The sequence below is a fragment of the Gigantopelta aegis genome, chromosome 1, assembly GCF_016097555.1.
Source record: "Gigantopelta aegis isolate Gae_Host chromosome 1, Gae_host_genome, whole genome shotgun sequence".
Lineage (NCBI taxonomy): Eukaryota > Metazoa > Mollusca > Gastropoda > Neomphalida > Peltospiridae > Gigantopelta > Gigantopelta aegis.
Window position 1 is genome coordinate 45,425,909 of NC_054699.1, and position 257,320 is coordinate 45,683,228.

Consider the following 257,320-nt stretch of genomic DNA (forward strand, 5'->3'; position numbering starts at 1 on the left):
AACTTAGAAGAAGTTCAAAACAATACCTACTAGTGAAGATGAGTTGTAGTAATTATTCACAAATATACATGTTTTTTCCAACAAGGATTTGTTTCTTTGAATATATATCTACAGGTATGTACACACATATATACACCAATCCAATATATACTATTAAAGATAACTCCTATTTCACTTGAGCACCACATAACAATAAAACATTTATCACAGGCAGACAGGCAAAACTATCGACTACATAGGAACATCCCAACACTTTTATTTTCTACACTGTACAACGCTAGAAAATGGCAAATACTTTCGCAGCGATGGAAACTAAAAACTGTAGCCGAATATCATCTCGACTTCCATACGATGCATAGCAAGAGGATCACACTGATGGGGAAAAGGACATGTTGAGCATGCTTTACACAAGTGGCATCACATTTCCGTTCCCATTCAACACTGTTACCTTAGCAACCAAATACTGTATGACGATTTATGATAATAATGCCCTTTTTTTTTTGAGTATATATCAGGCCTGGTGCTTATAAAAATAAAATCAAGACTCGAGTATCTAACAAGAGTCTGAGACGCTAATACCATGATAACGCCAAACAAATTCTATGCGCGTGATGTCATTACAGATAGAGACTGAACTCTCTGAAACTTTTATAAGCACATGCCCAGGTTTTAAGACGGTGCTTGCACAGTCAGCTACTTAAAATGAGCAGCCTCCTTCATTTAAACACAAAGAACAACCCGGTACATATAGTCATAATAGGAGTATATTTTAGGCAAACAAAGCGCTTTGCCGTCGACCATTTCCGAGCATTGTACAGTATAGTTTGTAAGTGAACTTGGACTGAACGTTTCAGTGAATACTGACATTTCTACTTGAAACTGTCTGGGTTAGTGTAAGGATCTTCCTGGAATCGGAATCAAGACAGGAAGACTAAATCTAGTTCAGCTCTTCCTAGTCTGGCTGTTGATCAAGCAAGTAGGTGAGATTAAATACATGTGTATGTTAAAAAGTACAAACAAGCCCTCCGCCTCCCCCCTTCAAATAAAAAAAAAAGAAAAAAAGAAAAAAAAGTTGAAATATTCTGGTATCTATGGGATCATTTGCATATTTCGATCACACAAATATGACAGTGCAAAAGAATATTGTGACCTAAATGGCAATAAAGCAACTAAGCTTGTGTTGGATCAGTTCATAAGATGTATTGTCATGTTTTTGAATGTCTTGCCAAATAGGTACAACTATCATACATTAGCACGTTTTGTCATCCTACGAAAACAGATTGTCATTCCCATCCAAACAATAAAAGTTTCTTCAATCCATGATCAAAAAGAAAAGACTGTCTGATCCCCATCCAATTAGAAGAGAATTTTATCAGATTCCTGACCAATCAGACGGAAGTTTGCCTGATCACTGACCTATCTGGAGCTAGTTTATCCGATCCCTGACCAATCAGAAGCGAATATGTCTGATCCCTGACCAATCGGAAGCGAATATGTCTGATCCCTGACCAATCAGAAGCAAATATGTCTGATCCCTGACCAATCAGAAGCGAATATGTCTGATCCCTGACCAATCAGAAGCGAATATATCTGATCCCTGACCAATCAAAGAGTTTGTCTTTCATTTGATTAAAGTGACCAAGCACAGCAACATGCACCAGCGACAACTCGACTGGATCTTCCAAATCCACCACTGGCTGGATTCTTAGACTACTGACTGGACCACAGAATAGTCCTAGCAGAGCAGATGTCTTGAAAACAGATTTTTGTATTTCTCTCTCTTTCTTTCTTTCTCTCTTGTTCTGCCTGGTCATCATTGCAGGTGTCAGCGGACCAAGTGCTGCGTGCTCGGGGAGGGCGAGGGTATAACTATGAATGAAACATGGTGATATTTCTTCATCACCAGTAATGTTAGGAGGTGGAGGGGGGCAGCTGTGAGCGGGGCTGGGCCAGTTTGGCGAGGGTCTCGGGCGTGGCGGCCGCGCGCAGGATCCCGTTCTCATACTCCAACTGAGTGATCCGCTCCATTAGCTCCTTGATCTGCTCCTTCAGGACCTCCACCTCCTCCCGCACCGCGAACATCAGGTGGCTCTTCACGAGGTCCTGAAAAACACAAAACAGTAAAGTTAGCTTGGATGAATAGTTTTACTGTATAATGGATGGATAAATGAATGGATGGCCTAATAAATAGTTATAGTGTGGATTGTTTTTCACTGTACGCATGGATGGATGGACTGACAGTTATATGAACAGATGCCATCACTAAATTGATGTTTCAATGGATAGATCGATGTTTTGATGGACAGATCAGTGGACTGATGGATGGATGGCAAGACAAAATGGCCCAAATGAAAATAATACAATATAACAGTATCTAATTTTTATTACTTACATTAATTTTTTAAAAACAGATTTAAAAATAAATAAATTTTGTTAATGCATTCGTAAGTTAATGTTAATACCTTGTTTTAACTTGAAACTTATTTTATTGTTTTCAAAAAAACCCCGAATGGATTAGGAACAAGTTATACAACATGCTATAGGCGATCTCCATGAATAAAGAACAGGTTAATACATTTTACAAAAAAAACCACATTTTTTCACTGGTCTACTTTTCTTAAGTAATCACTTAATTTGAATATTGTTTATCGTTGTTTATTTTACTGCCTATTACTAAATGTTTATATTTACTCCTTTTGTGTTCTTATTCAAGATTTAGTTCAGTGTTCCAATTGACAGTAAAGGTTAAGAACCTGATCCAAGAGGTATTTAGTCTATCAACCTTGTACACATTGATGGAATATTTGTGAAATGCCGTAGGCGCGAACCGCTCTATTAATGTCATATTAATGTCATAATATTGCTATTTCTATCAATCTAAAAAAAATCACTCAACCCATGAGAACAGCAGATGTTCGACGTTCAATGATCACGGTCGATGATCACGGTATACTGACACACCCTGGCTTACTGGAAAGTTTCCTCAACAAACAACTCAATAAAACTCCCACACTTTATAAAATATGCACAAATCAAGGCTTTTCAGTGGTAGGTGTTCACGGAAGAAGAATAAATTAGACGTAGCCCCAGGAGTTCTAATAAAGGTTGGGCTTCTAAAAGTGGAATGGGTGTGAGTGCGACGTTATACGTACGCCTGTCCGGACTGAATGAAAGGAAAGAAATGTTTTATTTAACGATGCACTCAACACATTTTATTTATGATTATATGGCATAGGATATATGGTTAAGGACCACGCAGATATTGAGGAAACCCGCTGTCGCCACTTCATGGGCTACTCTTTTCGATAAGCAGCAAGGTACCTTTTATATGCACCATCCCACAGACAGGATAGTACATACCATGGCCTTTGTTACTCCAACCGTGGAGTACTGGCTGGAACGAGAAATAGCCCAATGGATCCATCAATGGGGATCGATCCTAGACCGACAGTGTATCAAGCAAACGCTTTACCACTGAGGTATGTCCCGCCCCAGACTGAATAAAGTTTATTTTGTTTAACAACACTACTAGAGCACATTGATTAATTATTCATCGGCCATTGGATGTCAGACAGTTGGTAGTTCTAACGAGTAGTCATCAGAGAAAACCCGCTACATTTTTACCACAGACAGGATAGCACATACCACGGCCTTTGATATACCAATTGTGGTGCAATGGCTGTAACAAGAAATAGCTCAAAAGGCCCACCGACGGGGGTCGATCCTAGACCGACGGCGCTTCAAGCTCTTAACCACTGGGCTACATCCTGCCCAGACTGACTGAATCGCAGTGATGCCTAAACAAGTGTATCTGTTGATGGGCGTCAGTATATAAATATAGGTGATGCCTAAACAAGCGTATCTGTTGATGGGCGTCAGTATATGAATATAGGTGATGCCTAAACAAGCGTATCTGTTGATGGGCGTCAGTATATGAATATAGGTGAAACAAATGACTGACTGAATCGCACTGATGCCTAAACAAGTGTATCTGTTGATGGGCGTCAGTATATGAATATAGGTGAAACAAGTGTATCTGCTGATGGGCGTCAGTATATGAATATAGGTGAAACAAGTGTATCTGTTGATGGGCGTCAGTATATGAATATAGGTGAAACAAGTGTATCTGTTGATGGGCGTCAGTATATGAATATAGGTGAAACAAGTGTATCTGTTGATGGGCGTCAGTATATGAATATAGGTGAAACAAATGACCGATTGACATCAACATAAAACTTCCAACAGCAATAAAACAACACAACGTAAACAACACAACGTAAACAACACCCACCCAATGTGACCGAGTACTATCCACTTAATTAATGGAAGGCAGGTCAAGTTAAACTTTGTCTTGTTTAACGACACCACTAGAGCACATTCATTTATTTATTAATAATCGGCTATTGGATGTCAAACACTTGGTAATTTCGACATAGCCTTAGATAGAAAACCTGCTACATTTTCCCAGGGATATTTTATATGCACCATCCCACAGACAGGATCGATAGTGCATACTACAACCTTTGATATACCAGTCATGGTGCACTGGCTAACAAGAAACAGCCCAATGGGCCACCGACAGAGATCAATACAGGGGCTACATTCTGCCCCCAGAACTTGAAAGATGAGTGTTAACAATGCGCTTTTGACAGACATCTACTCATCATGTAGGTGTTGGCTTACACCGATCAACATAGTTCAGTGGATTGGCATGTCGGATATTGCACAATTGAAATCAAAGAGCCTGTTTCCTGGTATGCTGAGATCATTTGACAATAATAACTACTGACTGACAGACATGTTTACATGGGTGGGTGGGCGACTTCTCTTAGCTGAATAACATTTCCTAGTGCTGTCCACACTTAAAAATGAGTGTTTGCTTTGTGGCTATCAAGTGACAAACGTACATGTAAGAACTAGCACTGACTTTCAGATTTTTAATACACACACAGTGTTTAGACCGAAACTCATAAAATATTAGCAATTTGGCAATTTGCTACAATGTTAATCATCAGCTAGTTTTCTATAATGACACCACTAGTGCACATTGATTTGTTAATCATCGGCTACTGATGTCAAACATTTGATAATTCTGACATACAATGTACATGTAGTCTTAGAAAGAAAACCCGTTTTATATATGCACCATCCCACAAACAGGATAGCACATACCACGGCCTTTGATATACCAGTCGCGGTGCACTGGCTGGAACAAGAAACCTATGTCAATTTACTTCAGCACCATCAACCATCACAGACGACACAGACGACACAGACAACTGGTCTGTAATGGAACCACCGACTTCAATAGACACAGAGTCTGGGTCACCGAGAACAGTGATGATGAATCCAACAACCGTGTTTTTCCCACCACATCAACCGGCGAGATCTGAACAAGTCTTCACCAACAGGAAGGGAGCATGAAAGGATCACCGAAGAGCAGGAGGAAATTACCTCCCAACAACAAAAGCCCAAGTTGCCGATGACATCACCAGCACATTCGTGACCGACCTCAGTTGACCTGGCTGGCTCCAGAGTGTGGAAATTGGCTGGGTTCAACTGCTTGCTGTAGATCTGGCCATGCTAATTGATACCACTTGCTAGGTGACGCCATCTCAACCTAACTGTCAACACCATGGGTAAATATCTACCTTATACCATCTTGTAGAAATGTTTTAACTCGGGGAAAGAAAACCCCCCCAAAATAAAACAAAACAAAAAACCAAAACGCTGTAAACAAGAAACACTATTGTTTACAAATATAATATACTATACTAACTATCCCCTGAAAACAGTAACAACAAAAGCCAAATCTAAATTAAACTAGTTTGCCAACATCTATGGCAAATACATGTATCTACCTTCCATCCCATCTTCAGAAATTTTGAACTCACAGAGAGATACAGAGACACACACACACAGACAGAGACAGACAGACAGACAGACAGACAGACAGACAGACAGACAGACAGACAGACAGACAGACAGACAGACAGACAGACAGACAGACAGAGAGAGAGAGAGAGAGAGAGAGAGAGAGAGAGAGAGAGAGAGACACACACACACACACACACCTTAAAAAACCCCACTGTTCTTTACAAATATAACTTGCTATACTAAAACAAACCCCACAAAACAATAAAACCAAACTCAATATGACAATAACTCCTAATAATAACTCAGCTTTTGTTCAAGTTAATTTCAGCACACAAGGGTTATCAATTCTAAAGACTCAGTCTTCAGGTGACTGCTCTGCCACTGGCTTCTGTTTACCTCACAGTTCAACACACAGGGTTATCAGTTTTATACCAGCAGTAATATCACACACCAACAACATAAGTTAAGTAGGTAACACATCACCGCCTGATAACAAACTTCAAGTATTGTTGGACCTGAAAAGACCTCAACCTTATTATCTCTTGGTGTAGATGTGTTAATGTACACTTGCTGAAAAGCCACCTCTATGCAGGTGATAAATAAGAAAACATAAATGGGCTTTTTTCTGAGTGGGGTGGAGGGGAAAAGATAGTCGGAGGTGAAGAAAAAAGAGAGAGAGAGAGAGAGAGAGAGAGAGAGATAGAGAGAGGGGGAGGGGGAGGGAGGGAGGGAGGAGAGAGAGGGGGAGGGAGGGAGGAAAGAGACAGACAGAGAGAGGGGGGCAGAAAGATAGAGAGAGGGGGGTAGGGAGGAAAGAGGGAGAGAGAGAGAGAGAGAGAGAGAGAGAGAGAGAGAGAGAGGGAGGGTAGAGAGAGGGACAGAGGGAGGGAAGAGGGAGGAGAGAGAGAGAGAGGGAGAAAGAGAGAGGGAGGGAAAGAGACAGATAGAACGAGAGAGAGAGAGAGAGAGAGAGAGAGAGAGAGAGAGAGAGAGAGACAGAGACAGAGGGAGGGGAGAAAGAGAGACACCTTACACTATATAATTTGGGACAAGCTTTTCATTTACTATATTTTTAAGCTTGTATCTACATGACTATTCTTGTTTTGTTAAAAATATATGTCTGTATGACTCCTATTACTTGAATGACAAAAGAAAGATCATAATGCTCTCAAGTTACACACCCAGTGGAATTTTTAGCAGCCTTTGTCATGCGGAAGATGGTTTATCGATTTTTCTGTTTACCTGACTGATGTTTATGTCAGGTTTACGTCAGACATATATTAAAACAAAATATTATGATTTTCTTAACAGACGTTTTCAAAATTCTTATTTTTTTCCAGTGTCAATGTCCTTTTACTGAAGCCACAGATTACAGACTTTGAGCATTTTAAACATCCATGCATTGATTCATTTATTCACTCATCCATTCAATTTAAGAGTCCATACACTGGCACAATGAGGCCAATGACTGGTTTACTAACACTACCGAATTACAGGCAGTGTATGGGTAAAGTATGTATGATGTTTTTACTTAAAGCAGCCAACTGGAAAACCTATATATATATATATATAAACATAACATTATTAGATAGCTTACCCATTGTGACTATACATCAATAGACAACTGAACTACAAAGAAAACCAGGTGAAGTATATTTGATTATATACCTAAATATGCCATCACACACACACACACACACACACACACACACACACACACACACACACACACACACACACACACACACACAGACACACACACACAGACACACACACACACACACACACACACACACACACACACACACACACACACACACACACACACACACACACACACACACACACACACACACACACACACACACACACACACACACACACACACACACACACACACACACACACACACACACACACACACACACACACACACACACACACACACACACACACACACACACACACACACACACACACACACACACACACACACACACACACACACACACACACACACACAGACACAGACACACACACACACACACAGACACACACACACACACACACACACACACACACACACACACAACCAGGTGAAGTATATTTGATTATATACCTAAATATGCCATCACACACACACACACACACACACACACACACACACACACACACACACACACACACACACACACACACACACACACACACACACACACACACACACACACACACACACAGACACACACACACACACACACAGACACACACACACACACACACAGACACACACACACACACACACACACAGACACAGACACACACACACACACACACACACACACACACACACACACACACACACACACACACACACACACACACACACACACACACACACACACACACACACACACACACACACACACACACACACACACACACACACACACACACACACACACACACACACACACACACACACACACACACACACACACACACACACACACACACACACACACACACACACACACACACACACACACACACACACACACACACACACACACACACACACACACACACACACACACACACACACACAGACACACACACACACACACACACACACACACACACACACACACACACACACACACACACACACACAGACACACACACACACACACACACACACACACACACACACACACACACACACACACACACACAACCAGGTGAAGTATATTTGATTATATACCTAAATATGCCATCACACACACACACACACACACACACACACACAGACACACACACACAGACACACACACACACACAAGCAGGTGAAGTATTTGACTATACTTCAATACACAACTATACAAAAAAACCCTCAACCCCCCAAAAACCCCCAACAAAAACAACAACAAAACAACCCCAACAACAACAAAACAACCAAGATAAAGCATTTGACTGTCAGAAAAAACCTCAGGTGAAGTGTTTGACTATACACCTAAATACACTGCTACAAAGAAAATTAGATGAAGTATTTGTCTATACACCTAAATACACTGCTAAACTGAGAATTAGATGAAGTACTTGACTATACACCTAAATACACTGAGAATTAGATGAAGTGTTTGACTATACACCTAAATACACTGCTACAAAGAGAATTAGATGAAGTGTTTGACTATACACCTAAATACACTGCTACACTGAGAATTAGATGAAGTGTTTGACTATACACCTAAATACACTGAGAATTAGATGAAGTATTTGACTATACACCTAAATACACTGAGAATTAGATGAAGTATTTGACTATACACCTAAATACACTGAGAATTAGATGAAGTGTTTGACTATACAGTGGACTCTGTCTAAACGGATTCTGTGTAATCCGGATCTCTGCGTAAACCGGTCCATTTCTACAGCCCCGTCCAGCTACCGATTAATTAATCAATGTGCTCTAGTGGAGTTGTTAAACAAAACAAACTTTTTTTTTTTTTACTATACCTAAATACATCACTACAAAGATACAGAGATGACGTACTTGACTATACATAAATACACCACTACGGAGATACAGAGATGACGTACTTGACTATACATAAATACACCACTATGGAGATGCACAGGTAAGAAAAATTAACATATGAATTATTTAACATTTTGCTTTAAGCCTAAGACAATCCAGGTCCCCATTTCACGAAGCGATCTTAGCCCTAAGATTACCGTAAGCGTGTAGCTACCCTATGCACTTAAGTTGATCTTAGCCCTAAGATTATCGTAAGCGCGTAGCTACCCTATGCACTTAAGTTGATCTTAGCCCTAAGATTACCGTAAGCGCGTAGCTACCCTATGCACTTAAGTTGATCTTAGCCCTAAGATTACCGTAAGCGCGTAGCTACCCTATGCACTTAAGTTGATCTTAGCCCTAAGATTATCGTAAGCGTGTAGCTACCCTATGCACTTAAGTTGATCTTTAGCCCTAAGATTACCGTAAGCGCGTAGCTACCCTATGCACTTAAGTTGATCTTAGCCCTAAGATTACCGTAAGCGCGTAGCTACCCTATGCACTTAAGTTGATCTTAGCCCTAAGATTACCGTAAGCGCGTAGCTACCCTATGCACTTAAGTTGATCTTAGCCCTAAGATTACCGTAAGCGCGTAGCTACCCTATGCACTTAAGTTGATCTTAGCCCTAAGATTACCGTAAGCGCGTAGCTACCCTATGCACTTAAGTTGATCTTAGCCCTAAGATTACCGTAAGCGCGTAGCTACCCTATGCACTTAAGTTGATCTTTAGCCCTAAGATTACCGTAAGCGCGTAGCTACCCTATGCACTTAAGTTGATCTTAGCCCTAAGATTACCTTAAGCGCGTAGCTACCCTATGCACTTAAGTTGATCTTAGCCCTAAGATTACCGTAAGCGCGTACCTACCCTATGCACTTAAGTTGATCTTAGGGCTAAGATCGCTTCATGGAACGGGGCCCTGATGTACAGGTGTGCCCACTACAGTATGCTTGAACCCTAACAGACTACGTGTCTGAAGGTAAATACTGAATTGCGTAATCTACTTACAATAATACTGAAATCGTAATTTACTTACAATAATACTGAAATCGTAATTTACTTACAATAATACTGAAATCGTAATTTACTTACAATAATACTGAAATCGTAATTTACTTACAATAATACTGAATTGCGTAATCTACTTACAATAATACTGAAATCGATTCCCTGGAATGAACTGGTGCTTGTGTACCTTGGATCGGAAGGCACGCGCAAGCTCTGAGCTAGTGAAGCAGACAACCCGGTTAACATAGACACGCTCATGTTTAACTGTGACACGACCGACTGACTGACAGCGACAACAACAACACAACTGGCTAGCAATGAAGAACAGCTACGTAATGGTCTCACTGGCTATAAAACAGCTCTCTATATATACATACACTCTGTCACAACAGGCGGTTTCAGTTCCGGTGACAGACATGTTTATGTAGTAGCTCCACCCATTTTTACAAAGAAAACTCCTCCTACTTGTGTCAGCCAACAGGGACTGGGGAAACGCCCATATACCATATATAGTAACTGACAACTGCTTAGGAAAAAGAAAGGAGAATTCCCATTGTATAATTAGGTACCTGTACACGGAAAACAATACTTCCGCCACACATGTAAGATGAGGTCACCACACAAAGAACGTGTGCAATATAACGGCATACTTAGTTACATAATACCACTGCTTAATTGTAATTCTGTGATGAAATGTAAGATTAGAAGCTGATTTCCACGTAAAATAAAGATCCTGTTGTGGTCAAAAATAGATTGTACATTTTACAGTTTAATTTAAATTTATTTTCCTCCAGCTTGGGCGTATCCAGTTAAGGTTAAGGTAATCACATTTTGAATGGAACTACACCCAACAGCCAGTATCAGTAATTAATCAATCAATGTGCTATAATGGCGTCGTTCATCAAAACAAACGGTATACATTTATTCTCAAAAAAAGGAAAGATTTCTTTTTGTTTAATGACATCTTCAGCACTATTAAACTATGACTAATTGTAAATTAAGTGTTCACATATAATAACTGTGACACTGCATACAGAATAAGAGAAAATAAGAATCATACTTAGATAAAAAGACTAAAGACAAATTTAAAAACCTTATTTGTGAAACAGAAAATTCCAGCAATTTCTTTATATCTAAGGATGGGACGTTACCCAGTGGTAAAGCGCTCACTTGATGCCCGGGTCACCTAGGATCGATCCCCATTGGTTGGCCCATTTCTCATTCTAGCCAGTGCCCCACGACTGGTATATTAAAGGCCGTGGTATGTGCTATCCTGTCTATGGGATGGTGCATATAAAAGATCCCTAGCTACAAATGGAATAATTGAGCAATTTCAATTCTGAGACTGCATGTATATGTCAAAACCCCCCAAAAGTTTAACATTCAACAGCCGATGATTAATAAAACAAATGTGCTCTAGTGGTGTTGTTAAACAAAACAAACAACAACATTGTTTATAGCTCTGAGTTCAACGTGACATGAAGAACTCCTACACAAAGAACTGACAGGTAAAACCGAAAAATCAATAAACCGTTCTTCTACACGACCGACAATGGCTGACAACATTTCACGGTCTACATGTGATTATGCAACACAAGAGCTTCATCCTCTTTCTTTGTTATTTAAATTGGCCGACACTCCCTCCTGTAGTTTTCCAATCATTCAAAATTAGTGTGAAAAATAATTTTCTTTATCAGTATTGCAACACTGAAGGCCATGAAACTTTAATTAGCACTCAACCTGCTGTTTAATCAATGTGCTGCATAGTAGTAATAATGCTCTACTATGGAGGACGAGTTCTCTAGCACTGAATGGGCGAAAAACTAAAATTTTAATACAATGTTATCAAGTTTTATTCAATTTTAATGCATTTGTGGGGCGAGATGTAGCCCAGTGGTAAAGCATTCGCTTGATGCGCGGTCTGTTTGGGATCGGTGGGTTCTAGTACTTGTTCTAGCCTGTGCACCATGACTGGTATATCAAAGGCCGTGGTATGTGTATCCTGTCTGCTACTAATGGAAAAAAAGTAGCAGGTTTCCTTTCTAAGACTATATGTCAAAATTACATGTCTGACATCCAGTAGCCGAAGATTAATAATCAATTTGCTCTAGCACTGTGGTGTCATTAAACAAAACAAACTCAATGCATTTCCAGGATGAAAGTTCATAAAATAGTTCATACACATATACAGGGTTTCTGCCATAGTGTAAAACGGGTATGGTGCCATACCCAAATGTATTTGCAGATTCTTTCATTTTTTAAGTTAACCTTTTGAAAAAATTAATGACTCTTATCACTACTGTACGATTTTCTTAACCCTAACCCTAAACTTAACCCCATCATTCAGCACACACATTGTAAATATTCAATTCCATAGCACCATACCCAAAAATATCTTTCTGGCAAAAACCCTGATCTAGTTTATTTGTTTTTAAGTCAATTCTTTATATGTTTATAAGTCAGTTCTTTATTTGTTTATAAGCCAATTCTTTATATATTTACAGGCCAGTTCTTTATTTGTTTATAAGGCAATTCTTTATATATTTACAGGCCAGTTCTTTATTTGTTTATAAGGCAATTCTTTATATATTTACAGGCCAGTTCTTTATTTGTTTATAAGGCAATTCTTTATATGTTTATAGGTCAGTTCTTTATTTGTTTATAAGGCAATTCTTTATATATTTACAGGCCAGTTCTTTATTTGTTTATAAGGCAATTCTTTATATGTTTATAGGTCAGTTCTTTATTTGTTTATAAGCCAATTCTTTATATATTTACAGGCCAGTTCTTTATTTGTTTATAAGGCAATTCTTTATATATTTACAGGCCAGTTCTTTATTTGTTCATACAGCAATTGTTTATTTATTTATAGGAAAAGTCTTTGATTACACATGTAGGCTAATTCTAAAGTGCTCATCTGTCCATGAAAATAACAACAAACCAAACTAGTATATCAAAGCAAGTGTTCTGAGAGTACTGCTAAAGCAATAGCAATGCATGTCCCTTACGAGGCCCAAAGTTCAAGGGTCATAACTCTGTGTAAAATGGTTAAATCATCATGAAAATAACAACAAACCAAACTAGTATATCAAAGCAAGTGTTCTGAGAGTACTGCTAAAGCAATAGCAATGCATGTCCCTTACGAGGCCCAAAGTTCAAGGGTCATAACTCTGTGTAAAATGGTTAAATCATCATGAAAATAACAACAAACCAAACTAGTATATCAAAGCAAGTGTTCTGAGAGTACTGCTAAAGCAATAGCAATGCATGTCCCTTACGAGGCCCAAAGTTCAAGGGCCATAACTCTGTGTAAAATGGTTAAATCATCATGAAAATAACAACAAACCAAACTAGTATATCAAAGCAAGTGTTCTGAGAGTACTGCTAAAGCAATAGCAATGCATGTCCCTTACGAGGCCCAAAGTTCAAGGGCCATAACTCTGTGTAAAATGGTTAAATCATCATGAAAATAACAACAAACCAAACTAGTATATCAAAGCAAGTGTTCTGAGAGTACTGCTAAAGCAATAGCAATGCATGTCCCTTACGAGGCCCAAAGTTCAAGGGTCATAACTCTGTGAAAAATGGTTAAATCATCATGAAAGTCGAACTTGATCTGTAATGGTACATGATAAAGCTAGACACAAAATTTCAATTCGGTATCTTCCAGCACTGTTGAAAAAAAGTGAGGAAAACTATATGTGGGACAGTTGGATAAATGGCCGAGAGAAAGACAGACAGACAGACAGACAGAACAGAGACAAAACCTATAGTCCCGTCCAGTTGGATATGTAACTATAATAAATAAATATTTTGAATGTGAACCACATTAAATATATAATTCACCCTAATAAATAAAATTCAAACTAGCGGCCATATAATTGTCAATCAATCTTAACTACTGTACTTTACTTTTGTATTTAAATGTCTGATTGTTTCTATAAATTGCTGACAGAAAGGTATTTTGACAAAACCAACTGATGTGCTAATTAAGTACACTGCTAATTACAGGTAGGCACTAATTGATCACAAAAACAAGTTAATTACATGCACATGTGAAAATGCTGTTAACACATTTACTATTACTCCACAGACCAATTTGCACACTAAACACTTTACAACAAAAGGTGCTAAATACTAGATATATGTATTTCAGTTTTGACAAATTCTTTAATATTTAGAATGGCAAGAATATAAACTTCCCTGATAAGCATCAGGCAGCTGGCGGGGAAAACCCTGGTATAGCTGGCTTACTTTGACAAGAATAACAGCTCTTGAACTTTGACCTGTACATGTCTAAGAAGAATCTGGATCAATAACTACAAACAACGGGAATTTCCAGTTCTATTCTGAGTGCCTGCTTCTCCCATTTCCTGGGGAAATCCCAACAATCCCTGCATGTGTTGAATGAATCAGCCTAACGTTCTATTGTTAGCATAATTCTAGTTTTATAACGTAATTTACACTGCTTAGAAAAATAAATTAATTTAATAATCAGTACTGTATATAATAAATAATCAGTTTTAAATTCAATGTCGTTATTTTTCCCCCTTATAATTTGTTCTTTTTATGACATATTTAAACTAATTTTATTTTGCTATATACTTACTCTAGTCCACAATAAAGAAACAGAAATAAATTTTAAAAACAACACAGAAATCCATAAAAGCTTACCATCGCCTGTTCAATCTTGTTGTCGATGGCAACAGTGTTGGAACCACTGAAAAATACAAGGGTATAATTGTCTTAAAATTATGTTACATGCAACACAATTATCTTTATAACGACATTAATTAATTAATCCAACAACCTATATTCATGATGAAATGCACATATAGTGGAAACTCTCTAAACCAGACCCTCTGCATGTAAACCCTTGCTAACGTAAACCCTTAAAGAACTCTTGCCTCTCATAGAAAAATGTAGCTGGTTTCCTAAGACTATATATGTCAAAATTGCCAATAGCCGATGATTAATAAATGAATGTGCTCTAGTGTTGTTGTTAAACAAAACAACCTGTTAATCTGAATAAGTGTAACTGGTCATAATAAATGAACAGTTTGATGGATTGTTCACAACAGCATTCTAAAAGTATATTTTCCAAATGTTAGATTTCTTTTTAAATTTTATTACCCACATGGTTCAAAATAACCGGGTTAATAATAATCATACGAAGCACACATGTAATAAGTGTAATGACGTAATTTTGGGAAGCGACATCATAACATGATGCTGCTTCTCCAGTCCTAGCCTAGATTAGATTGTACTTATGAAATATGACATTATTTCGTCCTCTTCTTCTAGTTGTGGTTGAAACATTTTGAGACGGCCCTTGTTATTCATAAACAATTTACAATAATAATATGGATAATAAAGAAATTATTACACTAGCGTGTGAGTCTTACGGATTTTATGAAAATCCTGACACTCGTTTCGTAAAATCAGTATGACACACAAGCTCCTGTAATAATCTTTATTTATTTCTGGTTTCAGGAGTGGGTGGGTATTTGATGACGATGACGATAATGCCTCCTCAGGTCCCAATACCCATGTGATTATTTACTGGAGAATGAAGTATATATCAAAGGTTTAAATTCTATGTAATAATGTATCAGTGTTTCTGTCAGAAAGACATTTTTGTGTATGGCACTATAGAATTGAATGCAACTAGTCAACAGTATAGGGGGGGGGGGGGGGGGGGGGGGCGCCTCCCCCAGAAAGAAAATGGGTTGTTTAGGGTTCGGGTTAAGAAACCCATACAGTAATGATAAGAGTAATTAATTTTGTCGATAGGTTAACTTAAAACAAAATATATGCAAAAGAATTTGGGTATGGCACCATACCTATTTTACCCTCTGGCAGAAACCCTGTGTATGTCTATATACATACGTCAACAATGGTTACGGTAGAATAAAGTAGTCCAAAGGGTAAAAATAGAATCCAACATTAATATTAGAAATAGAATGGACAATAATAACTGAAGTTACTAACAATAACAACCTGTCACGGTGAATTGATGATGAAGTTAAATATAGCATGACATATATGTTAGCTAACTGACACAAGGAAACACGAGAAAGAAATGTTTTATTTGACAGTACTGCACTCAACACATTCTAATTGTCGTTTTATGACAGACCCATCTTTCAACATGCTGACATAAAGAAACCCATAAGCTATTAAAAATATTTTAAATTCACATCAATACGAACAGTGTACTTGAACTTATCAAAACAGCATACAAACAGTGCTATTGTAAGCAAAACAAAAATAGCACAGACAATCACATACTTTGGGTACAATTTTTACTACAAATCTACTTTAGGATGGAACCTAAATAATTTCCCCACAATCACATCGCAATTTTAAACCAAATAAGAGGTAAAATTTATATATATATATACAGTCAACTCCACTTATTTGCACATCGGTTTATAGCATAATTCGGTTAATCGACTATTTTCACCCAACACGGAACCATTTGCCCTTATAACACTACAAAACATCCGGTTAATTGCACAGACTACAGGCTATATATCGGTTATTTGCACATATAAATAACGATTTTTTTTGTTTTTTTTGGTGCTAAATTAATGTCACAAATGACTGAGAATGTCTATCAAACTTTGGCAAAAAAACTCAAATAAATCACCGATTAATCTGTTTTGTTTGAGCTCACTGTGTGGTAAGCCGACTGTAAGTGTAATCGCTGTTTACAGAGTCGACGTGTGACATGCAAATGAGATGGTGTGCACGTTACTACTGGTGAATCACAATACCCGACTACAAGATTTAAGAATGACATAATTAAGTTGAATAAACCTAAGACCTAATGTTTTGTTTGCAATATATTGCTGTTAATCAGAGGCCATCTCAATAACAAGTAACTCTCCGACTATTATTTTTAGAAGTACCGCCTGTGCGCTTGTACGCATGCGCACTCAATTATTGAGGCCCTATTCGATTGACGTGTTCAGGGCAATCATTGTTCTGTATCAATTATTACGTTATGTTGAGAAGCCTTGTTAATAATTAAAAGATTACAGATCAATCGTCCTAGGCGGTTATGTTTTTAATAAATGTGACCGAGAAAGGGTTGTTGTTCACTTATTCATTAGATGCAGTGTACGCTATATCTGTTAAACGCAAAAGAAACGATTTATCACTTGCTTCCCGGAAAATGTAGCGGAAAAAAAAAAGACTGGTGGGGGAGGTCGTCAAAAAAACAAACATAACAAAGACCGTTATTTATGGATCGTCCCTAAGTTTCTGCTATATTGTTAGACACCAATCAGTCGGACCTCACCATGAAGGTCAGTCAATTGTGTTAGACCGGTCATGCATGCAATGCAGACTGCTGGAACTGATAACGACTCACTAGCCGAGCTTAACTTTAATTGCTTAACTATAGCAAAGTCATTATTTGGGGATCACAAATAATACCAAAGCTTGCCGTATCTTTTGGGATGGAAAGAACACCATACCAGCAAATGCATACAAGTTCACGTAATTCTATTCGGTCAATCAACAGCCCGGTAATTCCGGAAACTGACGTCATTTTGTAAACACGTGCACCGATGAAACGTGAACTTTTTGATGGTTCTGTTGTTTCAAGTTTATCTCATTAACTACATGGCTAATACACTTTGTTTACACTAGTGGATGGTCAGTGGGGTTTTTTTTTAATGCACAAAGTTTGTGTTTTTAGAAAACGACGCCCAGTGACGGACGTTGTTGGTTTTTTAGAAAATGATTTCTGGTCTGGCAGATTAAAACAAAAACGCCATGCTAATTATATATATCGATAGATATATTTTTTTACATTTATATATATCTAACTGCATGTGACATGTGTTAACTGTAATAGTTCCGGTATGAAGTACCGCATTATGCTAGACTGTCTCCCATGCCACTTTGTAGTTGGATGGCTGTTACAAAGTGAAAGTCGGTACTCTATCGGTTAATCGACTAACCCGGTTAATTGCACAAAATCGAGCAGCACCGAGGGTATGCAAATAAGCGGGTTTGACTGTATATATATAGTGTGTATATATACATACATGTGTGTGTGTGTGTGTGTGTATATATATATATATATATATATATATATATATATATATATATGTATGTATGTATGTATATGTATATGTGTATGTGTATGTGTATGTGTATGATAAGATAAGATAAGATAAAATTTATTGCATTTAAACATTCCACATGGGAACAGAGTGCACAAAATAACATTAGAAAGTTGCCATATCAACAAACAATTAATGACTATATTTTTACATACATATATACACATACATGTATGTCACTACTACAGTCTATTCATTATATTGGAAAACCAACTTGCAAATAACACCTATGTTGGCTGGGTCCTGATTTTTCATAATAAAAATAAACTGCTCTTTGGGTGTCATATTTAAAAATGAAGGGTTGTAGTTGGAGATAAAATGAAATAACTTTGACCGCTGATACTTATATTTCTTACATTGTACAATGTGATGAAATTCATCTTCAATGATATTGCATTCATCACAGAGACGCTGGTCAAGAGGAGTATATGGTTTTGTATGCCTGACAGTTTCAATTTTCAAGTTATGGTCACTAAGACGGAGTTTAGAGAAATGTTTTCTATGATCTGGGTTTATGTGTATGTGTCTATGTCTATGTCTATGTCTGTGTCTATGTGTGTCTATGTGTATATATATATATATATATATATATATATATATATATATATATATATATATATATATATATATATGTATGTATGTGTGTGTGTATATATATATATATATATATATATATATATATATATATATATATGTATATGTGTGTGTGTATATTATATATATTTATATATATATAGTGTATATATATATATATATATATATATATATATATATATATATACACATAGATACATAGATACATACATACATACATGATTTTGATTTTCTACACCTTCTACATGTATATACATGTACATGTACATATAAGCAAGCTTACAGAGACTCGTGATGTTGCAACCTTCAGCAAGGTTACGAGATCCGCGCGTCACGTTCGAGCTCACCTCACAGCCCAAGTATTACATGTAGGTGAACAGTCGGTGCAGCGGCAGAAAGCCAGTCAAGCGTGACCGCGCACACACGTTTGTGAAACCCAGCAATGCATGGCGGCGGCACACCACTTGGCATCCTCTATCAAGGGCATAATGCTGTGGAGTTCCAAGAAAAACGTTTGTTTTGTTTCACACCGCCACCGCAACGTTACTCACTGGCAGGGTGGCTCAAGCTCAGCACTGATATAGGTCGCTTTTCAAACAGCTAGGATACATCTGTTTGTAGTTTTAAACAAGAAAGTTAAAGTTCGTTTTGTTTAATGACACCACTAGAGCACACTGATTTAATAATCATCGGCTATTGGTCATTTTGATGCGTAGTCATCAGAGCAAACCCGCTATATTTTTCCTAATTCAGCAAGCACCTCAACCGACTGAGCCAAAGCCCGCCCCCTATCTGATCAGTGATTGTGTCATTATGGTATGTGTGCGTGCGTGTGTATATGTGTATGTGTACATGTGTGCATGTTCATGTGTGTGCACACATGCATACATGTGTCTATGTGTATGGTGCAACAAACTACATTTTTAATCAGTCTGATAGATGAAGCTTTGCTATGGAGGTTGAAAAACATCAAAATATTTTTAAGCAGCAGAGGGGAGATCATCGCCCCCCTCCAAATCCATCCTTTAGCTTACAGCAGAACACTGATTTTTAACCAAATAAATGTATGTACTTGATGCATGCCTAAACAACAGTACCAAGCTGCCAATCCTCTGGAAGAAGATGTTACAAAATGTACTAAAAACCACCATCACCTTCCTGTACCTGAATCTTAACATCCTGTTTACACATGTACAAAAACACAGGACAGCCAGTTACTATGGGAGGAGGGAGAGTTGAGGGGGTAATTGCATAAAATGTGTGCATACAAGTTGTTATTATGAACATGGTAAGGATGGGAATGCTGAAACAAGTAACATCATGTGGTGTTTTCATTTTCCTTGTTAAAGCGTAATGGATAGACTGCTGGGGAAAATAACTTCACCAAATCATTGTCAGTGTTTTTGTGTAATTTACTGTGTAGTTCAGTCACTCAGACACAACATTGACAGTATGAAAACACATTCCAAGATGGCCAATATGTTCCAGATTTTACAAAACCACATTGACAGGCAGACCTCTGATTCATCCAGGGCACCACAACTGGTATATCAAAGGCCATGGTATGTGCTATCTTGTCTGTGGGACGGTGCATATAAAAGATCCCTTGCTACTAATGGAAACATGTAGCAGGTTTCCTCTCTAAGACAATATGTCAAAATTATCAAATGTTTGACATCAGTGTACAATAGCCAATGATTAATAAATAGACGAATGATCTTTTAACCCTTTATAGGTCATGCAAAAACAAATCCAACTAGGCCATTCATTTGGTCTTGTGTAACCTAAAATGACCATGTAAATTGACCACTGATCTAAATTTAATGAATGGAAAAAAAAAAAAAAGAGAAACAAAAGTTACATAAAACTAGACTTGTGCAAGTGACAAATCTAGGATTGAATAGCATCACAAAATATATAACGCTTTGGCTTCATGGAAACACATTTGAAAATAGCCAATGGGTTCTGACTGTTAGAAAATCAATAGATCTAACTGTGCAATGGACAAAGCTAAGAGTAATTAAGTAACATTCTCAGCAGAGATGTGGTGTCCTGGCTCTTTGAAAATCAGATGGACGGCCGACTGACCGACCTATGATCAGCCACTGACGTCAAGGACGTGATGATACGACCATATCCGCACGGTTCAAGCATCGCCATTATTGATCAGCATTAAACTGGACGACGTCAGACTTGTAAAAACACACATAATTGGTTACCATCACAAAGGAATTTGCCAAAGCCTGATCTGTCGAATCAATGTCTAAAATACCTTACAGGCAAAGAAGTAATTAACGTAATGCTATAGAGGCATACTGTAAAACCTGTCACGGAATTAAATTCATGTCTAAGTAGGCAGTCAGTCTCATAGTCGTTTTTAACTTGTTAGATGGATCAAATCTTACTTTAGGATACTAAAATTATGTGACAATTGCTTGGGATAGAGAGAATAGAGAAGAGGATGAGAGAGGGAGAGAGAGAGAGAGAGAGAGAGAGAGAGCGAGAGAGAGAGAGAGAGAGAGAGAGAGAGAGAGAGAGAGAGAGAGACACACAGACAGACATAGACAGAGAGAGAGAGAGAAAAAGAGAAAGAAATATAGTGAGAGAAATATAGTGAATGAGATTGAAAGAGTAAAAAGATAAGAGTGAAAGAGAAAGAGAAAGAGACAGAGAGAGAGAGAGAGAGAGAGAGAGAGAGAGAGAGAGAGAGAGAGAGAGAGAGAGAGAGAGAGAGAGAGAGAGAAATATTTCATTTAACAACGCACTCAACACATTTTATTTACGGTTATATGGCGTCAGACATATGGTTACGGACCACACAGATTTTTTAGAGAAAACCCGCTGTCGCCACTACATGGGCTACTCTTCTGATTAGCAGCAAGGGATCTTTTATTAGCGCTTCCCACAGGCAGGATAGCACAAACCATGGCCTTTGTTGAACCAGTTATGGATCACTGGTCGGTGCAAGTGGTTTACACCTACCCATTGAGCCTTGCGGAGCACTCACTCAGGGTTTGGAGTCGGTATCTGGATTAAAAATCTTATGCCTCGACTGGGATCCGAACCCAGTACCTACCAGCCTGTAGACCGATGGCCTGCCACGACGCCACCAAGGTCGGTCGAGAGAGAGAGAGAAAGAGAGAAAGATAGTGAGAGAAAGATAGTGAGAGAGAGAAAGTGAGAGAGAGCAAGTGAGCAAAAAGACGTAAGAGACAGAGTACAAAAATTTAACAGATTGACAAACAGCAACAGACACTTAGACAGTCAATTATCAGAGATAAGCTCCATTAACTGTTTAGCTTTTACTCAAAATAATTCTCTCATCAAAACATTTTCAAGTGTTAAACAAACTGGCACACAGAATTTTCATATGTCAAGCTCCACAACAAAAAAAGAAAAAAGAAAGAAAAAAAAAGAAAACAAAAAAGAGAAAAAAAAGAAAAGAAAAAAGAAAAACAGAAGAAAAAAAAACCAGGAAGAGGAACTGTTGCAGCTATTAGTTATTGGAGGATAGCGGAACTGGGCGACTGCCACATGAGATAAACCAACCAACAAGTAATTACCTATCTTCTATCACCTAACGCAAGACTTTACAAATTGGCTGGTTTTTTTCATAGATCAGCTGTATTTTGAGGTACAGCACACAAGTATGAACTTAACTATCAACATAAATAAAGCTGAACACATTTTGGCTCCTCGTGAAGTTCAGCTAGGTACATTCAGATACAAGGAGCGGGATATAGGTCAGTGGTTAGAGCTTCTGTGTGAGATACTATGCAAGACCAAGCTTTGTGGGTGATCCCATTCAGTTGTACAAGTACCAAAGGACACTGTATGTACTGCCCCGTCTGTAGGCAAATTCCATGTGGAACATATAGCTTATGATTGATTGCCAACAGTCGTTAAAAATAATGTCCTGGAGCAGTGTTCGAGATTAAAAAATTTGGGCAGTATCCCAGTTGGATACTAACATTTCAAAATCTGGTATCCTACCTGAGAATGAAGTATTATATGGTATCCCGGTGGGATACTGGGTTCTTGAAGTCTGGTATCCAAAATTAAATTCTGGTATCCCCGGGATATCGGGATACCATTAATCTTGAACACTGTGGGGTATTATAAAATCATATATTCCTATGCTTGGATTATCCTAAAATCATATTTTTCTATGCTGAGATTATCCTAAAATCATATTTTCATGTGCTGGGATTATCATAAAATCATATTTTTGTGTGCTAGGATTATTATAATATCATATTTTTCTATGCTGGGATTATCATAAAATCATATTTTCCTGTGCTGGGATTATCATAAAATCATATTTTCCTGTGCTGGGATTATCATAAAATCATATTTTCCTGTGCTGGGATTATCATAAAATCATATTTTCCTGTGCTAGGATGTTAAAAATATTTTATTTCCCCATTCACAATTAACAACACATTAACAAGTGTACAAATCGGAATCGTTCTAATATGTACCCTCTTTAAAACAGGAATCAAAATACTAATCTTGAAAGGAATTTTTTAATCAACTTTTGGGGGGTTTCTTTTAAAACCCTACACTAGTACTAATCTCCCCCCCAAACCCCCCCCCCCCAAAGCCCATATACAATTTACATAGTTCATGTAAATGTTGCCGACTGTTGATGTTCCGTAACTGCCTCTGCATAAATAACACAGGTCGCAAACCAAACCATCCTTTCCTTTAATTTCTAAAGCTGTGAACACCACAACACATGTAAACAAACATGACACATGCAACATTCGACTGACCTCGAGAACCACCAAACCAATAAATGCAATAGAGCTGGCAAACTTTATCTACTCATAAATAAAAGAGATAATTCAGATTGGCACCTCCGTTTGCGACAGATTCAAAAGGGACGGCTCTGTGGGCTTAAAATAGCCGCCCCAGGCTCATCATTGATTGGCGTTCACAGCCAGAACAGAAAATATTCCACTACTAATGAATTTTTTCTCTGGAATTTTCCATTGATTTATTCTTTAGCAACAGTGGGTAATCCATCTACAAGTACATATACGTAATGCGACACGGAACAAAACAGGACATAAAACTATATGAGCTGGGTTATTGACAACACGTCTGTTATGATAAAGTGCTTTAGTATTAAAATATCAGCTTAGTTTCATGTACTTCAATGCAAGGCTGCCTATAATATATGCAACACACACAATAGAGATCTACTCATATTCTATTCTTTATGGGTTTGGGGCCAAATAAAATGTAATTATTTTACTCACATCGGGGGTTTATTTCTCAAATGTGACTTGACACCGATGGCTTTGCTTTTAGGAATTTGAGCGTTGTTTTACCAAAAATTGGGAATTTTCAATTTCATTTCAAAAACATCTCATTAATTAAAGCTACATGTAAGTCAAATTAATACATTTATTTTGTATTATGAAACACTATAGTGGAGGGAAGGGGTGTTTGTTAAGAGTTACAAATCGTTTTCAAAATATATCTTTATATAACAATAAAAAATGATAATTATTTACATTCAGATTTGGAATTTTTTACTCCAAAATTGGGAACATAAAACAACATAGCCTTTTGGAGAATGGCGGAGAATGGTGTCGGTTATCGGAGTCTAGAAACACAGCTGATAAAACCCTGAATATTACACGTATGTGTCACATTTTGTTTTAAAACCAAGCTAGTATTATTACCAACATTGTGAGAAAAACACATAGAAAGTGAAACTGTTTTCTACCCAAAACAATCAGTAAGATTAAACACCAAATTTGTTTGATGTAATTATTTTGAACTTAAAAGACACTATAAATAATCACAAAGTACACAAAATACTGACGTGTAAATATTTGCAATGCTTTCCATAACAGTAATAAATTACTGCAAACGTTAACAAGACTTAGGATTTGATTTGATTTATGGGACGGGACGTAGCCCAGTGGTAAAGCGCTCGCCTGATGCATGGTCGGTGTTGGGTCGATCCCCATCTGTGGGATATTTCTCGTTCCAGCCAGTGCACCCTGACTGGTATAACAAAGAATGTGGTATGTGCTATCCTGTCTGTGGGATGATGCGTATAAAAGATCCCTTGTTATTAATGGAAAAATGTAGCGGGCTTCCTCTCTATGTCAAAATGACGAAATGTTTCACATCCAACAGCCGATGATTAATAAATTAATGTGCTCTAGTGGTGTCATTAAACAAAACAAACCTTAACTTCAACTTTGATTTGATTTGATCAGCAGAATATGGTCTCAGTGATTGCCTGGCATTAACATTGAACAGGCCATTGTAATAAACACATCAACTTAACTATTTGTATTTTTAAAAATGGGTAAAATTGAAAGAACCAGCATTTTGTGTGTACTGTGTAATATGTCGTCTATGAGTTCCAACAAATCTCCTAAGTTCAAAGATGGGCAAGTGACCATGAATGTCAGCCCTGATGTGTAACTGTACAAAATAAGGCTACACACACAATTTCAGCACAATGTCTTAAAGGGACATACCCTAGTTTTTAAGCTCTAAGGCTTTTTTTTTTTTTTTACTATTATAGCCGTTTTTGATAACTGAAATCATACTTTACTTAGATTTTAGGGTTTAGATTATCAATTTCTGTACATTCAAAATGTTTTTGGTCATCCTAGTGTTTTTAATATCACAAAATGCATTTATCATATTTTTAAAATCGCACGTGCGTCTGAGAAGTAAGTGTTATGGAGTTGAGTTTTAGTCTATTTTTAGAGGGTATTTCACCATTTCAAAGTCACAGACTCATGTTTCACTCAATTATAACTTTATCCAAATGTATTACAGGTTTGTAGATTAATTAAAGTTAGTGTTAATTTTCACGGGTTGAAACTAGGGTATGTCCTTTTAAGGCATTGCAAATTTTCTTTTTGTTTGGAAAACTATATGTGAGACAGTTGGACAGACAGAAGGATGGACAGAAAACTATATGTGAGACAGTTGGACAGACAGAAGGATGGACAGAAAACCTATAATCCCCTCTGGTTACACATGTAGGGACTAATAAGCTTCATCCATATTTTGCACCTGCCTAAATGACCCCCTCCTAAAGAGTGTTATAAACCTACGACACCCACCCCCACCCCCAAATAGTCCTATAAACAAACCTATGATCATGCACTGCCTCTTCAAAACTCGACTTTCCTTGCTTCAGTTCTATTATTTTTCCAGCACTATTCACAAAACAAGCAATTATTCTGATGGCAATTGAGAATGAGAAGTGATAAAAATAAAAATAAATCATATACGAGTTCCAATTTTGAGATAAGACACAACCCGAAGCCAGGAGACAGGTGCTGCCAATATCATGGTATAAAACCCATTCCGCCCTGTTATAATTAATTAGTATTCCACACACACACACAACAGACTACTGTGACTGCCAGTTTTCAGCCAGGAACCAATTACTGAAATGTTCGGATTGGAAATAGGCTACATGTAGCTAACTAGAAAGTTTGTTTAATGACACCACTAGGGCACATTGATTTATTAATCACCAGCTATTGAACAGTTGGTAATTGTAACATGCAGACTTTTATATTCATCATCCCACAGGCTGGATAGCATATGCCACAGCTTTGCATACACCAGTCGTGGTGCTGTGGCTGGATAGCATATGCCACAGCTTTGCATACACCAGTCGTGGTGCTGTGGCTGGATAGCATATGCCACAGCTTTGCATACACCAGTCGTGGTGCTGTGGCTGGATAGCATATGCCACAGCTTTGCATACACCAGTCGTGGTGCTGTGGCTGGATAGCATATGCCACAGCTTTGCATACACCAGTCGCGGTGCTGTGGCTGGATAGAATATGCCACAGCTTTGCATACACCAGTCGCGGTGCTCTGGCTGGATAGAATATGCCACAGCTTTGCATACACCAGTCGCGGTGCTGTGGCTGGATAGAATATGCCACAGCTTTGCATACACCAGTCGCGGTGCTGTGGCTGGATAGAATATGCCACAGCTTTGCATACACCAGTCGCGGTGCTGTGGCTGGATAGCATATACCACAGCTTTGCATACACCAGTCGCGGTGCTCTGGCTGGATAGCATATACCACAGCTTTGCATACACCAGTCGCGGTGCTGTGGCTGGATAGCATATACCACAGCTTTGCATACACCAGTCGTGGTGCTGTGGCTGGAAGGAGAAATAGCCCAATGAGTCCACCGGTGAGAATCGATTATAGACCAACCGTGCACCTGGTGAGCACTTTACAACCGGGCTACACACCACACCCACTAGAGCACATTGATTAATTAATCATCGGCTACTGAATGTCAAACATTTGGTAATTCTGACTCAGTCATCAGATGAAACCTGCCACATTTTTCCATTAGCTGCAAGGGACATTTTATATGCATTTTCCCAGACAGGAAAACACATACCACAGCCTTTGACCAGTTGTAGTGCACTGGTTGGAACGAGAAAACCCCCAATCAGTTGAATGGATCCCAGCTTAAGAGAAGAAGTTTGAGCACATTGATTAATTAATCATCGGCTATTGGATGTCAAACATTTGGTAATTCCGACTCGTAGTCAACAGAGGAAACCTGCTACATTTTTCCTAATGCAGCAACGTATCTTTTATATGCACTATCCCACAGACAGGATAGCACATACCAGAGGCTTTGATATACCAATTGTGCAGCTAAAGAGAATGCAACAGATCCATTGGGAAAACCACTGACAGTGCGGATGGACCAGAGTGGTAAGAATCCCACTATATCTAGGTCTGTGACCCGAATTGGCCGAGTTAGGCTGGAACAACTGTTCTCTGCCGGGCTAGAGAGTCTGTTGTTGTCATTTCGCTGGTAATTGCATTTCATACTTGGAAGAGTTTTCATTACCCAGCAGTGTGGAAGGGAAAAATAACAAGGTCACGGTCAGATACTGGCAACAAAGGAAAAAAAAGACTGACAGTGTTGTGCTAAATTTGGTTTCTGTTACAAGTCTAGTTATAATAGATGTATTTCTGTTATTTCCTGCATATTGCCCATTTCAAAACACCTAAAATCATCTGCAGATTATTCATAGTGTATATAGACTATAGTCTGTTTGCATCAAATGGGAACAAATGAATTAGCTTATACCAGATAATTTTGTTTATGTAAGTTGGAAAAAAAACCCCACTTGTTAACAATATTCTCAACAAATTTCATCTGAAGCTGTATTACTATGTTTTACTTTACCGTTTATTGACTTTTTCTTCATGGTTTTCATCATTGCACAAGTGATCGGTACCATTTCTAACCTCAACTATTTACACTAGTCACAAAAAGGTGTTCTATGACTCAGATTTTTTTCGCAAAACACAAACACGGGATATATTTTAGCGGAAACCCAACATTGCTTTGAGTGAAAGAAGAGAAAACACGGTGTTCTATTCATCGTGTTGACTCCGTGCGAGTTAATCGGATGCACATGTCACACAAGGAATACCAGTGCATTGTGTAGACTAGTATTGTTCTTTTATGACAAACTCGGTAATGGATATTCGTGTTTTCGTAGCGCTGTCATCAAAACATATACAATACCAGTATGATGACCAGCACATTCTCCAAACAATAAAAATAATCTTATGTACATACCTTGCTGTGAACAAAAAATTGAGGGCAATGATTAATTTCTCCCATAACTTAAGATCATGGGAGCCATTTAAGATTTCCCCCTAACTTTGATTATAGGGAGACATTTAAGATTCTCCACTAACTTTGATTATAGGAAGACAATTAAAATTCTCCCTTGATTATGGGGAGCAATTTAAGATATTACCATATTGTGCACTGACATTTAATCCTTTTGTAGTACTAATTTAAAAACAAAAACAAAAAATTGCTACAGGGAGCTAAAAATCATTCTTTGAACTAGTCTCATGGAGCGACAGGGAGACGGAGTGACAGCTCCCTTTAAACGGAAAGGTCTGTATGTAAGACACCAAATAGCTAAGTGGTAGGAGAGATCTGATAGCAGGGCTCACACTGCAGTAAATTTTGGTTTAGCCAATTTTGAGATATGTATATGTATGTCGAGTATTTCCTTGAAAATTATTAAAATGTGGTTAATTTAAGAAATATTTTATTAGCCAAAAACTAAATGTTGTAGCCACTTTGATTAAAAATTAGCAATTGGCTAACTTGGTCATACACAGGGTGAGCCCTGTGATAGTTAACAACATTGATCACCCTTTATAAGGCCGTGGTATGTGCTGTTCTGTTTACAGCACATATTAAAGAGCCCTTGCTGCTAATGGGAAAAATATTGCGGGATTCCTCTGACACTATGTTAGAACTATCAAATGTCTGACATCTAATAGCCGATGATTAATTAATGTGCTCTAGTGGTGTCATTAAACAAAACAAACTTCTTCTTCCATAGTTTAAAATGTGCTGAGGTGTCATTAAAATGTCTTTCCTTTCTACATTTCTAGTAAAATAAAATAAATTCTTTTTTTCTTCTTCACATAAACAGAAAAAAGCCGGCAGCTATTTTTAGTGATCTGGGAAAGCGACTGTATGGCAATGAAAACAGCAGCAGTGTGAAATCTGGGTCAAACACTGTCAACATGACCAGGAGGTTGTGAGGAACAACTGCGGAGGACGTTCACCTCACTGGGAGTACAATAAAAACAAAAACTTATCTACTGGGACACACATCCTACAACAGACTAGTGTCCCAAGGTCAACCGAGGTGACAACATTGACTGACGACAGGTGACTCTGCTGGGTGCTTTGTTTGTTCAGTTTCGTCCACAAACACTTTTAGATCAAAAGGTACATCCATTGTGCACAGTCATCACACTGTTTTCTAGAGATTCCAAACACAGCCACTGGTGATAATGATGAAGATAAACATGTACAGGTCTTTTATGTGCACTTACCCACAACAAGGGGGTGGGGCGTACAGAGGGGGCAATGTGCTTTGGTGGACATAGCCCAGTGGTAAAGTGCTCACTTGTTGACGCATGTCGGTCTAGGATCGATTCATGTCGGTGGGCCGATTGGGCTATAGCTCCTTCCAGTCAGTGCACCACAACTGGTTTTATCAAATATGTACTACCCTAGCTGTCTGTGGGATGGCATGATGCATATAAAAGATCCCTTCATACAAATATGTACTACCCTAGCTGTCTGTGGGATGGCATGATGCATATAAAAGATCCCTTCATACAAATATGTACTACCCTAGCTGTCTGTGGGATGGCATGATGCATATAAAAGATCCCTTCATACAAATATGTACTACCCTAGCTGTCTGTGGGATGGCATGATGCATATAAAAGATCCCTTCATACAAGTATGTACTACCCTGGCTGTCTGTGGGATGGCATGATGCATATAAAAGATCCCTTCATACAAATATGTACTACCCTAGCTGTCTGTGGGATGGCATGGTGCATATAAAAGATCCCTTCATACAAATATGTACTACCCTAGCTGTCTGTGGGATGGCATGATGCATATAAAAGATCCCTTCATACAAATATGTACTACCCTAGCTGTCTGTGGGATGGCATGTTGCATATAAAAGATCCCTTCATACAAATATGTACTACCCTAGCTGTCTGTGGGATGGCATGATGCATATAAAAGATCCCTTCATACAAGTATGTACTACCCTAGCTGTCTGTGGGATGGCATGATGCATATAAAAGATCCCTTCATACAAGTATGTACTACCCTAGCTGTCTGTGGGATGGCATGATGCATATAAAAGATCCCTTCATACAAGTATGTACTACCCTAGCTGTCTGTGGGATGGCATGATGCATATAAAAGATCCCTTCATACAAGTATGTACTACCCTAGCTGTCTGTGGGATGGCATGATGCATATAAAAGATCCCTTCATACAAGTATGTACTACCCTAGCTGTCTGTGGGATGGCATGATGCATATAAAAGATCCCTTCATACAAATATGTACTACCCTAGCTGTCTGTGGGATGGCATGGTGCATATAAAAGATCCCTTCATACAAGTATGTACTACCCTAGCTGTCTGTGAGATGGCATGATGCATATAAAAGATCCCTTCATACAAATATGTACTACCCTAGCTGTCTGTGGCATGGCATGATGCATATAAAATTTTGACATGCAGTATTCGAGAGGAAACCCGATACATTTTTCATTGGTAGCAAGGAATCTTTTATATGCATCATCCTACAAATATGATCCTACCACACATCAAGTGAGCGCTTTACCAGTGGGCTATACCCCCCCCCCCCCCCGTCCCTCACAGACCGACCACATGTCAAGTGAGCGCTTTACCAGTGGGCTATATCCCCCCGTCCCTCACAGACCGACCACACATCAAGTGAGCGCTTTACCAGTGGGCTATATCCCTCCGTCCCTCACAGACCGACCACACATCAAGTGAGCGCTTTACCAGTGGGCTATATCCCCCCGTCCCTCACAGACAGAATAATGCATAATTGTTGTTTTTTAATAAAGAGCCACATACGTGCAATTTCCGACTGAAAAGACATCAAATAAGACGTTTTTAAAAGATACATCCACAAAACACTGCAGTCAATAACGTTCTGAGTTTCTGCACCAGCCTTGATAAATATTTTCCTATCATTAAAATAAAAGCGTTTCTGATAGCGATCAATGTACTGGCATATTAATAGTCAATACTGAACACACCACGGTGCTGATGGATAGCTACAGAGTAAATATGAACACGACTCGAAATGCTTGCTGTACAAATATTATCTCCCCATTCTGCCCGCAGTCACTTGCATACAGAATAATTAGGACTCTTCAGAGACAAGGGTACTTCATCCGCTGACCAGTTCACACTGGGCTGTAGAAAACTGGGGAAAACAACTGTAACAGCCCAAGGTTAGGGCCAACTTGGTATTAACAAAAGGATGGGACAACAGACTGAAGCTGAGGAATTGAGGACACGGGTACTTCATCTGCTGACCAGTTCACACTGGGCTGTAGAAAACTGGGGGAAATAACAACTGTAACACTGGACTGTAGAAGACGGGGAAAACAGTGGACTGTAGAAGATGGGGAAAACAGTGGACTGTAGAAGATGGGGAAAACACTGGACTGTAGATGATGGGGAAAACACTGGACTGTAGAAGACGGGGGGAAAACACTGGACTGTAGATGATGGGAAAAACACTGGACTGTAGAAGACGGGGAAAACACTGGACTGTAGATGATGGGGAAAACACTGGACTGTAGATGATGGGAAAAACACTGGACTGTAGAAGACGGGGAAAACACTGGACTGTAGATGATGGGGAAAACACTGGACTGTAGATGATGGGGAAAACACTGGACTGTAGATGACGGGGAAAACACTGGACTGTAGATGACGGGAAAAACACTGAACTGTAGATGACGGGGGAAAACACTGGACTGTAGAAGACGGGGAAAACACTGGACTGTAGATGATGGGAAAAACACTGGACTGTAGAAGACGGGGAAAACACTGGACTGTAGAAGACGGGGAAAACACTGGACTGTAGATGATTGTAGAAGACGGGGACAACATTGGACTGTAGAAGACGGGGACAACATTGGACTGTAGAAGACGGGGACACCATTGGACTGTAGAAGACGGGGAAAACACTGGACTGTAGAAGACGGGGAAAACACTGGACTGTAGAAGACAGGGACAACATTGGACTGTAGAAGACAGGGAAAACATTGGACTGTAGAAGACAGGGAAAACATTGGATTGTAGAAGACAGGACAGGGACAGCATTGGACTGTAGAATACAGGAATAGTATTGGACTGTAGAATACATGAACAGCATTGGACTGTAGAAGACGGGGACAGCATTGGACTGTAGAAGACGGGGACAGCATTGGATTGAAGAAGATGAGGAAAAACATTGGACAGTTTTCTTGTGAATGGGAAAACACCTGCTGTAGCAGAAGGCAGCACCCTGTGTTATCTGCAGACCAGGCCAAGGGTCAATATTTACATCTGTGCATGTCACTATTGACCACAGAAAGCCTTTGGGACAACATATCCAGCCAAAGACCTTCCAAATTGACCTTCATTGCAGGAAATCAGATTTGGAAGTGGGAGGGGAATTGTATTTTTGAAACTTATATTTAAAGTATTTGAAGAAAGAAAAAAAGATCAAGGAGCAGTTTGATTTTAAAATTGTTTAACATCCATAAGGGATTCTTTGAATTGTGATAACACCCAAGTTTATTCAATGTGTACATGTAATTGTCTACATTCTACATTTAGTAAATTATGTTATAATAAGTTGAGGCAAGCTCATAACTTTAACACCCACTTATTATTATACATCACAGGCCATGGTATGTGTTATCCTGTCTATAGGATGGTGCATATAAACATCCCTTGCTATTAATGGAAAAATGTTGCACGGTTCCTCTCTAAGACTATATGTAAAAAAAATATCAAATGTTTTACACCCAATAGCCGATGATTGATAATCAATATGCTCTAGTGGTGTCATTAAACAAAACAAACTTTTACAGTCCAAGAGCAGTCATTGATCTTTTTCAAGTGGTCCAAGTGATAATCCATTACCCACAGTTCAAGGCCAAAGGGTCATGTTATGTGAGTGGACTGTTATAGAAATACACTGTCAACAGGTCAGCTCAGGTGAGCAGTGGTACGTACATCAGTGAAAAGCATGTGCACAGAGTAGTGAAAACATACACTGAAGATGGTACTATGCATCGGTTCATGTAAAATTAAACTGTTATAGACCTGGAAACACATGATGAAAAATAAAACACCAACAGTTTAACCACGGCTCGAAATTAAGAATTTGACACCTTTTAAAATGTTCATCAATGGAAATTTTGAGCCTGCCTAAAGCAATTATAATCCAGTAACGTTTGCAACAAACATAAAAATTACCTCTTCAACCGGCAGCAATAAGCTTTTATACAGCGGCTAAAAACTACCATCTGTAAAGTCCCTGACACACCGCAAAGAAAGAAATGTTTTATTTAACGACACGTGTTATTTACGGTTATATGGTGTTGGACCATATGGTTAAGGACTACACAGATATAGAGAGAGGAAACCCTCTGTCGCCACCTCATGGGCTGCTCTTTTCAATTAGCAGCAAGAGATCTTTCATATGCACCATCCCACAGACAGGATAGTATATACCATGGCCTTTGTTACACCAGTTGTCGAGCACTGGCTGGAACGAGAAATAGCCCAAAGGGGCCACCGACAGAATCGATCTGATACACAGCAATTCATATTGCCCTGCTAAAGCTGTATTTTGTTTAATGACACCACTAGAGCACATAGATTAATCACCGGCTACTGAATATATTAATTTTTCCAATAAGCACAATATTAATTTTTCCAGACAGGACAACACATACCACAGCCTTTGATATGCCAGTGTGATGTATTTGTTTTCAAATCCACAAATTTATGGTATTTCTGTATATGGTATATTTACATGTATGCTTCCAAATCCACAAATGATATTTCTGTGTTGTAAGTTTACATTTTCAAATCCACAAATGATATTTCTGTGTGGTGTTTACATTTTCAAATCGACCAATTCTGTCTGGTATGTTTACATTTTCAAATCCACAAATAATATTTCTGTGTGGTGTGTTTACATTTGTAAATCCACCGATTCTATCTGGTATGTTTACATTTTCAAATCCACAAATGATATTTCTGTGTGGTGTTTACATTTTCAAATCAACATATTTCTATGTTTACATTTTCAAATACACAAATGATATTTCTGTGTGGTGTTTACATTATCAAATCCACCAATTCTGTGTGGTGTGTTTATATTTTCAAATCCACAAATGATATTTCTGTGTGGTGTTTACATTTTCTAATCCACAAATATTTCTCTGTTATATGTTTACATTTTCAAATCCACAAATTATATTTCTGTGTGGTGTGTTTACGTTTTCAAATCCACCAATTCTGTGTGGTACATTTGTTTGAAACCACAAGATATAAGGAACACTTCCAGTACAAATAAAACTATTCAACATGTACATGTAACTGTCAAACATGCAAATAAAAATGCATATAATTTGAAGAAAAAAAACAGACAAGAATTAAATATTACTATAACTGAAATAATAACAATCTTTTATTTAGTTAAAAACACATTTATGAAAACTAATTAATATCTATCTATGAGGCTAAATATATTTTTCACAAAATTACCAATAATGATTGCTGTTGTTATTATTATTATTTAGTTTAATCTCTTACCAGTACCGGGACCTGAGGCCCGAGAAAGCCGATGATAAATAACCGTCATGGAATTTCCGATCGGGTGCTCTAATTTGCGGAAATGGAATTCTAAAATCCGAAGGACTGGCCATAGTTCTACAGTCGGCCACTGCCGTACACATTGAATCGGCTGCTTGGGGTGAATAGCGTACGAAAATACTTCCTACAGGAGAAGATGATTCTGCTGGCTTCCCTATCGACAGAGCGCGGTGCGGCAATACTCGATACTGTGCCAAGGAATCAGAGGCCAAGTTACAGTGGTGGCACTGAACAAAGGAAGTAGAGCCCGACCCGACAGATAGATGGTCCTCTATGCATTCATTCACTGGTAGCAGTAGCAGTCAGTGAAGCCAGTGAGAGCCGAGGCCAGCACTAGGTAGGAGCGAGCGGCTAAACGGAGAGTAATAATCCCAACAGTTGGCTGTGGACAGGTAACGACAACAACATCGCTGTCTGCTGACACGGTTTACTGCACGGTGCTCGTGTATTATCATGAACGCCTCGACAGACAGCAGCGCACTGCACGCAAGGCTTCAGCCAATCAACTGGCCGTATGCACATCAGCCTCATGAATATTGAAGTGAAATGTTCATTCTGATGCACTCATCTAGCATACGGTAACTATAACAGCGTGATAGCCTAATGGCTATCAACAACAATAACAACAACAAAACCAACACCTAATACATTGTACAACTTGTCATATGCACATTAACCTCCTGAATATTGAACTGAAAGTAACATTCTGATGCATCCATTTAACATACGGTAATAATAGTGTGATACAACCCCTGTACTTAAGAAAACGTCCACGGCAAAATAACAAGTAGTGGGAAAAAACTGTAATGTAGTCCACATGCAGCCCCCCCAAAAGTGCTGTGGAGAATGAAAAACTCCACGGCTATCTGCACGGCATTGCCGATTGGCGTGGGCAATTGCAGGGGTTGGTGATAGCCTAATAGCTATGAACAACAATAACAACAACAAAAACAACACCTAATACACAAAGTAAACAAGTAATAAAAGACCAGCTTTTAATATTATCTGCTTTGCTATCTTGGTTTTTCAATGCTCCAGTCACTATAACCAATTTCTATGCTTTTACTTAACAATGAACAAAACAAGATATTAATATTTTCAGCCATGCTGGCCTTATTTTTTTTTATCTACCTGGGTCATGATAACCAATTTCTATGCTTATTTTACCTAACAACGAACAAAACGAGATATTAATATTTTCAGCTTTGCTGGCCTGGGTTTTTTTTGTTGTTTTTTTAATCTACCTGGCTCATTATAACCAATTTCTATGCTTATTTTACCTAACGGTGAACAGAACAAGATATTAATATTTTCAGCTTTGCTAGCCTGTTTTTTTGGTGTTTTTTTTATCTACCTGGGTCATTATTATCCTATTTTTATGCATTTATATAACGGTGACAACTGTAATAAAAAATACCCTGGGAAAAATAAGCATACTTGTAAAGTAACAATTAATCTTCAGCCGGTATTCAGACATGTCGTAAAAATACACAATGCAGACTAGTCACTATGATTACCCTGCCATTGATGAAATCCCGTAGTCACTGCGTGTGTTTGTAAACAGGCTGAAATAGCTATCCATGGACGAGCAGCGCAGGTAGCAACCAGTTGGAACTCAGGTAATTAAATTCACCCACATCAAACCATACACAAACCAGATACAGCGAACACTGTGGATTAGCCAGTGATTGGTAGGACAACATGGTCAATGAAACATCAGATATATTCTGAAGTAACAACTGATAATGTGATTCACAAGGTGAAGTATATTCAAACACATGCAGCTATTGGAATGTAAATTATTCCTTTAAAAAAAAATGTGTGTTAGGTTTCATCCTTGAAAAAAAAAAAGATAAGTAGGTACATGTAGGTAGGTGTTTTTGTTTTTGTTTTTTTTAATCGAATCAAATCAAGAAGCCGTAATCGGCTGAGGTGTTCCGGATCTAGTTTGCTGATTGCAAAAAAATCAAGTATCATGATTTTTTTTTTTTTGCTTCAAAACATTTCAGGGTCACTACATAAAATTAGAATAGGTCGGGAAACCGGAAACATTTTTTTTTTTAAAACCTTATCAGCACACAAACATAAACCATCGAGTTACATGTATGTTGTGGTCTGTCATATTAAAACATTTTGCTCAAAATTATACTTATACTGTATACATGAATCAAATAAAATTGTGAAAAACAGTAACAATTAAAAAAAAAAAAAAAAAAAAAAAAAGTTTAAAGCTTTTTTTTTAAATGACACCTCTAGACCACATTTATATTATTATTTATAATTTAAATTCAGATAATTATTATTAGCAACAACTTTTTTTAATTTACATGGTCAGAGGGTTTAACATACATATTCAGAGCAAGATGTTGTAGCGCATGCCTGTCATGGGTGCAGGTGTCCACTTCATTGCAGTGACCATTTTATCCATCAAACAAAGTCTAGAGGTATGCCCAACCCAGCATCTTATTTCTTACTTGTAATTATTAATATCCGATGCATTTCCTGCTGGTTCTCAAAATAGCTGTTAATAAGAGTAAGGTGTTGTCCTGTCTCTCCACTGACTCACAACACGGATCTAAGCACGAGAACAACACGCATACTACCACATGTGTATTACCACATGTATACTAGCGCACGTATATCACGTGTAAACAGCCCACACTTTCAGCCCACACAGAGGTGTCTTATCAGCATCAAAGCTACCTACCCACAAGTTAACATGTGAAAAGTTAAAGTTTGTTTTGTTTAACAACACCACTAGAGCATATTGATTTATTAATCATCTGCTACTGGATGTCAAACATTTAGTCAATTTGACAGTCTTAGAGAGGAAAACCGCTACCTTTTTTCCATTTGTAGAAAGAGATCTTTTATATACACGACCTTTGATATACCAGTTGTGGTGCACTGGATGGAATGAGAAATAGCCCAATGGTCCCACCGATGGGGATCGATCCCAGACCCGACCATGCATTAAGGTCACGCTTTACCACTGGGTTATGTCCTGCCCCTAATGGTTATGGAGACGAGCTCTAGTTTAGTTTAGAGGGCATCTCTCCATTTCAATGTCACAGACTCTCCGTTCACTCTATTGTAACTTTATACAGATGTCTTACAGGTCCCCAGATTAACCTAACCAGGGCTTGAAACGGCCAGTGGCCAGGTCGCCAAATGTGACAAAAGCTCTGTTTGGGCAACTTAAATATTAATAATGGCGTTAGTCGCCCGAAGAATGTTATTTGGGCGATCTTCTTTCTATAATATATTACCTACTATTAATAATTGTATGGCATATATTTATTCCACATTAAAATTGTGCTAGTGGGTTGCAAAACTGAACGTATTGGCTTACTGTAATTTGCCAACATTCATTTATATTATAAACATTGATGAATATTTTGTGTTTGGGCTGTCTAAAGTAACTTTGGGCCACTGAAAATGAAATTTTAGTGGCCCAGATATTTGTTTTTGGGCCACCATATTTTGCGGCAAGTTTCGATCCCTGCTAACGTAATGTCCATTTTCATGAACTGAACTTTCAATCATGTGATAAAAACTGGGTAAAACTGAGGGGGGGGGGGGGGTCCAATCAAGTGATAAAAACAGGGTAAAACTAGGGGGGTGTCAATCAAGTGATAAAAACAGGGTAAAACTGGGGTTTTTTTTAATCAAGTGATAAAAACAGGGTAAAACTGGGGGTTTTCAATCAAGTGATAAAAACAGGGTAAAACTGGGGGGTTTTCAATCAAGTGATAAAAATTGTAAAACTGAGGTTTTTTCAATCAAGTGATAAAAACAGGGTAAAACGGGTTTTTTCAATCAAGTGATAAAAACAGGGTAAAACTTGGGGGGGGGGGGGGGGGGGGGGGGGGGGGGGGGGGGGGTATTGGTTTTTTATCTAACAAACTTTAATATAAATACATGTATAACAATATTCCTGACATTTCGACTTTAATGAAGATGTAATATCTGTAATGCTTGTTATTTCTGATTCTATAAGTTTGTTTTCTTTGACGACACCACTAGAGCACATTGATTAATTAATCATCGGCTATTGGCTGTCAATCATCTGGTCATTCTGGAACATAGTTTTCTTTAAAAATCTACAACATTTTTGTATTATCAGCAAGGGATCTTTTTTAATAAATTTTTCTACAGACAGGATAGCACATATCACAGCCTTTGATATACTACTTTAGATTGGGGAAAATTCAACGAGTCGACTGAGGAGGTTTGACTGACCGACCCCAGACATTGCTTTTTAAGGTGCGCGGGTGTGATCGCGCTCGTACAGCGCATGTAATTTCAATCTGACGAGTGTGAAAAACAGCGCACGTTACACTCAACAAATGGCACACATAAAATAGATGGGTATATTTACTTCCACTGTTTACAAAAATCAACAGTTTTCATAGCTCATTTAGCTGATATGAAGGTCCTTTTATTAAAACAATAAAAATTAAAAACATGGCAGTGGCTTCCATGCAGTCGTTAATTTTCAACAACCAAGGACTGCGACCCACCCACCTCAGGTGAACGCTCTACCGACTTAACAAAATCCCACCCACTCATACGTTTAATGCAGGTAATAACTGAAGTCTTATAACAAATATGTAATAACTGAGGGTTTATAATAACTATCAGAGGTGTGTTAATCCTGGCACCTACTGTTGTCTGTCAGCACACCATCAACGCGGTTAAACCACAGATGCGACAAGACAAAAGATATCTCTTATTAACACCGATGAAGCAAACTGACCAACATAATTCCATTACAGTAGATGTATTGATCGTGACCTATTTCTCTCATTCCTAAGGACAGTCACGATACACACGTAAGTAACTCAAGTTGATTGACTTCCTGCTGGGTACCAGCAGAGGGCAATGTGATAGTTTTTCTTAATGCGACTCACAACCCACACTACTCAAAGGAAAGGAAGGAAGGAACTAATATTGTACGGTGTCTAACGTAATATAGTAATTTAAACACACTTTCTTCAGCTTCATCAAGAAAAGGGGTGGCATGTAGTTCTGTAGTAGAGCACGGGCAGGATTGATTGCCAGGTGCCAATCTGGGGGGAGGGTGTGTGTGCTGCCGAGGGGTGCACACACTCCCAAAAAAGGGAGAGTATGCACTTCTCGAAAGCACACACCCTTCCCCCGGATTGGTACCTGGCAATCAATCCTGCTGATGTTGGAAAAAAAAAAAAAAATCAATTCAAAGACCTATTGCCATATCCCCCCCCACCCCACATCTTCACAAGCACCCGAGTCCAGGAAATACTTGACTCCCCCCATCCCAACCAATACCCCCCAAACTGTACATCAAAAGCTGTGTATGTATAATCATGCCTATAGGGTAAAGTGCATATATAAAAAGATCCCTTGCTGCATTATCAGTAAGAATAACCTATGTGATGGCAACACGTTTCCTGTTTCTCTTTTCACTAATAATGAATCACATGCTGTAAATTTAGAAGGATTCATTCCTTCTGTGAATCCTAGATTTTGGCTCAGAAGCATAAGATTATGTAACAAGAGTGCCCAAATATCTGTATTATATAATTTTTTGGATTCTGACAGAATTCTACCACCCTCCCTCCCCTACCCCCAATTCAATGCCTAAATAGCCTTATATTAGACACCAAAACATCATAGTTTACAAAGTGCTCTAACTAATATGCTTGGTGTCATCAAACATTTGTTTCCGTTCGCTTTCCTGAGAAAAAAAACCTACAAATAGCCACAAGGGGTCTTTACCACCCAATCAACTCACCGTTAAACCAGTTATCACATGCATGTCAAAACAAACATATTAGCCCACGTGCCACCAGCAAAGAGCTAGATATATTATATAATACAATAACAGTTTAAAAAAAATGCAGTAATAAGATCCATACAATAACGAGAATTGCATAAACAAAATTTGGTGCATAGTCATCAAGATCCACAGGTGCAGCTATAAACCAAGTTTCATTGACCTTCATGTAGAACTCCATGTAAGAAACTGATCCAAGCACAAAACCTTTACATTTCAATTTTAATGCAAAAGTTGACGATGTTGTTGACATTGTAAAAGTAATAGCTATAACTTGCCTTTTCACTTCTTGAAGGAGATACAAAAACACACAGAGCCATACAACTTGCCTTTTCACTTCGTAAAGGAGATACAAAAACACACAGATCCATACAACTTGCCTTTTCACTTCGTAAAGGAGATACAAAAACACACAGATCCATACAACTTGCCTTTTCACTTCGTAAAGGAGATACAAAAACACACAGATCCATACAACTTGCCTTTTCACTTCGTAAAGGAGATACAAAAACACACAGATCCATACAACTTGCCTTTTCACTTCGTAAAGGAGATACAAAACCACACAGATCAATACAACTTGCCTTTTCACTTGGTGAAGGAGATACAAAACCACACAGATCCATACAACTTGCCTTTTCACTTCGTAAAGGAGATACAAAAACACACAGATCCATACAACTTGCCTTTTCACTTCGTAAAGGAGATACAAAAACACACAGATCCATATAACTTGCCTTTTCACTTCGTAAAGGAGATACAAAACCACACAGATCCATACAACTTGCCTTTTCACTTCGTGAAGGAGATACAAAACCACACAGATCCATACAACTTGCCTTTTCACTTCGTGAAAGAGATACAAAACCACACAGATCCATACAACTTGCCTTTTCACTTCGTGAAGGAGATACAAAACCACACAGATCCATACAACTTGCCTTTTCACTTCATAAAGGAGATACAAAAACACACAGATCCATACAACTTGCCTTTTCACTTCGTAAAGGAGATACAAAAACACACAGATCCATACAACTTGCCTTTTCACTTCGTAAAGGAGATACAAAACCACACAGATCAATACAACTTGCCTTTTCACTTGGTGAAGGAGATACAAAACCACACAGATCCATACAACTTGCCTTTTCACTTTGTGAAGGAGATACAAAACCACACAGATCCATACAACTTGCCTTTTCACTTTGTGAAGGAGATACAAAACCACAGATCCATACAACTTGCCTTTTCACTTCGTGAAGGAGATACAAAACCACACAGATCCATACAATTTGCCTTTTCACTTCGTGAAGGAGATACAAAACCACACAGATTCATACAATTTGCCTTTTCACTTCGTGAAGGAGATACAAAACCACACAGATCCATACAACTTGCCTTTTCACTTCGTGAAGGAGATACAAAAACACACAGATCCATACAACTTGCCTTTTCACTTCGTGAAGGAGATACAAAACCACACAGATCCATATAACTTGCCTTTTCACTTCGTAAAGGAGATACAAAAACACACAGATCCATACAACTTGCCTTTTCACTTTGTGAAGGAGATACAAAAACACACAGATCCATACAATAACAAAAGGTTCAAGGACAGACAGATGGATCAGGGTTTCTGCCAGATTGTAAAACGGGTATGGTGCCATACCCAAATCGTTTTGCATATTTTATTTTTTTAAGTTAACCTTTTGACCAAATTAATTACTCTTTACTGTATTAAATACTGTATGATTTTCTTAACCCTAACCCTAAACTTAAACCCATTTCCTTTCTGAGGGAGGCTCCCCCCCCCCCCCCCCCCATACCCCCTGTTGACTGTGGTTGCATTTTATAGCACCATACCCAAAACTTTCTTTCTGGTAGAAACACTGTGGATGGACATCTCAATAATACTGCACGTTCCGCACTGGTGATCAAATAAACAGAAATAATGGTAAAATATTTATAGGATATTAAACAAGCTTCTATTTCATATCATTTTTATGTCCTGAGTGAAATAATGTTCAATTGTCACGAGCTTTAGCGGATGACACTGAAAATTATTAAATAATAGTAAAATATTTATAGGATTTTAAAACAAGCTTCCATTTCGTTATCATGTTTATGTCTCGAGTGAAATAATTTTCAAATGTCATGACCTTTATAACGGGTGATAATGAAAATTATTTCACGAGGGAAATAAACTTGATACGAAATGGTAGCGAGTTTAATATTCTATTAACCATTAATTGATTTCAATTTATATCACTAAACTTGTTTTTAAATTAATGTTCTAGACGGACAGAACACTTTGACATGAACCAAGATATGTTTAACCATATGGGTAATAATGATAGGTTGACAGAAGAAATCTGACTTGGCACCCAAAACATAAGCATTCTAACCACTAGACTATATTCTGCTTTAATGGTATAAAACATTTATAACCACTAGACTACATTCTGCTTTAATGGTATAAAACGTTTATAACCACTAGACTACATTCTGCTTTAATGGTATAAAACGTTTATAACCACTAGACTACATTCTGCTTTAATGGTATAAAACGTTTATAACCACTAGACTACATTCTGCTTTAATGGTATAAAACGTTTATAACCAATAGACTACATTCTGCTTTAATGGTATAAAACGTTTATAACCAATAGACTACATTCTGCTTTAATGGTATAAAACGTTTATAACCACTAGACTACATTCTGCTTTAATGGTATAAAACGTTTATAACCACTAGACTACATTCTGCTTTAATGGTATAAAACGTTTATAACCACTAGACTACATTCTGCTTTAATGGTATAAAACGTTTATTTAACAACACCACTAGAGCAAGGACTAGCTGTGGGTCAGTAGAAAATCTGGCCAAATTATCTTTTAAACTTCCAAATTTATAGATGCCAAGTTATTCTGTAATAAAATATCAATTAATACTGGAAATTTGTTTGTCAAATTATATTTTAAACTTCCAAACATTTATAGATGCCCAGTTATTCTGTAACAAAATATCAATTAATACTGGAAATTTGTTTGTCAAATTAAAATAACATTTGCAACTGTTTTTAAAATTCACAAATCGCTAGTTCGGCTAGCCCTGACAGCACACTGATTTATTAATCATCGGCTATTGGATGTCAAACATTTATAAAGGTGTTTTAGGTAAAACATATTTTAACTAAAACATGTTCTAACCTAAAACACATTTTAAATCAATATCATAAAAACTGTTTTAAGAAAAAACACTGTTTCACGTAAAACATTGTTTTAGAGTACTGTTTTAAAGTGTCCACATATACGCAATATCAGGAATGCGCTGGTCTTACGAAATATATGTCGGATGTGGGGAAGGGGAATGTACCTCGGGATATATGGGTAGATTGCCACACATACTTTTTTTTTTACTCGTGGACCATGTCGGTTACAACGCGAACTGTATTTTTGCTCCGACAAAATCGTATTCGAAAAGACTCATCAGACAAACGGTCAAATGGATTGTCACGATCTCTGAAAACACACTCTCGTCTCATTGCACGGTTGTAGTTGATATCCTGAACACATTGAAGATGTTGTAGTTGTCGGAGTACGTCCATGTTTCATGTCCCAAAATGTTGAAGCGAGTCCAAACACGTGATTGAGTTAGACGTACCTCTTCACTGTTTTAACTAAAACGTGTTTTAGGATACTTTAAAACATGTTTTAACATTAAAATACTTTTATAAATATGGATGTAAAAACATGTTTTAGTAGCAGTGCTTTAAAGTTAAAACATATTTGTAAATATTTATTTTTCTTAAAACTTTGTTTTATTTTTTTGAAACATGTTTTTACGTTAAAACACCTTTATAAATATGGGCCATAGTGTCAAGAGAAGAAACCTGCTACATGTTTTCTATTAGTAGCAAGGGATCTTTTACATGCACTATCCCATAGACAGAATAGCACATACCACAGCCAAGTGGTGCACTGGTTGTAACGAGAAATAGCTCAATAGACCCACCGACGGAAATCGATCCCAGACCGAGCATGCGTCAAGCGAGTGCTTTACCACTGGGCTACATCCCATCCCAAATGCCATACACAACAATTACCGTTATATTTGCTCATTGATGCGGTTCATCAGTGCACTGGCATCAATCTGCTATATAACCAATACAATGAAATGACAGAAATATCAGTTTTTATTATCACGCTGGATATTACCACTGTACAAATACGCAAAATGACATATATGACAATTTGAACCGGCTTTATTTTATCTATTGTTGATCAGTCTCAACAAAGCAGCGATCCGAGAATTAATGGAAAACTTCAAAATGGCAAGACGTTTGCAAATAACCAGTGGCAGAAATAATTAACTGGTATGGAATCGAGTTCTTTTATCTGTGATGAATACACAATTTCTCTTCCACCAATGAAGCCAGCATTCGATGACCCACTGATTAGGGCTTCAGGGTATAAATCTTTTCCATACTGGGTTCATATCAAACTGGGGCACGATGCGATCTTGGTAGTACTGTAGCCTACTTACCTCAGGATGAGATGGATTATTCCCCCCCCCCCTGCTCCCCCCCCCCCCACATTCTTGCTTCTTTTAAAAAGCTACCTATATGTTAAAACTTAATATCTAAGTAAAAAATATTTTAAAAATCAATAAAATAATGACATGTACCTCACCAACATTACATATGTTTAAGTATGTACCAGTGTGAATGCATCCAAAGATAATTTTCAAAACCTCTTTCAAAAGCATTTTGAGAGTACTGCTAAAGCAATACATATCCCCTATCTGACCTGACCTAAACAAATTTTCACATTGCCCAAGTTCAAGGGCCATAACTCTGGTCAAAAATTGGTAAATCGCCATGCAAGTCACACCTGATCTGTAACAGTACATGATAAAGCTATACACAAAATTTCAGGTTAATATCTCAAGGCCTTCTGTAAAACAAAACATCCGGAAAACTATATGAGGGACAGATAGATGGACAGACAGACAGACAGACAGACAGACAGACGGATGGCGATGAAACTTATAGCCCCCTCCGGTTGGACCAGTAGGGGACTGAAAATAAGGATTCCGCAGAATTGAATGTCTCACCTACCATAAACCTTTTCAGTGCACGGTGATGAACATCTATAGGTGTAACCATAAACCTTTTCAGTGCACGGTGATGAACATCTATAGGTGCAACTATAAACCTTTTCAGTGCACGGTGATGAACATCCATAGGTGCAACTATAAACCAAGTTTCAGTGCACGGTGATGAACATCTATAGGTGTAACTATAAACCAAGTTTCAGTGCACATTGATGAACATCCATAGGTGTAACTATAAACCAAGTTTCAGTGCACGGTGATGAACATCCATAGGTGTAACTATAAACCAAGTTTCAGTGCACGGTGATGAACATCCATAGGTGTAACTATAAACCAAGTTTCAGTGCACGGTGATGAACATCCATAGGTGTAACTATAAACCAAGTTTCAGTGCAGTGATGAACATCCATAGGTGCAACTATAAACCAAGTTTCAGTGCACGGTGATGAACATCCATAGGTGTAACTATAAACCAAGTTTCAGTGCACGGTGATGAACATCTATAGGTGCAACTATAAACCAAGTTTCAATGACCTAGTACGTCAAACTTTAATGTAAAGTAACACTGCCATTGGAAAAGTAATACCTATGTATGACTCTTTTTTTGTTTTGTAAAGGCCAGACTACTTTACAGAACAGATTAATGGATTTCAGGTAAAGAAAATTACACAAATGAGCCCTCAGTCTGTGAAGAGTTGTGGAAATACCAAGAAAGGAAGTTGAGGTGGACTCAGTCCATTGAAGCTTTTAGTACATATCATGAAAAGCTATGGACTCTGTCTTTGGATGTCCTGCTCTCTGATAAATTTATCTAAATCACTTTGACATCAATCCTATAAACTACAGTGAAACCTCTCAAAACCGGACCCTCTGTAAACCAGAATTCCCTCAAAACCGGACATTTTTCATGGTCCCTTTTTAAATATCTGTACAGAAGAGAACCTCTCTAAACCGGATACCTCTTAAAACCAGACTTTTTACTTGGTCGTGAGAGTGTCCGGTTTAGAGGAGTTCCACTGGACACGGTTCATATGCATGATGACAGGGTATTATTTCTAATATTTCACACCCATGGCTTGGACTTTGGGAATTTTAGCATTGTTTTAACCCACCACCCTTCCAAAAAAGAGGGAATTTTAGCATTGTTTTAACCCACCACCCTTCCAAAAAAGAGGGAATTTTAGCATTGTTTTAACCCACCACCCTTCCAAAAACGAGGGAATTTTTAAATTAGAAAATCTTATTAATCTACAAATGTAAGTGGAGTAATACTATACTTATACTACGTGTTTGTCAAGTGTTATGTATCGTTTTTAAAACATATCTTTATATAATAATAAAAAAGGAATTATCTACATTCAGATTGGGAATTTATCAGTCCCAAATTGGGAATAAAAAAAGACATAAGACTTTGGGAAATGCATGGTACCCGTCATCAGTCTAGAAACATTGGTGATAAAACCCTGGATGACCAGATACATTTAAACTCAGATAGCCCGATAAAGACAAAGCTTATAATAAAAAGTAGTCATCGTTCTGATCTCTGTCTGTGGTGTGTATTTTATTTTCACATCCCTAGCTATGCAAGTCAGACCCATTCCACTGTATAGACTATGACGTCACTGTGTTTAACATGGTGGGAGTATTATGTCATTGGTAATATACGACATCATATTAATGCAAATTGGTTAGTTTTAGATTGATATTTTGTTATTAATACCTTCATTATAAAAGCTATCTTGTTAATGTGTAGTGTTAAATTATATTTAACACATGAAACGGATGCGGAAAATATGATAGTGTAGTTTATTTATGATAAAATTATCAAATAAAGAAGCTACTTTTTCAGTCTTCTTTCTTTGTTCGTGTAAAATAATGGTTTATTTATCGATGATGGGAAACAAAGACTCATCATATGCAGCCATGAGGGATAGAAAAAGTACACCCGAGGTGGTGGAAATTTCAACCCGGGACAGATGTGCTGAATTTTCCAAAGCATGTTTATGTCTTACACGTGTGTAACTACATACATTTACAATGCTTAAACACCTGTTTATGTCTTACACGCGTGTGACTACATACATTTACACTGCTTAAACACCAGTTTATGTCTCACACGCGTGTGACTACATACATTTACAATGCTTAAACACTTGAGTTTAACAAAAACAGGCTTTGTAAATTCAGCCCAATATGTTTCTCCGAACAATGTCCATTATTAACTGTCCTTTATTTTAAGAATACACAACTGTTTGAGGATATCTTTTGTTACTAACAAACCATTAACCTACATAATGTACAAGGTCACACACAAACCATTAGGTTACAGCTATGTTTCAAGCAATTTGACCTCTAAAGAATATGTGAGACTGCAACATTTGTTTTTATGGAGACTCAGCCTTATGTAACATTTTGCTTCAGAACCATATCGCAAGCAAAGGTCACTAGTGAGGTGATTTTTAACTTTTCAAATAGACTTGAATGTTGGTCCAATTTACAGTGAGTGAAAAATGAAATGCTATTATGTGCAGTGTGCATATATATTATTTAATTTACTCATAGTTGACAAAGAGAAATATTATTTACCCCCCCCCACCCCCCAAAAAAAACCCCTCCTAACTTGATAATGGAATTGAATCAGTAAATTCACATAGACCCAGCGCTCGTCTGATGCTCGGTCAGTCTAGGATCAATCCCCTTCGGTGAACCCATTGGGCGATTTCCTGTTGAAGCCAGTGCACTACGACTGGTATATCGACGGACGTCTTTCAACATTCAGTAATGTCACGAAGTGTGGTTGATATACTACAAAAAGCTTCTTAATACATAATCAAAGGTTATCCCATTTCTTCTTCATAATTTGTTTATGGATTGCAAGATAAAAGTAAAAATAGGTTAATAACAGGTTACTGGTTTCATCTTGTTCAGGCCACAACTGGTCAAAGGCCGTGGTATGTGCTGTCCTGTTTGTAGGATGGTGCATATAAAAGATCCCTTGCTACTAATGAAAAAAATGTAGAGGGTTTTTCTCTCTAAGACTATATGTCAAAATTATAAAATGTTTAACATCCAATAGCCAATGGTTAATAAATCATTGTGCTCTAGTGGCGTCGTTAAACAAAACAAATTTAAACCTTCAAGTAGACCCAGAACCACAGATTTTCTATTGTTTAATTTTGAATCCACTAGATTCTTTGCAACGGTGACTTTCTTATATATAGATTATCGATAAATGGAGAAAATATGTTTTCCTGTAAACTGCTAGTGTGACGTTACATCCTTATTGGAAAGAAAGAAAGAATGTTTTATTTAATGACGCACTCAACACATTTTATTTACGGTTATATGGTGTCAGACATATGATTAAGGACTACACAGATTTTAAGAGGAAACCCGCTGTCGCCACTACATGGGCTATTCTTTTCGATTAGCAGCAAGGGATCTTTTATTTGCGCTTCCCACAGGCAGGATAGAACAAACCATGGCCTTTGTTGAACCAGTTATGGATCACTGGTCGGTGCAAGTGGTTTGCACCTACCCATTGAGCCTTGCGGAGCACTCACTCAGGGTTTGGAGTCAGTATCTGGATTAAAAATCCCATGCCTTGACTGGGATCCGAACCCATTACCTACCAGCCTTTAGACTGATGGCCTAACCACGACGCCGGTACATCCTTATTGGATTCACAGATTCATACTTGCTTTCACTAGTTTGATATATTATTACACACCTAAGTAGAATAGTAGAGAGTTTTTATTTCTTTGTTAAAGAAAGTGAAACATTTTCATAATCATTTCATTACTCTGTTGTAACAATATATAGCTGCACAAATTACTATCACAAAGTATAATTAAGTATAATTAAGTATAATTAATTAAGTATAATTAAGTATAATTAAGTATAATTAAGTATAATTAAGAGTATAATTAAGTATAATTAAGTAATAATTAAGAGTATAATTAAGTATAATTAAGTAATAATTAAGAGTATAATTAAGTATAATTAAGTATAATTAAGTAATAATTAAGAGTATAATTAAGTATAATTAAGTATAATTAAGTAATAATTAAGAGTATAATTAAGTATAATTAAGTATAATTAACACAAATGGAATTATAATGATTAGAAGGATAACTTTTTCCTTCCCATTCTCAACTAGTCGAGAAGAACAAAACTAATGAAAAAACCCATTCTCAACTAGTCGAGAAGAACAAAACTAATGAAAAAACCCATTCTCAACTAGTCGAGAAGAACAAAACTAATGAAAAAAACCATTCTCAACTAGTCGAGAAGAACAAAACTAATGAAAAAACCCATTCTCAAAACCCATTCTCAACTAGTCAAGAACAAAACTAATGAAAAAACCCATTCTCAAAACCCATTCTCAATTAGTCGAGAAGAACAAAACTAATGAAAAAACCCATTCTCAAAACCCATTCTCAACTAGTCGAGAAGAACAAAACTAATGAAAAAACCCATTCTCAAAACCCATTCTCAATTAGTCGAGAAGAACAAAACTAATGAAAAAACCCATTCTCAAAACCCATTCTCAACTAGTCGAGAAGAACAAAACTAATGAAAAAACCCATTCTCAACTAGTCGAGAAGAACAAAACTAATGAAAAAACCCATTCTCAAAACCCATTCTCAACTAGTCAAGAACAAAACTAATGAAAAAACCCATTCTCAAAACCCATTCTCAATTAGTCGAGAAGAACAAAACTAATGAAAAAACCCATTCTCAAAACCCATTCTCAACTAGTCGAGAAGAACAAAACTAATGAAAAAACCCATTCTCAAAACCCATTCTCAACTAGTCGAGAAGAACAAAACTAATGAAAAAACCCATTCTCAAAACCCATTCTCAACTAGTCGAGAAGAACAAAACTAATGAAAAAAACTATTCTCAAAACCCATTCTCAACTAGTCGAGAAGAACAAAACTAATGAAAAAACCCATTCTCAAAACCCATTCTCAACTAGTCGAGAAGAACAAAACTAATGAAAAAACCCATTCTCAAAACCCATTCTCAACTAGTCGAGAAGAACAAAACTAATGAAAAAACCCATTCTCAAAACCCATTCTCAACTAGTCGAGAAGAACAAAACTAATGAAAAAACCCATTCTCAAAACCCATTCTCAACTAGTCGAGAAGAACAAAACTAATGAAAAAACCCATTCTCAAAACCCATTCTCAACTAGTCGAGAAGAACAAACCTAATGAAAAAACCCATTCTCAAAACCCATTCTCAACTAGTCGAGAAGAACAAAACTAATGAAAAAACCCATTCTCAAAACCCATTCTCAACTAGTCGAGAAGAACAAAACTAATGAAAAAACCCATTCTCAAAACCCATTCTCAACTAGTCGAGAAGAACAAAACTAATGAAAAAACCCATTCTCAAAACCCATTCTCAACTAGTCGAGAAGAACAAAACTAATGAAAAAACCCATTCTCAAAACCCATTCTCAACTAGTCAAGAACAAAACTCACGTTAAAATACATTCTCAAGTACAAAACTTACGTAAAAACCCATTCTTAACTATCGTAGTCTTTGTAAACACAGCTGTCAACATTTACGTGAGTTATCTTTCTTGATTCTGTTAATGCTGGAACATGGTAGAATAATAATCAAAAGCATTCAGTGTATTTTGTTTTACTGGTGTTCGTATTTAAGTTATTACAATATCAAAAAAAAAAAAAGAAGAGGATTATATTTTTGTTAACATTATTGATGATGTTACTATTTCTTGATATTAGTAAAATATTTCTTTTAAAACATGTTGGACATAATTATTTAATGAAAATTGAAAAAACATTTAAGGTTATATTTGCCCATAATAACCGATGAAAAGTTAGAGCACACTGATTTATTAATTATCACCTATTGAATGTCAAACATTTGGTAATTTTGATGTATAATATTAGAAAAGAAACCCACTACATTTTTCCATTAGTAGCAAGGGGTCTTTTATATGCACCATCCCAAAGACAGGATAGTACATACCACGTCCTTTAATATACCAGTCGTGATGCACTGGATGGAATCAATCCTTTATAGTAATTGTATTACTGTAACTTCCACGTTTTTTTTTTTATTGAACCCTTGTAGAAGGGCGGGGAGATAGCAAACAAGAACATTTTGTATACTTATAAATATGTTGACAGTAAGCAACAATAATCGGTATTATTCAAATATCTGTACCGGCCTCAGTGGCGTTGTGGCAGGCCATCGGTCTACAGGCTGGTAGGTATTGGGTTCGGATCCCAGTCGAGGCATGGGGATTTTAATCCAGATACCGACTCCAAACCCTGAGTGAGTGCTCCGCAAGGCTCAATGGGTAGGTGTAAACCACTTACACCAACCAGTGATCCATAACTGGTTCAACAAAGGCCATGGTTTGTGCTATCCTGCCTGTGGGAAGCGCAAATAAAAGATCCCTTGCTGCCTGTCATAAAAGAGTAGCCTATGTGGCAACAGCGGGTTTCCTCTCAAAATCTGTGTGGTCCTTAACCATATGTCTGATGCCATATAACCGTAAATAAAATGTGTTGAGTGTGTCGTTAAATAAAACTTTCTTTCAAATATCTGTATTTTGTTCAATATAAATATTTAACCGATTATGAAAAAAAACAACAACAAATGTTTGAAGAAAGCAAGGTACATTTTTTATATGCACTTTCCTACAGACAGAACAGCATATACCACGTCCTTTGATATACCAGTCGTGGTGCACTGGCTGGAACAAGAAATAGCCCAATGAGTCCACCAGCGGGGATCGATCCCAGACCAACCATGCATCAAGCAAGCGCATTACCACTGGGCTACGATCTGCCCCCTTTAACCAATGAAAATGATGGTTGAAATAGATTACTTGGTGAAAGTGTCAATAAACAATGACATCAACGATCGTGATGTAGCGTTTTTAAATAGTAGTTATGTACTTGCATATATTTTTATTAGGGTATAAAGGACTCAGTAGGATGTCCCCTAAAAATATTACACACAACAAAATAGTGTTACGCGAGTTATTTTCCGACAATTTGAAGCTGAAAAATGTAGGTTGAAAATGACAATTTTCATGTTGGACACTTGGTCCAGTGATGACATTTTCCGATTGTAAACCTGGATACATAGGAGTTAATGACAATAGTTTTTTGCCTTCATCTTGTGAATGTGAAACTCCATAATGACATGATTTGCTAAAGGTATTTCTCATTCATTCTGAACAAGATAAGAAATTTCTTTAGTTTAACAACACCACTAGAGTACATTGATTAATTAATCAATCATCAGCTATTGGATGTCAAACATTTGGTAATTCTGATACGTAGTCATCAGGGGAAACCCGCTACATTTTTCTAATGCAGCAAGGGATCTTTTATATGCACTTTCCTACAGACAGGAAAACACATACCATCTTTGACCAGTTGTGGTGCACTAGTTGGAACTAGAAAAAACCTAATCAGTTGAATGGATCCACTGAGGTGGTTCGATCCTGCGACACAAGCACCTCAAGCGAGCGCTCAACCGACTGAGCTAAAGCCCATCCCCACAGACAGGAATACAAACATCATGTCCTTCCATTTGGAACTGGTTGGGATAGAATAAAAATCTGATACGTCAACTATCAGTGTTTGATCCTATGACCCACTGCACCCCAGGAAAGTACTTTACCACAGGGCTTTATCCAGATACAAGAACATTTTTACAACATAATATTTTAAAGTTGTCAAGTACAAAAACTCATAAAAGTCTGAGCTCACACTACATTAATGTCTATGATTATGTTTTTCAGCCACACAACTGAAAGCTGATTTGAATGAATGTCCAACATATGACAGTATCAGAGAAAACATCTGGCCACAACCCAGAACAATCAAAGAAAAACTTTGGGGCAAAAGAGATGACCAGGGCTTGTGCTTATAAACCTTAAAGTCTAGACTTTAATCAAGTCCAGACTTAATGCTATTTGAATGGCGTTGCCATGACGTTAAAGTCTGGACTTTATTAAAGTCTAGACTTTAAGGTTTATAAACACGGGGCCTGCTGCTGACTGTGGAGTTCATGGAGGCGGTAAAACTCACGATTTGAATTCAAGGAGCATAAAGAAAGTGAACGCAGAAGAAGAAGAATGCAGTGCACCACACCGTCACAGACTCCAGCATGGTAAATATAGAGGGGAATGATAATTTGCTCCCTAACATAAGATTATGTGGAGACATTTAAGATATTATCATACTGATACCATATATAAATTCACATTTATATATGAGCTAAAAATGACTCCCTGGGGAGCGATGGGGAGCACGGGTGATAAACAGGGAGGTGTGATTAATTAGATGTGATTAATTCCCTGTGCAGTTATTACTTACAGCAGCTTAATACTGTCTGGTTTAGGAAACGTCTTCAATGATACCATATAAATTGACATGCTAGAGGAGCTAAAATGACTCCTTGATGAAGTCCCAGGGGAGTTAAGGGGAGCAAGAGTGATAAATGGGGAGGTGTGATTCAGTTCCTGTGTAGTTATATATCACTTACAGCAGCGTCATATTGTCTGGTTTAGGAAACGTTTTCAGTGATACCACATGAATTGACATGTTAGACAAGTTAAAATGACTCCTTGATCAAGTCCCAGGGGAGTTAAGGGGAGCAAGAGTGATAAATGGGGAGGTGTGATTCAGTTCCTGTGTAGTTATATATCACTTACAGCAGCGTCATATTGTCTGGTTTAGGAAACGTTTTCAGTGATACCACATGAATTGACATGTTAGACAAGTTAAAATGACTCTTTGATCAAGTCCCAGGGGAGTTAAGGGGAGCAATACTGATAAATGGGGGGGGGGGGGGGGGGGGGGGGGGGGGGGGGGGGGGGGGGGGGGGGGGGGGGGGGGGGGGGGGGGGGGGGAATGATTCATTTCCTGTGTAATGTATATCACTTACAGCAGCGTCATACTGTATGGTTTAGGAAACGTTTTCAGTGATACCACATGAATTGACATGTTAGACAAGTTAAAATGACTCCTTGATCAAGTCCCAGGGGAGTTAAGGGGAGCAAGAGTGATAAATGGGGGGGGGGGGGTGATTCATTTCCTGTGTAATGTATATCACTTACAGCAGCATTATACTGTCTGGTTTAGGAAACGTCATCAGTGTAAGAAAATTAACCTAAATACAGAGATGTCTTTGCAAATTTTCCCTTTGAAGTGCAAATAGATGTCTTTAGGCAATATTTAAATTACAGTACCTACTGATCTACTAGTAAGTCATTTATTTTTATTTCAAAGAGGTGACGGCACATAGCCCAGTGGTAAAACCATCAGTCTAGGATTGATCCCCATCGGTGGGCCCATTGGGCTATTTGTCATTCCAGCCAGTGCACCACGACTGGTATATCAAAAGGTGTGGTATGTGCTATCCTGTCTGTGGGATGGTGCGAATAAAAGATCCCTTGCTGCTAATTGAAAACTGCAGTGGGTTTCCTCTCTAAGACTATATGTCAGAATTACCAAATGTTCAACATCCAATAGCCAATGATTAATAAATCAGTGCTCTAGTGGTGTCGTTAAACAAAAACAATATTTAAAAAGTTATATTGCACTAATAACAATACCAACCAAACTTAAAACGGATAGCTTAATTAAACAGTACCAACCATACCAAGATAAAACTGTTTGCTGTAGATAAAAACTACACCTTTTCTACATTGTTCACATATAGATAAGAGAGATACAACTCAACCCAGTTGTAAGCCAGTGGGGAAAACAGGTCAAGTCTGTGAAACTGTGTCACCCGAGATACACACACACACAGGCCCTGCCCACTGGGTGATAATAGGGGTCAGTGTTTAGTGGATATTTCAGTACCGATCACCCGCATGGCCTGTCACACCCGATACACACAAACACACAGGCCCTGCCCACCGGGTGATAATAGGGGTCAGTGTTTAGTGGATATTTCAGTACCGATCACCAGCATGGTCTGTCTCACCCGATACACACCCAATTTCATTAGTAGCAAGGGATCTTTTATGTGTACCATTCCACAGACAGGAAAGCACATACCACAGCCTTTGATATACCAGTCGTGGTACACTGGCTGGAGCTAGAAATAGCCTAATGGACCCACCGATGAGGATCGATCCCAGACCGACCACTGAGCTATGTCCCGCCCCTCTTTACTTGTAGAATGCAGGAAAATACATTGCTTTGTGCCTCAATCTCAGACACACACCACCCCCCCCCCCCCCCCCCCCCCCACCCCAATGTGTACTTGCTTCCACCGTTCCTGTTTTAGAATGTGGGTGGTGGTGGGGGGGGGGGGGGATGTTAGAAAAAAAATAAAACTCTTTGTAATGTGGAAATTATGTTGACAATAGTGAACAATAATCTGCATAATTATTCAAATACCTGTATTTGACAATAGTGAACAATAATCTGCATAATTATTCAAATACCTGTATTTAGGTCAATATAAATACTTTTCTAGAGATTAAATAAACAAAATTATAATCTTGGATACATGCACATGCATAATGGGCATGTTTTCAGTTTGGCGTCAGACTTAATGTGTGCTTAAAGAGTGGGTTATCACAAAATAATAGAGACTTTGACATAATAAATTCTCTACATGAAGCTACACCATGTGCAGAATAGACAGCTAACGTTTAATAAATACTCCGTTTTAAATACTTTGACATGTTGTATGTATGCACAACACATATATGTAAATATATACTGCAAGTACAGTTTACACTTCAGTGGCTGTGTATATGTCACATTTACATGATCATTACAGTATTGCAAACAAACTGTTGATCACATGAAACACACACACACACGCATGTATGTGCACACGCACACACAAAACACACACAAGAAGCACACACAAACAACACACACAGACACCACACATAGAAACACACACAGACAACACAAAACACACATACAAAACACACACCCAAACACACACACACACACAAACACACCACAAAACACACACAGACACACACAGACACACACATAAACAAACACAAACACACACACACACACACAAACACACACACACACACACACACACACACACACACACACACACACACACACACACACAAACACAAACACACAAACACAAACACCAGGCCCTTGATAATTGAAAATTTGCGTAGTAAACCACTTATGGGTTATACAAAAAACAAATTCAGCTAATCCATGTATTTATTACATAACCCGTCAGGACCATGTAAATAATACATGTCATAAATTCAATGTGCAAACAAAAAAAGGGATACGCAATATTATACTTACATGAACGACATGCGAACGATACTATCACAACTATCGCTTGTACAATTTTCAGAAGCACACACACACAGACACAGACAAACACACACACACAGACACAGACAAACACACACACACAGACACAGACAAACACACACACACAGACACAGACACACACACACAGACAAACACACACACACAGACACAGACACACAGACACAGACAAACACACACACACACACAGACAAACACACACACACAGACACAGACAAACACACACACACAGACACAGACAAGCACACACACACAGACACAGACAAACACACACACACAGACACAGACAAACACACACACACAGACACAGACAAACACACACACACAGACACAGACAAGCACACACACACAGACACAGACAAACACACACACACAGACAAACACACACACACACAGACACAGACAAACACACACACACAGACACAGACAAACACACACACACAGACACAGACAAACACACACACACGTGTTTATGACTTGGTAATTAACATTAATAAGAGCCCAGTTTAAGACATTAGTGTAGTCTCTGCAGGGTAAAAATTCATGTCAAAATTCTTCAAAAGCCAAATCAAGATTACCTGATTTTTTAAAATGATACTTTGAATGAGCTAAAATGAATACATTTATAAATAGTATTAACCTGAATGAAATGTAGTATTTATTTACTACACAAGCACAAGTATGACATTTTTAACAATTCCAAATTGTAAAGATTCAGTATATCCCCATTTTTCATTTGATATATAAATACATAATTAGTAATGCACTTTCACCAATTATAATCCGTCCAACAGACAGGGAACGCCTTTTTTCAGGCTATAGAATTTACTACAAGTTATTTATTTCTGAGCCAATTGTGTTCTAAATTGCACACAAAAATAGTTGGGGTTTTTGTTATTTCCAAAACACTTTTACTTTTCTTCTTATGTGAAACCTAACTCAAATTATTTACAAAAAAAACATTTTTGTAGGAGAATAGGATGGACTATAGAATCATATCCCTAGCTAATACTAATACATGCAATAACCAAATGTTTATCCCAAAATTGTTAATAATTTAAAATGTATGTACATTATTATGGTGAACACAGCCGAACACCATTTTATGTTTTGAAAATATTCACGACATGACTGACATAAACAAAGCAATAAATTCAGCATTTGACGTCAGTCGAGTGTGACACGATGACATCATTAGTCGTCAGTGAGTCATCACACACATGGATATATACAGTTAATATACTTACGGATTGTCTCTTGTTTCTTTTACGTTCATCATGGTATGAACAACAAAAAATCATCCGAAAACTGTGTCCGAAACCATTCTCAGATACATTCAACGATTTTTCTTTTTATCATATCCAGATTAACGTAAAAGAAAGTAAAGTAAAGTTTGTATTATTTAACGACGCCACTAGAGCACATTGATTTTTTATCTTATCATCGGCTATTGGACGTCAAACATGGTCATTCTGACACTGTTTTTTTAGAGGAAACCCGCTGTCGCCACATAGGCTACTCTTTTACGACAGGCAGCAAGGGATCTTTTATTTGCGCTTCCCACAGGCAGGATAGCATAAACCATGGCCTTTGTTGAACCAGTTATGGATCACTGGTCGGTGCAAGTGGTTTACACCTACCCATTAAGCCTTGCGGAGCACTCACTCAGGGTTTGGAGTCGGTATCTGGATTAAAAATCCCATGCCTCGACTGGAATCCGAACCCAGTACCTACCAGCCTGTAGACCGATGGCCTAACCATGACGCCACCGAGGCCGGTAACGTAAAAGAAATAACAGACAATACTTACAATTAAATTTAAAACATACTAATAATAACATTAAAAGTTCATATTTTATTTTGAATTCTTTTTGTGTTCTTAAACAATAATGCTTAGTAAGACAAACTACCAATATAAAGTGACATCATCAGATATGAATTTCCCCAACATTATTTTTATGTTCATTGAAAAATCAACAAACTTGCGATGCTATGGCTGGGCCAATGGGATGACGTTATATTGTAATGAATATAAAGGAAATTTAATTATTTTTAACAAAGCCTGAATGAAACTCTAATTTTTAAAACTTCTCTGTGGTTTTGTTATTTACGATAACCCTAAAACAGTGAGTTTTAATATGATACTATTTTTTTCTGGGGTTTTTTTCCTTGTTTTAAATTGTTCCAGAAATTGATTTAGGTAAAATGAGCTACTCTCGATATATTAAAATTCAAAAACTTTACATACGCATAGCTCCCAGCGGACCATTCAAAAAGTGCTCAAATTCCTTCATTGAAACTGTGCAACATTTCTTTTTTGCCTTATTCATACGGGACTTTTCAAAATTCCAAAGCACCAAAACTATCCCCTGCCCGCTACCAACCCTGGTCGGGCTGCTGGTGATCACTTGCACCTGCCAGTACAGGCGGTCCCCTCTCCTATTCACCCCAACCCCTTTCCTGTGCCCATGACAGGCGTGCACTACAACAGCTTGCTCTGAATGTGCATGTAAAACCCTATGACCTGACCTGACCTGACCTGGGTAATATCATGGATGGGCCCCCAGCCCTCTACATTAACTTACCAGCCTCGGTGGCGTCGTGACAGGCCATCGGTCTACAGGTTGGTAAGTACTGGGTTCGGATCCCAGTCGAGGCATGGGATTTTTAATCCTGATACCGACTCCAAATCCTGAGTAAGTGCTCCGCAAGGCTCAATGGGTAGGTGTAAACCACTTGCACCGACCAGTGATCCATAACTGGTTCAACAAAGGCCATGGTTTGTGCTATCCTGCCTGTGGGAAGCGCAAATAAAAGATCCCTTGCTGCCAATCGGAAGAGTAGCCCATGTAGTGGCGACAGCGGGTTTCCTCTCAAAATCTGTGTGGTCCTTAACCATATGTCTGACACCATATAACCGTAAATAAAATGTGTTGAGTGCGTCGTTAAATAAAACACTTCTTTCTTTCTTTCTTTCTTTCTTTCTTTCTACATTAACTTATCCATTTAAGAGCCAGATGGCGCCTAATTCTATTTTTTTATGTAGATAGTATAAAATATTTTGGTAACCAAATCAAAAAAACTAAAAAGGTCACATATTAAGGCTAGGTCCTGAATCATTATGTTAGAAATAATGAACTGCATACCAGTATAATGGCACATACACATGTACCTGTACATACTGAAATAAAAAATTAACAGAAATAACATAGGAAAAAAATTTAATTAAGAAGGCCTCATGGTGGAAAGAATTTTGTTTTAACCAGTTTTATTTCTGGTATATTATTTGCTTGAAAATTATTCAAAATGGATATTTTAAGGAATTTTATTAGCCATATACAAAATGTTGTAGCCATTTTGTATAATAAAAAAAATAGCAAATGGCTAATTTGGCAATGGACAGGGTGAGCCCTGTTCAAAGTGATGATTCATTCATTATTTCATTCACCTCTGTTTGACACCCAGTGGCCACTGTATTGTGGATACTGAGATGTCAATAAACATCCAATCATTTGTACAGTGGGTACATGGACATGTGTAGTGGTCACTGTATTGTGGATACTGAGATGTCAATAAACATCCAATGGTTGTACAGTGGGTACATGGACATGTGTAGTGGCCACTGTATTGTGGATACTGAGATGTCAATAAACATCCAATCATTTGTACAGTGGGTACATGGACATGTGTAGTGGTCACTGTATTGTGGATACTGAGATGTCAATAAACATCCAATGGTTGTACAGTGGGTATATGGACATGTGTAGTGGTCACTGTGTTGTGGATACTGAGATGTCAATAAACATCCAATCATTTGTACAGTGGGTACATGGACATGTGTAGTGGTCACTGTATTGTGGATACTGAGATGTTAATAAACATCCAATGGTTGTACAGTGGTTACATGGACATGTGTAGTGGTCACTGTATTGTGGATACTGAGATGTTAATAAACATCCAATGGTTGTACAGTGGGTACATGGACATGTGTAGTGGTCACTGTATTGTGGATACTGAGATGTCAATAAACATCCAATCGTTTGTACAGTGGGTACATGGACATGTGTAGTGGCCACTGTGTTGTGGATACTGAGATGTCAATAAACATCCAATGGTTGTACAGTGGGTATATGGACATGTGTAGTGGTCACTGTATTGTGGATACTGAGATGTCAATAAACATCCAATCGTTTGTACAGTGGGTACATGGACATGTGTAGTGGCCACTGTGTTGTGGATACTGAGATGTCAATAAACATCCAATGGTTGTACAGTGGGTATATGGACATGTGTAGTGGCCACTGTGTTGTGGATACTGAGATGTCAATAAACATCCAATCGTTTGTACAGTGGGTACATAAATATGTGTCAACAGGCGTCTTTCATTTATTCCATCAATAAATTATCAGCCTAATTGCCTAACTAAGTTTTAGACATTTGAAACAAATGGGAAAAAACAGATTTTTATACAACAAATATGAATCATTTAAAAATTATTTAAACGAAAACATTGTTCTTCTTATTCTTGTTAAAAAAAATGTTTTAATTCATATTTGTGTATAAAAATTGGTGTGTGTGTGTGTGTGTGTGTGCGTGCGTGCGTGTGTTCCAAATAATCTTTAAATAATTAATTTTTATCACATAAAAATCAGTTTTTTCCATTAGTTACAAAAAGCTCTAAAAATGTATGTAAAATGAATGAATGAATGTTAATGACACCCCAGCACAAAAGTACACATCAACAATTGGGTATCACGAAAGGTAAGTACATGAAAATATTATTTATATAACTATGTAATAAAACCACAGTGTAAGGAGCTGTGGGGAAATAGATTTTTTTTAAAAAGAAAAAAAGATGAATGTATGTTCCATTACATTATATTATATAGTGTTTTCCCTAGCTTGTTTTAGCATGGCGCACCACCATGCCTCACTAGTCTAGCACCATCTTGCCGTAATCAGTGCCATGCTGCACTGAGGTTAAAAAAGCCTTTTTCAATAATTCATTCTAAAACTGACTTGGATAAAACACTAAAAAAAAAATATTATTAATTAATAAAAATATCTGTTATATATTTTGCCATTCATTTATTAAAGCAACAACATTAATTACATTTATGTTTATTTTCCTTTTGTCTTTAATGCAAAAAAAGTGCCCTGAAAATGGTCAAAATTGCCCTTAAACTTTAAAGTGTTTTGTCTACCATGCCTTGCTAAATTTCTAGGGAAAACACAATATTAAATGACATTTTTATAAATATATATATATATATATATATATATATATATATATATATATATATATAAAATAAAAAGGACAGAGCATTTCTTAAATTGAGGTGAACTACATAGGTTAATTGACCACCTTCAGTTATCTGATGTGCTGAGATTTAAACTGTCACGCTCTAATATCCTACAACTATTTAACCTTTGATATGCAGGCCTGCTTCGCTCCATCGACCATTTTCATAAATTTCATCCATAATTAATATGGGTCATCATTAACACCAAGCTAATGACTGAAAATGACTAAAATACACACCAAATAATCTTCAGCTAAATACATATATACCACTGGTCAAATACCTGTATTTAATATACTTTGGAAAGAATATATATTAAAACTTTTCTTACCGATAACCATAGCGATAGCGTGGCAAGAGAACGACTCGACTCATCGTGCTGGATTGAGTTGTACAGCAGCTGGCCGAACTAAAGCAGCAGTGTTGTCCACACCACGTCCACTGTTACATGTAGGTATGTAAGTATCAAGCGAAACACACACACACACACCAGGTCCAATGTACACACATACATGTGGTCATACATGCAGCTAGTGGCCAGGTAATTGGCCAAGCCTTCCCAGTGTGGACAGTCCTGACCGGTCCAGTGGACACAGAGAAGGCAATAAAAACCAGTTTACTCTGGATCAAGATAAGTAAACAGGAGTAGACAATGACCCAATTACCACTATATATATATGATATACATTTTTTTTTTTTATTACAGTTTATTTGTCACCTTAGCTGTGACTAGAATGTGAGAAAATACACTGTGGTGGTGTTTGTGGGAAGAAAGGAAGGGTGAAGAGGAGAGAGATAAGAGAAACACAGGTACAGGAAGAGGGAAGGAGTAAGAGTTATGAGATACTTTTGTAGAGACAGATAATGAAAGATTGTCAAAGACAAAAGTAGGGATGGTGAACTGTGATGGTGTGTGTGTGTGTTTGTGTGTGTGTGTGTTTGTGTGTGTGTGAGAGAGAGAGAGAGAGAGAGAGAGAGAGAGAGAGAGAGAGAGAGAGAGAGAGAGGGGGGGGGGGGGGGGGGGAGAGAGGGAGAGAGAGGGGGGGGGGAGAGAGAATGTCAGGCATTAGAAATAAAAATGATATATAATTATATAAAAACAGTATAAAGAGTTGTGATAGAGTGAGATACAACAGTGGAAGAGAGGAAAGGAGACAGAATGAGACAATGTAACAGATAGAAAGTGAGAAAGAAGGGCTGAGATTACAAACATGAGACAAGAGAGAGAGAGAATATTAAGAGCACATGACATAAATGATCCAATGGTAAAGCCCTTGCTTGATGGGGATTGATCCCAGACCGACTGCACATCGGTGGGTCCAATGAGCTATTTTTCATTCCAGCCAGTGCACCACGACTGATATATCAAAGGCCGTGGTATGTGCTATCCTATCTGTGGGATGGTACATACAAAAGATCCCTTGCTACAAATGAATTTTTTTTTTTCTCTCTAAGACAATACGTCAAAATTAGCAAATGTTTGACATCCAATATACCAATGATTAATAAAATCACTGTGCTGTATAGTGGTGTCATTAAACAAAACAAACTTTCAACTTTGGGCCATTTATTTTTGTTGACAATGTACTCATCCCCCTGGTGGTGATACAAACCCAACCTGCCACTCTGTGATGTGTTGGTGTGAAGTGATTGTGCTGTAACAAGTTTGTTTTTCTAACCAGTGCACAGGCAGTTTGATGATGTAGTCACCATGGTCTCTCTCTGTTAATCACTGGTCCCATCATAATGATGCAGCTAACAGTGAGGGGATGCTTTGTGTGGCTGTGCTCTCCCCATAGTTAAGCCCAGATTATAGGGCTCATGGGCATCTTGCTGACCTTTCAAATATGTAACAGTTGCTGTGTTGTTTGTTTTGTCATTAGCCGAGAAAAGGAGGACTGTTTTACATGCTGGGTTGTGTAAATAGTATGTACATCTCTGCCACTAATTAGCAGGAATGATTGTCCAACGACACCTCAGCACATTGGTTAACCAATCAAACATAATTACGGTAACTGATACACTAAGGTACAGAGAATGACTTAATTACTTGTTCAATATTATGGAAAAACATGGATTTTTTAATAAACACTGCTGCTTAAAAAATATATATATGCAGCACTGGTATAGGAAGGGGGGGGGGGGGGGAGGTGTACCTTCACTTTTTAGTTATTTTGCTTTATATTTGCTTTATAATGTTGTATGTAAATATAAAAGTGTGCGCCCCCCCCTGCCTCCCCCAACTTTTTGGCACCTTCCTACGCCATTGTACCGTGAAACCTGTCTAAAGTAGATCACACTGGAGACCTAATATTTATCAGAGTTAGACAGGATCTGCTGTTTAGAGGGTCACCTGTTAGAATTTAGAAAATTTAGGATCATGAAGCTTGGCCAGTTTTGACAGGATCCTGGTTTGTCCAGAGTCCAGTCTAGGCTGGTTCCACTGTAACAGCTGTTGGTAATCTGTCATATTTGTGTCTCAAACTGTACATATAAACAGATTTCTCTGAAAATTTTAAAATCATTTTGAAGAAAATTAGTCAGTTTTGATGGTAGTTTCATTACTTTCAGCAAAGGTTATTTTAAAATGTTAAAGTTTGTTTTGTTTAACGACACCACTAGAGCACACTGATTTATTAATCATCGGCTATTGGATGGCATCCATTTGGTTATCTTAACTGTAGCATATAATCTTAGAAAGGAAGCCTGCTGGAACGAGAAATAGCCCAATGGACCCACAAACGGGGCTCGATCCTAGATCGACTGCTTTACCAGTAGGCTATGTCCCGTCCCTGGTTCATATCATGGTCAGTCGTGGTGCAATGAAACGAGAAATAGTCCAATGGGGCTATACTAAACATCACATGCACTGGCAGGGATCGACCCTAGACTGACTACGTATCAAGTAAGCACTTTACCAGTGGGCTATTGAAAGAAAAAGAAAGAAGTGTTTTATTTAACGACGCACTCAACACATTTTATTTACGGTTATATGGCGTCAGACATATGGTTAAGGACCATACAGATATTGAGAGGAAACACGCTGTTGCCACTACATGGGCTACTCTTTCCGATTAGCAGCAAGGGATCTTTTATTTGCGCTTCCCACAGGCAGGACAGCACAAACCATGGCCTTTGTTGAACCAGTTATGGATCACTGGTCGGTGCAAGTGGTTTACACTTATCCATTGAGCCTTGCGGAGCACTCACTCAGGGTTTGGAGTCGGTATCTGGATTAAAAATTCCATGCCTCAACTGGGATCCGAACCCAGTACCTACCAGCCTGTAGACCGCTATTGAAAGAGCCCCAGAACCTCAATGTACGTTATGTTTATTGGTCATTACTTTGTCATTTGCCATGCGTGTGATATCTGTATGTTTGTCATGGGTGTGATATTTATACGCACAGCAGGCAGTCTGTAATTTATAGACAAACAAGGCAAGAGAAAATCACAGCATGGTGAAATAGCAAAGTTCAGACACATGGTTATAGTCACACTGTTACATAAACACCAATCAACATGCTATCATCAGGTTCAGTCATGTGTACATATTAGGTGTCTCACATTATGTATATACATACATGTGTGTGTGTGTGTGTGTATGCTTGTGTGTGTGTGTGTGTGTGTGTGTGTGTGTGTGTGTGTGCGACAGTGTGTGCGTGTGCCTGTGTTAGTGTGTGTATGTGTGCATGCCATTTTTAACAACAATTTATAACATACAAGTGTATGAGTAATTGCTGTAGACCATACATCATGTAGATGTATATTAATGTCAGACAAAGCTATTTTTCCCAACAGTTTAGAAACGATATGCAAAGATCAACTTTATTAGAACACAATGATCAACACATCAACATATGTACTGGTTAAATACTATGCTAATGTCTAGGTGGTTGTTTTCAAAGCCCAAAGCACTTGATCAAGAAGGTTTACAAGGTGAAGGCAGAAATAAGCAGATAGTCACCGAAATCAGGCAGATAAAACCTGTTTACAGTCCGAAATAACTGGCAAAGAAACGATATGCAAAGATCAACTTTATTAGAACACAATGATCAACACATCAACATATGTACTGGTTAAATACTATGCTAATGTCTAGGTGGTTGTTTTCAAAGCCCAAAGCACTTGATCAAGAAGGTTTACAAGGTGAAGGCAGAAATAAGCAGATAGTCACCGAAATCAGGCAGATAAAACCTGTTTACAGTCCGAAATAACTGGCAAAGAAACGATATGCAAAGATCAACTTTATTAGAACACAATGATCAACACATCAACATATGTACTGGTTAAATACTATGCTAATGTCTAGGTGGTTGTTTTCAAAGCCCAAAGCACTTGATCAAGAAGGTTTACAAGGTGAAGGCAGAAATAAGCAGATAGTCACCGAAATCAGGCAGATAAAACCTGTTTACAGTCCGAAATAACTGGCAAAGAAATATTTGTTCACCAACACCTGATCACATATTAGTATTTTTTAATGGGGTTTTTTGACACCACTAGAGCACATTGATTTATTAATCATCGTCTGTTGCATGTCAAACATTTGGTAATTTTAACATATAGTCTTAGAGAGGAAACCTGCTACGGTACATTTTTCCATTAGTAGCAAGAGATCGTTTATATGCAGACAGGATAGCACATACCAAGGCCTTGTTTTCATAGCATAATAATCAACAATGTTTTGCAGTCTAATCTATGATTATTTCTATACTTGGTGTAGCAAGAAAGAAAGAACGAAAATGCTGCTCTTATATAAGGTACTCCTACCAAAAACCACACCGACATGACAGTGCATACAACCACCTTTCACAAACAAACTGTGGAGCCATAAAAAAAGACAAGGAAAAGCTCAGAATTCATCATCCCAGACAGGATACCACATACGGTGTCATACCACAGCCTTTGATATACCAGTCGTGGTGCACTGGTTGAAACGAGAAATAGCCCAATGGGCCCACCGATCGGGTTTGATATACCATAACAGAGTGACATTTTAATATACCGAAACAATATTTTAAGAGTCTCAACTTGTAATCAGTGGCCACCTGTCTCGAGTGGTCATTTGTCTCCATTCCTGAGGCTGTCTGCTTTGTAAAACATGTTTGACTGCTGCATGTACGTACATTCATAAAGATATGATGTGACTCACTCTCATCTGCGTGTTTACATTCAGACGTACATTCCTTGAATTTATCTCAAATTGATTAACACAAATGAGGCCATGTATTCTGTAAACCTAGAGGCACATTTTCTCCTGTTAAACAGGGAACAGATATTTCTAGCTAGGGGCTAAACCAGAATGAATCACATTAGAGGAAGGGGGAGGGGGGTAGGGGTTGAGGGGTAATGTTTCTATATACCCTTCACACAGTAAATAAACTTTAATTAAACTAATTACATATATATGTATAGATTTAAAATAAAAGTAGACCCATCAGCCATCTAAAAACTAACTAACAAGCTATGTGTACTAGTGTTTCCCCCAAGATTTTTGTTCAGAGGGTTGGCAAAATAGTTTGACGTTAACTGAGCCCCAAAAGGGTGTGAAAATGCTAGGGGAGTTCGAGGGCATGCTCCCCAGTAATGTTTTTTCTAATTTCCAGTTGTTTTTAGATGCATTATGGAATACATGAGGGTGTCATGTACTCTTATAGAAGGAGATACTTTAAGATAGATTTTAATAATAATGTTTATTATTATTAAATATTTGCATAATATCAAAACAATAATTGGAAAAAGAAGTACAGCGTTCTCGATGGGTGAAAATTAAAGGAGGGCGGCCGCACAGCACCACACCCTTCAAAAAAAAAAAAAAAAAAAAAGGGGAGGGGGGTAGAGCTTGGTGGTTACCATGTTGTTGTGCGTTGATAGACTTTGTGGAAAGACATACTCCTTATTTTGATTACAAAAAGTTTATACGAAATACAAGCAGACTTGTCTTTTAATTGAACCGAAGATGTTATCGGTCTGATATTCACTGGCAGTTCCGGTTTTGTGCACCGATCAAAGTTTTAATATTATTATTTTACTAAAGATTTCAATATATACGAAAAACAAAAAAGACGTTTGTGTGATCCCTTAATGTCGAAAACATTTTTTGTTATTCCCATCTTCATCGAATGAATCGATCGCTGTGATAAAATATCGCCAACTGATAAAAAGTAGTTTTGTTTTTGTAGTGGCGGTGTATATATTATTTGGCACCAAAGATGAATGGTTTTAATGCTAAACATTACCACTTCTGTTGATTTTATAAGCGGTGATATCCCCCCAAAATGAAAAGTTTACAATATGTTATAAGAACTGCTGAATAAACAGAATGACAGAAATGACAGAAAGTAAAAATCGTCAGTTACAATCAATTATATCTGTAACTGAGGACAAAATATCAGACGACAGTAACTAGTGGAAACAAAAGATAGAGCGACCATTCTGATCACGTGACAAATTTGGCGCCAAATAAGTGGGGGGTTTTCAGTCGGAGATTGCCGAATACATAAAAAATAAAAATGTTTTCATTGCTCAAATAAAATATAACTTTTATTGTTTGTATTAAACATACAAATGGATAAAGGTATGGGACAAAATAGAGGCTGTTAAAAATACTATTAAATTATGTTATGGTAAATGTTTTGTCAGTTGCTTTTTCGTACACAACACAGCTTGTTTCCTTTGATGTCCAGTGTGCAGACTGGTCGTTGTGGGGGGTTTTATGTGTGGAAAAAAGTGTGCATTTGGAAATAGCGAAGATAGGTGCTGGAAAATATAGTAGGGTGCTGGAAAATATAGTAGGGTGCTGGAAAATAAAGAGGGGCTCAGAAAAATAAAGGAGGGTGGAGAACGTGAAAGGAGGGCAGCAAAATGCAATAGCAGGGCGGGCCACCCCGCTTAAATGGAGCAGTGAGAACACTGAAGTATAAAAGTATTAGACTAAGCACAAACAGATAATACATATTACTGAATTACTGATTGTAATATGTATTATCTGTTATCTATCTATTTATCTAAAAGTAAAACCTAGGTCTTCTAGAATTTTTAAAAAATCCACTAACCATGGGATTGGTGATTTTAAAAATTAATTATCCATGATTTAATATTTATTAGCCCTACTTCTGTATGTATATCAGGTAATAAAAAAAAAAAAATGACTTCTCATACTGACCAGTGGATAAAAAATGTACTGGTCATGATAAAAAATTCACCTGCTAAATTGTAATCACTCGATCAGTGACTGATAAAACAAATAAAAGAAAGTAAATATATTTTTTTTTTATATATGTAGGTACATTTTTTAATTTTTGTTAATTCATCATATAATGCACTTAAAAATTATTTCTTTCAAGTCTTGCAAATTTAATTATGTAATGTTTAAATATAATTTTAAAAACAACACAAAAACAAAACAGACCAAAAAAAAAAAAACATTTGGAAGTTCGTAAAACAATATGGTTATGTGCAACCTTTAAAAAAAAAAAACCCTGATCTGACGAGATTGGTCAGTTTATTTTGTTACACCTGCACTGTGTTAAAGTAACAACTGTTTGGGTACCAGTCACAACTGTTTGGGTACTAGTCACTTAGTAGGTAAAGGAAAAATGTGCCAACGTGACTGCAACATTTTATTAACTTGGACTTTAATAAAATTACATCTGTAAGTATATTCATTTCAGGGATGAGGCATAGATTACTGGTGACCATATATTCATTAGTGAACTTTTGCACGTGAAAGGAAGTCGAAAGTATTGACTTACATATCCGGTTTCCTTTTTACATATGATCGATGTTGGTTGAATTTTTTTGTTTGTTTTTCATTTGATCATCGTCATGATGGTTTATTTGTTTTCCCCTCCCTGGCCACCGGACTCTAACAATGTACATATTTGTGAAATACTAGTATATTTATGACTACTAGCATTTGCATTTTGTTTTTTTTTAAATAATATCGGCGAATTAATCACAGAAGTGAACTCGTCCCTTTTTTTAAATGGTTACAATTTTTCACGGTCCCGGTAAAGAAATTCACGTGGTCGGTGCGGGGTCCTTCCGGCCCCTAGGGGAAACACTGATGTAAGAGGAATGATGGATTATCTGTCCCAGTAAATTAATCTTGTGAACCTGAGTGTTTAGCGGACGAATAATCCAAACTCCTTATATCAAATTGGCTATTCTTTTCATTTTTATCCGTGTTTAATATAAAAATCCCTCTGTTATCAAGGGGTGGGATTTATCTTAGTTGGTTGAGTGCTCACCTAGGGTGCTTGCGTCGCAGGATCGAACCACTTCGGTGGATCCATTCAACTGACTTGTTTTTTCTCTCATTACAACCAGTGCTCCACAACAGGGCCTGTAATACTATTGAATGGCGTTGCCATGACGTTAAAGTGTGGACTTTATTAAAGTCTAGACTTTAAGGTTTATAAGCACGGGGCCTGGTCAAAGGCTGTGTTATGTGCTTTCCTGTCTGTGGAAAAGTGCTTATAAAAGATCCCTTGCCAGTGTTGGTGCCATACCCATTTAGAAACCCTGCATTTGGAAAAATGTAGCGGGTTTCTTTTGATGACAAGTCAGAATTACCAAATATTTGACATCCAATAGCTGATGCTTAATTAATCAATGTGCTCTAGTGGTGTCGTTAAATAAAAAAAAAACCTTTTTTTTTCCAACACTGCTATCAAAATCAATTCGGAGATTGACTCACAAAGTGACGAGGTATTCGATCTTTCCCTCCCATTATTGAGCCGTTCTGTCCGTGCTATTGGAGAATTAACTTTCTTAGCTCTGTCGCTCTGATGCTATGAGCCATGGGATGTAGCTCAGAGGTGAGAGTGCTCGCTTGAGGTGCTTGCGTTTAAGATTGAACCACCTCGGTGGATCCATTCGGCTGATTGTTTTTTTTTCATTCCAACCAGTGCATCACAACTGGACAAAGACCGTGGTATGTGCATTCCTGTCTGTGGGAAAGTGCATATAAGAGATCCCTTACTGCATTTGAAAAAATGTAGCGGGTTCTCTCTGATGACTACAAGTCAGAATTACCAAATGTTTGACATCCAGTAGCCGATGATTAATCAATCAATTTGATCTAGTGTTGTCGTTAAACAAAACAAACTTTAAGTGATGCCATGACTCAACGTGCAACACAATTTTAATAGACTTAGTTCATTAAGCGTTGTGATCAGAGTTTTTTCATTTGTTCCTCCACAAAACAATTGGTGTAATTGTTATTAAAACTTTGTTATGAAGTCATGTTTGTTAATTTTGTGTTGTGACTGCAATGTCCAGTGATTGTAAATAATTCCACGATCTGTAGAAAATTGAAGAGATGATAACTTTGTTCAGCACATTCAGTAAGCTTATAAATGTACAACATTATGATTGACTCGTTTGATAATTAATTAATATAATTCAGTTTTTATTGTAGAACAATTATTTTTATAGGGTTAAATTATAAAATCGTATGATATGATAAAAAATAAATTTATATATTGTTTTTATAGGACATTTTTGGTTTGTAAATTCTTAAAGTGACATTCCCGAGTTTGCAGCGGTTTTTAAGATGTTATCAACTAACAGATACTTTTTAACGATTGTAATTATATATCAAATATATTTTTCTGCATAATATATTAGTAGCTGTATATTAAACATGTTTCTGATCGTTGTAATATTTGTACTAGCTTAAATGTTATTTTATTTCCTAAAATATATTTATTCGTACATACAAAATTATTTGAAGACAAAATCCAGTTTGGGCTTCTTACAAATATTAAGACGACCAGAAACACATTGAATATACAGACACTTATATTATAAACAAGAAAATACATTAAATATGTAAGTTTAATCGTAGAAATATTTTATTAGTCGGAAATATCTTACAATGCAGCAAACTCAGGAATGTCCCTTTAAATATTTTTGACTAAACATTTGAGTTGATATTTGGTTAACTTGATATTTTGTGTTGATCCCCATGATCTCATACAACAGTGCTCAACTGTATTTGGTATTTTTTATCTAAGGGGTGGGATGTAGTCCAGTGGTAAATCAGTGGAAAAATGTAGTGGGTTTCCTCTCTAAAGACTAGATGTCAAAATTACCAAATGTTAGATGATATCCAATAGCCGATGATTAATAAATCAATGTACTCTAGTGGTGTCATTAAACAAAACAAACTTTAGCAAACTTTTTTCTTTTATCTACACTTTCTCAAACTGATAATATCGACATACATGTACATACATATTCATTCATTCATTCATTCATTCATTCATTCATTCATTCATTCATTCATTCATTCATAAAACACATGAAGACTGCTAAGTTATAAACCTTTATCTGTAACAACCTCTAGGCAGTGTGCTTAGGAGCAACATGTTTAGGACTTTTTTTCATTTACTCATCTCAATTTATATCTCTGCTTATGTGCAATTGAAGTTCAGGGTATCTGCCAGAGGGTACAAAGGGTAAAATTAGATACCCTAAAATCTTGGAAATTAATGGATACATTTTTATATATTTACTAAATTATATTAAGTGAACTGGGGCCTAATTCACAAAGGTCTCTTAGGCTCTGTTAGACAACAAAGTATACTCTTTGAGATCGCAAAGTTGCGAGTTTAGTGAATTACCGTATACTGCCGTGTATTAGCCGACTTTTGAAGTCTAAAAACACTTTCCAAAAGAAGAGAGTCGGCTTATACACGGAGGCAACAAATTGGAGCATAAAATTCCAATCGAAAATACTCCCGACCGTGACTTATACATTTTGATCAGACCCTAAGCCTTTCACTGATTATGTAACAATAATTTGTGCACAGTATAAATAAAATACCCCACCATGCAATATTATGCAGTTTTTTATTCTTGAATGCATTATAAGTTTGATGAATAATAATAAAAAATTAGTTGTTTTATTGTCATTTCAATGGTAAAAACATATTCTTTCCAACTGTCCGCCATCTTTGTTTGACCTGTGCTTGGACCAGTCTTTCATATAGCAAATTTAAGATACAAAACGGTGTTTTTTCTTCAAACAAGTATTATATTTTTAATATTATTGTTTTGTTGGGAGGGTGCATTAAACTGTAAAGTGATGTCATAAATAAATTAAGCTCATTATTAACATTACCGACTGAAAAAACATAACATGAATTTCAGGACAATAATTACTCCCACTATTGTCACATGACCATACTATATACAGTGAACAGCTGCAGTCTCGGACCGCATGATCTTTTGGTTCAGTGTGTGTGGTAGGGGATTAAATATGGCTCAACGATTTTACTTTTTGCTGTCCAGTGAATAAATTAATTACTTGTTACAGCTTGTTACAGCTTGAATTATTTATTTTTCTGTTATGCTTTATCAGTTCTAAATTATTTTTCACAGCATGGTAGATGTTAGCATTGCCACATTGATTGCGATCACGATTACCGTGTTTGTAATAATTAAAGGGAAAACAAATATAATGAACAAGAAAAGCACAAGTCTATTTGTTGACAGTATTATTGAAATCAATATAACATACAGCTGGACAAAAGATGACTTCGGCTTATACACAAGGCCGATGATTTTGTACTAGATATTTAGGGTCAAACTAAGAGGTTGGCTTATCCAAGGAGTCGGCTAATACACGGCAATATACAGTAGGCCCCTAGTGTTTAAAATGTGTTGAAGGGCATGGAATGCACTGTCCAATATCAGAATATTTCCAAGCCATAACCACCTATATGTAATAAGGATACTTTTGGTCTGTTTTGTTTTAATAATGTACCCTTAAATTTCTGTCAGAAACCCTGACACACCAAGAGAACATTGATTTATTAATCATCGGCTATTAGATGTCAAACAGTTGGTAATTCTGAAATACATGTATATAGTCTTATAGGAAACCCGCTACATTTTTTCATTAGCAGCAAGGGATCTTTTATATGCACCATCCCACATACAAGATAGCACATACCACTGCCTTTGATATGCCAGGCATGGTGCACTGGCTGGAACAAGAAATAGCCCAATGGGCTCACCGACAAGGATTGATCCTAGACGGACCGTGCATCAGGCATGTGCTTTACCACTGGGCTATGGCTAAGTAGTTGACCAAACCACTAGGCTACCATTGTACCAAGGTTTGTTATCATTGTTCTCTACAGGGTTTGATTTGGTGGCATATACCCTCAAAACAGATGGCTCAACAGTAGGTGAGACAGCTTGGTTTGTTGTTACTATTGTCATCTATGGGGTTTCATTTGGTGGTATACACCCTCAAAACTGATGGCTCGACCATTAGGACAGCATGTTTTGTTAATATTGTCATATATGGGGTTTCATTTGGTGGCATACACCCTTAGAAGTAGTTGACCCAACCACTAGGCTACCAAGGCTGGTTTGTTGTTAATATTGTCATCTATGGGGTTCATTTGGTGGTATACACCCTCAAAACAGATGGCTCCAGCATTAGGCCAGACAGCTTGGTTTGTTGATACTGGAACAGGACCTAGGTTAAACTTGACAAACTGGGACTACCTTGACACGTGCAGTGAAGCACGCAGTTTGGCCAGGACAATGCCAGCCAGCACTAAGAACACTGCTACACTATTAAAGCCACACCTCCACACAGCGGTGGGAAGCCGTAATTTCATTCAGAAGTACAAGGGATGGACCCGCCCCAAAACCCACATGTTGTCCTCTGGACCAAATATATATGCAGATGTAAATCATCAGTGTAAAGTGAGAATGTGTGTCCCTGCAAGAAAGTCAGTCAATGTATGCAGAGAGTGGCGACATTTTGCCAAATCTACTGGTAATCAAACACGGGTACACAAATGTATGTATGTTACATTAGGTATGCTAAAAATAAACACACACTTTCGTCATTTAAGAAGTTAACGTTGTGATAAAAAAAATGTATTATGTACATGGAAATATGAGCTACAGAACCACTTTATACCGACTGTATTCATGAATGGTGTACATGAAAAAGTTAATTTTTTGTTTAACAACACCACTAGAGCACAGCACACTGATTTATTAATCCTCAGCAGTAATAATTGTTTTGTTTAATTTCACCACAAGAGCACATTGACTATTAATCATCGGCTATTGGATGTCAAACATATGGTATTTTTTACATATAGAATTAGAGAGGAAACCCACTACATTTTTCTATTAGTAGCAAGTGATCTTTTATATGCACCATCCCACAGACAGGATAGCACATAGTGGTCTTTGATATACCAGTCGTGGTGCACTGGTAGGAAATAGAAATAGCCCAATAGGCCCACTGATGAGGATCGATCCCAAACTGAGCTCGCATCAAGTGAGCATTTTACCACTGGGCTACGTCCCCCCCCCCCCCCCCCCCCCCAAAAAAAAGAGAAAAAAAAGGAGTCCACAATTTAACTATATGTGGACAGACAGACGGACTGAGAAAAACCATATAGTCTCCTCCCGTTGGACCGGCCAATGACATGTATGCTATATTCCTGAGCTTAGCAAAACACTAAATATAGCATTAATAACCCATTCCAAAGTCTATGTATTACATAGCAAGATTCATCGATCTACTTGAGTAGATTATTATAATGCAGTGTACAGCGAGGTTAATTTAATTAATCATGTTACATCACAGACGAGAGAACACCGCCAAGATTCAGACATAACCCAATTGCTGAAATAAATAATTAAGTTTCATCTGCCATAAAACTAAAACTACTATGCTAGCTATTACATGCAGATTTCCCACTAGCTCAGTTATATTTATAACAGGGCAGGATTTAGTTCATCCAGTTGAGTGCTTGCTTGAGGTTTTTGCGTCGCAGGATCGAACCAGTGAACAACAAATGATCAAAGGCCATGGTATGTGCTTTCCTGTCAGTGGGAAGTGCATATAAAAGATCCCTTGCTGCATTAAGAAAAATGTAGGTTTCCTCTGTTGACTACGAGTCAGAACTACCAAATGTTTGATATCCAACAGCCGTTGATTAATTGATTAATGTTCTTTAGTGGTGTCGTTGAACAAAACAAAAACACTTTATTTATAACAAAAAGAAAGGAATGTTTAACTATTTCCACCTGATATCAGCCACAGAGGGCCAGTTTACTCCAGATATCAGCCAGAGAGAGCCAGTTTACTCCAAATACCAGCACATGATTTACATGGATAGCTTTTCCACCAGAGTTATATCCCTTTGTATGGAGTTCTATTTTTTTTTCCACAAAAATGTTTGACAATAAAGATTAGCTTAGTATACAAATGCAGTGAAAAGTGGTTTGTTTTCTTCCCAAATACGGCAAGTAAACCAAAATGTAAAATTACCCCACAGAAATCTGCTTGGTTTGTTCAGCATCTAAATATTGAATTGAATCACAGCGAAAGGTCTGACAATAATAAATGATTCCGATTGTTCTAAATATTGAATTGAACCACAGCGAAAGGTCTGACAATAATAAATGATTCCGATTGTTCTAAATATTGAATTGAATCACAGCGAAAGGTCTGACAATAATAAATGATTCCGATTGTTCTAAATATTGAATTGAATCACAGCGAAAGGTCTGACAATAATAAATGATTCCGATTGTTCTAAATATTGAATTGAATCACAGCGAAAGGTATGACAATAATAAATGATTCCGATTGTTCTAAATATTAAAATGAATCATAGGGAAAGGTCTGACAATAATAAATGATTCCGATTGTTCTAAATATTGAACTGAATCACAGTGAAAGGTCTGACAATAATAAATGATTCCGATTGTTCTAAATATTGAATTGAATCACAGTGAAAGGTCTGACAATAATAAATGATTCCGATTGTTCTAAATATTGAAATGAATCACAGTGAAAGGTCTGACAATAATAAATGATGGTTAAGGACCACACAGATACTGAGAGAGGAAACCCGCTGTCACCACTTCATGGGCTACTCTTTTCGATTAGCAGCAAGGGATTGTTTATATGCATCATCCCACAGACAGGATAACACAATCCACAGCCTCTGATATACCAGTCGTGGTGCACTGGCTGGAGCGAGAAAAAGCCCCATGGGCCTACCGATGGGGATCAATCCCAGACCAACTGCGCATCAAGCGAACACTTTACCACTGGGCTACGTCCCACCTTTTGTACCTGGGGAGTCATATCCATAGTAGTGCAGTCTTGAAAGGGTTAACAACACGTGAACAGCATGTTTTTATCTACACCCATTTGTGTCGAACATGCTTATATTAACACCTGGTTTGAATAAGAAGAAAACATGTTCTGTCTGAAAGGTTCCTCTTACCAAATAGCTGCAAAGGATCATTTAAGTTCTTTCCCAGACAGGATAGCACATACCTTTTTTTTTTTTTAACATTCCAGTCATGGGGAATATTGGCAGGGATAGAAAAACAAAGAAGAGCAAAATTCTGAAGAATTAAACCTTTTTGCCTACTATAAACCTATCTGATGTTGTAAACAGAAGCTATCATTTGAATGGATGGACGGACAAACAATACCATACCATTACGACCCGTTAAAGATGGGCATATTTTTAGGTAGGCGATTATGCTAAGAGGCTTACAATTTGTAATAAGGACAACTGTAAAACAATAGTGTTTGTGATGATCAGAATAAAGCATGACAATTAACCCAATCTACTTTCAGAGCACTTAGCTAATAAGGCCAAGTTTGTGACAATCGGACTAAAGCATGACAAGAGTTAAACTTAGTTTTGTTTAACGACACCACTAATTAATCATCGGCTATTGGATGTCAAACATTAATTTTGACAAGCAGTCATCAGAGGAAACCAGCTACATTTTTTCATTTAAGCAGTAAGGGATTTTATATATGCATCATCCCACAGACAGGATATCACATACCACAGCCTTTGATATACCACTCGTGGTGCACTGGCTAGTACGAGAAATAGCCCAATGGGCCAATCGACAGGGATCAATCCTAGACCAACTGTGCATCAAGCAAGCACTTTACCACTGGGTGGGCTATTTCTCGTTCTGGCCAGTGGACCACGACTGGTATATCAAAGGCTGTGGTATGTGCTATCCTATCTGTGGGATGTTGCATGCAAAAGATCCCTTGCTGGTTTCCTCTGATGACTACATGTCAGAATTACCAAATAAATGTTTGACACCTAATAGCTGATGATTAATTAATCAATGTGCTCCAGGGGTGTCATTGAACAAAACAAACTTTATAACTTTTAGTTTTACCACTGGGCTACTTCCTTCCTAAGAGGACAACTATAAAGAAAGCGGTGAACTCACCACAGCATGGTGTCATTGCAACTCCTAGACCGGTACTTGAAGCGATCATAGTGTGCCGTGTTGACGACGGGTGCCTGAGTCTGTGGGTGACACACAACGTACGTGATGTAATGAGTCACGGGGGGACTGCCCATCGGACTACTGAAAAGGACCGGATTGCCCACCGGGCTGCCGAGAAGGGCAAGACGTGGAACTGTGGGATCCGACAAGCTTCTCGCAGCGTTGTTATGCATTATTTGAGTTTTACACTCTCAGTGATCTTCTTCCCAGTTGATGAACATAACTGTTGGTAAAACACATCTTGTTCTATTTTAAATGTATAATTTTAACTCAACTATGCAGAATTATGGTTCTTGTTGTAGCAAACTGGGCTGCCAATTGTACAGTTAAGGTTCTTGTTGTAGCCAGCTGGACTGCCCAATGTACGGAGTTATGGTTCTTGTTGTAGCAAACTGGGCTGCCAATTGTAGTTACGGTTCTTGTTGTAGCCAGCTGGACTGCCCAATGTACGGAGTTACGGTTCTTGTTGTAGCAAGCTGGACTGCCCAATGTACGGAGTTATGGTTCTTGTTGTAGCAAGCTGGACTGCCCAATGTACGGAGTTATGGTTCTTGTTTTGAGTAGATGTATCTTTTGTGAATTGTACAGGGTTTTTTCTTGTTTGTCGCCAACCCTTTTTCTGTCAACTGTACAGTGACGGTTCTTGTTATAAATAGATGTGTCTTTTGTGAATTGTACAGTTTATTTTCATCTTCTTTGACTCTTTTTCAGTCAAATGTACAGTGACGGTTCTTGTTATAAATAGATCTGTCTTTTGTGAATTGTACAGTTTATTTTCATCTTCTTTGACTCTTTTTCAGTCAACTGTACAGAGTGACAGTTCTTGTTCTAAGCAGACCTGACACTTCAGACCTGACTCTCACCGCCAACTGTACAATTACAGTTTTTGTTCTAAGTAGATAGATACCTGTTGTGAAGTGTACTGTTATGGTTCTTGTTCACGCTCTGCCAACTGTCCAGAGATGAGATTTTTGTTCTTACGATAATTCTTTTCTGTTCAGAATTATAGTTCTTGTTTTACTTAAGGTTACTGTTTGGATTATCTTTCAGTATTGATGGCCGACTGCTGGGAATTACTTCCTTAATTTTATTTACAGTAGAAAGAAATGTTTGTGCAGTTTAATCAGCAACCCCTAGATGTCACTCTTCGCTGAATTTTAGAGAAGAAACGCACAGCTGCAAAACAGGCTACTCCTGCGATTTAGACTATAGAAGACCAAATATTCTACCAGTGATGTTATATAATCAACTGGCTTTTAGTCAGTTAATGTGACATATTTCAATACTTTTTAAATGTTGAAATTAGAGTGACTGTTCTTGGGTTCTTTATAGACTGATTCCCAGTAGTGACTGACAAAATAAAACCTGTCTACAATGTGAATGCGTGACTGCAGCTCCAGCTTACAGATTTGATGTTTAAAATGTAACACCTGTGACAAAAACAGCGTGGGTAATCAGTCCGAAGCTTGGCAAAGTTTTCTCCAGCTTTAGTGTGCACTCATCTTTACCTTGGTCCACAGACGGAGTTGAGAATATTTTCTCCTCATATGCTAATTGCGTCTCACAACGAACAACGTATTAAGTCAGTGTTATACTCAGTGCAAAAAAAAAAAAATCTTCCTCTTGTGATAAACAAAGCGACACTCTTAACAAAAATTTAAAAAACCTCTCATTTTAGGTTAAAAACTTCTAAATCTTCGTTATACACACACAGTCAATTAGTGCAAAACCTGTCAAATTGTTCTGGTCATACACAAAAACCTGGTTCTGTTATAGAAACTTTAAAATAGTTCTCTTGCCAAATACACAAATGTGCTCAGTATAATTCTTTTTTATCCTTTTTTTAAAATTCTTCTTGCACTAAAACTGTCACACTTAAAAACAACAAAAAGCAATTTCGAAGATCCCACAAAGAAATCGAGAAGTCTGCTGAAGCAACAAGTCTCTAAAACACTGTCCACTAAAACTCACACGGATCATTGGCTTATAGAATCGCTGGTGTCACCATGTGACTGCACTGTTACCTAATGCACTCGATTGTGCGACACACCACAATTTATATACCTAAACCCTCGGACAACTCAACCCATATGTTGTGGCTTCATCCTTGGGCTTGGTTACTGCCGTGTCTGTATATGTGTGTGTGTGTGTGTGTGTGTGTGTGTGTGTGTGTGTGTGTGTGTGTGTACTGGTGTACTGGTGACATTGTTTACACTCTAACCCACAAATATGGATACGATTGTGACCAGGTCGAAATGACATGGGTCTAAAAAAGAAATTTCATTCACAATCTTCTACGTTACGTCTGGAAGCCATCAGCATACAATATAGCCAGTGGAGACCAGTTCACGGCATTGTGCCACGGTACAGTGTGTTGTTACGAGAAACTGGTCTTTAGAGAAATATAAACTGGCAAATAAATTACTTAAACACAGTCAAGAGGATGTTATACAATAAGATGAAGTACAAGTTACCTAATCTCACATATTTTAACAGACGAATGGGCAGTTTGTGAAATAGTTAAAGTTAAAGTTTGTTTTCTTTAAAGACTTAATTTCATTTGTGCCAATATATTTTACATTTGACACCTCTCATTTATAACATCGAGTACCAGTACACCATTTTTGGATTAAAAATCAAAAGTTCTGTTAGAATACTCTGAAGATACATGTATAACGAGCCCAACAACAAACTACCAGACCACTGATCATATACATGTAACACCATAATAAGTTTCAAATGCCATAGTCTTTTAAAAATATATATTAATTACATATTACTTTCAAACAATCCAAGTCACATAATATTGGCACATGAATGTTATTAAAGTTATGATCGTACATGATCATTTTTGCAAAAGTTAGTTTGTTATTGTTTAACGACACCACTAGAGCACATTGATTTATTAATCATCAGCTATTGGATGTCAAACATTTGGTAATTTTGACATATAGTCTTAGAGAGGAAACCCACTCAGGGCGCAATACTGCGAGTGAAACACTCGCCTATGCGAGTGAAATTCTGTTATGGGGATTTAAATTTGCAAGACACTAGCCTTTTGGCGAGTAGATTATTTTTTTCAGAATGAAGCTGTCACTGGAACATTTATTTCTGGGCAATTCCACGCTAAAGTGGACATGGAGTGAAAAAATCAAATCATGTTATTCCTGATATATTAAGATTGTTTTTAATGTAAAATTGTCTGGAGAATCCAAATCTGGTAAGTAAAATATTGTAAAATAAATGGATGTGTTAGACTTTAACTATTTTATGAGGATACCGTCACACTAAAAATATGACACTTCCGTAATACACACTATGAATTTATGTACAGCAGCCATGTAATTGAAGGTAATATTCTTTTTATTAGTGTTTTTGTTTTACCACTAACAAAGTACTACACTTCATAATCCACTTTAATTTTTATTTTTATTTTTAGATTTAGGGGAAATTAGAAAACATAGAATCAGTTTGTAATTCCGTTACCGAAAACAAACAAAAAGTTAGATTGTATTATTCATATACATTTAATCAAGGAATCAACTCATATTCTCTGAGTATATGTTAATGCACATAATCAGACACATTTACTTTCAAATTCATAAATTATTAGTAAAATTATATAGCTGTAAACATATGTAATTCCGTTACCATAGGTTTGTAATTCCGTTACTGTCTTTGGTATATAGTGTCAAGAAACACTTTAATATAAACCTACATAGTACTAAAATGCTACACTCTTATCCATATACACCAATATATGTAACAATAGGAAGATATACAAAATCTTTTTTAAAAATCCATATGGCAATAGTACTAGTAGTACTATTGCCATATGCATTTGCGGAACACCCATAGCAAATATAAATGTCATCCATTGACAATATAGAAATTAAGGAAATCTGATACACTTAACCAAACAGTACTACTTCATTATGATGACTAAACTTCTGCAAATCCATGACAAAATTCAAGTTATAATCGAAACCTACTAGAATTATATCGGGGCTCGAAATATGAAGCAAAATATGGCCTGCCATTATTATTTTTTATTTTTTTTTTTTTAAATAGCAGGCCAAAAGAAATATGGCCTGCTGTGAAACAAAAATGGCCTGCTGGAAATAAGTCAGCACAACGTGAATGTAGGGATTGGGACAGTGTGTGGAAACTTAAGACCTCTGATGTGTAGTTTAGAGCATTATAAAATTAAAATGTAATAGAATTATGAGCTCGGTTTTTTGAAAAATTACGCAATTTTTAGTTAATTTTAGCAGGTGAATGTTTATTTCACTTGCAAGATTTAAAAATAGACTTCTTTTCACTTTTTACAGGCCACAATTTCAAGCTCTGTATAGATCTTTAAACATATAGGGTCCAGAAAATGGAAATGTAACATAACATGTTTACTTGAAGCAAACTTTAATTTTACTTTATACAAAGGCATTTATTGACTGTACATGTATTTAATAATTTATATTTAAATGACAGGATATCCAGAAAATAGAAAGTATCATTCTAATTACCAACATTATGTTTTTAAATGTATATAATGGACAAAAAGAAAGCAACCGTTTTATAGTGTTAATGCTATCTTTACAAGGAAATCTAATCTGAGTAAAATTCTTAAAATGGAAAGATGGCATGTTTGATTGGCCAAAAAAGAAAATACTGGTGTTTTGAATGTTGTCATGTATGTTACCATTACCTCAGATAGATGAGGAATTTTATTATTAGGCATAATATCTTTCACTTACCGTTATACAATCTAGATGTTTGACGGTCAGTTTATATAATTTTAATTGGCCTGTGTTCCTCTGACCTGGTGTAATTCTCTTTGTTATTAACAATGTCACTGTTCAAGAATTTTTTTCAATTGCCGTCAAACATTTTAAACATTTACTATGTAATATGTACACAGTTTAGTGCTAGTTTAAATCTCCACACTTACCGATACTGAAACTAGTTATCATTTGAAATATTAATATGAATGCTTAAAACAAGTATACTGAATTATTATTTAACTTATAAAATTATGCAACATATTTGCAAATCAAATTTAAAGTAAATAAATATTGTTTTTCAAAAGTAAATTCAGCGTGGTAATTCCGTTACCAAACTGTGTAATTCCGTTACCGGCATTCAATGTTGTACAACAAAATTATGAAAAGATAATTTCTAATATAATTTCTATTTTGTTAATCACAAGTCATTAGGAGATCATTCCATCATGAAGATAAATAATTATTTCATCATACTTCACAGAGTTTGTAGATGTTTTGTGGTGCCCGTAAAAATGGTGTCCGTTTTTACGTAATTCCGTTACCAAACTTTAATTAAGTACTAATGCACTACACCTTGCAGTAGGGAGTCTCACTTCTGCCCATGACAAGCACTAGTGCAGTACTAGTGTATTACATAGTTACATCATTATGATAATTTTTCTTATGTGGACTAGCTGAGTTTAATGCCTGAAATATCTCTCCAACTCGTAATTCCGTTACCGTGGAATTGCCCTTCACTAATCAGTCACACGACACATATACTAATGATCGAAACTGTAAACATACACTTCCGCATTTTGCCCTGTTTGCGGATATCACACTCGGAGCTCTCCGGCCGACTTGACGATCGAGGTGTTCGGAAAACCTCGTGACACATCGGGGTTTTCCCGATTGTAAATGAGTTTTCACAAAGCATTGGACCAATTGCTTCGCAGCCAATTTGTTTGCACCTAAAGTTAAGCTAAATGTTACATGGCGGGAATATGCTAAATAATTTTTTTAAAAACCTTCGAGAAAGTTGTTGGTAACGATAGCATATCATGAACAAAAATAAATAAATAAATAAATAAAATATGTCCTAGTTTCGGTAACTGTAGCCGTCGGTAAACTTGTCGGAATTGCGTAACCCAATTAAAAAACGGTTTACAAAGGAAAGTAAAACAAAATGTACTTCATATGTTGCCTTGCGAGTAACAATCTGTAGTTGGCTAGTATTTTTTTTCATTCACTAGCCAGTTGGCGAGTAAATATAAAGTGCTGCTTTGCGCCCTGCCACTACATTTTTCCATTAGTAGCAAGGGATCTTTTATATGCACCATTAGTTTACTAAAACCTCAACACACTGTATAATTAACAACCTCTGGGTATACTACACAGTGGTGTGCTTGAACCTTCTGATGGGGCAGGATGTAGCTCAGTCGGTTGAATGCTCACCTGAGGTGCCTGCGTCGCAGGATCGAATCACCTCGGTGGATCCATTCAACTGCTTGGTTTTTTTCCCGTTCAAACCATTAAACACCACAACTGGTCAAGGGCTGTGGTATGTGCTATCCTGTCTGTGGATATAAAAGATCACACGTTGCATTAGGGAAAATGTAGCAGGTTTCCTCTGATCACTGGTTTGATGGAACAAACCTGAATTGAACTGAACAGTTGACTTGTACTACAGACTGTTCCACTAAGGTTATAGGGGTTTGCTTAGTTAGTCCCTAAGCCGACTGGTTAAGAACTGGGAATATGCAGATGTGTAACAAATGGGAGATAAAAAAAGAAAGAAAGAAATGTTTTATTTAATGATGCACTCAACACATTTTATTTACAGTTATATGGCATCAGACATATGATTAAGGACCACACAGATAATGAGAGAGGAAACCCGTTGTTGCCAATTCATGGGCTACTCTTTTCGATTAGCAGCAAGGGATATTTTATATACACCATCCCACAGACAGGGTACTAAATACTACGGCCGTTGATATGCCAGTCGTGGTGCACTGGCTGGAACAAGAAAAAGCCCGGTGGACCCACCAATGGGGATCGATCCCAGACCGACTGCACATCGAGCGTGCGCTTTACCACTGGGTCAAATGGGAGACAACCTGTGAGGCAACCGGCCATTACATCATGGCTGTATGGGTGTATTACAACCCACCAGAGGTTAGTGGACCATAGTATTGGTCATGTTAATGAAGGGCCATGTTTACATAATGCTATGCAACTGGCCCTGGGGGAGGTAACATAATTGCCAATTGCTTGGGCAAACAAATTTAGTTTTGACCGGCCTCAATGGTGTCAGCCTCAATGGTGTCGGCCTTGATGGTGTCATAGTTAAGCCATCAGACTTAAGGCTGGTAGGTACTGGGTTCACATCTCGGTATCAGCTCCCGCCCAGAGCGAGTTTAATGACTCTATGGGTAGATGTAAGCCCACTATACACAGACTTCTCTGTCACTAACCACTAACCCTCTGTCCAAGACAGTCAGCCCAAGTAGTTGAGGTGTGCGTGCCCCGGACAGCATGCTTGAACCTTAATTGGATATATAAGCACGAAAATAACTACAAATGAATGAATTAATGAAATTAGTTTAAAATAACTTTAAACACAACTCTTTTTGGACAATCATTAAAGTGTGTAAACACCACACTGTTTAGTAAGTTACTGGATATTACAAACTGAAATATTTAACGACACCCCAGCACACTGTTTAATAAGTTACTGGATATTACAAACTGAAATATTTAACGACACCCCAGCACACTGTTTAATCAGTTACTGGATATTACAAACTGAAATATTTAATGACACCCCAGCACACTGTTTAATAAGTTACTGGATATTACAAACTGAAATATTTAACGACACCCCAGCACACTGTTTAATCAGTTACTGGATATTACAAACTGAAATATTTAATGACACCCCAGCACACTGTTTAATAAGTTACTGGATATTACAAACTGAAATATTCAACGACACCCCAGCACACTGTTTAAGTTACTGGATATTACAAACTGAAATATTTAATGACACCCCAGCACACTGTTTAATAAGTTACTGGATATTACAAACTTAAATATTTAATGACACCCCAGCACACTATTTAATCAGTTACAGGATATTAAAAACTTAAATATTTAACGACACCCCAGCAGTTTTAATAAGTTACTGGATATTACAAACTGAAATATTTAATGACACCCCCGGACACTGTTTAATAAGTTACTGGATATTACAAACTGAAATATATCCCAACTATTTAAAAATTAAAAACTGAAGAATATACTTGTGTCTAATTTATATTGAAGTGATAAACATTAATAATACTTAACATGATCTTTGAAAAGTAGTTATCTCTAATCCATAGTTAAATACAAGTTGCTTTTCAAATTCAGTCCATCAAAATTATTTTATGCACCACCCCACATCCCTAACACATGACCTTCAGACTCCCCAGGTACAATATTATGTTTTATATTCAACATAACATATGACCTTCAGACTCCCCAGGTATAATTTTTTGTTTTATATTCAACATATGACACATGACCTTCAGACTCCCCAGGTATAATAGTGTGTTTTATGTTCAACATATGACACATGACCTTAGATTCTCCATGTATAATTATAATAGTGTTTTATATTCAACATATGACACATGACCTTCAAACTCCCCGGGTACAATAGTATGTTTTATATTCAACATATGACACATGACCTTCAGACTCCCTAGGTACAATAGTATGTTTTATATTCAACATAAGACACATGACCTTCAGACTCACCAGGTACAATATTATGTTTTATGTTTAACATAACATATGACCTTCAGACTCCCCAGGTATATAATAGTGTTTTATATTCAACATATGACACATGACCTTCAGACTCTCCAGGTATAATAGTGTGTTTTATGTTCAACATATGACACATGACCTTCAGATTCCCAGGGTAACTATTATATTTTATATTCAACATATGACACATGACCATCAGATTTCCCTGGTACAATAGTATGTTTTGTACTCAACATAGGACACATGACCTTCAGACTCCCCAGGTTAACTATTATATTTTATATTCAACATGACACATGACCTTCAGATTCCTCAGACACACTATATTTTATATTCAACATACGACACATGACCTTCAGATTCCTCAGACACACTATATTTTATATTCAACATGACACATGACCTTCAGATTCCTCAGACACACTATATTTTATATTCAACATACGACACATGACCTTCAGATTCCTCAGACACACTATATTTTATATTCAACATGACACATGACCTTCAGATTCCTCAGACACACTATATTTTATATTCAACATACGACACATGACCTTCAGATTCCTCAGATACACTATATTTTATATTCAACATGACACATGACCTTCAGATTCCTCAGACACACTATATTTTATATTCAACATGACACATGACCTTCAGATTCCTCAGACACACTATATTTTATATTCAACATACGACACATGACCTTCAGATTCCTCAGATACACTATATTTTATATTCAACATGACACATGACCTTCAGATTCCTCAGACACACTATATTTTATATTCAACATGACACATGACCTTCAGATTCCTCAGACACACTATATTTTATATTCAACATGACACATGACCTTCAGATTCCTCAGACACACTATATTTTATATTCAACATACGACACATGACCTTCAGATTCCTCAGACACACTATATTTTATATTCAACATGACACATGACCTTCAGATTCCTCAGACACACTATATTTTATATTCAACATACGACACATGACCTTCAGATTCCTCAGATACACTATATTTTATATTCAACATGACACATGACCTTCAGATTCCTCAGACACACTATATTTTATATTCAACATGACACATGACCTTCAGATTCCTCAGACACACTATATTTTATATTCAACATACGACACATGACCTTCAGATTCCTCAGATACACTATATTTTATATTCAACATGACACATGACCTTCAGATTCCTCAGACACACTATATTTTATATTCAACATGACACATGACCTTCAGATTCCTCAGACACACTATATTTTATATTCAACATACGACACATGACCTTCAGATTCCCCAGACACACTATTATATTTTATATTCAACATACGACACATGACCTTCAGATTCCCCAGACACACTATTATATTTTATATTCAACATACGACACATGACCTTCAGATTCCCCAGACACACTATTATATTTTATATTCAACATACGACACATGACCTTCAGATTCCCCAGATACACTATTATATTTTATATTCAACATACGACACATGACCTTCAGATTCCCCAGATACACTATTATATTTTATATTCAACATACGACACATGACCTTCAGATTCCCCACATACACTATTATATTTTATATTCAACATACGACACATGACCTTCAGATTCCCCAGATACACTATTATATTTTATATTCAACATACGACACATGACCTTCAGATTCCCCAGATACACTATTATATTTTATATTCAACATACGACACATGACCTTCAGATTCCCCAGATACTTGGTTTTTTGTGTAAGTATAAGTAAGCCAATGTTCCACGTTTTATGAGGAAATGAGTTACTAGCTAACTTGTGAAAGTGAAAGCACATTTTCTAAGAATCTGTACAAACATTTGTTTTCCGTAAGAGTGGATTGCTGCAGCCTGCCCGAACAACTGCTGATCAAATGTTGATGATCTTAAAGCACTATAGTATATATATAGTCATCACAGATCCCAGCTTCTTTTGTTCTTTCTTTTAAATAATTTCCATGCTTATATCCAATTACTCTGCAAGGCTCAATGGGTAGGTGTAAACCACTTGCACCGACCAGTGATCCATAACTGGTTCAATGAAGGCCATGGTTTGTGCTATCCTGTCTGTGGGAAGTGCAAATAAAAGACCCCTTGCTGCTAATCGGAAAGAGTAGCCCATGTAGTGGTGACAGCGGGTTTCCTCTCAAAATCTGTGTGGTCCTTAACCATATGTCTGACGCCATATAACTGTAAATAAAATGTGTTGAGTGCGTCGTTAAATAAAACATTTCTTTCTTTCTTATATCCAATTATGGTTCAAGCATGCTGTCCTGGGCACATGGACAGCATTTCCGGCTGTCTGTCCAGAACAGTGGGTTAGCTGTTCGTGGTTAATAAGAGAGAAGAGGGTGTAATGGTCTTACACCTACCTACCCACAGTCGTTAAAAACTCGCTCTGGGTGGGAGCCAATAGCATGCTGCAGATAATGGTGGGGGTTTTTCCCCCTATTTAACCTTTTAAAAATAAATTTCCTTAATTTATGTGTATTGTAAGTTTAAATACATGAACATGTATGCAATAATAAAAAATAAAAACATGAGTTATCTCCCTTATCATGTCTGTAAAGTGAATCCCAAGAATGTGAAGTTGTAAAGCAAATATTATGTCTAGAATCACTGCGACTGAATGGAAAATTACTACCCTCCCCTGCAAGTAGCTCTCCTTCAACCCCTAAGCAAACAATCACATAATTGTCTACATAAAAAACCCCACTCATAATATGGAAGTGGCAGACCTTAGTTTGAATATGTCTACAGGCCTGACACATCTGTATCAAGTTATCAAGTGAAGCACGAGTCTGTGACACTTAAAACGGGGAAATACCCTCTACAAATAGACTAGAGTTTGTCTCAATAACCACTACTTCACAGAGGTACGTGCATTTTCAGAATTATGAAAAATGCATTTCATTGTACATTACAAACACCAGGATGACCATAAACACTATATGGATGTATGAAAATGGATATTCTAAATAATGGATATTCTAAATAATAAAATATATGTAAAATCGGATTTATTTACAAAAAATGACTTTTAATAGCAAAAAATATGCCCAAGTGTTTAAAATCTAAGATCTGTCACTTAAATGTTTTAAATATCGCAATAAAACCAATAACACGATACAGCAGGAAATATTGGATGGTACTGTGCTATGTCCTGCCCCATATCCAAGGTTTGTTTTGTTTAATGACACCACTAGAGCACATTGATGAATTACTCATCAGCTATTGGATGCCAAACATTTAGTAATTCTGACTCGTAGCCATCAGAGGAAACCAGCTACATTTTTCTATCAGCAGCAAGGGATCTTTTAAATATGCACTTTCCCACATAGAGGAAAGTACATACCACAGCCGTGACCAGTTGTGGTGCACTGGTTGGAATGAGAGAAAAAAACAATCAGCTGAATGGATCCACCGAGGTGGTTCGATCCTGCGACACAAGCACCTCAAGCATTAAGTAGATTGAATGATCTGAAATGCAATGGTACATGTATAGAGGTTTTTTTACTTGGTTGGAACGAGAAACAAACAAATCAGTTGAATGGATCCACTCAGGTGGTTCGATCATGCGACGCAAGCACCGCAGGTGAGCGCTCAACTGACTAAGCTAAATCCCACCCCATATCCCAGTAAGTCACTGACAAGGACTTACACTGTTTAGGCTGGAGAAAGCCCAAATCCACTGAAGACAATCGATCCTATGACACTTCACACCTCAGGCAAAAATTCTACCACTGAGTTACAACTCGTCCCTCGAGTATTTGTGGAAGTACGCATATTTAATATCAGTTTTTAATTTTTACCACGTGCATGGTTTAGTCTGCGGAAAGCCCAAATCCACCGAGGACAATCGAACCTATGGCACTTCACACCTCAGACAAACATTCTACCACTGAGTTACAACTCGTCCCTCGAGTATTTGTGGAAGTACGCATATTTAATATCAGTTTTTAATTTTTACCACGTGCCAAGTTTAGTCTGCGGAAAGCCCAAATCCACTGAGGACAATCGAACCTATGACACTTCACACCGAGGACAAACATTCTACCATTGACTTACAACTTGTCCCTCAGGTATTTGTAGAAGTACGCATATTTAATATCAGTTTTGAATTTTTACCACGTGTATGGTTTAGGCTGCGGAAAGCCCAAATCCACCAAGAAACAATCGAACCTATGGCACTTCACACCTCAGACAAACATTCTACCACTGAGTTACAACTTGTCCCTCAGGTATTTGTAGAAGTATGCATATTTAATATCAGTTTTTAATTTTTACCACGTGTATGGTTTAGTCTGCGGAAAGCCCAAATCCACCGAGGACAATCGAACCTATGGCACTTCACACCTCAGACAAACATTCTACCACTGAGTTACAACGTGTCCCTCAAGTATTTGTGGAAGTACGCATATTTAATATCAGTTTTTAATTTTTCCCACGTGCATACTGAGTAAACAAAGGTGCAACACTTGGCGGATGTTTCCACCCTAACGGTAAGTCTTTTCTTGAGGTAATTCTGTTTAGGCCATTTATATACTTCCTTCCAGTGTAAGTATTGCCAGTAGTCTGCCCCAATTTCCGTCTTTCCAACTGGCACTGAATACAATCTGTGAACCTTTTCTTGTAAATAAAGAGTTTTCTGAAATTCTAAATCAATAAAACAGGTCACAATGTAATACTACGTGCAACACAGGGTAAAAAGAGGCCACTCCTTTTCATATATTAATTCTGAACAAAACTGTTAACGGTTTCAAAATGATATCTCTGCACATGTCAGAGTGAAAAGGACAATTTGACAGCATCATTACTGTTCCCATAAATCAGTCACATCAGAGAAACTTTTGTTTTGTTTCTACTCAACTGAAAATTGATTAGCAATTACTGTTCAAATGTTTAAAATTGTGTATTTGTGTATATTTGGGTATGGCACCGTACACATTTTACCCTCTGGCAGAAACCATGGTAATGCTATTTTACTTTTATTACTCATCAGTCTCGTTATCACCGTGTGTAAGTGTTGGGTACTCGGGTCCAGGTCCAGTTGGAACTTCAAATACTCGAGTCCGATATTTTGGAATCGTGGAGGCCATAGTCCGGACCTGCCACTGAATATGCTGAGATGGACTAATGAGTAATTTGAGCTACTTTACAAAAAAAAAAAAAAAAAAATGTTTTATTTAACGACGCACTCAACACATTTTATTTACGGTCATATGGCGTCAGACATATGGTTAAGGACCACACAGATTTTGAAAGGAAACCCGCTGTCGCCACTACATGGGCTACTCTTCCGATTAGCAGCAAGGGATCTTTTATTTGCGCTTCCCACAGGCAGGATAGCACAAACCATGGCCTTTGTTGAACCAGTTATGGATCACTGGTCGGTGTAAGTGGTTTACACCTACCCATTTAGCCTTGCGGAGCAATCACTCAGGGTTTGGAGTCTGTATCTGGATTAAAAATCCCATGCCTCGACTGGCATCCGAACCCAGTACCTACCAGCCTGTAGACCGATGGCCTAACCACGACGCTACCGAGGCTGGTAAGATACTTTACAAAGCTAATCAAAGAAGGAACAGTGCTACATATTGTATAACAAACATATCATTATTAATAACATTTAACAAGGAAGTATCCCGTAAATGCTACATTACAATAATTAATACATACATAAAAATCAACTGCTTTGCTTGGAAAGGAAACCAGGGGACAATATTTCAAAATCTTAGGTAACCGGAAGTCAGTTCACTTGAGTTTTACTTAGATAACCGATTGTTCGGTTACGTGAATATAGTTCTCGTAACCTACAAGTTAGGTCTACCTAATCCTAAGACACTTGAATTACGGTTCTGTGCTACATTGGTGGTTCGAATGTATTTAAGAACAAACTGATTTTCTCGTTCATTACTGATATATGGTACTTTAAATTTTAGAATGTAATAGAAAGAAGTGTTTTATTTAACGACGCACTCAACACATTTTATTTACGGTTATATGGCGTCAGACATATGGTTAAGGACCACATATTTTGAGAGGAAACCCGCTGTCGCCACTACATGGGCTACTCTTCCGATTAGCAGCAAGGGATCTTTTATTTGCGCTTCCCACAGGCAGGATAGCACAAACCATGGCCTTTGTTGAACCAGTTATGGATCACTGGTTGGTGCAAGTGGTTTACACCTACCCATTGAGCCTTGCGGAGCACTCACTCAGGGGTTGGAGTCGGTATCTGGATTAAAAAACCCATGCCTCGACTGGGATCCGAACCCAGTACTTACCAACCTGTAGACCGATGGCCTGCCACGACGTCACCGAGGCCGGTTAGAATGTAATAGTTCACCACGTAACTGATTGGCAGTTCTCGTGATTTTAAAGTTGTGTAACCGACACGCAAACAGAACAACGGTTCTCGTGAAATATTGTACCCTGGAAACGAATGTTTAAGAACACCACAGCAACATTTAAAATTACAGCTCGAACTGGTATTAGGTATCTAGACAACACGGTACAGTATTCAGGGTGACGCGGACAACTGTGAAAATAATAATAATAATAAATTCTAATAATAAAGACAGTTTCAATAAGTACTGTAGAACAAAATGTGAGGGTCATAATGTCTGTTTCACATCATTTTTTATTACTTTCTAGATATTGAGCAAAAATACACCAGTAAATGACGACTTTCATTGTTTCAGTGAAAAAAACAAACGCAGGATTAAAAAAAAAAAAACATATGGTATCCCGGTGAGATACTGAGTTATTGAAGTCTGGTATCCAAAATAAAATTCTGGTATGCGCGGGATGCTGTTAATCTCAAACACTGCTTACTCAGTGTATATATATCCCAACAGTTTTGGTCATGACCATAACTGTAGGGATATTCACTGATACACTTTGTAAAGTGTGGGTATAACTATTACTTGTAAACATTTATCATTTTAGAACATTTTAATTTATTTCAGTACTAGTGTGAGTTTGATCCACACCACTTCATTTGTTCTTGTGTGAAGACCTGAACCAAAGTGATTAACAATACTGGAGCATTCCAAGAAACATCCCACTGGGAGAAACTGAAATTCTACTCTACTGATAGAATTTTAGATTATGTACCAGAAAACCCCCCCCCCCCCCCCCCCCCCCCCCCCCCCCAAGAATTCACTTTACTATAAACCGTACATAATTCAGTCAGTATAATATGTGGAATTTCATATTCTACTTACAGAATTGTATGCAAATTACAAACCAAAAGTAATCTAAATTTATTCAATACCAATAAAGATATTTAATTGCTATTTTTTTTTTTAAATATGGTCATGACATTTAAGCACCATAAATACATCCACTGTCAGGGTTTCCGCAAGAGGGTAAAATGGGTATGGTGACATACCCAAATGTTTTGCATATTTTTTAATTTTTTTTAAGTTGACCTTTTGACAAAATTAATAACTCTTATCATTACTGTATGCTTTTCTTAACCCTAACCCATTTTCTTTCTGGGGCTGACCCCCCATACCCTCTTATCACATTCAGCACACACATTGTAAATATTCAATTTCATAGCGCCATACCCAAAAATGTCTGGCAGAAACACTGACTGTGTGGATTCCTCTTAAAGGTTAGCATTGTAATAAAATGAAGTTATAAGGAATTTGTTTTGCCAAACTGTAGTAAAAGACCAGAAGATGACATTTTCTTCAATTTTATTTTTAAAAAACATTGAAAATCTTGCATTAAATTACATTTTGGCTAAAATAGAAAACATACCATTGAGTTAACTCCCTTGAATAGTGGTGTAATTCACGGGGTTTGGGGAGGAAAGCGTCTAGTTCAGTTGTTGGACATTTTCCGTCATCTTTATATGTATTAAAGTCGACGACAGTCACTTTTCGCACCCTTGTTTTGGCTTCGTAAACAATAAATATAGCATATTTTACAGTAATTTCACTTAAAATCCATATTTCGTAAAAGATACAAGAAAGAAACACATTCAAGTGCAAACAAAAAATGTTCAATGACAATGTTACATTGGAATTTTTACAGCATTCTTAAAACAGAAACATCATTACCCAATTTACGGTTATTGTAAGGAGATCTATGCAAAAGTGACGTCACTGGAATACTGATGTTATTCAAATTCAAAATTAGTTATATTATTACAATCCTTTGCCACATTAAAATAAAAACTGGTCTATTAACATTGACCCCCGGTCAAATTTCTATAACAAGCAGACGTTGTTTACAGGTCGGTATTATTTATCTTTCATAATTCTGAATAAAATATTAATTTTAAGTTTTAAAAGATGAGAAAATAAAAAGTACCTTTTGTCAAATATATCATATCGAAAAAATTACTATTGGATATTGTTTTATTTACTGTGTACGAAAGAAAGAAAGAAAGGTTTTATTTAACGATGCACTCAACACATTTTATTTACGGTTATATAGCGTCAGACATATGGTTAAGGACCACATAGATTTTGAAAGGAAACCCGCTGTCGCCACTACATGGGCTACTCTTCCGATTAGCAGCAAGGGATCTTTTATTTACGCTTCCCACAGGCAGGATAGCACAACCATGGCCTTTGTTGAACCAGTTATGGATCACTGGTCGGTGCAAGTGGTTTACACCTACCCATTGAGCCTTGCGGAGCACTCACTCAGGGTTTGGAGTCGGTATCTGGATTAAAAATCCCATGCCTCGACTGGGATCCGAACCCAGTACCTACCAGCCTGTAGACCGATGGCCTACTACGATGCCACCGAGGCCGGTTTACTGTGTACGAAGCTAAAACAAGGGTCGAAAAGTGACTGTCATTGACCTTAGTTCACATCAGACTTTTTACATTTATTTTCCTTGCCCAATGGATTGGAAAGAAATCATTGGCATTTATGGACCTTCCCCAACTCATAGCATGATGTCAAAATACAGTTTACTAAAAGCTTGGTCTTTTCGTTCTTCTTGGAAAAATCAATCAATTTTAACTGTTTGGACATCTTTTAATTACTGCATAGACATTTGTAAATTACTAGTACCACTGTCACGTGGTTTTTGTAGGTCAGATGGAAAGGACATGGCAGAATATTTCTTGAGAACCATTGTTCTGTTCGAGTGTCGGTTATGCAGCTTTAAAATCACAAGAATACATCTACAAAATTACACGGTGCAGTTATATAAAACTTGAAGAACAGCAATTAAAAACAAAATTCTACAAGTTATACTGGTTGCTCCCGGATTACTTAAGTCTTTATGCCGCTTCCCCACCATCAACCCCATCGCAACATAATTTCTCGATCATTAAATTATTTATTTTTGTTTTTTTTGGCAATAAAATTTATATATATATACAAGACTAACACACATGTGTGCATGCACACACACTCATACACACGACAGTAGTTTGGACAGCTTTGATTCTCATTTCACTTTAATACAACATAATGAATTGAATTACCACTTTGGGAACCAGTCAAAATAGTTTGCAAATGTTTAGTGACAAACGTCTGGCTAAGCGTAAGTCTGCCCCTAGTTCAACCAGCAAACGTTTCGCTAACATTCAAAAACTATTTGATTGGTTCCCGTCGTGGCCATTTGGTTTATCGTGAACACATAAACCAGTCTGGCGGGTGTTTTTCTGCTCAGTCTGGCTGAACTCATGAGAGGATTCGACTGATAGTTTTGTATAGGTACAAATTTATAACAGTCAACTGTTAATCTCCGACACAGAACAGAATGCGTCATTGACCATATAATTAATGTTAAATACTGGCAGACAATGTCCATACATGTTAATACATTTTGCCATTGTTGAGGAGCTTTACCAACGGCAGTAACTTTTATCAGGCGGCACAAAAGTGCATTTGGTGACACACCCAATTGACATCAGTTTATCTCTTACCAACGGCAACTGTGCCTTGAGTAAAAATACTGATGGAGATGTATATCTTCTGATATACTTGTTATACTTGTCCAGTGGACCAGTGTAAAATTTTAGTTGTATTTCTAACACTGAAGAAGCATACAAAAAAACCCCCATGTTTTGCGAGAATGAAACTAAGCAAATGCTTACGACAAATCCACTGTCAGCGTCGACAATACCTGCTCAGCAGTCTGTAGATCTATACAAAACTGTTGAAACCTAACCATGTCTCCTGTTGGTAAAAACAGATCATGGTATGGGAGATAAAAAAAAAAACTACTTGATCTATAAATTATATCTGGCAATTGCAATACATGTGTGCATAATTTATTTTTCAAAATAAACAAAGACAGACATGTAAGTCATTTTCTATGTTTCAAGCCTTAGAAATCACAATGTCAGGGCTCGACCATAAGAATTTGTTATGTTACCTATGGCAATTTTAATACGGTTTTGCTGTAGGCAAAATGTTTACCAATTGCAATTTTGAGTGCGAATATGGCAATTTTAAACAAGTAACTTTGGCAACAAATGTGAAAATTAAGAAACAGTCCCTTTAACTGGCAGCAATATTATTTATCCTTTGGTAAAAATCTGCCATCAGTTAATCCCCGGACTGACGGCAATTCATATCGCAACAACGGCAACTGCTGTCGGTGCTGTGGTTAACTTTGAGCCCTGCAATGAGGTTTCTTGCTTTACATGTAATTTGATAGTTCAAAGCCAACTTCATTTTATTTATTCACGGAAATACATTTTAAAATCAAGCTTAGTCGTGTCTGCATGTATGTGTCCACTTGTGTAAACTATGTGGTACGTATGCGATGCGAACACAGATGCGGGGCGTTTTTTGTGTCTTTTTATGCAGTTTTAAGTACGGTTTTGTATCCAGTTGTGTGTTTTAGTAGACATTTCCTTACACGTTTCCGTAACTACCGCTAATATGTAGCCATAAGCCAGATGACATTCTGCACCATACAAATGGAAAGTCTTACGTTATTTCAATGTGTTGGATGTTAGCTGCATTCACATCTGATTGAATGCACAAGGGGACATGCAACTTTAATCTTACAAGTGGTTAATAATGGGTTTTTTTTAAAGATGACTATCATCACTGAAAATTAATTAATATACAGCTGCCCCGCATCCCACCCCCAAATTTGTCATCTTCATCAGGTGTGGGTTTTTTTTAATCTGCCAATAACGGTTCACGGGAATTACTGTGCTTCATAGTACAGAAGACTCCAAGACTATGAACTGCGTGGATGTCAAGCTGCAAGGAAATAAAAAAAACTAACCTTTCATACTGGAAAACTTCTTTAGTTGGACTTGACATTCCACCAACTGCCGCAGCAAGGGGCCCGACAGAATCTTGAAGAGCTTTGGTGAGCTGTATAGACTCTGGCCTTCCTATACCACCCACAGGCTTGGTGGCCTTGCCCTTCGCGATGCTGGGGCCTGGAATACTACTACCGACTTGTGACTGACTTATATCACTTGAATATTTGTCCGAATTACTATCCATTGGAATAGGTGCAGAGTGATCAGGTGTCTTTTGAAAGTTCTGAGGTCGATGTTGACTTTGGGTTGGATCCACTGGAGGATTTTGCATAACATTTGGGTTGCCTGCATGCACTGGTGGAATTGACATCCCAGGCACTGGGCCCGTGGAACTGGAAACAGGTTGTGGGATAACATTTACAGACGGGTTGGCGTTACCAGTTGAATGTACATGTATTCGAGAGCCTGTCAGCGTGTGAGAATTTGGTACGGTCTGGGGTAGACTCGGTGTTGTGACTGTATGCGATGTGGACCCACCTTGCACATTTACAGGAAGATGTGTTTGGGGATTGACGACCTGTACGTGCCCACCTTGAGCAGACAGGTTCATGGGCTGACATGGGGGTTGTAACGGGACATGTACATCTGAAACAGGTTGTCGTTGCGACACTGGCGTCACAGACATTGGAATTGGCTGACTAGGTTGAGGCATTGCAGGATGAATTGGTATAAATGACTCGCCCATCTTAGCATTATACAAACTCGAGGCTATAGCACCATCACCCGCCACTGGTGTCTGGATGCTTTGGCCAATGGTGCCCACAGCACCTGCTGTCAATGGGTTTTTAGATGGATCATCCACACCATGCACATAATGAATGGAACTAGAAGCACTTGAATTATTTGAATGTACATGCACTTCGTCTGCACTCTTCGACTCATTTTTCTCAGGAGCAGTGTTAAGGTAATCATGACATAACCATCTGCCCCTCCTAAACGGTTCTTTAGTTTCTATTTTTACAACACGGAATCGCGACTGAGCATCGGGTTTAGACACCTCCTCCGGTGTCAAAACGCCAGGCGTCATAAGACTATCTGGGTCATTATCTGTAGCCTTAGAACAATCTAATACCTCTGAATTTAAATCTTCTGTATGACTTTCGTCTAAATCGTCCATACTATCGCCATCGACGTCAGCTGTCATGTCCCCACTCCCGCCCCTTTGCGTGTTCTTTGTAACACTTGTTATTTTAAACGTACTCTTTTTCTTAGGTACATTGTCCGAATTAACTCGTTGACCACTCTGTCCTGGCCTGATATCATCAATACGTACATCCGTATCCTTTACTGACTGTGTTTGAGACTGATTATTTAACGTAACAGCCATTCTATCTTCGCCAATCTGCTCAGCCATTTTCAGGCTACAGCAGTGATAATGGCAGACATTACAGACTTTGCATGCCGGGACGGAAACTACGTCATAACCTACTCAGAACGACCTCAGTCTGGTAACCTTTGACCTCCAGGACCATGTAAAGACGTATTGACCGATTTTGTCTGACTCATTTCATACCTTGAAATAAAAAGAAGTAAAAAAATATTTGTGTGCCATATAACAATACATTTTTACATATAATTAGGCGAATTAATTAATTAAATGAATTGGAGTTAACCGTCAACAGTTTTATAACAAGTGAGATGAAGTAATTTGTAATAATTATAATCGAGTCTCCTACGAGTAGGCCTACACTAAATTATCTGTGGGAACGTGCATATAAATATCCCTTGTTGATAATGATATAGCGGGTTTTATTTGAAGACTACGGATCAGAATTACCAAATGTTTGACACCCAGTAGCCAATTATTAATATATCAATGTGCTCTAGTGGTGTCGTTCAACAAAACAAACTTTAAATACGTATGTTTCGAAAGTCTGGTTTCGCCCCTCTCACAGCGAAAGGTCGTTGTCTCTGAAGCCCTTTGTCAAACAAAATAGAGTTGTAATATGTACATAAACAAATAGACATATACAGATTATAAAACCATACAACTAATACAGGCGTGTGTGCACTGGTGAGTTTCGGGGATCGAACCCAAATTTAACCTAGTACAAATATTAGAACGATCAGAAACACGTTTAATATACAGCCGCTAATATTTTATGCAGAAAAATATATTTGATATGTAATTACAGTCGTCAGATAGTCTCTGTTAGGCGATAACATCTGAAACATTGCAGCAAACTCAGGAATGTCCCTTTAACGGCCGACACCTCAACATATATTTAACCAACGGCTATTTGGTGTCTAACATAAATTTCGGTTATATGCGTATCAATACTTGGTCAAGAAAAAGGGGAAACCCGAGGATGTAAGAAATCTTTATAGATGAGACAGCACATACCATGACCGTAATATATATCAGTCGTGGAGCACTGTGCTATGATCAGATAAAGTTAAAGTTTGTTTTGTTTAACGACACTATTAGATACACTAGAGTACATTTTGGGTGGTTGGGGGGGGGGGGGGGGAGTGACAAGATCGGGCAGATGAACCACCTCCCCACTGAGACAAAAATATTATTTTTACATTGCAATATTAGGTTATTCATACCATTACAATATAATACTCTAAAAAAGGTTTTTGTCATACATGGACAGAGCACACGGTACAGAAGTTAAAGTTTTTTTTGTTTAACGATACCGCTAGAGCATATTGATCAATTAATCACCTGCTATTGGATGTCAAACATATGCTTCGTAGTCATTGGAGGAAACCTGCAACATTTTTCATAATAAAGCAAGGGATCTTTTATATGCATTTTCCCACAGGCAGGATAGCACATACCACGGCCTTTGACAGACAATAATCTCACATAGATATCGATGGAAAATATACACAAAAGGAAAAGGTCCACTATAGTACGTCCCCTCCTCCATCATTTTTTTTTTTTTTTTTTTTTATAATTTTAGTTTGTTTGGACGTAAGAAGAAAAATAAAAGTGTTCTTGGAAATAACCAAACAAAAAATAAAAAATTGGCTCAGAAATAAATAACTTGTAGTAAATTCCAAAGCATAAAAAAGGCGTTTCCCGTGGGACGGATTATAGTTTCATATTCGATCCTACCCACCACTCCCCGATCCAGAGCACACTACACCACTGTCGCGTAATTTTCGTTTGAAGAGACAAGGGACGCGACTTGAAAAGCGGCGAAACAGTGTTCCAAAAGTACAACAATGTGAAAATATTCCCAAGAAAACGTGTAGCCGTCTACAATGTGACATCTCAAAGTAAAAATACCAATAAACAAATATAAATGATATATTATTGCCCCTGAAGATATTAAGAATAATTGAAAGCGCTTGGGCTATTTTACTATGTGTTATGTAGATATAGATAGATAGATAGATAGATAAATAGGCAGACACGCAGACAGGCAAACATACATACATACGTACGTACATACATATATACATACATACATACATACATACATACATACAGACAGACAGACAGACAGAGACAGATATATATATATATATATATATATATATATAAACCATCGCTGCTGCTTCCTACGCCAGTGCAGATATTTAGATAGATAGATAGATAGATAGATAGATAGATATTAAGACAGACAGACAGACAGACAGATAGACAGATAGATAGATAGATAGATACTATTATATAGAAGTAGAGACATAAATTTAAGACACATACACATACATCTGGTGTGCAAGGTTGGGGAGGCCGCACCCCCAGGAGCCACCATCTAGATCAACTCCTGAAGAGGTCAATCAGGAACAAAAAAAACAAAACACACACAACATAACTGCATTTGAGGACATTGGTGTTGTATGAATCGCAATAATAATTAAACATAATTATAGCACTATCCCCCGGCATGGTCACCTTTATCAACATATACGCACTACAGAGTACACGTCACGTGTGTTGTTATCCACCGATCAGATCGGCAATTTCCGTCCTAACGACCTTGCTAAATTATCCTCTAGGCCTGGATTATTACCGGCCGTCTTATTTAGGAGACTCAGAGACTGTATGTACACGACCGACGTATATATAGCTTCGACTAATGGGAGTTAGCTAACATACACAGCAGGATAGATACATGTAGATATAAGCGTACAAGACAGGGGGCAGGGAGCAGGGAGGCAGCCCCCTAGTGCTGGAACAAAACCTCAAATTTGGGCAAACATTAGACAGATATTCGAAGAAAATGTGCCAACCTGAGACCTTTTTACCATATATTTCAAAATTATGTTAATATGAATAAATGTTGACATCCAGATTCGCGCATTTTTCGTTTAATTCGGGCAAAAACCAGCCTGCCCCCCCCCCCCCCTACAAAAATGGCAGCCCGTACGCCTATATAAATATTTAGATAGATAGATAGATAGATAGATAGATATACTTGTCGAGCTATGCAACTTCAAAAATTGCTGGTGTATACATATGCTATTATATAGCCTATACAGTGTATATAATAAAAGTACATGTATATGATTGATCCGTTAAATTACGCTAGTGTACGCAAGTGTGTACAATACACAAACTAACTAATCTGTGCTGCCCGTCGGCGGGTCCATTGAGCTATTTCTTGCTTCAGCCAGTGCACCATGACTGGCATATCAAAAGCCGTGGGATGTGCTATCCTGTCTATGTGATGATGCATAAAAAGATCCCTTGCTACAAGGCCTAATGGAAAATATAGCGGGTTTCCTTTCTTCAAATATATGTCAAAATTACCAAATGTTTCACATCCAATAGCCGATGATCAATGTGCTCTAGGCTAAATTTGACACATACACAGTACAAAACACAATAGTAAATGAATGCAAAAAAATGGTCTAGCTACCCTATCCCAGTCCATCCCTAATTAGTAGTATATACCCCGCTTTAAAAAAAAAAAAAAAAAAAAAAAAAGTTTTTGGGAGAAACTTAGTTAATCTGAATGACATTTCTATGTTCAAAAGTATTTTAACAAACTGCAGCCAACCTTCTTACTATAGTTTTCTTTGCTTGACGTAGTACAACAGTACTTGTCGTAGTATTTGCCGTAGTTGTTGTAAACAGTGTTTATCCAGTATGTGGTACATACCTATTCACGCCCTGCAGTGATAATCCCAGACGGAAATGTGTAGTATCATTGTAGGCCTTCTTACCCTTAAACTATCCAGTCTGGTATTGGCGGTGTCACAAGTGGAAAAACGTAAGTATATTTTTCTCCTTTTTTTTTTTCTTTTTTTTTAATAGTGGCTGTTAAATTAAAACAATTTTTTTTATCATATTAATTACCGTACAAGTGAATAAATACGTGAATACACAGTCGCATAAATACACCAGAGCGCACGTGTACGCATATATTATATATCAATTTTATTGTTGTATTATGATTTTTTTCTTAATATACTAGTCACAACAAGTTAAGCGCCAGTATAAAATTTTACCTTACTTTAAAAAAAAACCCCAAAAGAAATCAGGGGTGGTGATAGGTAATGAAAAGTAGGTTACAGACATGGATAAATCATTTCAGATTGCACGTACATGAGCTTTCTACTCACAGCTTGTTTGGTTGACGGTAGGAAGCGTATGGTAAATGCATAAAAAAAACAAATTAAAATATTGTTTGACTTTTTACAACTTTTTTTCTGACTAAGCAGGACACCTGCCTGGAAACTGCACATGGTATACATGAAACTCCTTTTGTATGTTAACACTTTTCGTGTTTCATTATGGTTGGGAGAGTATACATTTCTTTGCAATCTGGATTTGGATAACCATGCCACTAAAACGTAAACTGATCATTCTGGACTGTGGTCGAGCCCTGCCATGTCTGAATGATGGCATATCCATGAAACAAGTAGCAAGATGCCTGCAAGTGAGCCATTCCGTCATACATTAACTGTAAGAGCGTTTCCATACCTCTGGCACAGCGAATTGTCTACCCCTCTCAGACGCAGTGTCCATGTGGCCCTTAACTTCTTGTGACTGGTATATATTTTAATGTTAAAACTGCCTCCTTGATAACTTTCAAATTTCAAGTTAAAAATAAAAGACATATTATTTTTTAAAGTTTTATTATATATATATATTTGTTTTAGTTATGTCGAGCAGACACACTTTTAGTTTTACAGCTTCCAGATGTCCGATTTGATTCAATTTATATTAATGCATTTTCGTGCTTAAGGTTCACGCACGATATCTTTTTCACATACCTCGTCTATCTAGGCTGTCTCTTGAGAAGAGACATATATAGCTGGTGGTTAATGAGAAAGAAATTGTACGCCCCCTCAATAATCTGCACAATCACTCTGGGTAGGAATCGGTCCTGGGATTCGAAACCGGCGCCCACCAGTCCTAAACCCAATGGCTCAACCACTGCGCCCTTAAGGCCAGTGTCTAAATTCGGCAACTAGATGGTGTCACTTGGGGGTAGGGATATTTTCAAGGGGGTGGAGTACTTAATTAGGACTCGCAACAGCTACAATGAAAACCTCAATATAGACATCACAGTAGCGGAGTAGCATTACGGCCTAGAATAATTGTAGCCTTTGAGCAAACATTCTCACAAAAGTGTACTATATACCGTAAACATATGAATTTCCACAACTCGTTGTAGTAAGTACGAAATGCATTTTATTATTAAACTTCAAGTCGGCCCTACAGTTAATGTTATAGTGTACTGTCACTAAAACTATGTAATTGTCTGGCTTTATTGTTTTATTCCGGGTTGTGTTCGTAGGCTAGGCTAAATGATAACAATCAATGAGTTGAGCGATTGCTGAAATTCAGGTACCGACAGCATCAAACTATCTGTCTTTTTTTTTAAAGTCCACCAGATTCTAAGGTGTGTGTGTGTAGGGAGGGGGGGGGGGGGTCTATTTTCTATTTTCAGTTGGGGTGGGGGTAACGGACCCCCCCCCCCCCCCCCCCCCATACACCCCACACCCGGTTATGGGCATGGATTGAAATCGGGAGGTTAAATCCACTACGCTTACTATTTGTTATGGTGGCAGATGAGCTCGCTCCGAAACCAAATCATGGGCCCACCGACGGGATCGATCCCAGACCGACCGCGCTTCAAGCGAGCGCTTTACCACTGAGCTACGTCCCACCCCATCAGCAATGTAGTCAACTCGCCCTACAACCATTACCAACTCGCCCCACTGTTTGGTAAACTCGCCTTACAACCATTACCAACTCGCCCCACTGTTTGGTAAACTCGCCTTACAACCATTACCAACTCGCCCCACTGTTTGGTAAACTCGCCTTACAACCATTACCAACTCGCCCCACTGTTTGGTAAACTCGCCTTACAACCATTACCAACTCGCCCCACTGCTTGGTAAACTCGCCTCAATGATCGGCCAGCTCTCCACATTTCAATTTTACACTATTCAAACGTGATTGACATCTGTCGACCTTATTATTAATATTCTCAAATTAGTTCAGCAGCAATAGCGTATTTTATTAACGTACTTTCAATAATAAATATAATTTGGACGTCCTTGATTGATGTATGTTTTGTTTAACGACACAACTAGAGCACATTTATTTCTTATCATTGGCCATTGTATGTCAAACATTTGTTAATTCTGACATGTAATTTTCAGAGGAAATCCACCACATTTTCCCCTTAGCAGCAAGGTAATTTTCATATACACTTCCCACAGACAGGATAGCACATTTTAACCATCATCTTTGATATACGTGTCGTGGGGCACTAATTGGGACGGGGGGAAAACAATCGCAGAATTGACCCAAGGGGATTCGATCCTTCGACCCCAGCACCAGATCCTGAAGAGATCATGACAAAGCATCAGATGGAATGATGTACGGTAAATGTATACAAACAGTCAAGCATATATAGGTGGAGGGTGGGGCACGGGGACCCAATCAAAGCTTTACAAAAATAATAAACCAATTAAAGTTTATAAAATCATACATACACACACGTGTCCCACCCCCCACAATATGGGTTGGTTCCCCAAACTAAAATCCTGGCTACGCCAGCGGGACATAATACATTTAAGAAAACAGTTAAGAAAACCGATTGGCAACGAACATGAAATGCGGATATTACCAAGTGATTCAGTACAGGTATGGAGTATCGTAAAACGTATTGTTTACCCTTCACAATACCTCGGTACACCGATACTACCGCGCATCTTTAATATTATTACATAACAGAAATTAATGGTTAGCTGTTGGTGGTTAGAGATGGGGAGAAGGTAGACTCAAAGGTGATTACTTAATAACCACTTCACCGCCGAGGCCGGTAGTAAACTGATGTATGAAAACCCCCCAACAAAAACCTGCACCACAACCACGCGAAAACGTGACCGCTGTAACATGTGCAGCATTTCCGCGTTTTGTTAATCGAAAGGGAAATATGTTTAAAACACAAACAAATGAGTGAAAATATTGTAGTACTGCCAAGAATGCTGTAGGTACACAAAGAAAGTCAGCATGCCGAATATTGTCGTAATTTGAGAATCACATTAGCTGATTTACGCTACTTGTTGGATAGGGAAACGACCGTTAATGAGAAGGGGGCAGGATCTAGCCCAGTGGTAAAACGCTCGCTTGATACGCGGTCGGGCTATTTCTCGTTCCAACCAGTGCACCACGACTGTGGGATAATGCATATAAAAGATCCCTTGCTACTAATGAAAAAATGTAGCGTGTTTCTTCTCTAAGACTATATGTCAAAATTACCAAATATATCCAATAACCGATGAATAATAAATCAATGTGCTCTAGCGGTATCGTTAACCCCCCCCCCCCCCCCAAAAAAAACACACCCCAAAACACTATTTTTCTTTGTAGGTAGATACCTTGACCTTTGATTAACAAGAAGTTCCAACTAGATTAATTATAAAGTAGAGCAAACAGGGCAGTTGTATTGCCCACACTTAGTTAAAATAGCTTACATAGTACAAAAATAATATTTTGAAGTAAAAAATGATCCATAAAATGAATTACTGCTCCTAACCCTCTTTCCCAAGATGGCTGTGTTAAATTGATACATCTTTCCCTATGGAATGATACTAATCGTTCTATATTTTCAGGCACTATGGGCGATGCCAATACGCTTAACGGCATGCTGTGTGTAAAAGCGGAGCCCTGTTACGACATTATCTGTGAACGCTGCCTTGTCGGCCCCGCCCAGAAAATTACCAAGCCCAAAAACTTCAACTGTCAGTCATGTAAGAAGCCCATCCCTCCTCCGAAGCCGCCTCACCTTTCTTTTAAAGGTGCAGACTTACAAACGGCCCTCGTCTTAAAAAGCATCATAGACAAACTGAAAGTGTTTGAAGAGAAAGAAACGAAATCACCTGCCACGGAGTCAGTTGTCTTAAACGAACCGGCGCTTGAGAAGCACGTTGAATATGTGATGACGATGACCCCAGAGCCTAGTAATGGAGGCGACGATATCAGTGTTAATGCCGAAAAGCTCACGTGCGGACGACACCCCGATATGGAGGTAGACGGTTTCTGCTCCGACTGCAGTCTGTTAACCTGCGCTCACTGTGCCGTGGACGGTCACGAGAAATGCTCCAACCTCCTGTCGATATCAGAAGCGATTGCTTTCCAGAAGCAGAACATGTCCGAGGCAGGCAAAGAAAAACGGCGCGAAATGAGCCAGTTCGGTCTAAAGACTCAGTTCTCGGTAGGCTTGATTGAAAACGAAATTGAAAATTTTACCCGCCAAGCGGAAAAAGCGAAAACGGAAATACGCTTCCAGGCGCAGAGGTTGGCACGTCAGATCCACGAAGAGGAGGAGAAGTTCGTCAACCAAGTGGACAAGTGTTACGATGAGGATCTCTTCAAGCTGGTAGAGCTGAAGGAAATCTTCGACAATTTCCGCCAGTGTGGGGAGGTCTTCATGCCCGTCATTCAGAACCAGAAGGACGTCAGCATGGAGTACCTCATCAAAGTGGATCTCTTCTCCAGGACCATGTCCAAGTACAACGAGCTGACAGACCCACAGGTTCCCAGTCTGGAGTTCCGACCCTGCAGACCCCAGAACATCAACCTGGGTGTCATCACAATATTCCACGAGGACTTTCAGGAAATCAACGAAGTTCTGGATTAGCATTATGCACGAACAGACGTCAAGTCTATTATTGGCGGTGATACATTTTCATGAGATTAAAACACTGAATAGTTAAAAGACGTGAAAGATAATTTTCATGAGACTGTCTTACTAATTACAAGGTGTACGAGGGACAGTAAAAAAGTTAATTCAACAAGGTACTATAAGCGACGACGGCAGACTAAATGTTTCTACCTTACTTTTCAACACAGGCGTACAGGCAAATGCCCGAATCTGGATAACAACATTCATTCATATTAGCATCACTACCAAACAGCTATATAGGATAGCAAAGGAATCACAGCGCATTTTAAAAAATGGATGACAACTAATTTTGTGGGTAGAATGATGGAAATACATGGTAAAAAGGTCTCAGGTTAACACATTTCCCCCGAATATCTGTATCACTTTTGTCCGAATTTGAGGTTTTGCTCCAGCACTAGGTGGGCAGTTGCTCCCCACTCTTGCCTGCCCCCTGTCTCGTACGCTTATGCTTTTTAATATCATCATCCTTGATCTCGATGCATTTGGCCCGATTATTCTTCAAGCTAGTGAAGCCAGCAAAACTATCTCTAACCCATCAATCACCATTGTTGTAGCCTTCAGACTTTCATTATATTCAAACCGGGTACCACGAAGGACGGCTTTCAAACTCCGAAACAGATAATAGTCAACAACCATACGCTTATGAATTTCAATAGCGTTTTCCACCTTCCTTGGTAAAAAACGTGATAACGTCCGAGTGTTTCAGTTTGATCAAATTCATGGTGTCAGGAGGGTAAGCCATACTACATGCATGTAAATATACAGACAATAAGAGCAGTGTGTTTGTTGAACAGTTGTACGAGAGAAACAGCTTTCAGAACAATTCAAACATATAATGTTACAGTAAACTTTTTTTTTGGATTGTTCTCGCAAGTCATTGGACAACTGTGTCAATCTATTGTTGCCCGTGCCGCAGTGGCGAAGGAAGGTGCTAAAAAGTGTGTGTGTGTGTGTGTGTGTGGGGGGGGGGGGGGGGCACTTTTATATTTACACACTTTTACACTATTATAAAGCAAATATAAAGCAAGATATCTGAAAAATGTGTGTGTGTGTGGGGGGAGGGCGCACATGTTCCCTTGCCCCCCCCCCCCCCCCCCCCCCCCTTCCTACGCCAGTGGGTCACCGTTGTCATGATTCTTTCTTTCTTTTTTAAAAACTGAAATACAGAATAATTACAAGACGTCAATCCGTGGGCGGTCATAACGGCCATGACAGTTTTAGTCACGGGGACTTGTCACGATCTTTACGACAGATCAGTCGGTCTGTCTACATCTATACATTATACAAAAAGACAGGTCAGGTCATAGGGTTTAACGTGTACATTCAGAGCAAGCTGTTGTAGCGCACGCCTGTCATGGGCGTAGGTGTCGACGTATGCCGGCTCCTCCGTCCACGACAGGAAAGGGTTTGGGGTGGGTGAGAAGAGGGACTGCCCGCGCTGACAAGTGAAAGACAGAACCAGCAGCCCGATCATGATCGGTAGCGGGTGGGGGGCTACAAAAAGAACCATCTTCTTTTTATTTTTTGTATACATGCCAATACGACTTGCTGAACTGTCGTAAAGATCGCTACAAATCCCCACGATACTGAATACGTTGCAGACGTCAATATACAAATGGTTATAACTTTCAAGACATATTTAAAATAAAGATCACAATTATTTGCAAACGTCAATCTACGGTTAGTGATAACTTTCACAAATTCCAAGAACAGAATAACTTGAAAACGTCAATCTATGGGTGGTCATAACTTTCATGAGTTCAAAGTGCAGAATAACAATCTACGGGTGGTCATAACTTTCATGAGTTCAAAGTGCAGAATAACAATCTACGGGTGGTCATAACTTTCATGAGTTCAAAGTGCAGAATAACAATCTACGGGTGGTCATAACTTTCATGAGTTCAAAGTGCAGAATAACAATCTACGGGTGGTCAGAATAACTTACAAACGTCAATTTACGGGTAGTCATAACTTTCAAGAGTTTCAAAGTACAGAATAACTTACACACGTCAATCTAAGGATAGTTATAACTTTAATGGGTTCAAGGTACACACTAACTAAGGGTGGTGATAACTTTGAGTTCAAAGTACAGAATAACTTGCAGACGTGGGTTTATGGGAGATCAGGACTTTGATGACATTGAAATTCAGAATAATTACAATACCCCAATCAAATGGGTGTCCATAATGTTGTTGAGTTCTAAATACAGAATGAACAGCAGTGACCAAACAATGGTCAAAAATTACTTTTATGACCGGACATACTGTAAAGCAAGAAACAAATGTGTGTATAAAGTTTGTTTTATTTAACAACACCACTAGAGCACATTGATTAATTAATCATTGGCTATTGGATGTAAATATTTGGTAATTCTGATTCGTAGTCATCAGAGGAAACCCGCTACATTTGGTAATTCTGATTCGTAGTCATCAGAGGAAACCCACATTTGGTAATTCTGATTCGTAGTCATCAGAGGAAACCCGCTACATTTGGTAATTCTGATTCGTAGTCATCAGAGGAAACCCGCTATATTTTTCTATTAGCAGCAAGGTATCCTTTATATACTTTTTCCCAAACAGGAATGCACATACCAGGACTTTGACCAGTTGTGGTTCACAGGTTATGTGTATAAATGTAATGTAATTCACACCCGAGATCATGTCAAAGGGGAAATTTTAATATTGTTTAATTTGTAGATACACATTGAGATGCCAATGGTTGTGCTAAAGTGCATATTTGTGAAAAAGCATGTCACCATATTAATCTGGTTTTTAGTATTAGGAATCTGATATCCATTTAAAACTAAAATCTAAAAATTCTCAATCATAAGATTTCAGAATATAAGGAATTGAAATACCTAAAATTTATAAATAAATGCCGAAATTATTTTTTAAAAGACAAAAACTCTATACATGTACCATAGCATTTCAGATCATTCAATCTACTTAACGCTTGAGGTGCTTGCATCACAGGATCGAACCACCTCGGTGGATCTCATTCCAACCAGTACACCACAACTGAACAAAGACCATGGTATGTGCGTTCCGGTCTGTGGTAAAGTGCATATAAAGGATTCCTTGTTGCATTTGGAAAGATGTAGCGGGTTTCCTCTGATGACTAGGAGTCAGAATTACCAAATGTAGCGGGTTTCCTCTGATGACTAGGAGTCAGAATTACCAAATGTAGCGGGTTTCCTCTGATGACTATGAGTCAGAATTACCAAATGTAGCGGGTTTCCTCTGATGACTACGAGTCAGAATTACCAAATGTAGCAGGTTTCCTCTGATGACTAGGAGTCAGAATTACCAAATGTAGCGGGTTTCCTCTGATGACTACGAGTCAGAATTACCAAATGTAGCGGGTTTCCTCCGATGACTACGAGTCAGAATTACCAAATGTAGCAGCTTTCCTCCGATGACTAGGAATCAGAATTACCAAATGTAGCGGGTTTCCTCTGATGACTAGGAGTCAGAATTACCAAATGTAGCGGGTTTCCTCTGATGACTAGGAGTCAGAATTACCAAATGTAGCGGGTTTCCTCTGATGACTAGGAATCAGAATTACCAAATGTAGCAGGTTTCCTCTGATGACTAGGAGTCAGAATTACCAAATGTAGCGGGTTTCCTCTGATGACTAGGAGTCAGAATTACCAAATTTAGCAGGTTTCCTCTGATGACTAGGAGTCAGAATTACCAAATGTTTGACATCCAATAGCCAATAATTAATTAATCAATGTGCTCCAGTGATGTCGTTAAAGAAAACAAACTTTCAATTTTTGTTTAACGACACCACTAGAGCACACTGATTTATTAATCATCAGCTATTGGATGTCAAACCTTTGATAATTCAGACATACAGTCTTAGAAAGGAAACCTGCTACATTTTTTCATTAGTAGCAAGGGACCTTTCATATGCACCATCTCCCACAGATAGGATAGGATATACCATGGCCTTTGATATACCAGTCATGGTGCACAAGCTAGAGCGAGAAATAGCCCAATGGACCCACCAACAGGGATCGTTCCCAGACTGACCGTACATAAAGCGAGTGCTTTACCACTGGACTACTAATGGATGACACAAGTATTTACTGAAAACATATTTGAGATTACTTACCGTACTTAACTTAATACTTTTATCTTACTTTGTTTTTTCATCTTACTGTTTGTGTAAATGTTTGAGAAATTAGTACATTGTATATACATGTATACCAACATGTACTTGTGTTATCTATTATATTTGTACTGTATTCAGTAACACTGATGTCATTTATATTTTGTACTGCAGAAAAAACACTTATTTAGGCTTTGCCTTTTGTGCAATGCTTTTAACTTGTTTAAAACTTGTTCAATAAAATATTTCAAAACAAGGCTCAATGTGATATATTTCAAAATCATAAACAATAAAATGTTTGATTTCTACAATATGAAAATAACGACAAACGCATTCAACACTGTTAGAACATGTCATAGTTTAATGTAGGAAAATGGAAAAGGATACGTAGAAAATAAAAAAATAAAATTGCACTTTATGGTATATTAGTATACAGATCTCATCGTAGCTTTTATGTACTAATCAACAAAAAATACTCAAATATTTTACTGTTATTTTTTTCACGTTAAAGGGATACACCCTATTTTTTTTAAACACTACAACATATTTAGCATTAGTAAATCCGTTTTTGATAATTAAAATTACAAGTAATTACGTTTTATTATTTAGAATATTAATTTTCATACACGTGAAGTGATTCTGGTCATCCTAGTTTTTGCAATACTCCGAAATGCATTTTTCTGAATTCTAAAACCCCCACATTCGTCTGAGAAGTGATGGTTATCGAGACAAGCTCTCATTATTTTTAGACAGTATTTCCCTGTTTAAACATGACAGACTTTAACTTCTCAGCAATTATAACCGTATCCAAATGTGTGTTATAGGTTTTTAGACTAACTAAACTTAAGAGTCCATTATTACGGGCTGAAACTAGGGTATGCGTCTTTAAAAGTATTTTGGTAAATAATCTGTCAAAACAGGACTATATGTAAGACATCGATAATTGGAACAGACCCCAAAACTAAAGGGTTAAAATGTGTTTTTGTTTAATGACACCACTAGAGCACATTCATTTGTTAATTATCGGCTATTGGATGTCAAACATTTGGTGATTTTTACATATATTCTTAGAGAGGAAACCTGCTACATTTTTTCATTAGTAGCAAGGCATCTTTCGAATGCATCATCCCATACAGGATAACACATACCATGGTCTTTAATATACCAGTCATGGTGCACTGGCTGAAACGAGAAATAGCCTAACTGGCCCACCGATGCAGATCAATCCTAGACCGACCGCGCATCAAGCGAGCACTTTACCAGTGGGTTACGTCCTGCCCCCCCCCCAAATAAAGGGACTCAGAATACTGGTAATTTAAAATGAATTAAAGAAAAGTAAATTTAATATTTGAGTTTCTGTTGTTGTGCAGTATATAAACATGGACGGATTAGGACTATTCCTAACACACTGTTATCACAGATAAATGCCAAATGTCCAGGGCCCATGTTTTCCAAGCTGTTTCAGTGCTACGTAATAGTAAAACCGTCGTAATAGTAAAACCATCGTAATAGTAAAACCGTAGTAGGCTATGACATCACCATAGTACACGCCACAGTGACGTCATAGCCTACAATGATTGTTATGCTTTAGTAGCACAAAGACTGCTTCGAAACGATGGGCCCAGGTCCTTATATACATCTTTGAAATTTAAATATATCGGAATGTACAGTATTTAAAAAAATAAATAAATAAATGCATAAATTATCTAATCTTGTAACAGGCCATTCACAGTTATTACATACCCAGTCTTCTCCAAGGTTTATTGACACTACCTTGCTCTTCCATAACTTAATTTTCTCCTACTGGTAATGAAAAACAAACATGACTGCGTCACTGCAGTCTTAACATAATAATTAACTTGTCTGCTTCTAATACCGGAGTTCGCACCAACAGATGTCATTCAAACTTAACCAGAGTCATTTTCAAATATTTCACTAGAAAGTATTTGCAGGCCCATAGGAATGGGGTGTGGGGTGTGTGTGTGTGTGGGTGGGGTGGTCGGGGGTGGTGGGGGTGATGGAGGTAGTATGGCCTGTTCACTCCCTCCCTTCAAGGATGAAAATGTAAGTTTTTTGTGTCCTCTATATAAATATAGATAAAAATATGGCTTGTGCCTCCTCCATTGGAGGCTGTGATGCCTACTACAGGTTCTACCCCCACTACAGGTTCTACTCCCCACTACAGGTTCTACTCCCCACTACAGGTTCTACCCCCCACTACAGGTTCTACCCCCCACTACAGGTTCTACCCCTCCCCCATACACTAGGGTATCCTTGCTATCGACTGGTTTTGTACACACAGAAATCAAAGAATGGGCAGTTAAATGAAAAAAATTATAATTTGGGAATGCAATTATCTAGACCATTGGAAAATAATGATTGTCTGATAATAATTCCTGTGTGGGTGGTAACTTTCACTGTAAGCATCATAGGGACTGTCCCAAGTCTGCACCCAATGTAAGATGTTTCCAACTAACTGAGCCTTTTTGGCGACTAAAATTACATATTCAATAGTTTCTTCTATAGAAAACAAAATGTCTGTTAATCCAATATGTTTGTGATTGTGTGATATTGTTTGTAAGCAAGACAGCATTATTGGTTAGAGGTACCTGTGGTTTGCAGGGACAGATAAAAGATTTTTCTAAGAAGGGGTGCATCTTTAAAAAAAGAAAAAAGGTACACTAACATGCATCATATTGCAGTGAAACTTCCTAAGACACACCAACCAAAAATAAGATACTGTATGTATTCCCATCAAAACAAAACAAATTCTTTATATTCATTCATTAAACATAGGATTGTTGAGAAGTTTGGAGTTCAGGGAGGAAGTAAACCCACACCCTAGTAACCAACCATGTTGATCAGCATCTGTTGTGTGTAAACTGTTCATCGTTGTTCATCCACGATGAACTGGAACAGTTTTAGGGGAATGCTAGATCTAGAATTGTGGAAAACATTGGAGGATTCCATCCCTGTCGAACAGACCATCGACGCAATTTACTTCCTGTAACATGCCACTGTTTGATAGCCTTAGATGCTGTTGTTAATTTTGGTCCCATAGGAATGTATTAGCCGGTAACATAGCAATGTATTTACCTGGTTAAATTTGCAGATTAAAGTTGCAGGACACTCTTTCTGCTATTCAGTTTACAAAATATACTGGAAGTTATGATTGCTGTATGAAGCAGTCGACTGTATATGTGAATATTAAAAACAATTATTGAAAAAATAAAAAATAATAAAAATAAAATATTAAAATATTAAAAAAACAAACACTGTCAAATTTATTAAAACAGCAAATGTGTTTGTATTTTGCACAGAAAACGATGTTATCAGATAGGCAGGTATGATTGCAGCTTTAAAGATTTCATTTTTCAATTAATGATTGTCTGTGATTTGTTTTACATTCATCGGGGTATGAACCTATATGAATGTAAAATAAATAACAGACAATACTTATAATTAACTTTGAAACATACTTACTATATTTTATTTTGAATTCTATTTTTGGTTCTAAACAATACCGCTCAATAAGACACATAAGTACCCACACAGAGTGACGTCATCTAATATGATGTTCCCCAACGTTTATTTTTTACATTCATCGAGAAATGAACAAACTTGTGTTGCTATGGCTGGACCAATGGGATGACGTTAAATTGTATAGAATGTAACGGATATTTAATAACTGACATCTGCATATCATTAATGGAAGATATGTTCTCTAATGTAACATCTTCATGCCATTAACTGAAGAGACGTTCTCTAATGTAACATCTTCATGCCATTAACTGAAGAGACGTTCTCTAATGTAACATCTTCATGCCATTAACTGAAGAGACGTTCTCTAATGTAACATCTTCATGCCATTAACTGAAGAGACGTTCTCTAATGTAACATCTTCATGCCATTAACTGACGAGACGTTCTCTAATGTAACATCTTCATGCCATTAACTGACGAGACGTTCTCTAATGTAACATCTTCATGCCATTAACTGAAGAGATGTTCTCTAATGTAACATCTTCATGCCATTAACTGAAGAGACGTTCTCTAATGTAACATCTTCATGCCATTAACTGACGAGACGTTCTCTAATGTGTCATCTGCATATCATTAACTGAAGAGACGTTCTCTAATGTAACATCTTCATGCCATTAACTGACGAGACGTTCTCTAATGTGTCATCTGCATATCATTAACTGAACAGACGTTCTCTAATGTGTCACCTGCATATCATTAACTGAACAGACGTTCTCTAATGTGTCACCTGCATATCATTAACTGAACAGACGTTCTCTAATGTGTCACCTGCATATCATTAACTGAACAGACGTTCTCTAATGTGTCACCTGCATATCATTAACTGAACAGACGTTCTCTAATGTGTCATCTGCATATCATTAACTGAACAGACGTTCTCTAATGTGTCACCTGCATATCATTAACTGAACAGACGTTCTCTAATGTGTCACCTGCATATCATTAACTGAACAGACGTTCTCTAATGTGTCTGCATATCATTAACTGAACAGACGTTCTCTAATGTGTCATCTGCATATCATTAACTGAACAGACGTTCTCTAATGTGTCACCTGCATATCATTAACTGAAAATACGTTCTCTAATGTGTCATCTGCATATCATCAACTGAACAGACGTTCTGTAATGTGTCATCTGCATATTATTAACTGAACAGACATTCTCTAATGTGTCATCTGCATATCATTAATGGAAGAGACATTCTCTAATGTGTCACCTGCATATCATTAACTGAAGAGACGTTCTCTAATGTGCTTCTGCACATCATTAACGAAAGAGACATTCTCTAATATGTCATCTGCATATCACTAATGGAAGAGACATTCTCTGTGACATGTGCACACCATTAATGGAAGAGACATTCTCTAATATGTCATCTGCAAATCATTAACGGAAGACATTCTCTAATGTGTCATCTGCGCATGATTAATGGAAGAGATGTTCTCCAATGTGACATGTGCACACCATTAATGGAAGAGACATTCTCTGTGACATCTGCACACCAATAATGGAAGAGACATTCTCCAATGTGACATGTGCACACCATTAATGGAAGAGACATTCTCTGTGACATCTGCACACCATTAATGGAAGAGACATTCTCTGTGATATCTGCACACAATAATGGAAGAAACGTTCTCCAATGTGACATGTGCACACCATTAATGGAAGAGACATTCTCTGTGACATCTACACACCAATAATGGAAGAGACGTTCTCTAATGTGACATCTGCTGATTCACCTTCTCATTCCCACTCATGCACACTGCGAGACGTTCCGTTATCTGTGATATTTCTTGATTGTGTTGTCCATGGTGGTTTTCATGTCCTCTATGCGAGAGTCTATCAGAGTCTCCAACTCTTTCAGTCGTTCCCGTTCACCAGTGAGAAACCTTTCAGCCGCAGCCTCCGCCGTGCTGCTGTTAAACTGCATAAGAAGAAAATACGTGACAGCAACCTAACAAATGACACCATCTAAAAATTTGATTACCAAAGTGTTTAAAAAGACCTTCTATCCTGAATTGTTATAAAGGTGGGGACGAGACATGGTAAAGTCGTAAAGCGCTCGCTTGATGCACAGTCGGTTTGGGATCGATCCCCATCATTGGGCCCATTGGGCTATTTCTCGTTCCAGCCAGTGCAATGTTAGTCCTTAAAAAGATGTCATTAGTTGGACATTTTGTAATGTTAGTCCTTAAAAAGATGTCATCAGTTGGACATTTTGTAATGTTAGTCCTTGAAAAGATGTTATCAGTTGGACATTTTGTAATGTTAGTCCTTGAAAAGATGTCATCAGTTGGACATTTTGTAATGTTAGTCCTTGAAAAGATGTCATCAGTTGGACATTTTGTAATGTTAGTCCTTAAACAGATGTCATTAGTTGGACATTTTGTAATGTTAGTCCTTAAAAAGATGTCATCAGTTGGACATTTTGTAATGTTAGTTCTTGAAAAGATGTCGTCAGTTGGACATTTTGTAATGTTAGTCGTTAAACAGATGTCATCAGTTGGACATTTTGTAATGTTAGTCCTTGAAAAGATGTTATCAGTTGGACATTTTGTAATGTTAGTCCTTAAAAAGATGTCGTCAGTTGGACATTTTGTAATGTTAGTCGTTAAACAGATGTCATCAGTTGGACATTTTGTTAAGTGGTAGCAAATTGAAGACAGTCTCTAAGTTAACCATGTAATGAGAAATCAATCAAAGAAAGAAGGAATGACAGAACGAAAGAAAGAAACTGATGACATCTCAGCACAGTTTTAACTTCAGCTGTGATGTCTGACAGTTATTTCAACACAAAGCCTCGAGTGAGAGTGAAAACTAAGCCATAAAGAATACTCCTACTGTATAGCAGGAAAACACTGTTTTGAGGGCTAGCTGTGGTGAAAACTAAGCCATAAAGAATACTCCTACTGTATAGCAGGAAGACACCGTTTTCAGGGCTAGCTGTGGTGAAAACTAAGCCATAAAGAATACTCCTACTGTATAGCAGGAAGACACCGTTTTCAGGGCTAGCTGTGGTGAAAACTAAGCCATAAAGAATACTCCTACTGTATAGCAGGAAGACACTGTTTTCAGGGCTAGCTGTGGTGAAAACTAAGCCATAAAGAATACTCCTACTGTATAGCAGGAAGACACCGTTTTCAGGGCTAGCTGTGGTGAAAACTAAGACATAAAGAATACTCCTACTGTATAGCAGGAAGACACCGTTTTCAGGGCTAGCTGTGGTGAAAACTAAGCCATAAAGAATACTCCTACTGTATAGCAGGAAGACACCGTTTTCAGGGCTAGCTGTGGTGAAAACTAAGCCATAAAGAATACTCCTACTGTATAGCAGGAAGACACCGTTTTCAGGGCTAGCTGTGGTGAAAACTAAGCCATAAAGAATACTCCTACTGTATAGCAGGAAGACACCGTTTTCAGGGCTAGCTGTGGTGAAAACTAAGCCATAAAGAATACTCCTACTGTATAGCAGGAAGACACCGTTTTCAGGGCTAGCTGTGGTGAAAACTAAGCCATAAAGAATACTCCTACTGTATAGCAGGAAGACACCGTTTTCAGGGCTAGCTGTGGTGAAAACTAAGCCATAAAGAATACTCCTACTGTATAGCAGGAAGACACCGTTTTCAGGGCTAGCTGTGGTGAAAACTAAGCCATAAAGAATACTCCTACTGTATAGCAGGAAGACACCGTTTTCAGGGTTAGCTGTGGTGAAAACTAAGCCATAAAGAATACTCCTACTGTATAGCAGGAAGACACCGTTTTCAGGGCTAGCTGTGGTGAAAACTAAGCCATAAAGAATACTCCTACTGTATAGCAGGAAGACACTGTTTTCAGGGCTAGCTGTGGTGAAAACTAAGCCATAAAGAATACTCCTACTGTATAGCAGGAAGACACCGTTTTCAGGGCTAGCTGTGGTGAAAACTAAGACATAAAGAATACTCCTACTGTATAGCAGGAAGACACCGTTTTCAGGGCTAGCTGTGGTGAAAACTAAGCCATAAAGAATACTCCTACTGTATAGCAGGAAGACACCGTTTTCAGGGTTAGCTCTGGTGAAAACTAAGCCATAAAGAATACTCCTACTGTATAGCAGGAAGACACCGTTTTCAGGGCTAGCTGTGGTGAAAACTAAGCCATAAAGAATACTCCTACTGTATAGCAGGAAGACACCGTTTTCAGGGCTAGCTGTGGTGAAAACTAAGCCATAAAGAATACTCCTACTGTATAGCAGGAAGACACCATTTTCAGGGCTAGCTGTGGTGAAAACTAAGCCATAAAGAATACTCCTACTGTATAGCAGGAAGACACCGTTTTCAGGGTTAGCTGTGGTGAAAACTAAGACATAAAGAATACTCCTACTGTATAGCAGGAAGACACTGTTTTCAGGGCTAGCTGTGGTGAAAACTAAGCCATAAAGAATACTCCTACTGTATAGCAGGAAGACACCGTTTTCAGGGCTAGCTGTGGTGAAAACTAAGACATAAAGAATACTCCTACTGTATAGCAGGAAGACACCGTTTTCAGGGCTAGCTGTGGTGAAAACTAAGCCATAAAGAATACTCCTACTGTATAGCAGGAAGACACCGTTTTCAGGGCTAGCTGTGGTGAAAACTAAGCCATAAAGAATACTCCTACTGTATAGCAGGAAGACACCGTTTTCAGGGCTAGCTCTGGTGAAAACTAAGCCATAAAGAATACTCCTACTGTATAGCAGGAAGACACCGTTTTCAGGGCTAGCTGTGGTGAAAACTAAGCCATAAAGAATACTCCTACTGTATAGCAGGAAGACACCGTTTTCAGGGCTAGCTGTGGTGAAAACTAAGCCATAAAGAATACTCCTACTGTATAGCAGGAAGACACCGTTTTCAGGGCTAGCTGTGGTGAAAACTAAGCCATAAAGAATACTCCTACTGTATAGCAGGAAGACACCGTTTTCAGGGCTAGCTGTGGTGAAAACTAAGCCATAAAGAATACTCCTACTGTATAGCAGGAAGACACCGTTTTCAGGGCTAGCTGTGGTGAAAACTAAGCCATAAAGAATACTCCTACTGTATAGCAGGAAGACACCGTTTTCAGGGCTAGCTGTGGTGAAAACTAAGCCATAAAGAATACTCCTACTGTATAGCAGGAAGACACCGTTTTCAGGGCTAGCTGTGGTGAAAACTAAGCCATAAAGAATACTCCTACTGTATAGCAGGAAGACACCGTTTTCAGGGCTAGCTGTGGTGAAAACTAAGCCATAAAGAATACTCCTACTGTATAGCAGGAAGACACCGTTTTCAGGGCTAGCTGTGGTGAAAACTAAGCCATAAAGAATACTCCTACTGTATAGCAGGAAGACACCGTTTTCAGGGCTAGCTGTGGTGAAAACTAAGACATAAAGAATACTCCTACTGTATAGCAGGAAGACACTGTTTTCAGGGCAAATTTTGAATGCAACTGGCAAATTTTATTTTTTAGGTACTTTCCCATAGACAGGATAGTACATACCATGGACTTTGATATACCAACTGTTGGACAACTGATTAACCATATGACTCGATGAACAATAGAAGTTAAAGTTTGTTTTGTTTAACAACACCACTAGAGCACATTGATTTATTAATCATCGAATCATCAACTATTGGTAACTGGTAATTCTGACAGTCTTAGAGAGGAAACCCATTACATTTTTTTTTTTAGTAGTAGCAAGGGATCTTTTATATAAACAATCTCACAGACAGGATAGGACATACCACAGCCTTTAATAGACCAGTCATGCATGGTGCACTGGTTGGAACAAGAAATAACCCAATGGGCTCACTGATTGGGATCAATCCTAAACTGACTGTGCCTCAGACGAATGCTATTCCACTGGGCTCTAACACTGACTACACCTCCCCTGTTTTACACTGACATTGCCAGACAGGCTTGAAGAGTCTAGTCATTGAGTGAGTGTAGGAGAGACATCAATACTTACACTGACATTGCCAGGCAGGCTTGAAGAGTCTAGGTCGTCGAGTGAGTGTAGGAGAGACATCAATACTTACACTGACATTGCCAGACAGGCTTGAAGAGTCTAGGTCGTCCAGTGAGTGTAGGAGAGACATCAATACTTACACTGACATTGCCAGACAGGCTTGAAGAGTCTAGGTCGTCCAGTGAGTGTAGGAGAGACATCAATACTTACACTGACATTGCCAGACAGGCTTGAAGAGTCTAGGTCGTCCAGTGAGTGTAGGAGAGACATCAATACTTACACTGACATTGCCAGACAGGCTTGAAGAGTCTAGGTCGTCGAGTGAGTGTAGGAGAGACATCAATACTTACACTGACATTGCCAGACAGGCTTGAAGAGTCTAGGTCGTCGAGTGAGTGTAGGAGAGACATCAATACTTACACTGACATTGCCAGACAGGCTTGAAGAGTCTAGGTCGTCGAGTGAGTGTAGGAGAGACATCAATACTTACACTGACATTGCCAGACAGGCTTGAAGAGTCTAGGTCGTCGAGTGAGTGTAGGAGAGACATCAATACTTACACTGACATTGCCAGACAGGCTTGAAGAGTCTAGGTCGTCGAGTGAGTGTAGGAGAGACATCAATACTTACACTGACATTGCCAGACAGGCTTGAAGAGTCTAGGTCGTCCAGTGAGTGTAGGAGAGACATCAATACTTACACTGACATTGCCAGACAGGCTTGAAGAGTCTAGGTCGTCGAGTGAGTGTAGGAGAGACATCAATACTTACACTGACATTGCCAGACAGGCTTGAAGAGTCTAGGTCGTCGAGTGAGTGTAGGAGAGACATCAATACTTACACTGACATTGCCAGACAGGCTTGAAGAGTCTAGGTCGTCGAGTGAGTGTAGGAGAGACATCAATACTTACACTGACATTGCCAGACAGGCTTGAAGAGTCTAGGTCGTCGAGTGAGTGTAGGAGAGACATCAATACTTACACTGACATTGCCAGACAGGCTTGAAGAGTCTAGGTCGTCGAGTGAGTGTAGGAGAGACATCAATACTTACACTGACATTGCCAGACAGGCTTGAAGAGTCTAGGTCGTCGAGTGAGTGTAGGAGAGACATCAATACTTACACTGACATTGCCAGACAGGCTTGAAGAGTCTAGGTCGTCGAGTGAGTGTAGGAGAGACATCAATACTTACACTGACATTGCCAGACAGGCTTGAAGAGTCTAGGTCGTCCAGTGAGTGTAGGAGAGACATCAATACTTACACTGACATTGCCAGACAGGCTTGAAGAGTCTAGGTCGTCCAGTGAGTGTAGGAGAGACATCAATACTTACACTGACATTGCCAGACAGGCTTGGCGAGTCTAGGTCGTCCAGTGAGTGTAGGAGAGACATCAACACTTACACTGACATTGCCAGACAGGCTTGAAGAGTCTAGGTCGTCCAGTGAGTGTAGGAGAGACATCAACACTTACACTGACATTGCCAGACAGGCTTGAAGAGTCTAGGTCGTCCATTGAGTGTAGGAGAGACATCAATACTGACACTGACATTGCCAGACAGGCTTGGCGAGTCTAGGTCGTTCAGTGAGTGTAGGAGAGACATCAACACTTACACTGACATTGCCAGACAGGCTTGAAGAGTCTAGGTCGTCGAGTGAGTGTAGGAGAGACATCAATACTTACACTGACATTGCCAGACAGGCTTGGCGAGTCTAGGTCATTCAGTGAGTGTAGGAGAGACATCAACACTTACACTGACATTGCCAGACAGGCTTGGCGAGTCTAAGTCGTCAAGTGAGTGTAGGAGAGACATCAATACTTACACTGACATTGACGGACAGGCTTGGAGAGTCTAAATCGTCGAGTGAGTGTAGGAGAGACATGGGCTCGGACTCGAGGTTCGTCCCGCTGACACTGTCTTCCGACTGACCTGTCGTGTCCGCACTCTTCTCCTGCACCAGGTCTGTTAACCCTGACAAAGACAAACAGTCACTTCAATTTTCACATGACAATACAGTGGACTCTGTCCAAACCGGCATCTGTCTAAACCGGCATTCTTTGTAAACCGGCACAGTTTTAAAGTCCTGTCCAGCTACCATTAATTTATTAGGAATAAAACTCTGTCTACACTGGATGCTGAATTCAGAACAAAAGAACGGTGTATGTAGTAATTAGCTCTGTCTACACCAGCACGCGATCTTACCTCTACTGTCTGCCAGTGGGCACCTTTTAAACAATAACGGCCATTCCCCAGTAATTAGGACACCAAAGAATGTGTTATGAAATAATCGCGCCTTCTTGAAGGTTTAATAAACAATGAACCACACCTTTTTTAACGGGTGTAGGTAGCAAGATAAATCGGATTATTATGTGTATGTATTCAGGTTTATACCAATCACTAAAACAAGCATTACTTAGCCTTGCTTTTACAGATGTCTTACAGAGTTTATACCAATCACTAAACAAGCATTACTTAGCCTTGCTTTTACAGATGTCTTACAGAGTTTATACCAATCACTAAAACAAGCATTACTTAGCCTTGCTTTTACAGATGTCTTACAGAGTTTATACCAATCACTAAAACAAGCATTACTTAGCCTTGCTTTTATAGATGTCTTACAGAGTTTATACCAATCACTAAACAAGCATTACTTAGCCTTGCTTTTACAGATGTCTTACAGAGTTTATACCAATCACTAAACAAGCATTACTTAGCCTTGCTTTTACAGATGTCTTACAGAGTTTATACCAATCACTAAAACAAGCATTACTTAGCCTTGCTTTTACAGATGTCTTTCAGAGTTTATACCAATCACTAAACAAGCATTACTTAGCCTTGCTTTTACAGATGTCTTACAGAGTTTATACCAATCACTAAAACAAGCATTACTTAGCCTTGCTTTTACAGATGTCTTACAGAGTTTATACCAATCACTAAACAAGCATTACTTAGCCTTGCTTTTACAGATGTCTTACAGAGTTTATACCAATCACTAAAACAAGCATTACTTAGCCTTGCTTTCACAGATGTCTTACAGAGTTTATACCAATCACTAAAACAAGCATTACTTAGCCTTGCTTTCATAGATGTCTTACAGAGTTTATACCAATCACTAAAACAAGCATTACTTAGCCTTGCTTTTACAGATGTCTTACAGAGTTTATACCAATCACTAAAACAAGCATTACTTAGCCTTGCTTTTACAGATGTCTTTCAGAGTTTATACCAATCACTAAACAAGCATTACTTAGCCTTGCTTTTACAGATGTCTTACAGAGTTTATACCAATCACTAAAACAAGCATTACTTAGCCTTGCTTTTACAGATGTCTTACAGAGTTTATACCAATCACTAAACAAGCATTACTTAGCCTTGCTTTTACAGATGTCTTACAGAGTTTATACCAATCACTAAAACAAGCATTACTTAGCCTTGCTTTTACAGATGTCTTACAGAGTTTATACCAATCACTAAAACAAGCATTACTTAGCCTTGCTTTCATAGATGTCTTACAGAGTTTATACCAATCACTAAAACAAGCATTACTTAGCCTTGCTTTTACAGATGTCTTACAGAGTTTATACCAATCACTAAAACAAGCATTACTTAGCCTTGCTTTCATAGATGTCTTACAGAGTTTATACCAATCACTAAACAAGCATTACTTAGCCTTGCTTTTACAGATGTCTTACAGAGTTTATACCAATCACTAAAACAAGCATTACTTAGCCTTGCTTTCATAGATGTCTTACAGAGTTTATACCAATCACTAAAACAAGCATTACTTAGCCTTGCTTTTACAGATGTCTTACAGAGTTTATACCAATCACTAAAACAAGCATTACTTAGCCTTGCTTTCATAGATGTCTTACAGAGTTTATACCAATCACTAAACAAGCATTACTTAGCCTTGCTTTTACAGATGTCTTACAGAGTTTATACCAATCACTAAAACAAGCATTACTTAGCCTTGCTTTCATAGATGTCTTACAGAGTTTATACCAATCACTAAACAAGCATTACTTAGCCTTGCTTTTACAGATGTCTTACAGAGTTTATACCAATCACTAAAACAAGCATTACTTAGCCTTGCTTTTACAGATGTCTTACAGAGTTTATACCAATCACTAAAACAAGCATTGCTTAGCCTTGCTTTTACAGATGTCTTACAGAGTTTATACCAATCACTAAAACAAGCATTACTTAACCTTGCTTTTACAGATGTCTTACACATAGTCCAAACATTTGGTTAATATGACGTTTTATTTACATTGGTATTTTTCTTATCAATATATCTGGATGAACTCTCTCTAAACGGGCATATTTTATCGGTCCCAAATGAATCTGGTTTAGACCGACTCCACTGTATATGTACATGTACATGTACATATCGGTGTATTCAAATGAATCTGGTTTAGACCGACTCCACTGTATATGTATATGTACATGTACATATCGGTGTATCCAAATGAATCTGGTTTAGACCGACTCCACTGTATATGTATATGTACATGTACATATCGGTGTATCCAAATGAATCTGGTTTAGACCGACTCCACTGTATATGTATATGTACATGTACATATCGGTGTATCCAAATGAATCTGGTTTAGACCGACTCCACTGTATATGTATATGTACATGTACATATCGGTGTATCCAAATGATCACTATACTTACTTACTCCGAAATATTAACATACCTAGTATATGAACATACTTAGTATATTTATACAACACATTGTATTTACACACCTAGTATATATTGAAGACGTATCCAACAGATAGTATCCAATAAAGAACCATCGACTAAAGATATTTTAACATTCGCATATATACGACGTATATATGCAAAAGTTAAATCTTTAATGATCTTGAGTTTATCATTGAGTGATAGTTCACTACAACAATGTTTAGGTGGATGTTGTATGTTGAAATTAAATTGGGCACTGAAACTCTAATGACATCTTTCCATAAAAATTATTACTAAAAACATTTTGAACATTCGTCTTTTTCCCCATTAGTGTTGTAAGCTTTTTCCTATGAGCATTTTTCTTGTGAGAATACGTCTTGTGAGCATTTGTCTGCGCACCTTCTGTGAACACAGCAAAGCCAACATTACTTTTGTCAACTCTTTTTTTTGTTAAATAAATGATTTTAAATTCATTGTCGTTTTATGGATCCTCCAAGGAAACAATAAACATGTTTGTGACTGATATGAAAGCTGTCACTTGATTTTTAACTGCTTAATTGTTACTTGTCAGTCGAGTCATATGTAACGGTGATTACTAACCGTAATAATGACTAACCTGAGCATGTGAATATTGCAGTAGCTATGTTCGCAGTCAGGTAATCTGGTCAAGACGACAAAGTGACAATAAATGAAAAAAATTATTGGTGCCACAATAATTGATAACTGTCTGATCATCTGGTTATCAGAGGTATGGTTTGCACTAAATAAAAAGTTTAAGACTTAATTGTTCATCTGGGATTCAGTTTAGACAGGTTTCTGGTTTGGAGAGGTAAACTTTAGTGTTAAAAAGATGTGTAAATCATGGGACAATGTAAAACGTCCGGTTTTTAGAGAATTCCGGTTTAGAGATGGTCCGGTCTTGAGGGGTTTCTCTGTATATAAATATACACTGGTCTGAAAAAGTTATGTTTTATTTAAAAATACACTAGTCTAACAATGTGACATTTCATATACAAATACACTAGTCTGAAAATCTGACATATTAAATAAAAATACTAGGTTTTCAGATACATCAGACAAAAGGTACTTTTTATTTATTTAATTTTTTTAAACTTAATATTTTGTTCAAAAATTAAGAAAAATAAAAACATACCGACCTGTAAACAATGTTGTCTGCTTGTTATAGAATTTTGACAGGGGTTAAGGTTAGTAGACCAGTTTGTATTTGAATATAGCGAAGCATTGTAATAACACAGGTAATTTTTTACTTGAATGACGTAAGTATTCCAATGACGTCACTTTGCATCTCCTTACAATAACATAAACTCGGTATATGACATTTCCGTTTTAAGAAAGTTGAACAAATTTCAATGCAAAATTGCTGTTGAAAACATTTTGTTTAAACATTACTAAGGCACTTGAATGTGTTCGAAAGGTAATGTTGAAAAGAAAATGGACTTCAAGTGAAATTACGGAGAGATCAGGGCTAACCTTGCCCACTGTCAAATAAACCAATTGCTAATTTCTATGCAATGTGGCTACAACTTTTACTCTTTGGCTAATAACATATCCCTTAAATTAACCACATTTTAATAATTTTCAAGCAAATATTCACTATAACTGAAAATTGGCTAAACCAAAATTTGTCCCAGTGTGAGCCCTGTAAGGTATTTTATATGTTTGTGTGTACGAAGCCACATCAAGAATGCGAAGAGTGACTGTCATTGACCTCAGACTGACAGTCAGCCTTTCTGCCAGAAAATAAACTGAGGGTATGTAACAAAAATAAAACAGATCATAAGTACCCTTATGACTAAACTCTGAATTTCATGTACTTTCACAAATTTTAAACAACACTTCTCTTCCTGTAATTTTTCAAAAATTAATAAAAAATTATCGATTAGACAAAATTAAAAAAAAAAAAAATTGGTCTCTGGTAGGACAAAAGTTTCAGAATTGATGCAGTGATGTGGCATTTTTTTTTTTTTTTAAAGCATGGATTGCACAGAAGATGTGGGTATATTTAGATTTTTTTTTACATCCTCCTCATATGTCTTGGCCAATCCTCAATGGCCATGGAGCCCCCGTCGTTTGCCTTGGTACCCTAAATATTTTCCTTTACATTTTCCATATAACCGAAGGCAATTTTTATGACTTTGACTTTGGCCGCATATGTTTTTAAAACAAGCCATGCTACTCATTGACAACAACATGACCTGAAATGAAAGAAAGCTAATGGTCCAAGCACATCCTAGTTCCTACACGATTTGAAGGAAGGAAGGATATGTTTTATTTAACAACACACTCAAACACATTTTATTTATGGTTATATGGCGTTGGACATATGGTTAAGGACCACACACAGATATTGAGAGAGGAAACCCGCTATTGCCACTTCATGGGCTACTCTTTCCGATTAGCAGCAAGGGATCTTTTATATGCACCATCCCACAGACAGGATAGCACATACCACGGCCTTTGATATACCAGTCGTGCTACACTGACTGGAGTGAAAAATAGCTCAATAGGCTCACCGACGGAGATCGATCCCAGACCGACCGCGCATCAAGCGAGTGCTTTACCACTGGGCTACGTCCTGCCACCGAATGCGATTTGTCATCAAAGCAAGAAAAGCCTGACAAAAACTGACGTCATACCGCGGGAAATAACAAAAAATAAAAAACACTGTCAGAGTGTAACGTACGTGTGTTTTCTTGTTTCTCCATCTGCAGCTCATCCTGCAGTCTGTTTCTCTGTGACTCAAGCACGTCAATCTGGTCGCGGTGGCGTCGCACCGTCGAGTCCATGTAGTCCTGCATCGTCCCGAATCGGTGGTCGGTCGCGATCTCTGCACGGTCACGCTCCCTGACAACAACAACAACAACAACAACACAGTCAACACTGGCTCAAACAGGCTCATCACTTTTAAATACTCAACATCACTTAGATGACTACGAATTGGTAGGTAAATACTCAACATCACTTAGATGACTACGAATTGGTAGGTAAATACTCAACATCACTTAGATGACTACGTATTGGTAGGTAAATACTCAACATCACTTAGATGACTACGAATTGGTAGGTAAATACTCAACATCACTTGGATGACTACGAATTGGTAGGTAAATACTCAACATCACTTGGATGACTACGAATTGGTAGGTAAATACTCAACATCACTTGGATGACTACGAATTGGTAGGTAAATACTCAACATCACTTAGATGACTACGAATTGGTAGGTAAATACTCAACATCACTTAGATGACTACGAATTGGTAGGTAAATACTCAACATCACTTAGATGACTACGAATTGGTAGGTAAATACTCAACATCACTTAGATGACTACGAATTGGTAGGTAAATACTCAACATCACTTGGATGACTCAGTAAATACTCAACATCACTTAGGACTACGAATTGGTAGCTTGGATGCGAATTGGTGTAAATACTCAACATCACTTGGATGACTACGAATTGGTTATACTCAACAACTTAAACTACGAATTGGTAGGTAAATTTCACTTTGACTACGACACATCACTTAGATGACACATCAGGGTGGAATGAGGCTCAGTGGTGAAGCGCTTGCCTGAGGACGGTTTATCTAAAATTAAACTTTGTTTTCTTTAACGACACCACTAGAGCACACTGATTTATTAATCATCGGCTATTGGATGTCAGACAGTTGGTAATTCAGACATATAGTCTTAGAGAGGAAACCTGCAAAATTTTGCAAGGGATCTTTGATATGCATCATCCCACATTAATTTATTAATCATCGGCTATTGGATGTCAGACATTTGGTAATTTTGCAAGGGATCTTTTATATGCACCATCCCACAGACAGGATAGCACATACCACAGCCTTTGATATACCAGTGGTGGGCTATATTTGACTCTGTATGACAGGTCTGGTGGCAGTCATTATTTGCTGTTACTAGTTAATGTGTGTTCAACTATTTATTCCCATCAGTATAGTTGTTATGGAAAATTTTCCTTATATTGTGAACCGGCCTCAGTGGTGTAGTGGTTAAGCCATTGGACATAAGACTGGTAGGTACAGGGTTCACAGCTCGGCACCAGCTCCCACCCAGAGCAAGTTTTAACAACTCAGTGGGTAGGTGTAATGCCACTAACCCACTGTCCAGGACAGACAGCCCAGATAGCTGAGGTGTGTGCCCAGGACAGCGTGCTTGAACCTTAATTGGATATAAGCACGGAAATAAGTTGAAATGAAATGAAATATATTTTGAAGCAAAAGGGCCAGTATCAAAGTTGCACAATGCTAAAATCTCAGACATACCGAACTAAACGATTAATTTATGTTACCTCTGGTCATTTGCCTTAAGGCCTTGTATGGTGAGTGTGGAGTTGGTTGTTGTAGCTTGTAGTTCATCATGGAAACCATGCTCCTTGGCCGCCATTTCCTGATGAAGCCGAACAATATCCTCTCGCAGTTCACGATTCTCCTTCTGAAGCCAAAACAATGAGAATACATATAGTTACCAGTCATATAGTTAGTTAACAGTCATATAGTTAGTTACCAGTCATATAGTTACCTACCAGTCATATAGTTACTAGTCATATAGTTACCAGTCATATAGTTAGTTACCAGTCATATAGTTAGTTACCAGTCATATAGTTACCAGTCATATAGTTAGTTACCAGTCATATAGTTACTGTCATATAGTTAGTTACCAGTCATATAGTTAGTTACCAGTCATATAGTTAGTTACCAGTCATATAGTTAGTTAACAGTCATATAGTTAGTTACCAGTCATATAGTTAGTTACCAGTCATATAGTTACCAGTCATAAAGTTAGTTACCAGTCATATAGTTACTAATCATATAGTTACCAGTCATATAGTTAGTTACCAGTCATATAGTTAGTTACCAGTCATACAGTTACCAGTCATATAGTTAGTTACCAGTCATACCAAAATCACGATTCTCTTTCTGAAGCCAAAACAGTGAGAGTACTTATAGTTACCAGTCATATAGTTACCAGTCATATAGTTAGTTACCAGTCATACCAAAATCACGATTCTCTTTCTGAAGCCAAAACAGTGAGTACTTATAGTTACCAGTCATATAGTTACCAGTCATATAGTTAGTTACCAGTCATACCAAAATCACGATTCTCTTTCTGAAGCCAAAACAGTGAGTACTTATAGTTACCAGTCATATAGTTTCCAGTCATATAGTTAGTTACCAGTCATACCAAAATCACGATTCTCTTTCTGAAGCCAAAACAGTAAGAGTACTTATAGTTACCAGTCATATAGTTACCAGTCATACAGTTAGTTACCAGTCATACCAAAATCATGATTCTCTTTCTGAAGCCAAAACAGTGAGAGTACTTATAGTTACCAGTCATATAGTTACCAGTCATATAGTTAGTTACCAGTCATGCCAAAATCACGATTCTCTTTCTGAAGCCAAAACAGTGAGAGTACTTATAGTTACCAGTCATATAGTTAGTTACCAGTCATACCAAAATCACGATTCTCTTTCTGAAGCCAAAACAGTGAGAGTACTTATAGTTACCAGTCATATAGTTACCAGTCATACCAAAATCATGATTCTCTTTCTGAAGCCAAAACAATGAGAGTACTTATAGTTACCAGTCATATAGTTACCAGTCATACCAAAATGATGATTTTCTTTCTGAAGCCATTACAATTTTCCTGTCTGTTATCTGGAGTCGGGTGATTCTGTTGAGGTAGACATCATTAATTTATCATGTAACAGAGAGAGGTGTCGTTAACCAAACATTCCTTTCATTTTCCTATGTTACCTGGAGTCGTGTGATTCGTTTGAGGTAGACATTGTTAATTTATCATGTAACAGAGAGAGGTGTCGTTAACCAAACATTCCTTTCATTTTCCCATCTGTTACCTGGAGTCGGGTGATTCTGTCGAGGTAGACATCGTTAATTTATCATGTAACAGAAAGAGGTGTCGTTAACCAAACATTCCTTTCATTTTCCCATCTGTTACCTGGAGTCGGGTGATTCTGTTGAGGTAGACATCGTTAATTTATCATGTAACAGAGAGAGGTGTCGTTAACCACACATTCCTTTCATTTTCCTATCTGTTACCTGGAGTCGGGTGATTCGGTCGAGGTAATCGTCGTTTATCATCTGGAGTCGGTGCTCGGCCTCGACGCGGTCAAACACGTTGCCCAGTTTTTCCATGACGTCGTGTCGCAGGTGTCGGTTCTCCACACGCAGAGACTCAATCTGGGCCGTGGCAACCTGAAACCAGATTTACTACAATTTACAAATACTGCCCAGTACACAGCCTGTAACTAGAATTACTACAACTTACAAACACAAGTCCGTACACAACTAGAAACCAGATTTATAACTTACTAACACAGGTCAGTACAAATCCTGTAACCAGATTTACTACAATTTACAAACACTGCCCAGTACACAGCCTGTAACTAGAATTACTACAACTTACAAACACAAGTCCGTACACAACCAGAAACCAGATTTACTACTTACAAACATCAGTAACCAGTACACAACCTGCAACCAGATTTACTACAATATACAAACACCAACTGCCAGTAACCAGACTGAAATACAGACAAAAATGGTCAATTCATAATCATATTACATACTTTTACACAATGGTCGACAGAAAAATAATACCAATATCTTACCTTTTGACTTTGTCAAAGTAAAACAAAATGTTAATGTCCTGCAATGACCCCATTTTTATGCAGTTAAAACTCTAATCTGAAGATAATTTGAACAGTTTTCTCTTTTCATGAATACTCAGAAAGAAAGACATGTTTTATTTAACAATGCACTCAACACATTTATTTACGGTTATATGGCATCAGACATATGGTTAAGGACCACACAGATATTGCGAGAAGAAACCCGCTGTCACCACTTCATGGGCTACTCTTTCTGATTAGCAGCAAGGGATTATATGCACCATCCCACAGACAGGGCAGTACATACCACAGCCTTTGATATACCAGTCTTGATGCACTGGCTGGAATGTGAATACAGTGACAGACCCTAGTTTTCGAACACTATAGATTCCTACAAAATGAAGGACAATTGTAATGTGTGATTAACCTTTAGTTCGGCCAACTTGTTGTCCAGCTGGCTGGAAATCTCTCTGACCTGCGTCTCTATCCGTGATGACTTTTCACTCAGAGTGACCACCATCGAATCGCGCCGGTGTAGTTCTGTGGTCAACTCAGACAGTTTGACCTTCATGCCGTCCGTTTGAGCCTGGTGAGTGTCCTCTAACGTGGACAGTTTGTCAACTAACTGTAAACATACAAATAAGTCCTCTAACATGGACAGTTTGTCAGCAAACTGTAAACATACAAATAAGTCCTCTAACATGGACAGTTTGTCAACTAACTGTAAACATAAAAATAGGTCATATAATGTGTACAGTTTGTCAACTAACTGTAAACATAAAAATAAGTCCTCTATCGTGGACAGTTTGCCAGCAAACGTAAACTAACTATGTGTCAACTAACTGTAAACATAAAAATAAGTCCTCTATCATGGATAGTTTGTCAACTAACTGTAAACATAAAAATAAGTCCTCTATCGTGGACAATTTGTCAACTAACTGTAAACATAAAAATAAGTCCTCTATCGTGGACAGTTTGCCAGCAAACTGTAAACATAAAAATAAGTCCTCTATCGTGGACGGTTTGTCAACTAACTGTAAACATAAAAATAAGTCCTCTATCATGGATAGTTTGTCAACTAACTGTAAACATAAAAATAAGTCCTCTATCGTGGACAGTTTGTCAACTAACTGTAAACATAAAAATAAGTCCCCTATCGTGGACAGTTTGCCAGCAAACTGTAAACAACAAATAAGTCCTCTAACATGGACAGTTTGTCAACTAACTGTAAACATACAAATAAGTCCTCTAACATGGACAGTTTGTCAGCAAACTGTAAACATACAACATAAGTCCCCTAACATGGACAGTTTGTTGACTAACTGTAAACATAAAAATAAGTCCCCTATCGTGGACAGTTTGCCAGCAAACTGTAAACATAAAAATAAGTCCTCTATCGTGGACAGTTTGCCAGCAAACTGTAAACATAAAAATAAGTCCCCTAACATTTTGTCAACTAATTGTAAACATAAAATAATGTCCTCTAACAGATAGTTCGTCAGCAAACTGTAAACATAAAAATAAGTACCCTAACATTTTGTCAACTAACTGTAAACATAAAAATCAGTCTTTTAATGTAGACAGTTTGTCAACTAAAGTCTTAACCACATTGTTAACAACTACAGGTATGATAAATAACTTTCCTACCTTTAATGACTATTAGATTTTCCTCACATTTTATCCAAACAGAAATCATGAAAAAATCATTGACATTGCAAATTCCATGACCTGGGGCACTTGATAATACTAATGAATTATATGTAGTTAAATTATTAATAAAGATGGGGTGGGGTGGGGGGTGGGGGGGGGGGTGGGGGAGACTGTAAAATGAGTGCCAATTACCTTCTGAATATCCAGCGTCAGCTGATTCACTTGAGTATTCTTAATGTGATGCAATTCGTCATCCTACAAAATGAGATTTTACACTGTTATACTTTTATGACCAATATCTTTTTTGAAGTCAAATTATTTCAAGAAGGGGGCTAAGTTAAGCACCTTCCATTAATCTGGAATGCTACTATTGAAATCGAAATATTTTACAAAAAAAAGCAGCCTGCAAAGATGTCAAAATAGTTGATGACATGTGCCCTCTGCCAACCAGAACTACAGTCACTGTTAAAGTTTGTTTTGTTTAATGACACCACTGGAACACGTTGATTAATTAATCATTGTCTATTTGATAATTCTGACAGGTAAGCATTAAAGGAAACCTGCTACATCTTCCTTATGCAGCAAGGGATCTTTTATATGCATTTTCACACAGACAGGAAAGCACATACCATGTCCAGTTGTGGTGCATTGGTTGGAATGGAAAAAACCACAATCAGCTGGATGGATCCACAGAGGTGGTTCGATCCTGCGACACATGCACCTCAAGTGAGCACTCAACCGACTAACTAAATCCCGCCCTCTACGGTAATTGTTGCTTTTACTTTTACTGTGAAGACCATTGGTTAAGATGTACATAAAACAGCAACACCTACCCATACTGAAGAACTTCGTCTGTTCCATGGAGAAACACGATAATTATATTTTCTAAATTAGTTTATTCTACTAAACTCTATATTTGATTATTCTTTTATTAATCCATATCTGCTAGTTAAAGATAACGGGCTGAAATTATGCAGCCTGTTTTTCTTAAACGCGGGTGTTTAAGCATTGTAAATGTATGTAGTCACACGCGGGTAAGACATAAACAGGTGTTTAAGCATTGTAAATGTATGTAGTTACACACGCGTAAGACATAAACAGGTGTTTAAGCATTGTAAATATATGTAGTTACACGCGTGTAAGACACAAACAAGTGTTTAAGCACTGTAAATGTATGTAGTTACACGCGTGTAAGACAAACAGGTGTTTAAGCATTGTAAATGTTTGTAGTTACACGCGTGTAAGACATAAACAGGTGTTTAAGCATTGTAAATGTCTGTAGTTACACGCGTGTAAGACATAAACAGGTGTTTAAGCATTGTAAATGTATGTAGTCACACGCACGTAAGACATAAACAGGTGTTTAAGCGTTGTAAATGTATATAGTAACATGTGTGTAAGACATAAACAGGTGTTTAAGCATTGTAAATGTCTGTAGTTACACGCGTGTAAGACATAAACAGGTGTTTAAGCTTTGTAAATGTATGTGGTCACACGCACGTAAGACATAAACAGGTGTTTAAGCTTTGTAAATGTATGTAGTCACATGTGTGTAAGACATAAACAGGTGTTTAAGCATTGTAAATGTATGTAGTTACACGCGTGTAAGACGTAAACAGGCTTTGTAAATTCGGCCCCATACGTTTTGAGGAATGTATACATATATGTAGGATAAACCAAGTGAAAAATTTATAATTTCTTTCTCTGTAAAGCAGACAACATTCTTCACTAGGGGTAAATATTGCTGCTTTATTTAAGGCTTGACCAATATTTTCACAATGTATTTCCAAAAACACCTTTCCGTGCCTTTTTTACAGAAATGTATGTCAACAAGCACTCTTAGTGGAAGCTTGGACAGGATATATAACTAGGACCCCAAAACACCTCTGGTTTAGTGTTAGGCAATAATATGTTTGCTTTTTTTTAACGACACCACTAGAGCACTTTTTGTTTTTTAATCATCGGCTATTGGATGTCAAACATTTGCTAAATATAGTCTTAAAGGTAGTACTAAACCAAATAACTTCCAGCTGGGTCAAAGTTCGAGGTGCACCGAACTTTTGATAGAGAAGTGAACACCACAAGTCCTGTGATTGGTTATAAATGTGAGTGTGTTGGTTGTAAAAAAAATTACTTTCATCTGGGCTAAAAATGTATGCAATTTTATTTCATCTAGTACCACTGTGTCAAATAGCCTTGTGCTTGGAACATGTATGGGGTACCTGTAAAAAAAAGTATTCAAATTGTGTGCGGAACTAGGGTAGTCATAGACGCTACCCGTTATCTCAGAAATGAGCAGCTTGACACCCACTTTTTTGTGATTCACTTTAAGGGTGAGGGGTGGTAGTATTTATATCCGTGGCGTTTATGTCGATTGATACGTTGCAGGTAGGAGTTTTAGCCACATATGTTACTATTGTCGTCTATGGGATTTGATTTGGTAGTATACACCCTATAAAAGGAAACCTGCTGCACTTTTCAATTAGTAGAAAGGGATCTTTTTGTATACACCATCCCAGAGACAGGATCGTACATACCACGGCCTTTGATACACCAGTCCTGGTGCACTGGCTGGGACGAGAAATAGCTCAATGGGCCCATCGACAGGGATTGACCCTAGACCGACCGTGCATCAAGCGAGTGCTTTCCCACAGGGAGGAAGTAAGAAAGAAGAATCACTTGTTACCTTTTCCTGCAGCTGATTGGTGACGTCTGCTGTTCTCGTGGTGGCCATCTTGAATTTGTTCTCCAGCACAGACACCTCATCCTTCAACTGTTTCTCCCTCCGTCGCAGGTCTCTGTCCGCAACACAAAAACATTTAAAACCACGGCTGTCATGATCATGATAATTAAAGGTTAACTCCATCATAAAGTTATGAGCTATACAGACAGTTTAAATAGAGAACAATTAGTTAATGACGTAGAATGTTGGCTTTATCCTATGATGGTGGGCCCATTGGGTTATTTCTCGTTCCAGCCAGTGCACCACAACTGGTATATTAAAGGCTGTGGTAAGTGCTATTCTGTCTGTGGGATGGTGCATATAAAAGATCCCAGGCTACTGTAAACTTGTCACTATTTCTGATACCTGATATCACTTCAGACTTAGTCTTCTCGAATAGTAAAGCAAATTGAGATATATCGAAACCATATGTACCTGATTTGACTAGCGGCCTTCTGTAAAGATTCCTGTAAACTTAGTCTAGTCAAATAGTAAAGCAAATTGAGATATATTGAAACAAGATGTACCTGATCTGATTGGCAGCCTTCTGTAAATATTCCTGTAAACTTAGTCTTGTTGTAATAGTAAAGCAAACTGAGATATATCGAAACAAGATGTACCTGATTTGACTAGCAGTCTTCTGTAAATATTCCTGTAAACTTAGTCTTGTTGTAATAGTAAAGCAAACTGAGATGTATCGAAACAAGATGTACCTGATTTGACTAGCAGTCTTCTGTAAATATTCCTGTAAACTCAGTCTTGTTGTAATAGTAAAGCAAATTGAGATATATCGTAACAAGATGTACCTGATTTGACTAGCAGTCTTCTGTAAATATTCCTGTAAACTTAGTCTTGTTGTAATAGTAAAGCAAACTGAGATGTATCGAAACAAGATGTACCTGATTTGACTAGCAGTCTTCTGTAAATATTCCTGTAAACTTAGTCTTGTTGTAATAGTAAAGCAAATTGAGATATATCGTAACAAGATGTACCTGATTTGACTAGCAGCCTTCTGTAAAGATTCCTGTAAACTTAGTCTTGTTGTAATAGTAAAGCAAACTGAGATGTATCGAAACAAGATGTACCTGATTTGACTAGCAGTCTTCTGTAAATATTCCTGTAAACTTAGTCTTGTTGTAATAGTAAAGCAAATTGAGATATATCGAAACAAGATGTACCTGATTTGACTAGCAGCCTTCTGTAAAGATTCCTGTAAACTTAGTCTTGTTGTAATAGTAAAGCAAACTGAGATGTATCGAAACAAGATGTACCTGATTTGACTAGCAGTCTTCTGTAAATATTCCTGTAAACTTAGTCTTGTTGTAATAGTAAAGCAAATTGAGATATATCGAAACAAGATGTACCTGATCTGACTGGCTGCCTCCTGTAAAGATTGCTGTAAACTTGTCACTTTTTCTGATACCTCCTCCTTGTTGGAGTCTCCTAGACTCCTGCAAAACATAATTCATTGATTCAAAGTTGTTTAACTCCACAATAAAATGGGTCACTTTAATATACACGATATGTTTTATTTCTTCTAACTTTGTCAAATCAAGGAATGTTTGGGTCAAGAAAATATGACATAATCAAAAGTTCATGCTTGGGGCTTTTTTCAGAAAAGATCACATTGTGACGAGGGAGGGGCAGGGTTATGGATGGTGGGGATTCACCCAAAGAATATTTAAAAACAATTTAAACCAATTTATACATGGGTTATGAATTCCGCAGACCAACCAGACAAAAATAATCATTACTTAATGATGCTCCCCCCCACTCCCCCACTGATTTAGAAGACTTTTGTTACAATCTTTTTTTTCTTTTTTAATTTTATTTCACTTTGTTTTGTCCATTTGTATATGTTGCAAACTTTGTTTGGTTTTTATTGGGATGGATGGGACTGGTTGGTGGATTTGTTGTTGGATTTGTTGTGCAATAGTACTTGGTTGTCAAACCATAGACATTCTAACACATATCAAAGATGTATCGCCCATTATGCATGTGCGTAATGCAAAAAAATCCGGGAACAGGTCGAGGCTGTCTGTAATTGTTCTATAAAATATCCTCTTAAAATATAGAAGAAAAAAAAGCCCCAGAAAAGGCTCAGAATGCATCTACAGGCATCCTGAGTTTCAAAATGTTCACGGGGGAAGGGCCCCGAATCCCCCTGCTCGGGCACACCTTTGGTGTGCATAATGTCTGCCTATGCCCATGTTTATCATAGCTACTACTTACATTTATGAGGAAAGAAATAATTCCAGGCCACCTCCTGATATTTGACTACAATTTGTCAAGCGTTTTTTGGCAGGCTTCATGTTTACTTTAATACAGAATTAACCTTTAACTAGAACTCTTGTACAATGTTTAAAGGGACGGTCCAGAGTTTTTTGGCAAGCTTCATGTTTACTTTAATACAGAATTAACCTTTAACTAGAACTTTTGTACAATGTTTAAAGGGACGGTCCCGAGTTTTTTTGGCAGGCTTCATGTTTACTTTAATACAGAATTAACCTTTAACTAGAACTCTTGTACAATGTTTAAAGGGACGGTCCCGAGTTTTTTGGCAAGCTTCATGTTTACTTTAATACAGAATTAACCTTCAACTAGAACTTTTGTACAATGTTTAAAGGGACGGTCCCGAGTTTTTTTGGCAGGCTTCATGTTTACTTTAATACAGAATTAACCTTTAACTAGAACTCTTGTACAATGTTTAAAGGGACGGTCCCGAGTTTTTGGCAGGCTTCATGTAAATACAGAATTAACCTTTAACTAGAATACAATGTTTAAAGGGTTCTATAGAATTAACCTTTAACTAGAATTCTTGTACAATCTTAAAAATTTTTGGCAGGCTTCATGTTTAAAAATACAGAATTAACCAGACTAGAACTCTTGTACATGTTTAAAGGGACGGTCCCTACAGGCATCCTGAGTTTCAACTTAAATATAGAATTCACCTTTAACTAGAACTCTTGTACAATGTTTAAAGGGACGGTCCCGAGGGGAGAGGCTCCCCGAATCCCCCTGCTGGCGGGCTTCATGTTTACTTAAATACAGTTTAGTGTACATAATGTCTGCCTATGCAGGCCCTGTTTACTCATAAAGCTACTACTTACTTAAATGAGGAAAGAACTATAATTCAATGTCCCGACCTCCTGATAGAACTCTTGTACAATTGACTACTTTAACTAGAACTCTTGTACAATGTTTAAAGGGATTTGCCAAGCTTGTACAATGTTTTCCCGAGTTTTTTGGCAGGCTTCATGTTTACTTAAATACAGAATTAACCTTTACTAGAACTCTTGTACAATGTTTAAAGAGACGGTCCCGAGCAGGCTTCATGTTTACTTAAATACAGAATTAACCTTTAACTAGAACTCTTGTACAATGTTTAAAGGGACGGTCCCGAGTTTTTTGGCAGGCTTCATGTTTACTTAAATACAGAATTAGGCTTCATGTTTACTTAACTAGAACTCTTTACAATGTTTAAAGGGACGGTCCCGAGTTTTTTGGCAGGCTTCATGTTTACTTAAATACAGAATTAACCTTTAACTAGAACTCTTGTACAATGTTTAAAGGGACGGTCCCGAGTTTTTTGGCAGGCTTCATGTTTACTTAAATATAGAATTAACCTTTAACTAACTCTTGTACAATGTTTAAAGGGACGGTCCCGAGTTTTTTGGCAGGCTTCATGTTTACTTACATATAGAATTAACCTTTAACTAGAACTCTTGTACAATTCTTAAAGGGACGGTCCCGAGTTTTTTGGCAGGCTTCATGTTTACTTAAATATAGAATTAACCTTTAACTAGAACTCTTGTACAATGTTTAAAGGGACGGTCCCGAGTTTTTTGGCAGGCTTCATGTTTACTTAAATATAGAATTAACCTTTAACTAGAACTCTTGTACAATGTTTAAAGGGACGGTCCCGAGTTTTTTGGCAGGCTTCATGTTTACTTAAATACAGAATTAACCTTTAACTAGAACTCTTGTACAATGTTTAAAGGGACGGTCCCGAGTTTTTTGTCAGGCTTCATGTTTACTTAAATATAGAATTAACCTTTAACTAGAACTCTTGTACAATGTTTAAAGGGATGGTCCCAAGTTTTCTGTCACTGTCACATGTTTAAGACTAACAAAAACGTTTTGATGACTCAAATTACATTTTAACACTATTTTGTTGTTTAGAACATCAGTATCTGTATAAACAATGTGTTTGTTGTCATCCTAATGTTCGTAGAAGCCCAAAATATATTTTACCTTTCATTAATTTCGTACATATCAAAAAATTATTGTTACAAGCATTAGCACACAATTGCAAACACATTGGATATACAGACACTCTTTAATAAGTGGCAGTGTGTTCCTTTAAAGCCTGCAGCACAGACCCTAGTTTCAGCCCATGAAAACAGACACTAAGTTTTGTTAATCTACAAACCTGTAAAACATTTGGATAAAGTTATAACAGAGAAAAGTTGAAGTTTGTGATGTTTAAACCTGAAAATATCATCTAAAAATAGACTAGAGCCTGTCTCGATAATCATTACTTCTCAGACGAATGCGTTTCTAAAATTATGAAAAATGTATTCAGCTCCATTTTTCTATCAGGAGCAAGGGATCTTTTATATGCACCATCCCACAGACAGGATGGCACATACCACGGCCTTTGATATATCAGTCACGGTGCACTAGCTGGAACAAGAAATAGCCCAATGGGTCCACCGATGGGAACTGATCCTAGATCGACTGCGCATGAGGCGTGCACTTAACCACTGGGCTACGTCCCGCCCCGTTACCTGATGATGTTGTCCTTGGCGGCCAGCGTTTGCTCGGCGGAGGTCAGTCTATGGTAACACTGCTGACAGTCTTCCTGGGCCGTTCTCAGCAGGTGTTCCCGCGACTCCAGCTCACTTCCCAGGGTGCACTTCTCATTCTCAGCAACCTGGCCAGACACAGACGGTAATAAACAACTTAACAGTTTGATTTTTTAATTTTTTATCATTATTTCGTTTACCTAGTAATCTCATTGTGTGTGTGTGTGGGGGGGGGGGGGGGGGGGGAGATAGATAACAGCCTCTAGAGTAAGGAGGCACAAGCTTGTCTTGTCTTAGGGTTTTACGTGCATGTCCAGAAGAAGCTGCTATAGCACACGCCTATCATGATTCAATTTACATGGAACATTTTGTTTTCAAAATATTGATTAGCGACATTTCAAGTAAGTCATTTGAAAATTTATTATTAACTACTGTGTAATGTTTTACAATGGCGTAGTGATCTCTGAAACTTGCGCAGCAGATCGCGATCTACTGAACAAAAGGTTTCTTGATTTAACAGTGACAAAAGAAAACCAAATAGAACTGGCCACAAATTGTTTTCATTTTTGTCACCAGCTCTGCTAGACAAAATCAAACCTACCCTTAAACGATGGGTGAGTTTCCTGACGTCTTCCAGAAGAACTTCGTTGTCAGTCATGGCTTGTTTATGAGCCGAGAGTGCTTCACTTAGCGACTTCTTCAGACTAGTTATCTTCCCCTGCTGTCAAAACAAAATACAACAGTTATATAATACAATACCAAGATGAGAATTTATAGGGACAGAGCCTAGTTCTTAAACACTAAGTCATATTTTTCACTATTATATCCGTTTATGATCACCTATATCAAACATTACTTAGACTGTATTGTTTAGATTATCTATTTCCGTATAGCCAAAGTGTTTCTGGTCATCCTGATGTTTCTAATGCATTTTTCATATTTTTAAAAACGCACGTGAGTCTGAGAAGTAACTGGTATGGAGTCGAGTTCTAGTTTATTTTAAGGATATTTTCCTGCTTCAACGTCACAGACTCTTGTTTCATTCTGTTGTAATTTTAATATAAATGTGCTACAGGTTTGTAAATTAACTAAACTCAGTGTCCATTTTCACGGGTTGAAACTAGAGTCTGCCACTTTAAAGAGTATATACAGTGAAACTTCTATAAACCGGACCCTCAGTAAACCGGAATTCCATCAAAACTGAACTTATCTCAGAGTGTGTTTTACGCAGCTTTAATCACTGAAATTGATTCCTGAAAACTTGAAACTCCTCTAATGTGAATACCAAACCAATTACCAAGTCACGTTGTATTTATTTAATACATTTTTTACCTCTGAAGACCGAACGATCAAAACCTTTCAAGGAGTGTTGTGTGTCTCGTCCATACCAATCATTTGGCAAAGTATATAAAGAGTTTTCACTTTAACTTGTTATTGTTTTTTTTAAAATACAACATAACACACGTTCTCATGTTGGTTATACATGTACATGTATTTCAATAGTAAAAATTAAAATGGCTGCAAAGGCTATTTCTTAAAAGCTCAGTAAACCAAACACACCTCTAAACTGAATATTTGATTTGGTCCCAAGTGTGTTTGGTTTACAGGAGTTTCAATGTATTACGAAGAATACCATATAATCTGGAAAGTATGTTCTATACTCCACCCACAAACATATCTGGATTAATTTCTGTCTTACATCCGCATACTCAAAGAGTTGTCTCCCATGCAATAACAAAAAACCCAGAATATTAACTTTTATTGTGCCAGAACATCTTTTGGATAAATCAGGGATTTACCTTGTTTTTCTGAAATGGGGGTCCCTTGGACTCACCTCTTTCTTTTCTGGGGGTCCCAACCTGAAAACAAAGGGTCCCAAAACCACACAAACGACAGAGAGCCGCAGACAACAAATCACGTGTATACTATATGCAAGTTTTGTGCGTCCGGTAAATCCCTGGATAAAGGCACGTAAATAATGTAACAGTAACTTTTATTCACTTTCTTTGAATAAATATACATTCTGAGATTTTTCCCCATCCCAGCCAGTGCACCATTACCAGTACGTGTATGTCAAAGGTGCTGGGAAGGGATGTGCTGTCCTGTCAGTAGGAAAGTGCATATAAAATGTATGTAGTGAGTTTTCTCTGAAAATTACATGTCAGAATTATCAATTGTTTGACATTTAATAGCTGATGCTTGTTTGTTTTGTTTAGTGACATCACTAGAGCACATTGATTTATTAATCATCGGGTATTGGATGTCAAATATTTGCTAATTTCGACATATAGTCATAAAGAGGAAACCACTACATTTTTCCATTAGTAGCAAGGGATCTTTTACATGCACCAACCCACAGGCAGGATAGCACATACCAAGGCCACTGATATACCAGTTGTGGTGCACTGGCTGGAATGAGAAATAGCCCAATGGTCCCACCAATGGGAATTGATCCTAGACTGACCACACACCAAGGGAACCTTTTACCACATGGCTACATCCCGCGTCTGCCTGTGGGGAGAATGCATATAAAATGTATTGAGTTTTCCCTGAAGATTATTTGTCAGAATTATCAATTGTTCAACATTAAATAGCTAATGATTAATTAATCAATGTGCTCTAACTAGTAGTATTGTTAGACAAAACAAACTTTTTGTTCGGAACTGCTTTATGGTAATGGGTTATCGAACAGAGAACTAATGACTTTTATGATGGGCAGTTTGCCTTCTGTAAGCCCAAAACAATGTCATTTGTTTTGTAATATTTTATTATTTTTAAGATTACAATTTATTATATAGCAGACAGAGATTATTATATGAGTTTGTGTGTCGTACTGATTTTACAAAATGAGTATCAGGATTTTTGTATTGCTTAAGTGAGAGCGAAAAAAAAAAAAAAAATCCTGACATGAGTTTAATAAAATCAGTACGACACACCAGTGAGTGTAATAAATTCTTTAATATCCCTAATATTATGGTTATCATCTTTTTTGTTAACAAAGACCGTTTCGAAATGTTTCCACCATAACTAGAAGGAGACAACGGAATGATGTCATATGTCACATGCACAGTCTGAGTTAGGACTGGGGAAGCAATGTCGTGTTATAACGTCATTTAACAAATTTACGTAACAACTCTTGCTACTACACGTGTGTTTAGTGTATCATTAAATAAAACATTCCTTCCTTCCTACCAAGAGAGATTAATATTAGTTTTTTTAAGATTATATTTACATTCAAATTAGACATCACTACCCCTCAAAACTTTTTTTTTTTTTAATAACATCACCTGCTGTGAGCCTATTTCTGTACATCTCTCTAGCTGTTCTTCCAACTGTGTGATTTTCGTGTTCAGTGCCGACTCTGTTTCCCCTTGTAACCGACGGCGACGACCAAGCTGTGACTGGCAAGTCTCCGACTGCTGCTGTAACATACACGGATGTCACCAATAAATGACACACTATTTTTGCTGTAACATACACAGATGTCACCAATAAATGACACACTATTTTTCTGTAACATACACGGATGTCACCAATAAATGGCACACTATTTTGCTATAACATACACGGATGTCACCAATAAATGACACACTATTTTTCTGTAACATACACGGATGTCACCAGTAAATGACACACTATTTTGCTATAACATACACGGATGTCACCAATAAATGGCACACTATTTTGCTGTAACATACACGGATGTCACCAATAAATGGCACACTATTTTGCTGTAAATTACACGGATGTCACCAATAAATGACACACTACTTTGCTGTAACATACACGGATGTCACCAATAAACGACACACTATTTTGCTGTAACATACACGGATGTCACCAATAAACGACACACTATTTTGCTGTAACATACACGGATGTCACACACGGATGTCACCAATAAATGACATAATATTTTGCTGTAACATACACGGATGTCACCAATAAACGACACACTACTTTGCTGTAACATACACGGATGTCACCAATAAACGACACACTACTTTGCTGTAACATACACGGATGTCACCAATAAACGACACACTACTTTGCTGTAACATACACGGATGTCACCAATAAACGACACACTACTTTGCTGTAACATACATGGATGTCACCAATAAACGACACACTACTTTGCTGTAACATACACGGATGTCACCAATAAACGACACACTATTTTGCTGTAACATACACGGATGTCACCAATAAACGACACACTACTTTGCTGTAACATACACGGATGTCACCAATAAACGACACACTATTTTGCTGTAACATACACGGATGTCACCAATAAACGACACACTATTTTGCTGTAACATACACGGATTTCACCAATAAACGACACACTATTTTGCTGTAAAATACACGGATGTCACCAATAAATGGCACACTATTTTGCTGTAAAATACACAGATGTCACCAATAAATGACACACTATTTTGCTGTAATATACATGGATGTCACCAATAAAAGGCAAGCTACTTTGCTTCCCCGACCTTTTAATAAAAATTCACTTAGTATCAACTTTCAAAGAATAACTGCTGAATGTTGACAATTTTACAATCTAATTAACTACTACAATAATTAAGTAAATCAGAAAATAGTGCATGAAATAAACAGACACTAAAAATGTGTAACATTTTGTTCAGTATCATGTCGCGATTTGCTACACAAGTTTCAGAGATCACTATACAACTTTAAAACATTAAACAGTAGTTGCTGATAATTTTCAATTGACTAGAAATATCACTAACCAAGATATTGAAAACAAAATGTTCACTGAAAGACCACTAGAGAACAGTCTCTTTAAACGAATATACTCTAATCTGTGACACTAAGTCCACATACATGTACTTCTATAACACTAGGTAATCAACATCTCCATAATGACGCAGACCCTAGTTTCAGCCCGTGAAAATGAACACTAAGTTTAGTTAATCTACAAGCCTATTACAGTTTTAAAAAATATGTTTTGTTTAATGACACCACTAGAGCACATTGATTAATTAATCATCGGCTATTGGATGTCAAACATTTGGTAATTCTGACTCTGGTAGTCATCAGAAGAAACCTGCTACATTTTTCCTAATACAGCAAGGGATCTTTTATATGTATTTTCCCACAGACAGGAAAGCACATTCCACAGCCTTTGACCAGTTGTGGTGCACTGGTTAGAATGAAAAAAAAACCCCAATCAGTTGAATGGATCCACCGAGGTGATTTGATCCTGTGATGCAAGCACCTCTGGCGAGCACTCAACCGACTGAGCTAAATTCTGCCCCAACATGCAAAGAAGAAGAAGAAAATGGTTTATTTAACGATGCACTCAACACATTTTTATTTACGGTTATATGGCGTCGGACATGTGGTTAAGGCAACATGCAAAGAGACCAGCAGTTGGTATAAAACACTGTGCACTGCGAGCAGTCTCGGTACCTGTATAAAATCGCATTTCTCTTTCAGTGCTCTCTTCTGTGCCTCAAGACTCTCTATTTCCTTCTGAGTGATTCGTTTCTGCTGATCCCACTCCTTCGACCTCTGGTGGTATTCCTGTCAAACAGCAAATCACAAAGTTAACTGCAGTGAAACCTCTCAAAACTGGACCCTCTGTAAACCGAACATTCCCCCAAAACCAGACATTTTCATGGTCCCTTTTTAAAAATCAGTACAGAGCTTAACCTCTCTAAACTGGACATCTCTTAAAAAGGGACATTTTACTTGGCCACAAGGATGTCCAGTTTAGAGGGGTTTCACTGTATTTATCTTTATACCACGTTATTTATAATTAAAGCCACTTAGTCCTCAAAGGGGCGGGATTAGCTCAGTCGGTTGAGTGCTCGCTTGAGGTGCTTGCGTCACAGGATCGAACCACCTCTATGGATCAATTCAACTGATTGGGTTTTTCTCATTCCAACCAGTGCACCACAACTAGTCAAAGACTGTGGTATGTGCTTTCCTGTGAGAAAGTGCATATAAAAGATCCCTTGCTGCATTAGGAAAAATTTAGCAGGTTTCAACTGATTACTATGAGTAAAAAAATTACCAAATATTTGACATGCAATAGGCGATGATTAATCAATCAATGTGCTCTAGTGGTGACGTTAATCAAAACAAACTTCAAAATAAATTGAGCAATATTTCTGTCAAATACTTATAGTTCCTTTCTTGAAATATTCACAGTCTTACAAAGCAATCTTAGTGCTAAGATCACCTTAAGGGGGCCATTCAAATATTACGTAAAACTCAAGGGAATGGGTATGTGTATTTAACAGTGTTATATAACACACTTTGTTACTAAAATCTTCTTTTTAATAAACATTCTGTCATGGCGACAATGTTTAACATAGACAGTTATAGCTAGAGGTATACACTGGTGTAGCCAGATTTTATATTGAGGGTTGGGGGTGGTGGGTGGTGGGGAAACCCACACTATGTTTGTGTATATGTACATGTATCTATCATTTTATAAAATTTAATAGTTTAAATAAAAAGAAGTTAGATTGAGGGGTGGGGGGGAGGTATGCTCCCCTTCCCTATGCCATTGGAGGTAAGGATTATAAATAAGAATTGAAATGCGTATCTACAATTTCCCAAATTGCAAAACGGTATGTTAAAACTATATTAATCCATCACCTGACTTGCTTGTGAATAGGAGGGTGCATCTCCAAGTGTTATGTAATATTTTTCAGGGGTGTATGTGCAGTAGTGTTGCTATAAAGTGCTCCTACTGGCAGTAGCTAGTGGGAATTTCCCTATTAGCTCAGATGGTAGAGCGCTGGACTCTCGCACTGAGAGTCTGTGGTTCGAATCCCCTCAGTAGAGGTTGATTTTTTGGTTACATATGGCCTAGTATTATGGAGCATTACAGGGGGGAGGAAGGGTGTCTAATTTTTACAAAAATAGTGCTGTGTAATACTTGAATGGCCCCTAAGTGTAAAACTATTGTATGCTAAGATCGATTTGTAAAAACGGGGCCCTGGGCCCGTGCTTATAAAACTTGTATTACTTTTTTTCGGGGGGAAAACCCCTTCCTTTTAAGTACCTTAAATTCTGTGATAAACTGAAAATCTACATAATATAAATACATCAAAGTGAAGAAATGGATTGTTTGTACTTATCATTAATGCTGTATATAAAGATTAAAACAGCATTACTAGCATCTTATACACAAAATAGTAGGAGCTACTCTCAACAGCTGTCACATACAATTAACACAATGACTGTCGTCACGCACACTTTAGAACCATTTCACAAACCAACTGTACACAGCAATAAATGCTTCTATTTTAATGTGTTTGTATAGTTTGTATGCAACGCACTACCACAATGCTGCATGCTGAATGCATCACAAGTGACTCATATTATGCTGGGAGTGGCAGTCTTCTTACAAATGTGTTAAAAATTTTAATATTAAAAAAAAAAGGTAAAGTTTGTTTTGTTTAATGACACTACTAGAGCAGACTGATTTATTAATCATCAGCTACTGGATGTCAAACATTTGATAATATAACATATAGACATAGAAAATGAATGAATGAATGAATGAATGAATGAAAGAATGAATGAATGAATGAATGAATGAATGAATGTTTAACGTCACCCCAGCATGAAAAATACATTGGCTATTGGGTGTCAAATTATGGTAAATACAAACTACAGACATAGAGAGGAAACCTGCTAGTTTTCCATTAGTAGAACGGCATCTTTTATATGCACCATCTCACAGACAGAATAGCACATACCACAGCAATTATGGTGCACTGGCTGAAATGAGAAATAGCTCAATGGGCCTACCAACTGGGATCGATCCCAGACTGACCGCGCATCAGGTAAGTGCTTCCCACTGCAGACGGATACCCTACATTGATCCATGTGATCAGTCATAACATCATCAAAACAACCGTTGTTAAGTGACATGGTTCTGAAGCTGTTAATAGTTGTGTTGTACCAGTAGCCGGTAATAGAAATGGTGAATACACTAGTTGTGCTATGTTGTAGTTTGAGCTGCTCAGGCATCGCTACCTTGTTCATGATTAAAACAGAGAAAAAAAACAAAAACCCAAGTAAACTGTGGTCAAGATGTTGAGTCTTTCAGACGTCTGTAATTTCAAAGTCTGCCACAGGGATATATCGCCAGTCACAGAAGCCGGACCTACGGTAGTATCACTCCACTGTCAGTAGGCTAGACATTCGTTCAAAACCGTCGAGCTGGTCACGAGATTATACAGTCGTTGACAATAACGCCATTCTTGGCAAGAAAGCTATTAATGTATTACACTCCAATTAAAACAAAGGACCCAAAGTTTGCAACTGGTTACAATCATTGCCATCTCCATGGAAGTGTCACTGCAATCAACACAAAGCCCTGTTGGGTCGAGTGTCAAGAGTCCCGACAAAATTTCAAATTTGAGAAATAAAAACTGCTATGAAATAGCAAAAAAATTAAAATGTACTGAAATAATCTATAAACATATTTATTGTTCATTATAGTGTATCTAATTATTAATAATTATAAATCTTGGAAATTAAAAATGTTTTTAACCCTATTTTGTTGTGGTGAGCAGAATAGTTGGCCTGCACCAGTTATCACTTTAGCCAATAGAGGTCAAATTCATCCAATCAATGACAACATTCGCAATCGTTTGTCTAAACATGTGCCAGATCAGGCTGTCAAACACTTCGACGGTGTCATCTTTTATTAATTTTCTGGACACAGTACTGAATACTCATAATTTTTTATATATATAGGGTAGTTAAATTCATAACTTTTATTCCTCTTTTTAATTATTTATTCCACTTTTCTTTCTTTTTTTCACTGATTTGATCAAATGTTTTTTTTCTGTTTTGATGTTTATCGGGGGTTTTCCCCACTGATTTGATCAAATGTTTTTTTCTATTTTGATGTTTATCGGGGTTTTTTCACTGATTTGATCAAATGATTTTTTCTGTTTTGATGCTTATCGTTTCATGTTCATGATTCAAGATAAAAACATACAACAATGTACAAACACCACAATTATTTTTTATAAACACTATTTGGCAAATATCACCTTTTAAATGTTATTATAAAAAACTCTTTTTATTCCTTTCTTCTTTTATTGCCACCACCACCCCCCCCCCCCAGTAGTGATGACATCACATGAGACTGATTGACAATTTTATTTCCCCCCATCCCTGCTGCAGACAATAAAAATTAAGAGGAAAAGCTATTATTTCAGCTACATTGTACGATGACTTAGAAGACAAATGAGTGAGTTTATAATGCAGCTATTCATGAGATGTTACATGCGTGACATCAGGTCATTATTTGCCAGTATACGTTTGTGACTTTGCTTTAATCAGTCATTATAATCGGCCAGTAAAAACAGTGGTTGCCAGATAAATTTGAGTTGCATGTGCCTAACGCTTTAATGTGGAGAACAACATTTATATCAAACCGTCCAACAATGATTGTTCTAGTGCAACCAACTGGTAGAAAGGTGCCAGAAAGCTGTGATAGAAAAACAGATCAATTACATGTCCCAAGACACTAATGCGCCTTTTTCACTGGTTAATTGTTCTCGTCGTTTAGGAGGTAGGTGGCCATTGCTACCTGTTGATTATGTCATGCTGTAAGCAAAGGTATTACGTGGCGTCATGTAATATGTAACACCGTATGTATTCCTTCTAGTGACGTAATATATATCAGCTGAAACGTCATGGTAAAAAAAAAAATTAAAGTAGAACTAGAACACAATAATATATTGATATAGCAAGGGATCTTTTATATGCACCATCCCATAGACAGGATAACACATACCACGGCCAATGATGTACCAGTCGTGGTGCACTGGTGAGAAATCAGTACAAAAATAAATGCACAGTGAATTTTGTAATAATGATACTAAAATTATTAAACTGACTGAACTAGAAAATACTATCCCATGAAAGAAAGCTATGTAAGAAATTTCTATCCTACATGGGATATGATGCATACTCATTTAACATGACATCGATGGTAATATATGATGTCATGTTAATGTGAAATTGTGACGTGGGGTAATTAAACAGTTTTAAATTCATATTTTGTTATTAAAACCTTCATTATAAAAGCTATCTTGTTAATTTGTTGTGTTAAATTTCATGAAAGAAACACGATAAATGTGAGAGTGTAGTTTATTTATGATAAAATGGTCAAATAAAAAAGTTACTTGTTTAGCCATCTTTTTTTGTTTGTGTAAAATAATGGTTTATTTCCGAATGAATGAGAGAAAAAGACTCCCATCACATGCGGTCATGTGGGATAGAAAAAGTTACTTGTTCAGCCATCTTTGTTTGTTTGTGTAAAATAATGGTTTATTTCCGAATGAGAAAAAGACTCCATCACATGCGGTCATGTGGGATAGAAAAAGTTACTTGTTCGGCCATCTTTGTTTGTTTGTGTAAAATAATGGTTTATTTCCGAATGAGAAAAAGACTCCATCACATGCGGTCATGTGGGATAGAAAAAGTTACTTGTTCGGCCATCTTTGTTTGTTTGTGTAAAATAATGGTTTATTTCCGAATGAATGAGAGAAAAAGACTCCATCACATGCGGTCATGTGGGATAGAAAAAGTTACTTGTTCAGCCATCTTTGTTTGTTTGTGTAAAATAATGGTTTATTTCCGAATGAGAAAAAGACTCCATCACATGCGGTCATGTGGGATAGAAAAAGTTACTTGTTCAGCCATCTTTGTTTGTTTGTGTAAAATAATGGTTTATTTCCGAATGAGAAAAAGACTCCATCACATGCGGTCATGTGGGATAGAAAAAGTTACTTGTTCAGCCATCTTTGTTTGTTTGTGTAAAATAATGGTTTATTTCCGAATGAGAAAAAGACTCCATCATATGCGGTGATGTGGGATAGAAAAAGTTACTTGTTCGGCCATCTTTGTTTGTTTGTGTAAAATAATGGTTTATTTCCGAATGAGAAAAAGACTCCATCACATGCGGTCATGTGGGATAGAAAAAGTTACTTGTTCGGCCATCTTTGTTTGTTTGTGTAAAATAATGGTTTATTTCCGAATGAGAAAAAGACTCCATCACATGCGGTCATGTGGGATAGAAAAAGTTACTTGTTCGGCCATCTTTGTTTGTTTGTGTAAAATAATGGTTTATTTCCGAATGAGAAAAAGACTCCATCATATGCGGTGATGTGGGATAGAAAAAGTTACTTGTTCGGCCATCTTTGTTTGTTTGTGTAAAATAATGGTTTATTTCCGAATGAGAAAAAGACTCCATCACATGCGGTCATGTGGGATAGAAAAAGTTACTTGTTCGGCCATCTTTGTTTGTTTGTGTAAAATAATGGTTTATTTCCGAATGAGAAAAAGACTCCATCACATGCGGTCATGTGGGATAGAAAAAGTTACTTGTTCGGCCATCTTTGTTTGTTTGTGTAAAATAATGGTTTATTTCCGAATGAGAAAAAGACTCCATCACATGCGGTCATGTGGGATAGAAAAAGTTACTTGTTCGGCCATCTTTGTTTGTTTGTGTAAAATAATGGTTTATTTCCGAATGAGAAAAAGACTCCATCACATGCGGTCATGTGGGATAGAAAAAGTTACTTGTTCGGCCATCTTTGTTTGTTTGTGTAAAATAATGGTTTATTTCCGAATGAGAAAAAGACTCCATCACACGCGGTCATGTGGGATAGAAAAAGTTACTTGTTCGGCCATCTTTGTTTGTTTGTGTAAAATAATGGTTTATTTCCGAATGAGAAAAAGACTCCATCACACGCGGTCATGTGGGATAGAAAAAGTTACTTGTTCCGCCATCTTTGTTTGTTTGTGTAAAATAATGGTTTATTTCCGAATGAGAAAAAGACTCCATCACATGCGGTCATGTGGGATAGAAAAAGTTACTTGTTCGGCCATCTTTGTTTGTTTGTGTAAAATAATGGTTTATTTCCGAATGAGAAAAAGACTCCATCACATGCGGTCATGTGGGATAGAAAAAGTTACTTGTTCAGCCATCTTTGTTTGTTTGTGTAAAATAATGGTTTATTTCCGAATGAGAAAAAGACTCCATCACATGCGGTCATGTGGGATAGAAAAAGTTACTTGTTCGGCCATCTTTGTTTGTTTGTGTAAAATAATGGTTTATTTCCGAATGAGAAAAAGACTCCATCACATGCGGTCATGTGGGATAGAAAAAGTTACTTGTTCGGCCATCTTTGTTTGTTTGTGTAAAATAATGGTTTATTTCCGAATGAGAGAAAAAGACTCCATCACATGCGGTCATGTGGGATAGAAAAAGTTACTTGTTCAGCCATCTTTGTTTGTTTGTGTAAAATAATGGTTTATTTCCAAATGAGAGAAAAAGACTCCATCACATGCGGTCATGTGGGATAGAAAAAGTTACTTGTTCGGCCATCTTTGTTTGTTTGTGTAAAATAATGGTTTATTTCCGAATGAGAGAAAAAGACTCCATCACATGCGGTCATGTGGGATAGAAAAAGTTACTTGTTCAGCCATCTTTGTTTGTTTGTGTAAAATAATGGTTTATTTCCGAATGAGAGAAAAAGACTCCATCACATGCGGTCATGTGGGATAGAAAAAGTTACTTGTTCAGCCATCTTTGTTTGTTTGTGTAAAATAATGGTTTATTTCCGAATGAGAGAAAAAGACTCCATCACATGCGGTCATGTGGGATAGAAAAAGTTACTTGTTCGGCCATCTTTGTTTGTTTGTGTAAAATAATGGTTTATTTCCGAATGAGAGAAAAAGACTCCATCACATGCGGTCATGTGGGATAGAAAAAGTTACTTGTTCGGCCATCTTTGTTTGTTTGTGTAAAATAATGGTTTATTTCCGAATGAGAAAAAGACTCCATAATATGCGGTCATGTGGGATAGAAAAAGTTACTTGTTCGGCCATCTTTGTTTGTTTGTGTAAAATAATGGTTTATTTCCGAATGAATGAGAGAAAAAGACTCCATAATATGCGGTCATGTGGGATAGAAAAAGTACACCCGAGGTGGGGAAAATTTCCCCCACCTCACAGTGCTAGCTCTGGGTGAGCAAAGCATTTCTCCAAATTATCTTTTAAAAATGCAAAACCCAGTTATTTTCCTACAAAACATCAATTATTCCTAAAATTTGCAATTGGCGAATTTGGCGATTGGCAGAGCAAGCCCTGCCTCGGGTGTACTATTTGTATCCCACATGACCACATATGATGGAGTCTTGTATTGGCCAGTTGCACACACCTCGAGCTGGTCCCTCAGTCTGGTGATCTCCGTCTTGCTGCCGCCGATCTCCGACAACACGTCCTCCTTCATCCTGCGCGTCTCCCGCGCCTGCTTCGCGTACTTCCGCTGTAACTTCTCATACTCCTTCTTCATCTTGTGTACCTGCAATGTTAACAACAGTCACTAGAACAAAAACAGAAAGACAAAAATGAAAACAAAAAAATGAAATGCATTCTAGTGATATTATAATTACATTCTCTCATCCTCAGGTATACTGGACAGAGCCATCCCATAAAAGAAAGCCATGTGAGAAATTTCGATCCCACATGGGATATCACGTCGTTGGTAATATATGATGTCATATTAATACAAGATAGTGATGTCAGGTCATCAGACAAAAATTTTAATTGATATTTTGTTATTAAAACCTTCATTATAAAAGCTATCTTGTTAACTTGTGTGGTGTTAAATTATATTTAACACATGAAACAGACGCGGCAAATATGATAGTGTAGTTTATTTATGATAAAATGGCCCCAAAAAAAAGAGTTAGTTTATCAACCATCTTTGTCTGTTCGTGTACAATATTAGTTTATTAAACGGCATCAGAATAAGCAAGGTGCCTGTTAAGTCATGTACTGGTTATCACAAGATACAGACCTGGCTTTGTATAGTGCCCTACATGTTATGCTAATACAGCTGATAATTTTCACTAGCCCTGAACACAAATTCACTAGCCAGAACCGAAGGTACCCAGCAGCTGTTTTTATTTTGTAAATATCTGATGGTGCACAATGACCTTTGACACAGAACTCCTCAAATTAGTACAATGCAACCTGCAAATCATACATGGGACGACACGAGACGTAGCCCAGTGGTAAAGCGCTCACTTGATGCACGGTCAGTCTAGGATTGATCCCCACTGGGCTATTTCTCGTTTTAGCCAGTGTACCACGACTGGTTTATCATTTCATTTCATTTCAATTTATTTTCATGCTTATATCCAATTAAGGTTCAAGCACGCTGTCCTGGGCACACACTGTAGCTATCTGGGCTGTCTGTCCAGGACAGTGGGTTAGTTGTTAGGTGTTAGTGAGAGAGAAGAGGGTGTAGTGGTCTTACACCTACCCATTGAGTCGTTAAAACTAGCTCTGGGTGGGAGTCAGTAACAGTCTGCGAACTCTGTACCTACCAGCCTTATGTCCGATGGCTTAACCACGACGCCACCGAAGCCGGTCTAGTTTATCAAAGGCCATGGTATGTGCTATCCTGTCTGTGGGATGGTGCATATAAAGATCCCTTGCTACAAATGGAAAACTGAAGTGGGTTTCCTCTCTAAGACTATATGTCCGAATTACCATATACATGTATATGACATTCAATAGCCGATGATTAATACATCAATGTGCTCTAGTTGTGTTTTTAAACAAAACAAACTTCTTTTTTTTTTTTAAATAAGTCATAAAGGGAGACAATTACATTAACCAAGGGAAACAATTGCAATAACCATACATAAACAAGTTTCACCGATAGCCATGGAACCAGACAAAAGAATACCGTTCCGAGTACACAAATGCAATGCACCCGGGGGAAGCTGAACAAAAGAATATCAGCCTCCCCCACCCAAACCCCCAATACTTGCTGCTGGTAATAACTTGGTACTTGGTGATGCCTCGACCAGAAGCGGTCAGGCCCTTTATAAGGACCCTATGGGCAACCTAGGGAGACACCACAGCATCGTAAAGGTCTAAAATGAACGAGCTACTCTCGATTCACTAATATCAAAACCTATATTAGCTCGGCCATTTACCTTTTGACCGACTGTTCAAAATTGCGCCAAATTCCCTCAATCAAAATTGCGCACCCTTTTCTCTTTGGCATTTAACTGCTCCATTTAAATTCCATAGCACCACCCACCCACGATCGGGCTGCTGGTGCTCCCTTGTACCTGCCAGTGCAGGAGGTCCCTCCTCTCCCCTCCCCCCACCTTTCCTGTCATGGACGGAGGAGCCGGCCAAGGCCGGCTCTTGTGCCCACGACAGGCGTGCACTACAACAGCTTGTTCTGAATGTGCACGTAAAACCCTATGACATGACATGACATAGCCGTGGTAAAATAATAATACTTGATCTTACTGATCAAATAGTGGGCCATGTCGATGGCTTTTCATGGATTGGACCTACTTACCTCTGACCTCAGTTCTATAAGTTGACCTTCATATTCTTCAACAATCTCTTTCTGCACTTTGTTCATAACCATCACTTGACTGTGGAGGTCTTCATTCTGGGAGGGAAAAAAAAACTAAATTATTAAAATAGTATTTAAAACATATTCTCCCATATACATGTAACCTTCTTAACAATTGTGATAAAACATAATAATAGTGTTTACAGTTTAAAGGGACATTCCTGAGTTTGCTGCAATTTTAAAGATGCTATTGACTAACAGAGATTTTTGAACGATTGTAAATACATATCAAATATATTTTTTGCATAAAATATTAGTAGCTGTATATTAAAAGTGTTTCTGATCGTTCTAATATTTGTACTAGGTTAAATTTCATTTTATTTCGTAAAATATAATTTTTTCGTACATACGAAATTATTTGAAGACAAAATCCAGTTTGGGCTGCTTACAAATATTAAGATGACAAGAAACACACTGAATATACAGACACTGATATTCTAAACAAGAAAATATATTTAATATGTAAGTTTAATCGTAGAAATATTTTATTAGTCGGAAACATCTTACAATGCAGCAAACTCAGGAATGTCCCTTTAACATTAAACAATATTATTAACCATTTAAACAATAGTTGTTGAAGACGATAGTATGATAGTGTTATTGATCAGTTGGGCTATAGCCGTGTGATGATCAAATGATTATTGATTGTAATTTTCAGGGTCTACCCTCATGTCCAACATCACATTAACAGGCACTTAATTTGGGCACAAAATATTAATTATTACATGTAATTAGTTCGCTGAATTAAAATATTATTTGCCAATTGTTTTTAAAATTTGCAACTGGCTAATTTGGCAAGTGTCACAGCTAGCCCTGTAAAATGCTAGCTGAACTGATAATGATGAAACTGGAAATGATTTCCAGACAAATTCAGTGCAGTGTATAGTTTGATATGTCTGCTATTGTTGAAAGTGTCACTAACTAGAATGAGAGCACTCTTTATTTTTCAGGTGCAGTGTCGACGTGTTCAGTGTTTAACTTGATACGTCTGTGATTATTAAAGTGTCACTAACTGGACCGCGAGTAGCACACATCTCCTCTTTATTTTTCAGGTGCAGTGTCGACATGTTCAGTGTTTAACTTTATACGTTAAAGTGTCTCTAACTAGACCACGAGCAGCATACGTCACCTCTTTATTTTTCAGGTGCAGTGTCGACGTGTTCAGTCGCAGCTCCTGGTCCCGCATGTCGAGTTTGACCTGCAGAGATTCCATGTCTCGCTCCCACTCGCGTTTCTTTGAACTCAACATGATGTCCAGCTGTCGCATCAACTCCTGCAGTTCCGCCTGACACGACTGGGTGAGAGGTCCACTGGGTAATCTGGAAATCAGAAACAAAATGGGTCATGTAATTTAGTTATTACCGCACAAACATTATCAGAATACAGAGGTCTACAAAGACTGATATGTGGAGTTCAAAGAAAGAAACACTGAGTTATCTTTACATCAGCAAGTAAACGTTATCACGATACAAACACAAGGACTGGGTTGTGTAATGTAGAAAGAAAGAAAGAAATGTTTTATTTAACGACGCACTCAACACATTTTATTTACGGTTATATGGCATCAAACATATGGTTAAGAACCACACAGATATTGAGAGAGGAAAGCCGCTGTTGCCACTTCATGGGCTATTCTTTTCGATTAGAAGCAAGAGGCCTTTCATATGCACCATCCCACAGATAGGGTAGTTGATACCACGGCCTTTGATATACCAGTTGTGGTGCACTGGCTGGAATGAGAAATAGCCCAATGGTTCCACCGGCGGGGATCGATCCCATACCGACCGCGCATTGAGCGAGCACTTTACCACTGGGCCACGTCCCACCCCATGTAATGTAGAAATTAATCAACAAACATTATCAAAATAAAGAGACAACAGCTGGCATGTGGAGTTCAACAACGAGGGAATCACTGGGTTATTAAGGAAAACAACAAGCAAGCTTTATCACTTAATATCAGGATACAGAGACAAAGGCCCATGCTTATAAAACTAGATCTATTCAAATCTCTAATGGTGTCACATGCAAGCAGTTTGCATAGTGATGCCAGCATCTTAAAGTCTAACTCTAAAATTATTAGTGTTGTCTCCAGACTAAAAGTTTTATAAGTATGAGGCAAAGACTGTGATGAGGACTTTAAACTAGTGTGCTGGTTGCTAAAACAACAATCGCTTTTTAATATTATAATTTTTTTAAACAAATTCAAAATACAAACAAAACTAATTTTAATAAATGTGTGGTTTGTGTATGTGTTTGATGTCATAAAGTATGTGTACATTGTACCTCTGTAATTCACAAGTCTCACAATAATTTTGAACAAAAAGAGGGTTTTAAAAATATCAATTTTAATCAATTTGTGGACATTAAATAACTGAACAAACTTGAAAGGTATTTTCCCCAAGCAGTTTGGCAGTAAAATGTAGAATAAAAATAACTATATCTTTTTTAACCTTGAGATTGGCACTTCAACGGTGCTACACACATATATATATAAGTGACCATGTTAGTGATAGAAATAAGTAGAATTTGTTACTAGTCCACTGGACAAGTACATCTAGAAATCTACTTGTCCACCAATATTTTCACTTGTCTTAGTTTTATTTAAATGCAACGACAATGTGTTTGGTTGCTCAAAATGAAACATCATACAGTTTAACTTGTCCACTGGACAACCACTGAGGTCCATTTTGTTTGTCAGAGCAGATTTTCACTTGTCAGGACAAACGAACAAGTGCTTATTTCGGACACTGCATGTTGATCATTATACTGAGCCTGCAGCCAAAAGTTAAAGTTTGTTTTGTTTAATGACACCACTAGAGCACACTGATTAATTAATCATTGGCTATTGGATGTCAAACATTTAGTAATTCTGACATGTAGTCATCAGAGGAAACCTGCTACATTTTTCCAAATGCAACAATGGATCTTTTATATAAACTTTCCCACAGACAGGAAAGCAGATACCACAACCTTTAGCACACTGGCTGGAACAACAAAAACACAAATAAGTTGAATGGGTCCACCCAGGTGGTTCGATTCTGCGATGCAACCACAAGCTAAAGAGAAATGTCCAACCTGTGTATGACACTGATAATTACATCAATGAACATTTTGTTTAGTATCATGTCACGTTTCGCTACGCAAGTTTCAGAGATCGCTACACAATTTTAAAACATTAAACAGTAAATTTTGCTAATAAATTTTTGCTTTTAACTAGAAATATCACTAATCAAGATTTTGAAAACAAAATTTTCCCTGTATATACATGTAATTTATTTACATAAGCATTAAAATGATTTAGATAAATCAAGTGAAAAAAAAGCAATACTAAAAAAAAATACTTTTTCTTTTTCTCAAGTTCAGCCCAAATATTTGTCAGTTTTTCCATACTGAAACTTCAGCAAGAACTTTTTCTGAAAAAAAAAAAGAGGTAGAAAATAAACATTTCAGAAGTAAATTAGACAATTGTAATTATTATAATATTAGTTTTAGTGTGGTTTTGGTACCATACATAACATTTTTTAGTTATTATATCAACTGACAAGTAACACTAACAGTAGTTCATCAAGATTAAAGTTGACTGCAAGTCGAAGTGCAAGCACAAGTCAACTTACACTTGACTTGCAGTCAACATTAATCTTGATGAACTACACTAACAGAAAAAGCCCTCTGTCCTCCCCAGTTCACACAGGCCTGAGAATATAACATAATTTACCCATGGACCATAGGTACATCTACATATTACTAGAGAACCTGGATCACTGAATGAATGATAGAAGTTTAAAATTAAATGTTAAATCCTTGATTCATTACCTGAACTTGGTACATATATATCCAACATTTGTAAAATTAATGCATACATATTGATATTAAATAAGAGAAGAACAAAGACGGAAAAACTGAAAATGTCACACAAACTATGTGAACAAACACGACAATCACGGAGTACTGCCAATCGACAAATCAGAAATCCCAAATCTAACAAGTTCATTCTCGTTCTTACCCGGCGTTTGCAAAGGGCAAAATAACTCGTGCAGCTTATGTACTTAAAACTCTTTGTAAATTAAAAAAAAATCTGATTTTGTTAAGTAACATATGTTTTTAAAACAGTCATATATTTTAAATTGAGTACTTAATATGATTTACAAAAATAAATAAATTATAAATATCAACTGTTTAGACACTGATATTTTAAGTTGTTCTCCGCTTCCATTGACGCCCATTTATTTTTAAATGATGAAATGTAGTCAGTCTATTTTAGAGTAGCTTCCGGTCATTTTGTTGTATTTACTTTCCAATATTGTGGTGCGTTATAGAGAACCACTGATCGGCCATCCCAAAAGCTCAACTATTTAAGTGTATCCGGCATGGAGATATTTAACAAATATACTTATCCATAAATGTTATATGGGAAGCAAATGCCAGAAATACATACATAATACAAATATTTAATCATTAATCATGACTGTTATAGCTGTGACTTATAGCGAGAGGCGATATCCGCCTTTTGATCCATCACTTTGCTTAGTTTTAGATCGATAGAAATATTCGCGTTTTAGGATGCACCTTGGTTTCCTAACCCGGAAATAAATGATTTTTGGGGGGGCGGGTGACATTTCTTTCAAGGAAGAAAAATGTTGCTGGTTTTAGAAGATCAGCACAAAAAACATCTCTCGTTTCTGAACGATGTCAGCATCGATGGTAACTAGATCTTCTGAGTAATCATTTATCAAACTTGAATTTATAGACTAAACAGAAAAGTAAAATTTTTACCTTTTAAAGTTGCAATATCGTTTTTCAAATTCCATATCATTTATTGTCCGAACCAAATTGTTAACAACTAAGAAAAATTACTCTTCTACCTTTAATTGCCGTTAGATTTCCTCCAAAGTTTGTCCAGACACAAACCTTGAAGAAACCATTACAATGACACAGATTCCACATATCCTGGCGTCATATGTTTTCGATACGATAAGCAAAAAATTAAACTATAATAAAAACAATACTTCGTACATACAATAATATTTTACCTTTCTCAAGTCACATTAGTTTATTGTGAAAAAAAGTGATAATTTCCCATAAACGCCAAGTTTTCCTCCATAAACACTAGCTGCTGAGTCGTACAGGTGTTACCGCTATATTTTTACAAACGTCATATGTTTTCGATACTTTCATTGGCTGTCTATTTTTGTCCTTGTTATGGCAGTGAAGGGTCTATACTCCGTTTAATAATTTACATCAAAATATTTGAAAATAAAATCATAAAATATTTGTAACTTGTAAAAAATATTGAATAATCTTCAGACCAATAGACAGTGTTCACTTAAAACATATTTACATTATGTTTTTGTCATAGGTTAATGTCTAATCCTCTTGTTATACGTATCAATGACACCAAAATTCAGATTGTCAACTTAAGTACTCTAACAGAGATACAGAACTATATATTTTCAAAAAATCTAATTCCACTAAACGACCTTTGTTTGTAGTAAATGTACATGTAAACATGCCCCCAGCAGAAATTATCTAAAAGAACTTTGCTGTGAATGACATAAGAGGTAACCCAACCAGCCTTCCATAAATTTTATTGTTCAGTGTAATGATCACGTAGTATATCCTCTAACTTTGGCAGGTCAGATGTCAGTGTTGCAGACGATAACTTTGCAGGGATTTGTAATACCTGGATTTCGCTATGTGAGGCATTTCATTAGTACCAAAATATTGCATTACGAAAAACCGATAACATGCACACTATATATGGTATTATAATTAAAACATAAAGTTGGCAGCTTGACTTGAAGCATTTTTAATATTGTGAGGAAAAAAGACACTTCGTTGTTTATGTTCAGACTAATAGTGACGTAATATCTCGCATAATCTCGCGATACATGCAGTTATAAAGAAAGTATCGAAAACATATGTCGATCGAAATTGTATGACGGTACGATACCAGATGCTAACCATGTCATCTATGTCGACTTCGCTGAGAGCGCATAGGGAAAAAAGCATGTAATTTTGTATCCGCTGCCATTTTGACTTTTTATGGAATATTCCTCAAGAGGGGTGAAAGGATAGGACTTAATCTAACAACGTCATAACATGTTATGATATAAAAGCAAACGTGATGACGTCATATTATTATTTATTTTTATTATTATTATTTTAATGATACCACTAGAGATCGATTTCATATTAATTGTGTCACATACTTTGGAGGCTTTCACCCCTCTTGAAGAGTATTCCATAAACAAGCAACATGGCAGACGGTAGAAAACTGCATGTATTTTCCCCTATGCAATCTCAGCAAAGACAATATCGGCGACATCGTTGCAGTCTCGTGTGTGGAATCTGTATATTTGTAGTGGTTTTTTTGCGATTTGTGTCTGGATAAACTTTGGAGGAAATCTAACGGCAATTAAAGGTAGGAGAGTAATTTTTTGTAGTTGTTAACAATTTGGTTCGGACAATAAGCATTAAGTTCGACGACAGTCACTTTTCAGACCCATTTTGTGGCTTCATACACAATAAATAAAACATATCCAATGGTAATTTTTTTATTAGTCCGAAGGGATGTAGAATGTGTGGTTCTTCTGCGTCCGAACCTTGTTACCCTGTATGTATCATGGGTGGACCAGTTTCGGTGAGCATAAGCATTCGATTTTAAATCATATCAGTATTTATAAACAGGCAGTTGTTATTCAAATAGCTACCTTTTTATTAGTATTTCTACGCTTCAAATAAACACTAAACTGGCCGCTATGTAGCAAAGATCACTGCACGTGCGTCAAAAACTGTAGCATGCATCAGCAGTAAATATTGTTAACTACGTCACCTGTTTCGGTGAGTGAAACATTTAATGGTAAAGCTTTCAGCCAAAACTTTCAAACACAAAACTTTTCAGTGTTTTATCAAAACATGTATGTTGTTCAACAAAACATGTACTAATAATAATTTATAAAAAATATTCTAAATATTTTAAGACAAATTACAAAATGGAGTCCTTGAGAACCAATGTTCATAGACAACATTTTAGGAACATGAATATAACAATTCTGATGTCTTGCAGTTGTGTTAAAAGTTGAACAAATGAATAGTTATAATGGTAAAAATTTTTGGTTAAAACATATAAGCTGCATTCTGAGTTTTAATAAATATACAAACAGATATCCAGAAATATGTTTATGTTAAAACATATAAGGACCATATATTTTTGGCAAGTATCTGTAAAGAGAGTTTTGCCAGCAGACGCTGTGACAACCATGTGACTTCAATAACAAAATAGCAGTACAGCTGAGAACAGACAAAAATAGTTTTTAAAAATAAGTTTTCTTTTAAATAACAGTCTTCAAAAAAAAGAAAGAAAGGGTATTAAGAAATGTGCCGTGTTTATGACTGGGTAAAGTTCGATCTTGCTTTCTTTGCTCGTTTTAACCTTATTTTTACGAAAATATCTGTTAATGTGATAGACATTTGTTTACTTTCCCCACGCAAAAGTCAACAATGTCCAAAATCTTCAAATGTATGTACTGTTGAGCACAAATGACGAAACCACCGAAATAGGGCCCTCACCGAAACAGGGCCACGGACGATATCTGATATTCAAAACTTGTGGCACAATGTTTCAAACGTTTTTCAACCAAAATAGTGCAACAAATGGACACACAAACCAAAAATGTATAACCTACCATGCATACTCACTAAATCCCAGTAAAAGTACTTAGGCCAAACAAAAAAATAGGTGTGTTTCCGGTCGACCTACCGTCCCTATTGTCCGAACCAAATTGAAGGAAATACACAAACAGTGCATACCAATACTACTACTACAACAACTACAACAACAACAATAACAATAATGATAATGATGATAAACAATAATAATAATAATTATTATTATTATTATTATTATGATAGTATTCAATTTAAAAAAAAAAAAAAAAAAAAAAAAAAAACCTACCTACATACCCTAATTTTTGGGGGGATGCAATCGGAAACACACCTATTTTTTTGTTTGGCCTTATGTCATTATTAACAAAATAATTCTTCCAACGACAACCGTCTAAAGTCCTCCGCTATTTTAAATATGCTACATAGAGGGAAGCAACTCGCCGTACATGTTAAAAAAAGTATTGACATAGCGTGCCCCGTGCACTATTTTGTATATGACATATTTGACAAAAGTTACTTTTTACTTCTTTCATTTTTTAAAACTTAAAATTAATATTTTGTCCAGAATTATGAAAAAAAAAAAAAATACCGACTTGTAAATAGGATTGTCTGCTTGTTATAGAAATTTGACAGGAGTCAAGGTTAGTAGATCAGTTTTTATTTTAATATGGTGAAGCATTGTAATAATATACCGGTAGCTAATTTTGAATTTGCATGACGTCAGTATTCTAATGACATCACTTTTCATGTCCTTAAATTAACTGTTTTAAGAACGCTGGAAAAATTCCAGTGCAAAATTGCTATTGAAATTGTATTGTTTGAACATTACTAATGTACCTGAATGTTTTTGAAGAAAATCTTATAACTGAAAAATTGTACCTTTTACGAAATATGGATTTCAAGTGGAATTACGATAAGATATGCTATATTTATTGTGTACGAAGCCAAAACAAGAATGCGAAAAGTGTCTGTCGTCGACCTTAGTATCATTGGTGAAACAGTTTCGGTGAGCATAAGCATTCAGTTCTAAACCAAATCAATATTTATAAACACAATTATTCAAATAACTACCTTTTTATTAGTATTTTTATGCTTCAAATGAGCACTAAACTGGCCGCTATGTAACAAAGTTTAACACACGTGTCAAAAACTAATATGCATCACCAGTAAATATTGTTAAACACGTAACCTGTTTCAGTGAGTGAAACATTTTGTGGTATAGCTTACAGCAAAAACTTTCCAACAAAACTTTTCAGTGTTTTATTAAAACATGTATGTTGTTCAACAGAACATGTACTTTATAAAAATTGTTTTAAATATTTTAAGGCAAATTACAAAATGCTCAGATATACAGGTCTTGTTGGCTTGTAAACAAATGACCCAGCCACACAGCAACCCCTTACCTAGAGACCTTGCAAATTTGCATACCATTATTAACCAGGTTAATACACTAAATTATCACATGGGTTTTATGACATGGATATCAAAGGTAAGTTATAGGATAAATACCTGTATGAAGGCCATATATATTGGTAACCTACACAATGCAATTTGGAAACAAAGTGACATGTGTTTGTGTTTTCAGTTGTACGGGAACTCTGCAAGATAACTATGGAACTTATCCGGAAAGGTTCCAATGTCAAAGTGTATCAGAAAGCATCTCGTAAGTACTTGCTTGTATATGCAATTAACATGCGGATAATGGGTATTACTGATTATATAATCTTTTCTGGGAAAAAAGAAAGAAATGTTTTATTTAATGACACACTCAACACATTTTATTTACGGTTATATGGCGTCAGACATACGGTTAAGGACCACACAGATTTTGAGAGGAAACCCGCTGTCGCCACATTGGCTACTCTTTTACGACAGGAAGCAAGGGATCTTTTATTTGCGCTTCCCACAGGCAGGATAGCACAAACCATGGCCTTTGTTGAACCAGTTATGGATCACTGGTCGGTGCAAGTGGTTTACACCTATCCATTGAGCCTTGCGGAGCACTCACTCAGGGTTTGGAGTCATAATCTGGATTAAAAAACGCATGCCTCGACTGGGATCCGAACCCAGTACCTACCAGCCTGTAGACCGATGGCTAACCACGACGCCACCAAGGCCGGTCCTTTTCTGGGAGGATTGGGACCAGGGGACCAAATGGCAGCAGGGATATAAATTAGAACAATTTCCATTGTCCTGGGGAACTAATACTCCGTAATAGCTTAGAAACGTTACTAGTTGCCATATGAATGATTAGTTCCCCCTGCCACAGCCTATTATTGCTTGGTTTCATGTGATTGACAGCTGTGCAGTATTTGTGACTGGTCCTGAAAAAACAAAACTTAGTAAAAGTTTGTTTAGGTTTGTTTTGTTAAATACACCACTAGTGCACATTGATTTATTAATCATCAGCTATTGAATGTCAAACATTTGGTAATTCTGACAGAACATCTTAGAGAGGAAACCTGCTACATTTATTTTTCATTAGAAGCAAGGGATCTTTTGTATGCACCATCCCACAGACAGGAGAGCACATACCATGGCTGGAAAACCATAATCAGTGTTTCTACTAGATGGTAAAATTACGTACCCTAATATCTTGTAAATTGATGAATATATTTTTATGATATTTAGATAGATGATAGTAAGAGATTTACTACCAATAATATTTTTGATTCTAGCCCAACCCCAGCCCCCTCCCCCCACCCTCTGCCTGGTACACTAATGTATTTTTGCAACTCAAGTGAAGCATCAACACTGAAGAAAACAGTAACTTGTGTATATGGTAAAAATTAACCATGGTTGTCTCAACTCGGCAGTAGTTAGTGTGAGATGCGGTTTTATCAGAGTTAATTTTAGCTCTTCTTTTATTGGCCTGTGTAGACAGCTAACCCAGGTTATATCACAATGTCTTGACTTGGCAATAGAGGTTATGGTGGTTGCTTATTTAATTTCACTTTTAACAGCATATTAAAACTTTGTGATAAAAGATAGAGATAAAATGACTGATCATAAAGTAGGTGAATTGTACAGGGCCATATGAAATTCTAATACATCATTAAGGATTTTAAAATTCAATGAAATCAGAGGCAAAGCCATTAACCTAGGTGTTAATTTTAATACGTCATATAGATCGTCAGACATTTTTAATCTGGCTTAAAACTTGGTCACAGACCCTAATTTTAGCCCCTGAAAATGGACATTAAGTTTAGTTAATCTACAATCCTGTAACACGTTTGAATAGAGTTACAATAGAGTGAAACAACAGTCTGTGATGTTGAAATTTAGGGAAATACTCTTGAAACTAGACTAGAAGTCGACTCCAGAACCATTACTTCTCAGATGCATGTGCATTTTTAAAAATGTAGAAAATGGATTTTGTGGTATTAAAAACAACAGAATGTCCAGAAACACTTTGGTTGTATGGAAATGGATACGGTAAACAATACAAACTACAATGATTTATGATTTCAGTTTTCAAAAACGGCTCAAATAGTGAAAAATATGCTTTAGTGTTTAAAACTAGAGTCTGTTACTTTATAAAACACAACACAAGTAGACATAGTTTATGTAAACTCAGTATTGGCTGGACATGAAATGACACTGGCTAATGTCAGATCTGTCAAAATAGATCAAGGCCAACAGGGAATTGAGATCCAATTTCACAGAGATTGTAAATTTTTTATGTTTTTGTCTTTTCAGAAAAATTGGAAGTCAGCCCAGAAACAGTTCAACATGGAATTGAAGGCTTGATGTACCTTTTAACAGAGAGTTCAAAACTAATGGTAGTATTATGACTGTCACAGTGTTAATTTGTTATAAATCTGAAAGGGTGGGTTCTAGTTCAGTAGTGGAGTGCATGGATTCATGAAATCAATGCTCTTTGGGTGGATTAATTTTTTAAATTCTCTTTTAAAAACATTAATTTGTACTTTATGAAAATATTTATATCCTGATCTAGACAGAGGAGTGCTGGGGGTTCACCCAACTTCAAAATACCAGACCTGGGATTTAGCTCAGTCGTTTGAGTGCTCGCTTGAGGTGCTTGTATCACAGGATTGTACCACCTCGGTGGATCAATTCAACTGATTGGGTTTTTCTCATTCCAACCAGTGCACCACAACTGGTCAAAGGCCGTGGTATGTGCTTTCCTGTCTGTGGGAAAGTGCATATAAAAGATCCCTTGCTTCTAATGAAAAAATGTAGCGGGTTTCCTCTGATGACTACGAGTCAGAATTACCAAATGTTTGACATCCAATAGCTGATGATTAATAAATCAATGTGCTCTAGTGGTGTTGTTAAACAAAACAAAAGCATTTAACAATTGAAGATTCATATATTGTTTTGTAGGGCACAAAGGTTTGTGGAATTTGAAGTTTAAAGAAAAATTTTACTTGTAGTTGTAGAGAAAATGTAAAATTGCTAATAAAAATTAATTTAAAAAAATATGTCCGTTTGCAATTACAGCTGAACGAAGTTGATTTCCAGGACTCCATTCTGACGCTGGGCTTTGAGGAAAGTGTGAGAGCGGCACTGCTGGAAATGTACCTTGAGAACCGGACAGAAATCCGAACCATTCTCAATGAAATGTCTATGGACTTGCCACACTATCACAATCTGGAGTGGCGTTTTGATATCCAGGTTTGTGATGCTGTAATGGTTTTTTAAATCGGAGCCCCTCAAAATATGTCCTGCTAAGAAAAAAAATATGGCCTGCTGGAAATAAAACAGCATGGGGTGAGGGGAGGATTTGGGACAGTGTGTAAAACATTTTGGACTATAGTCAGTAGTATGTACTACCCGGTCTATGGGAGGGTGCATAATTATAAAAGATCCCTTGCTGCTAATGGAAAAATGTAACATCTTTCCTCTAAGAGTATATATGTCAGAATTACCAAATGTTTGATATCCAATAGCTGATGATTAATAAATCAATGTGCTCTAGTGGTGTCGTTAAACAAAAGAAACTTTAAACTTTCTTAGAAAATGTTGGACATCCAATAACTAATGATTAATTGGATATCAAACATTTGGTAATTCTGACATAATATTATATAGTCTTCAGCGCCCTCAATAGTTTAAGAAGTAGCAGGCTACAACAGTGATGATAGCAGGCGGCAAAGCTGGGGGTCTGGGGGCCCTCCCCGAGAAACGTGAAAAATCGAAGAAATTAAAGAAGAGAAAGCACTTTTTTTGTTCACCATCAACGAAAAGTAGGCGGCGGCAAAAGCTGTTTTAGGCGGCGATTTGCCGCCGGAGACCGGGTACTTTTGAGGGCTCCGAGTCTTAGAGGAAACAAAAGAAACGTGTTAACTTTCGTCTGATGGGTGATATCACAGGATTGATTGTCCTTTGTAGATATTTTTTTTCTCTCACAACAAATCCCATGGTATATTGAAAGCTGTGGTATGTGCTGCCTGTCTAAGAAAAACTGCATGCAATCTATAAGATCCCTTGCAGCTGTTTGGTAGGAATAGCCGATGTGGTAGCAGTGTGTTGCTCCTCTCACTACTGAAACCAATACAGTGCTCAAACTGGAACAAATTTTGGTTTGAGCCAATTTTCAAAAAAGTAGAGTATTTCCTAATTGGCTAATATGGCAATGTACAGGGCGAGCCCTATTATTATTGTCATGTCTTCTTTTCCACAAATACACACCGTAACACATGTATGTGGCGTGTAAATTTTACGAACAACCATCATCGTCGTCGTCATCACCGTAAGCACACTTTAACCTGGAAAATATGTATTTAAATTTTGTGGCTTCGAGAATAGCCCCAAACGATGCAAAATATATGTGCACATACATTTTGCCCCCAATTTAGTTATTTACAGTATTTAGCGCATCTTTGTAATGTGTTAACTTGACATCACTGTAAGTAAACACACTCTAACCTGGAAAATAATATATGCATTTAAATTTTGTGGCTTCGAGGATAGCCCCAAACTATACAAAATGTATATGCACACATACATGTATGATATATTAGGTACCGTTACTTATAAGATTTGATGTATATGGTGATTTACCCGAGTTTTGACAGAGTTATGGCCTTTGAACTTAGGGATATATGAACATTTGTTTTCTTCAATCAAGTCAATGCACCATGACTGGTATATCAAAGGCCGTGGTATGTGTTATCCTGTATGTATTTTTCCAGATGTTTTTTCACGATGCCTTGAGATATTGACTGAAATTTGGTGTATAGCTTTATTATTTAGTTACAGATCAAGTTTGACTTTCATGGTGATGTACCAACCCATTATTGACACAGTTATGGCCCTTGAATTTAGGAGATATGAAAAGTTGTTTTTCGGATTTTTTTTTTTATGCAGTCTCAAGATATTGACATGAAATTCTGTGTATAGTTTTCTCATATACTGTTACAGAATCAAGTTTACCTTCACAGTTATCTCCCTTGAATTTAGGAAATACAAAAATGTGTTGGGTCTGGTAGGGGACATGTAATGTTTTAGCAGTACTCTCAGAATGCTAATTATATTTTACAGCTGGCCAGCCGATCGTTACGTCGACAGATCAGTCCTCAGATTCTGTTCAAGTTGCACACAAAAGACGGCGGAAATCTGGAAACACAAGTCTTACAAACAGACCCAGTTAATCTGGTGCACATGACAAAAGTCTTGGACGATGCGTTACAAGAAATGAAATCTGCATACTGCAGACGGATTGTTCGAAATATTAAATAAAACTATTTACTCTTGTTTCATAATTACATCCTTGTGCTCTGCAGCAAGTATATCATACGGCTGTGGTGTGTACCATGCTGCTTGGAGAAAATACATGTATAAAAGATCCAGTGCTGTGGCAGGAGCTTTCTTCTTATGTTCTCTATCTAACTACCATGTTTGACACACAGTGGTGGATCGGGGTGGGGTGAGAAGACGGGGGCCTCCCTAAATTTTGCCACAGTTTTATTTTTTACGTTGGAGAATCTGTGGAATCCTTTCGGGAACATTTGTTACCGTCAGCCACAAGTCAGTGTGTCCTAATATCATAAGTAAACTGACCATTTTGTTATTAGATTTTCATTCATTCAAACTTATTTTTGTGCTTATATTCAGTTAAGGTTCAAGTACGCTGTCATGGGTACACACTTCAGCTATCTGGGCCGTTTGTCCTAGACAGTGGGAGAGATGTTAGTGGTTAGTTAGAGATAAGAGGGTGTAGTGGCCATACACCTATCCATTGAGTCGTTAAAAGTAGCTCTTGGTGGGAGCCGGTACCGGGCTGTGAACCCTGTACCTACCAGCCTTACATTCGATGCCAGCTTAACCATGGCACCACCGAGGCCGGTTATCATTACATAAGAGCTGCAGATGTCTGAGAGATAACTTTCATCCAAGTTTGAAGAAAAGTGCATATGGTATCAGTTTGTTTTGTTTAACAGCACCACTAGAGCAAATAGATTTATTCATCAACGGCTATTGGATGTCAAACATGTGGTAATTTTGACATATAGTCAAAGAGGAAACCCGCTTAATTTTTTAATTTGTAGCAAGGGATCTCTTATATGCACCATCCCACAGACAAGATAGCACATACCATGGTCATTGATATACCAATCATGCTGCACTGGCTGGAACGAGATGTAGCTCAATGGGCCCACCGACGGGGATTGATCCCATACTGACCATGCATCTAGCGAGCACTTTACCACTTTCATGTTAATAGCTCAAAAATAAGTATAACTACATATAAAGACCTTTTGAGACAAATATTTTTTTGAAAAATTAAGTCACCTACTTGATTAAGGGTTAAAAACTTGTATTTATTTTCTAAACATCTTCTACTGAAGAGCGACAAAAATAACAAATTCACTCCTCTAAATGTATCTAATATGTTATAAACATTTTATAAAAGTTTTTTTTTTTAAATTAGATAACATGGCAAATTGTGCAAAACGGTTCTTATGCATGCATTACACAAGGTCTATATTTAATGATACTGAAGGAATTTTTTTTAATTGCTTTCAAGAAATTATTTCTTGGTCATTCATAAACATGAGGGCGGGATGTAGCCCAGTGGTAAAGCGCTCGCTTGATGCACGGTCAGTCTAGTATTGATCACTGTCAGTGGGCCCATTGGGCTATTTTTCATTCCACGACTGGCATATCAAAGGCCATGCTATGTACTACCTTGTCTGGGGGATGGTGCATATAAAAGATCCCTTGCTGCTAATCGAAAAAGAGTAGCCCATGAAGTGGTGTCAGCGGGTTTCCTCTCTCAATATCTGTGTGGTCCTTAACCATATGTCCGACGCCATATAACCGTAAATAAAATGTGTTGAGTGCATCATTAAATAAAACATTTCCTTCCTTCATAAACATGAGATAATTTGATCAATTATAGTGTATTCATATGGGTCACAAATTTGAACAGTTTATTACAAACTTTACAGTTGGTTACAGAGAATTTATTTGATGCACAGGAACATTTTCCATAAGTAATTATATTCTATAACATCTGCCCAAAAACTTAATTAAAGAAATAGCATATTTAGTGAGTATTTATGTTGTGATATATTATTGGCTGAATAAAATGATTAACTCAGTAACTGGGAGCTGAAAATAATGAATTTTTTTCATATATATACTCTTCAAAAAAAGTAGGGCTACTCCAATAAGAATTTACAACTGCAAAAATTGTAAGGTATATTAGCTGTGGTGAATGGTTATATGATAATAGTGAATAAATTGGGCAAACATTACAACCCGTAGTTCAGTATTACAATAGGTTTTATGACCACCAAAGATATTAAAGGATGATTGGGGAAAGAAGTGAAATTTGAAAGTTGAGGGTTTTTTTTATCAGTAAATCGCAATTTTAAACAATAAAAATTACCAAAAACAAAACAATAACAACTGTATGATCAACAGAATGAAAAAGATTGACAGAAATAATGTTCCACAGTGATTAATCGACCTTCCTGGAAATGTCAAAATCGAGAATGACGCCCCAAGCACGTGTATGGGGCAACTGCGTGATGCATGTGCAATTATGGAATGTGTTTCGGTGTGTCGATAAACAGGCCTGAACATTCTTTACTAGGATGTCTGTGGTCAAAACGTATGTTCGGTCCAATAGTTGACATTAACATTAATATTTCAGGTTCCCCTACTTTTTTTGAAGAGTATATATATATATAAATATAAAGTGTTTTGAAAAGTAGCGAGTTCCCGTGAGTTTCTCATCAATACAAAAGGAAGGGAACACTTCACCAGTTTCTCTGACCGTGCTGCAGCGTGAATTCAAAGATAACATCTGTTAGGAGGGCGGGATTTAGCTCAGTCGGTTGAGTGCTCGCCAGTGGTGTTTGCATCGCAGGATCGAACCACATCTGTGGATGCATTCAACTGATTATGGGGTTTTTCTCATTCCAACCACAGGGCTCGAAATGGTCTGTGGCCAGGTCGCCAGTAGCGACCAATCTCCTGTTTGGGTGACATAAATATATAAAAAAATAATGGTGTTAGTCGCCCAAATAATATTATCTTCTTTAGAGCTATGACATATGAGCCACTATTAATATTTGTATTCCACATTAAAATCTTGCTCTTGGTTCGCTTACCATAATTATTTTTGGGGCCACCAATGTTTTGGCGAGTTTCGAACCCTGAACCAGTGCACAACTGGTCAAAGGCATATAAAAGATCTCTTGCTGCTAATGGAAAAATGTAGCGGGTTTCCCCTGGGACCACTAGTCAGAATCACCAAATGTTTAACATCTAACAGCCAATAATTAATTAATAAATCAATGTGATCTAATGGTGTCATTATCAAAACAAATATAAACCTTTCTCACAGTATACTGTAATAAAAAAACAAAATGTCTGAGATGTTTTTATTGTGCAATAAACATCATACGTAATGTTTATTGTTACACCATGCACACATACGTCCCATTTATACATCAGCATTGTCATTAAGATTAGGGGTGGGGGGAGGGATTACAAAAATTACGAAGGTACAGTATCGACCCAAATGCCCTGTTCAGATTTTATTTTATTCATTTTTATATTAAGATTTTCATGCTGATATCCTATTAATTTTCAAGCATAGCATGCAATTTTTGACACCCACCTCAGCTGTTTGGGTTGTTTGCTCAAGACAGTAGGATGGCTTATCAATCGCATCACATTAGCATTCAGTTTACTTGTTTGACGAGCAGTATACATGTCTTTCAGAGAACCACGTATCCTAAAAATGTGAGATACAGTACAGGTTGCTATATTAGCTGAAAAGAGTCCCATGCATATGATTTATTTTCAGTGAAGGGGGTGAGGGGTGGAGAGGTTAAATTGTTTTATTCCTGGGTGCTTGACACCCAACAAGTCCATCCCATAAAGTTCTCTGTTCAGTATTTGCCAACAGCTAATTTGGTATTCCTTGGTACGTATATGCAGTAGAGTGGGAGTGTTTATGAGATGCACCCATCCAATTTGCTTTGGATAAACTTACAATCACCAAAAATCAATCGGGTTACGAAAACAAAAAGAGGAAATTTTAATTTATGAAACTGGTACTAGGGGATAATTTAAAATGGTCTAAAATAGAGGTCCAATTCAGAATGTATGTGCATGCAGCATCAGCCGAAACCGTATTGTGAGTTATGATGAAGAATGTGGAAAACTTTGGACAAGCAGCAGAAAATCCAGAAACACTGAACAGACGATTAAAAATCTGGAAATCCAGAAAATTTCCATCTCTAAAACTCGATGATAGTTAAAATTCACCATTTTCAAGCACAAACATAAAAAGCTTAGTCCATCCCTCTCTCTTCCCCCCCCCCCCCCCCCCCCCCCAGTAATATCCTGGATCCACTGTAAATTCTGAACACGTCATTTGTATTCTGTCACAGACTCTCACTGCTATTTCTTTCCTTCCACCATTATAACATGGTAACCGAATTTAGTTTTAACTGGCGGGTCTGTGTAGACTGGTTTATCTGTGGTACTGTTGGGGAGTGCAAACGCTGCCTCTTGGAATGGTCCCACCATACTGCCACGCGTCATCCAGCCTAGGTCGCCCTGCAATATACAACACATGGTCAACCGCAGATCATTAACGGGCAACAAAATATTAACCTGATAACCCACATACAGGTCACCCTAAATGATAGGGCTATAGTTCTCGGTGAACAGAACATTTTGCCAAATTATCCATGAAAATTTTTCTTTTGCTGAAACCCAGTGATTTTCAAACAAAATATCAATTATTAACCTGTAATTATTTTGCCAAATTGAAATAAAAATCGCCAATTGTTTTTAAAATTCGAAATTGGCGAGTGCCTCAGATAACCCTGATAATGAGCCTGGTAACCTAGACCAATGTAATAACACACGTATGAAAGTTTACAGTTTCGATTGTCATTCCTTCACAAACATGCAGATACTTTGTTATTCATTCATATAATCACTGTTCTCGTTATACAGATATTGGTGTCAGTAATTTACATTTAAACAGCACACAGGACTCGTCATCATTGTACTGTGATCTACCCTCTGACAGGACTGATCAGCACTGTACTGTGACCTACCCTCTGACAGGACTCGTCATCACTGTACTGTGACCTACCCTCTGACAGGACTCATCATCACTGTACTGTGACCTACCCTCTGACAGGACTCCTCATCACTGTACTGTGACCTACCCTCTGACAGGACTCCTCATCACTGTACTGTGACCTACCCCTTGTCTGGCTTTATCTTCACTGTATTGAGCTGCAACTTCATTGAACTTCATTCCACTCTTGATCTTTTCTATCGCTTCAAGAGCTTTTGACTGTTTTTCACAGAGGATATGTCTCACCTGAAATACATTGATTATCTATCTATTGCATATTCGGCATGTTTGGACAGATTTAGTGACCAATATTGCGTGAAACAATTTATTTATTTTTAAAGTTAACTTAATTTTGAGTAAAATACACACGTTTTTCTATTTAAAAAAAAAAAGAGTAATTAAAATTAAAAAAACAGAAAAAAGTACATTTCTAAAACTTAATTTCATTTGTGCCAATATATTTTACATTTGACACCTCTCATTTATAACATTGAGTACCAGTACACCATTTTTGGATTAAAAATCAAAAGTTCTGTTAGAGCCCAACAACAAACTACCAGACCACTGATCATATACATGTAACACCATAATAAGTTTCAAATGCCATAGTCTTTTAAAAATATATATTAATTACATATTACTTTCAAACAATCCAAGTCACATAATATTGGCACATGAATGTTATTAAAGTTATGATCGTACACGATAATTTTTGCAAAAGTTAGTTTGTTATTGTTTAACGACACCACTAGAGCACATTGATTTATTAATCATCGGCTACTGGATGTCAAACATTTGGTAATTCTGACATATAGTCTTAGATAGGAAACCCACTACATTTTTTCATTAGATATACCAGTTGTGGTGCGCTGGCTGGAAGGAGAAATAGCCCAATGAGCCCACCGATGGAGATCAATCTCAGACCAACCGCGAACCAGTCTTAACTTTACCACTGGGCTGTGTCTCGCCCCTGATTGTTTCAAATACCAGGTCTCCCGGTCCTGCCTAAAAACTGAACACTGATCAACTTATGTCATTTTGCCCTTTTCAATAATATTCCGGTTAAATATGTAGCTGCTGACAGGTTTTTTCCTGTAGTGTGTGTATTAGTGGTTACTATACAATGTATAAATATGGATAACTCGAAAATGATCAATATAAAGGTATTTAGTGTCAAACTTCAATTTTTTTTTGTATTAGAGCGAGAATCTTTGTCTACCGTGTGGTAGTCCGCCATTCCGGGGTTTCGCTATAGATTAATATGACTGAGAGAGCGATTATAACCGTCCAAATGTCTGTCTAGTTCTATAATGGCAGATTACTCTGGCTATGCTGACAACAGTTGTATATATCATAGAACGAAAACAAAACTGGATTATTAATTCAAAATGCACTTGACCACTGGTATTAGGGGACCATTGTAGGTGGTTACAAGTGCCTCTTAACAATGCTAGAAGTAACTAATGAACACTCTCCGAAGTGGTCAGACAAAGCCCACAACTAAAAGCTGATGGGATACGGTAGGTATTTGACATGGATAGTCACAAGAGACAAGCACCTGTCGCGGTTGGAGAGACAAGGACTGGGATGAGGAGGTCGAGAGCGAAAGAAGTTGACAAATAGGAGCTGCCAGATCGGGAAGAAATGAGATGGAATTCAAAGGAGTGAAAGGAAACGGGGCAGTGGGAAAATTAAAAAAATTTTAAAAATGAATTTTTTTTCTTAAATATTAAAATACATTTGACACTTGGGAAATCTTTATCACCTTAACAGCAGTTCCTCCCTTTGTCTGTTTCGTGTCTCCTTTACCTCCTCCATCACTGGACCCTTTGGATGCATCCTTTCCTCCCCCTTTTGCACCACCTTTAGCACCACCGCCTCCCTTGTTTTTTGGCATAACAATTCTGAAAATGGCAATACATTATTATTAATAGTATGGCTTTCATTTCTGTTTTTATTTTTATTTTTTTTATGATACTACTGCACTGTTGTCAACAATGCAACAGTTGAACATAGTGCAGGGCGCACATCAACTGATCAAGTGCTTTTCTACGTCCGTTCGGACTAGTTGAACAGTTACAGTGTGACTGTCGAAAACTGGTTACATGATAATAGATTTCTCATTTGTACCCTATGGAAATCACATTTGTAGTTTAATATATTATTAAAATATCATGTTCTAACAAGACACATAATAAAACTATCAGTGAAGAATTAATATACTTAACTTACTGTTAATGTTTTTTAAACAAATCATCAAAACAAGGGAGATAATGGGTCTCTTTAATAAAAAAGAATCTGAAAAGTATAGAGTGTATTCGAGCGTGTATTTGAAACTGGTCTGGTGTATGGAACGTATTCTCAGACATACGTGTAAACTGTACAAACAATGGGGGTCACAGGGGTATCGCGACCTCTATGCTCTCTAAATATTTTTATTTATGTAGCCACAGTGGCCTAAAACAAATGTACATTATTCTAAGCTCAACAAACTGCATGAGCAAACACCTAAATTAGGAATCTTTTTTTAAATTATACTTATCTACTGTGTGTTTTTTCTTGTACATTTTAGAACAGATAACAACCTCTCGCCGATCTGCAAAAAACATGATCTAGTCTATAGTCCGTCCCATACTCATACAAGAGTGTCTCTTGTAAATAATTTCAGTTTGATTTGACATAAAAAGAAAAGTAAAAGTGTTTTGGAAATAACAGAAAAATACAGCTCAGAAATAAATAACTTGTAGTAAATTCCATAGCAAAAAGGCGTTCCCTGTGGGACGGACTATATAATTAATATATAATATATAATTAATCTCCGATATTGTAGCTTTAAGATGTATTCGTTTAAAGCGGAAGTCTCAAACTTGCATAATGATCAAAATATTCATTTTTCTTTTGAAGTGTAAATATTATACCTTGAATTAAATAACACACCCCCCCCCCCCCCCCCATCCTAATAACGTTATTCAGGGTTGAAATTAACAGTCGCCCGTGGCACGCGCGCGCATTATTACATTTTACTGAGGTAAAAAATAATCATTTGAGACTATTGTCCGTTGCATCAAAAGAGAACCGATGAATTGACATGTAACTTCACAATTAATAAAGATAAAATACATATAAAAACATAAATTTATTAATATATATATCTAAACTTTATTCATTTATTGAAAATAACATTTCTGGGGAAAATAGTTCAGTGTAAATTAAAAAGAAAATTCTTTACAAATTACCACATTCCCAGTCTGGAGCTCCACGCGGTAAGGCGTGTTTGTTTCGCTTGTGCACACTGCACGAGCTTTCGTGTGCTCGACTTGGGGGTCCTTCATTTCGTTGTTTTTGTCAGCGAAATGAAGTTTTCTACTGGGATGTATGCGGCCATTGGAACTGATTGAACGCTGGAACGCTTCTCGTTTCGACAGCCTGCACCACCAGGTTGGATTCTTTTTTAGCGAGATTCCTTGCCTCCACGTCATTTCTCCGTCTGACTGTCGACCTGGGTTTTTTCGTGACTCGTATGACGGCCATTCTACAGAACGCCACGGTTGTTCGCGTTTAGTCTCTACATGTCCGAGCCTGTCCTAGCAGCACTGGAAGATTGACCGCCCCACTCTAAGAAGAAATAGGAAGCGGGTTCGACCCCTACTAGGCTACTCTTTTTCTAGACTTTACCTTGCTTTATAGTGATACCATCTCGTATCCTCCGGAGTCGGGCCCGTCCGTACCACTATACCAACCCATGACGACTGGACTATACCCTAGTCTGATACTCTCTCTCGTTCAGACGGATCCGGCTTCTCAAGATCTGTATTTCAGCATAGCACTACACCTTCAGCGTCTATCGACTGTCAATCTAGAGGTTTTCTTGACGGGATGCAACCCATCTCGTCCCTTTAAGCTGTGCATCCAAACGGCCTTAACGAGGCCACTCGCGTGGACATATCGATCGGACTTTAAACTTTTAGATCTGCGTTCAAACTTTTATGTCGAAATTACTTCTTTTTTTTTAAATATTATTAAATAGTCCGATCCTCTCTTCTTTCTCTTATTTAATTTTGGACTGTCCTTCTAAAATGCTCCAAATTATATAAATATTCGGCCGAGCAGTCAATTCTTTTTTATTTTTGGCTTGTAACCTTTTTTTTTTTTAAATTTATTCTATTAACTTTTTTACTAATTGCTATTTTCAAAATTCTGCCCATTTTCAACTAATAAAGAAAATTCTACTCATTAAATTTGGTCGCTAGATTAGATCGGGTGGTCAAAAAGAAATGAGATAAGATCGGTGGCCTGACTCGGAATGGAGGAAGGGGATAGAGTTGAAAATGGGCAGAATTTTGAAAATAGCAATTAGTAAAAAAATTAATAGAATTTAAAAAAAGAAGAAGTTACAAGCCAAAAATAAAAAAAAGAATTGAGTGCTCGGTCGAATATTTATATAATTTAGAGCATTTTAGAAGACAGTCCAAAATTAAATAAGAGAAAGAAGAGAGGATCGGACTATTTAATAATATTAAAAAATAGAAAGTAATTTCGACATAAACTTTTGAACGAAGGTCTAAAAGTTTAAAGTCCTATTTATATGTCCACGTGCACAATGCAGATTTGAATGGGCATTTGGCAAAATAATGGATGAATCCATGGATCTCTATATAATGCATCGTCTATAACAGTACAACCAGTCTTGGAGTAAACCTTTACTGGAAATTCCATCCCTCTTGCATCGCAATAAAGAGGACTACCACTACCAATATTTTCTTTTATTAAAGCACGCGCAGTTCTACATTTAGTCTCTGTAGTGCACTGAATTCTGGGACAATACAAATCAAGCTGCATACATTGGCAGTTCTAGCATTTTGTCTTCACGGCTGTATTAAAAATGAGATTTAATCTGTATATAATTTATTGGTACTTTGTAAAGAAACATTTTTGTTTATACTGTATTATTTTTATTATCAAAAAAACAGAAAAGAAGAAAAAAAGAGAGAACAAGATGTTATGTGAGTTGTTATGGATTGAAAACTTAATAACCTGTTTTTATATGAATTTAACTTTATTCATTTATTTATTATATCGGTTTCCTTTTGACTCAAACGGACTATATACGGTGAGCACATAGTTATTATTTAACAAAGAACATTCTAGTTTTGAAATTGGCTGGGCAGTTAATTTTCAATGTGATACTTGGCGGGCTAGTTGAATTTGAGAAGTGCCAGGAAGACTTTTCTTCAACTGGCTCTGCTGGCGACCATGGTTTTTATGTTAAATTTTAATCCTAGTTATTTACTCCTCTTTTTTGCATTAAATCTATTTTATTGAAACATCCATGAAGGATGACCCATAGGTTAAGACGTAATGTTACATTTTGGATTTGACAAATAACTGGCTGTTATTTTTATGCATGAATATTTTTATGTATTTTATATTTTTTGCATCATCATTCCAGCGGCTGATGGACAATGGATTATTACTGTGCATAGTCCTGCGCTAAATTTATTCTTTGTCAGGCGCGGATCCATAAAAACGCCAACATTCCTTTGGCGTGACGTCAACAATGCTTTGGCGTGACGTCAGTATGCTTATTGATGTCAAAGCGATACTACGTTCATTCTTCTGAATATAGTTTAACTTCAGAAATGTGCGAACAGAATCGCTTTTTGACATGTTATAAGCATATTTATTTTAAATGTCTACTACTACCTAATGGCGACATCAACTACTGTGCTATTCATTTGCAATATGTTCTGCAAATGTTGAATGGATTCCGATATAGCAAGAGGTGAGTGTGTGATTAATTTTTTTTTTTTTTTTTTTTTTTTTTTTTTTTTTTTTTTTTTTTTTTTTTTTTTTTTTTTTTTTTTAATTATTTGTTTATCAGGATTAATGAAGTAGGGGGTTGGGTGCGAAAGATTGTTTGTTTATAGTTATTTTCATATTTACGATTTTAGCACGCTTTCCCGAGCTCAGATCTCGGCTATCTATACTGTATTTGCAGGGGCGGGACATAGCCCGGTGGTAAAGCGTGGTAATATAAAGTATCTGCAGGACAGTGGGTTAGCGGTTAGTGTTTAGTGGTTAGTGAGAGAGAAGTCAGTGTAGTGGTCTTACACCTACCCACCGAGTCTGTTAAACTCGCTCTGGGTGGGAGCCGGTACCAGAATCCGAACCCAGTACCTATTTAGTCTTAAGCCCGATGGCTTAACCACTACACTCAGGCCGGTCATGGGCATTTGCTTAGCCAGGAATATCCAAGAGGAGTTTGTTGGGGGCGCACCCCCTCCGAAATTCGAAGTAAACCGAAAAATCCAGTGATTTGCAGATGAATATAATGCTTGTCGGTTTAAGATCGATCTCCGTCGGTGGGCCCATTGGGCTATTTCTCGTTCTAGGCAGTGCACCGCGACTGGTATATTAAAGGCCGTGGTATGTGTTATCCTGTCTGTGGGATAGTGCATATAAAAAATCCCTTGCTGCATTAGAAAAATGTAGCGGGTTTTCTCTAATGACTATACGAGTCAGAATTAGCAAATGTTTGACATCCAATAGCCGATGATTAATAAATCAATGTGCTCTAGCGGTGTCGTTAAACAAAAACAAACAAACTTATTGCTTGTTAGTGGGGAACATATGTACAGTGGTGATGGTAGTTTGTATACTGTAGTAGGTGCCCTTTTTAAGTTCATACACAAATCCCACATCTCCTACTGCCAATTGTAACCATATTAAAAATGTAATAATTACTACCTCCCCCCACCCCCAACCCCCTTCCCTATCGAGATACTTCAGTTGTTAAAATAAAAAATTTGCAAAATTACTACCACACCAACTCCCTTCCCTGTCGAGAGCTTCACAGCCTCATTGTGAGCCCTGCTCGATTTCACGCTGGGTCCGCCACTGAGGGTGCTACATACAGTCAGAGCTGGTTTATCCTTGTAGCACATGTAGCACGTGCTACGGACCCGCGCTTCAGGGGGGCCCCGCGGTGATGTGTACATTTATTTTCCACAGGTCATTTTTTCCCTCTCCCCGAGGGCGTTGCAAACTATATATCCTGGGAAGGGGAACCGCGCTGTTATTTGTGCTACAAGCCCCGCGGATCCTTAAACCGGCTCAGGCTACAGTTATGTTTTATAATGAAGAGTATGTATGTAACTATAGTATTAGTACTAAGGGTTTCTGTTTGGAGGTACCTGTGCGTGTACACGTGGCAAGTGAGTTTGCGAACACACATTTATAAGCCGTTGATGAAATTGAGGCAAAAAAGAATGAATTAGTAGAATTACGAAAAGAAAAAATGAAAGGTAATTATATTAGATCAAAGGCAAAATGAATAGAAGAAGGTGAAAAACCATCAAAATATTTTTGCCACTTAGAATCTAGAAACTATTACAGTGAACTAATATCAAAAGTACGATTAGATAATGGAGAAGAAATTAATGAACAGGAAGAAATTTTAAAGGAAACCAAAAGCTTCTATCAAAAACTTTACTCTGCACCCTCTGGGCAAAATGATAATGACGTGATGGAAAAAATACGTAATTTAAAATTCAATAAATTAAGTGATGACGACGCAAACAAATTAGAAGGCGAAATAACATATTCGGAAGTATTAACATATTTAAAAGGTATGAAAAATGAAAAAAGCCCAGGTTCGGATGGCTTTTCGACGGAATTCTTTAAATTTTTCTGGATAGATCTGGGTCATTTCATAGTTCGATCTATTAACTATAGTTATTCTGTTAAAGAGATGTCTAACGTCCAAAAGCTAGGTATAATTACATGTATCCCAAAAGCAAATAAACCAAAAGAATATCTTAAAAATTGGAGACCCTTAACATTATTAAACTGTATTTACAAAATGGCATCAGGTTGTATCGCTAACAGAATAAAACAGATATTAGATTTAATAATAGATAAAGACCAAACTGGTTTCATAAAAGGAAGATACATTGGAGAAAATATAAGACTAATATATGATATTATGCAGCATACCGAAACGCAAAACATTCCCGGCCTACTGTTATTAATAGACTTTGAAAAAGCTTTTGATTCTATATCATGACCATTCGTAGACCAAGTACTTGATCTTTTTAATTTTAAATCATCTGTTAAAAACTGGATTAAAACGTTTTATAATAAGTCTTTTTCTAGGGTAATACAAAATGGATTCTTATCCGAACCAATTCTGTTAGAAAGGGGCTGCAGGCAGGGCGACCCGTTGTCGCCATATATCTTCATAATATGTGCCGAAATCCTTGCAATTATTATTAGAAATAATCCAACTATTAAAGGCATAAATATAGATGGTGAGGAATATCTAATATCGCAATACTCAGATGATACAAGTTTTATTTTAGATGGATCCCTCGAGTCCCTGTACAGTACACTTACGGTATTAGATTATTATGAACATATTTCAGGTCTAAAAATAAACTACTCTAAGTCAAAAGCTATCTGGATAGGCAGTAAAACGTTTTCTAAAGATGTTTATCACCATACACGATGGAAGTTAGAATGGGGCTCTACTCAATTCAGTTTACTTGGTATCAACTTTCCTGTCAACTTGGAAAATATTAATGAACTTAATTTTAACCCTAAGCTACTAGAAATTAAAAATTCATTGAAAAGATGGTCTGTAAGAAAATTAACAGTCTTAGGTAGAATAACAGTTCTTAAAACATTAATAATACCTATTATTACACATCTTCTAATATCATTACCGAACCCAAGAGAAATGTTCTTAAAAACTCTAAACACACTATTTTTTAAATTTATTTGGCAGAATAAACCTGAAAAGTTAAAACGTGATCTAATAACTCAAGACTATAAAGTAGGAGGACTCAAAATGTTAAATGTAAGTAACTTCATGATCGCTTTAAAAAGTTCGTGGATACGAAGATTGTTTATAAGTAATTCAAAGTGGGTTTATCTCTTTAAGTCTGTTACAAACGTATCAACAAATGAATTAATAATACATGGAGATTATTTCATTACGGGAAAAGTGACCCAAATTCTAAATAAGTTTTGGAGAGATACATTACTTTGTTGGGTAAAGATAGAAAATAAACATAATCCTGAAAGTGTAAACGATATTTTATGTACTAACATCTGGCATAATAGTGAAATACTTATAGATCGAAAACCATTTATATATAAAAATTATGCCAGCAAAGGCATTCATTTCATAAGTGACCTATTCGATGAACAAGGTGATATTTTGTCTTATGGTAAATTTATAAATATATATCATACCACAACAAATTTCTTGTACTATGTTTCACTGGTAAAAGCAGTAAAATCATACCTTAAAAATGACAGTTTCACAACAATAAATAAACCCATTCTTCCATTTAAACTAAAACTATTGTTAAAAAGCCAACGAGGATGTAAAGACATGTACGATATAATAAACTTCAAATCAGTAACGCCAAAATCACAAATTAAATACACGAATCAAGGATTTATTTTTACACCAAGTGATTGGGAACAATACTATTTGCTACCTTTCCAATGCGTGAACGATTCAACTTTATTATGGTTCCAATACAGATTATTTCAAAGAAGTTTAGCTACTAATACATTTTTACATATGATTCGCTACGTCGATTCGAATATGTGCAATTTATGTAGTAATTATCCTGAAACCATATCACATTTATTTGTAGAGTGTAATGAGACCAAAAACATGGGATTCGGTACAAGCCTGGATATTAACTAAGACTGGGAATATAATTACTTTTAATAAAAATAATATCATGTTTGGTTTCATAAATAATGAAAAAGATAACTTTCTTAATTGGCTAATTATTAATATAAAATACTATATTTACTGTACAAAAATACAGAAAAAATGCTTAGAAATCACTGCCATTAAAAACATATTGCAAAAAAAAATTGAAGTAGAAAGATATATTCTATTTAAAAAATGCAATTATGAAAAATGTATTAAAGAATGGTCCCCATGGCTCAACCTCTTTAATGAGCGAGTGATAGTAATATAGATATAATTAATATTAAGAAAATATAATGTATACATATATACATGTAGCAATATATATTGTGACTGATTTAGCGCGTGGCTTGTTTGGAGATCGCAGAGTTTCATGTCTTATTTAATTCAAAACAACTTCTTTCCTTCTTCTTATGCCATCTATATCTGTGTTGTATTTTTCCTGTTTTTCTTCTTCTTCTTCTTCTTCTTCTAAATCCTTTTCTAATTCTCATCCTTCTTATTCGATATTTTCTCTGTTCCCGTTTAAATCTCGGATCATAACAATAGTTATATTATAGATCACTGTCCATGTTCATCTGTATGCATGAATTGAACTTCAGCCTGAATCAGTTTCTATTAGTTTTTGTTATTTTAACACAGTTTGTTGTTGCTTAGACCATGAATACAAATGTAAAGCAGTGATTCGGGGCTCCCAAACCCGACACTGCTATATGATCTGGGACAATAAATATGTATTAAAAAAAAAAAAAAAAAAAAAAAAAAAAAAAAAAAAAAAATATATATATATATATATATATATAAGCCGTTTACGGTTTGTTTTGTTTTGTTTAACAACACCACTGGAGCACATTGATTAATTAATCATCAGCTATTGGATGTCAAACATTTGGTAATTCTGACTCGTAGTCATCACAGGAAACCCGCTAAATTTTTTCAAATGCAAGGGATCTTTTATATGCATTTTTCCACAATCGGGAAAGGACATACCACGGAATTTGTCCAGTTGTGGTGCACTGGTTAGAACGAGAAAAAACAAACAATCAGTTGAATGGATCCACCGAAGTGGTTTGATCCTGCGACGCAAGCACCTCGAGCGGCAACTCAACCGATTGAGCTAAATTCCGCCCCCCCCCCCCCCCTAAAGCCGTTAACAGACGAGATTGAGAGTGATGTAAAGCAACTGAAACTGTTTGTAATGGAGTTTCATTTCTCTCTGTTAGTGGGGCGGGCGGGGACATAGCTCACGTGTACAGCACTCGCCTGATGCGCGATCGAGCTAGGATCAAACGCCGTAGTATATACTATCCTGTCTGTGGGATGGTGCATATAAAAGATCCCTTGCTGCTAATCGAAAAACGTAGCCCATGAAGTGGCAATAGCGGGTTTCCTTTCTCAATATCTGTGTGGTCCTTAACCATATGTCCGACGCCATATAACCGTAAATAAAATGTGTTGAGTGCGTCGTTAAATAAAACATTGCCTTCCTTCCTTCTCTGTTACAGATACTAATGATTTGGTCTGAATTTGTTAGGTGATCTGTAGTGACACGTGTTCGAATTCTGAATGCGACAATATATGCTTTCATGTTAATTGTATTCAACCTTTTCATGCACCAATTATAAAAGACTAACACATTTTATTTTATTATAATGAAAACTTGTAGAATGTTACAAAGTAATTACCCTTTACAGGTGTCAAGGAGAAAATTTGACATGATGACACAATCATGATGAAATCCAAGATGGCGGCCATTTTGACGGGCAAAACTAAAATATTATTTGGTCGTTATTATAACATTTGTATTTCTTGTTCCAGCCAGTGCACCACGACTGGTATATCAAAGGCTGTGGTATGTACTTCCCTGTCTGTGTGATGGTGCATATAAAAGATCCCTTGCTGCTAATCGAAAAGAGTAGCACACGAAGTGGCGACAGCGGGTTTCCTCTCTCAATATCTGTGTAGTCTTTAACCATATGTCCGACGCCATATAACCGTAAATAAAATGTGTTGAGTGCGTCGTTAAATAAAACATTTCTTTCTTTCTCTTTTTTCTAAAATTTAAAACTGCCTGTAATGAAATTTTATTTATTTTTAATACAGATCCTAACACGTTGGTCTGATATTTTAGTGTAGTGACATAATTTCGAATTCTGAAGATATAAATTTGTTTTCACATTAATGTCTTTCAATGTTCGAGCACCAGTTATAAAGTGATTACACGTTTTACCTTTTTAGTCTCTTGTGGTCTTTCTTTAACAGTGAAAACTGGCAAAATGGTACATAAGTGGTTACTCTTTATTGATGTCTTTGGGTAAGATGGGAGCCCTTCGTGGCCGAAAATAAAATGTTTTAAGTAATTAGCTCATGCCATTCTAATTCATCAATATATTTAAAAATGCTTGAAATGAACTTTGATTTATCTCCATGATAGATTCTAATAATTTGGGATGATTCCAGGGTGTTATTATATAGGCATCAACTGGGGGCAGGGAAAGGGGAAGTTATATAATAATATGACTTCTGAGTCCAATGTATTATCTTCAGAATTTTATTGGGAGTGGGTGGGGGTGGGTGGATAGATGTGTGTGTGTGTGTGTGTGTGTGTGCGGAGAAAGATACCGGCACGTGTGTGTGTGTGTGTGTGTGTGTGTGTGTGTGTGTGTGTGTTAAGTACTCCCTATCGACACTTCCGACACCCATTACTTGGATCTGTAGTTACATTAATTATTTTCAGCCTTTTTATGCAACAATTGTTCTTGGAGATCACTGCAACAGTGTTTTGATAAATGATAAATTACTCCTTAACACGATTCAAACAGAGATACAGATTCGTACCAGATCGGTTGGGACTTTGGCTTTTACATCCCATTGGGCTATTTCTCGTCCCAGGTAGTGCACCACAACTGGTGTATCAAAGGCCGTGGTATATGCTATCCTGTCTTTGGGATGGTGCATATAAAAGATCCCTTGCTACTAATGGACAACTATAGCGGGTTTCCTCTCTAAGACTATATGTTAAAATTACTAAATGTTTGGCATCCAATAGCCGATGATTAATAAATCTATGTGCTCTAGTGGTCCCCACAAACCTTTGTTTGGTTTTTACATCTGCAGCTCCAGTGTTTGTCCATGTCTGCTATTGTTAACACGAGTATTGACCAGATGGATCAAACGCACAGTGGCCACTTTAATCCACTTAACAGTTTGCATTAATACTCGGAGACAGTTGAAACTCTTGGTGGGTACCACTGAAGGCAATCGCTATTTTCCCCAAGATGTTTTAACAGTTCGATCAATGTCTGTTACCTATAAAAGCGAACTGTCATCGAGTCAGTACCCATCATCGATCATCGATAATCACCGAGAGCGATACAAACACATAGAAAATAGGATGGTTAAAAACCTAAGAGATATACGTTTCTGGGACTAAAGAATAAGGTAAGTATATTTTCTTAGACAAAACTTGAAGCCTATTCTCAGAGTCCGTTAGGACTCACCAACGTTTTTTGTGTACTTTATTTTTTTCTTTTCAGGAATTGGTTAACTATGTATTAACACGTTCCACACTCTTTTTTTTCCCCTACTATTGTATCCTTGTAGTATATATATTTTTTTTCAGTAACATTGTGTAAATTAATTTTTTAGAAATTGTTGATTATGAATTAACACACTCATCTCCCTTTGCTGTACTATACTTTTGTTAGTTCATCTCGCTTGTTAAACTTAGGTACTTAACAACTTAAAACGGAAAATTAACAAAACGCTGATAAACTACAACAAATAGTCCATTCCATTCCAATATTTATTTACATGCTCATATACCACGAAGGTTTCAAGCATGTCTGTCCTGGGCATAATCTCTGGCCTTTGCCAGTGACTAAGTCCAGGACAGAAAAGGGTGGGGGATAAGTTTGAAGTGGGCGGATTTTGGAATAAGAATTTAGTAGTGTCCAGCGACTGCGCGGACCGACTAGTAGACACCGAAAATGGGCCATGTTCTAACAGGCTAAATTTCGATTCCTTCGGGTCTAACTAGAAAAGCTAAAGTCTACGGAGAATACCTGCTCCTAACATCATGTCCGGACTAAGAATTTAAACCCAAAATTAAGTTAGACTGCTCGGCCGAAAAGGTTTTAAGGTGATTTGAGCAATTGAACGGGCGCCAAAGTAAATTGCGTTGGACTATTTATAAAAAAATAAACATAAGAATTTTGAAGCTCGATCGAAAAGTTTAAAGTCCAACTAAGCCCAAAAAGGAGGATACCTGTCCTAGGTAAGGTTGGTCTACTTCGGGGAGCCTGGAGTGTCTCGGAGCGACGGCAGCTTTTCCCTGATCTGGTGTAGTTGTTGTACCACCTTGGAATAGTCGGGGCCGCAGACCGCTTGTAACATCCTGTGGATCGATCTGTTGTCGAGTTCAGCAAACAGGATGCACTGTCTGTAGGTCTGGTCCCTTCGGTGCGTAACGACTATTCCCTTGGTTTCATTGAAGATCTTGGAATGTAGCTCGTAATTGCTGCCGTCCTCCATGGTCTTCCAGTGGTGTTGGTTCAAAAAACCTCCCCGAAGTAGTTCTGGTTTCTGCGTGTCCCCCTGTATGTACTGATGGAGATGACGGCGAAGTCCACTGATGGCAATGGTCCATTCGTCGTCAACAGGGGGAGCGGATTCCGGCGGCGGCTTGGTCTTGGCTGGCTGGGTGGTCGGTGATGTTGCCTTCCTTTTTGTCGCCGGAACAACAAGTCCAAGTGGCGTCTCGACGGGAGCGGTCGTTGTTGACCGCTTCACCGGAGTCGTCGTCTTTGGGGTGGAGGTTGAAGTAGGTGGTGGCACACTCGTCCGTTTAAATCTTACGATCTCCTGGGTGGTGTACGGCCGTTCCGGGGCTGCAGGCTCCACAGGTGGTTGCTTCCTCTCCGGAGGACTCGGTGGGGGCGGTATCACAGGAGGGAGCGCCACTGGCGGTTGAGCCGCCAGCTTTGTCCCCCCCCCCCTGTGCCTTCCCTGGCACCGGTTTCTTCCTTCTTCTTCCTCTTCCAGTCCCCCCTTTCCGTTTCTGTGGAGGCGGGTCCCCATACACCAAAGTCACGGTCGCCCGTGACCCGGTATACGTGACCCGGAACTCCAACATCGGGCCGAAGCTGGCAATCAGTCCCCCCAGGTGGGGGGGGGGGGCAACTCGAGAGCGCACGTTGAGTGGGAGTGGGAACTATTTTCTCGTGCCCCTATCCACAGAGGTTCAGGCACGCCCACTACGGATTTAGCCTCTGACTTCGCCAGTGACTAACTCCGGAGCAGGAGGGGGGGGGGGGGGGGGGTAAGTTTGAAGTGGGCGGAATTTGGAAGAAAGCCATTTAGTACGGTCAGCGCGAGCGCGGACCAAATAGCAGACACTTCATAAAGCTTGAAGTACACCGAGTGGGAGCCGTGCTCTGATTGGCTGAATTTCGATTCCTCGGTGAAGCCTGTTTTTTTACCTAAGTCTATGAAGAGTAACTGCATACCAAAACATGTCTGGACTCTAAAATTTAACCCAAAGTAGGTAAGACTGCTCAGCCAAAAGGTTTTAAGGTGATTTTGAGCAATTGAACGGGCGCCAAAGTAAAATGCGTAGAGCTTATAAAAAAATAAAATAAGAATTTTGAACTGCTTCCAAAACGTTTAAAGTCTAACTAGCCCCAAAAAAGGTTGGTACTCACGGAGGTGAAGGAGGTTGGCAAAGGGGAGCACGTCACGGTGTTCCGATGAAGTTAACAGCGTCGAAATGCGGGATGACCGACCGATATGGGGATGCTGCTAGCGCCTTGGCTGTTGAGCGGTACTCTTCACCGGCTGTGATCTTGATCATTCGATGTATGGTCGGGTTGTCCATTTCTGGGAGTAGCAGTCCTTGGTTGTAAATTCCTTTTCGGCGTACTGTAAAACAGAGACCTCGGCCATCCCGCATTGTGACGTGGTGGAAACAGTACTCTCCCTCTGTCGGGCTCGTTGGTAACGGTTGAAATGCCTCGTGCTTAGGTTGCGTGAAGAGGATGTTGACGTCCTCGATGTTGGTTTTGGAGAGCTGAGCGTGGCGTGCTGTTAGTTTGCCGGCCTTCAGTGACCAAGGCTCGTCCCCATCCATGTCCGGCTTCGGTGGTTGACTCGGAGGGCCTGGCTTGTCTGGTTGGCCACTCGGGGGAGTGGTTGCCTTCCGCTTCACCATGGCAATCTTTCGGGCCGGCGCCTCAACGGGTGCTGCCTGTATAATCGGCGGCACAACCGGAGGCGCTGAAGTCCTGGCCTGTGGAGTGGGTCTAGTCAGACCTTTGGTTGAAGTCGGGACGTCCGGGGCTGGTGCCTCTTCCAATCCTGTCTTCTTCCGGGGTACGGCGGTTGGCGGCGCAACAGAAGGTTTTGGCTCCCCCTGTGCCTTCCCTGTCGCACGTCTCCTCCTCCTCCATCTTCCAGTCTTCGGTGGTACCGGGTCCCCGTACACCAAGGTCACGGAAGCCCGTGACCCGGTATACGTGACCCGGTATTCCAGCAACGCTCCGTAGGAGACCATAAGTCCCCCCAGGTGGGGGGGGTAACGCGAGAGTACACTGACATACGTCCATCCTCATCGTGGTCAATTTCGAAGTGACTGAAAATAGGCGCACGTTGAAACGTCCACCTTCATCGAAGGACAGCTGGAGAAAAAAGAACAAATAGTCCAAACATTCCAACTAACGATATTGCGGGCTCCGTTCAGGTCCGCACAGAAAGGCTAAGTTAAAACCAAATCAACAACAAACCACAATCGATAATGGTAGACCCAAAACAGAGCAGTGGAGCCACGCCCGAGATAACGGAAGAAGAAATCCATGTGTCAACACAGGAAGACAAGGAACCATCCCCCCCCCCCCCCAACATCGCCTAAACTACCTCCTAAACCCAGTAAGCCAACCACCTCCCGAAATCTCCTACCCCACCCCCCAAACCCAGTAAGCCCAATAAACCCGCCACCTCCAAGAAAACCAGAAAAAACATAATCGATAAGGCAATAAACCCAGACACTGAATTTGTTAGCCTCAACCCAAACCATAAATCAAACGAGCTGGCGCGCAATCTGGCCCAAAAATCCACCTTTCGCCCCACCCCCGCGACTCCTAGGAGCGCAGTAAAACGTCTAGGATCCCTCAATCTTAGCCAAGAGGCCAACCTATTCTCAGACAGCGACCAGGACGACCAGGACGACGAGATGGACAGCCATGATATCCACCCAGATGTAACCACGCGTAACAAATTCGATGCCCTGGCCACCCCTGGCAAAAGCCATAAAAAAGCTAAAATAACCAAACAAACGGATAACATTAAAGGAATAAGGCAAGTCCTCATAAACGGAGCCAACCCAAGCCCATACCAATACGTGTACTGGCAACACTCACTCAACAAAAATACAACCAATCCCCTCCAAGCTTTCTACCACACCCAACTGACAAACGGGACGACCTACATCAAAGGAGAAGAAACAACGTTAGAAGCACTGGGGCCACTAATCAGACTAAAGATGAATCCACAAACCGGGAATAAAGATAATATAGAATTAAAAACAGTAGGCAAGGAAATAACCCAACAAAAAGTGACAACACCCATCCTGGAGACCAGCCAAAGCAGCACCGAGAGTAAAAAACTGCATACAATAATCCAAAAACACCTAACGGTAGGAAACACCCCCAAACATGTCAAAAAAAGTTAGATTTCTCTAGTTCTCAAACGATCAACCCAACAACGAGAGCGGACCCCACCGAAGCAACCGCGTCCGCCACTCTCGCAAACGCAAAAACAAAAAAAGTCTGTATAACAATAAACAAAACCGCTGCAGGTAGCCGACCCCAAATGAGAACCACCCAAACCACCAGAGCACATCAACGATACCCACCAACCAAGGCCACAAACGACAGGAACGCAAAACGAACCCCGGCCAAAAGTATAAACTTCCTAAAAACCAAAAAAATAATACCCACCCAACATAGTGATAAGACCACTAAAAACGGAAAAAGGATAACCAGTAAAGCCCATACCAAAGAGATTACCTCTACCTCCAAACCTATCCCCTCCCTACTCTCAATCTCCTTCTCAACGGCCACCCCACCCTCCTTCACCCCAGCACCCATCCCTACCACAGTCCCCACCCCCCACACTAACCCAACCACCACCTCCCCCCCTCCAACCCCCACCCCTACCGTTAACCTAACCCAAAATACCACCAGCACTGATACCCTGCCATCCCTAACCCCCACCCCAAGCCGTAACCTAAACCCCATCCCAACCCCCCATGCCCCCACCCCTACCCGGTCGTCACCCGATATCCCACCACCCACGACCCGAGCCATCCCTCCAAACAGCCAACCAACTAAACCCATTAACAAATGGCTAATTAAACTCCACCCACTTCCCCCCCAGGAAACGACTAAAACGGCACTCCAGGCTGGAAACCCCCAACTTAATATAGATAACATTACCATTTGGACCAACGGATATTTACTAATCACGGCAGATGTTACCACAGATAACTCAATCACTATCTCAGGTCGCAGGTATAAATTACAAGAATACGAAATAAAACCATCTAAATGCCATCACTGTCAACAATGGGGCCACGGAGCCAACAAATGCCGACACCACCGAGAGATGCCAACATGCCACAGATGCGGCCAAAGACACCCCAGAAGCTCCCTAAACTCCCCATGTACACGACCCATCCAGTGTCCTAACTGCCTCAGCCGGCACATGGCCCATGATAACCGCTGCCACCACTTCCAAAGAGCGATGCGGCAGCTCAACAACTCAAAAAAACCCCAATCCAACCAAATAAACCAGATAAACCAAACAACCTTTAAATCCAAACCAATTTCGACAACCATCTCTTACGCCGAAATGGTCAAAAACAAAGAAAACTCTCAAATTAGTGAACTAACCAAAATTTTAGAAAAACTAGCGCAAGAGGTAGCGGAGCTAAAAAATAACTTAAACCGATCAATCAACTAAAAATCAAACTCTGCCTAAATAACTAAACCCAACTCCAGGACAGACAATGGGAGACAAGTCTCCACACACCGTAAAAATTAATGATAAACCAAACAATAAAAGCCTTAGTGTTCTTCAGTGGAACGCTAAAGGCCTCCACTCAATGGGACATGGTGCTGAACTCATCCAACTAATTAGCACCAATAACAACAAGCCGGACATAATATGTATCCAAGAAACCTGGTTAGGGACTGGACCCCCCAAAAAAAAAAAAAAAAAAAAATAACAACTAAACAATTTAAAATACCGGGCTATACAACATACTATAAACACCGAGAGAATAGCACTAGAGGTGGCCTAGCCACGCTCATTAAAAATACAATCCCACACAGCGAAATTAAAACCGATACCTTAAATACCAATCTGGAAGTCCTAGGACTTACAGTACTAAATAAAAAAATGCCTATAGATGTCATCAATGTCTATAGCCCACCAGGAGCGGCCCTCAAAAAACTAACCATAAACGACTACAACAAACTTATTACGCAAAAAAATAACCTAATCCTAGTAGGTGATTTCAACAGCCATAGCCCACTATGGGGAGGCCAGCAATCCGACACGCAGGGCGACATACTCGAAAACTTCATTAATATAAACAACTTAGTATGTCTCAACGATGGCAGCCCCACCTACTTTCACGACCATCTAGCAGCCTCCTCTGCCATCGACCTAACCATAACCTCTAACACCATAGGAGCAAACGCCCAATGGGAGGTACTAGATGCTCTTAATAGCGACCACCTACCCATACTAACTACCTATAAAAGTAACATAGCGTATACCGAACAACAAAAATTCCTACCTAAATTCAAATTTAGTAAAGCCAACTGGGCAGGCTTTACAAGCGACTGCAGCAAACTTAAACTAGTACCTAACATAGATATAGATGATGCAACCACTAAAATCACCAACGAAATAATCCAAATAGCTGAAAAAAATATACCTAAAACTAAACAACCCACAAAAAATTCACCTGTAACTTGGTGGACAGATGTAATTCAAGCAAAATGTAGCTTCAGAAATAGGATGAGAAAACTCTTTAAGAAAACGGGTAAACCAGAATACCATACTAAATATAAAAATAGCAAAACAAGAAATAGGTAAACTAATCACGGAAGCTAAACAGGCTAGCTGGCAGACATTCTGCGGGGAAATCAACACCAGAACCTCTATCAGGGAAATGTGGAAGAAGGTTCATGCCATCCAAGGACAACGCACGTTCACTACAGTCCTCCAAAAAAAATAAACTAGCCACCACAAATAAACAAAAGGCAGACCTCCTCAGTCAAACATTTAGCAAAAACAGCAGCAACGAAAACTTCCCCGAAATATTCTTTAATAAACTTAAGAAAGATAACAACCTCCCAACAAATAATACTAAAAGTGATACTCAGCCTAATACGGACAACCTAGAATTTAATCAACCGCTAACACTAGTTGAACTAAAAGCAGCCATTAAATCTAAAAAAAGCACCGCCACAGGGCCAGACCAAATCAGCTACACGCTGCTAAAACATATGCCAGATGTAACCCTTGAAGTAGTGTTGTCGCTCTATAACAGGATCTGGGAGGGGGGTCGCATGCCCGCAGCGTGGAAGCACGCGGAGTGCTTTAGCCTCCCAAAGGCGGGCAAAGATCACTCGCTCCCGGGTAGTTATAGGCCAATAACACTCACTTCGCACCTATGCAAAACCTTAGAAACCATCATCAATAAGCGACTAAATAACTACCTACTAGAGAATAAGCTAATTACTAACGTACAAAGCGGATTCAGAACTAAACACTCAACAATTGACCAGATAGTTCGATTACAAAATAGCATAAATGACGCCTTCCGCAAATCCAATAAAGTACTAGCAATTTTTATAGATATTGAAAAAGCATTTGATATGGTATGGCGACAGGGACTCCTCAGCAAACTAAAAACTAACGGCATTAAGGGCAATATGTTCAATTTTATCAATAACTTCATTCACAACCGATCAATATCTGTTAGAGTAAACGGACACTATTCCCAAAAAACTGAAATAATAAACGGTATCCCACAAGGTTCAGTCCTATCACCAACCTTGTTCAACATCTTTATCAATGATATAAGCAAAGCGCTTAACGCCAAGAATAAAATTAAATCTACCACCCCCCTAAACACAGCCCTCTTCGCCGACGACTGCGCCATTTGGCGCACAGGCAGAGTAACTAAACAACTATTTAGCCTCATGCAGAACGACATGAATAAACTCAATAACTGGGCCCAGGACTGGGGCATAAAACTATCAGAAACCAAAACAGTCTGCATGCTATTCCATAAGGTCAACTCATCCGATAACCACCAAATAACCTCAAATAACAAACCAATCCCAAGGGTCAAAACCTTTAAATTCCTGGGAGTAACATTCGACTCAAAACTAACCTTTAGCGACCATATAAATAACCTAATCAAACAGTCTAAAAACACTCTAAACTTACTACGGGCAATCTCAGGTACCAGTTGGGGTGCGCAAACGGAAGCAATGCTTTTCGTCTACAAAGCATGTATCCTCTCCAGGATAGACTACGGAGCCCAAGCCTACAGCTGCGCCGACCCCAAACTGCTACAAAAACTAGATATCATACAAAACCAAGCCTTACGAACAATAGCCAAAGTCCCACGTAACACCAGCGGCCAAAGCCTCGAGGTAGAATTTAACATCATGCCACTTAAATATCGCCGCAACCTACAACATCTTAAATACCACCTAAAAATCCACTCGCTTAAATTAGACCATCCAGTTCAAGAACTTACCCCTATAATTGCTAAACCAGGGCTAGAATTTAATAAAAATAAAAAACTTAACGACTCATTCGCCACCAGGGCCAGTAAACTTGAAATAGAAGTCGGAATTGATAACACACCAGTAGCTCTATATAACATTAATCAACCTATGGAATGCCACACTCCATACCTAATTAAAAAAGCCACAGACGAAACACCGTTTCCGCCATTTAAAAAAGTCCTGTTTGAAGCAGCAGCCAATGAAAACTACCCAGAACACATCCACGTCTACACAGATGGATAAAAAACCCCGGACAATGGCAGGGTTGGCTTCGCAGTAGTGGAAGAAAAGATATCTAAACACGCTAAACTCGTTAAATACGCCAGGCTGTCAGACAACTTATCAGTCTACACAGCAGAACTGACAGCCATCTACGAAGCACTAATCTGGATTAAAAGTAAACAATACCCTAAAAGCGTCATTTTCTCTGATAGCCTTAGCTCAATCCAATCTCTACAAACTAACAAATCTACTAGGCCTGACATCTTAGCAGCCATCCACAAAGTACTTAACGAGCTAAACAAACTTAAATTAACAGTAGTCTTCGAATGGGTCCCAGCCCACGTAGGAATAATTGGTAACGAAGTAGCCGACTATGGAGCAAAAACAGCACTAGCAATTACCAGCACAATTACCACACTACCCTTAGGAATAACAGAGCTCATGTCAAAAGCAAAAAAACACTACGTAAACCAATGGCAAGCTAGCTGGGACCTAACTAAAAACACATGGCACTATAACATCAAGCCTCTAGTTAACTCTATAAGACCTAAACACAAAAACACGTATGTGGATAAGCTAATCACTAAACTACGCCTAGGACAATCGTCAAAACTAAACAGCTGCTCCTTTACTAAATTAAACCCAGAATGTGATTGTGGCACCCGGGAAGATATGAAACACTATCTCCTGGATTGCACGCTACATACCACCCAGAGACAACTAATGTTAAAATCAATCACCGATGGTAACCATAATAAACATATAACGCCTAACTTTCTACTAAACCCGGATAAATGCCTAAAGCATAAAACTTTCAAAGCAGTTTATCGGTTCGTCCAGTCCACCAAACCAGAGTTATAAATAAATAAAATAATCTTCAAAACTAACCACCTGTACACCCCTACACAAGAGTTGTAATTAAAATTAAAAAAAAAAAACAAAAAAAAAAAACTTCTTCCGTATAGATTAATGTACATATTATATTATCAAATTATTAGTAGGTTTGACAATCAGCCCGGCCCTCCAAACCAAAACATTAAACTAAACTGTTAACTAAACTATACATAAAGAATGTTCAAAACCACCCGCTTGTAAGCCCTTATGTACGAGCTGCTACCACTTAGAACTCGGAAACGATGCACTCTACTATAAGTGGCCAAAGGTGGGGAGGTAGCGAACTTCCGAATATACTAATATTAATATAACAGGTTACTAACTATTCTTCAAAAACAACTTGGTAAAATCATGCATACCATTCCGTATGTGACCACAGTAACACAGCTGAACAAGAAAGTAACCAGCCATCCCAAACCTATGTACCAATCAGGGTAGGACCACTAATTATCAACTTCTCTCTTTTCAGCCGCCCATGGGTCCAAGCCAGCCAGCCACAAAAACCTACCTATATATATAACGCACATTTATGTATTTGCACCATGCACTTAGTAATGAATAACACTAGCAGACGCGGTAAGTCACCTAGGGCACTGAAAGACAACCAGAGAACAGAATATAGAAGACCGGCCAAGTAAGATCAATATAGTTAATGGCGCTAGCCCACAAACAAAGTAATATACAGTTACCAATAGATAGCGATAATCACTTGAAATTGCGGGGGAGAAAAACCAAATCAAAACAAAAACCACTATTACCTAGCACGCCAGAAAAGGACGACTGTGATGTATGTGACTATTCATTACTAACCAACTAACTCTCTCTTCTCTCTCTCTTTCATTGTATGTTAAATAATATGCTAGGCACTAGGCTTTTTTAACCAATACACACACTACAAGGGCGTGCCCTTCAAATTAGATAACCAGAATAGACTAATCCCCCCCCAGCCACTGTGTTAACCAACCTACACAGAGGCATGGGGGGGAAGGGTGGTCATGATGACCGTTGGATACACTAGAATAGGGACGTAAGACAATAGGTACAACCTAAACACCAAACTAGGACTACACACAGACAGCATGCTCACCGCAAACAGCACACAGGATGCATTGACTAATGATAACAATGCATCCGCCCAACACTAAATGGCCAGCACGTGCTCAAATAAGGAACCGGACAAAAGAAACCGGTTCCGAGTACACAATTGCAAACACCCGGGGAAGGCCGAACAAAAGAATATCGGCCGCCCCCACCCCAATAAACCAAAATACTCGCTGCTGGAATGTACTTGGTGTCACTGAGGAGCAAATTGAAGACCAAATCAACACCTGCGCTTCGACCACCCCGGAACAAATTGCCTTGCCTACCAGTGTCTACACAATTGCACGAGTCTCCTCTGGGCTGTCATGCCACGACCTGAATAGGTCAGGTCCTTCTAAGGACCCATGGACAGCCTAGGGAGACAACCAGCATCATGAAGGTCTATAAATAACGAGCTACTCTCGAACCACTAACGAGTTACACTCGAATTCCAAAACCTATACTAGCTCATTTTTTACCTTTCGACCGACCGTTCAAAATTGCGCCAAATCACTCAACAAAACTGCGCACCTTTTCTCTTTTGGTAAATCGCTCCACTCAAAATTCCATAGCACCCCAAAACCCATCCGCCTGCTACCGATTCAATCGGACTGCTGGTGCTCCCTTGCACCTGCCAGTGCAGACGGCCCCTTCTCCTTCCCCTCCCCCCACCTTTCCTGTCTTGGACAGAGAGACCGGCCAAGGCCGGCACCTGTGCCCACGACAGGCGTGCGCTACAACAGCTTGCTCTGAACGTGCACGTAAAACCCTTTTTGACCTTGACCTTGACCTTGAGTCAGTACCGTACAATTTTCCCAGTCGATTCTTGCGTCGATTCTTGCATTTAAGATGAAGCAGGACCTGTGTGCATGCTCTCTGGAGTTACCCCCCCACCTGGGGGTACTCATAACAACATATGGAGTGTTGTTGGAATACCGCGTCGCGTACACCGGGTCACGGGCAGCCGTGACCTTGGTGTACGGCGACCCGGTTCCAACCAAGAAGAGGAGGACGAGGAAGAAGAGGAGAAACCCGCCAGGAACGGTTCAGGGGGGGCCAACCCCGGTGGCTAAACCACCGGCAGCGGCTCCTTCTGCTTCGCCGTTACCTGCAGTTTCCACCGAGAAGAAGGAAGAGAAGCCAGTTTCGACTGGCCCAGCTCCCACTTCGGATGCGGTCCGAGTTCACGAGGCTAGTGTAACTAGAACTCCGACTCGATCCAGCACTTCGCCACGTCATACTCTGGATAGCATTGATGTGTCACCAATTTTACCGGTGTCACTAATGGCTATCCCGGACCGCCAAGGAGCTGTTGGAAAGCGCAAGGCAGAAGTGGCGACAACCGTTACCAACATCAGAACACCACCAAAACAACCTCCGCCACCCCCCGAAGGTGTAGAGTCCGGCGAATCCATGGACTCCTGGACTCTGCACGGGAAACTTGATCGCCGCTTCTCCAAATGCGCTGTAATTGACGTTCCGGACATCAAAAGTCTCTTGGCAGTACCTCGATGCCGGAACTTCGAGGACATCCCGAACGCTGAAGGCGAATTTGAGATGCACCCAGTGACCTTCAAGGATGGGCGGTCGGCTGTGAGTATTACCCATCATCTGGACAACCGCTACAGCCAGGCTCTACTGTTTGCAGAAATGGACAACATTTCGATTCATCGCCTGATGAAGAAGGTGTTCAGCAAACAGTATCCTGTGATCACTAGACTGCTAGCGAAGCCGGATATACACCAGCTGATCCCCCATCTGGACACCAGGGTTTGGCTCTCCTCCCCCTAGTCAACCTTTCCTCCGTGAGTACCAACCTCTTTTATTGGGCTAGTTAGACTCTAAACATTTTGGAAGCAGTTCAAAATTCTTACGTTTATTTTTTTATAAGTAGTCTAACGCATTTTACTTTGGCGCCCGTTCAATTGCTCAAAATCACCTTAAAAACCTTTTGGCTGAGCAGTCTTAACTATTTTGGGTTAAATTTTTGAATCCGGACATGTATTTGGAGGCAGTTACTCTTTGTAGACTTAGGTAAAAAACAGGCTTCACCGAGGAATTGAAATTCAGCCAATCAGAACACGGCTTCCACTCGGTGTTACTTCAAGTTTGCGAAGTGTCTGCTATTTGGTCCGCGCTCGCGTTGACTTTACTAAATGGCTTTTTTCCAAATTCCGCCCACCTCAAACTTACCCCCCCCCCCCCCCCCCCCCCCCTGCTCCGGAGTTAGTCACTGGCGAAGTCAGAGGCTAAATCCGTGGTGGGCGTGCCTGAACCTTCGTGGATAGGGGCACGTAAAATGAGTTGTCTGTCTGTCTGTACAATTTTCATTCTCAGACAGCCAAGAAAATTAAAATATACTAGTTGTTCTTAGAATGTCGTTATTACTGGAGCTGCCTATAATTTGTCAGTTATCTCTTAGATTGATCAGTCTGTGCTTTAACTGTCATCAGTTTAGTCAAGTGCTATACCAAAATGCGGATGGCGTGTCATACCGACTTCATGTTTAAAACATAATTGGGTCAAGCATTGATGGCATCATTCGTGGTGTGAATTGTGGAAGACCACACTACTTTTTCCCATGTTCCTCTAATGACATTTACGAACAGATATGTTTATTGTATCATCTTTTAAGTGATGCCAAACAATACCAACAATATGCTAGTTCTTGACACAACCCAATACGGTAGACGCAGTCAGTGTATTAGCATCTGCTTTTTTTTATTTTCATACATGGTCATTCACTTGTAAGTGATCAGGAAGCATACCAATAAAGAAAATGGAAAACGTATGCACATTTCCCACTGAAAGTACTGCTCTTGAATCTCTCGTCAGTTCTAATCTGAGATGGTCTAACGATAACTGAATGGAATGGCCAGATAAATGTTCATCGTTCTACTATAATTTTGGGTTGATTATCTTGCAAAAGTTTTTAAAACATTTTCTCGGATCCCTTAATTTTGTAGCTCCTATATTACTCCTGGCATATGCTCGTCCAAGTGGATATCAAATGTGCACTGTAGACAGCGACTGGCATCTGTAGTGCATAAGGTGGGAATGCAACACTTAATGAGACATCTTCAAGCAGTATTCATTTAACTTTAAGCAATACGTTGGCCATTGTACTGTTATATTTCATGAAAATCCTTGAGTTTTCAACTAAGGATTACAAACATGAGTGAAGCAACCAGTTCAGTTTCTGGTATATCAAAGGCCGCGGTATGTGTTATCCTGTCTATGGGATGGTCCATATAAAAGATCTCTAACTACTAATGGAAACATGAAGCATGTTTCTTCTGTAAGACTGTATGCCAAAATTACCAAATGTTAGACATTCAATAGCCGATGATTAATCAATGTGCTCTAGCGGTGTCGTTGAACAAAACAAACTTTAACGTTCTTTGGAGGCGTGTTTTATTCTTGTGTATATACAGAACCTCCTACACCTTAGTTGGTAGGAGTAGTCTATATGGCGGCAGCGGGTTTCTTAAACAGATATTCCACTTCTTTCCTTTCACGTGCCATCCACCCAACGATGCGACTGTAACCCACGTGCCGTGGAAATTGCCACCCAACGATTTTGTCGAACTTTCAATGTATGTCACCCTGTTTTGTAATACTGACAAATTAAACTCACACCTTACATATTCACCTCAAGAACGCCGTGGAGGCTATTTTTCCCACGACATATTTTCTGCTGTGGCCTTATTACCAGTGTTAATTACTGTGGTGATTTTCTTAACATGCCAGGATTAGAGCGTAACTATCAGGAGCGGATTCAGGCGGGGCCCAAGGGGCCCGGGCCCCCTATCTTTCGTCAAACAATATATCTTACAGAATACACACAAAATGCAAACTTATCGCGTACGCATTTACATTCTAAATTTCCAAAACAACACCGGGTTTTGGGCCCCCTCTATTTAAAAAATCCTGGATCCGTGCCTGGCCAAGGCTATGGATTTTTACCATTGTCCTGTGTGTGGTATGAGCTATCCTGTCACTGGGCTGGTTCATATAAAACATCCCTTGCTACTAATGGAATTTTTTTTAGCGGGTTTCCTCTCTAAGACTATATGTAAAAATCACCAAATATTTGACATCCAATAGCCGGTGAATAATAAATCAATGTGCTCTAGTGGTGTCGTTAAACAAAACAATTTTTTAAATTTTACGATTGTAAATTGAATTTAAATGTATTTTTGTTATAAATCTCCTATCTGTCTAGCCGAGTCACAGTACTTTAATTTACGAGAGACGTCGCGACCGTCGTAGTGTGCTGTGATCGTGTCACGCCGGATGTAGTGTTTCGTTTGGTAATTGTGCCAACTCGCCAGTAAAATGTTAATGGCCGATTCGTCGTAGCGGTGGCAGTTGGCCCACAGTCTCGAGTTGGCGTGCAATCTGTGGTCGCACTTCGTGTGCGAGCCCGGTGGAGCGATACACCACTCCTCCACCGCGCAGCCGTACAGCCAGCGCATGAACTTCATCCGGACCTGCACTGTGTTGTGGAGAATGATCATGGATATCTCCACGTGCTTCGTCCGCTGTAGGTTCTTGATGTCGGTGTTGAAGTAGTGGTACATGTCGGGGTGGGTGACGACGTACGTCGAGTAATCTCTTCTTCGACCGACGATCGACACTCCGCCGATACGCGACTGGGCAACAAATCCCTTGAAATCTTTTATTGATTTTAGTTTCCTTTCGGGCGAAATATATATCACGTGACCGTACGTTCCAAGCGCCATCTAGAAAGAAACGAAAGTAGTAATTGAGTATAGCCTGTGCCCGAACATCTTTTAGATATAGGCACGTAAATAAAGTAACAGTAACAGATTATAGCCTTCACTAACTACTAACCACTAACCCGGTTTTTTCTAGTAGCACATGTAGCACGTGCTACGGGGCCTTCTGAAGCTTGGGGACCGTAGCACGTGCTACATTTGCTACTACAATAAACCGGCGCTTCAGGGGACCCCGCGGTGATGTGTACATTTATTTTCCTCTCTCCCCGAGGGGGTTGCAAAATATATATCCTGAGAAGGGGAGGTCCGCTGTTATTTGTGCTACAGTCCCCACAGATCCTTAAACCGGCTCTGGATATTCTAATCAAGAAAATATATTTTAAAATATGAAGTTTTAGTCAACATTTTAGTTAATTTCGTCAACATGCTACAATAGTAACAAACTCACGATAGTCCATTAAAGGCATACTGTCACGGATTTAAGTATCTTATTTCTCTAAAAATGGATAATAAATAAAAATTACATTAATTGTTGGAAGCCAAATCTAGCTATCACATCACCTTAACTGAACCATGATGGAGTGAAATCCATGTCATCCCTCTCGGCAATTTTAGTTTTTTGAATTATGGACCATTGCCATATTTTAATTATTTTTACAAAATGTCATTAATAAATGGAGTATGGTGGTTATGAAGATGGTTGAATATAATATATTTTGGGACAAATCAAATTATTTTTGTTCAGGTAATACTTTGTTAGACCATTAAATAGGTCAGTGGTCTGTGACAATATGCCTTTAAATACAAAATTACTGAACGAACCATCTAATCTTTCGTCTTTGGAACTCGTGAGAAACGATGTATCAAAAGTGCTATGTCAAAGTTGCCATAATGGCGGTTCCCGCCAAAATATTTCTTAATTTTTGCTTTGAAACAAAGTTTATACATTCAGCTATATGCCTATAAAAAAATTTACAACCAAATAATTCCATCTACTAATAGAAAACAAAGTATTTACACGCATTAACTAGTGACGTCACAGATTTATGTGTACACATTCAACATACTAAGTTTTCCCCATAATTTATTACAGACAACTGACCAAAAAACACACACACACACACACACGCACGCACGCACGCACGCACGCACGCAAACAACAACAACATAAAAAAAAAAAAAAAAAAACCCTACCACCCAAAGATGGTCACTGTGGTATATTTTATTTAGCCACAAATTATTGGGGAATCCCCTCTTTTAGTCCAGTGCAAGACTTTTAAACATTATTCTTGAGTTAATTATTGAAATATTATGCGTATAATCGATTAATTTGTAGTTATTTATTAAAATTAAATGTGAAAATAACGAAATATTGTAGTTTCAACTTTGACATGGGACCTTTAAACGACCCCCCCCCCCCCCCCCCCCCCCCCCCCCCAATTATTTATATTACGCTGTTTGTTTCTGTATTGCATTAGTAGTTATACTGCATGCATTAATAGCAGTAGGCATCTTTGTCTGCCTTGGTGAAACATTCTAGAAAGGACAACCACTGTTGTCCAACTCTTTCTCTCGGGATATTGATTTAAACAAACATACTAAACCTGGCTGGTGCACACCCATTTTACACTGAAAGTACTGCATTTGCATGGGCTGGAATTACCACAAACAAGTCTTCAATGTTAACAAGTTACACGTTTACAAACTATATACTCTATCTTAATATCAACTTCGGTCTAATTGTAATTAAAACAGCTATCTGCCCTAAAATAAGCAGTCAAACAGCAGACTAATTCTGTGGATATATTTCCGGATTTTGGTCAACCAAATGGGAAGATAACTGAAAATTGTGGCCGTCATAGGCGTACCGGCTCCCATTTTTGTAGGTGTGTGTGTGTGGGGGGGGGGGGGGGGGGGGGGGCAGGCTGGCTTTTGCCCGAATTAAACGAAAATGCCCCATTCCGCATAACAATATTTATTCATATTAAGATTACTTCAGAACAGCTATATAGGGTTGTAAACGAATCACTACGCATTTTTATTTGGGGTACAACTACATTTGAGGGTAGAATAATGGAAATACATTGTAGAAAGTTATCAGGTTAGCACATTGTGCCCGAATATCTGCATCATATTTGCCCAAATTTGAGGTTTTGGTCCAGCAATAGGGGGCCAGTTGAACCAGCCCCCCCCCCACCCCCCGTGCCCTCGTACGCTTATGGTGGTCGTATATATACTCTTCCAAAAAGTAATGGAACTCTAATAAGAATTTACAATGGACAAAATTGTAAGGTATATTAGCTGTGGGGAATGGTTATATGATAATAGTGAATTAATTGGGCAAACATTACAACCGGTAGTTCAGTATTACAGTAGGTTTTATGACCACCAAAGATCTTGAAGGACGATTGGGGTCAGAAGTGAAAAATGAAAGTTGACGGGGTTTTTTTTTTATCAGTAAATAGCAAGTTCAAACAATAAAAAATGACTAAAAACAAAACAATAATAACTGTATTATTAACAGAATGAAAAAGATTGACAGAAATAATGTTCTTCAGTGATTAATCTACCTTTCTGGAAATTATCGAAATTGAGTTTGACAAGCCACGTACGTGTACGGGGCAACTGCGCGATGCATGTGCAAACTATGGAATGTTTTTCGGTGTGTTGATAAACAGACCTGAACGTTCTTTTTTTTTTCTTTTTTTTTTAAATTTTATTGTCCCCAGAATATAAAAAGGCAGTGTCAGGGTTGGGGTGCCCTGAGCTCACTGTCTCACAATATTTTTAAAATTTCATATGATATACACAGTTTTATATACATACATATAAATGGCTAAATATATACACACGAATAGATAAAATCAATGTATATTGTTGTTGTTGATATTTTGTTTGTTTGGTTTTTATTAAAAAAAATTAAATTATTATTTTCTGGGTCCAAGAAGGAAAAAAAAAGAAAAAGGAGATGTTATGTACGGAATTAGTATTGATACAAGAAAGTATTATAAAAAGATGTGTGAAGGAGTATAAAGTGCGAAGAAGGTATTTTAGAAATAAATATATCTCAATATTTGATAGATTTAATACATTTTTATGATGTTTGAAATAAATTATACCACTGCTCCCATACTGTCTTGAAATCTTCATAATTACCATTTTTATATAAGATACATTTTTCAGTTTCCAACTTCTTTAATTATAGTTTTTAAGGCAGAGAATATTAATTTTTGTTTTTGTATTTTCATGGAATAAATATATTTTATGTTAATAATTAACCAATTTATTGCATATATATTTGGGGTTTTTTAAGCAGACCCAAAATGGCAATATGTTTATCTATAATTATGCACTCTTCTATCGTATTGAATATCCAGTTTGTAATATCTTTCCAAAATTCTTTAACATAGCAACACTCATAAAATAAATGTTCAATTGTCTCCGGCATACGATTACAAAAAGTACATTTATTTGAATTAATATAATGTATTGTATATAGAAATGTGTTAGTAGCGAGAAATCTGTGTAGAATTTTATATTGAAACCAACGTAAAGTTGTATCTCTAACGCATTTAAATGGTATATTGTAAAATATATTCCATTCTGCTGGTGAATAACAAAAACCTTTATTTTTATATTTTAATTGAGACTTTGGAATGGTTTTTGTGTAGCATAACAATTTATATATTTCTCTACATCCCGTTTTGTCTTTAAGAAGTTGTTTTAGCTTGTGGGGATAGACTGGTTTTTCGTTTGTAATTGACTCGTTTATTTCATCATTATGTTTTCCATATATTCCTATGAAACATTTCACTGCATTAATTAAAGAAGCATACTCTAGAAAATTTGTTTTTATATTACATTTTGCAATAAAATCGCATAGATTTAGAAATCCTCCATCAGTATTAACTAAATCACTAATGAAACAAACTCCATTTTCTGCATATTTTTTTTAATAAAAAATAGGCTTCTTATTTATTAATATTTTACTGTTAAACCAAATGTTTATACCAGCTATATCGTTTTCATTTTCTATTGGTTGTTTACACTGGATGTTTCGCCAGCTATCTAGAACATCTTCCCAAAAAGGGTTAGTCATATTTTTAATTTTTAAATTAATAAAATGATCACCATATATAAGTAGTTCTTTGGTCGATATACCTGTAACTGACGAGAAGAGACATGCCAGTTTTGTGTTGTTTAAAAATAACCTTCTTATCCACGTTGACTTTAATGATGTTATAAACGTAGATAATTTAATCATTTTTAACCCCCCGTTTTTATGGTCCTGAATTATAACATCTCTTTTAATTTTGTCAGGTTTATTTTGCCAAATGAATTTGAAAAATCGCTTATTTAACTTTTCAACTAACTGTTCTGACGGGGATGGTAGCGAAATTAACAAATTTGTTATTTTTGGTAATATTAGTGATTTTAACACTGTGAGTCTGCCTAATGGTGTAAGTGTACGGGCACTCCAAGCTTTTAATACAATTTGCCATTTCTTCTATTTTTGGCTCGAAATTATCTTTAATAATATCTTGTAAATTTAAAGAGAAATTAATACCTAATAAAGTAAATTTAATTGAACACCATGCTAACTTCCATCTAGAATGATGAAACACTTCTTTTGAATATCTTTTCCTGCCTATCCATATTATCTTTGACTTTGAATAATTTAGCTTCAGACCAGATATTTTTGCAAAGAAATCCAGTGTAGTAAGTGTATTATACAGGGAATTTGGGGATCCATCCAAGATAAAGGTAATGTCATCGGCATATTGAGAAATCAGGAATTCTTCTCCATCAATATTTATACCTTTGATTTCTTTATTACTACGTATTAAAATTGCAAGTATTTCCGCACATATTACAAATATGTAAGGAGATAATGGGTCACCTTGCCTACAACCTCTATTTAATTTAAAACCTGATAAGTGTCCATTTTGTATTACTGCTGAGACAGAATTTTTATAAAATGTTTTTATCCAGTTTTTAATAGAAGTCTTAAAATTAAAAATATCTAAAGCTTCTTGAATGAAAGACCATGATAGAGAATCAAAAGCTTTTTTAAAGTCTACTAATAGTAGTTGACCTGGTATATTAAACGTATATTTTCGCCTATGTATCTCCCTTTTATAAATCCAGTTTGATCCTTTTCAATAATTTTATCTAAAATGTTTTTTATCCTGTTTGCAATACAGCCTGATGCTATTTTATAGGTGCAGTTTAAAAGTGTTAACGGTCTCCAATTTTTAAGAAATTGCTTAGATTTATTTGGTTTTGGAATACATGTTATAATACCTAACTTTTGCACATTAGAAATTTCTTCGATACTGTAACTGAAATTAATAGATCTAACTATAAAATATCCTAGGTCTATCCAATTTAAAAAAAAAAACTCAGCTGAGAAACCATCTGAACCTGGACTTTTGTCATTTTTCATACTTTTTAGATAAAATAAAATTTCTGAATACGTTAATTCTCCTTCTAATTTATTTGCATCGTCCTCTGATAATTTATCAAATTTGTATTCCTTAATTTTCACTGCTATATTTTCATATTCCCCAACTTGTTTGGAATAAAGTTTTTCGTAAAAAAGTTTGGTTTCTTTCAATATTTCTTTTTGATCTGTAATAACTTTTCCATCTTCTTCTTCTATTTTTGAAATTAATTTATTATAAAAGTTCCTAGATTCCATGTTACAAAAATATTTTGTTGGCTTTTCTCCCTCTTCCACCCATTTAGCTCGAGATCTAATAAAATGTCCCTTTAGTCTTTCTTTTCTAATGTCCATCAATTTTGTTTTCTTTTCTTCTATTTCACTGAGATTTACTGCTAGATTTTCTTCTAATGTTTTTATGTCTTCATATAGTTTTGTTTCTATGTCATTTTTTCCCCTTTTCTTGGCTGCTGAATAAGATATAGTTTTTCCTCTAATTTCCATTAAAAGTGTTTCCAAGAACGTTCTTTACTAGGATGTATGTGGTCAAAATGTATGTTTTAATATTTCAGGTTCCGCTACTTTTTTTGAAGAGTATATACTTGTAGTTTACCTGAAGCACAAACGGTCTCCACAGGTTTCGCGACAGATCCTGCATATGATCCGGCATATGCATGAGTAGAGTTCTGTGAACTTTGACCTTACACAGACTCTCCAGCTGAAACGAGAAAGACACCACTAGAGCACATTGATTTCTTAATCATCCGATATTGGATTTCAAACATTTGGTAATTTTTTACATATAGTCTTAGAGAGGACACCCACTATATTTGTTTTCCATTTGTAGCAAGAGATCTTTTATATGCACCCTCCCACTGACAGGACAGCACATACCACGGCATTTGATATACCAGTCGTGGTGCACTAGCTGGAAGAAGAAATAGCCAATGGGCCCATCGACAGGGATCTATGCTGAAACAAGAAAGTAAACCAGTATACCTAAGCGTTACGTTTTCATAAGATTTAGTTAATAAAATGCGTGAAGTCAAACTAATTTGTGCTAATCGTTATGACGTAATATTACTGATGGACATGACTTTAATACTGTAATTTACTTACTATTGAATGCAACTGTTATTTTACAAGTGTTATAGGGTAAATAGAATTCGAAACTCGTAATGTTTAATATGTAAAATATCAACCTCGTCTAGTTAATCGGTATTTGTCGAGGCTCGAACCCCCCCCCCCCCTCTACTTTTCTTCTTATGTCAGACCAAACTGAAATTATTTACCAAACTTTTTTTTTTTTTTTTGTAGGAGGATGGGACGGACTATTGTTTATAAGGCCAAATCTACGTAAAATTGTAATACCTTCTGTCTCTGCTCTGAAGTGAGGCCAAGATCAAACAGGCCGATCTCGACCCTGGGCAGGTGGCGCTGCACGCTGTCGACGAGCTGCAGGGCGCCGAAGTAGTTGTCGCTCCACACCGCCGTGGTGATGGCGAGGTCGTCGTCACGTTCGTGGAAGTGGTCGTCCTCGGCGTCCTCGTCGAATTGCTCGTGCACCTCGCTGAGCGACTTGAAGAAGGCCTTGCGTCGCGCGTTCTTTTCCTTCGAAGTCTGCATGTCATCACCGTCAAGGTCAAACTCGCCGCTGCCCTTGCGAAGCTTCTTCAGTCGCTCGGCTCTCAGACGGTCCTCGTCTTCTAGCAACTGTTTTCTGTCGTCTTTTGGCTGCTTGACGTCATCGACCTTAGCAACAGCTTCAGTGACCCTGACCTTCACATTTTCGTCAGCTTTCTTTTTCACAGGCTCCGCCATTTTGTGATCATCTCTTTGATCGACTTCATGAACACTGTGTTTTTGATTTTTAGAATCGTGATTTCTCGCTGTGTCAGCACGGTCCTTATATTTGTTAATTTTATCTTTCGTCTCATGTTTATTTCCTCTGTCTTTTTTCTTTATAAGGTTATCCGTCTCGTCTCTTTGTTTCTTTTTGACGTCATCAACGTCATCGTCCAATTCATCTGGGTCTTTAACGGCCTTGACCTTTTCTCTGTGATCGTCACTGCGACCTTTACCCTTTGGCCTGTGCAGTTCAATGAAGTCATCATTGAATTCATTCTTTGTCTTCTTTGGATTATACTCTTCTGAATCAAAATCTTTTTCCTTGTCACTCTGTGCATAGAGACGAACAAACATGATTTAAAAGGACATCCAGGTTTCAAAATGAAAAGGAAAAACAAAAAGAAATGAAAAAAATTTCCGAGAACTACGTTATTACCTAAAAACTATTCAATTACCTATAATAGTCGGAGTTTCCTAGTAGTGTGTGTGTGTGTGTGTGTGTGTGTGTGTGTGTGTGTGTATGTGTGTGTGTGTGTGTGTGTTGGGGGAGGGGGGTAGGGGTCCTACTACTCACCCTTTCAGACACCCTATCCCACATGCATGTATTTTTTATATTGCTTTTAACTGCTGCTTGCAGTGCTTGGTTTTTATCATATGTTCAGTTTTCTGATGATGTTAATAGTATAGTAACGAAACGTTGACAAGATTAGTGGTTGAGACCGATTTTACTTGTTTCGTATCCACACACGCACACACACACACACGCACGCACACACACGCACGCATTCATGCACACACATACACACGCGCGCACAGGCACACACACATGGCCTATGTTACGTGTGGTATTAGATTGTACTGTATTAAATGTAATGTAATCACCGCCATCATCAGTATCACTATCACTGCTACTACCACTACCCCCACTGCTGCTACTACTACCCCCTCTGTAACTACTACTACCACCACTGCCACTATTTCCACCCCCACTGCTGCTACTACTACTACTACCCCACTGCTATTACTACTACTACCCCCACTGCTACTACTACCACCACCACTACTACTATTGCTACTACTATTCGTACCACTGCTACTACTACAATTACCACTATCACTATACTACTATTACTACCACTACTACCACTGCTAGCAGCTACTACTGCTAGTACCACTGCTACTACTACCATTATCACTACTACTACTACTACCACAACTACCACTGCTAGCAGCTACTACTGCTAGTACCACTACTACTACTACCATTATCACTACTATTACTACCACTACTACCACTGCTAGCAGCTACTACTGCAAGTACCACTGCTACTACTACCATTGTCACTACTATTACTACCACTACTACCACTGCTAGCAGCTACTACTGCAAGTACCACTGCTACTACTACCATTGTCACTACTATTACTACCACTACTACCACTGCTAGCAGCTACTACTGCAAGTACCACTGCTACTACTACCATTGTCACTACTATTACTACCACTACTACCACTGCTAGCAGCTACTACTGCAAGTACCACTGCTACTACTACCATTGTCACTACTATTACTACCACTACTACCACTGCTAGCAGCTACTACTGCTAGTACCACTGCTACTACTACCATTATCACTACTACTACTACCACAACTACTACCACCACTACTATTATCACTACTACTACTACTACTACTACTACTACTACTACTACTACTACCCCACTGCTGTTACTACTACTACTACCCCCACTGCTACTACTACTACTACTATTACCATTGCTACTACTACCACCACCACCACTACTACTACCACTGCTACTGCTACTACTGCAACTACCATTGCTACTACTATTTGTACCACTGTTACTACTACAATTACCACTACTATCACTATACTACTATTACTACCACTACTACCACTGCTAGCAGCTACTACTACTAGTACCATTGCTACTACTACCATTACCATTACTACTACCACTACTACTACCACCTCTACTATTACCACTACTACTACTACTACTACCACCATTACTAATACTACAACTACTTCTATCATTACTACTAGTACTACTACTGCTACTACCACTACTGCTACTACTACTACCATTACCATTACTACTACTACCACCACTACTACTACCACCACTACTATTACCACTACTACTACTACTACTACCACCATTACTAATACTACAACTACTACTATCATTACTACTAGTACTACTACTGCTACTACCACTACTGCTACTACTACTACAACTACTACTACCACCTCCATTACTACTACTATTACCACTACTACCACTATTACTATCATTACTACTACTACTACCACTACTATCATTACTACTACTTCCACCACTATTACCACTACCACTACTACCACCACCACCACTACTACCACCATTACTACTACCACCACCACCACCACTACTACCACCTCCATCATCACCACCACCATTACTATCACCACCACTATTATCATCATCACAACCACCTCCATCACAACCACCACCACCACCATCATAACCACCACCAAAAACATCATGATCACCACCATGATCACAACCACCACCACTTCTATATCGAATATCAGGCAAATAACTTACCTGAAAGAACACTTTATACGCCATGACGGCAACAACAACAAAAACAATATAATTGATAATTTTTCTAGGGGTTAATCTTCGCCCCATACTTGATGTGAGGTAGAGTATCAAATTTGACTCGAGATCATTCTGTCACCGTCATTGCACTTTAATTTCCTTTTTGTGTCTTGATTAGCTTTCCTCGAACATTTAACCAGAAGATGAATTTCACGTTGGAAAAAGAAAGTTGATTCGCTCTTTCTCTTAACTAATTCTCCGCGTATTCAGAAGATGCTGTTCACATTGGAAAACAAAGTTAATTAACTCCGTCCTTTCGGTATTCAATTGCTGAATGAACGCCACATTACGTTAGATGTCCAGTGCGAAGTTACCAAAAGTGTGTGCGTGGACACAATCGATTTGTCTCCCTTGCGTAGCGCGGTGCACCATCTGCCGCCAGGATAACGGCTAGCTTCAACAAGACGCTGCTAAGCATGGCGGTCGATTTGCCGTCACACCTGGCACGTCTCGATAACATTGTTTATTGAACTTCAATAAATTCATACCGAATAACGAGTGTCGGTCGACCTATAGGTAGTACTAAACCAACTAACTTCCGGCTGAGTCAAAGTTCGAACTTTTGATGGAGCATTTAATACCACAAGTCCTGTGACTTTTCGATAAATTATTTATTCAATCTACGATCAATTTTAAAAGTTATGAATTCATACCGAATAACGAGTGTCGATCGACCGACCTATAGGTAGCACTAAACCAAATAACTTCCGCTGGGTCAAAGTTTGAACTTTTGATAGAGCAGTTAATAACACAAATCCTGTGATTGGTGATAAATGTGTGTTGGTTGTAAAAAAGAGAAATTTTATCTGGGCCAAAAATGTATACAGTTTTATTTCGTGTACTATGTTCTAGTACTACTGTGCCAAATAGCCTTGTGCTTGAAATATGTATGGGGTACCTGTAAAAAAAAAAGAAAAAAAAAGTACTCCCATTTTGTGCGGGACTAGAGTAATCATAGACGCTACCCCAATATCTCTGAAATGAGCAGCATTACCCTCATTTTTTTTCTGATTCACTTTATGGGTCAGATGTGGTAGTATTTATATCCGAGGTGTAGATGTCGATTGATACGCTGCATGTAGGAGCTTTAACCACATATGCTACTAGCTATTGTCATCTATGGGATTTGATTTGGTGGCATACACCCTATATATCTTAGTATATATTAAAAATGGTTACGTAATGCAGTATCTGGCCATTTTTGTACTCCCTCCCCCGTATAATGTTTAGTAACGGTAAGACCACCACCCCCTCCCTGTAAATAACATTGGCAGATCCGGGGGGGGGGGGTAGTCACGGGGTCCCCTTGTAATTACAGGTTTTTTTGGTGTGTTTTTTTCATTGATCACCCACAATATACAAACTAAACTGCCCTGAAAACGCGTGACTGACTATCTTTATTTCAAAAGTTTCTGAGAAACATGCCCCCGACCCCTAGAGTTCCTTTTAGAATTTTGTGACGCCCCATATATTACAAAATCCCCGAGTCCTCGCCTAAATAATGCGACGTAACTCTTCTGGTCACTACTGATTTTAGTGGTACGCATAAAATGTTTCTGTTCTTATTCTTGGGTGAGTAATCCCCTCGCTTGAGGCGCGGTCAGTCTAGGATCGATCCCGTTGAGCTATTTCTCGTTCCAGCCAGTGCACCACGACTGATATATCATAGGCCATGATATGTTCTACCCAGTCTGTGGGATGGTGCATATAAAAAATCCCTTGCCACTAATGGAGAAACCAACCCTCGCCCGCTACCGACCCTGGTCGGGCTGCTTGTGCTGTCTTGCATATGCCAACGCGAGCGACCCCCTTTCATACCCCCCCACATACCCCCAAAAAAAACACCGGCTTGTTCTGAATGTGCATAAAATCTATGACCTGACCTGACCTGACCTGACCTGACCTAATGGAAAAATGTCACGGGTTTTCTCTACCAGACTATATGTCAAATTACCAAATATTTGACATTCAAAAGCCGATGATTAATAAATCAATGTCGATTAAATTAATTGGATGTATGTGTGTGCGCGCACGCGCACGCGCGCGTGTGTGTTTGTGCATGCGTCCGTGTGTGCGTTTGTGTGTGTATGTGTGTTTATCTCTCTGTGTGTGTTGTGTGTGTATGTGTATGAGTGTGTGTGTATGTGTAACTGTGTGTTTATGTGTGTGTGTCTGTGTGTGTGTGTGTGTGTCTGTGTGTATATTGATGTGTCTGTGTGTGTCTGTGTGTGTCTGTGTGTGTGTATCTGTGTGTGTGTGTGTGTGTGTGTGTGTGTGTGTGTGTCTGTGTGTGTGTATCTGTTAGTGTGTGCGTGTGTGTATCTATGTGTGTGTGTATCTGTGTTTGTGTGTTGTCTCCTCTCTCTCTCTCTCTCTCTCTCTCTCTCTCTCTCTCTCTCTCTCTCTCTCTCTCTCTCTCTCTCTGTCTGTGTGTGTCTGTGTGTGTGTGTGTGTGTGTGTGTGTTTAAAAACGAATGAACGCTCAGGAGTTTTTAAATCACAGTTCATGTCTGTCCAAATTTGATATTCAATTTTGGTCTGTTGACTTTCGAAAGTCGACTGTGTTTAGTAAGTTGTGAAGTCAACACCTGGTTTGTTACAAGTAGCAGACGAGCCAGCTCTTATTTGGGGTGGTTGGTTATGCTGAAGTTTGTATGGTGTAGTGTTCAGTTGCCCTAAGGGGATTTTCTAATTCTCTAACAGTTTCAGGTTTAATTTTTCTTAAAAGCCGTTTTGAATATCCCTTATTTTTTAAAGCACTAAATAAAAGTGACATTCAATAACTGATGATTATAATATAAGAACGCAAAACACGAAACTGAAATGTCCCATCTTAATAATGATGGTTTTAGATAAATACATCCACGGAATCTTACTTATTTTGAGTGCTAATGGATCTACTTATCTGAAGATTTGTCTAACGAAAATGGCGAAACTTAAGATACTAACACGGTGCAGTTTTTCTTATGAATGTAAATGAAGTAACAGAAGTCACAAGTTGGTGATGTAGTTTCTTGTTTTTCTTTACAACATGAAACATGATTAACAAGTTAACAACATGATGATACAGATACTATATAGGTCCAAGCTCTTAAGTGGATGATAGAGTTGACACTGCGACTGAGACTTCCCAGGGGAATGACAGCAGATCTGTCCTCCTTGGGTCTACCCTTCGCTCTCTATATTTCAAATCAAATTATTTTCATGCTTACATCCAATTACGGTTCAAGCACCCTGTCCTGGGCTGTCTGTCCAGGACAGTGGGTTAGTTGTTACTTTGGCTAGTGAAAGGGAAGAGGGTGTAGTGGCCTTACACCTACCCAGTGAGCTCTTAAGAACTCGCTTTGGGCTGGTACCGGGCTGCGAACTCTGTACCTACCAGCCTGTAGTGCGATGGCCTAACTACTGCGCCACCGAGGCCGGTTTTTGGTCTATATATTTTCATATATAGAAAAACGAATATTTATAAGTTACCTATGTTTGTTGATTCGGAATTGCCATAGGTTATAGTCCTTAGCAGATAAGCTGGTGACAACAATTAAAAGCCACAGAGTTCTTAATTTCTGTAAGTTAGTTTCACACTAATTGGACCGATTGCTAGACCCTGATTAACTAAAGACTAAGTTATTGCATAAATGCAGGTGACACAATAACAATTAATTAAGTCGTATATACACAGCTAACTAATAAATAAATTTCATTTGAATATGCACGTAGTTATAAATGTTCCACTATGAAAATACGATATCTTGGCCGGTCATAGGGGCGGATTATGGGGGTTTCCCAGTTGCACGGACCCCCCCCCCCCCCCCCCCCGGCTAAAAAACCCAACCCTATCACGTAGATCTAAATTGATGTCCACATAAAATGTATAATTTCAAATTATAAACATTTACTACATATTGTTTCGGAAACCCCCCTTACCTAAAGTATAATCCGTCCCTGGGTCAAGTTTTCGTTCCGATAAATATCAGCCATGGCACATGACAAAATCTCCTGCCTTCCAGTTTCGTCAAAGATCTGCCGTTTCAGCCAGAAGAAGAGATACACGCTAAACAACAACAAACCCCCTCCCCCCAAAAAAAACAAAACAACAACAACAAACAAACAAACAACAGCGACGATAGTTAATGTAGCAAACTTGTTATAAAGGATATACCTGTACTAAATTCATATACTTAAGACAAATGAATGGTTCTTTTTCTCCTTTGGTTTTGTTTTGGCTTGAAAACAAAATTATTTTTTTTACTGACTATTTAGTGGAAATATTTACAGAATTAAAACAAAATTCACTGTGCCATTTTTAAAGGTATTTTTGTTAATATAAATTGAGAGGGACAGTCCTGAGTTTACAACCATTGTAAAATATTTCCGACCAATAAAGCCTTTTCGATGATGTAACATACAAATTAAATATAATATTTATTTTCTTATTTGAAATACCAGTGTCCTAATGCTTATAGTAGCCGAAACCGGATTTTACCTCTCAATAATTTCATACATACAAACAAAATATATATATATATATCACGAATTAAAGTAAAAACCGAGTGCTACAAACATTAAAAAAAGGACTGCAAACACGTTCGATATACAGACACGTGTTCTAAACAAGAAAATGTATTTAGTATGAAATAGTAGTCGCCAACAAGGCTCTGTTATCGCAAACATTTTACAATGGCTGCAAACTCAGGACTGTCCCTTAAATAAAAATTTTAATTAATTTTAGGGCCAAGTTTATTTATTTATTTATTATTATTTTATTTATTATTATTATTATTATTATTATTATTTATTTTTATTTTTATTTTTTATTATTATTATTTTTTTATTTTTTTTTGGGGGGGGGTATATTTTTTAAGGTATTTAATCAGTACAACAAAAAATCGCTATCATTCTTGTCCGCCGTCCGTACTGTTCGAGTGTTTAGTCTAGGCGCTAAGTTTTATAAACACGGGACCTGACGCTCTGCCATATTTCAACACAAACATAACACATCATTTTATGTACCATTTTAATAATTCTGTATAATACATATATGAGAATATATGAATTTAAAGACCATCATTTGGCATTTCTAGTTAACAGTGAGCTGAAAATTCTTCTTCTTTTCTCTCCACATTTCCGTTTTCTTTTTTATTTGAGTTGATCAAGCGCACTTATGCCCATCTTTAAAGTTTGTTTTGTTTAAGGACACCACTAGAGCACATTAATTTATTAAACATCTGCTATTGGATGTCAAACATTTGGTAATTTTGACATATAGTCTTAGAGAGGAAACCCGCTACATTTTTCCATTAGTAGCAAGGGATCTTTTATATGCACCATCCCATAGACAGGATAGGACATACCACGGCCTTTGATATACCAGTTGTGGTGCACTGACTGGAACGAGAAATAGCCCAATGGGCCTATACAGAGAGCGCGTCAAGCGAGCACTTTACCACTGGGCCATCTTTAAAGTTAGTTTGTTTTGTTTAACGACACCACTAGAATACATTGATTTATTAATCATCGGCTATTAGATGTCAAACATTTGGTAATTTCGACATATAGTCTTAGAGGAGAAACCCGCTTCATTTTTCCATTTGTAGCAAAGGATCTTTTATATGTACCATCCTATAGACATGGTAACACATACCACGGCGAGCGCTTTACCACTGGGATACAACTATGTAGAGAAAACAGCAATTTTATTTATAATGGGGTGTGGGGGTGGGGTGTGTGTGGGGGGAATGCAGTCTGATTAAAATCGAATATTTATGTCTATAGACATTTATACGTATATGCTAGGAAGTCTGATTAAAATCGAATATTTATGCCTATAAACATTTATACGTATCTGCTATGAAATCTGATTAAAATGGAAAATGAAATTACTATACATAATTATATATCTGTCTGCTTTACAGTCTGATTAAAATAGAACAATTATATATATGTATGTATGTATGTATGTATGTCTGTCTGTCTGTCTGTCTGTGTCTGTCTGTCTGTGTGTGTGTGTGTGCGCGTGCGTTCAGCAAATATCCGTCATGCGCAGAACTAATTTCCTACTAACGTGTTAACCCACTGCGCAGAATTCATTTCCTGGTGACCTTATAACACCCAGCAATGCCAAAGTTATCATGCTAGCAACGTTATCAGGCAGTGACACACTAACGTTTCGAATTATTTTGTTGGGGTTATCAGGTCCCCGCGATTTAATGATAGCAATTCTACCTAAGGGGTAATAAAACGTTTCATCCATCTATTAATAATTTGTTTAATTTCAAAGAATTTATTTTCAAATTTAATGTTGGTAATTTCTTTAATATGTTTTTGTGAATTTTATTCCAAGAATCTTAAATATTTTTGGATTCCATTCAAGTTTTAGGTTTGGTAAATATGCATCTTTACAATTTGTTTTGGAACCTATCCATATAACTTGGGATTTATCATAGTTAATATTCAGGACAGACATATCTGCAAAGTCACTGAGTACCATAACTGGTGTTTCGAATTCCAGAATGAATTCGGTGTCATCTGCATATTGTGTCATGCGGAGATTCTGATTATTAAAAGTTAAACCTCTAATATCTGGATTATTCCTAATCATAAGAGCCAGAATCTCTGCACATAATAAAAAAATATATGGAGATATTGGGTCGCCTTGTCTACAGCCTCTATGAATTTCGAATCATGGAGATAAGGTACCATTAACTATTAAGCAAGATTTAATATTTTTATGTAATGTTTGGATCCATCGTCTTATGTCATTTCCAAAGCCGAACAAAGATAAAGTATTTTCAATGAAAGATCTGGCTTTTTCAAAATCTACTAAAAATAGCATCCCTGGAATATTAAATAATTCAGTATTAACCAATTAAACGAATGTTGGCACCAATGTATCTATTTTTCATGAAACCAGTTTGGTCTTTACTAATTAATTTTAGAAGAACCGTTTTTTTCAGACGTTCAGCAATGATTGAAGACAGTAGTTTAAGAGAGCAGTTCAAGAGAGATTGGACGCCAATTGTTTTAAAATTGTTCTGGTTTATCACCTTTAGGGATACATGTACTAATTCCTTGCTTTTGAGTACTAGTAACAGAAAGTTTAAAACCTTCATTTATTGATCTTAGTGAGTAGATGCCAATATCTTTCCAGAAAAATTTATAAAATTCGTAGGTAAATCCATCTGTGCCAGGGCTATATTATGAATTAATTTTTTTAAAGCATTTAACAATTCATCGTAAATAACTTCTCCTTCAAGGGAATCTGTTTCTTCTTCATTTAATTTATTTACTGCTAAATGTTTAGAACAAAAAGTAGTCAAGATCGTACTTTAGGATTAAATGTTCTTTTGATGAAAACAACGTTTCATAAAATTTCTTAGCTTCCATACATATATTTCTTGTGTCGGTTACAATAGTACCATTGTCTGATACAATTTTGGTCACAGATTTGCTAATATAGTTTCTGTTTTCTAAATTGCTAAAATATTTATTAATTTTCTCTCCCTCGTCGATCCATTTGGCTCTGGAGCGTATTAGAAAGAAAGAAAAAAATGTTTTATTTAACGACGCACTCAACACATTTTATTTACGGTTATATGGCGTCAGACATATGGTTAAGGACCACACAGATTTTGAGAGGAAACCCGCTGTCACCACTTCATGGGCTACTCTTTCCGATTAGCAGCAAGGGATCTTTTATTTGCGCTTCCCACAGGCAGGATAGCACAAACCATGGCCTTTGATGAACCCGTTATGGATCACTGGTCGGTGCAAGTGGTTTACACCTACCCACTGAGCCTTGCGGAGCACTCACTCAGGGTTTGGAGTCGGTATCTGGATTAAAAATCCCATGCCTCGACTGGGATCCGAACCCAGTACCTACCAGCCTGTTGACCGATGGCCTAACCATGACGCCACCAAGGCCGGTGGAGCGTATTAGAATGCCTTCCATATTTTTCCTTCTTATATTTTCTAATTCTTGGTTTGTTTTGAGCTTTTAGCAGATTAAAATCGATATTGTCTATTTGACGACTGTTGATACATACGTCAATTATGGAAGGAAAGAAATATTTTATTTAACGACGCACTCAACATATTTTATTTACGGTTATATGGCGTCGAACATATGGTTGAGGACCACACAGATATTGAGAGAGGAAACCCGCTGTCGCCACTTCATGGGCTACTCTTTTTTTTATTAGCAGCAAGGGATCTTTTATATGCACCATCCCACAGACAGGATAACACATATCACGGACTTTGATACACCAGTCGTGGTGCACTGGCAGGAGCGAGAAATAGCCTAATGGGCCCACCGACACGTCAGTTATGAAGTATCGCCGTAGTACGTATGCTTAAATGTCAATAAACGCAGTGCCGTGACCTCGATTAATTTGCAAAGTTATCAAATTCTAAAAGTATGTGATCTGACAAATCTCACATAATTTGATTACTGTATATGCTAGTTATTATATGATAAAGTTAGTCATCATACTTTTAGAAACAAATCATTCAGTGGTCAAAATCTTTCCAGTTGATGTAAAATGCGATAAATTACGATTTCCTTGTTCTACCTTATACATTGGTGGCCATATTGGATTAAAATGATGTTGTAATGCCTTAATAAGCTGGGAAAAGTTGATAATGAATTCCTGGTGAATGTTGACAAAGGCATTTTAGTTTGTGTGATTAAAATTAGCTATATATTGACAAATTACACACCCGTTGGTGAGAACGCCATGTGTTATTTATAATTACACATACTTATTAACACATGTACGGCGGTCAACAATTTCAAAACATCCGACTGGCTGCTCCAAGGTGATGACCAGATCACCAATGCCATACGTCCAATAAAAAAACAAAAACGCGATGGAAATCGATTAGACTGTGACGTATAGTTAACCCTGACATTCATGTGTCTGTGACGCGTTAAGTCAGCTACAAGTGCAACTGCTGTAAATAACTTTTAGTCGAAAAAGATGTTAAAATGTGCTTAAAATCTGGGTTTTGAGGATATGTAAGAAATAGAATAATACATTCGTGTGAGTTAATTACTATTTATCGCACAACTCGTTGTTTAAAAAAAGGTATCAAACACGCTTTCGCTCGTTAGGTACACTTTAAAACAACTCGTTGTGAGATAAATGGTATCTAACGGCCACCCATGTATTATTCTCTATGCGTACGTCAAATGGTAATGAATCATGTCATATAGCAGCATTATTAACACGTGAGCTCCGACATTTTTCGTATCGTATAGAATAGGCTTATGTCAGTGTCAGTACTATTCCAAGTGAAACGTCTGTGACGCAGTAGATATTAAAGGGACATTCCTGAGTTTGCTGCAATTTTTAAGATGTTATCGACTAACAGAGACTTTTTAACGATTGTGATTACATTATATATTTTTTATGCATAAAATGTTAGTGGCTGCATATTAAACATGTTTCTGATCGATCTAATATTTGTACTAGGTTACATTTCATTTTATTTCCTAAAATATATTTTTTCGTACGTATAAAATTATTTGAAGACAAAATCCAGTTTGGGCTTTTTACAAATATTAAGACGACCAGAAACACATTGAATGAACAGACACTGATATTCTAAACCAGAAAATATATTTAATATATAAGTTTAATCGTAGAACTATTGTATTAGTCGGAAACATCTTACAATGCAGCAAACTCAGGAATGTCCCTTTAAGATGTTATTTTAATCCGATTGTCGTAATATGATAACGATCAGAGACAGCGTAGCAACAGTGAGCCAACCAGCACTCTGTATTACGGCGCCACCAACTGAGCATTTGGCTGGAGCAGATCCGGTATTCTGTATATCCGACCCAATACAGTGGTAGCACCACAGAAAGTTGTCGGGATCCCATCGACGTTTGATCGTTAGTAGTCTGTCGTAATTTCCTCCCCAAAACAGCTCCTTCCAGTTTGGAAGGTCATACGACGGTTCGTTGTAGTACACACCCTGTCCGTATTTTAGGAGCTCCTCGTTTAGTTTGTGGCCTGCAGCAATGCCAATAGCATCCATTCTAGGATCCAACCAAGCTGTATAGCACGACATGCAAAACAAACCAGTCCGGAACCGAGCTGACACTGAGGTGTGCGCATTTTCTTGAGAAGCCTTACCTGTTAAATAATTAGAGAATTTGAACCCTGACATATTATTTTGTTCAGATGAATGGTTATAGGAGTAAAGAAAGTAATATTTAAAATACTATATTGTTAAAACACAAAAAGACATGATCATTTAGTATTACCACCATCGCCATATTTATTACACTCATCGTTAGTATCATCATCATTATCGATAGTCATCACCACCAGCAGCACGACGACTATCGTCATTATGACGTCATTACCACCAACAGCACGACTATCGTCATTATGACATCATCACCACCAGTAGCACCACGACTATCGTCATGATGACGTCATCACCACCACCATCACCACTATCGTCATAATGACGTCATCACAACCAGCAGCACGACTGTCGTCATAATGACGTCGACACTACTAGCAGCACCACGACTATCGTCATAATGACGTTATCACCACCAGCAGCACCACGACTATCGTCATAATGACGTCACCACCACTAGCAGCACCACCATTATCGTCATAATGATGTCATCACCACCAGCACCACCACAACTATAGTGATAAAGACATCATCACCAACAGCAGCAACACCACGGCTATGGTAGCAGTACACAGCAAAGAGTTGGCTTGTTGGGTTTGTACAGATCCATGTTTGAAGGCTATAATTATTTGGAATAGGAAGTAAATTCTTAAGCTTAGTGATAACCAAGGAGTTATTTGTAAAAACGACAATTGGTTTGTCACCAGCAGTGCAAACGGTTTAGCTGTAATGAGGCTTGGTATTCATACACCGGGTTTTCCTTGTAACAAAAGTGGAGCGTGATAATTTTGGGTAAATTTCAAACAAGCTGATTTTGTGAAAAAAAATGAATAGCTAAACCTTTATTCAAATGAGGCTTTTTGTAAGGTTTGATGAGCAAAGTTTCTATAAATATATGTGTGATATTCGCCAACTCTCGCTTGGGTGTTGTTTGTATGGGTGTGCCAAAAACACATCCAAAAGCATGCAGTTTGGACACATTATGATGGAAGTAACAAAAACATTTAACTAAAACTATTTCAAAATAAGTCCTCTTTATAATTATGACCCTTTGTGTTATTTCCTTGAGACTAAAAATACCTGTGTCTGTCTTTATTTTTAAACCATAGGTAGGTATTTATGATGCTATGGGCTGGTGTGCATAAATCTCTGAAGATTCACAAATAACTGTGGTCTTCTACCATAATGACGTCATCACGACTACAAACACCATCATCATCATCATCGTGGTTATTATCATCACGATCAGTATGACGTACCACCATCGTCATGATAACTACCACTTACCACCATCATCATAATAACCACCACCACCACCATCATCATCATCATCATCATCACCACCACCACCACCACCACTACCACCACCACCACCATAATCATAATAACCACCACCACCACCACCACCATAATCATAATAACCACCACCACTACCACCACCACCACCATAATCATAATAACCACCACCACCACCACCATAATCATAATAACCACCACCACCATAATCATAATAACCACCACCATAATCATAATAACCACCACCATAATCATAATAACCACCACCACTACCACCACCACCACCATAATCATAATAACCACCACCACCACCACCATAATCATAATAACTACCACCATAATCATAATAACCACCACCATAATCATAATAACCACCACCACTACCACCACCACCACCATAATCATAATAACCACCACCACCACCACCATAATCATAATAACCACCACCATAATCATAATAACCACCACCATAATCATAACAACCACCACCACTACCACCACCACCACCACCACCATAATCATAATAACCACCACCACTACCACCACCACCACCATAATCATAATAACCACCACCACCACCACCATAATCATAATAACCACCACCACCATAATCATAATAACCACCACCATAATCATAATAACCACCACCACCACCATAATCATAATAACCACCACCACCACCACCATAATCATAATAACCACCACCACCACCACCATAATCATAATAACCACCACCACCACCACCATAATCATAATAACCACCACCATAATCATAATAACCACCACCACCACCACCATAATCATAATAACCACCACCACCACCACCATAATCATAATAACCACCACCATAATCATAATAACCACCACCACCACCACCATAATCATAATAACCACCACCACCACCACCACCATAATCATAATAACCACCACCATAATCATAATAACCACCACCACCACCACCATAATCATAATAACCACCACCACCACCACCATAATCATAATAACCACCACCATAATCATAATAACCACCACCATAATCATAATAACCACCACCACTACCACCACCACCACCATAATCATAATAACCACCACCACCACCACCATAATCATAATAACCACCACCATAATCATAATAACCACCACCATAATCATAATAACCACCACCACTACCACCACCACCACCATAATCATAATAACCACCACCACTACCACCACCACCATCATAATCATAATAACCACCACCACCACCACCATAATCATAATAACCACCACCACCATAATCATAATAACCACCACCATAATCATAATAACCACCACCACCACCACCACCATAATCATAATAACCACCACCACCACCACCATAATCATAATAACCACCACCATAATCATAATAACCACCACCACCACCACCACCATAATCATAATAACCACCACCACCATAATCATAATAACCACCACCATAATCATAATAACCACCACCACCACCACCACCATAATCATAATAACCACCACCATAATCATAATAACCACCACCATAATCATAATAACCACCACCACCACCACCACCATAATCATAATAACCACCACCATAATCATAATAACCACCACCATAATCATAATAACCACCACCACTACCACCACCACCACCATAATCATAATAACCACCACCACCACCACCATAATCATAATAACCACCACCATAATCATAATAACCACCACCATAATGATAATAACCACCACCACTACCACCACCACCACCATAATCATAATAACCACCACCACTACCACCACCACCACCATAATCATAATAACCACCACCACCACCACCACCATAATCATAATAACCACCACCACTACCACCACCACCACCACCATAATCATAATAACCACCACCACCATAATCATAATAACCACCACCATAATCATAATAACCACCACCACCACCACCACCACCATAATCATAATAACCACCACCACCACCACCATAATCATAATAACCACCACCATAATCATAATAACCACCACCACCACCACCACCATAATCATAATAACCACCACCATAATCATAATAACCACCACCATAATCATAATAACCACCACCACCACCACTACCATAATCATAATAACCACCACCATAATCATAATAACCACCACCATAATCATAATAACCACCACCATAATCATAATAACCACCACCATAATCATAATAACCACCACCACCACCACTACCATAATCATAATAACCACCACCATAATCATAATAACCACCACCATAATCATAATAACCACCACCATAATCATAATAACCACCACCACCACCACTACCATAATCATAATAACCACCACCATAATCATAATAACCACCACCATAATCATAATAACCACCACCACTACCACCACCATAATCATAATAACCACCACCTCCACCACCACCATAATCATAATAACCACCACCATAATCATAATAACCACCACCACCACCACCATAATCATAATAACCACCACCATAATCATAATAACCACCACCATAATCATAATAACCACCACCTCCACCACCACCATAATCATAATAACCACCACCATAATCATAATAACCACCACCTCCACCACCACCATAATCATAATAACCACCACCATAATCATAATAACCACCACCACCACCACCACCATAATCATAATAACCACCACCATAATCATAATAACCACCACCATAATCATAATAACCACCACCACCACCACCACCATAATCATAATAACCACCACCTCCACCACCACCATAATCATAATAACCACCACCACCACCACCACCATAATCATAATAACCACCACCTCCACCACCACCATAATCATAATAACCACCACCATAATCATAATAACCACCACCACCACCACCACTACCATAATCATAATAACCACCACCACCACCATAATCATAATAACCACCACCACCACCATCTTCAATAGTAGTGTGACCGTCATCCTCATCCTCATCATCATCACCAGCATATTCAACAACAACAACAACAACAACAACAAAGGAAACAACAACAACAATTATAGGATCAACAACACCAACAACTTACCTCCTAACATTGTCCCAACCGACCCGCTCGTGTACAGAGTTCAACAGCAACAGCAACAACAACAACAACTTACCTCCAATCATTGTCCCCACACAGCCGCTCGTGTACGGAACTCGGATGTCCGTCATTCTGTCCACCATGGCGTCCACCCACTTGTCAAACTTGGCAGAGTCGTTTAAGAGAAACGATCCGGCTAGGTATAGTCTGACCTGGAAAAAAGAAGAAAGGTTCGTGTGTTCAACACGCCACATCTGCTTGTTAGCAACAACACGAACAAAAAGAAGAAAGATACGTTTGGTCGACACGCCCCGTCTGCTTGTTACAACACGAACAAAACGAAGAAAGGTGAGTGTGTTCGACACGCCCCGTCTGCTTGTTACAACACGAACAAAAAGAAGAAAGGTACGAGTATTCAACACGAACCGAAGAAAGGTGCTGTGTTCGACAACGTCTTCTTGTTACAAAACGACAAAAAGAAGAACGTGTGTGTTCGACACGCCCCGTCTGCTTGTTACAACACGAACAAAAAGAAGAAAGGTACGTGTGTTCAACACGCCCCGTCTGCTTGTTACAACACGAACAAAACGAAGAAAGGTAAGTGTGTTCGACACGCCCCGTCTTCTTGTTACAACACGAACAAAAAGAAGAAAGGTACGTGTGTTCGACACGCTTCGTCTGCTTGTTACAACACGAACAAAAAGAAGAAAGGTACGTGTGTTTGACACGCCCCGTCTGCGTGTTACAACACGAACGAAACGAAGAAAAATACGTGTGTTCGACACGCCCCGTCTGCTTGTTACAACACGAACGGAACGAAGAAAGGTACGTGTGTTCGACACGCCCCGTCTGCTTGTTACAACACGAACGGAATCAAGAAAAATACGTGTGTGACACGCCCCGTCTGCTTGTTACAACACGAACGGAATGAAGAAAGGTACGTGTGTTCGACACGCCCCGTCTGCTTGTTATCTACAAACACGAACAAAAAGAAGAAAGATACGAGTGTTCGACAGTTTGGTTTTAAAAATAAACGTTTTTTGGAAATAACAAAAATATACTACTTTTGTATGTAATTTAGAAAACAAGCGGCTCAGAAACAAATAACTTGTAGTAAATTCCATAGTATTAAAAAATGCGTTCCCCGTGGGACGCACTATAAACATAATGTTTCTATTATCTATTACAACGGTGTTACTGTCACACACAATTCATTAAAACTGCAGGTGTGTTTGTATGTTTAAATGAAATTATGATAATTAATGTGAGGCGAGATTGCAGCTTTGAAACAAACAAAAAACAAAATTCCATGCAAGAAAATAAAAACAATCAGGGTGTGTGACAGCTCGCTAGATTCATCTCCTATATTTAACACATGATCAGTTATAACAAAACGCAATTTCATCAACTTAATTTTTACCTGTATCATTCTTTATTTTTAAAACATAGGTGGGGACATTTATGATGCCAGGGATTGGCATGCATAAATCTCAGCTGAAAGTTCACAAACAACTGTGACCATCGGCAGTAAGCGTAACTCTGCCTATTTTTTCTCGCGAATTTCTAATGGAGGCTATACATAATTTATATTTGTTCCAGTCACAGGGGTGATGTGACAGAGTTACAAAACAAAATGATACATGTATATATTATAAGAAAGAGTTGGAAAAAAACATTCTCAAACATTGTGACTGGAAAAGTATAAATATTAGTTTCAGTTTTATTAAAATATTAAATGTGATACTTCTATGCAATAATCTGCATTGGAGCCACGTTAGCGTAGTATCTTGGGTTGTCTTAAACACTTTGGAATATATTATTGTCCAACTGGTTTCAGAATAAATGAGTTCTTCCGCCCTCATTCTGTTAGTTCTGTTAGATCTAGCTGTTAAAATATAGCAATATATATATATCTCCGGTCACACTGTCAAGGATCAGGACGCCGGGTTAGCCATGGATACGATCTGGCATCATTCGTGACAATCCGTTGTGGTCCGTACTAAACTGTACCGATCCTTAGCGATCTGTAGCGACCCGTAGCGCTACCCGTTGTCAACAGTCCACTATAGTTCCTAATTGTGACACGTTATGGTTCACATATTCATTTCTAGGAAATGGTGAAGAATGAAAACAATATGTATGTTTAATGATAAGCCTTCTGGCTGTATTTTGCCCAAGTTATTTTGTAATATTGTGCATCGACCTTTTGGGACATGAGTGTATAGTGCAAGAGACAGCCGGAGTGAATCGGTTAATGAATCACCTGTTCGGACCGGTACTACAGCCAGATGCGATCATATAGCAAACAACTGAGACGGAATTGTTCCCAATTTTGGAGTGAAAATAAATGCTTATATAATGTATGTTCGCAATGGTGTATGTTGTTAGTGCCAACGAGAACCCGTTCTATTGGCAATCTTCGTTTGAAGTTGGGCAATTTAACATGGGTTTCAATGGCAGATGACATCTGTGTAGTGAGACCTAACCCCTATCCTTAATAATCCTTGGTTTATCCGTCGAAAACCATAGTTAAACCGTGATGCATCCGTAGGGCCAGACGTTCCTTGACAGTTTGACCGGGACTTTATGGAACCCCTTTTCACCGAGATTAGTTTTCTCATGACATTCATATCAATAGAATGACTCTGGCTGAACAATCTTCAAGGGTTTAAGATACTTTCTAATTGCTTGAGCAACGCCATAATAAGTTACAAAAAGACAGTTCAGTATGGAAATCTGCTAATATTACCTCTGAAGGGGCCTGTGCACCTGCTCCCTGCCCGAACTCCCAGTATGGTGGAGGAGAAGTAGTGATTGCTGATATTACCTTTGAAGGGGCCTATATCCATTCTCCCTACCCAAACTCCCAGTATGGTGGAGGAGAAGTAGTGATTGCTGATATTGCCTTTGAAGGGGCCTATGTCCATTCTCCCTACCCGAACTCCCAGTATGGTGGAGGAGAAGTAGTGATTGCTGATATTACCTTTGAAGGGGCCTATGTCCATTCTCCCTACCCAAACTTCTAGTATGGTGGAGGAGAAGTAGTGATTGCTAATATTACCTTTGAAGGGGCCTGTGCATCTGCTCCCTGTCTGAACTCCCAGTATGGTGGAGAAGAAGTAGTGATTGCTGATATTACCTTTGAAGGGGCCTGTGCACCTACTCCCTGCCCAAACTCCCAGTATGGTGGAGAAGAATTAGTGATTGCTGATATTACCTTTGAAGGGGCCTGTGCACCTACTCCCTGCCCAAACTCCCAGTATGGTGGAGAAGAAGTAGTGATTGCTGGTATTACCTTTGAAGGGGCCTGTGCACCTACTCCCTGCCCAAACTCCCAGTATGGTGGAGAAGAAGTAGTGATTGCTGATATTACCTTTGAAGGGGCCTGTGCACCTGCTCCCTGCCCGAACTCCCAGTATGACGTCTTGTTTTTGATGTCCTTCAGCTGTAGGGGTGTCAGGTTCACCACCTCATCCACAGCCGCTCGGGACGACAGATTCCACGGACCGAAATGGTTGAGTGCAAGTTGTACGTAACCCCACGCGTTTGGGATGTCCTTTGATTTCTCGTTGTTGAAGATGAGGTAACCTCCCCATCGAGACGGCAGCCTCTGGATGATCCTGAACAGATCCTTCAGGGTCTGCCTGCCAGGGACGGCTCCACTCTGGATGAAGGAGAAGTAGTGGTTGCTGACGACCACCTGCGGAGGCTTAGAGTGTAGTCTGAACGTGAAGTTGATGATCACGCCCCACACCCCTCCACCACCTCCCCTGATGGCCCACAGAAGATCTCCGTCCAGGACAGTCTCGGTGGATCCGTTGCTATGAGTTACGATTGTCTCATTTTCACGAGCTGTGACCAGATCCCCGTTTACCGTAACCAGGTGCGCTTCCAAGAGATTGTCGACTGCCAGTCCAAGCGACCTTGCTATCGGGGAGTGGCCTCCCCCTTGTGTGTATCCGCCAGGAGAGACGGTCTGCTCGGCCCCGCCGACGATAATTCTGTCATTCTGTTCTACCTGCAATGCATATATAATTGTTCAGGAACAACAGGTGTGCATAAATACAGCGAGCGAAACACACACACACACACACTCAGAGAGAGAGAGAGAGAGAGAGAGAGAGAGAGAGAGAGAGAGAGAGAGAGAGAGAGAGAGAGAGAGAGAGAGAGAGAGAGAGAGAGAGAGAGAGAGAGAGAGGCAGACAGACAGACAGAGAAAAGAAAGAAAAAGATTTACGGATAAATAAAGACATAAGTTGCACGCATATTACAATAATACCTCTTTGTAAATGTCTCCCCACGTGTTGCCCGTTTCGACGGTTATCTCCCCTGCTGGGTTTCTGTCTGAATTCAGATTGAGTCGCCTCCCTTTCATGTTTTTCATGTTTATCTGCAGACTGCCATCCCGCGTGGACCGACCATTGTACGAGTGACCTGTCGACTTGATCGTCACCAAAATGTTGTATCGTCTGGCAAACGACAAACTTTTTCTGACGTCATCCACTCCGGTAACCATGACGATGATGTTGGGTTTACGATGATATATGAAGTTCTTCCATGTGTTGACGCTGACGTAGTTTGAATCAGAGGGACGATACAGACTTCCTTGTAGAGACTTGGCAAATTCTGAAATCTTTTCATCCGAGGGCCAGCAGGTATCGTCTGGGCAGCAGGCGTTGTCGACGATTGAACTGTTACATCCGGGCATCAACAGTGTAATAACTGCACAACATGAGACGACTATCGACCTACAATATAAGTAAAAGTTATAACATGGTTCTGATGGCGCATCATGCAAAATAATTAACATTTTCGTGGAGGTTTATACCGTTGACACACCAGACTTCAAAACGTATCAATGATCGGGATATGGTGCATCAACAGTACCAAAACTGAATAGCACGAGACAACTCTAAACCTGCAATATAATAATGAATACTCACCCCTCCACACCCCTATTATGACACGGGCAACTCTTTTGTGATTCAGGCACCCCTCTTATCACACGGGCACCCTGTTTGTGATTCAGGCATCCCTCTTATCACACGGGCACCGTGTTTTTAATTCAGGCACCCCTCTTATAACACGGGCAGCCATTTGTGATTCAGGCATCCCTCTTATGACACGGGCACTCCCTTTGTGATTCAGGCACCCCTCTTATAACACGGGCAGCCATTTGTGATTCAGGCACCCTTCTTATCACACGGGCAGCCATTTGTGATCCAGGCACCCCTCTTATAACACGGGCAGCCATTTGTGATTCAGGCATCCCTCTTATGACACGGGCACTCCCTTTGTGATCCAGGCATCCGACTTACGATGAGAGTGTGCGTGTGTGTAACGTTAACGTTTGGCATGCTTCTATAAGATAATTCCCTCTTTCTCCGCGAGAGTTCTGTTGAAGACAGGTCATTTGTGATCAGGCACCTTGCTTTTAAAAGTCGCATGCCCGCAAAGACGGTTCAAAGGCGAGGGATTCGGGGTCCTGTTCTCATAAAAATTGCATGCGACTTTTTTTTGACAGCTTGTTTACAGTTTTAATGTTTGAAAGTTGCTACTTTCACGTGAGAATTATTTGTTTGTGCGAGTCGGGGTAACCCCTTATTAATGTATCCCTTGTTTATTCGATTGCACTTTTAGTTGTGTTTGTTTTGGGCTAATATCATTTGCCGAATAGAAGCGTCATTCCAGTTTTAATAAATGCATGTGTTTGATTATCGATGGGGTGGTGCATATAAAAGATCCTTTGCTGCTAATCGAAAAGAGTAGCCCATGAAGTGGCGACAGCGGGTTTTCTCTCTCAATATCTGTGTGGTCCTTAGCCATATGTCTGACGCCATATAACCGTAAATAAAATGTCGTGTTGAGTGTGTCGTTAAATAAAACATTTCTTTTCCTTTCTGATTATCAATGGCTATAGATTATAGTGTTTAAAACTTGTTTTGTTTGACGACACCACTAGAGCATATTGATTAAGTAATTCTGACATGTAATTACTTTAGTTAGTACCACTAACATGGGTGTTCAGTTAGTAGCACTGACTCGATGGAATGAATCATGCACGTATCATATATATTGAGTCACACACACACACACACACACACACACACACACACACACACCATAAGGTATTTAGCATCAAACACACACGCACGCATACACACGCACACACACACACACACACACACACACACACACGCAGACACACACACACGCACATCCCGCACTGTAGTGTGAGTCCACGGAAATGATATTACTGCTTTGCATATCCAACTTGTAAACTGTATCGATATCTTTCAACACATTCCAGACATTATACTCTACCCTGGCTATTGTATTCCGTGAAAAGTGATTGAGCTGCAACACACCATGTAATACTATATTTTATTTCACACCAGTGTAAGATATTGCTCATGTCATAACAATTACTCAATATCTAACTAGTGTAATATTGGAGTGACGTGAATGAGTGGGTCACTTGCTGATCCAATTCGTACAAAAATAACGTGTAGTAGGTCCCGACATCTGCTTACATCTGTGTTGTGGATTGTTTGCAGTTGGTTTGTAAAAATAAAATACTAAACTAGCTTGCCTGTCATAACATTTGTATGAAAATCGTAAACAGTGTTGGTATCTGACTCGTTTTCGCTCGTCAGATATCAAACCTGTTCACTCAATTCATAAAAATGGTATGACAGGCAAGCTCATTTAGTATTATATATATATATCACTATTCTACAACACTACAATACTCCACTAGGCTGTGTTTGATGACAGGTTCCCAGAGACCCGACCGTGCAAAATTTTTTCATGAAATAAGGCAAAATCTGAACAATTCTCAATACATACCTCATGATGGTCGCGGGCGATGTTTGTGTGGTACTGCGACTGTAGCAAAAAAATCACTGGCCCGACTTACTAAGTTACTGGGACTTAACCATCCGTAGACACAAGCGACGTCGCTTGACCTGTGTGTATACTAAACAAAAGAATTTTTGACCATGACAAGTAGAACTGCAGTGACAGTAGCTGTGGCTGAGGCCAGTTCCCGGGAAAGGCGTATGCGATCAGTGTGTACACGACCTCGTTGGTCAACAGATGAGGTTTCTACTATTGAAGGTCAACACCCACACCAGCGCTCGCCACAAAGGAAAATATATAAAGAACAAAAAAATGATGTTAGTATTATTGTACAGTGCGAAGTTTAAAAACCCAAACACCACTGTATATAGAGAGGCTTCGTTACGAGCCAGTGTTTTTTAATATGGAAAATACCAACGGAACAGATCTTTATTACTCTCAAGGTCACCATTCGTTGACATAAGAGGCGTACACTCTACGTTAATCAGGATTTGTCGAAATGAAATACTTAATTGTAGGATGCAACATCTCGCGAAATGCGATTTGAAGGAGTCTTAATTTTTCCGCGGGAAATAAATGTAACCCGGTGCTGAAGTAATTACAAAACTTCTTGTGGTTCCAATGTTTTATTCGTCGTGTTGTAAAAACCTATAATATATAATATAAACATTCCTTACTATGACGCATACAAACTTTCAGACTTCCGCGCACTCGTATAATATAAACATTCCTTACTATCACGCATACGAACTTTCACACTTCCGCGCACTCGTATAATATAAACATTCCTTACTATCACGCATACAAACTTTCACACTTCCGCGCACTCGTATAATATAAACATTCCTTACTATGACGCATACGAACTTTCACACTTCCGCGCACTCGTATAATATAAACATTCCTTACTATGACGCATACACACTTTCACACTTCCGCGCACTCGTATAATATAAACATTCCTTACTATGACGCATACACACTTTCACACTTCCGCGCACTCGTATAATATAAACTCTCAACTAAGATAACATATCACTGACAATGAATGAATGAATGAATGAATGTTTAACGACACCCCAGCACGAAAAATACATCGGCTATTGGGTGTCAAACTATGGTAATGCAAATAAATAAAGTGATGATCAACATCAATATAAAAATTCAAGGTTTAAACAAAAACAGTGTAAAGAACTGTGCAAAAATACAAATACAAATATCACAGAATTTTACGGACACCGAATTTTACTCTAAACTTCAATTTGTGCTGTATTGGCCATTCTCAAAGAGAATGTTACACCCCTGCACCACGGTGAGGTTACAGCACGCGCGGGGGTATCACTGACAATGTCCGAATATCAATCTAAGATACTATTACATATAAATAAGTCTTACCAGACACCCGCAATGTCTATTTGCTTAGACACTTGAAATGCAGTGTACAACTATATTCTTTGCAAAATATTAAGTACAAAAAATATGTAAAGAAATTATAATTCAATTCATTATATATCATAAATGTCTGCTTCTGATGAAAGCTTATTGTCATATGATAATTAGGAAAATCTAGTTATAAAGGGCGTAGTCCAAAAGCATGCAGTGCATGTCTCGGTGTCGAGTCATCAGTCTTGCGTGAACTGTCATCGTCGCACGTGAATTAACAACTACTAACAAACCCAACGCAATAAACAATGACCACTGCTAACACAAAAGATGAAATAGACAACACACTTTTCTTTAACTATTTTATATTTAAATATCGAATCCTACAAATTAGTTGAATATACTTAATATATTATATATGTAGTTAATATTTAATTGAAATCTTTGATAATTAATAATTTAACAACCGATTACATAAAGTTAAATATGAACGAGTAATGCCCTACTATATTTGTAAATTATGCCAAATATAGATCTGTGCTATTGCAACGAGCATTTAATAAAATATTAAGTAATACAAACCAGTTTTATAACTGAACGTTATAATTAACGTATTTCAATGTGGGTTTTTTCTTCTAATCTGTACTTTCGATATTTTGACGTACCTACGTCGTCCGATACACCTGCCGTCAACTGACTTTAAAGTAAATAAAGTTTGTTTTATTTAACGACGCCGCTAGAGCACATTGATTTTTTATCTTATCATCGGCTATTGGACGTCAAACATATGGTCATTCTGACACTGTTTTTAGAGGAAACCCGCTGTCGCCACATAGGCTACTCTTTTTACGACAGGCAGCAAGGGATCTTTTATTTGCGCTTCCCACAGGCAGGATAGCACAAACCAAGGCCTTTGTTGAACCAGTTATGGATCACTGGTCGGTGCAAGTGGTTTACACCTACCCATTGAGCCTTGCGGAGCACTCACTCAGGGTTTGGAGTCGGTATCTCGATTAAAAATCCCATGCCTCGACTGGGATCCGAACCCAGTACCTACCAGCCTGTAGACCGATGGCCTGCCACGACGCCACCGAGGCCGGTCAACTGACTTTATGACAGATGTATCGGACTATCGGATATGTAAACACCTACTTTAGTAAAGACCTAAAATTAAACATGAATAATATATAATCGTGGGTTAATCCATTATCTACCACCTACAGGTAAGGTGAGGGAATGGGGTTAAATGACCTGACAACTGATAACAACTAACAAAAGCTGCACATGTACCATATATGCCGAGGTTGTTTTTTGCAAAAATTATAAACTTATCTAACTTATCAGGGTAGATTTTCCATTTCATATGTAATGTTAATTTCAGCTAAGTAAATGCCTTGTTATGTAGACACTAACAATTAAATATGTATATGATAGATTAATCCATTATCTAAATTATCAGGGTAGATTTCCAAAGTATATGTAATTTTTTTTTTGTGTGTGTGCTTTTTTTTAAAATTACAAATATGTGAATAACCTCACTGTATGTTTACTATCCATTCTAGGAATAGTTCTAGAAAAAGGAGACACTTAAGAATTTAATAGACTTGATGTTAGTAACTGAGTTGTATGGGCCAAAGGATCCATTTATAACAACGTTTTGCTAATTGAGATATGGCATCATCATTTAAATTCAAGAAGGCCATGAAAATGGCGGCCAAGGGTATGGACGTGGTCAAATCTGACATTCTATTTGTTTGTTTGGTAGGTAGGTATTAACGTATTTATATCCTGAGGGTTCAAACAAGCTTACTGTGGACACAGCCTCTGATAAAAATCAGGGATTGTTCCCATAGTAAGAGAGGGAGAGGAAGGGAAAATTAATCAATGTGCTCTAGTGGTGTCGTTAAACAAAACAAACTTCTTCTTTACATCTGTCAAATTATTTTATTATTATTAATTAATTATCTTAAACCCACAAGTTTTTTAAATGACTGTTAATCATTTTACAAATATACATGGCACTTTAACAGTTCTGTCTCCTTGGGTACATTGCTTATATTGGTTGGCGTCTTGAATTAATTAGAATTAACTGGTATAGAAGAACTGAACTACTTTCATCGTATTCCATGACCCCTAAAATCATGGGTTAGATGCAAGAATTACTTTTTAGTAGCGAATAATAAGGAAGTTATTGTCACTTTCTCAATTTAGACCATATTGGTGACCATCTTGCATTTACATGACCCATTTATAAAATCTGAATTTTGAAGGAATCAGTGCCCTCCTTGGCTCCTAAAACCACAGGGTAGATGCAATAAGTGTTGTTATCTGTCAATATATAAGCAAGCTATGGCCATTTCCCTGATTTTTGGGGCGGGACGTAGCCCAGTGGTAAAGCGCGGTCGGTCTGGGATCGATCCCCGTCGGTTGGCCCATTGGGCTATTTCTCGTTCCAGCCAGTGCAACACGACTGGTATATCAAAGGCTATGGTATGTGATATCCTGTCTGTGGGATGATGCATATAAAAGATCCCTTGCTGCTAATCGAAAAGAGTAGCCCATGAAGTGGCGACAGCGGGTTTCCTTTCTCAATATCTGTGTGGTCCTTAACCATATGCCCGACGCCATATAACCGTAAATAAAATGTGTTGAGTGCGTCGTTAAATAAAACATTTCCTTCCTTTCCTTGATTTGGCCACCATCTTGGCTGCCATCTTGAATTTTTCTTCAAAGGTGCCCGGGTGGCACCCGGTAGATTATTGATGTGCACCAAATTGTGCACACTTCGAACCAAAATTGGCATTTAGCTACTGATCTATATGTTCCATTAACAAACATGATTTTCTTCTGTCTAAGCACCTTGGGTTTGCATCTTTCTAATGTTTCCCATAACAATTACATTCTATTTAATAACATTAAATATTTATTATAAACTATAGTCAAACATTTAAAACAATTGAAAATGTAAATTAGAATTGGAGATATGTGTAAAGAAATGTATTTTGAAATTTTATGGTGGCCATTTTGAAAAAATGGCGCCACTCCCCCTAAAAAGTAAAATTTCATTGAGGTTAACATCTAATTTTATTTAGTACCTATCATAGCATTTTTTATCAAATGTGAATAATTCATGTGCTAAATATCAAGAGCAAGTATGAAATTTTACCCAAATCACCTCAATGGCAGAACATCTCTCTATGTCATTCAGATCTGCCTAACCAGCCTATACTATAGGGACGAGATAGTACACCTCTTCATTCAACCTATTCTGCAAGCTATGGGACCAGGTGCCACTAAATTTGCAGGACAACAGTGCTCAAGCCAGAAAATCCCCGGGATGGACTAACCCATCCGCTATCCTGATTTGGCACTCATCGAGTATTAAAACTATCTTCCCTGCCTGTTGATGTGAAGCAACTCACCTGCAGTAGGAGTTGCATATCATCCCCAAACAAATTCCAATGCAGTAGGAGTTGCTTATCATCCACAAACTCCAAGGAACATTATGCTTTCCATGTCGCAGTGCTATATCAAATGTGTTGTAGCTAATGTTGACCATACCCACTAAAGAGGGGTGTGGTCATTTTAGAGTAAGTAAAAGTTGGTTTATTTTATTTAACGACGCCACTAGAGCACATTGATTTTTTATCTTATCATCGGCTATTGGACGTCAAACATATGGTCATTCTGACACTGTTTTTGTTTTTTTAGAGGAAACCCGCTTTCGCCACATAGGCTACTCTTTTACGACAGGCAGCAAGGGATCTTTTATTTGCGTTTCCCACAGGCAGGATAGCACAAACCATGGCCTTTGTTGAACCAGTTATGGATCACTCACTCAGGGTTTGGAGTCGGTATTTGGATTAAAAATCCCATGCCTCGACTGGGATCCGAACCCAGTAATTACCAGCCTGTAGACCGATGGCCTAACCATGACGCCACCGAGGCCGGTTTTTAGAGTAATTGTTACTATTCTTGTTGCTTGAAATCAAATGTAAATTTGTCTTAAATCATTGAAATAAATTTGTGTTTATTAACATTACCAGTGGATTGTGGGGTTTTAAAAACATTTTTTTTTAATAAAGTGTTCAATTGGCCCTTAACTTCTTGTGACTAATATGTGTTATAAGTAGTTCCCCAGTAATGGCTTGAATCTCCATTAACAAAGTTCATACAGCATGTATAAGACTAAAGGCATTATATATAAATACATTAATATTTATTGTCATTTCGACAAATCTTAATTTTTCTGAATTATATTTTAGAGAAATCTCAAGTTTTATCTCCACCCACTAATGAAAATGTTCATCTATTGATGATATACACCCTTATGTGTATAAAAACGAAAAACTAGATAAGGGTTGAAATCTTGCATTCATTATTTGTTTTAAAATGTCCCCAGCATAGATAGCACATATGCAGTAAGTTTATTCATTTCAGTAAGGGTATTTTACCAATGAAATAGAAATCTACCCTGATCAACCCACCATATTCATATTTACTTTTGGTTGTTTACAGACAGACAGTAGCCAAGAATTATGCACTATAATATACCATATTAATGGAAATGTACTTTCAGTGGATGGCGACAATGCACCCTCGGTAGCTACAAGTTCGGTACTGTAAAATCCACCCTTTTGAAATGTTAAGGATATCTTTTTCTGAAAACTACCCCTGACATGGATAGTAAATATGCAGTAAGATTATTCACATCTATTTATTAAAAATATATATTTTTTAAAATTACATATGAAAAGAAAATCTATCCTGATCAGTTAGATAATGGATTAAGCCATCATATTCATATTTAATTGTCATGTATACATCAGAAGGTGTTTATGTAGCTGACATATACATTAGCCAACATATATGTAATGTAATATACCATGTTAAAGGAAACGTACCCTTGGTGGATGACGACAATGCACCCTCTGTAGTTAGGTACTGTACAATCCACCTTTTTGAAATGTTAAGGATCTCCTTTTCTGAAAACTGCCTTACATGGATAGTAAATATGCAGTAATGTTATTCACATCTATTTATTTAAAAAATAATAATTAAAATTTTACATATGAAAAGAAAATCTACCCTGCTCAGCTAGATAATGGATTAGGCCATCATATTGATATTGAACTGTCATGTCTACATTAGAAGATATTTACCGAGACATTCTTAAATGAGTAATGTTCATTAACCGGCGATATATATGGGGTCTACAAACCACGTGGTCACTCCTTAACGTACATGAACTTATGAGCAAACCGGGGCGGGGCGTAGCCCAGTGGTAAAGCACTCGCTTGATGCGCTGGCGGTTTAGGATCGATCCCCGTCGGTGGGTCCATTGGACTATTTCTCGTTCCAGCCAGTGCACCACGACTGGTATATCAAAGACCGTGGTATGTACTATCCTGTCTGTGGGATGGTGCATATAACTCCTAGCTATGCCACAGCGAGTATCCCCGAAACTAAAAAATCCTTAAATATTCTATGAAGAATACGTAGTTTTTATTTTGTTTTGTTTTTTAATTCTAAAAATAAAACAACATTATAATAAAATCTATAACATGATATAATTAATAAATATTATCAAAACTTTTTTTTCTTCTAGAAAGTAAATACGAAGCATTAATAAAAATCTAAAAACTGAAACTCTCATCCAATAAAGTCATTTATTTTCGTACAAATCAAATAGCAATTTAATACAAATCAAATAGCAATTCTCAAACACAATTATCAACAATAACACAAAAGTCTCATTTAAAATCAACTTATGATGATAATTACTAGTGATCAGCATATTGTGTCGCATCTGTCAGACATTGTCATGACAACCATTGTCATGATAACCATTGTCATGACTAATATATGTACTATCGTATTACTTCCTGTCTGAAATTAATAATCAAGACCGTCGTAATCCTGTTCTGCGTTCAAACCTCTGACGTAAGCGTCATTCTCCACAATGCTGATTTTGAGTGGTTCTGCAACTTCCGGTGTCTTGATTGACAGCTGTGGGCGGAGTTCCTCCTCCACGAAAGGATGTGAAGGTGGAGCGATTGCCTCTCCTTCAATCTCTGATTCTGAGTTGGTAAGAGGCGGCAACATGTTGACAGTTTCTGATGCAATCTTCACAAGCGAGGGTGGAGCTTGTACTTTATGGACAGATCGCACTGGCGATTTTTCGTATAAACGCAAAGATAGTGGTGACTTTATTAACTGGAGCGGGGTTTTCTTGTGATGCATGGAAACTTTGTCTTTCTTGACTGGCATTTTTACTGCATGAAGAAAAAATGGCGGAACTTTGATTAATGGAGGCGGGGTTTTCATTTGATGGTCAGGAGTTTCAACTGGCGATTTGTGAGCAAGACCAAGAGCTGGTGGTACCTTAAACAAAGGAGGTGGAGTTTTCATTTGATGGACAGGAGCCTCGACATGTTCCATCGGTGACATAAGCTCATGGTCTGGCGCTGGGGGTTCCTTCATTAGTGGAGGTGGAGTTTTCATTTGATGGACAGGCGTCTCAACGTGTTCCACAGGAGACTTATCAGCAAGATGTAGTGCTAGGGGTTCCTTCATTAGGGGAGGTGGAGTTTTCATTTGATGGACAGGCGTCTCAACGTGTTCCACAGGAGACTTATCAGCAAGATGTAGTGCTGGGGGAAGCTTCATTAGGGGAGGTGGAGTCTTCATTTGATGGACAGGAGCCTCGACATTTCCATGCGTTTTAAGATTATGGCTGAGAGCAGGCGGGACTTTGATCAATGGGGGTGGAGTCTTCATTTGATGGACAGGAGCCTCGACATTTCCATGCGTTTTAAGATTATGGCTAAGAGCAGGCGGGGCTTTGATCAATGGGGGTGGTGTTTTCATTTGATGGACGTCCAATTCCGTCTGAAATTCTTGAGGAAGTTGGAGCGGCTCTGAAATGTGCTCATCGATGATGGAACGATCTTGATTTATAGATGGCGGCGGTCTGACGACGCTCGGTGGAGATCTAAGAAGAGCCGGGGGAGTTTTAACTAGTGCTGGTGGTCCTCGTGTACCTGAACCAGGACCCTTTGGCAAGGGAAGCGGCAGCGAGTCGGTCATCCAGAAGATATGCAGCTTCTTGCACAGTTCAGTGATTGTCGGACCTGCCTTCCGCTTCAACGCCATGAAATCCATTGGGGATCGAATGATCTGCGGTTCCTGAAATACACGGATCAAAACATCAGGTCAGGTAAGATCATAGTACTTAACGTGAACATTCAGAACAAGCTGTTGTAACGCACGCCTGTCTTGGGCGCAGGTGTCGATCCATGCCGGCTCCTCCGCACAGGACAGGAAAGGGTTTCGGGTGGCTTGTGGGAGGGATTGCCAGCGCCGATAAGTGCAAGAGATCACCAGCATCCCGACCAGGTGGGGTGATACTGTGGATAAATACAAAAGCCACGATTTTTTACATTCCTGTGAATGGATATGGAAGAACTGAGATGTTATCATCAGACACCAGACACCTCAACCCCCCCCCCCCTGCAAAATTTCCTGCGCACGCCCCTGACTGCATAAATAAATATAACATTTACACTTCCTGCAACATCAAATTACCTCTTATTTTTCAATTTTCCATTATTCGCTCCCATTCGGAACTAGCCAGCGTTTTTAAGTAAACATTTTGAAACAAAAACGCAAGTAGCTTCCTGCAAAGAATGTTTACATTGGAAACAGCGTCTGACGTCACAGTCACTAGCAGCCAGTGAGGTAGATCTTCTTCAGGTCACACATAAACTTAATAATCAAAGTATTTTATTTAAAATTTGGAAACACCTAACTTTTAGGATGACTATGCCATTCCCAAGATGCTTTTGGGCACCTGCTATTGTCCGACTTCCGGAAGTAGTTTCTACACAATAAAACTAATAGTTTCTCTACCGCTTTTAACTGAAACATATTACAAAAATATAACTTGAAAGGGGTTACATCATAAAAAAATACCAGGTTACTACGTTTTGATATCGTGGTTATTTGGCTCGGTTCGATAACGGTGTAACAGGCGAACTGAAGCTCGCCTGTTACACCATTATTTAAACCTCACCAAATAACCACGATATCAAAACGTAAGTACCTGATATTCTATACAATGACGTAGGATATCGGCTTTATTCTGTGGAGGTAAGAATGAGAAACGTTCCATTCGTCACAAGATAAAGCCGATATCCTACGTCATTAACTAGTTATTATTTTTATCCTGTAATCCATAAAACCTATGGTGAAGATTAATTATTTCTGTTATCTCAGCTACATAGTACGCTGACTTAGAAATCAAATGAGTGATTTTGTAAAGCATCAGTGCATGTGACGTCACGTGCGGTATGTCAAAAGTCATAATCAGCTAATATAATCGGCCAATAGAAAAAGTGGTTGTAAGATCAAATTAAATAACAAACCTGTGAAGTGATAATCTCCATTTTGTCCATAGAGGTCAAGGACCATTCTGGGTCGAGGTCAGCGATGAAGCACGCCCTAATCTCGGGGGATGGGTCTTTAATCACGGTCAAACCCTGCAAGGGAAAACACAGACCAATGTAAACTGTAATTATTTTCAAACTACAGCTTCAACGTTTTGCCTGAGCTGCTGCGGCGGGGCGCAAGACCATTCGCTCTAAATGCATTCAGGATATTTCCTGTCCCAACCAGTGCCCCAGGACAGATGCATCAAAGGCCGTGGTATGGTAGCTCGGTTATACCAGAGGGTTTTAAGTTAATTGGTCGAATGAATTGTCAGTTGGACACGCTCTAACATTGGCTTTATGTAGACCTTCTGACTGAATGCAAAGTCAGGGTAGGTGTTTAACATTTGGTTTTAGTTAGATGAAACATAGCGACATGAATGGACGGACAATATATAGAGAATAATACACGAGTGGCCGTTGGATACCATTTAGCTCACAACGTGTTGTTTTAAAATGAATCTAATGAGAGAGCGAGTTTGATACGTTTTTAAACAACGAGTTGTGAGATAAATGGTATCTAACGGACACGTATGTATTATTCTATTTCTTACATATCCTCAAAAACCAGGTTTTAAGCAAATTTTAACATCTTTTTGGACTAAAAGTTATTTACAGCCGTTGCACTTGTAGCTGACTTACGCGTCACAGACACATGAATGTCAGGTTAACTATACGTCACAGTCTAATTGATTTTCATCGTGTAGTTTTTCATTGGGCGTATGACATTGGTGACCTGGTCATCACCTAGGAGCAGCCAGTCGTATGTCTTGAAATTAACACACGTACATGCGTTAACAATCATGTGTAACCAAAAATAAAGCATGGTATTCTCACCAACGGGTATGTAAGAAATATAATATGCGGGGGTGTCGCTGAACACGCATTCTGTCGTTATTTGGACTACGTTGCTACACACACTCTCGACTGCATTCATCATTATGCCAGTTATATTTAAAACGACCCATTGAGGACCTCCGATAAAATTAAATGCACATCAATGAAATGATTAATGGTCGTATAGAAAGCAGTATCCTTTAATCTCAAATCAAACACGTTTCTTACAAAATAAATGGACAATTTTGGATTAATGTTTTTAATATTATGTGTGTATTACGATAGCAGATCATTGGGGATCCCAAAATGAAATCTATCAGTATTAAAGTCGACAGTCTATTATTAGTGAATAGAACGAGCTGGGTTCTTGTGATTACACATGCCAAGTCCACTATTCTCCTGTCTATTGGTGCTGTGAACGGAGATTAGTTCAGACCTGGTCCAAATCATTTGGTGTTTGGTTAAACAGATATCTATAGGCCTGGTAGTCGAGACTAATACAATACTGTACGGCTGGTCTTGGCTACTCACGCCGTTTTTTTTTTTTTTAATTTTCTTCGTGTCTTATTGTATATGCTTCTTTCGCGCCAGTCTTGTTAAAATCAGATCTTCAAATACAAGTAGTTAAGTAAGATCCGATTTCAAATTCTCTCTCTCTCTCTCTCTCTCTCTCTCTCTCTCTCTCTCTCTCTCTCTCTCTCTCTCTCTCTCTGTCTGTATCTCTAGCTGTCTGTCTCTGTACCTCTAGATCCCCCTCCCTCCTTCCCTCTCTCTCTCTCTCTCTCTCTCTCTCTCTCTCTCTCTCTCTCTCTCTCTCTCATTTTTTTCTCTCTGCCTAGCCCTTTGTTTTTATCTCTCTATCCGTCCATCTGTCAGGAACTTGCTAGGTGACACTACGTCCTCCCAATCTCCCCTTCCTTTCTATGTATATATTTACCAGACAATATCTAATGCTGGACTAGATAATACTGCACAGTACAAAAGAACTTAAATATTTATTTATTTAAATTCACTTCTCAGGTGTCATATATGATTATTACGACACCATAAATGACACAGAGGCTTTTAAACTGCATAGAAAATATTTAATATTTAAAATATTTATTCCGAATTATTTTTAATAAAAATAAACATTTGTTATATTTTAAAAACTGTTTACATTTCTGTTCCGTTATATTCTCAATACGTAAAAGGAACATTATAGCTGCAAAGGTATGCGTCGATGACATTATTAATGTTTAGAAAGCATTAATTCGGTAATTTTAACAGTAGCCTCTTTGATATAGATTTTGAATAACTGTAAGTGTATACAATAAATTAAAATTACAACGATAAGAGAAGATCAATCCGCAAACAGCTGATCGCTTATCGATGAGTAAAACGAAATCGACACGTGTGTGTGTTTGGCGAGACATGTATATGCATACCTGTGGGTAACTGTATACACGTGCTTCAAAGTACTGATCAAAGAGATTTTAACTCACGAATTCGACTTGCTTATCTCCAAGGGGCGGGGCGTAGCCCAGTGGTAAAACGTCCGCCTGATGCGCGGTTGGTCTAGGATCGATCCCCGTTGGTGGGGCCCATTGGGCTATTTCTTGCTCCAGCCAGTGCATCACGACTTGTATATCAAAGGCCGTGGTATGTGCTATCCCGTCTATTGGATGGTGCATATAAAATATCCCTTGCTACTAATGGAAAAATGTAACGGGTTTCCTTTCTTAGACTATATGTAAAAATGACCAAATGTTTGACATCCAATAGCGTATTGATTAATAAATACATATGCTCTAGAGGTGTCGTTAAACAAAACAAACTTGTGCTTATCTCCAATGGTCCCTATCTGCATTTTGTCGCGTTCGTGTATGACTGTCGTTACCTTTACAAGGTTAATTATAGTTATTCAACAGGTGTTCAATCATGGGCGTATGGGGACTCTTTGATTTAGGGGGGCTGGAGGGGTTGATTTTCCCGAAATTTTACCCAGATAAAATTTGCCCGAATTTTTTCCACTGTTTTCCCCGAATTTGGGGGGGGGGGGGCTGCCCCCCCCCCCCCGGGTCGTACGCCCATGTGTTCAATTACATCAAAGCCGAAACGTATCTTCGCCAGTTTTCAATTTAATTTATTTCAAGATCGTATTTCCAATTTTGCTCTAAGCACGCTGTTCTGGACACCCGCCTGATATGAGTTATGTACCAAGGAAAGCGGTTAATCATTAATGGAAAATGCGCGATCGATCCCCGTCGGTGGGCCCATTTGGGCTATTTCACGCTCCAGCCAGTGCACCACGACTGGTATATCAAATACCGTGGTATGTGCTATTCTGTCTGTGGGTTGATGTATATAAAAGATCCCTTGCTACTAATGGACAAATGTAGCGGGTTTCTTCTCTAAGACTATATGTCAGAATTACCAAATGTTTGACATCCAATAGCCAATGATTAATAAATCAATGTGCTCTAGTGGTGTCGTTAAATAAGTCAAACCTTAAAGGAAGGGACAATTAAGGCATTTGACCTGGTATGCATATTCAACGATATATAATGCACATTATTGCTTAATATCAACAAGTATAATCGTATAGTTAATGAATAAAACGGTTAAATGTGACGGCTATTATATATAACGGGCGCAGCCATTTTGTACCATCTCAGTAAGTACGAGCTGGTGGTTACGTAATACTTAACGCGTAACGTCAGGAATGAGCCTTAGAACTAGAGAAACACAATTTACCTGGTTTTTGCGGGATGATAAATAGTCATACATTGCAATGTTCTGTAATAATACACATCCCAGTAAGCCAGCAATAAGTATATCCAGCACTATATATATTATTTTTCAATACAAAATAAAATACCATTGTCAAAGTGGCTACACAACAAGTCGAAATAATTAACAATGTTTTGTCCATGCATTAACCTACGTACTGAAATGATACACGGAGTGTTTTCTTAGTTAATGGTATATGCTGTTAGTTGCTTCTACCTGTGATTCCTGATTGGCAGGTGTGTATTTGATTGGTAACCAGACGAGCCAATTAATTGACGCTGTCTAGACACAAAAATACATACCGGTATTGTGCAATATAACCTGTCGCCCCTAAAATGGTAATGGGCATGGTTTATTACTGTAAATAGTTCTGTAAAACTATTGATTAAGTAGACTTTTCCATCTAAAACCACAGAACTGACCAATTACGTAGTTCCAAAGAAAAGAAAATTATCACTTGGGTATCGTGGGTTGTCGTTTTTGCTCCAACGTAGCATATCAATAGGCCTAATAGTGTACATTTTTCCTTTGGATTATTTAACAGAGAAACATACTATAACCCCATTTTGTTCCGTTAATGCAACTTGAAATATATTTAGTTAAATAGTTTATTATATTATTACGTCATTTATGCTGTTTTACAAGTCAGGTTGATCAAAGAGAAGCGCCTTGTCGAAAATTACTGCTTTTGTTTACACTGTACATACAGGAGATGGTCAGGAGCTGACGTCACCCTAAGCTATCCCACCGGACGTCACAAAAACGAAACAAAATGGCTGCCCCCAGTTAGCTGGAATAATCATGTTTTTTCATTAACTCTAAAATTACGCGTTTTTCATTTGCTAAAGTGTCAGTATGTGTTGGTGGTCCGGGTATGCATCTTAAGGCTCTTGTTTGAGTTAACCCTACCTTTAACTTTAAATTTAATGGAAAATGGAACGTAATTACCATAGGCCTTACAGCTCCCCAATTCAAACATATATACTTTGTTTTTATGAAACTACATTTTCTTCAGTATTTTTTGAAGCTAAAATTCAATAACAATTACGTGTGTATATTCCCACATTATATAAATATATTTTAGTGTGCCTTGTTTTATTCTGTACACAAGGTCAAACTAGGGTCGTAAAAATTATAGAAACTTACTGGTTATTGATACTGATGTTTTAAGTATGTAACCTCCCTGATATGGCTGAAAAATGGTATTTCAGAGCCTCTATATTCAATGCTTGTTCGTTCCAAGAATTCATTTGCCGCCTCCTCCCCCCCCCCCCCCCCCACCTCACGCCTAAAAAAACAATCCTAGTTCCGTCCTGAAAAGTATATAATTTAATCTATAATATGTCTGTCTGTCTGTCTGTCCTTCCAAGTTAAATGATATTTGGAACAATCATCTTAAATACTCGAGGGAAACTGAAAATAACGCAATACCAGGGGAAGCCATAAGAGATGAGATTCATATACATGTTGTTATACATAAGAATTATATACGCTCGCAGTAAACTATCGGTGGTCAGGAATATGACACGATCGTGTGCTGGTCACACACACACACACACACACACACACACACAGACACACACACAGACACACACACAGACACACACACACACACAGACACACACACACACACACACACAGACACACACACACACACACACACACACACACACAAACACACACACACACAAAGAATTGGACACAAGTTATCCAACTTACGAGGCCCTCTCCTAATTACAAACATTAAAGTGTACAATATTGGCGACTGCAATTTTCAATAAATAAATCAGTCAATCAATCAATCAATAAAAGAAAACGTTTGTGAAAAACGATAGAATAAACTAAAAGAACAGAAAAGAAATAGTAATAGTAAACGCTGGTTAATTTCGGTTTTATATCTCGTTTATCACACACCGTCATCAACATCATTGGAATTTCGTGTTGAATGGCGGCGCTGTGGTCATATTAACCTTATGACAAATAGTGGCAATATCGTGTCACCTTTATCGGACTGGGGCTCAGAAATTCTTCTTGCGTCAAGATTCGCTTTATTCGTCTGGAAACAAACAGCATCAACTTGTTATGTGTCTGTTATTGGTACGCGTTTTATTTTCTTTGGTACTTTCCGCCCATGTAGACAGAGGGTGAGACGGCTTATCACCGTTAGAATATAACGTAACAAAGTGGATTTTAATATTAATTTTGAGATATGAAATTCTATTAAGTAAATGTTTTAAACTAACAAACAGGTCCGCCTACTATTAAACCCACATTAATTTGTTTGATTCATTAAGATTCTGATAACTTTGAGAAAAAAAAAACCCCAAACCCCCACACACCAAGAATAGACACAAAATAAAATAGAAACAAAAACCCACAACTCTCAACAAAGTATTGAAATAACCAGATGTTAACATACTAGCTATCCGAAATTTAAAATGTGCTGAGGAGATTGACGTTAAAACAAACATCCCAAACAATAAAGAACAAACAAAAAACAAAAGGAAAAGAAAAAAGAAGATGCACACACCCTTATCAAATGATTTTTTTGTTGTTTAATGGAACAGCTAAATAGTGGAACATGGCTGAATAAGGATGCCCGGCCTCGCCGACACAGTGGCTTTAACTGCACACATGCTTCTCCAAACATATTACACTGTTCTAGTAGTAACACTGAATTCTTTGAACCCCAAAACAATATTTGGACATCAAAATGATCTTCATACGATAAACACCGGCCTCGGTGGCGTTGTGGCAGGTCATCGGTCTACAGGCTGGTAGGTACTGGGTTCGGATCCCAGTCGAGGCATGGAATTTTTAATCCAGGTACCGACTCCAAACCGTGAGTGAGTGCTCCGCAAGGCTCAATGGGTAGGTGTAAACCACTTGCACCGACCAGTGATCCATAACTGGTTCAACAAAGGCCATGGTTTGTGCTATCCTGCCTGTGGGAAGCGCAAATAAAAGATCCCTTGCTGTCTGCCGTAAAAGAGTAGCCTATGTGGCGACAGCGGGTTTCCTCTAAAAAAATCGGTGTGGTCCTTAACCATATGTCTGATGCCATATAACCGTAAATAAAATGTGTCGAGTGCGTCGTTAAATAAAACACTTCTTTCTTTCATACGACAAGCAGAAGTTGAAAAAAGATGTTTTAATAATTTTGGTGTCCATATTGGATTTCGCCATCTAGCGGAGTTAGCCCACACTTTTCAGGGGTCACCTTAACTAATTTTATTTAGAAGGCTTTGAAGATATGAAAACCACCTTCAAACCTTTGTCCCATTAAAGTGGTCACGGAACTGTATTAATTTGCCCCTACTAACATTTACAATAGTAGGCCTATTTGCACTTTATAACTTTGAGTATTCATGTCTGCACGTGTGTTCTTCGTTATAATTATATTTTTAAAAATATTCTACACAGTGTTTCAAGATTCTGACCATTTGTCCCGAATCACTAATTTAATTACATGTTGATTTTGTTTCTTTCTCTTTTTTTTTGCCGTCTGTACTGCTAATTAATGGTTGTGCGCTCCACAGTTGATTATAAATCTGAGATGTCGGGATTGAATGGGTACTAGTACTAGTGTGAAGATCCGTTATTTGTTGCAACTTGTACCTGTTGTTAAAATATCCCTTTTATACAATAGTAAACATTTACTGTGGCCGCTTAATACAGGTACATGTATTTTACCGATCTGAGACGCAAATACTCGAATTCTGGAAAAAAAATAGAAATACTCTGGTAAAATGAGCTGGCCTGAAACATTTTCACCATGTATTTCCATCATTCTACCCATGATATTGGTTGTAATCCGTAGTTACCGATCATTTCTGTCAAACATGGCAGTGGCGTAGCGACGGGGTGGGATTGGGGGGGGGGGGGGGGGGGAGTAGCGCGGGTCCATACCCTCCAATCAAACCTTGTTTTTAAAAGAATGGTATAACGAGGGGGACCATGGAGCCGTGGCCCGCCAATCAAACCTCTTTTTTTTTTTCACTACTGTATTAAATTTTATAAAATGATACATACATACATACATACATAGTGTGGGTAGACCCCATCCCCCCAATGTGGGTTGAGCCCGATATAAAATCCTGGCTACGCCAGTGAAACATGTCACCACGACAACAGTTTAATACCATAAAGTGCTTATGGCTTATACTAGATAATACTTACTACTTTTTCATCGCTGTATTTCTCTAAGATGCTGGTGCGATGATAGTCGTGCAGTGATATTGGCTCGAAGCCGGGGGCAACCACGTGTTGAACGTTGTGACGCGACCACCTCTTCAACTACAACACAACATTAGTATGGGTATGAAGAAAAAAAGCACATGCCAAATAAAACATATTAATATATCTAAAACAAAATTAGTATGGGTTAGAAAAACACGTGCCAAATAAAACTATTTATTGATTGAAGGCAAATGTTTTAATAACTTTAATTTCTCAAATAAAATAATTTATCGAAACGCATGAAACAACATTTTAATTCTGAAGCAAAAAACAACAAAAATATAATAAGATGACATAATATGAATGTAAACATTAGATTTTTTTTTTTTTTTTAATCAGATGTAAATCTAAGGACCCAGAAAAGTATAATAAAATTGCTCAAATACAATTCAAATATGAAAAACTTACTCTTTCCTTGGGCAAACTCATGGCATAGTTAATGAAAACTAACACCAAGAAAAAAATGAAAACAATCTTCATAATATCTTCGTCCTGTTTTCTTTATAAGCTGCAACAATAAAACTGTTTCTAATTTTAACAATATGTCCTTTCTCTGTCTGTCTCTCTTTCTCTGTCTCTCTCGTCTCTTACTGAAAGTGAACCAAGATCAATGTTTTATACTGTCCTTCGACAAATGATAAATTGACATTCTTGGCTGGAGCGAGTAGAGGTAGTTATTTTATCAGTGATAAATATCCGGTTACAACCACTGATTGACCGACGGATTAGTTTCCTAACAAGAAGTCAAGTGGTACAATTTAATATTGTTACGACTGCAATGTTCTCATTAAAGGGACATACTCTAGTTTTTAAACACTAAAGTATATATTTTTTTACTATTATAGCCGTTTTTGATAACTGAAATCATACTTTACAGAGATTTTATGGTTTAGATCATCAATTTCCGTGTTTTTGGTCATCCTGGTGGTTTTAATATCACAAAATGCATTTCTCATATTTTTAAAAGCGCACGTGCGTCTGAGAAAAAACAGTTATGGGAGTCGAGTTTTAGTCCGTGTTTAGTAGGTATTTCACCATTTCAAAGTCAGAGACTCATGTTTAACTCAATTGTAACTTTATCCAAATGTGTTTCAGGTTTGTAGATCAACTAAACTTAGTGTTAATTTTCACGGGTTGAAACTAGGGTATGCGTATATGTGTGTGTAATGTGTGTGTGTAATGTGCGTGTGTGTGCGTGCGTGTAATGTGTGTGTGTGATGCGTGTGTGTGTAATGTGTGCACTGTGTGTGTGCGTGTGTGTGTGTGTGTGTGTGTTTTCAAAATAAAAACCTTGAACCTTATTTAGATAAAAACACGGAAATCAATTTAGAATGAAATAAAACAGCAGATATGGCGAAGGACTGTTAGTAGAGAATGGTTTAGGAGGTGATATGA

The 257,320-nt window shown here is 38.0% G+C and overlaps 6 protein-coding genes and 1 long non-coding RNA gene across 9 annotated transcripts in view; 2 read left to right on the top strand and 5 right to left on the bottom strand.

Annotated features, from left to right (window-relative positions):
• Window positions 1-100,687, bottom strand: part of LOC121375797 (TSC22 domain family protein 1-like) — a 106,293-nt gene extending 5,606 nt beyond the window's left edge. The window contains exons 1-3 of the mRNA XM_041503452.1: window positions 99,277-100,687; window positions 15,139-15,184; window positions 1-2,103 (exon numbers count right to left, since the gene is read on the bottom strand). The exon at window positions 1-2,103 is cut by the window's left edge and continues 5,606 nt beyond it. Of these exons, the coding sequence (XP_041359386.1) occupies window positions 1,912-2,103; window positions 15,139-15,184; window positions 99,277-100,673 (1,635 nt within the window). The 5' untranslated portion in view covers window positions 100,674-100,687 and the 3' untranslated portion in view covers window positions 1-1,911. The remainder of the gene's footprint in view (window positions 2,104-15,138; window positions 15,185-99,276) is intronic.
• LOC121375805 lies at window positions 6,839-8,129 on the top strand. The gene is made up of 2 exons (XR_005958356.1): window positions 6,839-7,522; window positions 7,974-8,129. It is a non-coding gene; the product is annotated as an uncharacterized LOC121375805 (long non-coding RNA).
• A 16,125-nt stretch (window positions 100,688-116,812) lies between the features above and the next one.
• LOC121375812 (centrosomal protein of 63 kDa-like) lies at window positions 116,813-163,244 on the bottom strand. Of its 3 annotated transcripts, none has more exons than XM_041503487.1 (18): window positions 163,067-163,244; window positions 162,405-162,476; window positions 160,193-160,382; window positions 159,004-159,099; window positions 156,835-156,978; window positions 149,040-149,153; window positions 146,885-147,016; window positions 144,199-144,318; window positions 143,580-143,725; window positions 140,154-140,240; window positions 138,754-138,865; window positions 136,260-136,322; window positions 134,845-135,042; window positions 133,846-134,001; window positions 132,074-132,216; window positions 130,440-130,600; window positions 124,866-125,014; window positions 116,813-119,010 (listed from the first exon to the last, which is right to left on the bottom strand). In XM_041503487.1, the coding sequence occupies exons 2-18, from the start codon at window positions 162,449-162,451 to the stop codon at window positions 118,864-118,866; spliced, it is 2,205 nt and encodes a 734-aa protein (XP_041359421.1). In that variant the 5' UTR covers window positions 162,452-162,476; window positions 163,067-163,244; the 3' UTR covers window positions 116,813-118,863. The 3 variants fall into 3 exon arrangements, with proteins under 3 accessions (XP_041359421.1, XP_041359413.1, XP_041359405.1); XM_041503479.1 differs by having other exon boundaries at window positions 144,199-144,315; window positions 146,885-147,019; XM_041503471.1 differs by having other exon boundaries at window positions 146,885-147,019.
• Window positions 163,245-163,610: 366 nt separating this feature from the next.
• LOC121368378 (COMM domain-containing protein 2-like) lies at window positions 163,611-173,557 on the top strand. Its single transcript, XM_041493074.1, has 5 exons — window positions 163,611-163,764; window positions 168,314-168,391; window positions 170,428-170,510; window positions 171,193-171,366; window positions 173,236-173,557. Exons 1-5 carry the CDS (start codon window positions 163,698-163,700, stop codon window positions 173,431-173,433), a joined length of 600 nt encoding a protein of 199 aa, XP_041349008.1. The 5' UTR covers window positions 163,611-163,697; the 3' UTR covers window positions 173,434-173,557.
• A 3,016-nt stretch (window positions 173,558-176,573) lies between these two features.
• On the bottom strand, window positions 176,574-180,674 carry LOC121375832 (peptidyl-prolyl cis-trans isomerase NIMA-interacting 4-like). Its single transcript, XM_041503500.1, has 4 exons — window positions 180,542-180,674; window positions 180,075-180,213; window positions 178,436-178,555; window positions 176,574-177,774 (listed from the first exon to the last, which is right to left on the bottom strand). The coding sequence occupies exons 2-4, from the start codon at window positions 180,204-180,206 to the stop codon at window positions 177,616-177,618; spliced, it is 411 nt and encodes a 136-aa protein (XP_041359434.1). The 5' UTR covers window positions 180,207-180,213; window positions 180,542-180,674; the 3' UTR covers window positions 176,574-177,615.
• Window positions 180,675-205,718: 25,044 nt separating this feature from the next.
• LOC121368386 lies at window positions 205,719-217,140 on the bottom strand. Its single transcript, XM_041493086.1, has 4 exons — window positions 216,754-217,140; window positions 213,662-214,468; window positions 212,904-213,008; window positions 205,719-206,850 (listed from the first exon to the last, which is right to left on the bottom strand). Exons 1-4 carry the CDS (start codon window positions 216,838-216,840, stop codon window positions 206,308-206,310), a joined length of 1,542 nt encoding a protein of 513 aa, XP_041349020.1. The 5' UTR covers window positions 216,841-217,140; the 3' UTR covers window positions 205,719-206,307.
• A 9,315-nt stretch (window positions 217,141-226,455) lies between these two features.
• Window positions 226,456-236,085, bottom strand: LOC121368394 (FAD-linked oxidoreductase apf9-like). The gene is made up of 4 exons (XM_041493098.1): window positions 235,624-236,085; window positions 234,718-235,362; window positions 231,421-231,556; window positions 226,456-226,952 (listed from the first exon to the last, which is right to left on the bottom strand). Exons 1-4 carry the CDS (start codon window positions 236,050-236,052, stop codon window positions 226,525-226,527), a joined length of 1,638 nt encoding a protein of 545 aa, XP_041349032.1. The 5' UTR covers window positions 236,053-236,085; the 3' UTR covers window positions 226,456-226,524.
• Between the last annotated feature and the right edge of the window lie 21,235 nt (window positions 236,086-257,320).

Coding starts and splice junctions, on each gene's coding strand:
- LOC121375812 (XM_041503471.1), bottom strand. CDS start 162,451: ATGGAAAAACTGACAAATATTTGGGCTGAACTTGAGAAAAAGAAAAA. Junction 143,726..144,198: donor AACTCACCCATCGTTTAAGG/GTAGGTTTGATT, acceptor GTGTCTGGCCAG/GTTGCTGAGAATGAGAAGTG. Junction 135,043..136,259: donor TGACGCTGGATATTCAGAAG/GTAATTGGCACT, acceptor GTATGTTTACAG/TTAGTTGACAAACTGTCCAC.
- LOC121368378 (XM_041493074.1), top strand. CDS start 163,698: ATGTTGCTGGTTTTAGAAGATCAGCACAAAAAACATCTCTCGTTTCTG. Junction 163,765..168,313: donor GAACGATGTCAGCATCGATG/GTAACTAGATCT, acceptor TTGTGTTTTCAG/TTGTACGGGAACTCTGCAAG. Junction 168,392..170,427: donor AGTGTATCAGAAAGCATCTC/GTAAGTACTTGC, acceptor TTGTCTTTTCAG/AAAAATTGGAAGTCAGCCCA.
- LOC121375832 (XM_041503500.1), bottom strand. CDS start 180,206: ATGCCAAAAAACAAGGGAGGCGGTGGTGCTAAAGGTGGTGCAAAAGGG. Junction 178,556..180,074: donor AGGGAGGAACTGCTGTTAAG/GTGATAAAGATT, acceptor AATGTATTTCAG/GTGAGACATATCCTCTGTGA. Junction 177,775..178,435: donor AAGATAAAGCCAGACAAGGG/GTAGGTCACAGT, acceptor TGTATATTGCAG/GGCGACCTAGGCTGGATGAC.
- LOC121368386 (XM_041493086.1), bottom strand. CDS start 216,840: ATGGGGCGAAGATTAACCCCTAGAAAAATTATCAATTATATTGTTTTT. Junction 213,009..213,661: donor CTTCAGAGCAGAGACAGAAG/GTATTACAATTT, acceptor TTCTCGTTTCAG/CTGGAGAGTCTGTGTAAGGT. Junction 206,851..212,903: donor GGAGACCGTTTGTGCTTCAG/GTAAACTACAAG, acceptor GTTTCTTTCTAG/ATGGCGCTTGGAACGTACGG.
- LOC121368394 (XM_041493098.1), bottom strand. CDS start 236,052: ATGCCCGGATGTAACAGTTCAATCGTCGACAACGCCTGCTGCCCAGAC. Junction 235,363..235,623: donor GGGGAGACATTTACAAAGAG/GTATTATTGTAA, acceptor TATGCATTGCAG/GTAGAACAGAATGACAGAAT. Junction 231,557..234,717: donor GTGCACAGGCCCCTTCAAAG/GTAATATCAGCA, acceptor TCTTTTTTCCAG/GTCAGACTATACCTAGCCGG.